Source organism: Balaenoptera musculus, chromosome 6 (assembly GCF_009873245.2).
Source record: "Balaenoptera musculus isolate JJ_BM4_2016_0621 chromosome 6, mBalMus1.pri.v3, whole genome shotgun sequence".
Classification (NCBI taxonomy): domain Eukaryota; kingdom Metazoa; phylum Chordata; class Mammalia; order Artiodactyla; family Balaenopteridae; genus Balaenoptera; species Balaenoptera musculus.
In genome coordinates this window covers 21522299-21773102 of record NC_045790.1, presented here as the reverse complement: position 1 = coordinate 21773102, position 250804 = coordinate 21522299, and the positions used below count along the sequence as shown (strand labels likewise).

The window sequence follows — 250804 nt, the reverse complement described above, 5'->3', positions numbered from 1 at the left end:
TGATGAAGCGCCCTGGCACTGTGATTCAGTAGTTACCTTCAAGTGGGTTTTGAAGGTCTAAACTCAGTCAAGGCCACTAAGCTCCATTATTTACTAAAGAGGGTGGGATCTACCCTTGGTATTTGTAGGAGACCAACAATAATGGTCCCCAATGGATCATGCCTCTTCATGTCCAGTGCCCTCTGCTGAGTGACAGTGATACTCTCTCCTTATAAGTGTGGAATCTGTTTCTCCACCCCCTGAATCTGATTTGCTCTGACCAGCTGATGGTGGCAGAAGTGACAGAGTGCCATATCCAGAGGCAAGGGGCCTTGAAGCTCTCTCCTTTTCCTGGTAGAACCAGGAGGCCACCCATTCTAGCCTGTATTGGATGGAGGAGAACTGAGGTGCCCCAGCCCATAGCTAGCACCTAGGAGTAAGACCATCTGGGACCCACCTGTCCAGGTTACCCAGGAGAAACCACCAGAGGACCCACCCAGCCCATCCACAGAATCATGAAAAACAAATCATTGCTGTTTTAAGCTATTAAGCCATTTGGGGGTGATGTGTTTTACAGCAATAAATACTTGATCCAGTAACTGAGAACTTAAAAGGAGTGAATATTGGCCCTAAGGGAGGAACGGGAGTACAGAAGGCCAGGGAACTGCTAGTGTGAGAGGTGGTGGAGTTCTGAGCCTGGCAGGGTATCAGTCTCGGGAAGTGCAAATTTCAGTGCATGGGCAAGACATGCATCCTGCCATGGCCCAAGGCTAGGGGACCATCCCAGCACTGCAGCCTCACACACACTTCCCACCTACTCATCTTCTGTTAACTGGATGAATTGGACCAAAGCAGATATACTATGGACGTGTCATCTGGAATTTCCCATCAAATCACCTAAATGCAACTGAGCAACACCCTTGGATATGAAAGACTAAACCCTGTAGTACAATCGTGGATTCACCTTGGAGGACCCTCGGACACCTAATGGGTGGGGGCTAGTTTTGTTGCCTTGTGTTGTCACCAACCAGTGTATGGGGAGCTCCAGGGCCACCTCTGAGTGCACAGTCTAGAGCCCATTTGAGTCCTCAAGGATGGAGAACGTGAATGACGAACACTCTTCTGAAATCATTTTAGCCTTCTTTCCATTATATATTGAGCAAACATTTAAAATTTACTTGCTTCCTACTTTATCTAATCCTCTCTTACCTGGAACTTACTTTAACTGTCATGCCACTTACTACACTATGTGTATTATTTATTAGGGCTGCTGTGATAGTTTTATGTGTTGACTTGTCTAGGCCACAGTACCTGGTTTTTGATCAAACACCAGTCTAGATATTGTTGTGAAGGTATTTTTTAGTTGTGATTGATATTGTAATCAGTAGACTTTGAATAAAGCAGATTATGCTTCATAATGTAGTGGGCCTCATCCAATCAGTTGAAGGCCTTAAGAAAGAAAGACTGAGATCCCTTGAGAAAAAAGGAATTCTTCCTCCAGACTGCCTTCAGACTCAAGTCTTCAATTCTTGCCTGTGTCTCCAATAGATACATATGTCCTATTGGTTCTCTTTCTCTGGAGAACGCTAATACAACTGCTGCAACATAGAACCACAGGTTTCAAGAAGAGAAATTTATTGTCTCGCAGTTCTGGAAGTCAGAAGTCTTCCAGAGATCGAGGTGTTAGCAGGTTTGGCTCCTTTTGAGTTTGTGAGGGAGATCTGTTCTAGGCTGCTGACCTAGCTCCTGGTGTTTTGCTGGCAATCTGTGGCATTCCTCGGCTTGTAGATACATCACCCTGATCCCTGTCTTCATGTTTACGTGGGGTCTCCCTATGGGGTGCCTGTCCCCAAATTTCTCCTTTTCAGAGAAGACACCAGTCCTGATGACCTCATTTTAATTTGAATGCCTCTTTAAAGACGCTGTTTTCACATATAGCCACATTCTGAGGTACTAGGGGTTAGAACTTCAACATATGAATTTTGGGGGACACAGTGCAATACAGGGCCATTATTTATAAATTACCTCCACTTTCCTCCTACAATCTTTAACTTTCCATAATTTTATTCATCCTCCCTACCTTCAGTGGGCATTTAGAATTTGTTTCCCCAACAAGCACCACCCATGCTTAATGATATCCTTTTGAAGAAATACTTCTGCCCTATTGTGTGCTGGCAAAGGTGCATCCAAATTCACCTCTGCCACTGTAAAAGCCAGAGACAGCTTCTCACTATGACTGATGCCAGTACAACCTGAAAGAGAGACCTGTGCACTAAGTATACCAACAGGACACCCTCTCCCAGAGCTCAAGACACAATGACAGAAGGAGTGATTGGAGGTTATATATTTCAGCAGGGTCATACTCATCAGACTGACTCTATTCTAGAACTAAGGTAATGAGTGAGTCCTAGGGCATACATAACCCCATTGGTTTCCAATGATTTCCAGGCTCCCGTTTATTTCTTGATATTCTTCCATACAAATTCCTCTTTGCTTAAGGAAACTTGAGTTTATTTCTGTTCCTTACAAAAAATCATCCCTAAGTAACACATTAATTAGTACAAGTTGTGGGGTAAATGTATATGGCAGGTTAAAGATAGCCACAAATTCTTTGATACTTTTCCCATAGAAGTGGGTGTCTTTCTCCTCCCTTTGGATCTGGGCTGGTCTGTGACTGCTTTGACCAATGGAGTTGGAGTATGGCAGATATGAAGCTATGCCCGTTCTGGACATAGCCTTTAAGACCAATACCCAATATCTTGCCCTCTTGGAGCCCTGAGCTGCCATGTAAGAAGCCTGACTAGCCTAAGGCCATCATGCTACGAGAAGCCCAAACTGTGAGAAGACTCACTGGAGAGTAAGACACCATGTGAAGAGAGAGAAAGGCCAAGAAAAGGCCAGTGAGCACTGAAACACATTGAGTAAAGAAGCCATCTGGAAGGAAATGCCCCAGCCCAAGGGACCCTGGTTGACCCTATGTAGCTCAGAGATTGACTCTCCCTTCGAGCTCTTACAAAATTTGTGACCCACAATATCACGAGCAAAATGAAATCCTTGTTTTAAAACCAAGAGTTGTTTTTAAATTGTTGTTTAAAAACAAGTGGTTGTTTTAAGCCACTAAGTTTTGGGGTAGTTTGTTATGTTGCAGTAAGTAACTGGAAGAAAGTAACAGATCCTCAGGAAAAGATGGCATGGAAGACCATGATGCCCTATGGGATTAAAATAGCCAGTGATATTCTGTAGCAAAACTTGCATTCCTAGGATAAACTCCACTTGGTCATGATGTATTATCCTTTTGACATCTATAGAATTTGGTCTACTAAAATATTACTTAGACTGTTTTACATTGAGTTCTTGAGAGATATTAGTCTATAGTTTTGTGTTTTTGTAATGTCTTTGTATTATTTTGGTATTCAGGGTAATGCTGGCCTCATAAATTAGGCTGAGAAATATTTCCTCCTTTTCAGTTTTATGGAGGACTATATATTGAATTGTTATTTCTTCTTTCAACAGTTTTTAGAATTCACCAATAAAATCATCTAGGTCTGGCTTTTTCTATGGGAGGAAGTTTTTAACTATAATTTCAATTTCTTTAATAGATATAGGGTTATTTAGTTTATTTATTTCTTTCAGAATGAGCTTTGGTAATTTGTGCCTCTTGAGGAATTAGCCTGTTATATCTAAGTTGTTGAAATTATTGGCATAAAGTTGTTAAAATATCCTTTATTATCCTTTTAATGTCTGTATAATCTGTAATGATGTCACATTGTGTCACTCTAGCTAGAGATTCATAAATGTTATTGATCTTCTCAAAGACTTGGTTTTATCAATTTTCTGTTGTCTGTTTCATTTAATTCCTCTCAGATCTTTATTAATTCCTTCCTTCTACTTACTTTTGGTTTAATTTGCTCTCTAATTTCTAGTTTCTTGTGGTAGAAGTTGAGGTTATTGATTTAAGACCTTTTTTCTTTTCTAATATATGCATTTATGCTACTGATTTCCCTCTAGTATTGCTTCAGCTACATCCTCACAGATTTTGATATGTGGTGTTTTCATTTGCACTCAATTAAAAATATCTTATTTCTCTTTTTATTTCTTCTCCATCCCATGGGTCATTTAGAAGTGTGTTATTTAGTCTCCAAATATTTGGGGGATTTTCCAGAGACCTTTCTGTTATTGATTTCTAATTAATCCATTGTGGTCAGAGACCACCCCTTGTATGGCTTGAATCATTTTAAAGTTATTGAGACTTGTTTTATGGTACAGAATGTAGTCTATCTATCTTCAAAATTTTGATATTGCGTGGAGTATTCTATAAATATCATAGTGTAGTTCAAATCTTCAATGTCCTTACTGATTTTCTGCCTACGTCATCTATCAGTTATTGAAAGAGTGGTGTCGAAACCTCTGACTATAATTATCAATTTGGCTTTTTCTCCTTTCAGCTTTTATAGCAATTATTTTGGAACTTTGTTATTAGGTTCATAAAGGTTTACACTCTAGGACTGTGAGCATTTTCATATCCTCTTGATAAACTCACCCTTTTATTATTATGAAATAATCTTCTTTACCCTTGGTAATATTCTTCACTCTGAAATTTGCTTTGTTGGATATTAATATAGCCATTCCAGGTTTCTTTTTTTTTTTTTTTTTAAAGATTTATTTATTGATTGATTACTATGTTGGGTCTTCGTTTCTGTGCGAGGGCTTTCTCTAGTTGCGGCAAGCGGGGGCCACTCTTCATCGCGGTGCGCGGGCCTCTCACTATCGCGGCCCCTCCCGTTGCGGGGCACAGGCTCCAGACGCGCAGGCTCAGTAGCTGTGGCTCACGGGCCTAGCCGCTCTGCGGCATGTGGGATCTTCCCAGACCAGGGCTCGAACCCGTGTCCCCTGCATTGGCAGGCAGACTCTCAACCACTGCGCCACCAGGGAAGCCCTCCAGCTTTCTTTTGACTAGTGTTACCATGGTATATCTTTCTCCATTTTTTTACTCTTCACCTAATTGTGTCTTTTTATTTAAAGTGCATTTCTTATAAGCAGCATATAGCAGGGTCTTGCTTTTTCAATTCCATCTGATTATCTCTGACTTTTAATTATGGTGTTTAGTGATTTATACTTAATGTGATTATTAAATTGATTACATTTAAGTCAGTCATCTTGCTCTTTGTTTTCCATTTGTCCTATCTGCTCTTTATTCCTTTTTTCTCTGTTTTTCTGGCTTCCTTAGGATTGAGTGTTTTATGGTTCTATCTCTTTTATTGGCTATTAAGCTGCAACTCTTTGTTTTGTTAGTTTAGTGGTTGCTTTAGAGCTCATAGTATAAATCTTTAATTCAACACAACCTCCTTACAAGTGATATTACACCACTTTATGTATAGTAAGAGAACCTTATAATACTATACTTCCATTTTCTCTTTCTTCTTTCTTCTATTATTCTGTTTATTCTTTATTCTATTGTTGTCATACATTTTACTTCTACATATTTTATAAACCCCACAAACTGTTCTGTCACGTAGTCTTAGAGCCTAGATTGTCTGATCCAAAGTCCATTTTTTTAATCTATATGCTAAGCACCTTGACAGAACAAAACAAGAAAACAAATGAAAAACAAATAAACAAAAATCCTCTGCTCAAATTTGGGCTTTGACAGACCTCAGCTAGGAAAGGTTATGATGATTAAATGTAAGGCAGATCCTGGGTAAAATGTAACACAATCAGGAAATTCAACTGTATATTAGTAGAGAGTGTTCATAGTTTGAACAATGCATGTTCGTTTAGGCCTCAAAAAGTTCTAAAGTAGCTGTTGGGATAAAATTGATAGCTTTAGAGGGTAATGTTACTACAAACTATTTTTTCATGTGGAAAATAAAATACATAATGTAACAAACAGCTTTGAGTTCTATAATGAGTAATAATTGCTTACACATATGCTGCTTCTGGTATCCTAGGCACTATTCTCAGTGCTGTATGTATATTAATTTATTTAAACTTATTTCATTGTAAAGTAGTCTATTTACATCAGGGCAGTGAGAATTGCTATATATGGCAATTCAGAAAATGTTTAACTTGAGAGTGTAATCAATTTTGAGGATGGTATGCATCCTGTTATATTACTTCGCTACATTGGTTAGATCATGATTTACCAAAACGGATTTAGTTTCCATCCCATGTGAATACTAAATTTCTTTCTCTCCTTAAAAAGAAAAACACTTTGCATTTTATTATTTCAGCAAGTTTTCAATCTTATTGTTTCAACTAGTACCAATAAATTTTAGTTCTTACTGTTCATATCATTTTTATGATATGGCATCAGACTCTCAAATAAATACTGACAGGAGCAGGGCTGGAATTCATGGCATAATACATTGTTTGTATAATCTATACCTCCTAAGAGATGAATAAATCATACATTCCTGTGTAACAGGATAGAAGGAGCTCCCATGTGCTCCAAAGAAGGAACTCTGAGCACATCCGTGGAATGTCAGAGCCCCGGTTCAGGAGGAAAAGACCACTTGAGGTGGCAGTCCCATGGCTGTGGGCACAGATGCCAAAGGAAAGTGGTGACATATCACCCCAAAAGGTGAGATGGGACCAAGGAGCAGACCAATAAAGCCATCCCACCATCAAGGTTACTGTGCTCTCTGCATGGATCTGAGAACTCGTCTCCCTCCTCATCATCAGGATGAAGTAAGCTACACCCATGCTCCCAGACGATGTCTTATGGAAGCGAAGAGGTGACATCTGAAAAAAACCCATTTGGATCAGCTCATGTGGCGAGTTGAATACACACTCAATGAGTTAAATGTATAGTGTTATAGATAGTGATACATGCTAAAGATTAAAAATAGAGCAGCCAAGGGAGACTGGAATGGTCAGCTTTGGGGACAGAGTGGTCAGGGAGGGCACCAGTGAGAAGATGACATTTGAGTAGAACCTGGAGGAGGTGAAGCAGCCTGCCATGCAGTCTGTTAGAGAAGTGCATTCCTGGCAGCAGCAGTGGCAGTGGGCCTAGCCTGTTGAAAAATACTAAGGAAGCTGGTGAGGAAGCAGTGAGTGAATAAGGGCCAGGGAGGGCCATAGGAGCAGAGGATACCATGTGAGATGGAAATGGAACAGCTTGGAGGAGAGTTAAAATTTCTAGTCTTTTTCAGAAGAACAGGCTACTTGCTAACTTCAGACTTTAAGTGTGTATATTTGTTGGGAGTAATCAATAAAAATAGAAATATACTGGATAACTATCAAGAAAGTAAAGTTAGCAAAAAATATATTTTTAATTCAACAGGAGTCAAAAAGGGTAAACAATAGAAATAAAGAGAAAGCATAATAAATTGGAAGCTAAAAATAAGTTGTTAAAAATAAGTTCTGATATATATGGTATATGATATATATATACCATATATATATATAAATTTTATCTGAAGAGTTGGAAAGAATTAGATTAGATAATAAAAATATAACAATATGCTCCATAAAAGGCACACGTTAAATATGAAAGGGAGGGCACCAAAAGGACACTTCAAGCAAAACACATAGATTGAAAATGGACTTGAGGACATGGGGAGTGGGAAGAGTAAGCTGGGACGAAGTGAGAGAGTGGCATGGACATATATACACTACCAAACGTAAAATAGGGAAGCAGCCGCATAGCACAGGGTGATCAGCTCGGTGCTTTGTGACCACCTAGAGGGGTGGGATAGGGAGGGTGGGAGGGAGACGCAAGAAGGAGAGGATATGGGGATATATGTATATGTATAGCTGATTCACTTTGTTATACAGCAGAAACTAACACACCAAAAAAAAAAGAAAGAAAGAAAATAAGTGAACACAAAAGCATTACAAGGCAAATATTGTACTATAAAAACAAAGCTACTATAACAATATTAATATTCTGTAAGACACAATTTAAGGCATGGAGCATAAAAAAGGACAAGAGGGGCCATTTTATACTGTGATCAATTAGGATTTCACATGTGGCAGTAACAAAACCCAACAATGGCTACTTCAACAAAGAGAGTTTATTTTGACAATATAATTAATTCATTACCAGGCAAGCCAGACCTGCCTCAGGGTCTCATGCTGTCAGCAATCTCCTGGCTTCTTTCTTTCTCTATGTTCTGTCATTCTCATGGTTTCCTAATGATACTAAAATGACTCCTTTACCTCCTCTGTTTCAGAGAGGAGGAAGAAAAAGGAAATGCCAAGAAAGAGTGGTACCTATATCAGAAGTTATACCCATGGCTACTCCTAAATAGAAGGGAAATCAGCAAATGCAAATAATTAGCTGAGTATATTGTTACTCAAACCAAAATTGGGGTGTTGTTGCTAAGGAATAAGGTAAGAACACGTATGACGTAGGCCACAACCAGTGTTTATTATACACAGTGACAAAACAAACTGTAGTCTAACTACATAAAATTATCAGAAACTTCTGTGTACCTAACAACATCACTGAGAAATACAAAAGGCAAAACATAATTATAGAGACAAATTTACAAAATCACAATCATAGTATAAACAAGCCTCTTTCAGACACTGATAAATCAAGCAGACAAAAAATAAGTAAGAATAAAGAACTGTCATCAAAAAGTCTACACATAGGGAGTTCCCTGGTGGCCTAGTGGTTAGCGTTCTGGGTTTTCACTGCGTGGCCCAGGTTCGATCCCTGGTTGGGGAACTGAGATCCCGCAAGCCATGTAATGTGGCCAAATAAATAAATAAATAAAAGTCTATAAATAACAAATGTTGGCAAGGATGTGGAGAAAAGGGAAGTCTTATACACTCCTGATGGGAATGTAAATTGGTGCAGCCACTATGGAAAACAGTACAGAGGTTCCTCAAAAAAACAAGAATAGAACTACCATATGATCCAGCAATGCTACTCCTGGGTATATATCTGAAAAAATTGAAAACACTAATTTGAAAAGATACATGCACCCCAGTGTTCACAGCAGCATGATTTACAATACCCAAGATATGGAAGCAACCCAAGTGTCCATTAATAGATAATGGATGAAGATGTGGTACACACACACACACACACACACACACACACACACACACACACACACACGGACTATTACTCAGCCATAAAAAAGAATGAAATTCTGCTATTTGCAACAATGTGGATAGTCCGTGAGGGCATTACGCTTAGTGAAATAAGTCAGACAGAGAAAGACAAACACTGTATGCTATCACTTATATGTGAAATCTAAAAAATAAAAACATGAATGTATATAACAAAACAGAAACAGACTCACAGATACAGAAAACAAACTAGTGGATACCAGTGGGGAAAGGGAAGAGGGAAGGGAAAAGATGGGGTAGGGAATTAAAAGATACAATCTACTATGTATAAAATAAATAAGCAACAAATATACATTGTAGAGCACAGGGAAATATAGCCATTATTTTGTAATAACTTTAAATGGAGCATAATCTATAAAAATATGGAATCACTATGCTGTACACCTGAAACTAATATAATACTGTAAATAAACTACTCTGCAATTTAAAAATAAGCAAAATAAAAGGAATAAAGAAGATTTAAATCAGTGCTACTCAAAGTTTGGTCTGTGTACCACTGTGCTACAAAGTTAGGAGCTTATGCCAGAATGTACATCAATTATGCCGCTAAGCACACTGTTCAGTTCAGCTAATAGCTTTTTTTTTTAATAGTAAGAGTTTCTTGTTGAAGAAAGTTTTTTACATTGGTTTACTTTCTAGCATAAGCTCCTTATCTTGTCATAGACCTGATAATGTGTTCACAGACCAGCTATTTTTTGAGTAACATTGATTTAACTCTTTTTTTATCCCCACATAAAGATTTGTTTTCTGACCAGCTACTCTACTTTGATTAATACTGGTTTAAATAATATCTTAACAAGGTTGAACCCAGCAACAGTTGATAATTACTTTTTCCTAAGAGTTACTGTGTGCCAACAACTCAACCCTGACAGAAACCCGAGGGCATGTGAATAGAAGAGCCAGATTTGAACCCAGGCAAATCTAGACGACATTGCTGTTCATCGCTCTGCCTCTATGGCCAGCACAGTAGGTCGGTTCTGTGGTGGTTAGCCTAAGTCACAGTGCTACTCTCATCCTCCACACAAACAGTGCAGCGTGACACACTTCATCTGCCAGTGTGTGCACAAAATCTGTGCTGGTGCAATTTTCATCGCATGGAGAACGGTTGATAAGTTATAAGTTTGAAACTTGCACATCAATCTTACCTCCTACTAGTTTCATTGACTAAAGTCAAGTCCATTTATGAGGTTTATTTTCAGAAATTCCTGACCCTAGGGTGGAGGAACAAAGATGTTCAATTCTTGTGCTTGAGGGGCTCAAGGCAAAGGCTTGGGTGAGGTCTCATTCTCTGTTGTTCGTCTTTGGGGCACACTGAGGAATGTAGAAAAGACAGAGCCTTGTTCCACAAATCTTATCTGTGCTCAATGTTGTACTTTCAGTTTTCTGTGAATTGAGGGTAGACATCATTGTGAGGGAAATAAGGAAACACTTGGAATCATGGATACGACTTACCCGTGACTTTTATCCCAATCTCATTTCTTCTTCCCCACAGACAGGCACTGTTAACAGCTTCAGTTGTATCCTTCAAGTCCTTATAGTATGCAATTATATAGTACAGATTGGGTATGGGATTATTGTTTTATTATTATTATTTTACAAAAAATCCTATGTTGCTTGTATTGTTCTGTGACTTGCTTTTTTCTCTTAACATGTCGTGAAGGTCTATCTGTCAGTATATGTAGCTCTATCTCATTGTGTTAAACTGCAGTTCAATATTGTGGGAAATATACATATGTATATGTTCATTTAGAATTTCCCTATTTATAGATATTTAGGTGATTTCTAATATTTTGCTATGACAAATAATGCTATAGGTATTAGTGCCTAGTCTCCAAAGATGACTCCCAATAAAGTACACCTCCAGGTTTTCATGTCCTTACAAAGTCCCCTCCCACACTGAATCTGACATTGTGACTTACTGTAGCCAATAGAATGCAGGGGAATTGGTGCTGTAATAGCTCTAGGACTAAGCCTTAGGAAAGACCGGCAGCTTTCAGTTCTGTGGTCTTTGGAGCTGGCCGCAGTGTAAGAGATCCAATACCCTTCTGAAGAGAGAGAGGCCATCCCACAGAGGCCTTGGAGAAGGACATACCCCACACTTCCCCTGGAGACAGAGGCCAAGTGGAAGAACACAAATGTGCCAGACATGTAAGTGAAGAAGCCATCTTGGATGTTTAATCCAGTTGAGCCTTCAGTGTCCTACACCCCAATGGGAAATCATCCAGCTGAGCTCAGTCAGACCCATAGAACCTTGAGGGCTAATCATGAATTGTTGTTTTAAGCTATTAAGTGTTGGGGTTTATTAAGTGTTTTAAGCTATTAAGTGTTTAAGCTATCTATGTGGCAAGAGATAAGTGAAATTCTGCAATAAACAGTACAACTCCTCTCCTTAACTCTGTATACAGAGAACTAAATGGCTAGGTCATAAGGCACACATATCAAATTTTAATAAATCCTGCTGAGTTACCCTTCAAAATGGCTGTATACCACAATGATTGGGGGTATCGTTTTCTCTTAAAGTTCTTGCCAGATCAAAAATGAGATTTTACTTCATTTTGCATTTCTCTGATTACTAGTCAGTTAAATATTTGTTTTTCTTTGTGTACTGGCCATTTATGTTGACTTTTCTGTTGACTGCCTGTTATAGGAGAGACCAGCAGGATTGTCTGCTGTGCTTCTCTCCCAATTACCCTTCCAGGGCGATTCTCTGCCTCAACTTCCCAGGGTTTCCAGGTACTATTGACACTGGTATGCAACTCCAGCTGACAGACAAGGTATTTATCTTCCTGCCTTGGCAAAGCCACTCTCATGTCCACAAGAGCCCCATTGTCATACATTCAGGTGGGTGTCCCTGATGCCCTCCCAAAGTCTCAGTAAAAAAGGAGAATGGCTGTGTGCCATTCTGGGGTGATGAGAGACTGGATGTTGTGTACATCATCCTGCTACTGGCCTTCTGAACTGTGAGGGAATTATGACCCTCAGCTCCTGTTCTGACCACAACACCCCATCAGCTCACATTTGAGGACTGCCTAATCCCAGAGAGAGCCACCACATCTTGCAGCACTGAAGTACCAGGGTGGTTTCATTTGCATCTCTGTTAGACCTGTAACACCTTGTGGGAGGGGTTGCAGAGCACCCACCACATCTAGCACCAGTGTACCAGGATTTCCTAAGTATGAAAACACTGCTCCCTCCAAGGGACTGCACGCTGCTGCTCTACTCGCCTAAAGTTGGAAGATCAAGTCTTTCCTGGAAGCTCTGAATCTCGCTCTGATGACAGCCCTTGGAGTGGATCCAGTTCTGGTCCTCCTACCCCCCTCCCAGAAAGCAAGAGCATTCACATGGATGAAGCAATCGCTGAACTAGCACTCACTCCCTCATGGAGGAGAAGGCACTGTGGTCTTCTTCCTCTAACACAGGAAATGTGTGTGTGTGTGTGTGTGTGTATTTCATCTAGTTTAGATACTTTTTAAAAAAATTAATTAATTAATTAATTTATGGCTGTGTTGGGTCTTCGTTTCTGTGCGAGGACTTTCTCTAGTTGCGCCAAGCGGGGGGCCACTCTTCATCGCGGTGAGCGGGCCTCTCACTATCGCGGCCTCTCGTTGCGGAGCACAGGCTCCAGACGCGCAGGCTCAGTAATTGTGGCTCACGGGCCTAGTCGCTCCGCGCATGTGGGATCTTCCCAGACCAGGGCTCGAACCGAGTCCCCTGCATTGGCAGGCAGATTCTCAACCACTGCGCCACCAGGGAAGCCCTAGTTTAGATACTTTTATATTGGACAATCTTGGGTTGTGTTTAATACTTTTATAATTAATAGTAAGTAATTTGAAAGGACTACGTCTGGGCTGCACCCATGTATTACATTATATTAGCGTCCTGGGACTGCTGCAACAAACCATCAGGGCAGGGTGGCTCAAACAAGAATTTATTGTCTCATAGTTCTGGAGGCCGAAGTCTAAGATCAAGGTGTCAGCCGGACCAGGATCCCTCTGAAGGCCTCACTCCAGCTTCCTTGGCTGTGGCAACATAACTCCAATCTCCCCAGTGTGTCTTCCCTCTCTACGTGTCTGTCCCTGTGTCCAAATTTCCCCTTTTTAGAAGGACACTGTCATACTGTATTAGGGCTCACCCTGATGACCTCTTCTTAACTTGATCATCTGAAAAGACCTTATTTCTAAATAAGATCACGGTCACAGGTACTAGTGGCTGGAATTAGTACTTCACCATCTTTTAGGGGACACAATTCAACCCATAACATACACCAAAACCAGTGGGCTGAATGTAAGACAGCTGAATGTAGGTCTCAGGCTTCCAGAAGCTTGAACTAGTGGAATCAGGACAATTTTCTATGTATTCCAGAGACTCTGTTACATAGGAGAGGCGCTGGATATATAAGCACAGACAATAAGACTAATAACTGTTGACTCATAAGGGATAGAGATTCTACATTTGCTTTTAAGACTGAGAAATAAATTATTTTTAAAGGGGATTTGGAAGATATTTTAGGCATGGAATATTGTTGAACAAGAACCTTAGCAATATTAGTACTTTCATCCAATAATCCTATTGTTGTGACCATGATGATTTAAATACTTCTTGGTTTTATTGACTTTTCTTTTCAAAAAAAGAATGGACTATTATTATTATTATTATTATTAATTAATTAATTTATTTTTGGCTGTGTTGGGTCTTCGTTTCTGTGCGAGGGCTTTCTCTAGTTGCGGCAAGCGGGGGCCACTCTTCATCGCGGTGTGCGGGCCTCTCACTGTCGTGGCCTCTCTTGTTGCAGAGCACAGGCTCCAGGCACGCAGGCTCAGTAGTTGTGGCTCACGGGCCTAGTTGCTCTGTGGCATGTGGGATCTTCCCAGACCAGGGCTCGAACCCGTGTCACCTGCATTAGCAGGCAGATTCTCAACCACTGCGCCACCAGGGAAGCCCTGGACTATTATTTTTAATTGCCCTTTTAGGAAAAAATATTCTAACCACATGTATGGTATAATTTGGTATAATGTGGTATAATCTTTGTCCCTGATGCCTGGCACAGAGCTCCTAGAACCCTTGAAATCTGAGTGACAGAAGTGTCTTTTGTTATTCACAATGAACCCCTTCAACCATACCTGAGTTTATGTTCATGAGGTGACTGACTTTCGGAGGGGTCTAGAGAGCTTTGGGATGGGGGCTGGTCACCGGAAAGACCAACCAAGGCATGATTAAAGAGTCACCCACTCCCAGCCCCCAGCTGCCTCCCAACCCAACCTCTGCAGAGGGAAGAGGGGCTAGATGTGGAATTCAATCACCAATGGCCAATGATTTAGTCAATCATGCCTATGTAATGAAACATCTGTAAACCCCCCCTAAATGAAAGGGCTTGGAAAACTTCCAAGTTAGTGAATATGTGGAGGTGCTGGGAGGGTGGTGCACCCAGGGAGGGCATGGAAGTGCCACGCAACCCCCCTTATACCTTGCCCTATGCATCTCTTCCATTTGGCTGTTCCTGAGTTGTATGCTTTATAATAAACTGGAAATATTAATTAAAGTGCTTTCCTGAGTTCTGTGAGCCATTCTGGCAAATTATTAAACCTGAGGAGGGGGGTGTGGGAACCTCCCCGCATTGTAGCCAAGTTGGCAGAAGAGTAGGTATCTTGAGCACCCAATACCTGAGACGGGTATCTGACGTGAGGGTTTCTTGTGGGACTGGGTCCCTAACCTGTGCAGTCTGATGTTAACTACTGGTAGTGAGTGTCAGAATAGAGTAAAATCATGGGATTCCCAGTTGCTCTCTGGATCATTGAAGAATTGGTGTTGGAAAGACACCATGCATTTGCTATCCTGGGAAGAAAAACCTTCTCAGCATGATTAAGGAGATAAAGGCTTGAGCTTCAACCAGTAGTGGGCCTTCTTGAGATGACCCCCTGCCAGGTGGGAGTCACTGCCATGCAAGATGATAAACTACAAAGGAAGAGATTAATTCCTGTCAGTCTCTTTCTACTGCCCCCATTTCTAGACATAAAGATTGGAAATTTAAGATAAAGTTTCTTTGTTTTAATGATTGTGCTCAAGATTTAGAACTTCTTAAGCTTGTAGTTAGTGGTGGAAACTGGAATCTTTGTTTCATCGTACCTGAATCTGAACTTTTGGGAACAAAAAAGCCTACCTAAGCTGTATGTAGACATAAATGGTTTGAGATAAAATATACTTTATAAAACCACTATAGTAAAATATACTTTATAAAACCACTATAGTTTGGGAGGGATGTGTAATTTTGGGATAGACCCATAAAAACATTATTCAGTCATGTAAGTGTGAAATGGAGAAACTGCTAGCATTATTTTATAAAGATTTGCTACACATTAGAGAGAAAAGCAGTAGGCTGGTAAATGAAGGAATTTATTGTTAAATCAGTGTTCAACACATCAGAGTTTTTCTGCCTTGCTTCCTCCTTCCTTCCCTCCCTCTCTCCCTCCCTCCCGTATATGCTGCTATCACATCTCAGGCACTGGTGAAAATACACCAGCCTGTTTCTTATGGAGGTTCAGATCAATAGGGAAAATCGACCTAATCACGTCAGCTTGCATCATATGGGTAAGATTATAACTGTGATGTGTGCCTCCAGGTGGAGCCCTAGGTCCTCTGTCTACATGGAGCCTTGATCCATCGTGAGATGATGGTGATAGGAGGGGTGTCCCTGCGGAAGTGACAGCTGAAGGGAGGAGTAAATGCTACCTAAGGGAAGGAAGTCAGGGAGAGCACGTTCCAAGCAGAAAGAACAGCTCGTGGAAAGTCCCCACGTGGAAGGGAGCCTGATGCTTTTTGTGTTTTTGAGGAAATGAGAGACCAAAAGGGCTGGAAAGTAAGAGCAAAGATAGCATGGTGTAGAATGAGGCTGGGCATTTGTGTGGGGTCAGGTCCTTTACGTAACGTAAAGGTTTCAGTCTTTGACTTAAGAGCAGTAGCAAGCTATTGGGCAGCAACTTGGTTAGACTTGAGTTTGAAAGATCTTTCCATATACGTGTGTGGAAAGCATACTGAAGCTGGGTGATAGTAGAAATGGGGAGACTGGTACGGAGGCTCTTATCTAGGTAAAGGTGTTATTATCTTGAGTTATGGTGATGGCAATGGTGATGGAGGACAGCAGACAGAAGGCATCCAGAAGGTAAAACCAATAGGATGTAGCAATGGGGTGGATGTAGGGAGATGTCAAGGGCAGGGCCTAGGCTTCTGTCTTATAGAGGTACATGGATACCATTGCATGAGGGAGGGAATTTAGGAAAAAGACTAGGTTTGAGGCAGAGTTCAGGGTTTGGGGGATGTAGATCACAAGTTCAAGCTGGATAACTTTAGTTTGAGGTGCCACTGGGACAGCCAAGTGGAAATGCCAAGGAGACGATTGAAAATGTAGGGCTGGAGGTCAGGGGAATAGTTCAGGTTGGATGTGTACATTTAGGAGTTGCCAGGCGTATAGGTGGCAGCTGAAGCCATGAGCTTGGAAGAGATTTCTCATTTGGGAGTGTGGAGTGAGAAGAGAGTATGGTCTAGGACCGTGCCCAGCATAACTGCCAAGTGGAGAGGTTGAGTAACAAAGGAGAAAATGAGGAAAGCCTAAAGAAGTAGCAGTGGAACCAGGAGAGCTTGGTGTCATAAAGCCAAGGGGAAATGTGTTTTCCAGAAGGAGTGGTCCAGGATAAAGTGCTGCAGAGAGGCTGAGAAAGAGAGAAACAAAGATGTCCACCGGGTTTCATAGTCTAGGGGTCCCAGCTGACCATGGCTGAGCTATTTGTGTGGACTCAGTGTGGAGTGAGGAAATGGAGCCATCTTGTTTTACAAGTTTTGTTATTTATCTTGTTTTGCACTTAATTTTTGTATCACGTGCTGCTGTCAGAGAAGTGTACAATTCAGTTGAGGATGTCCCAAGCGAAAAGAAAAATGAGCAAGTGACAATCTCACTGCACTAGTTTGCATGTGCTCCCCACAAAAGCCCAGTGGGCGGAAGCCTGTGAACTGTAGTTACCAACTTTTCACATTAGGGCAGTAAAGTTTGGTATGCTCAAACACTCCAGATTCTCACTGATTGTTTTGGTTGGAGCTAGCATCTACTGAGACTCAAAAAGCACGACCCATAAAAGCAAAAAATTGATTAAATTGAATTTCATCAAAATGAGAAACTGCTGCTTATGAAAAGACATTGTAAAAAACGTTAAAAGACACATCAGAGGCTGGGAGAAAATATTATCTATGTCCAAATCTTTATCTTCCTGAAATGGGCTTATATCCAGAACATATTAAAAAAACACTTAAAACTCAAAAATAAGAAGTTAAGAGATGAGCAGAAGATTTAAACAGACATTTCACAAAAGAAGGTATACAAATGGTCAATAGACTGTTCTTCAGATACCCCAGGACCCCTTGGTCTTGAAGCCTTCACACTGGCCCATTTCTGCACCTGGAATGCTTTCGCCCAGATATCCGCATGGCTCCTTGCTCATGGTCTTCAAAGGGTGCCTGGCTTCTTCCTGTTACTCTTGCTGGCTCACACCATGATCATTTCCTCTCCCTCTTGCCTACTGCCTGTCCTGGGGACAGCATGGCTGTGTTCAAGGTACATGATGTGGTAATCGGTCTTCTGGTATACATGCCTCCATAGAGTTTCCTCCTACAACGAAGAGGTCTGGCCTGCAAAACCAAAACGATACTGTGGAAATGACTGCACGTGACTTCCAAGGCTGAGTTATAAAAGGCTCTGCTGCTGCCACCTGGCTCTCACTCTGGGGGAGGTCAGGCGCCATGTTGTGAGGATGCTCAAGGAGCCCTGGGGAGAGGTCTGTGTGGCCAGGAACAGAGGCCCTCCTGCCCACACCCTGCACTAACTTGCCAGGCATGTGAGCAAGCCACCTTGTGAAGACCTTCCTGCCCCAGTGAAGCCTTCGGATGATGCAGCCCTGGCTGACATCTGACTGCAGCCTCATTGCAGACCCTGAACCAGGCCTAGCTAAGCCTCTCCTGAATTCTTGACCTATGGAAAGTATGTGAAATAATAAATGTGTACGGTTTTAAGCTGTTAGGTTTGAGGGTGACTTGTAATGCAGCAATCAATAGCTAATACATGTGGGAGGGAATAAGTAGGTCCAATCTGGCTTGGGATCTAAGCCACATTCTGCCAACTATTTAGAAAATGCGTATTTCAACCCTACCCATTTATAGGTGTAAACTTATTGCGTTTATCCCTCAGTTCTGAACCTGTAGAAAGGGGAGAAAGGAGGGAGTGAGGGGGAGGTTGGGGAGAGCAGGCCAGAGTTATAGGTAGGGATATTTTGGGGAAAGAGAAATCCTGAAAAGATGATTTTTAAAAAGCTTTAAGAAATCATGTGTGATATAACCCCCATTTCTGACCCCACCCAAGAAACCGTCAGCAAAAATACATGTCACTGTTTAAACTGTCGGGTCAGGTGGGGAACCCAGTCATGTGAAAATTGCAGACAGATGGGGGGCTGAAGCATGATTAGGTCATTTCCCCAAAGTTCACACCAAGAATGTGGCAGAGCTGCTCACCCAATGGTTCTGGAAGGACAACCTCAAGCATATGCAGTGGAAAGCAAAAGGGGCGCAGGTCCACGAAAAGGACAAAGCTTTGCTGATTAACCGGTTTTTGAAGGCAAGGCTCATAGGACCTTTCTCTGCCCTCTGTCTGTTTTTCATTAAATCCGGAATGGAGGGGTCTGGAACTAGTGCTTCAAGACCAACTCTTAAAGCCTTATTTACTCTTAAAGCATCCTTGAGGGCCCCCAGGGGAAGAAAAGGGAGGAAACACCCAAAGATAAACACCTGGCAGTCCTCACACAACACCGGGGAGAGCGGTCCGCGGTTCAGACCCGCACCAGCGGCGGCCGGAGTAGCAGCTGTGTGCGGGGCGCTGGAGCTGGATAATGATTTTACCATCTTCTCCCATTCTGCCCTGGATCCCTGGCCGCCCCTGGCCAGTCAGAGTAAGAGTCCTTCATCTGCTTTAGGAATGAGAACTGTGTGGGATGTTCCCCCAAATAGATTCGGCAGCGACAGACAGGCCTAAATAATTTGAACAGGCGTAACGGGCGGGGCTGGCTCAGTCACGTTGTCAGCAGACCACAGCAAGAGGACTTTTATTTCCTGCCATGTGTGAGGCGGTGGAAGGGCATTTCCAGGGGGGAAAGCTCAGGGGTCTGCGGGTCTGGCACCCAAGGCCAGGTCTCTCCCGAATTCACGCCACTCGCAGGAAATGGTGTTTGAGCAAAAGCGCCAAACAAACTGTTCGATAATCAGTTAAAAGATAAATCGCACAAAACAAACAACTGAGCCCCTGGAGGTTCCGAATCCTTTCTCCAAGAGAGCAAAAACAAAGAAAATTCCTAAGTTACAAACAGGAGAGTCAGGCCTTCCAATTCCAGACCTTTGCATGTGTTAAGCAAAACCAAGAATAAGCAAGAAAATATGCTATTTGAATTGCGTTCAAAATGTCTTTTACAAGTGAAGCAAATTACTTCTGCATGTTCTGAGGCTCTGCAGAGAACAAATAGTGGCCTTTAATGGGTAAAATTACACAATTTGCTTTTAACAGTAAACCCAAAGCCGCGGTGGCTTCAAATAGCATCGCGCTCCCGAGAGCTCCCTCCACGCAGCTCCACTCTTAGCAGTTTCTGAGCATTTTGGAGGGACGAAGTTGTCCCCACCGGGCGCAGCGTGGCGAGGAGGGGCCGGGAGTCGCCGGCGGGAACGCGGCCTGTTTCTTTCCTTGAACGTTCTGCTTCTCTTCCTCCCGCGCCGCCAGTTTCTGGGACCGGGTGGCTCTTTGGTTTGCCCCGGTGTCGGCTGGCGGGGCGCAGTGTCGTCCTGAGTTACAGATTTATGACCAGGCCCCCGGGGGTCCCGCCCCCTAAAGATGGGTGCCAACTGCCCCGGGCGTCTCTGCGGCGAGGGGAGCCCCCCCCCGAGGTCTGGCTGTACGCCCCCAAGGCTCCAACTTTGCGGCCAAGCGTCCCGAGGAGCAGGCCCGAGGGCGGGAGCGGGAGGCACGTCCGGGGACTGAGCTGCGGCCCCCGGTCCAGGCCCCCAGCTGCCCGCGCGCCCCGCCCGCCGCAGGCGTGTCCCTCCGGCAGGGGGCGCCGGCGCCGGCCTCGCTCTGCCCATCGGGGCGGGCGAGCCTGGGACCCTGCCTCCCTGCTCGCCCACTCCCGCCCCCCGTGCTTGTCCAGGCGGCCGGAGCCGAGAGGCGCATCCCGGTCGGGAGAGGAGGAGGACCACGAGTTCCTCGAAAGGGACCAACTCGCAAAGTGCCCGGGAGAAAGGGCAGCGGACGCGCGGCCGACAGGGGTGGTGGCGCCCGGACCCCGCGCCGCGCCGGTCCCAGCGCCCCGGCCCCCACGGCCCGCGGCATGGCCCGGGGCTTGGCGCTGCCGTTGCTGTGCGTCCCAGCCGTCTGGGCGGCCGCCGCTCTCCTGCTCTGCGTGTCCGGGACCTCAGGTAGGACCAGCCGGTCCGCGCCTGCCTGGGCGCACCTCCTCCGTGCGCGGGCACGGGGCTTTCGTCTCGTGCGTGTTTCCCTTCCTTCGTGATTCTGCCCGGGCCGCCGCGCCGGCGCCGCTGCTCCCGAGAGAGGGGCGCCTGACTGGGCCCCTCCGCACCCGCCTCGGCCCCGCTCCCCTGCCCGCGCCCCGCCGCGCGGGGCTGCTTTCAATAAGGCGCGCTCTGGGGACGACTAAGTGTTTCCAGAGGCCGGGGCGGGCGGCGCCGGCGCCCGCGGGGAGCCCCTAGCCGGGGGTTTCTGAGGGTCGTGAGTGTGAATGCGGCCGGGCCCCGGGTCCGCAGACGTGTCCGAGGTTCCCAGGACCTTGACTCGGCCCTGCTCCCCGAGGTTCCCTTCCAGGGCTCCTGGCCCGCGGCGCCCCCCTCTGAGCCGAGATCTCCCCAGGGCGGGCGCCGCGGTGGGACGAGGCTCGGGGAAGGGGGCTCCCTATCCCCGCCGCTTGGTTGAAAGGGGATTTGGCTTCCCTTTTGTTGGCCCCTCACCCCCTCCCCCACCGCCGGGAGGTGGCCGAAGCGGCATTTCCTGTGCCTGGGGTCCCCGGGCGGCCTTTCGGCTGCTGGGGACCTGGCCTCCTTCGGGCAGGCTGGAGGGGCGGGCCCGGCTCCCGGGTGGCGTTTTCCTCGAGGGTCGCGCGATCTTGGGCGGCGTGGACCGCGGGGCGCGCAAGAGCTGCCGCCAGGTTCGGGGAGAACCTGGGGGGACCGCCCTAGGGGGGCCAAGCCGTCCCGAACCCCGGGGCACCCCTGGCCTGCACCCCTCGCCAGATTCCCGCACCCTGCCGCGGCGGGGCCTCCAGGTTTGGAGGCTGAGGGGGTTCGCCTCACGTCCCAGAAATCCGTGAGCCGCCCCTTACACGTGAGTGGGTCTCAGTGTCTCCACTCCACGCATTGCTTCCCCGCCCCGCCCCTGCTCCATTTCTGCAGGAAGGTGAGAATAAGGCAACAGGCGCGAGAAGGGGGCTCAGCTCTTCTCGTATCCTGCTGCCAGCTGCGCGCTCCAGGGACCAGTCCTCCGATATAGGAATGCTGGGCAGCCTTTCCTGGGGGGCGTTTGGGTTTAAGCAAGAGCCGATTACGTCACACATCCCTGGTTACTTGATTTGGGAAAGGGGTTTGCATTTATGTCGCTGTTCCTTAAAGCATAAGCCGCTCAGGGTGCAATGTGCAATGGTAGGTAAACCAGACCTTCTAAGTCAGTCTTTGGGGTTTTAACAACATCCCTGTGGATTTCTGCACCCCTCACCCCGCTAGAATCCCTCTCCCCTTTCGAGTCAGGGGATGCATTTGCTGCGCTGTGGGAGGGGGAAGAGGGGGCTTATCCCGGCGACTCGACGTGCTTTTGCACAGCGTTTGCGTGGTGGCCTCGTGGGGATTAATTGCCCTGCAAAACCGTACCTCGCAAACTTATGCCCGGCGGCGGTTTAAGTTGCATTTGTCAGGCAAGAGTTGGATGTGGGTGATGTGAGAAAAGGTGATAGGTTTGTTACTTAAATAAAGGTTGTAACAAGACTGGAAAGGCTGCTCGCATTTTAAAAGCGCAGAGTAGTTGAAACATTGCCGTCGTTTACAGTCGAGTTTAAGAAATCTCTGAGGAACAAAGCCATCCAATATCATTTTCATTAATTTTTGAACCCTGTGTGGAGGTAATTTTCTTTTTCCAGTAAAATAATAGTAATCTCTATAGGGGAGGGAGCAGGGAAGCTGTTTATAATTCTCTTCCTTCTGGAATGCTAGGCTAGCTGGAAATTCAAAGAATATGATCATATTCAAAACTATGAATACAATTTTATGATTACAGGAGATTCGAGTGTTTGGCATATTTTCAGCTGTAAAGAAGAATCCCTGTAATTTGAGTGTATTTTATATACAAAACATAAGTTACTATGTAAAAACATGGAAAAGTTATTCTAAAAGGATTTTTAGGTTCTATATTTTTATAGAAGACTCTGTTCCTTAACGAGATAAATACCTGATTTGGGACCGGTGGCCCACCTGGGTAGGTTAGGCTGGGAGTTTTGGGGTCCCCCCACCCCAATTTTGACAGTGCAGTGTTTACTTCTGGCCCAGATCCCTGGAGTGATGGTGGTAATAAATAATGATAGTGATCCATTTGGAAGTAAGTAAACGAAAACATCTTGAATAAGAAGACTTTATGGAAAAAGAAAAGTTTTTATATACTATATAGTAAGGAAACATGTTTTTCTTATTATGGCTGTGTACCAAGCAAAGAAGAATCACACATTTGAAAATTTTCAATGTTTAACAGTGAGAGCAAGTTTAACCCTCACATCTACTTGATAAAAATGCCATCTGGAGACAATGACCACCACTGACCCTATGTGACATTCTGTGTGAGCTGCTATACTAAACTGTTTATAAAAATGGCGATAGGTGACCGAGGGGCTCTAGTCAGTGAGGCTGAACTCTTGATTAGTAAAGCAAGTCACAGTTAGAAAACTTAACAAGAAATCTGCTTAATATTTTGCAAGCAGAAAAGCAACATGGGTTTAAAAAGGTGCGTTTACCAGGAGTAGTTTTTGGTGAGAGTGATCTGCAAATTTACGAGGCAATGTGAAATAACATTTCTATTTTTATTGCTAAACCGTTTTTGTACTGTTTGGTCAAAATACCGCCGTAATTATTGTTTGTATGTCAGTCTCTGTTATGGTGTGATTTGTAGTGAATTACTTGTTCCCCGAGAACGTTTTGTCTCTTTAGCCTCGGTTTAACCTCTGAGACATTTAAGCCTGGCAGAGTTTGGGTTTAATGCCTATCCTTTGGAATCTTTTTCTGAGATCAATGGGATAGAAATGCAGGAGTAGGGGAACAGCCCGTCTGACAGGTAGGGAAGATTAATCTCCTAAAGGGGGATTTCTAAAGCAAGGTTTCAGCTGGAGAAGTGGCGCTCCTTTAAAATGCATTCCACGGGAGGCCAGGATGTGGAAAGTTATCATTATCATTGAAATGGGAACTGGGTGTGAAAGCCTTGGCCTCCCTAATCTGCAGAACTCTGACTTCTCTGATTAAAAAGTATAGGAAATCTGTGTACTCTGTAACTCTTTTCCCAGGGAGAGCTGTAATTATACAATTCCAAGTTGTCAGGGAAAAGAAAGTGGGCTACTGTTATCTGACCCCAAGGTTTAAAACCATCTTCTAAAATGCTCGTTGATGTCAGGGGCCTTTTGGTGTTTATCTCGTCCATTCCCTGGGAACCTGGAGGGGATCCGGCAGCATCCTGTGCTTACCACCTGGAGAAGGGCTGGGCTGCGGAGCTTTGGGTTCACCCTGCTGTGCCCTACGGGGAGCTCCTTATGGGCCGTGACATATCTCTGTTCGTGGTGAAGAAAGTTGTCATTAAGATATTTCCTTCTTTGGGGACCTGTGGTGACTGCCAGGTGGACTCCATGAGTACCGTGCGTGGAAGGTGTCAGAGCAAAGTAACCAGGGGGACTTGCTTTGCAGAGGAAGCGTTGCTGGTTAAGTCTGAATTTTACATGGCCAATAGTAACTTCGTGAAAGGACAGTTGGGCTGAAAGGACTGGTTTTGAAAACATCGCTTCTCAGTGACTCTGGGTTCTTTGGTTTTGTATTGTTGCACTGCATCACTGTAACAGAAACACTAGGAGTTCGGTGGGTAGTGCGGGCTTCTTGAGTTTTGAAGTAAAAATCTAAGCAACAAGAGTAGCTCTGGCCCACTAATTATGGCTGCAACTGGCTGGGGTTTGTACCAGCCTCCTTTTTCTAGTATATATTGATTCGGTTTTGCTGAGGAGCTTGCCGAGTTGGAAATGAGGGTGGAATAGCTCTGCTTGCATGTGCTGCTGTCTAAAATACGTCTGGGGTGTGATCTGTTTAAAATCATATTAGCAGAGTGACCAAGGAATTGTTGAACATTAGAAAGGCTTTTCAAAAATAAGGAATTGTGTTGGTGTGGTTTGTATTATTTTGGGGATTTCTGTTTTTTTTGTTTTTTGTTTTTCAAGTTCTATCTCTGAAAGAACCAAAAATATCAAAAGCCAAAGGGAAGGAGATAATTACAGAAAAATTTAGCCTAATTAGACTAAGTGGCTTGTCCTCTAGAAAGTCTTAAGTTCCAGTGGGATGTGGTGTGTGTGTCTTTAATTGTCACTAGAATGAGCTTCAGTAAGCAACTCTGTCACTTTTGAGATGTTATCTGGGGAGAATGTGGCTGCTTCTTCAAATCCCCCTGGAGTGGGGGAGGGTTTTCCCCAAGTCCCAAAAGCTACCAGCCTAATAGTTTCCACACCCCAGTGCCCTCCTGGAGGGCTAGTTAACCCAGCGTGCACTTCAATGACAGAAATCCTCGTTGTAGACTTGTGCTGTGGAGTATAGTAGCCGCTAGGCACATGTAGCTATTTAGGCTAAAATTAATTAAACTGGACTGAACTGAAAGATTCAGTTCCTCCACCCCACCAGATGCATTTCAGTGGCGGCGTGTGGCGGTGGCTCAGATGGCCCAGGTACGCAGAGGACGTTTCCAGCATTGCAGGAAGCTCTGTGGGCCACTCTCCTGTTTGTCCAGGGTCTGTGTGTTGGCCACTGTTGCTTCAGGAACAGTCTTGTGGAGTCCAGAGCCAAGGAGGAGCTTCACCTTGTTTGCTTAGAGTTCTGTTTGTTGACTGTGGGAGATTTGAAGGCAAAAATGAAATGGATTGACTCTAATCTGTGGAACTAGAGGGCCGTGCCCCAAGAGGGGCTTAGCAGAGGTGTGATGATGACCGAGGCAACAAAACCTTAGCGTATATGCTTGCATACTGTACAGTGCTGATATGAGGGAAATGTTAGCTTTAAAGAATTCGCATGTGAGGGGCTAAACGAGATTATGTGAACACGTGTGTGCACACCCACGTATGTGTTCGCGTGTGTTTGGGAGAGGGCACACCGTGGCTTCAGTGCCATTAACAAAGCACATGAAATGGTGATAGTGACGACTGTTTTCCTCAGATTAGGCTGTCTGACGTAATGGGAGATCTTCAAGTGGTGAAAGGAAACAAATGTCACGGGAAGAAGGTTTAAAGTGCAGATTCAAAAGAATCCCAGCACAAGAAAGGCGAAGGAAACCTGCCCTGTGCCCGTGCCCGGCACATTGGGGGCATGCAAAAGCAGTTTCCCACGTGGGGAACGAAATCACAGTAGGGGAGGAAGAGGGAGTGGGGAGATGACATTTGAGGACATACTTATGGACGAATTCACAGTCCAGTCTGAACTGAGTCTTATGTGCATCAGCTGTGATTTGCCAAAGACTTCCTGGAGCAAGCAGATCTGTGATAATGCCTGTTAGCGGCCAACCCTCGCAAGATCTTCTCCTTTACCTCTGGTAACCGCCACGTGGGATGCGGTGGAATGTGTCTGTGGAATGTGTTTGCAGACGGGAAAGGGCTGAGAGAGGAGGGCAGATGTGGGAAGAGGCAGTAGGAACCAAGAGTAGCCAGAGCACTGTCCTCAGAGAAGGGGAAATCGTGTGGAGTCAAGAGTCTGAGGATCTTAGCTCCCAGGCAAATGCAGGATGTGATGAGATAAGCAGGGCAAGGCATGGCGAGCTGCAGCCACGTTTTCGGAGGATAATTTGGCAGCACCCGGGGGTGGGGGTGGGAAAGCTAAGAGGGTAGTGGTTGCACCCAAGAGAGGAGGTGCATGAAGAATCAAGGGCCTTGGTCTTGGATTTGTTGGGGGGATTCCCAGGAATTCCTGGGAGGAGCATCCTGGGAGAAAACTGATGCAGAAGGGAAAGTCCAGTCATTCCTTAGGGGTCTGGAGCAGGGATGCACACAACATTTTGGCTCCTGGAAGACAATGGGCATTGGGAAGGAGAAGGAGTAGGATTTGTGGGATGATGAGGAATTGAGTGAGGACATAAGAGTTCCATCTAAAATAGGGAGCAGCCCACAAATGAATGGTAAGAAGGGTGTAGGAAGGGAGTGAGGGGTCACAGGCTGAGAATGCTTTTAGGCACAACCTCTGGGTCATATTCATTTCAGTGTCCACCTTGCTGTCCTATTGTAGGATGTTATTTTATGTTTTCAACTCTTATAGAACATTTGGAAATAACACTTGGAAATTGGGAATTTTCCTCCCAACAGTGAAATAACTCCCAGGTCGCCATAGTCTTTGTATAACATTGGATACGTTTCTAGAGGAGCTTAAAGTCTACAGGAAGAGTGGTGACGAGGGGGAGCTCTGTCTTAAGTGAACGTGAGACGTGGAGGGAGGGCAGGAGTGGAGGGACTGGGTGGGTGTGCATCTGCTTATTTTGCAAAAAGAAACACGGAAAGGAGAAACCGTGAAGTGACACCTCAGATCTTTTCTTAATTAAGGTAAAATATGCATAAAATAGACCTTTTAAGCCATTTTTAAGTGTACAGTTCACTAGCATTAAGTATCTTCACACTGTTGTGCCACCGTTGCTACCATCCATCTCCAGAACTGTTTTCATCCCCCAGACTGAAACTCCGCCCCCGATTAAACAACAACTCCCCATTCCCCCTTCCAGCCCTGGCAGTTACCATTCTACTTTCCATCTCTATGAATTTGACTACTATAGGTATCTCAAATAAATGGAATTATATTATTTGTCCTTTTGTAACTGTCTTCTTTCACTTAACATAGTCTTTTCAAGGTTCATCCATATTGTAACATGTGTTAGTACTTTTTTTAAGGCTGAATAATACTCCATTATACACACACGCGCTCATACATACCATGCATAGATCACATTTTGTTTTTCCGTTTTTTCTGTCGTTGGTGGACATTTGGGTTGTTTCCTCCTTTTGGCTCTTGTGAATAGTGCTGTTATGAACATGGGTATACAGATATCTGTTCAAGTCCTTGCTTTCAGTTCTTTTGGATGTACACCCAGAAGTGGGATTGCTGGATCATATGGTCGTTCTATGTTTAATTTTTTTTTTAATTTTTATTTATTATTTATTTATTATGTTTTATTTTTGGCTGTGTTGGGTCTTCGTTTCTGTGTGAGGGCCTTCTCCAGTTGCGGCGAGTGGGGGCCACTCTTCATCGCAGTGCACGGGCCTCTCACTATCGCGGCCTCTCCTGTTGCGGAGCAGAGGCTCCAGACGCTCAGGCTCAGTAGTTGTGGCTCACGGGCCCAGCTGCTCCGTGGCATGTGGGATCTTCCCAGACCAGGGCTCGAATCTGCGTCCCCTGCATTGGCAGGCAGATTCTCAACCACTGCGCCACCAGGGAAGCCCTATGTTTAATTTTTTGAGTAACCACCATACTGTCAACATTTGTTATTTTCTGTTTTATTGATAACAGTCATCATAATGAGTGTGAAGTGGTTTTAATCTCATTGTGGTTTGGATTTGCATTGTTCTAATGATTAGTGACGCTGAGCATTTTTTCATGTCATTTGTATATATTTCATGGCCATTTGTATATCTTCTTTGGATATGTCTGTTCAAATCCTTTGCTCATTTTTTAATCATATTGTTTGGGTTGTCTTGGTTGAGTTGTAGGAGTTCTATGTGTTCTAGATATTAACTCCTTATCAGATATATGATTTACACATATTTTCTTCCATTCTGTGGGTTGCTTTTCCACTCTGTTGATAATGTCTTTTGACGCACAAAAGTTTTTAATTTTAATGAATCAATTTATGTTGTTGTTTTTTTTTGGTTTTACCTGTGGTTTTGGTGTCATATCCAAGAAATCATTGCTAAGGCCAATGTCATGAAGCTTTTCCACTATGCTTTTTTCTGAAAGTTTTTAGTTTTAGCTTTTTTTAGGTCCTTGATCCATTTGGAGTTAATTTTTATAGATGGTGTAAGGTAAGGGTTCAGCTTCATTATTTCGAATGTAGATATACAGTTTTCCCAGCACCCTTTGTTGAAAAGTTTGTTCTTTATTCATTGAATGGTCTTGGCATCTTTGTCATTTGCTACATATGTAGAGTTTATTTCTGGGCTCTCTATTCCATTGGTCTATGTGTCTGCCCTTAAGCCAGTGTTTTGATTATTGCAGCTTTGTAGTATGTTTTGAGATCAGGAAGTATGAGTGTTCCAACCTCGTTTTCTTTTTCTAGATTGTTTTGGCTATTTGGGATCCCTTGAAATTCCATATGAATTTTAGGATGGATTTTCTATTTCTACAAAAAGCGTCACTGGGATTTTGATAAAGATTGCACTGAATCTGTACATTGCTTTGGATAGTATGGACATCTTAACAAGTCTTACAGTCCACAAACACAGGCTGTCTTTCCTTTTATTTAGATGTTCTTTAATTTCTCTCAACAACGTTTTGTAGTTTTCAGTGTACAAGTCTTTTATCCACTTGATTGAATGTATTCTTAGTATTTTATTCTTTTTGATGCTTTTGTGAATGGAAATGCTTTCTTCATTTCATTTTTGGATTGATTTTTGTTAGTGTATAATAGTGCAGCTGATTTTTGCCTGTTGACTTTGTATCCTGCAAATTAGTTTAATTTGTTTGGTAGCTCAAATAGAATTTTTGTGTATCTGTATGTAGGGTCATGCCATCTGTGAATAGAGATAATTTTACTTCTTTCTTTCCAATTTTGGATGCCTTTATTTCTTTTTAAATTTTTGTCTAATTGTTCTATCTAGAACTTCCAATATTATATTTAATAGAAGTGGTGAAAGCAGACATCCTTGTCTTGTTCCTGATCTTAGAGAAAAAGCTTCCAGTTTTTCACCATTGAGTATGAAGTTAGCTGTAGGCTTATCATTTATGGCCTTTACTATGTTAAGATAGTTTCCTTCTATTCTTAGTTCATTCTGACATATTTTTGTATGAACATGTTAATGTTCTACATGTTCAAAAAATAAAGTTAAATCACTGAAAATGGCAGGAAACTAAAATTGAATACAAACAAGTAAGTCCAACTATAAAAGAAACCTATTGGGTGGGCCGAGAAGTGCCTTCGGTTTTTTAAGTAAAAATAAAAAAGACACATTTTTCATTTTCACCAAGAACTTTATCGAACAGCATATTCACCCTTTTGTTCCACTACTTTCTGCCATTTTCCAGGCAACTTCATAATTCCATCTTCCCAAAACTTTTTATCTTTTTGAGCAAAGAACTGTTCCAGGTACCTTTTATAGCCTTCCAGGGAATTGAAATTTTTTCCATTAAGAGAATTTTGTAAAGACTGAAATAAATGGAAATCCAAAGGTGCAATGTCTGATGAATACAGCAGATGAATCAGAACTTCCAGCCAAGCTGTAACAGTTTTTGCCTGGTCATCAAAGAAACATGGGGTCCTACATTATCCTGATGGAAAATTTGTTTTTTGTTGACTAATTCTGGATGCTTTTCGTGGAGTGTCACTTTCAGTTGGTCTAATGGGTAGCAGTACTTGTTGGAATTAATCGTTTGGTTTTCCGGAAGGAGCTCATAATAGAGGACTCCCTTCCAATCCCACCAGAAACACAACATCACCTTCTCTGGATGAAGACCGGCCTTTGGTGTGGTTGGTGGTGGTTCATTTCTCTTGCCTCACGATCTCTTCTGTTCCATGTTGTTGTACAGTATCCACTTTTCATCGCCTGTCACAATTTGTTTCAAAAACAGAACATTTTCATTACGTTTAAGTAGAGAATCGCATGGGAAATACGGTCAAGAAGGTTTTTTTCACTTAACTTATGTGGAACACAAACATCAAAGTGATTCACATAACCAAGCTGGTGCAAATGATTTTCAACGCTGAATTTGGATATTTTGACTATGTTGGCTATTTCCCGCGTGGTATAACATTGATTGTTCTCAATTTATGTCTCGATTTGGTCACCATCAACTTCAACTGGTCTACTTGACCGTGGAGCATTGTCCAGTGAGAAATCTCCAGCACAAAACTTCGCAAACCACTTTTGACACATTCGATCAGTCACAGCACCTTCTCCATACACTACACAAATCTTTTTTTGCATTTCAGTTGCATTTGTACCTTTCTTGAAATAATAAAGCAGGAACTTCCCTGGTGGTCCAGTGGTAAAGAATCCACCTTTCAATGCAGGGGACGCGGGTTCTATCCCTGGTCGGGGAACTAAGATCCCGCATGCTGCGGGGCAACTAAGCCTGCGCGCCACAACTACTGAGCTCATGCACATCAACTAGAGAGCCCGCGTGCCACAGACTACAGAGCCTGTGGGCTCTGGAGCCTGTGCCACAACTAGAGAAGAGAAAACCCGCACACCACAACTAGAGAGAAGCCCGTACGCCTCAACGAAGATCCCACGTGCTGAAACGAAGATCCCGCCTGCCGCAACAAAGACCCAATGCAGCCAAATAAATAAATAAATAAATAAATAAATAAATAAATAATAAAAGAAATAATAAAGCATAATAGGCCGAAAAGGTTGCTTTTTTTCTTCCATCTTCAGTATTAAAAAGGCTACACAAAAATTCACCAATTTTGATAAGTCTTTTTTTAAATGCACACTGATATGACAGCTGTCACATACAGTCTAATGAACGGGTTTCCCATGAAGTTAAAGACAACTAAGTGCTACTAGAGCCGTCTTACAGAAAAAACCGAACGAACCTTTTGGCCAACCCAATAGTTCAAGTGAATGTGGACCCAATACTTTGACTATACATCCTCAGTCTAGATGGAAAACAAAGCAAAACAAAACCTGCAAACAAATCTTGCACTTTTAGGGGTTTGTTTTTCATAGCAGTAGGGGTGTAACAATTGTGAGACTGTTTTGTGTGAATTGTGGGATTGGGCAAATAAGGTGTGTTGGTAACATTGGAGCCAGGGTTCCTGCTGTGGAAGAAGGGAGATACAAATGAGGAATGAGGGAAAACAAGGAAGAACCCAGAGGGGTTGGATTGGAAGTTGGAGAGATTAGTATAACTCATGATTTATGCATGTACACACACATTTACATATATGTATAAAATAATGTGTTAGGATTATAAATTCATAGTTCATAAAATAGATTTTTTTCTATACATAACAGTTATTTCTAGCACCTCATTAGGAATGAGCCCTATTAGTGCCCAGATCTTGGTTTCTAAATACTGTTACACATTATAGGAACTAGGATACCTTGGAGAAATGACTGATTATGGGGCCTGGATAGGGAAAAATATAAGATGAGCCAGGAGCGTAATCTTGTGATAGAAAGTGAACAGAAACAATGGGAACATATCAAATGTACAGTTGCCAGCTTGGAGGCGTTCCAGTGGTCAAATCTCCGACAGGTTAAGCGTCAAATAAATAAGGACAAGCATGGATTATACGTGGAACAAAATAGGAATCTATGATTCAACATCGATAAGTAAATAAGTACAATTGCCCCTCTGTATCTGTGGATTCTGCATCCTCGGATTCAACCAACCATGGATCAAAAATATTTAAAAAATTCCAGAAAGTTCCAAAAAGCAGAACCTGCATTTTCTGCACGCTGGCAACTATTTACATAACATTTACATTGTATTTACAGCCTTTTACATAACATTTGCATTGTATCAGGTGTTATAAGTCATCTAGAGATGATGTAAAGTATACGGGAGGATGTGTGTGTAGGTAATATGCAAATTCTACTGCCATTTTATTTTATTTATTTTTTTAAAATTTATTTATTTATTTATTTATTTATTTATTTTTGGCTGTGTTGGGTCTTCGTTTCTGTGCGAGGGCTTTCTCTAGTTGCGGCAAGTGGGGGCCACTCTTCATCGCGGTGCGCGGGCCTCTCACTATCGCGGCCTTTCTTGCTGCGGAGCACAGGCTCCAGACGCGCAGGCTCAGTAGTTGTGGCTCACGGAGGCCTAGTTACTCCGCGGCATGTGGGATCCTCCCAGATCAGGGCTCGAACCCGCATCCCCTGCATTGGCAGGCAGACTCTCAACCACTGCGCCACCAGGGAAGCCCCTACTGCCATTTTATATAAGGGACTTGAGCATCCTCGGATTTTGGTATCCACAGGGGGTTGAGGGTAGTGAGGTGGTCCTGGAACAATTCCCCACAGATACTGAGGGACAACTATATAGTTAAATACATGCATTATTTTCCTAGGGCTGCTGTAATAAAGTACCACAAACTGGGTGACTTAAAACAAGAAAAATTGATTTTCTCACAGTTTTGGAGCCTGCAAGTCCAAAATCAAGGTGTCAGCAGTCCATGCTCCCTCCGAAGGCCCTGAGGGAGAATCCTTTTTTGCCTCTTTCAGTTCCTGGTGGCTCCCATTGTCCCTTGGCTTGTGGCAGCATCACTCCAATCTCTACTCCATCTTCACATGCCCTTCTTTCCGAGATGTCTCTCTGTGTCCATTCCTCTTCTTATAAGGGATGGCAGTTATTGGATTTAGGCCCACTTTAAATCCAGGATGATTTCATCTTGAGATCCTCAACTCATTACTTCTGCAAAAACTATTTTCAAATAAGGTCACATTTGAAGTTTTGGATGGATATGAATTTTGGGGGACACTATTTAACCCACTACATTACATAGATGAACAGAATAGAGAGGGAACAGAGGACACTTCCTTACAGTAAAATGCCAGCTAATAAAATTGAGGTGACTTTAAAAAATTATGATTTGCAACAATAATTGTGCAAATTGATTTGGGCGATGAATGTTGAATGCAATTAAATGGGGCCATGTTTGATGGGGAGCAGGGAGTGTCCATGGCTCAGAGTATTTCCCCACAGAGCCTTTATTTGCAAGGGGGCAACTAGCAGCTACAGACTGGAGAAAGCAGACATCACCTAACTGGGTGACCAAGGCTCACATCACCACTGTGGGCAGGTGGACATAGTCCTTCCAACAAGGGCATTGATTAGCCTGCATTCCAGCTGGGGATGCAGAACCTGAGTCTCATGGTGACAAAAACCAGCAAGCCCAAATGGAGGGGCATTTTATTAAACAACTGGCCTGTAGTAGAAAACCTCAGTGTCGTGAAGGAAAAAAAACAGCCAAGAAACGGGTCCAGCTTAAAGGAGACGACAGGAGGAGACAAGTAAATGCAGAGTGTGATTCTGGACACGACTGGGTTAGAGTGAAAACTGCCATGCACATCATTGGAACCTCTGATGAAATTGGAATATGGAGGTAAAGTATTTAAAAGTGTGGTCAAAGTTCACTTCCCTGAGTTTGTCAATTGTACGGAGATTCTGTAAGAGGACATCTTTGGTCTTAGGAAGTATGTACTCAGTGTTAAGGGGTAAAAAGCATGATGTCTGCAACCTACTCTCAGATAGTTCAGAATAAAAAAACCGTGTGACTATGGAGACAGAAAGGTGAAGTATGTGGGTGACATGTGAAAAATTAGTGAATCTGGGTAACGAGTATGGGGGAGTTTCATGCATGAATCTTCCAACTTTTAGGTAAACTTGAAATTATTTCAAAATAAAGGACTAAAATCATGTTAATTGACACAAATGTATGACTGTAACCAGTGGAATCAACAATAGAGTTCAGCATATTCTCTTAAGAGAAAGACTCAAATAGTTATAATTTTATGGGAAATGGTGTCAGACCTCACCCAGGGATGGGGCAGGGCAGGCTCCATGTGCCTTTCAGGCCAGACAGAGTTTCATCAAAGAATGAAAATCACCAAGTCTTAGTCCAGTTTCTGGATCGCCAGAACTTTTTTTTGTTTGTTTGGTTTTTTTTTTCTCTTTTTTTCAATCGCCAGAATTTCTAACATGTTTTTCCTTAGCCTTTTATTATAGAAAACTTCAAACATACATAAAATTAGACTAGTACAGGGACCCTCTATATATTTTTCATCCAGCTTCAACAATTACCACGTTCTGTCAATTTCATTTCATTTCTTCTGGCCCACTTAACGTGTCCCGGACAGCTTTAATTTTTCACTTGTAAATACTTCAGCATGAATGGTATGAACTGTTTTCCACATAATCTCTATACTGTTATCACAGGCAAGTGTTACTTGATACCCAGGCGCTGCCCAGCTTTCCTGGCTTCCTGGAAAATGGCCTTTTATACTTAGTTTGTTCACAGCAGGACCCAGGTAAGGCGCGCCCATGAACCTTGGTTTTCACCATCAGAACGGCCTTCAACGAGGGGGGAGTCCTATTGGATCTGAGGTTCTGAATGTCAGCAGGTGTAGGCACTGCTTCTCTGCATTCTCAAGCCTACACTCTATGCAGCAGGGACCTGCACAGAGCTGAGTCCTGGTGCAGAGGCCCGGGTACCCCCCTCGGAGGAGCGAAGTTCGTGGTGTGTGTGTGTGGGACACAGGGAGGGACCCATGAGCTGTGTTCAATCCAGCCCTTCATTCTGGACCCCTCTTTTGGCGGGAAGCTCCTATGACTGCCTCCAGGAAAAATGCCCTGCAGAGACCAGGGCATGGAGCTGGCCAGTCTACACCCTTCTCAGAGCCTGGGCTTATTAACACACAGATCTTTAAGGTATAGAAAGGGAGGGAGGAAGACATTTTAGCTTTCAGGTGTGTACTGTCCCCCGCCCCCCCCTTTCAACAACATAACACAAGACTAAGTTTTGTGCTTCCTGGTTTGACACCCCGCTGGCAAATCCAGACTGTCGGTTGGAGAGAATGTGTTTACCAAATATAGGACAGATGAGGGGGTCTGTATCCAGAATACATAAAGAAGTCATAAATAAAGAAAGCAAATGTTCCAATTAAAAGAGGGACACAGAGTACAGCAGGCAGTTTGCAGAAAAACAAATACAAACGGCCCAAAACTTAAGAGTTTGGCCTTAGGATTCAAGAAAACGCAAATTATGAGGCAGTTATCCCAATGTTCTTCTGACTGAGCTTTGCCTGAAGTCAGAAGTGGGTGATAAGGAGCATGTTAGTAATGATGCAGGGAGGGTGGGTGGCACAGTGGTGTGTAAGTTACCACTTTGAGGGCGGTGTGACATTTAAAATACACACATTCTGTGGCCTGCTCTAAAAAGATACGTGCATGCCTGGGAGGCGTCCTGTTCACAGCTCCACCATTTCTAATAGTGAAATTTGGAAATATCGACATGCCTTTTAATGGGAGCCAAATAATCGAACTGGCACCATGTCTCAATTGTGGATTATTGTACGGTGGCTAAAATGAAGATGGAAATCTGTGGATGTCAGCGGAGGCAGAGTTCAAAGCAAGATTCTGGATAAGGAGAAAATCAAGTTGCACAGGGATATGTGCTGCATGGGATTGATCTAAAAATCCCACCTCCCTCCCCCATTCCTGTGGATATAACGGTCTCTAGAATGAGGTCTCCAATCTACACGTCAGACTGACAACAGTGGTTACCCTGGGGGAGATGGGAAGACATAGGAATCTTCAGGATCTTTGATTCCATCATATCTCCTGTGCTAGGGATTACTTTACTGGATCCTGTCTTTTAGCTCCTGGGGGATGACATTTATGTCTACACATTTAGATAAATTAGCAGGAACCTGTTACACGATGACTTCCTCCCTCCCATCGTCTTTCTCTTTGCTTTGTGAAAAGTTCTCGTCCAGCTCTGGCCAGAGGGGAAGGGGAAGGAAAAACATGGCAAGTCAGTTTGTTGAGGAGATTGTGGAAGTTCGTAGGTAATTCATAAGCTCTTCAGGGGTGCATCTTCATCTTTGGGGTGTTCTATGAGCGGGTAAAGAAATGGAAGTTTGGGGATGCAGGAAACTCATGTCAGTTAGTTCTCTGGGTTGTCAGATTCTCTTGGCTTTACAAGTATTTGATCCAAATTCCATCCTGAACATACTTAACGTTTTTAGAGCTGTCACGAAGAATCCCCCTAAGGTTGCTTCATACCAGCCCAGTGGTGGTGTGTCAGTGGGCAGCTTCAGGTCTGCTTGTTTTGGTGCAGATGGGAGCAGCCGTCTCTGTTTAAGCCTAGAATCCTAAGTTTGCTCCGAGCGCTGCTGAAATACTTTTCCTTTGTGTAAATGCCCACAAGAGTCAGAATTTTCTTGATGTTCTGAAACTAAAGCAAAACACAGGAAATATAAAAGGACGTTGAGGTGGAAATATGATTGGAGCTGTCTTTCAAAATGTACAGTTTCACGTTTTTATGGCTAGTAAGATGAAGTTCATTGCTTTCACTTAATGACTGTATTATAAAGAGAATATTATACTGTTACGGGTTGAATAGTGTTTCCCCCCAAAAGATATAGTGGAATCCTAACCCCCAGTACTTCAGAATGTGACCTTATTTGGAGATAGGGTCTTTACAGAGGTAACCAAGTTAAATTGAGGTCATTACGGTGGGCCCTAATCCAATATGACTGGTGTCCTTATAAAAAGAGGAAATTTGGACACAGAGCCCGACATACACAGAGGGAAGACCATGTGAGGACACAGGCAGAAGGTGGCTGTCTGCAAGCCGAGGAGAGAGCCCTCAGGAGAAACAACCCTGCCCACACCTTGATCTTAGACTTCCAGCCTCCAGAACTGTGGGAAGATGAATGTCTGTAGTTTAAGCCCCCCAGCCTGTGGTGCTTTGTTAAGGCAGGCTGAGCTGACTCATACATACACATCTGCACTTACCTGCGTGCTAATCAAGTACTGCTTTCTATTGATTTTCTTTTCGGAGCATCTGCATTGGAATTTATTTGATAAAAATGTTCCCCTGCTAACGGACACTCCTATCAATGAGCCCACTGTGCCTGGGGTGGTAGCTCAGTGGCTTGACCCCACGACTGGTTAGTATTGTGGTCAGGAGTCAGTGTTACCAGGCCCAGCATGGACTGCGGTCAGGGTGCCTCTCTATGCCTATGGCCTGACTCAGGCGAGTCCCTTGGCATCAGAGGGCAAGTCCACTTCCTGGAAAGCTTGTTGTCTGGGGCTGCTGCTCTGGACAGCGCTGCGGCCAGGCCTGTGTGGCCTCTGGAGCACCTCTGTGTAACCAGCCCTGTGTCCAGGCCTGCTCTGTGGACATCACTGGTCCCCTTCACCTTCCTCCAGCTGCTTGCCTGGCTGTCAAGAGAGGCTTTGATGGGGACCTCCCGGAGGTCAGAGCAGAGAGAGGTGGCCTGTTGAGGCCCTGAGATGCCAGGCACCCATCCTTTGTTTCCCTTGGGGGAGCCTGGGTAACAGAGAAAACAAAATTCAACAAAAGCATACATCCTCAGGCCCTGGGATGGTGTGGCTGTCAGCATGTGTGATTTATCTGGCCTGGAAGCCTTTGAAGCAGGAGGTGATCGGACTCCTTGAAGGCTGGCCCCGTGGGAAGGGCCTGGAAGCGCCAAATGGAGAGGAAAGAACAAGTGGGTCCAGAGGGCTGGTGAGGGAGGGAGCCCCTGGAAGTGTATTTCTCTGTCCTTTGGATCAGAGGCTCCTTCCTTCACCCTTGTCCTGTTCCAGAGCACAAGGGTAGCTCTTGGAGGCAGCAGGAAGATCCTGTGGGCAGAAAAAAGCATTGACTTTGTGCTGGCCCTAAACTCTGAAAGCTTTGCCAAGGGGGACCCCCAGGCTGCTCCCCAGTAGCTTTTTGGAGACCCCAGGCAGGGGCGCAGGGGGAAGGGGCCAGCTGCTTCCCGGAGAGGCACCTGGTGTAGGCAGCGTTGGGTGTTGGAGAGGGGGGTATGCATGGAGCTGTGCAGAGGATGAGAGTTAGTGATGAGCACACGTAGGAGTGTCAGCCTGCATGCACCAAGTGGCTGCTGGGGCTTCTCACTGGAAGGCAGCTTTGTAAGAAGGAGCCCAGAGGATGCTTTCTTGAATGGCAACAAGATGTGTAATTCTGACATAACCTTCTGATTGTATCAGTCATGGTCAAGCACATAATTGTTTCATTGTTAAGATTCAGCTAGCTATTTTGACATGTACATACTAGGTTTCCTTCACTATTTGCTAACTTCAGTATGTCTTTCTCATTTTATTTTGGAAGAAGGAAAATCCTTTGTTTTGCAAGGCAGAGCCCAGGCACAATTAACCTCTAATTAGTGAAGTGTTTTCAGAGTTCAGATAAGGTTCACCTACTTTTTTTTTTTTTTGGCTACTCTAAACTTTGAGCCCATTTTTTTTCTTTCTTTAAAAAAAATAATAATTAAGAAAAAACCCCAAGATAGTCACGTTTCTTCTAGTTGACTAACCACAAATTTCTATGGGGTCTAAAAGCCAAGCTGATTCAAAATAAAACAAAGGGAAAGAGGGAAAGCCAAGTATGGGTATAAGTAGATCTGCCTGGGATTAAGTTTTTAAAAATGCTCTTTATAATTACTTTTTTCCCCGTGGGTGGAATGGGGCCTGCCCTGAGTTTTGGGTGTGTGTGGGGCGTGGGGTGTTGAGGGAACTTTGGCTTCGGCCCAATTGTCTATTTATAATTGAAGGTATTTATTCAAAAAATCACTGTGTGAAAACTCCCACAAAACAGTACTATATACTTTCTTTCTTTTCTGTGGGCAAATACTTATACGAGGGCCCTCCTGGCACTTGGGTGTGATTCAAAGGGACTTCATGTAGCTTCCTCTGGATTGTTTTCATTTTATTATTATTTTTTACATTAACAATTTTTTACTTGGCCACGCCGCGCCACGCCGCGCGGCTTGTGGGGATCTTAGTTCCCTAGCTGGGGATGGAACCCGGGCCCCCTGCAGAGGAAGTGTGGAGTCCTAACCACTGGACTTCCAGGGAATTCCCTATTTTCATTTTAAATCAGGGGAAAGCATTTATTCCTTGATTAAGTAATAGTCACGAAAAACAAAAACAAAAAACCCAGTAACAAATTGCTTATGGCTTGAAAAACAAAACTGAGAAGGTGTAAAATGAAAAGCGCCTGTCACTTCTCACCCCACCCCTGCCCCACCACAGCCACTCTCTCCCCCGCAAAGGTCCCAGATGATCTCGGCCCACAGTCTTTGTACTTCTTTCCAGACATTTCCTAGGTTCATGTGCTTGTCGGTGCATCTCTCTTGTTAATTTTTTTTTAAGTTGTGGTAAAATGCACATAACATAAAATTAACCATTTTGAAGTGCACAATTCAGTGGCATTTCGTACATTCACTTTATTGTGCAATCATCACCTCTATCTAGTTCCAGACCATTTCCATCACCCCCTACTTGAGCAGTGACTCCTCACTCCCCTCCCTCAGTCTCTTGCAACCACTAATCTACTTACCGTCTCTCTGGATTTGCCTATTCTGGAAATTTCATATAAATAGAATCATACATGCTGTGGCTTTGTATCTGGCTTCTTTCACTGAGCATAATGTTTCCAAGGCTCATCCTTGTCATAGCATCCTTGATTTGTTTTTATATACAATGAAATTATACCATACATACTGAACTGAGGTTTGCTGTTTTCACATAACAATAGTTCTTACAAATCTGTGTATCTTAGCGCACGCCATGCACCTCCTTTTTTTACATCTTTGCTAATATCTGTCATTTGGATACACATCATTAGTTTCACTGGTCTCCTATGGATGGATACTTCTGATTTTTAGCTATTACAGAAAACGGTGCTGCAGGGGACATCTGTACATCCATTTTTTGTTCTTCTATACTGTGTATCTGTAGAGTCAGTTCCCAAAAGTGAATTTTTTTTTTGTCCAAGGTATTGATATAGATTTTTGATAGATTCTACAAGGTTACGCTTCCAGAAGGTGGCAGCAATTTATGTGACAGCAAAAGTGTGTGAACTTCTCTGGTGTTTCCCAGCCCTGACCAACTCTGGAAATTATCAGGCATTTTAATCTTAGTAAGTCTGCAACAGAGAAATGGCATGTTAATTCTTTCTTTTGACATTTAAAAAATTGTCCATGAGGCTGAATGTTTTCATAAGTCATTTATTTATTTTTTTTCTGGGAAATAAATGTTTGCTTTCTCTACTACTTTTCTACTAGTTGGTCTCAATTGTTTCACTGATTTCTAAGACTATTTAACTCTATTCCAGATCATATGAAAATTTTTTTTCTCAGGTTATCCTTTGACATTGCTTATGATTGTTTCCATACAGAAAGTTTTATTGAGTCAAACTAGCTAGCTTTTATTTTATGTATCTTGAGTTTTGAGTCAGACATTGGAATCTCTTTTCCATTCCAAGATTATTTTAAAAAATTAACCTTTTTTGGGGGAGTTTTAGGACTTTTTTTTTGGTTAAATCTTTCATTCAAATGGAATTTAGATCCAGCTTTAGTTGCTCTCCTCAGGAAAATGAGTTGCCCTGAACTCCTTTATTGAATAATCTGCTCCTTTTCAGTTATTGGAAAAGCAGCCTTTTTTTTGGTATTATAAATTCCATGTTTGTTTGGTGTTATTTCCGGATCATTCAGTGTCTGTCCTGCTTTTAATTAATTACCATAACTTTATAAATTTTAATATTTAGTAGGATTAGTCTGTCCCTTTGCACATTTTCCCCAGAACTTTCCTGGCTATTCACACTTAGTTTTCTACATGAATCTTAGAACAGTGTTATTATAAGTAAGGCAAGTTCTTAAGGGTATGAATTTTCTTATGAGTGTAGCTTTGGCTACAGCTTTTAGATTGTGTTACATGCTGCATAATGTTTTAGTTGTTATTTTCCAGATAGTCTTTAATCTCAGTTTTTATTATCTCTGTGATTCAAAAGTTAAGAAGAACGTTTCATACTTCTAGGGACTCATTTTGTAGTTTCATTGCATTTTGTTTATAGAGAGTGTGGTCTACTGTATTTGGGTGTTGGGGAATTTGATGTTTTTTAATGGCTTAAGGTATGGTTATTATTTGTTATGTACAGTGGGGACTTAGATGTAATCTCAGTTTACAGCAACCTCATTGATTATGTAATTTCATTTTTCTTTATCTTTACTTACTTTTTTTTTCTTTATTTGCCTAAGGCAGAGAGGTGAATTCAGTATCCTATGCTATTACTTCTGTCTATCATCTCTCTTGATTTTACTTCAGTTTTTGTGTTTTAGACACTGTGTCATTTGCTACATGTATCATGAAAGTTCCTCATTGAGGATTGTAACCTTAATAATTTAAAAGTGTCCCTTTTGCTTTTTGCTTCTAATTAAATCATGTACATTAATATTATGTAATTTTTTTGTTCTTAATTATGGCATTTGTCTAGTAAGTCTTTGTTTCTAAAGATGTTTCTGCTTCCTCATTGTTTGGTTTTAGATAGATATTTTAAATATTGATATAATGGATAGCTTTATTTGGGTTTTGATCCTGATTGTTTTTTTCTTCTAGATAATAAGTATTCCTCAGTCATATTTATTGAGATATGACCTTAAATCTATTGTCTTTTTTGGGTTATATCTTCTATTTCTATTTCCTTTTTCTCTCCCTTTTGTTTGATTTGTTTTCTTTGACTTTTGTGTAACATAGCTATCTAAATCCAAGTTACTAGAAGGTAAAAAATAAAAAGAAGGGCAAAGATTTACCAGGAAAATATTATGAATTCTTGAAATTGAGTGATTTTACCAGTTTGTGCCCCGAGAATGGCTGATCTGTTTCCATTTTTCTTGGGACCCATTGTGCAAATTAATCGTCTTCCTTTATTTCAGTTCCTTTTCATCTGTTATACCTTTGAATATGTTCTTTTGTTTGCTATATTCTCTGGGACAACACTCGTGGGTATATTGTGTCTCAGCTTGTGTAGTCAGCAGCTCTACCCTTTTTCTCCTCGACTCCCTCTATGTGATTTTCAGCCTTGCCCGTGAGGTGGACTCAACTGATGGAGCTCTTCATTTGTCTATAGTGAGATCCACGTCAGGTACCGATGTTTCCAGTGACTCTAATGAGAATCTCTGCTTTTCTGGGGAGCCTTTCTCTGAGGCCCTATGGGTGGCTTTTCTGCCCAGGCATCCATCACTGTTGAACCCAAAGTGGTGTCCACTTCAGGATCTGCCCCCCAAATTCTGTGGAATGAATAGGTTCAGTGAGCAAGGTTTCCTCTCTGACCGGCACTCCTAGTATAGGATCACTGTCATTCCAAGTTTGAGTTCCTGTGGATTGCCTGTCCGTAGATTTGCTGACTTCTAAGAAACTTAGTTATGTGTGAGCATTTGGGGTCAGGGAATAATCATGGAGAGGGAATTGGGAATTGAGGCTTGTGCAGAAACGAGTCACAAGTTCGAGAAGTGGGTATTTATGCCAAGCACCAAAAGCAAGCAAGCGCATGCATGTGCGCACAGACCAGAGGCCGAGAGCATCTCTGGAGACCTGGCTCAGTGAGCCCACCTGCCCTGGGTGAGGGTGGAGCACACCTGGTGGGGGGGCTTTGGTCTCATTTGTGGAAGGCTGTATCTTGGGGCAGTTCGTTCCTGAGGGCTGTGTCAGTTAACGTCTGCAAGATGAACAGACGTTAGGTGCTACGAGGGTGTCTTTTTCCAGAAAACCGGAATCCCATGGTAGGGATTGTCTCAGTTTGGTCCCTGGTCCAGCAGCGCCAGCAGCACCTGGGAATGCATTAGGAATGTGAGTTCTTGGACCTGCCCAGAACCTCCCGAATCAAAAACTCTGAGCTGGGGCTCAAAAGTCTGTGTGTTAACAAGCCCTCCAGGGGCTTCTGAGGCGTGCAAAAGTTTGAGAACCACCAGTTGTGATTCCTGTAGCGGGCCTGGGACAGAGGCAGGCTGGCAGAGGCCACTAGCCTTGAGGGTGTCACTCAGCACCAAGGGATTAAAACTGACGTCAGCTTCCTTCTGCCTTTTCCTCCTTCTCCTCCACGGCAGGGACCGGGCAGTCCCCCAGCCTGACTGCGGAATTCCTGGTGTTGGGGATGGGACAAAGAAGTAAGGAAAGGGGGCTCTGTGGTCAGCACCTACCACAGAGGAGCAAAGCCCTCACCCCAAGGTGCCCCTGGGGGCATGGAATGCCGGGCCATTTGTCCACAGTGCGTGTGGGCAGCGGGGCAGCGGTTTGGGGAGAGCTGGAGGGGATTATGATCAGTCAGTATGGCCAGGATGCATTGCAGGGGAAAATTAAGGGTGTCAGCATACAGTGGATCAAAGTGTGGCCTGCAGTGGGAATGTGTGAGAGCAGACCCTCCTGCGAAATTCGGGGGAGAGGAAGGCACCCATGTACCCTGAGGCTGTCCTCAGCTCTCTCAGTGGGAGTCACATAGGGCAGTTCATCTGACACTTTTGCCACCTACAGAGTCCTAGGGTCCCTCCATCTCTGTGTCCACAGGGGCCTGACTCTCCCAAATCGTAAGGGTATACCTGTTGGATAGGCATACCGTCCAGAAAATGTGCTCCTTTGTATGTATGTTGTTGTTAACGCGCCACAAACTTATAAGTGCTTCGATAAAATCGTAGGTCAGGGTTAAAGTATTAAAGTCACTGTTGTCCGCTTGAAATAAATTATAAGACATTGGTTACTTAGGAAGAATATAATATTTGTGGTCCTCCCATGTGCCGTCTTCGATCCTTTTAGTGTAAATTTTAGGAAGAAAGCGTTCAGATCTTTTCCCCAGCCTGTGGTCTCCATAACTGTTTTCCTCCCCAAGACCTAAATTCACTAGCTGCAAATTCTCTTATCTTGGACATTTCTGGAATGTAATTTCGGGATGCCCGGGGTGTGCATTGTTCTGTAGCTGCTCTGTCCAGTAGGTAGCCACTAACCGCATGTGGCTACTTAATTTAAAGTCATTAAAATTAAGATTACAGACGGAGTTCCTCAGCCAAGCGTTAGTGCTAAGCAGCGGCAGGTGGCTGGTGGCTACCGTGGGGGGCAGCGCAGATACAGAGCATCATTATCACCACGGAGATTTCTGCTGGGTTCTGTATTGTGTCCTCTTGTTGCCATCGTTTTAACCAGCCAGTTATTGAGCACCTGCTGTATGCCCAGGAGCTGCTAATTTGTCAGTTTATTCAACAACATACACTGGGCATCTCTGTGACAACATCCCCTTTTACTGTTATTATTAGTGGGGTTTTTTTTTTTTTTTTTTTTTTTTTTTAAGTTGGAAAAAGCCTTTGACATGAAGGAGTGGCTTTATGTGAAGGTGGAGGTGTCTTGGGCAAGAGTACTTGGTGGGGCTGAGGGAGGCCATGCCCGCAGAGCCCTGGAGAGGTGGGCCCATGGGGGACAGTGTTTGGAGGGGCTGAGGGCTGTTCCCCAGGAAGGAGGGGTGGGACCGGGCTGTGTGGCTCAGCCACAGGGCTGGTTTGCCCAGCTTGCCGGGAGAGGAAACACTTAACACAGGTGAGTCGACAGGCTTTGGAAAAGATTCCCATCCAATGGTTTTTAAAACATTATTTAAGTCTACTTAACATAAAACATTTAGTATGGATATCACACAGTTAATATTTAAACTCTTTCTCACTGGATTGCAAAGAAGAAGATGCGATCTGTTGGAGAAGTCGGTGTGGATTCCCACAGTCACATTTCCTTCACACAGACCATTTTCAGCTCTCCTGGGTACACCTAGGAGTAGGATTGCGGTGCAGGTCCAATAGTCATCTGATGCTGGCTAATGTTTGCAGCATCTGGCGGATTTCAGTCTTAGCTGGTTCTATATTTTAGCCGCTAAGGAAGTACTTTATATAAAACCTCAAACCTCTATTTTTTTTTCCTGAGAATTTGTTTTAATTTTAACTTACACATTTCAGTTTAAGCCATTAAACTTTTAAAAATGTTAAAGCCTATTTATTCTGTTTTTCAAAACTTTTTTTTCTTCCAGTTTTATTGAGATGTAAGTGACATGCAGCACTGTGTAAGTGTAAGGTGTACAGGGTAATGATTTGACAATCATTTCATAAATTTAGTGAATATCCATCATCTCATATAGATACAAAATTAAAGACATGGAAAAAATATTTTCCCTCGTGGTGAGCATTCTTTTTTTTTTTTTAATTAATTAATTAATTAAGTTATTTTTGGCTGCGTTGGGTCTTTGTTGCTGCACGCGGGCTTTCTTTTTTCTAGTTGCGGCGAGCGGGGGCTACTCTTCCTTGCAGTGCGCAGCCTCTCATTGCGGTGGCCTCCCTTTTTGCGGAGCACGGGCTCCAGGCGCGTGGGTTTCATCAGTTGTGGCACGTGGGCTCAGTAGTTGTGGCTCACGGGTTCCAGAGCGCAGGCTCAGCAGCTGTGGTGCACGGGCTTAGTTGCTCCGCGGCATGCGGGATCTTCCCGGACCAGGGCTTGAACCCGTGTCCCCTGCATTGGCAGGCGGACCCTCAACCACTGCGCCACCAGGGAAGCCCACCGTGAGCATTCTTAAGATTATTCTCTTTACTTTCATATGTAACGTACAGCACTGTTAATTATATTTATCATGTTGTAAGTTACATCCCTGGTACTTATTTATCTTACAACTGGAAATTTATACCTTTTGACTGCCTTCAACCAGTTCCCTCTCCCCCCACCCCTGCCACTGGTAACCACAAATCTGATCTCTTTTTCTATGAGTTCGTTTGTTTTTGAAGTATATTTGGCCTACAACGCTGTTAGTGATTCGATATTTCTGTGCATTTTAAAATGATCACCATGATAAGTCTAGTTATGATATGTCACCATACAAAGATATTACATAGTTACTGACCCTGTTCCCCACACTGTACATTGCACACTCATGACACATTTATTTTGCAACTGGACTCAAACTTCTATTTTGTTACAGACCAATGAGGCACATCCCTTGGCTTATACCTGATTGCGGCCACAGTAATTGAATTATGTTCACTTCACATCTCTCCTTGGTGCCCTTACTGGGTTCCACTTCCCATTTTGTACACTTTGTCTTTGGTATGTTCCCTTTGAACGTACCATCTACTTGATCTATTGATGATGTGTTCGTTTTTTTGTCTGCTTCCCAGCCCGAGGGCAGAGATCCTCCTTCCCTTTGTTGACGTATCCCCCAGGCTCCTGGAAGGGCATCTGAAGCATAGTGGGTGTTCAGGACATGCCTGCTGAGTGAAGATGTCAGCTTCCTCCACTGGACTCTGCCCCTTCTCCCCTCTCTGCGTTCTCATGCGGGAGGGTAAAGCACAGTGCTTACTCTCAAATACATCCAAAGGCCTAAAGTTAAAGAAAAAAAATGTACATCGTAGTCCCAGAATTTTCGAATCAGACAGTATGCTCTATATCAATATTTGGGTCCTAATAAAATCTCATATGTAATTCACTAAGGATTAGATTCTTTTCTAACATTTTACGAGTTACTCCAAAGGGGAAAGAAATATCTCTTCAAACTTTCATTTAACACAGAGTGTCTTCTTAGGGGTTGTGGATTTCTGGGCGCTGGGGAGGGCCTTTGGTTACTTGCAGACATTCGGGGTAGGTGGCCTCAGTGGGGCAGATGCGGGGCGGTGGGGGGGGCTTGGCTGCTCAGAGCGGTCCCAACCAGCTCGTCAAACATGTTGCAGAAAAAGGCACGTTCAGTAAATGTGGGAGCTGACAGTCGGTCCTTCTCTCCCTCAATTCCACCCGGTAGTGCACAACAGACACTGTAAGGGGTGCAGAGGAACCTTTCCAGTGAGGTCAGAGGACGCAGAATCTAAGACTGGGTGGGGGGCCTGGGTCCACCCCTTCCACCTTCCCACCTCCACCTGGCGGGCTTAAAGACCTGAGCACGCTGGTGGAAGCAGCTGGAATGAGAATTTGTATCGCCAGCTGTCAAAGGGAACAAGTTTGTCTGGAGACTTGGCTAAATTGGTATTGTAGGAACCCAGGTTCATGTTTGGTAAGAAGAAAAAAAATTAAATGAGGCCGTTAAACATGTGAAATGATCCTCTGAGATTTTTGAGTGACATTAATACTGGAAGTGAGGTGGAGGGGTGGAGGGGGAGGAATAATATTTGGAAGGCTATAAATCTCGGGTTAGTTGTTCAGATAGTCCTGTGCTCAGAGGCAGAGAGGGATCTGTGGGTTTATTGAACCGTTATTTTTACAAGCTGGCCTTTGCTTTAATAGGAATTTATACTGGATGAGTTTGGTATTTAAAGAAAGAATGGACTCAGAGAAAATAGGCTCATGTACAAATCCAGAGCACATCATGTTACACAGTTTGGCTGAGGAATTTTGGTTGCCTGAGAAATCAGCTGTTTAAAAGCAAGGGATCTTGTGTAAAAATCCTAATTATGTTAGTAGCTATAAGGAACACTTACTGAGTGCCCGTTTAAGAGCAAAGTGTTGCCTTGGGCACGTGAAGAAGTTTGTTCACAACGTAGTATTTGTCCTTAGAGATTTTCCAGTGTATTTGGGAAGCTGGCCTACATACATTTTAAAATGATGTAAAATCCTAGACAGCGATTGTGTCAAGAGGAGGGGGCTGGAAAATCAGGTCAGCAGGGGATGTAGACTCCAGAAAGTGACCACTGTGGTATCTAGGGGAGATCTGGGGATGGGGATCTAGGGGAGGTCTGGGGATGGGATCTAGGGGAGATCTGGGGATGGGGATCTAGGGGAGGTCTGGGGATGGGATCTAGGGGAGATCTGGGGATGGGGATCTAGGGGAGGTCTGGGGATGGGATCTAGGGGAGATCTGGGGATGGGGATCTAGGGGAGATCTGGGGATGGGGATCTAGGGGAGATCTGGGGATAGGATCTAGGGGAGATCTGGGGATAGGATCTAGGGGAGATCTGGGGATGGGGATCTAGGGGAGATCTGGAGATAGGATCTAGGGGAGATCTGGAGATAGGATCTAGGGGAGATCTGGAGATAGGATCTAGGGGAGATCTGGGGATGGGGGTCTAGGGGAGATCTGGGGATGGAATCTAGGGGAGATCTGGGGATGGGGATCTAGGGGAGGTCTGGGGATGGGATCTAGGGGAGATCTGAGGATGGGGATCTAGGGGAGGTCTGGGGATGGGATCTAGGAGAGATCTGGGGATGGGATCTAAGGGAGATCTGGGGATGGGGATCTAGGGGAGATCTGGGGATGGGGATCTAGGGGAGATCTGGGGATGGGGATCTAGGGGAGGTCTGGGGCTGGGATCTAGGGGAGATCTGGGGATGGGATCTAGGAGAGATCTGGGGATGGGATCTAGGGGAGATCTGGGAATCGACAGAAGCTCAGTGTACAGGCCTGACAAGGGCCAGAGGAGGCTGATTGCTAATTCTGCCCTGTTTGTTCCCTCAGCTTCATTTATCTGTAATGAAAGCAGTTTTTGCTACATTTAAGCAAGCCTCTTAGATTTGACCAGAAATTATGTGCTCAGGACATTTGCAGGTGCTTCCTGCCCCTTTTATTTCAACAACAGAATTATTGAGATGATAGAGTACACATACCATAAAATTCCCTTTCAGCATGTGCAAGTCACTGTTTTTTAGGATAGTCTCAAAATTGTCCAGCCACCACGGCTATCGGATTGCAGAACGGTCCATAGCGTGTGCCTGTTTTGACGAGATACGAGGTTGTACCATACAAGATTGACTGCCTCTGACCATTTTCAACCTACAAAGATGGCAATCTCCTATGTTCCAGTTTTCAAACATTGTCTTGAAAGAGCTTCTCCTGAAAGCTAGCATAAGATTTTTCCTCCATCTTAAACTACCCTAAAAATGTTTGGGCGTCAGGAACCCTGTGTGTGGAGAAGAGTTAAAGGGGATTTATGGGCAGCCCACTCTTGGGCCACCCTCAGGCCCTTGAAGTCTGTCACATGGGAGAACTTGCCCAGTGGCTCTGTGTGCTTTGGCTTCTAAGGGGAACAGTAGTAAGGGGGGAGGAGGGATTGGGACACAGATTTCAGCTTGATACAGCAATGAGATTTCTAGGTATAGAGCTGCCTAACCAACCAGCTCTGTGCCATGTCCAGTCATCACTGGGTGAGCTTGAGCTGAGATGGGGGACGCCTGGGCTGGGGCACAGGTGGGAGGTGCCCCCACTGGCCTCTCTGGCTTCTTCTCACCTGTCCAGGTGCTCTCCTGGGGAGTGCCCTCAGCATCCTCAACCTGCAGGAGCCACCTCTTCTGTCCGAGAAGCCCCCCACGTTTGCCTGGTCAGCGCTGCTCCCAGAAGATGCCAGCTTCAGTGTGTCTGTGTCCTCGTCTGGGGGTCTGTGTCCTCGTCTGGGGTCCCCCAGGCTGAGGATGGTGTGACCCCACTCTGGGCCCTGGCTCCCCTGCTGGACCAGAAGCTCCCTGAGGACAGGGCTGTGGCCACCTTTCTCATTGCTGCACCCCCGGCCCCCTCTACGGTGGGCCCAGGTCCCGAGGTTTTTAGTGTCAGAAGAAATGATGGGACTTGCCTTGTAAGCAGGTGTGAGAGTGTGCACACAGATGTGTGTGTGTGTGTGTGTGTGTGTGTGTGTTTTATTTTGTGTATATCCAAAGGAAAATAATTCTATTAGGTTACAATGAATGGTATGAAATCACTGCCTTTGTGGGTTGAAAATGGCTGAACATTGAGTGATAGCAGCCAATCCGAAAAGGCTACGCACGGATCCCAACCATATGATGTTCTGGAAGAGGCAAAACTGTGGCAACAGTAAAAAGATAAGTGGTTGTCAGGGGTTAGGGAGGAATGGAGGGCTGAATTTTTAGGGCAGTGAAACTGCTCTGTATGATACTATAATGGCAGGTACATGACTCGGACATTGGTTAAAACCCCTATAACTTTCTAACAAAAAAGAGTGAACCCTAACGTAACTATGGACTTCAGTTAATCATATTTTATCAGTATTGTTTCACTAATTGTAACAAATGTACCACAGGTTGAATAGGAGCAGTTTTTATGATTCAACCTTCCCTCTGTTAGATTCTTCTTAATAATAGTAATAGCTTTATATGACTCACGTGTCATAAAAGTTTAAAAGTATACAATTCGGTGGTTTTTAGTATATTCACAGAGTTGTGCATCCATCACCACAGCCAATTTTAGAACATTTTCATAGCTCTAAAAAGAAACCCTGCACCTCAGGCCCTGAACCATCTGCTTTCTGTCTCTATGGATTTACCAGTTCTGGATATTTCATAGAAGTGGAATCATACAATAGGTGGCCTTTTATGACTGGCTTCTTTCATTCAGCATTATGTTTTCAAGGCTCATTCGTGTCATACATCGTATCAGTACTTCATTCCTTTTTAAAATTAAATTCTTTATTTAAGAGAGTTTTAAATTTACAGAAAAAATGCCAAGATAGTCCAGAGAGTTCCCATATACCTCACACTCCATTTCCCTAATTATTAACATCTTACACAAGACTAGTTCATTTCTCAAAATTAGTGAATCAGACTGAAGCCCATAACTGTATTTGTATTTCGTAGTTTGTACCTAATGACCTTTTTCTGTTCTAGGATTCTACCTTCCATTTAGTTGTCAGGTCTCCTTAGGCTCCTCTTGGCTGTGACAGTTTCTGAGGCTTGTTTTGGATGACCATGACAGTTCTGAGGAGTACTGGTTGGGTAGTTTGTAGAGTGCCCCTCAGTTGAGCTGTGTCTGCTGTTTTTCATATAACTAGACTGGGCTTGTGGGTTTGGGAAGGAAAACCACAGAGGTTAGGTGCACGCATCCTATTAAGGGACCACGCTATCACCATGCCTCATTACTGATGCCGTCCACCTGGGTCACCACTCTTTCCTTGTTGTTGCTGAATGTATCCCATTGTATGGAAGTATCACTATTTATTTATTCATCAGCTGATGGACATTTGATGTATTTCCACTTTTTGGCTATTGGGAATCATGCTGCTATGAACATTTATGTACCAACTTTTGTGTGAACACACATTTCCCGTTCTTTTGGGTATCTACCTGGGAGTGGAATTGTGGGGTCATATGGTAATTCTATGTTGAACATTCTGAGGAACCTCCAGACTGTTTTCCATAGTGTCTACACCATTTTACATCCCCACTGGCGGTGTCTGAGGGTCCCAGCTTCTCCACATCCTCATCATCACTTGTTATTGCCTTTTTGATAGATTCTGTTGTTGTTTAAGAGACCCAGTCTAACTCCTTGAAATTACCTCTGGGCATTTTCTCATTGTCACATGCGTCTTCTATGCTGCAGAGTTTAGCTGGCCCATGTATCTTGCAGCTCAGAAGCAGCAGAGAGTTGGGTCTGTGCCTGCTGTGGAAGAAGGTTGGGGGCGGGTAGGCAGGTATTGGGTACTCAGGCCCTCCTGGGCAGCTTTCTAGTGTTTTTAGCTCATCTGTTTCGGCACAGAGGGCTCTTTGAATCAAAGGTCCAGGAGGTTGGCATGCCGCTGCCTCTGACGGTGAGGGCACAGGCCTTCCCCCCTGCTGCATAATGAACAGTGTCAGCAGCCTCAGCATTAATTATACTTCCCCAGAAAACCTCTCTCTTGGTAGCTTCTCCCCAGATATCTTCTTCCCACAAGTATCTGGGTTTTGGATTCTTTTTCCTGAGTAGATTTTTAGATAGCTGTGGCTCAAGAGCTTAGAAACCTACAGACCAGTGGAGGGGGGGACATGACAGCATGAAAGACAGCACACAGATTCCGTGTGCAGAGGGAATTTGAAATCCACGCCAGACCAAAAGCGGCTGAGCTGAAGTGTTGCTCTTACACTGTTCAAGAGAGTAGGAGGAATGCAGTGGGGTCAGGAGGAAATTAATGACCGTGGACGGATGGTTGGTGATGAAACAGATAAGCGACACTTGAATAAACACGGGGAATTAATTTTGGAGCCACTGGGAAGAAGTAAAGCTAAAGAATTATGGAAGACACAGTGTCTTGTGGTTTTATTTGTTTCCCGAGACTCAGAGGCGGCAGATATTTTCCATCTAAGGATGGGAAAACCTTGAGCCAAGTGAAGCTTTGTTCTTTTTAAAGACCTTGAGAGGGTCTTTCTATCATGCTGGGGGCCACCTGCGGTTTTTTTCCTCCTTTGCCTGTTTCTTGCGAGAAAGCAGTAGTCCAGTGCCATTTATATAATGAGGTTTCACATTCTAAAGGAGTGTTGCTAAGTTTTTCGTCTTTTTTTTTTTTAATTAGTTGATTAATTTATTTATTTTTGGCTGTGTTGGGTCTTCGTTGCTGCACACGGGCTTTCTCTTGTTGCGGAGAGTGGGGGCTACTCTTCGTTGCAGTGTGTGGGCTTCTCATTGCGGTGGCTTCTCTTGTTGCGGAGCACGGGCTCTAGGCACGCGAGCTTCAGTAGTTGTGGCTCGCGGGCTCTAGAGCACAGGCTCAGTAGCTGTGGCGCACGGGCTTAGTTGCTTCACGGCATGTGGGATCTTCCCGGACCAGGGCTCGAACCTGTGTCCTCTACATTGGCAGGCAGATTCTTAACCACTGCACCACCAGGGGAACCCTAAGTTTCTCTTCTTAAAAATTTTTATTAAAAATTTTATGAAATACCGGGCATCAGGGCATGGGAAAGGCCCCCAAGTAATTGTCACCTGTTTGGATGCTTTGCTTGAGATCTGAATTACCATGAGGAAAACCATGACCATAATGCAAACGGATGAGATCAGTTGGCTCATGGTTACAATTCTTATTTTAAAGAAGGATTTTTGGATTTGAAGTCTAGTGAATGTTGGCAGTTGGGTGGAGGAAGGATAGTGAGGAAAAAGGTGAGGGGCAGGAGTGACTGGAAGCCAGGGTCCCTCAGGGTTACTCTGCAGGAGGCAGGTGACCAGTTGAGGCTTTGGGGAGGCGGCAGGGAAGCGGTGAGATGGGGCTCGTTGCTGACTGAGCACAAGCAGGGCATTGCACATCGGAAATACTTGGCTAGATTAAAGAATTCACCGACAGAAGAGTCATGGAAGCTTCCCCTGAACAAAATTAGCTAACAGGACTTGGAATTCTTCTGAGATTATTCATGACTTCAAGTTTCTAATTTCATTCCAGAGTTATGGACATCTGTCAAGACCATGGAAGAATTCCATGTGCCAAAGTGATTAGTGGCTGAGGAAACCAATTTCCATGATTTGATCAAGTCAGCAGTAGCTTCTAGGAAGAGTCACCCTGCCCTTCTGAGTGGAGCCAGTTGTAGCCAAGACGTGACTTCACATCCATCCCAGAGGCCACTGGGCACAGTCCTTTGTGAGACTGAGCTCTTAGAGCCTCTGTTCACAGATGCTGTGATATGACTGAGGAAGAGACATTAAGGATTGCCGGACACTCAGTTCTAGAACCTAAGCTAGCAGCCTGCCCTTTACATCTCCTGCCTCACTTCCCCAAAGGGAAACAGAAATGTACTCAACTCCTCCCCTGAGGGTGCCAGAGAGAAAGACGGATTCTAGTTAGAAGGAGCCACTTATGGCAGGCCACGTGTGCAGGCCGTCTGGTGGGGGCCACATGTGGCAGTCAGAGGCCTGTATTCAGTTCAGGACCCTGTGTGAGGTGGAGGTTGTGGAACCTTGGATTCGTCCTTCTCTGTCACAAAGGGGCCGACACAGGCTGGCTGCTGAGCTGGTGTTGAGACCTCAGCACCTGGAAATACCAGATGTAGAAAGCCACTGCCACTGTTGCTAGGATGGTGGTCCCTGTGTTTGAATGGCCAGTTGCTGACCTTAGAAGCTGTCCGGATGTCAGATGCTACACTAGGGGGATGGGGAAGTTCTGACATGGGTGGTGGAGCCTCCTGTGGATGTAAAAGGTGGCCGATTGGCTCTTAAGTGGTGGTGTTGAGTAGACTTGAGATGTTTTCATCCAGAAACCAGCAAAATAAACAGCAGGATTAAGCCCTCTGTGAGGGCTTCCCCTACCTTCCCTGAGGCCTTCCTTGTTCACCTTCTTGCAGCCAGTGTTCAGATGTCCTGGAGCTGGGTGAGGCTCTGAGCTCAGACACAGTCCATGGCCCACCTGACCACTAGTCATGGTTGGCCAAGACCTGTCATGGCAATCACATTCTTCTTTGCTAGTGATTGGTCTGGGGCCAGTCCATCTCCTGGTTCTGACCAATGAGATGTGAGGGAAGGAGGGGCTTCTTCCGGGAATAAGGAGAGTCTGTTGGAGAAGGCCTTTGGCCACTGCCCCTCCTTCACTGCTGATAGCTGGTGTGATCCCTGGAGCTGCCATCTGTGACTATGAAGTAACCAACAGGAGGGTGGAAAGCTCATTGCTAAACATGATGGGATGGACAGATAGAACCTTAGGCCCCTATGATGTCACTGGACCCCTCCCTGAAGACCTCTTCCTAAGTAAAGACCCTTATGGTTAGGATTTTTTGTCAAACTTAGAGTCCCAAACATCCTAACTGTTGGACACAAATATAGATTTGTACTGCATGCATATCTCTCAGGAATTCAGTCTCATTCTGGTGATTGATTTGCTGAACAAAATTGAACTGAGCTTTTTTGGAGGCTTAACCTCTCTGCAGATACATTTGGGATATTGTCATGTTATGTTTAGCAGGAAAAATAAAGTTTATGAAGCTATAAGCTTACCTCATGAGCTAAAATGAGGCTAGCTGGTGGCTGAGTTCTTAGCTCTTGAACTTGAAGTTGACTTGATTCTGCAGAGCTCTGTCTGCAGCTTCCCTCTTTCCTAGGGCCCGGCTGTGGTTGAGGCCTGCTCTGACAATGTAAACACACAGGTAGGCACCTGGGCTGGCGGCAGTGGTGGCATTAAGTACATTCACATTGTTGTGCCAGCATCACCACCATCCATCTCCAGAACTCTTTTCAGCTTGTAATCTGAAACTCTAAACGATTAAACACTAACTTCCCGTTTCCCCCTCCCCTCAGTCCCTGGCACCCACTGTTCTACCTTTAGTCTCTGTGACTATTTAAGTTACCTCATATGTAAAAGCTTTATGAAAATCAGATTTCTTAAACTCTCAAGACTTGTGAAAGCATTGACTGGCCAGCACAGAGTAGGATTTGGGGATAGCTTGGAAAAGAAATGGGGGTAGCTTCCTGGGAAGCAGAGCTCATGACCTTGGGGGAATTTTTATAGAGCAAGAAGTGGGCATTGCATTTGCCTGATATAGTCATTCTGAGTTGAATCTCTGCCTCTCACTGTTATTCAGAACTTTCCTTGGGCATTTTAATTCTTGCCTTCCCATTGCCAACTAGAGGTAATTAGCTTCCTCTCAATTGATGTCATCTTTTTAAGTAATAATGGGTCCTTGGGCAGTTATTAGTAATTGTCTTCCCCTTGGTCAGCTTTGGCCATTGAGTCTCTAGAAGGCAGCTGAAAAGTTCTAGTGAATTCTCTCAGCTCACGCAACATAGAATTCCATGTCCTTTTCATTGACTTGAAAGGCTAGGATCTTTTTGTAGAGAGAAAAGAGACTAATCTTTCCAGTGTGATTCATTCCAAAGAATAAAAGTCTGCTCAGCCTGTATCAAGTGAGGATCCTTGTTACCAACGCGTTTGAAGGCTTTCTATCATATAGTGTCATCTGATAGATTTTTGTAGTCAATTTAAAAAATTATCAATTTTTCCCTTAAAAAGATGTACCATTTTATATTCTTTGCTGGCTTATTGCTTAATTATTTATGTCCATTTTTATGATCTTATGAAAATATTAACTAAAGATCTAATTACTGTATTCACTAATACAATATAGGAAATACAATATTAAAGAAATATTATATTTAAACATTGCTTAAAGAATAGAGTTATAACTGATAAATCAAGAAGATCCTAAATTTTTACCTATTGCATGTTTGATGGATTTAATAATTTTTTTCTGAAAAATTTATTCTTCACATTCTTTCAAATACATTGATTTTTTTTTTTTTTTTAAAGAATCAAGGGTTATCTTTTTTTTTCTATTATTTTTGGCTGCGTTGGGTCTTCGTTGCTATGCGCAGGCTTTCTCTAGTTGTGGCGAGCCGGGGTGACTCTTTGTTGCGGTGCGTGGGCTTCTCATTGTGGTGGCCTCTCTTGTTGTGGAGCACGGGCTCTAGGCGCACGGGCTTCAGTAGTTGTGGCACGTGGGCTTCAGTAGTTGTGGCTCATGAGCTCTAGAGCGCAGGCTCAATAGTTGTGGCATGCGGGCTTAGTTGCTCTGCGGCATCTGGGATCTTCCCGGACCAGGGCTCGAACCCGTGTCCCCTGCATTGGCAGGCGGATTCTTAACCACTGTGCCACCAGGGAAGTCCTTGATTTTTGTTTTGATTTTAGAGGAAAGTGCATCCTAGCAGAAGAATACACATGCACACGCACACATGCACACACAAATACTTTTATTTTGAAATAAGTTTAGATGTATAGAAAGGTTACAAAAATAGGGCAGTTCCCTTAACCCTTCACCCAGCTTTCCCCAATGTTAATATCATATGTCGAGGTGCACATTTATCAAAACTAGGAAATTAACTTGGTGTGATACTGTTAATTGAGCCACAGACCATATTTGAATCTTGACAGTTTTCTCAATAATGTCTGCTTTTGGTCTGGGATCCAATCCAGGATTCCACATTTCATTTGATTCACCTTTCTTTCTTCTTTTTCAGTCTGTGACAGTTCCTCAGTACTGCCTTGTTTTTCTTGACCGTCACACTTTTGAAGAGCACTGGTCAGTACTTTTGTAGAATGTCTTTCAGTTTGGGTTGGTCTGTTTTCTTATGCTTAGATTCAGGTGATGTATTTTTGGCAGGAAGAAGACAGAAGTGATGATGTATTATATCAGTAGGTGTGTTATGTCTACATGTTCCTCTGCTGAGGAGGTTAGCATGATCACTTGGTTAAGGTCGTGTGTGCCAGATCTCTCCACTGTACAGTTTCTATTTTTTCCTTTTTGATTAGTACATATCTTGCAGGGAGATACTTTGTGAGTATGTAAAAATTCTGTTTCTCGTCATGGTTTGTCCAATGATTTTAATAGCCAAAATAATTCCTGTGGTTTTCGATCAAGTGGCTTTGTATTTCCATCATCCCTTCTACATTTAGCAATTGGAATATCTACTTTCAGAGAGAGCTTGTGTTTAGAGCACTGAGTTTTGTCTATTTTTAAAAGGAGCAGGTGACAGGGTTGGGTGGAGTCATAGTGATGGGACCAGCAAGGGCTAGTCCCTTCCTTTGTCCCAGATATGTATTTGAAAACATCATCTATAGTGAGTGCATAATAGTATTCTTAAATATTAACAAAATGAAGAATAAAAAATCATATGATCATCTCAATAGATACAGAAAAAGCATTTGAAATAATTCCACATTCATTTATGATAAGAACTTTCAATGAAGTGAGTATAGAGGGAACATATATTAACATTATAAAGGCCATGTGTGACAAAGCCACAGCTGACATCATACATGCTCAACACTGAAAAACTGAAAGCTTTTCCTTTAAGATCAGAACAAGACAAGGATGCCCACTCTCTCCACTTTTATTCAACATAGTATTGGAAGAGATAGAGCAATTAGTCAAGAAAAAGAAATGAAAGGGATCCAAATTGGAAAGAGAGAAGTAAAACTGTCACTGTTTTCACATGACATGATATTATATATAGGAAACCCTGAAGACTCTACCAAAAACTGTTAGAACTAATAAATTCAGTAGGGCTTCCCTGGTGGCGCAGTGGTTGAGAATCTGCCTGCCAATGCAGGGGACACGGGTTCAAGCCCTGGTCTGGGAAGATCCCACATGCCGCGGAGCAACTGGGCCCGTGAGCCACAACTACTGAGCCTGCGCGTCTGGAGCCTGTGCTCGGCAGTGAGAGGCCGCGATAGTGAGAGGCCCGCGCACCGCGATGAAGAGTGGCCCCCGCGCGCCGCAACTAGAGAAAGCCCTCGCACAGAGACGAAGACCCAACACAGCCATACATACATACATAAATAAAAAGAATGTAAGCAGACAAGAATAGCATTAAAAAAAATAATAAAAAAAAGAAAAATAATAAATTCAGTAAAGTTACAGGATACAAAATCAGTGTACAAAAATCTGTTGCCTTTCTATACACTACTAACAAACTCTTAGAAAGAGAAATTAAGGAAACAATTCCATTTACAATTGGATCAAAAAGAATAAAATACCCAGGAATAAATTTAACCAAGGAGGTAAAAGACCTATATATTGAAAACGCTAAAGAAATTGAAGAAGACACAAATAAATAGAAAGATAGTCCATTTTCATGGATTGGAAGAAGTAATATTGTTAAAATGTCCATACTACCCAAAGCGATTTACAAATTTCAGTGGCATTTTTCACAGGAATAGAACAAACAGTTCTAAAATTTGTATGGAACCATAAAAGACTCTGAATAGTCAAAGAAATTTTGAGAAAGAAGAACAAAGCATGAATACATGCCCTGATTTTAAATGATATTACTGTAGTAATTAAAACAGTGTGGTATTGGCATAAAAACAGACAGAGATCAATGGAACACAGTAGGGAGCCAGAAATGAACCCATGCATATATGGCCAATTAATTGACAACAAAGGAGCCAAGAATATACAATGGGGAAAAGACAGTCTCTTCAATAAATGATGCAGGGAAAATTGGACAGCCTCATGCAAAAGAATGAAATTGGACCACTCACTTACACCATACTCCCAAATTAACAGAAAATGGAATAAAGACTCGAACTTAAGACCTGAAACCATAAAGCTCCTAGAAGAAAACATAGGTGGTAAACACTTTGACATAAATCTTGGCTATGATTTTTTTGAATCTGATACTAAAAGCAAAAACAACAAAAGCAAAAATAAACAAATGGGGCTACATCAAACTGAAAAGCTCTGCCAAAGGAAACTATCAGCAAAATGAAAAGGAAACATACTGAGTGGGAAAAAATATTTGCAAATCATATATCTGATAAGGGGCTAATACCCAAAATATATAAAGAACTCATACAATTCAATAGCAAAAAACCAAATAGTCCGATTAAAAAATGGACAGAAAATCTGAATAGACATTTTTCGGAAGAAGACATACAGTTGGCCAGCATGTACATGAGAAGATGCTCTACATCATTAATCATCAGGGAAATGCAAATCACAATGAGATATATCACTTCACACCTTTCAGAATGGCCATTATCAAAAAGACAACAAATAACAAGTATTGGCGAGGATGTGGAGAAAAGGGAAACCTGTGCACTGTTGGTGGGAATGTAAATTGGTGCAACCACTATGGAAAACAGTATAGAGATTCCTCAAAAAATTAAAAACAGAACTACCATATGATCCAGTAATTCCACAAATCACTTTACTTTGGATAAAGTAATTTCTTTATCCAAAGAAAATGAAAACACTGATTTGAAAGGTATATATAGCCCCACAGTCCTTGCATCATTATTTATGATAGCCAAGATATGGAGACAACCTAAATGTCCAATGATGGATGAATGGATAAAGTAATTTATTCACACACTCACATATATATATATGCATATATATGTATATATACACATACATATATGTTATTTAGCCATAAAAAAGAATGAATTTTTGCCATTTGTGACAACGTGGATGGACCGAGAGGCCATTATGCTAAGTGAAATAAATCAGAGAAAAATAAATACCATATGATCACTCTTCTATGTGGAATCTAAAATAAATAAATAGATAGATAGGTAGATAGAGCCAAGCTCATAGCTACAGAGAATAGATTGGTGGTTGCTAGACACAGGGGGTAGAAGGTGGGAGAAATGGTGAATTTTTTTTTTAGTTTAAATAAACTGAATAAAATTATTTTCTTTTGTCCTGTTTTAATTTGCTTCTATTGTGCTATATCATTAAAAGGGTCACATATTTTATGCATTAAATATAAAGCCAGATTTCTTTGAATATGGGCATCTCTCTGTATTCAAAGCTATTTCTTAAACGTGGATTCCCACATGTGAAGCTAATAGGTCCTCACCATATTTTGGGGGTGCAGATATTAGCAGTCATAATAATACGTCCAGGTATTTTGAAGTGGTGTGATTAATCTGACCAGATGGCCTCTAGCACACATTCACCCATCTGCTCTCCAGTTAGCAGTGTCTCCAGTTAGCATAAAGCTTAAAAAAAAAAAAAGCAGATGATTTGAAGTAAAAAAGCACAGTATTTCTTTTCTTTTGAAAGAAATAAAGTTTTTTCAAGGGATCAAAATCCACAGATGGGACAGGAGGGAAAAACCAGGTCTGAGGTATATGTGTCTGAGAGACAGAAGTAGGCGAGGATGCCTGTGGAGAGTTTGGTCTTCATTCTTGTTTCCCAATCAGGGGGGATAAACCTCTTCTTTCCGCAAAGAAGAGGAGCTTCCCTGGTTTCTGAACTGGGAACCAACGTGTACAGCCTCATGTATACTGTTGTCATCCGCTTGTTTGGGCCCCTTCCCTGCGAGCAGTGGCCAAGGAAGCAGCAGCTGTGTGGAGGGACTGGCCCCTGGCCCCCGGGGTCGAGGGTGTACAGACTTGACTCTACCCTGGTGGGCGAAGCACACCCAGGCCCAGAGATTTGAAGACAGATCGCAGGATAGGAAAAGCAATTAACAAGCAATTTAAAATTTCTCTTCTGAGAGAAATTCTATAGGTTGTTTTTGGCAAAGTGGCGTGTTGCGTTAGGCTCCGTGGACTCTGGTGCTCTGTAAGTTAAAGAGGTCGGAGTCATTGTGGTTTCTTCTTAAATTCCTCTTGTTGGCTTGATGCCACCAGCAGCTGGATCCACCATGATGTGCAAATCTGGGGGGATGGAAGAGAAACTTTCCCTCCTGGTCAGCAGATTCCAACTGCCCAAGGTGTCAGCTTTATGGGTTTCCATAATGAAATTGTAAGGGGTTTGATTTCTAGGAATTTGAGTCACTTTTCTTAATTGGCATCTTCCACTTGAAACTCAGTGCTGTTTCTTTTGGCTCTATTGAGTGTTTCAAAATCTCAGTGCGGCTCATTTTGGATAATCTCTTAATGACATTAATTTTATTTGTTATTCATATCAATTAGTTATCAATTTTGAAGGAACAGTGGAGGGATGTTTAATTTATTTTAAGCATCTTTCTTTGGGACTAATATTGTTTATTTCCCCATGGAAATGATGTCCTCTGGATTCCTATGTAAATACCCCTTCCATAGGGTAAGTACCAGCACCGACCTACCTCACAGGTCATTGTCTTGGGGATTAAATGATTTAATAGTTATAAAACCCTTGGGACCATACTGGACTTGCAGAGAGTGTGAGATTGGTGTTTGCTAAGATAACTTCTATAGAGCCTGTTTGTGCTTTTTGTTAAAAAGTTGTTAAAACCTGTATTTTCCCTAGCTAAATATTCTATTTGAAAAACTGTCTTTGTTCCCATTGTTGGGAGACGTTTTGGTGGATGTTTTCCATAGATCCATTGCTACAACAGGTCTCGCACTGGATGTGCCGGGGGTGCCTCAGAGGCTACAACTCCAAAAGCAAACTTGTCATCAGCCTCCTTTGGGGTCTACCAGCCTGTCCTTCAAGGCACGGAGTGTCCCCTCCATTCCTCTTGTGACCAAGACAGAAGCCAGGGAGTTGCTCCCGACTCCTCCCTCTCTTCACATCTCTCCTCTTTCTCCCCAGTTGATAAAACAGCCATGTGTTAGTTTCAGCTCCAGACTAATTTTGGATTCCCCTCTCTATCTTATCCCTCTCACCCAGCCTGTCTTTGCCTGCCACCTCTGCTGTGGGTCCCACTAAAATCTGCACAACATCCTCAGATTTATTTCATGGTGTCCTTACTGTAAACTACAGGGTGCCCCTCAGGCTCCTCCCGGTGTGCACAGGTGACTCACACGGCTGTAAAGATGTGGGCAGAAATGCCGCCTCTCCACAGGCACTTTGAGGTGCCTTTCAACAGAGCCTCGATGACATTCAGGCTGCTGCAGAATTCAGGACTGGCTTCTAGAAGCAGTGAGGGTAACCAGGCTCCTTTGTCATGCCCTCTCTTCCAGGCTGCACTCCTGGTGGCTGGTCTTATCTCCCTCCCCCTGTGATGCCTCATTTAAAAGCAGTGCGCAGGAGCTTTTAGGATGGTGGCTGGCTTTGTTTCAGGATGGACGGTCCTTCATGCTTGCTTCTGCTCTCTTCAGCCTGGTGACCTTCTCATTCTGACCCTCCTCCTCATTTCGTCTTCACTGCACACATTTGGAGGGAGCCCTCTGAGACTGTCATTGATCGGAAGAGGCCAGTTTCTGGGAAAACAACAAAATTTAGGGTGGAAACCAGAAACTTCTCTGAGGGAAAAAAACAAAGGCCACCCATGCTTTGTAAGGCCCCACCCATGAACCCTGGTATTAATTAATTATTAATTAACTTTTATTGGAGTATGGTTGCTTTACATTGTTGTGTTAGCCTCCACTGCACAACAAAATGAATCAGCCATAGCCATACAGATATCCCCTCCCTTTTGGACTTCCCTCCCATTTAGGTCACCACAGTGCATTAGGTAGAGTTCCCTCGGTATTTAGAAGCATCTTTACAAAATCTCGAATCTGTGGTTTTCAGGTACATAACCTAGCACGTGTCTGTGTAAGGAGCTACTTGATTCCCGGTTTATTAACCTGGAAGGGGGATGGACCCTTGAACCTCTTTCCCCATTGTATCCCAAATGCCCAGATGCGTGGAAGACAATAACTAGTCTTGGGTTTTAAAAAAATCTTTTAATTGTGGTAAATTATATATAACATAAAATTGACCATTTTAACCACTCAGTTCAAGCAGTTAAACAGTTCAGTGGTATTAAGTACACTCATACTGTTGTGCAACCATCACCACCATCCATGCAAAGAACTTTTTTTCGTCCTCCCAGACTGAAACACTGCACCCATTAAACAGCAATACCCTGTTCCTCCCTCTTCCCAGGCCCTGGCAACCACCATTCTACTTTCTGTCTCTGAATTTGTCTACTCTCTACACTTCATTTTTTAAAAATTGAAGTATAGTTGATTTACGATGTTGTGTTTATAGTTCATATAAATGGAGTCAGACGGTACTTGTCCATTAGTGATGGGCTTATTTCACTCAGCATAATGTGTTCAAAAATCATCCATGTTGTAGCATATGCAGACTTTCCTTCCTTCTTAAGGCTTAGTGTTCCATTGCAAGTGTAAACCTCATTTCGTTTATCCATTCATCAGTCCTTGGACACTTGGGTTGCTTCCACCTTTTGACTATTGTAGATAATGCTCCTGTGAACACGGGTGTGCAAATACCACTCTGAGACCTTGCCTTCTGTTCTTTTGCTCTCAATTCTTTTCAATACCCAGAAGTGGAATCGCTGCATCGTAGGGTAATCCTATTTTTAATTTTTCATCGTGGAGTTTCTGCATCGTGGCATTTGCAGTCGCCAAGGAAGTTATTTGCCATTACAGTTTAGTTTCATCACAAACCCCAGACGTTTCCCGAAAACCAGACTCTTTCTTTCCCTTTACTCTGAGGCTTTGCCCCGCCCCCACTGGGGGCAGCGTGTGTGGGGTGTCCGGGGCTCCCTGGATTCATCCTAAGCCTGGGGGCGGGGGTGGCCCCCAATCCTGCACTGAAGAGGCTGGTAGGAGGTGAGAGGCTCACAGTTCATTTCACTCCATTCTCGGGTCCATTTAGAACATGAGATGATGACTTCTATTTAAGGAATGGAAGCTGCCCCTTTAGACACTGAAGTGCGTGGTGTGCTGGCTGAGGAGGCCTGTCATATAGCTGCTTAGAGTGTGGTTTTCTCAGAAAGATGGCTTAATTGATTCATTTTTGATCCCTTCTGTTTTCAAATCCCCTTTCCCAGCCCTTTAGTTTTCGGTTCCTCAATCTGCAGAATCTCAGGTCACTTGTGGATTAATAAGGTGATGCCCTGAAAGAACTTGGGCTGGGCAGGGAGTAGAGGAGAGTCCGTTCTTCCCTTCCTTTCCTTGTGGCTTTTGGAGAAATTCTTTGCATCCATTTGTGTTTGGGAAGGGCATTCCCATATGTGACACAGGCACTGTCCCACTGGTCATGCAAGGAGGAGCCTGGGGGCTGCGGCACCACTCGGCTGGGAGAAAAAATGCACGCTGGCTCCTGAGAATGTGAGGCTTGACCCCCTTGTAGGGAGTTTGTAAATAAATGGCTTCCTGTCTAGGGTTTAAAGATAATTATGCAGATTTCTCACTTGATGAGGTTTTATTTGCTGCTGTGATTCAGCCCCTGCCGGTTTATCTCCCTTGATTTTAAAAATAGATGAGATCCAATGGGGAGTTGTTGTGAACGGGACAGAGTTTCAGTTCTGCAAGATACAAAAGTTCTGGGTATGGATGGTGGTGATGCTTGCACAGATCTGTGAATGTACTTAATGCCACTGAACTATGCACTGAAAAATGGTTAAGATGGTACATTTATGTCGTGTGTTTACCACAATTTAAAAAATGTTTTTTAAAAAAAGCCTGGAAGCTTGAGTGCACTGGACTGGATGGAAAATGTGTACAGCTGAAGCCCGGACAGTTTGTTAACAATCCTCTGTGCTCCTCAGACTGTCAGGGAAAGAACTGGTTGGATTTTTTTTCCCCAATCATTGCAAATTGGTGCTTTTCTAAAATATAACAGAAAGAATTAATAGAAAAATAAAGACAAAACAATTAGATGAAATGCATTTAATAATGCAAAGATCATATGACCATCACTGAAAGAAAAAAACAATAAAATAAATAAAATCTAAGGGATTTTCTTAAACTCCATGAAGGAAGTTGGGAGAGACTGTCAGTCTTCCTCTCGGGAGGTCAGACACCGAGGACCATCCCTGGCTGCAGTTAGGTGGTCCCTTGTCTGGAGCTGGGACTGTACATGTGATCTCGACTTGTTGATTTCTGTGGCACCTGCTACCACATGCCAGTGGGAAGGCTGCTCAGGGTTTGGTGGGAGTACAGATGCTGAGCCATCCTCGAGGGGTTCTTTTCCTCCAGATGCACAGACTCTCAAAGGTTACGATGCACAGACCTTGTTCTGTTGGTCAACAAAGAATTTTCCTTATAAACTGCAAGTTTGTCATGGCCGACATCCCAGGTCGGCACCCAGGACCTGAAATGTCAGTCTGCACCCCGCACCCCGTGCCCCAGAGCCACCTGCAGCCCGGGGACATACAGACTCCCTTGAACTCAGCCCCTGCAGGCCAGGCCAGAGGGTCCCCCAGGATGACTGCCATCGGTGTGCATCACACTGATCCCTCAGCCCTGTCCCCATCCCCTGCAGCCAGAGCTGAGGTCTCTGCTGGGACAGCAGGAGCTTCAGGGACAGCCGACGCCTCTCTGGGGTTGGTGCGGTTTAAAAACCCTCCCCTGAATTTAGCTGTATTATGCCTGCTCAGCAATTATTACTGCTTTTTTGTTTTTTTTTTTAAAAAGAATTCTCTTCAAATGAGCAGTGTTTTTGCCTCTTCATTAATAATAGTTTCTCAAAACCAGCAATTCAGTGTTGCACATAAATCTAGCCTGTAATTTTCTACATTTTCTTTAATATGCAATCTTCTACTGGGATCTAGAATTTCCCAGGAGTGGTTCTACTCTTGGCTCTTAAAAGAAGAGTATGCTGGTCGGCTCCCTTTCTTCGTTCTTGGACTATCTCCCCCATTTCTTCATATTTGCTTTCATTTCCATTTTCTCTTCTGAAAAGTGTGCTGTTTCGCTCCCTCTTCTCCTCCCCTTGTTCATCTACCATGTGGAGCAAGGGCTTGTGGTCTTTTAAAAAAAAAAAATTGGAGGTGTGTGTGTCTGTGCGCACGTGCATGTGTGTATGTGCACGTGCGGGCGTGCATTCTGCAGCCGTGAGTGCAGTGGAGTCCCAGGCAGCAGGCGGTATTGAAGGTGGTGAGTAATAAGCAGTTTGATTTTTCCCTTCTGGAAGCTCTGCCTTGTTAGCTTGGAAGCAGGGGCTCCTAAAGCCATAGGTGGCGTCAGAAATCAGGAGCCTTCCCACGGCTGGTTGGGGCATCTGGATTTGGAGACAGGACACTGTCAGGCCGGAAGGGCCCCGCAGCATGTCTAGTTGTCCTCCATCCTCGCCTTCCTGTAAGGCTGGTGGTTGCTCTCCTCACGCAGGTAGGGGGTCCGCCTGCTCTCATACCTCAAGGGCAGCCCCAGGTGGCCGGCACTGTGCCTAGACTCCTGTCACTCTCTGCCTCCATCTCCTTGCTGGGAAACGGAAGGGGTCACGACTTTTCTCCAAGGTGAGGGCATCTCTGGTTTTGGCCCAGGTCCTGCCACTCACTTCCAGATGGTGGTCTAGAGGAAGTCGATGCCCCTGCCCCAGGCTGAACCCGCCTGATGGAACATTCTTGGACCCTGGTGGCTCATGGGCATCCTTGGGTCGAGTGATGGCAGAGTGAAGTTGGGAGGTTCTCTCGGGGTCTGACCTGGGGAATCTCCTCATCCCAGTATCCTGTCGTTCCCCTGACTCTCAGTATGGCTCAGGGTTCACATGAGGCTGCCACTCACACAGGTAGGGCAGTGATGCCTGGCCTTGTGGATGGTTCACCTCTTCTTTCCTCTGAAAATGTACAGCCACTCTCCTTTAAACATAGTTCAACCATCACCTGATTGTGTTTTTGAAAACCAAAGGGATTTTTTTCCAATCGATAAACATTTATTTATTTAACCCCCCTTTTCCCCTATGGTATCAGTTGATATTTCTCCTCTTTGATTTCTTATTTTATTTGGGTCCTCTCTCTTTTCTTCTTGGTGGGATTAGTAGATACAAACTAATATATATATATATATAGATAAACAACAAGGTCCTACTGTATAGCCCAGGGAACTATATGCAATATCTTGTAATAAATTATAATGGAAAAAATATGAAAAAGAAAATAAACATATCTGAATCGCTTTGCTGTACACCAGAAACTAACACAACATTGTAAATCAACTATAATTCAATAAAGAAATAAAATAAACATTTATTGGGCCCATACTATGTGCCAGACTCCCGTCTTAAGAGCTGGGGCTATAGCAGTGAATAAAATAAGGCAAGGCCTCGCTCTCGTGGTGCATCCGCTCTAGCGCCAGGCCCTTCGTGGGTCAGGAGGAAGCCAACGCTTCCTGCCCACCGAGTACCCTGCCCAGCCGCCCCCCTTACGGCCCCACCTTGGCCCCGCTAGGCAGTGCTCGCAGATGCTGACCTTGTGTTTGAAACAGACAGATGGGTCACCTTCCTCTTAGGACACTTGCCCACCCCATTGTTGACCGAGGAAGGGGCCTGAGCTGGTAGGAAGCCAGGTTCTGGTGGCCGCCACACACACTCACCAGCCCAGCTGGTTTCCACGCTTAAGCCCCCTAGACACTCTCATATTTGCCCCGACCCCCAATTCCTGCCCATCGCTCCCCTTCAGGATTTTGTGTTGAGAATGTGCAATATCCCTTTAAATGCATAAAACAAGCACGGGCCTTAATTGCCATATACTTCCTAGTTACCCTTAGTCTCAGGCATTTTTATGAGCTCCTGGTAAACTTGCTCTGGAAACCGACCGAGTCCGTTGTGAACCCCCTTTGTCTGCAGGGCTGCTGTGTTCTCGCTGAGCCCAGGGGGACCCGGATGACCAGGGGGACCGGGCAACTGTGCCGGGCTGGGCGAGTGCTGCCTTCCCTGACACTGAGAATGTGGGGAAAACCCATTTCTGGGGAAGGAGCCGATTTGCTGGCTGCAGGGAGAAAGTTGTTATCTTTACAGAGAATACTTAGGTTGACATGTTTGTTCTGACCTGTGCCGTAGAAGAATTCGGAGACGTGGACCTGGGCTTCATTCTGACTTGAGAAAGTATGGAATGACCTCTTGGGGTACATTTATTTGGGGGGCTTGTGTTGCAGAAGTGAAAGGGTGCCCGGGGGTGGGAAGGACTGAACCAGACCCCCTTCCCTTGGCTTTCAGGGCCGGGAGGGTCCGCAGTCCAGCATCCACGTTGGCTCCAACCAGCCAGAGGGAGTCAGGCCTGCCCTTGGGTCCTTCCAGGCAGGAGCACAGAAAGATCTGATTGCTCTTTGAAGTGGCGGTTTTTCTTTTCCTTGACTTCACACTTTAGGGGAGAATATTCTTTTTGTTGTTTTTATTTTTGAGTGTATGGCCTTTTCCCTTTTTAAAAAAATTACGGTAAAATGACACACCATGAAATTAACCATCTAAATCATTTTAAGTGTACTGTCTGGTGGCATTAAGTACATTCACATTGTTGTGCGGTCACCATCACCATCCATCTCCAGAACTCTTTTCCTCTTGCAAAACTGAAAAACTGTTCCTATTAAACCAACTCCCCATTCCCCCTCCCCAGCCCCTGGCACCTACCATACTACTTTCTGTCTCTATGAATTTGACTGCTCTAGATTGCTCATGTGAGTGGACTCATACAGTATGTGCCTTTTTGTGACTGGCTTATTCCACTCAGCATAATGCCCTCTGGGTTCATCTATGTTGTAGCATGTGTCGAAATTTCATTCCTGAAATTTTTCATTATGAAAAATTTCATACGGTTTTTAAACAGTCATTTTGTTTTTGCCAGTGCTGATAAATGTTCATATATTAATTCTACTCTGATGAACCAGGTTCATGTTAAAATAGTTCCAACATGTTCTTTTGTTGTTACTGATGGGAGGGTGTGTCAGTGAGGGCAGCCCCGCCCATGGGGTCTGGTGGGGGTGGGGCCCTGGACCTTATGCCCTGGCCCACAAGCAGTTAGGAGGCCCCAGGGCATGTGGCCCCCATCAGGAGCTGCTTTTGGAGATATGCTTCTAGTGGGGGCCGCTGTAGGCTGAGGGAGGGGCTGGGGGCACGGGAAGGCCCGGCTTCGTGGCTCTGGCAAGTCAGGTGGGCCCGCTGGAGAGCTGATCCTGGAAGGAAAGAAAGCGAAGGGCTCTGAGAGGGAGGGGGAGGTTTACTTCCTTTGGGGATAAGTCAGGAGAGAACATTGAACATTTTGCATTGGCTTGATGCTTTCTCCCATGTAGGAAAGAATTAGATAAAGAAAACACAAGGAGAACTTTTGGGATGATTGCTTCTCCGTCCTTCTCCATTTTTGTGTGTATCCCAATCTCTTAGTTGTTTGCAGAGTACGTAGAATGCCAGTCAACCACTTCGGGATTGCTTCCCCCATGACCCTGGGAGGCAGACTCCCCAGTTTGGAGGAGATCCTGTCCTGCTCAGGCCTTGGCATTATCATTTGTCGTGGAGGAGAAAGCACGGAAGGCCTTGGAGTTGGGATTTTGAGCTGGGTGGAGCCCTTGTGAGTTATTTATCTCCCCGAGCCTCAGTTTCTGCATCTGCAAAATGGGCATGACAACCCCATTATGCGGATTAAAGTGTTGGGACTTGTTGAGTGAATTGAGGGAAGTACTTTGTGCAAATGGTCTTTTTTCAAGTGCCTTTAGCGCACTTGGCCTGATTCTCTAGACCCAGCTAGTGGCACCTGGCACAGGTACAGATGGCCTCTTTCACGCAGGAGATTTGGAAGAATAAATCAAGCTCCTCCTATGCCTCAGGTTTAGAAACGTCAGAGCACTTGTATTTTTAACCCTCTGCAGAAGGAGATAATGTACTAAGCCAATATTTGAAATTACACGGAGCTTTTCCGCCTGTTGGAGAACCTAGAACATAGTTCTAAATTGGAGGGGAGTTAAGCCGTGAGGTCATTGAAGGTTTGGTTACATTTGAAGCAACTTTTAAACTGTCTCTCCTTAGTTGCATGTGTTTTATGACTTCCCAGAGAGAGCTGAAACACGCCCACAAACTGTTAGCATGCAGGTTTACGTTTCCAGTGGGTATGGTTGGATAAAGTATACTGGATATACTATATAATTTATCTATTTATATACACCATGTATTTTATACCATCCCTATCTATAGTATAGTTTGCATTTCAGATGGGTATAGTTGGGCAGAGAAGCAAAAAAATTTGATGCTACAGTTCCTGTTTCTTTAATTGAATGACAAGAGAAAGATTAGAGAAATCACAGGCGATGGTGTCGAGAGACCTGTGATCAGCCTCTGTGTGATCAGTAAGGCAGAGCGGCTCATGGCGCAGCTTCCCAGCTTGTACGGGGAAAACCCTGTAGCTTTTCTTTTTCGTCTGCCCGGAAAAGGGATTTACAATCTAGTACCTGATTAAACTGTGTTTTTTAATTTCAAGAGTTTTGCTTCTTAGTTGCTCTTTAATTAATAACGGATTCCCTTCTTACAAAAACACGTGTGCATTCTTGACTTAAAAGTTTTTTTGCCTCCAAGAGGGGATTTATGTTCCTTTGTTATCACAGAATCGAGGTGCAAAGTGGGTGCAGTTGTAGAGACAATTTGGGGACCGTGGTTTTACGAGAGAGACAACGGCTGGTGAGAGGGACCTCCCTATCCCCGACCCTCCCTAGCCTCCAGCCCACCCGAGACTCACCGTAGGCACTCGGCAAAATGGGCCCCAGATCTCAAAGCAGCTGTGCCTTCCGGCCATGGCGCGCCTCAGCCTGCGCAGAGCTGGGAGCCCCTGGGGAAGCGGGGTGCAGCAGTGCCACACAAGCTCTCTGCAGGGGGTCTGTGGCCAGGCCTGATGGCGCTGCTCAGCCCTGCCACCTTACCATTTTCTAGGGGATGCTGGTGTCTCGGGGACCCGTTGGCCTCTGTCACCACTTCAGCACACTTCTTTCTTGTTCTTCAAGCCTGCGTGGTGCGGGGCCTCTAGGCCCTGGGGCCCTGTTGCACACGTGTCCTCATCTCAGCTCTGTGTGTCCTCTGGCATCTGGAACCCAGGCGGATAAAGTGCTGAGGCCAGTTCCCTCCTCTCCAACTGTCTGTTGCTCAGACTGACTAATCTCCGTGGTCGAGAACTGCCGGGTTAGGGGCTGGATGCTTTTGGTCCCTAGGTACTTAGAGGTTAATGTTTCACTAAGTTATCAAGGCTGCATTCACAGGTCACTAAAGATTCTATACGTCTATAAGCTTAATTCCCTTACTCTTGGTTTCCTGGCGTGTGGGTGTGTGTGTATGTGTGAGTGTGTACTGCATGCCTGTAATGTGTATGTGTGTACATGAGTGTTTGTGTGGTTTCCTGGTGTGTGTGTTTGGCATATGTGTGGCTGTGAGTGCATGTGTGTATATTTGTATGTTTGTGTGTGTATTTGTGTGTGTGTAGTTTCCTGGAGTTTGTGTGTGAATTCATGTGTGTATGTGGGTGCAGTTTCCTGGCCTGTGAGTGTGTTGGGGTCGAGGGGTCGCTGGGTAAAGGCAGAGTTTGGGGGACCCTTTGGGGGACCTGGTCTCAGGTGGATACCTCAGCCCCTCCTTCTCTCCCCTCCCTGAACGGGAGAGGGTCTTCCCAGCCGCCACCCCACCACCACCCAGTCCTGCCTCTCCTGGCTTCTCTGCTTCTGAGGAGGCCTGTTTCCCAGGGGTAACCTCACCATTTACACTCGTGTGCACCTGACCATGGGGCTGGGAGGGCGAGTCGCACCCGGGCATGGGCACGGGGAGGAAGCCCAGCCTCTGGTCACACGTGCATTGAGCGCCTCATCCCAAGGCCCTGCTCTTCCCGCTGCACTCAGATGTTTACAGACCCCCAGCTCCATCCCCCCCAACCATGGCGCATGAGCCCTCTTAGCTGCCTCCTTAATTCCAGTGGCTCCTTCTCCACCGTCACCTGCACCCCAGACCTTCCTGGTGGCACTTACCGCCTCGGTCCTCTCTCACAGCACGTGTGCTCTCGTGGACTGATTTTGGGGGGTGCGAGTGTCCCACCCATTGACTCGGTCACAAATCCCCGAAGGAGCTGAATGGGACGAGGCCTCACGGTGTGGCCTGGGCAGCTCCTGGCAGCTGTGTTGCCTGGACACACGGAGAATGAGTGTCAGGGCTGCCTTCTCAGCTTCCCTCCTTGTTCAGAAAGCTGCCCCTGCTGTTGCTTCTTGAGTAGCACAGAGTGACCAGGGGCAAGACCAGGGCAAGGTGCCTTGGGGCACATGGTATGCAGGGGTCCCAGGCCTCCCCCAGCCTCCTAGAGGCCTCGGGTGGAGGCAGGACAGCATTGGCCCCACCAGGGGAGGCCAGTAGGCGCCGCTCCCCTGCGGTCTCTGCTAGCTGACCAGAAGCTGCGCCCTGAGAGGCGGAATAAATTCCACTTTGTAAACAGGACTGTGTCCTTTTAAACTGATGCAGGAATTTGTGAGTTAAGGGCACCTGGGTGAATGGTCCGCTTGCCAGTAGGTCCCTAGCCCAGACACCCTGGTAAAAGGGTGCTCTGCATTGTTCTGCTACTCAGGTGAGTGTTCGTCACACCCAACCATGGGTCCACGTTGTCACGTGTAAATTACACCTCAGTAAAGTTGATGTGAACCAAAGTGTGGGCTCTCTGGGGCCTCTCCAGCTTCAGATCCTGGCTCTTTCCACGTGTTTTGGGCAGATCATTTAATATCCTGGGTCCCATTGTCCACCCCGTAAAAGGGAACACCACTTCTTCCCTCACAGGGGTGTGACCAGGTCGAGCACCAGCACACTGCTGGCCTCTGGTGTTGCCCGGGTGACCACTGTCATTGCTTGGGGTCTTTGAGTCGGCCGTGGTCACTTTTCCTCTGAGGGAAGCTTGGAATGGACCGTTTGTGGAGAAGAAGCTCACCAAATGCACACAGATAATCATTTGGGACATCCTTTCCGGAAGTAGTGACCATGATGGTGAGGCCCAAGGGGTCCAAGGGTCTGGGGACCCAGCCGTGGCTGGGTGTCCATTCGGCCTGTCTGTCACGTTCCCTCCACCTTCAGGCATCTCCGGTCTCACCCTTTGTGGCTCCCAGGCATCAGGGCTGCTCCCTTCGTAACCACAAGCACGCCTGTGGACACAGTGATGCAGCCTAGGACGCTCTCAGAAGCTGATCCGTCTTCAGGGTGGGAACTCTGGGTGTCCCAGCTGGGTCCACCCCTAGGATTCCCGCCTGGCCCCTCTCTCGGAGCCTTGGAGTGGACGTCCCAGGCCTCGAGTGTTTTCATCTAGAAGGAGTGGCGAGGTTCTGAGTGAGCTGGTCCCCCCAGAGTCCCTCCCAGGCAGGACCCAACCACTGCCCAGCCCAGGTGCTCCCACCTCTGGGCTCTGGGGAAGCCTGTTGTCTGCCCACTGTGGGCTCCTCAAGCTCACCCCACATCCAGGCCTCCGCACCTTTGGCCAGGTAGTTCCCTCCACCTGGAACACCTTCAAAATCCTGCTTGCTGGACTGAGTACTGCTCCATATGACTTCCTGCTTTTATCTCATGAAAAGTTCCTGAAGTGATGGAAGTTTGCATTACTTTTTACGGGGACCCAGCTGTGGGACTATTTATACCATTTATTAGCTCCAAGACCTCTGCAGTGCCTTAGAGTAGGGTATGCCAGGAGATCTCGGTTACCTTCCTCCCTCTATACAAATGGGATGGGACTGTCTACTCCGGATCCCTGTGTGATTATTTTGACCTCACACAAGAGATCATATTTGGATGCACTTTGAAAATTAAGTAGTATAGTTTTAATTGCTAATATTAATAATTAGCTTGACTCTCAAGTCTAATGGGACTTGAAAACTCCCCACCTCCCACTTAATTTGGGGGTATTGATTCTGATCACAGCACCTTGCTGGGCTGGATGGGGGCTCCCCCAGTGCCCTCACGATGTCCGGGGTATACCCAGCTCCCAGTACCATATATAACTGACAAGAAAGAGGAGCTTTTGTGGAGCGGAAACACACCCCCCCCCCTCTCTCCCACAGCTCATGCTCTCTCTTTAAATGAGCTGTGTTACCCCAGGAGAGGGTCTGAGGAGAGCAGTGGAGGGCGGCGGAGCCCAGCAGTGTTTGCTGGGGCCTGGCCAAGCGGAAAGTGGGCCCGTCAGGAATGATTAAAGAGCCCAGTGTTAGAAAAGAACAAGCCTTTATGTTGGTGGTAAAATGATTAGGAAGTAATAAGAAAAATGCAGGTTTGGACAGAACATTGTTTTGTTTAATCAGTTCTAAGTCCAAAAGAAAAAAAAAAAAGGACCCTTAGAAGTCATTTAAAAAGAGATTACAACATACACGTGAATGTTTTTTCCACCTAGCTTACAGGTTTAAACTTTAGGGGGAAGGGGCCGGACGAGTCTCTATTCCTGGTTGTGTTCCTCATTCCTCAATCAGATGAGACAGTCTCTATAATGGGAACTGGAAGCAGAGGGTAAGTGAGAAACAGACTGGTGTGAGAAGAAAATGTCACCTGGTGCTTACCGTTCTGTCTGCTGCACAAAATCCAGATGGATCAGATTGTCCCAGAAGCTGAAGGGAGAAACCTGGAGTTTGATCACCTTGCAAGGAGAAATGGGAGCTGAAGGAGAGTGAATTCTGTTGGTTTTAAAGTAGTGTTGTTTCTGAAGATAAACCTGATGGAGACAGAATCGTGGAGGAGCAGGGGGTCCAAGGTTCTGTCAGAGACAAAGTCAAGGACTATGAATATGCCCAGGGGAGCAGCACTGGCAGAGCCTAACAGGGTAGCCTGATGCTGCTTTTTCTTATAGACTACAGGATATAGACTGCTTGAATATTCCTTCTCGAGGGAGGAAGACAGACAGATTTGAGCAAAAGGTTTGAAACCTTTTTAATAATGAATTCTAATTTCACTTGGACCCTTTGGATTTTATTATTGCTTGCAACACTATGACATTTGTAAAAAATGGAGGCTGCTTGAATATTCTTAAGTGATTTGACAAGGGTTAATGCTTGACTGATATGCTAGCAGTCTCAGAGCTTCCCTGGTGAGAAGCACTGGCACAGAGCTGTTGTGGATGAACAGGGCTTCTCTCCATCACCAAATGCCTGACCATCACCAAATGCCTGAATCATCAAGTGAAGGAAGAGCATTTTTTGTTTGTTTGTTTTAGGTGCCTTTATATTTTAGAGCAGTTTTAGGTTCACAGCAAAACTGAGGGGAAGGTACAGAGATTTATCATATACCTCTTGCTCCCACTTATACATAGCCTTCCCCATCGTCAACATCCCTCATCAGAGTGGTACATTTGTTACAACTGATGAACCTGCATCGACACATCACAAGGTCCGTAGTTTGCATTAGGGTTCATTCTTGGTGCTTCACATTCTGTGGTTTAGGAAAATGTGTAATGACATGTATCCACCATTATAGTATCATATAGAATAGTTTTGCTGCCCTAAAAATCTTCTGTGCTCCACCTTTTCATTCCATCCCCATCCCCAACACCTGGCAACCACTGAACTTCTTACATTCTCCATAGTTTTGCCTTTTCCAGAATGTCATAGAGTTGGAATCATACAGTATGTAGCCTTTTCAAATTGGCTTCTTTCACTTAGTGATATGCATTTAAGTTTCCTCCATGTCTTTTCTTGTCTTGATAGCTCATTTCTTTTTAGTGCTGAGTAATGTGCCATTGTCTGGATGTACCATAGTTTATTTATCCTTTTACCTACTGGAGGATATTTTGGTTGCTTCCAAGTTTTGGCAATCATGAATAAAACTGCTATAAACATCTGTGTGCAGGTTTTTGTGTGGACACGAGTTTTCAATTCATTTGGTAAGGTACCAAGGAGCGTGATTGCAGGATCGACTGGTAAGAGTATGTTCAATTTTTAAAAAAACTGTCAAACTGTCTTCCAAAGTGGCTATACCATTTTGCATTCCCACCAGCAATGAATGACTGTTCCTACTGCGCCACATCTTTGCAGCATTTGGTGCTGTCAGTGTTTTGCAGTCAAATGCTCTACCCCTGAGCTATATACCCCGTGCCTGTTTTGGATAGGAAGAGTTTTCAGTGAAGATTGAGTATCCTAAAGGGACTGGAAAGGACAGACTTTCTTTTCATCCCCAGGGATCACAGTGGAAATGCTCAGGACATCCAGTGTTTCTCACCAGGGTCCTGGGCATATTTTGGGTGCGTACAAGTTCTCTATGAAAATTTCCAAGTTTTGTGCTTTTCTGTTCAGTGGCAATCTCATCTAAAATTGGTGCTAACCAGTTTGAAAATGCCCATATTGTGATGTGAGTGGAGATCAGATGAGCCTGAGTGAGGCACACTGTGCAAATGAAATGAAGGTAGAAAATGAGGGGCAGAAACTCTGGAATGTATAAGGAAGTACTTTCATGATAGAGGGAGTGGCCGGTGCAAAGGACCTGAGGCTGGAACAAGCTTGGAGTGTTCGAGGAGTAGCCAGCATGACTGGAGGTGGGTGCTGGGAGAGTAGTGCCAGGGCTCCTAGGGCCTTGCAGGCCACAGTGCGGATTTACATTTTATTCTGTGTGTACTGGGAAGCTTTTGAGACTCTTTGCGCAAAAGAACGTTGTTACCTTGTTTTATGTTAAAAAACACCCTCCCAAAGGTCAGCCAGAAGTAGCAGAAGATGGAGCTCAGTTCTGGGCATCTGGCTTCATGGCTAGGCTGTTCTGCCTTTCTGCAGGTGGTGGGTAGGATGCTAAGGTGCCCCCAAGCTTCTTGCTCCAGCCTCCCAGCCTGTGACTGTGATGGATCTCTCTTTCATCATTAGTTTATATTATGTGACACAGACTTTAAGAAAGGGAGGTTATCCATCTGGCCTGGCCACGTCACATGAGACCCACCTGGGCCTACAGGGCAGATAGGAAATCAGAATTCAAACTGTGAGAAGGATTTGGTGTGTGTGGCTGGCTTTGAAGATGGAGGGGTCCATGTGACAAGGAACGTGGGCGGCTTCTAGAAGCTGAGAGCGGCCCCCCAGACGACAGCCAGCAAGGGAATGGGAACCTCTGTCCTACAGACCCAAGGAATGAAATCAGAGGACAACCCAAGTGAGCCCAGAGGTGCTAGAAAGGAACACAGGCCTTGTTAACAACTTGATTTCAGCTTTGTAAGACCCTGAGCTGAGAACCTGCCATGCCGTGCCTGGACCTCTCATCTACACAACTGTAAGCTCATCAGTGAGTGGTGTTTTAAGCCTCTAAATTTGTGGAACTTTGTTGTGCAGCAATTGAAATATACTGAACACAGATGCAAAAATCCTATGTAGAATTTAGCAGATAAGACCCGGCAATATGTTAAAAGAGCAATAATAAAAATAGTTTATCCTAGGAATTCTAGGATGATTCGACATTAAAAAAATCCGCATTTTTACAGAGTAGAGGGAAAAATAATCTCAATGGATGCTACAAATGCTTGTGCTAAATTTCAGAATTCTTTGCTGATGAAACAATTAACAAAGTAGGCTTAGATAACTCAATAAAAGGAATCTTTTAGAGACCATGCAGTGAGTATTACATTTCAAGTACAACATTTGAACGTCAGAGACAAGAAATGGGTGTCTGCTATCATTGTTATTCTGCAGTGCTGTTTGGGAAGTCCCAGCCAACATGATAATTGGAAAAAATGAGAGAAAGCTGTCATTTGTAGGTTATATAAATGCTGGCTCTGGAAAATTCAAGAGACTCAACTGACAAGTATTAAAACTAAGGAGAGTATTAAGCAAGGTGACTGGATATGAGTTAACATAGAAAACCCGTTGGCTTCCTGATGCGTCATGAGTGACGCTATTAGAACAAACCCAAAACTGTAAAACACCTAGAAATAAGTCCAGTAAGAAAAGTGCAACATCCATGAGAAGAAAACCATAAACGTTCTTAACAGACCCCAAAAGAAGATCCAAATGAAAGGAGAAACTATGTTATTATCTAGGAAGTCTCAGTTTTGTTCAAATATCAGTTCCCCATCAGATACTCTATAAATTAGTGCATTGTTAATCAACATCAAAAACCTTTTTCATCAAACTCAATGAGCTGATTCTAAAATTCATGTAGAAGTACAAAACCTAAAAGCAATCAAGATCGTTTTGAAAATTAACAATAAAAGTTGGGAGGTTATCTTACTAGATATCAAAACCTAGTCTAAGGCTCTAATAATTGGAATTGTGTGATGTTGACATAGGAATAGACAAGGGCTATGGGCTGAATTGTGTTCCCCCTGAAATTCATATGTTGAAGTTCTAACACCCAGGACCTCATAATGTGACTGTATTTGGAGGTAGGGTCTTCAAAGAGGTGGCTAAATTAAAATGAGGTCATTAGGGTTGGACCCTAATCCAGTGTGACTGGTGTCCTTATGAGAAGAGGAAATCAGGACACATAAACACACAGAGAGAAGCCCATGTGAGGACACAGGGAGAAGACTGCCATCTGCAAGCAAAGGAGAGAGGCCTCAGGAGAAATCAACCCTGCTCATGCCTTAATCTTGGACTTCCGGCCTGCAGAACTGTGAGAAAATGAATTTCTGTTTTTTAAGCCCAGCAGACCATGGGACTTTGTTACAACAGTCCTAGAAAACTAATACAACAACCAAATAAGAAAACTGAAGAATCTAGAAACTGAACCATGTCTGTGTGAACTAAATATAAAGATGTTGGGCCGCTGGGTATTCATTTGGGGGAGAATAGCTCTACCCTCACCATTCACAAAAATTAATTTCAGATGGAATAGTCATCCAAAAAGTTGCAGAAGTGCATATAAGAGGTTAAGTTTGTAGTCTTATTCTGGAAAGTCTTCTTAGTGAAGAAAAAAGACAAAAAGCTACGTGGGAGAAGATTCCAACATTCTTTCTGTGAAACATTATCATTCCATAGTGAAGATATCTTTAAGTGAGTGATTTCTTTTATTTTCCTGAGAAAATCTTCCACTTTGAAGTCTGATGCAGTGGGCTCTTGTTCTGGAAAAAGGAGGCCAGGCTAAATGGGAGGGGCGGTGAGACCCTGTTTGGGAGGGTGGAGGTTTCACGCAGTGCTGTGAGGGGTGAGGGGCTTTGTTCGAGAACCACTAACATCCAGGCACGTTTACTGCCAGGTCACATTCATGGTACAGCCAGTGTCGGCGTTTCCTCATAAGCCCTCATTTGAAACCATGTGTGTCAGGCATTGAATCGTGATGTTTACCCCAAAACATACAGGAAAAATGGCTCTGGATAGAGGGGATCCTATTTCTGTTGGAAGAGCCGTGGCATCGTATTAATGGACTCAATGTGTGTGAACATCTGTCTCTGAACAACATTCGTTTGTGCTCAGTATCTTTTTAGGCCCGTGAAGCCCAACTGTGTTCTGTGAGTTGTAGTTACAAAGTCGGTCCAGAAGATCTGGATCGAGGGGTGAGCACACGAGGGGTTTGGGGGAACCCCTGGCAGAACCTTGGGAGGCTGGAGCACTTGGGCTTGCTCTCTGGATGGGGTTGCAGAGAAACCAGCGCTGGTTCTCACAGCTTGTCATGAGAGAGGTCTTGAAGGGTGCGGGGACACACCGCCCCGAGGAGAGACATGGCACCGTCGTCCCACAGGACAGGCTCCCTGCTTGCGGTTGAGCACAGCTCCCGGGGGAGAGGATCTCTGCTCACAGATGTGTCCTTGCCTGTCCTGTCCACGTCCCCAGATGTGGCCTTTGAATCGCTCTCTGGCTCCTGATTTTCCCTTCTGGCTTTTCTTCCAGGAAACTGAGGAAAAACGTGTGTTTCCATTTTCTAAGAAAAGAACAATCTGGAAAAAGACCGACAGACCTACTCCGGGCTTTTACTGCTCACACAGCTGAAGTCATTGTCTCCCCTCCCCGACTCGGGGTGCAGCCTGACCAGCCAGCTTAGGGAGCAGAGCCAGCCGGGCCTGCGGGCCCTGCCTTGGAGCCCTGGCTGTGGGAATGGTGACTCCCACCCCAGTATCCATCCAATATTCTCAGGGGCTCAAGCCAGAATTATTCTGGAGCCTGTCCTATGTGAGGGGGTTTCCTGTGTGGGTCAGCCATAAAACACCCATTTCTCACTCTGTAGGCCCCTTAAAGAGGGCGAGGTACATGAACGCAGATTTTAAAGTTGAGTGCTATGTTTTCGGACCTCAAGAAATTTCTGAGTCAGCCTTTCTGAAGCCCATCTCTGGGCCCAGTCTCAGGGAATCAGCGTGTTCTGTGCAGTTTTCGAGTCTGATGTTGGCCATGATGTTTGTAGTAAGCCTGTCTTCTGGTCTGTGGCACGCACTGGTCGGTGTGGGTGGCTAGGAGGCATCGCAGAGAGGTGGGGCGTCTGTCCAAAGTCTTGGAGCAGCAGATCCAGAGCTCAGGCCTCCTGACCTGGCTACGCCAAGCAAATCAGCTACATATCGGGACGTTTCTCAGTTCTCCGTGGGATGACTTGCATGATGTAGCTTTGAGACGGTGGCCTTCACGGTGTGTCCACCTGCAGGCCTGACGTGCTGGGCGGCCCAGCAGTTGCCTGGCCCCGAAGGCTTGGGCGTGGGCCCACCGTTGCCAGCTTCAGCTCTGCAGACAGGGGCTGCGTACTTAGCATCAGGTGTTAACAGGCTCAGGAAGTGCCCTGGGACCATTGAGTCACTCCGCCACTCTTGCTGGAGAGCTTTCAAGGTTTAGTACTGGCTAGGCATGGGGGAACGAAGCGCCCATCTCTCTTTTATTACATGGTCTGTCTTCCAAACGGCGTTACCTGTGATGGATTGTTTTTCCAAGGAGTTGTTCAGATCCAGTGAGAGAGCAAACTAAAATGGACAGTTAATGTTAAATGTTAAAAAGTGGAAGAAGAAGCCCAGCAAGCCACTTGGTGACAGCCTGTGGGCAAACAGTAGTGGGTAGGGGCTTGGCCTGGAGCACACAGCTCTCCCCCTAAATGCTGGGAGCCAGAGAGGCCTTGGCTATGAGGAGGCCCTTTTCTGTCTCTGGGCTGCAGTGACTCCTCTCCTGGTGGCCAATGGTTCCTTCTTGTTAATTTAGCCTTTATTTTCATGGCCAGACACGCATCTTGTCCTGCTGTTTCTGAGCAGTGACCTCGGCCTTGACCAGCCTCCTAGAGAGCTGTGTGGTCCAGCGTGCCTGGGCAGGAAGGGAGAACTGTTTACTTCTGTTTCACCCCATCCCAACACTGCCACACTTGTGACAGTGTAGACAGAGACATTAAGCAAAGAGGGAGCCTTAAGAGTGTCTACTGCTAGCTGGCTACGGAGCTAGTATCAATGGGTGTTTCATCACGTCTCCTGGAGGGGTGTCAGCATTGGGGGAGGGGAAGGAGGTTGATTACTGCCCAGGTATTTCCCTGGATACAACGCGCTTCCTTCCCATGGGTCAGTGTGGTTTGTGGTTCACTGTTTGTACCTCTAAATCTGTGTGACTATCCACATTCCCCTCTATCTAATCAATGGAACTAAAAAATATTAATAGGCAGCTCACCTATGAGGAAACTTTCAGAAGACTCATGAACCTGGAAACGCAAGTTAAAACCTCGAAGAGGTACCACCACTTTGCCCCTGTCAGAGACAAAAAAATTTAAGTCTGACAATTCCAAGTGTGGGCAAAAATATGCTGTGAGAGAAGAAACTGGCAGAGGGAGTTGACTTGTTTTCAGAGAGAAGGATGTTTTTTATTTAAAATAGTACGCAGCATATTCTGATGTTAAGATCTTTTTTAAAAAATTTTTATTGGAGTATAGTTGCTTTACAATGTTGTGTTAGTTTCTGTTGTACAGTAAAGTGAATTAGTTATATGCATACATATATCCTCTCTTTTTTAGATTTCCTCCCCATTTAGGTCACCACAGATCACTGAGTAGAGTTCCCTGTGCTAAATAGTAGGTTCTCATTAGTTATCTTTTTTATACATAGTGGTATATATATGTCAATCCCAATCTCCCAATTTGTCCCATCCCCTGCTTCCCCCCTTGGTAACCATAAGTTTGTTCTCTACATCTGTGACTCTATTTCTGCTTTGCCATAAGTTCATCTGTACCATTTTTCTAGATTCCACATATAAGCGGTAATATACGATATTTGTTTCTTTCTGACTTACTTCACTCTGTATGACAGTCTCTAGGTCTATCCACGTCTCTGCAAATGGCACCATTTTGTTCATTTTTATGGCTGAGTAATATTGCATTGTGTGTGTGTGTGTGTGTGTGTGTGTGTGTGTGTGTGTGTGTATGTATACACCACATCTTCTTTATCCATTCCTCTGTCGATGGACATTTAGGTTGTTTCCATGTCCTGGCTATTGTAAATAGTGCTGCAGTGAACATCAGGGTGCATGCATCCTTTCAAATTCTGGTTTTCTAATATTAAGGTCTTTATCGACCTGGTTATATTTGACCTAATCTGATGTAGGTGAAATATTTGTGTCTGTATTCTTCTATCCTTTTACTGATTCCTTGTGTAACATGAGTATTCTTGATTTTTAAGCTTCTAAATAAACAGAATTGCTATCTTAATAACAATTTGTGAAATACAAAATATTTTCTGTTCAGATCAAAACCTCACATTTTCTCTAAGTCATTAAATTATGTGGATAATTATGTGGATAAATTACAAATTATAAATAGGTTATTTTACCCTCTTCTTAAAATGAATGTGCATATTTGGATTAGCATGTCTTATTCTTAGTCTCCTTTTAGTTTTATTTTTTTCTGACTAGCCCCTGCTTTTTTTTTTTTTAATTATTTATTTATTTATTTAATTAATTTATTTATGGCTGTGTTGGGTCTTCGTTTCCGTGCGAGGGCTTTCTCCAGTTGCGGCAAGTAGGGGCCACTCTTCATCGCGGTGCGCGGGCCTCTCACCATCGCGGCCTCTCTTGTTGCGGAGCACAGGCTCCAGACGCGCAGGCTCAGTAATTGTGGCTCACGGGCCTAGCCGCTCCGCGGCATGTGGGATCTTCCCAGACCAGGGCCCGAACCCGTGTCCCCTGCATTGGCAGGCGGATTCTCAACCACTGCGCCACCAGGGAAGCCCCGCCCCTGCTTTTTTATTTTTATTTAAAAATTTTTTATTGTGGTATAGTTAATTTACAATGTTGTGTTAGTTTCAGGTGCACAGCAAAGTGATTCAGTTATACATATATATATTCTTTCATATATATATTCATTTTCAGATTCTTTTCCATTGTAGGTTATTACAAGATATTGAGTATAGTTCTCTGGGCTATATAGTACGTCCTTATTGGTTATCTATTTTGTATCCAGAGAGAGTTTAGATTGGTGCACCCACATTATCAGGCAGCTGAGCCCCAGCTGGAAAAGTTGGATCCTGCCACACCTCGAGGCAGGTACCAAAGAAACCCTCACACAGGGCGAAAGGGAACCACAGCAGGGGTATTCACAAAAACTGCAGACAACCCAGATGGTTACAAATTGTGATGTATTTATTGAGTGGAGCCACAGGTTCTAACATGGATGGCTCTCACAACATAGCTTGAGTAGGAAAAGCCAGTTGTAAGAGGATCCAAATGGCCCGATTCTATTTATGTAAAGGTTAAATCTATGCAAAGCAATCTTATATGTTGCTTTGGGATAAATGCATATATGGTAAAAGCGTAAAGCTATTTATGAGAATACTAAAATAATATAAATTCAGGATAGTGGGGGCCTTTGTAAGGGGACTGAGAAAGGAATAGGACTGTAATTTGGCCGTTGTATAATTCATTCACTTTTTCTGGATACATCTGAAGTAGTACCTCTAAATTATTCCAAACCTGAAAAACAAATGAACCCCGAAGCCTATGAATAATCGGATGTTAGAAATGGAACTCTGAAAGACTTTTTTTTCTTCCCTCAGTGTGCCCTGTGCCTGGGATGGGAGATTGTCCCCTGAAGCAAAACCCTCACCCGGCGGGTCCTGCTCGGCCTTGCCTTTGTGGGTCCCTTCTGGGGAGCCAGAGACGTTAAAAGCTGTTTTGCTCCGGATGCTTGAAGAGGTTGAATTTCCTTAAGATCCTGGGATCCTGGATAAAAGAAAGGCGGGCTGTCTCTCCTGTTGTCAGGGGAGCCCCTCTTGGGTCTGTTTTTATATATTCATAGGATCCTCTCCTGCAGGGCTTTTAAATGGTGAGTAATGGGTTCATGACCCTTGGTGAGAAGAAAGATAACCCCAGCAGGTAATATTATCTTTTCCTTTCATCTGCTAATCTCCCTGCTGCCGGCCAAACACCCCAGAGTGCTGGGTCTCTGTGCTCTCCAGAACCCTGCAATTACACCCTTTGCCACCCACCCCTCCCCCCAAGCTGGAAAACCTGATTTTCTTAAGGAGAAAAGAAAAGAAACCTCATCCCGGGAACGGAATTTGGTTTGTATTTCCAGAGAAGCATGGGGTGGTCAGGGATCACTTCCTAACCCTCCTGCATAGCCCCCGGAGCAGGAAATCGGAAGACCTTTGTCTCAGCGTTGGGGGTGGGGGGGAGGCAGCTGCTCCCATCCTGGCCCCCCTGCCCAGACGCCGCGGTGTAGACAGTCTGAGGTGTAGACGGAGTCCGTGGTGTACATGTCATCATTCCAGCCCAGGTCAGCCTGGACTTGTGTCGCACCCTCAAAGTGGGGAAGGGGAAAGGATTGCTAGGAATGATAGGAGTTTTCTTTACGGAAAATTTCCGACTCCTACAGAAGTAGAGGGAGTAGCACCCCTTTGGCACCACCCCCCCTCCCCCCCACCCCCGTGGACCCCACCCCCCCACTGGCTCCTACAATAATAGACTATTCACACCTCCGTTCTCTCCCCTTCTGCTCTTTGAATTCATTTCATTCGTACTTAAACATCTTATTATGTGTCTTAAAAAGATAAGGACTCCTTGACAAGGGAACTGCATTCTGCCATTATCCCACTTGAAACGGTGAACAATTATTTCATAAAATAAAATATGCAATCAGTGTTCACATTTCGCTGTTGATTTCATGATTATTTTTTATTGTTCAGCCAGGATTGAAATAAGGTCTTACACCTTGCAAGTGGTAGATTGACTTAAACACATTAAATTCAATCTCACTAATGGAGACGATCACAAGCTGGGCGGGGAGGGGCTTTAGAGGTTTCATGTTGGAATTACATTGTGGTAACTCTCCCCTTCCTTTCTGATCCCAGCCTAGCCCAGGCATCTAGCCCTGTCCTTTAATTCCATCCTATGTCATACTCACCTGGTGCAGCAAGGCAGGCATGGGGTCACACTCTACTTCTGACCACCGAGAAGCCCCTCCCCTGCCGCCCCAAGGGTGGGATGCAGGGATCGTGAAGCACTTTAAGGAGGACAAGTGGTCATCCTGACGTGACAGCCTGTGTTGGGCTTGATGACACAGGAAGTCTGTGGAGGCTGGTTCATTCCTGTGGAGGAGGTCCGGGAGTGGGCCTCCAGAACCATAGACCTCTCCCCCCAAACTTTTGCAGAGCCTGTCTTGTTTGTTTTGTTTTGTTTTTAACCTCTCCGTGGCCCTCTGCCCCCCCCCCCCCAGCCCCTTTGTTTTCCGGCCAGCTGTAGGCCATGCTGCAGTTTGGAAACCGGGCTCTCTCCCTGGGTCTGGCTAACAGATGGGAGAGAGCTGGGGTACAGAGGCTCGCGCCTTTCAGTGGGGGAAAGTGGAGGTGGAGAGGGCTGCCAGCTTAATCACCTTGGGTTCTGGGAACCGCCAGGTCTGGACTCCTGAGCTCAAAGGCGTGTTAGCTTTCTTGGTAGAAGGCTTAGTGAGCTCTGCCAGGTAACACAGAAAATTCTGAGTTAGGGCCATAAAGTGTTTCCTACATTGTCTCGCCTACCAATTAATCACCTTCTCAGCACAGGAAGTCGATGACTTAATTTAGAAAATATGGTTTAAAAAAGTTGGTCCCAAAGGTTCTTTGGACTTAATTCAGTGCATGTTAATATCTCTCCGGATTATATCCTGACATTCATTTAATTAAAAAAAAAAAGGATTCAAAAGTTTTGCCAAACTGGAAATGGAAGCGTGCTCTGTGGATGCCTCGATCAGTCTTGCACGTGCTTGGCAGTCCGAGGGACGCTTTAGCTGCTGCTCAAGCCAAAAATCCAGTAGAGGAACGAGTTTGTTAGATAATTGTCAGATCAGGGAGAAGATTGAGATAAAGCCTTGCAGCATTAATATTCTGACAATGTTAAAAACTGTCAGGAAAACAGTCATGGTGAATGGAGAATGGAGAATATAGAAGCTGTGTGTACCTAGAAGGCCTGCTTTTTTTTTTTAAATTTATTTTTTATTTATTTATGGCTGTGTTGGGTCTTCGTTTCTGTGCGAGGGCTTTCTCTAGTTGTGGCAAGCGGGGGCCACTCTTCATCGCAGTGCGCGGGCCTCTCACTATCGCGGCCTCTCTTGTTGCGGAGCACAGGCTCCAGACGCGCAGGCTCAGTAATTGCGGCTCACGGGCCCAGTTGCTCCGCGGCATGTGGGATCTTCCCAGACCACGGCTCGAACCCGTGTCCCCTGCATTGGCAGGCAGATTCTCAACCACTGCACCACCAGGGAAGCCCTGCTTTTTTTTTTTTAAAGGTGATCAAGGATAAGTGGAGAGTAAGTAATCCTCTTTGTAGGTCAATTAGGTAAATTGCACCTGAGTTCTCCCCCAGTGATTCCTGGAGGGGTGACCGTCTGTCACACATACATCACTGTGAGGTGGAATCCGAAATGCTAGCGCAAAGGGCCTCGACCGGGGTGTTTCTGCTTGTGTTTATTTGGATTTAGTTGGGCAGAAACTGACATGTGGACAGGTGAGGCAGGCTTTATTGGATGGTGTTGAATGAGGGACGATGGAACTGAATTGAAAAGGACTGACAGACAGAGTGGTGAAAGGAAGGAGAAAAGAAAGGGATTAGGACTTAAGCACCTCAACTTCCCAGACCGAGCGTCCTCTGGCGACTCTTCCAGTTTCCTTTTGGTTGAGTGGCACGGTGGTTCTAGCTACCCGTGGGCTGGTGAGTGTTTTTTTCTGTCTGGTTTTTCCCTCGTGTGGCTTTGGCAGTGACCATAACGTGCTTCCCAAGACACACATGTACCCTGGCAAGAACCGTGTTGGTGTGAAATCCCCTGAGATTTTACCCCCAGCTGGGACTGCGGTGGCATCTCCTTAGGAGAAGGGACTTTGGCGGGATTTCAGCTCAAGTGAGTGCTTTGTTAAAACTGACCCAGCAACTTCCAGAGGCAAGGGCAGTGCGGAGGTAGTTGTGGCTGCCAGAACACAGAACAAAGGGAGCGTTCCTGTTGGGGGTGAGAGGATTCCAGTCCTCACGTGTCTCATTCTGAGGCCTCTTGGAGGTGAAATCGTATAGAGCAGCACTGCCCGGTAGAAGTTTCTGCCAAGATGAAAACATGCTACATTCATGGTGTCCAAAATAGTAGCCACCAGCCACGTGGCTATTGAGCACTTGAAATGTGACTAGTGCAGCTAAGGAACTAAGTTTCTAATTGTATTACTTGATTTTTAATTAATTTAGATTTAAAGAGCCCCATGTGGCTAGTGGCTTCCATCCTGGATGGTGCAGTGTTGAGATCCAGCTTCCTTTCACCTTTAAACATTTTATATTATCATGCAAAATAGTATAGAAAACGTGAGTGTACAGTGTGAAGAGTGATAAAATGAGCAGTTGGGTACCTACCACCCAGTTTAAGAAACTGAGCTTCCTTCTCAGTTCCTAAGAAGTGTTCTGGGTCCCATCGGTTTCCAAGGTAACGATTGTCCTCTTATTTTGTGCTAATTGTAATTTTACCATATAGTAGTGTGTACCCCTGGATTAGTTTGCTAGAGCTGCCATAACAAAGTGCTTGGGAGGCTTAAGCAACAAAAATTTATTTCCTTATAGTTCTGGAAGCTGGAAGTCCAAGATCAAGGTGTGGTCAGGGTTGTTTCTCCTGAGGCGTCTCTCCTTGGCTTGCAGATGGCTGTCTTCTCCCTGTGTCCTCACATGGTCCTCCCTGTGTGTGTGTCTGTGTCCTAATCTCCTCTTGCAGGGACACTAGTCAGACTGGATTAGGGCCCACTGCAGCCACCTCATTCAAACTTAATTACTTCTTTGAAGACCCTATCTCCAACTGTAATCATGTTATCAGGTACTGGAGGTTAGGACTTCAATGTGTGAATTTTAGGGGGATACAGTTAAGTCCTTAACACCCCCTAAATGGCATATGGCTTAGTTTTGCTTGTTTTTGACATTTATATAAGTAGAGGCATGTTATGGATGCTTTTGCTGCCTGCTTTCTTCACTCAGCATTTTCATTGCCTCTTCATGGTCACTTAGAGACCAACTTACAACTCTCTTGGGGTGTGGTTGCCTTGGTAATGGGCCAGTTCTTTGGGCTGAGGGATCAGTTCTGGGTTCTCTTTCGGGGTTGAAAGGGCCAGAACCAAACCTTACTTGCTGTAGAATCAGTAGGCTTCTGCCCTGGATTGACAAGGAGAGGTGGCTCCGCCCGGAGCCTTGCACCACCTCTGCCCAGCTAGATGGAGACACACTGATGCCCAGCCTAGGAGAGGCTACTGCCCTCCTGGCCCCTTAACAGAACTTTCTTCCCAGCCTCTGCTTTAGAATTTTAGTCTCTCTTTTTAAAAATTTTTATTGGAGTATAGTTGATTTACAGTTTTGTGTTAGTTTCTGCTGTGCAGCAAAGTGAATCAGTTATACATATATATATTCCACTCTTTTTTCGATTCTTTTCCCATGTAGGCCATTACAGCGTATTGAGTAGAGTTCTCTGTGCTATATAGTAGGTCCTTATCAGTTATCTATTTTATATATACTAGTGTGTATGTGTCCATCCCAATCTCCCAATTTATCACACCCTCCTCCTTACCCCCTGGTAACCATAAATTTGTTTTCTACATCTGTGACTCTACTTCTGTTTTGTAAAAAGGTTCATTTGTAACCTTTTTTTTTGGATTCCACATACAAGCGATATCATATGATATGTGTCTTTCTCTGACTTACTTCACTCAGTATGACAGTGATCTCTTAACACCTCTCCCCAGCGTACCCCCGACCCCGTCCCCCCACCTCATCCTCTCTTCACCCTGCAAAGCTCCTTGTCCTCATAGGGACTTTCCCTAGAAGCCCTTTTTCTTTGCAATATTCCCCCATGGCCTTGTTTTTGCTCCTCGAGAATGGCCTTGGCTGACAAGGCTTAACAGCCCTGTGGTGCTCACCCGCCTCCTAAATTTTTCACCTATAAAATGGGTGCATGTATGTCAATATTTGGAAGGAAAGTAGTATAAAGAAGAAAACAGATTATTTGTAATTACGCCACTGGAGATAATGCACTCTTAAAAATTTTGGAGTATTTACTTCCATTTTCACACATTTGTAATCGTATCAACGTGCTTTTGTTACATAAACATTTTTTCTTGTTGCCTATTTAGTCTTTTTATAACCACCACTTTTAATGGTTGCATATTATCTAATCAAGTATGATATTCCTATCAAGCACTCCAGTGTGTTTAGTCGTGTAGAGTTTTTTGATTTTTCCAAATTATATGTATGAAGTTCAGAACTTACTGGAAAGTTGCAGGCACAGTACACAGAACATTTTTGCCCTGAACCATTTGAAAGTAAGTGGCTGACAAGTTGCGCATCACCCCTAAATACCTTAGTGTGTATTTCCTACAAACAAGGACGTTCTTGTACGTAATCCTAATTTTACCACCATGAAAATCAAGAAATTAGTATTGATCACATAATTACCATCAGATCCCATCCAGGACACTTTCACTGGCGGTCCCAGGGATGTCCTTTGCACAGAACAATCCAATTCAGGATCACACGCTGCATTTGGTCTCCTCCAGTCTGGGACATTCCTCAGCCTGTTCTTGATCTTTGCAATCTTGACACTTGTGAACGGAACAGCCCACTTTTGTAGAAAGTCCCACAGTTTGGGTTTATCAGGGTTTGTATATTCGGCAGGACTAATGTAGACGTGATGTGATGTATATCTTTCTCACTGCCTTCTATCAGATGGCACGTTAGGTCCAGTCTGTCCCTAACTGATGAGGTTCACTGATGAGGTGGCATCTGCCAGGCTCTCCCTTTGAAATTGATCAGTATTTGGTATTTGGTGGGGAGGTACTTTGAAATCATCCTATTCCCCATCAAACTCTCACTTTATTCATTAGTTTACTTATGTTAGTATGTTTTATTCAGTGGATTATCATCCTGCCACGGAAGCTTGTGATTATTGTGTCATGACCTAATGTGAATGTGTCTACAACCACAAACACTTTAAGTGTATTTATGACTATGTTAGCTTGCTAGGGCTGCTATTACAAAGTACCACACACAGGGTGGCTTAAACACCCGAAATTTATTTCCTCACAGTACTGGAGGCTGGAAGTCTGGGATCAGGGTATCGGCAGGGTGATTTTTCTGAGGCCTCTGTCCTTGGCTTGTAGATGGCCATCTTCCCTGGCATGTGTATCTGTGTCCAAAATTCCCCTTTTATAAGGACACCAGTCGGATTGGATTGGGACCCACCCTAATGACTTTATTTTTATCTTAATCACCTCTTTAAAGGCCCTTTCTCCAAAACCAGTCACATTCAGAAGTACTGGGGGTTAGGGCTTCAGCATATGAATTTTGGGGACACCATTCAGCCCAAAGTAGTTATTAACTGGGCTTTTTTTTGTATTGACATTCTATCTGGCCAAAATTTGCTATGATGAAATACTCAGTTTTGCCCTCCTTAACCTTGCTAAGAATCGTCTCAGACAATGTGAGTGCAAACAGAGGCAAAGGCTCTGAGTTTAAGAGGAGGCGCGGGTAAGTACAGGGGTTGGAAACTAAACCCTCCATAGTCCTTGTCTAAGTTAGCAGGACTCTCTTGATACTTGGTGAGGTCTTCACTTAGCCTTTGGGGCCCAGGCTTTGGTCAGGCCCCAGGGTTTTCCTAGGATTTGTTTTTTGGTAAGCATGTTCTGACCGTCATAAATGCCTGACTGTACATCAGAAGAGATCAAGGATTTGTGGATATTTAAAGAAAGCTGAAGTTGTTGCCCCTGCAGAGTGGGGGGCAAGAGTGGAAGAAGACCTTACTTTCCATTTCTTTATAACTTTTGAATTTTGATTTCATTTCATTCACACATTTCGTGTGTATGTATATATATCTCTTATTCAGAAAATAAATAACAATTTATCTTAAAAAAAAAAAGGAAGTAGAGTGGTAAAGAGGGTCGGTTCATCTTCTCACGGCCTTATCCTTTGTCCTTAAATTTAGAAGGATGTTGTCACTTTCCCCACTGCTCCTGTGGCCCAGGGTGCTGGGATTCCCCATCTCCTTTCCTGGAACAGAGCCCAAATCCCCTTCGCTGGTGACATGAGTGAATATATGCCATGTATTAAGAGCTCCTTTTTGATCAATTTCCATGACCTTTGGGGGTGCCTTTCTTTTGGATTTGTCTTTTTAAGAAAACTAGAGTTTTGCAGGAGTATTCTAGAAACATGGTTGGCTTTTAATTTTGTCCTCTAGAAAGTGAGGGCCCTTCTCACGTTTATACTTCTTAGAAGATGGTGGGCCACAGTTTGCTTGAAGCCTCTGAGTGGTGTTGCAAAGAGACTAATTTGCCACATTCATTCAAAAAAAAAAAACGGTATCAAGCCCAAGAGAGTCCTGAATGTGTAATGAGGAGCTTCTCGGAAGGTTGACAATGAATAAACAGACTCTGTCCTTAGGGAACCCATGTTTTACAGGAGGAGCCAAACAAGTGAATAATTGTTCAGTTTGGTAGATGCTATGAGGTGGGTGGGTCTGTATGAAATACCAGTTGATGATCTATAAATAAAACACCTGCTTCTGCCAGGTGAGGCCAGGAAAGCTTTGTGGAGAGGATGTGGCCTCTGGAGCTGACTGTGAGGGGCAAGTCATTTTCACAGGTGGAGGAGAAGAAGAGTCGTGGAGGTGTGAAGGAACACAGGACCTTGAACCCGAGGAGGGGAGGGGGCTATCATGGTCTGTTGAGGCAAGATTCATTCATTCTTACTGCCCTCCACCACCCCGTCCTATACTGGTCTGTAGAGTAAGAGAATTGAATGAAGGGGCACAGTCAGTGCTACTCTGGTATTTTTCTAGCCAGGAAGGGATTTCTCAGATACTGTAAATATTCCATTTGTTGGAGAAAACCAGAGGTGGTACTGGGGCCCTGTGAAGTTCTAAACACTCTGGAAATCTTGTTAAAGCTAGAGGCTTAAACAAATTAAGGGGTCTCCATCCTTAAAGTCTTTCTTTGTTAGCCTCCTTTTGATGAGAAAATAATTGATTATCTTTGGGGATAATAATACCTTGAGTTATTTATAGTCCTTCTCCCTGGGGAGCTCTGGAACAGTTTGCAAATGCAATCTAATTATAAATCTTACAACCTCCTACTGAGGTAAGAGGCAAGTATTATTACCCCTTTGGCCCCTTTCCCCTCCTGTTTTTAGTTTAAATCTAACCCTGGGAGATGAAGCGACTTGCCTAAATATAATGTAGTCTGTCAATGGACATAACAGGAATAACTGGTATATAAAAAACTCCAGCTGCAAAATGATTGGATAATGTCATTTGCTATGGTTATTCAGAATTACTAAGAGACTGAACAAGAATCGAGTGAATGTAATAGAGTTATCTGGCAACACTTAATATGTTTCCTGGAAATTGAGTTTTTTGCAAACATCTAGATGATAATTTTGCCTTTATAGGTATCTCTTCTTTTTCTGACACGGTAGTCTTTGTCTGACCTTCTTGGTCCTTTTTGGTCACAAAACCCCTCAATCCCCTGGGGAGCTTATTCTGTGTCTTTCTGTCTCCCATCTGTCTAGGCTGGATACCTGACTTGGGGATGGGCATGCTCCCCACACCAGGCATCTGTGGGACTTCCTGATCTTCTTCTTCTTTCAGGAAGTGTGGATGAAACCTTGAGTGTGTGGTGGTGAGTGAGGTTGGAAGGAGAGTGAAGGGAGGCATGGGAAGATGAGATAGGAACTTTCTAAGAAATGGTGTGTCAGTAGTAAGTTTTCTGAGTCCTTGTAAGTTACACACACACACACACACACACACACACACACACACACGATAGTTTGACTGGGTATCATTCTCAGTTGGATGTCATGTTCCCTGGAACATCACCCACAGTTGCCTAGCACACTGTGCTGCCTTCTGAGAGGTCCACTGCCACTTGCAGCCTCATTTCTTCCCTGGTGACTCGTTTTTGCTTGGAGAGATTTGACGATCTTCTATTTATCCTTGGTGTTCTGAAATTTCATGATGGTATATTAGATGTACGTGTCTTTTACATTAGTATTAGGTGAACAACAACATGGTTTGTTGTTCTGAGTGCTGGCTTGGCTCTTTTAATATGGATACTTGAGTCTTTCAGCTTGGGAATGTTCTTTGTATTCTTTTTTTTAATCCCCTGCTCCTTTTTTTTTTTTTTTCTGTTTTATCTTTCTAAAACTCCCCCTTTCCTTTTTGTTCTCCTTGTGAAATTTCAGCTTTATCTTCCAGTCCTTCCACTGAATTTTGCTTTTACCTTGGGCATCATATTTTAATTTCCAGTAGCTCCTCCTTCTCTAATTATTCCTATTTCATTGTTTTCCGGTAATTTTCAAAGAATCCAATACCATCTCTCTACTGTCTACAAAGGTTTAGTTTTCTTTCTGTTAACTCCTGTGGAGTCATTTGTTTGTTTGTGTTCTTATCTTGGTACCTCTTTTTGAAAATGGGGGCTTTCTTCAAATGTGTGGTGATTCTTCGTTGATTCCTGATTAAAGCGGTAGCATATGATTTGTGGGGCCCATTTACCCATATGGATGGGCGGACGCACTTCAGGTTAAGCGTCAGGGGCTGGGTACTTTACAAGATATACAAGTCTGTTCCTAGGTGGTCCGTTTTGCTTTACTCTTGAATGACTGGCACACCCTTTTTCTTTGGTCCCCTGCGGGGATTAGAAGAAAGATAAGAAATGGATACCTGAGTGCCAGGACTGCTCTGGGCTCACATGGGAAAGGGTTGTGGGCCCAGCAGGGATGAGAGTTGATGGTTTGGGTCTCTGCTTGTCCATCTGTAGATTTGCAGTCCTGCTGTTTTTCACCCTTGCCTTGCTCTTGGATAAACTTGGTCAGTATTTCTGAAATCTGAGTCTTTCTACGCCTGTGCTAGCCACTCGGACCCCCTTTATACTGTTTCATTTTTCAGTTGCATCCCCCCTAGCTCCCCTAGGCTTTGGGTCCTCCTACCTGTTGTACCATGAGTCTGTTGACTTGCTTTCTTCTGTAAATTTATGGAGCTCTCTCACCTTCTGTGATCTTTCTCTTGTTCTCTTTGTGGTTATGGGTTTATACCTTATTTTATCTCATTCTTCTTACTTTGTGGGGCTTTTAGAAAGGAAAACAGAGAAAAGCATGAGGTCAGTCCAGCATTTTTTCACTTCTGGATGCAATAATTTGAGAAGCACTGCAATTGGCCTCTCCTATTTTCTACTGACTCTTAAAAATAAGAAAATGAACCAGTTACTTTCTTAAGGGCACGTGGAGATTCCTTGAAAAGAATTTACATTTCTACACCTTTCTCAAGTGGATTGAGCGCTCTACTAGGATTTCTACATATACTTCTTATTGCCAGTTATTTGTTACTTCTGATTGAGTCAAATTCTTATCCATTTAGAAAGTTGGTACCAACAAAATTATGAAAGGCTTTGGAGAATATCTATAGGCATTACACTGATAGCATTGCATATTGAAATTAGAATAGAAATCTGCTTACCGTCTGCTGCCAGGACTTGTAATTGGGTGGGCTAACCAAAAAAAAGTCTTTTAAAGTTAGTGAAACATATGAAAATAATAATCAATGTATTCAACATTGTATTCAACTTAAATCATATAAATATACATGAAGCCACCAGTCTTTTGATGTAAGCCAAGGTCTTTTGGCGAGGGTCACCTGATAGGAGTCCTCAGTTGTCTTCCTTGCATAAGCTACATCCAAGGTTTTGAGTCTGGTTTCTTTAGAAATGAAATGAAAACTGAAAGAAACCTGTGACGCAGGCCGAGGTCAGATGTTTATAGTATCTTCTTAGTCATTTATAGTTTTATCTTCCACACCTCATTCTAAAATAGTTTTTATTCATTGTATTGAGTCCTTTCAAAACCAACTTAGCTTTCCTAGAAAGAACTCTTTTTACCCTCATATTTCCTCATAAATATTACATATTTAAATAATATTTAATTATGTATTTTGATGACCATAAGTGCCACTGGTATAAGCAGGCTTGAGAACAGATGTGATTGAGTCCTGGCGAGTGTGTGTGTCACTTCATGGAGCAAAAGTGGAGTCTGGACTTGCTGTGATTGGTCAGTGTGTTTCACAGGGGCCATGAAGAACCTCCCGTGACTCCCAGAGGAGTTGGCTTAGTAGAAGTTGCTCGAGAGCCTTTTGCTGGAACAATCCTGCCGGGAAGCAGATTGATTTTCCACCATCAGAGTGGAAATGAAGAGTCTCCTCTCTTTCTCTGAGTGTAAGCCCAAATTTAATGGTTCCTGGAGGGCCTTTTTGGGAGCAGGGCTTTCACAGCCCCCTTCCAGGTGGCTATCATTCCCCCATGTCCTGACTTGATTTTCTATGGACAGACACTGAATTACGGCTGTAAGTCTTTGTTGAAGCAAAAGAAGCCCAACTCCCCCAGCCAATCCAACAGACCACCAGATGGAAAAGCCTTTAATGTACTCTCTTAGACACTCTCCTTTTAAAATCTATCTCCAAGGAGAAGTGAAAGTTAATTTGTCAAAGGTAATTTACAACCTGAATTTTCAGGGGAGAAAAAGTTTCCCTGAAGGCATCTCTTTATGGAAGAATTTGGATGTAGAATGAGACGTTGGACTCTGGTATTCAGCTGCTTAGCGCTGGATAAATTACGGTGCTGTCAATGCAGCAATATTTATTGCCGGGCTGGGTACAGTATGTTACTGTAGAGGTGGTATGTGCATCTGCCCTGGTTCAAGTGCACTTCAGATGTCCCTGGGACTGTAACAAAGAGGTCTTATTGCACCCTGTGTTCCCTTGGTGGCATTATGGTGTTATTGCCAAACACTTTCACTGGCTGACAAGGGGGATACGGGCCAGAGGCACACAAGCAGTAGTAAATGAGTCAATTTGCAGTTTTCATAAATGCAAAATGATGGGATTGGGGCAGTTCGAGGAGTGGGTAAAAACCAACCTTTATGCTGTTTCATCCAGAGGAAGGAACCAGACCCACAGGGCCAGGAGTCATGGGGACCAACCTTATCCCATTGCTGTCAAAATTGGAGGGAAGTACGATGATGATGATAAAATGAAAATGTTAAGTCTCTGTGAACTTTAAGAATTTTTGAAGAGCAGTACTCACGTTCTCCTACAGAGTCAAAAACGTGAATTAAGGGGACATTGGGTCTGTGGACCTTTGTGGGTATAGTTCCTTAGATTTAGGCAAAGCACCCCAAGGTGCTTTAGTTTTTCTCACTGTGAACAGGACCATACTGTCCATGTCCTTTTCTGTCCCCCAGCGTGTGTTGTTACTTTGGCTGTGGGCCATACCTTCCTAATTTATATTGAGGGGCTGCTAAAGGAGTTCTTATTCTGTATATTTTTATATCTCTAGCCCAGCCTCCTAGGTTACATAGTAAAATGCAGGCCCTGTGTTTTGACAGTTGACAGTACTGCCTATTGAGCACCATGTGGTATGAGGGGGCCCATGGAATACACTGATCTTTAAGCACAGCAGCCCAAGAGGAGGAGTTGGGAAATGCTGAAATGAAAGAAGAGTTAACTTACTAGCAAACTTACAAAAGTCTGTCTTGACAAAAATAGAGTTGATTCTGGTCATGTGTAAATGCTGCCTGATCCCCCCTCAAGGCTGAGCAGGAGAGGGAGGAAGAGTTGTTGGGTGTATTGGAAATCCGACATCTGTTGGAAAAGAAAAGTAGCTTCCCTTGAGTGGTGCAATTATTCATAATTAACGTGACCAGATGGATCAAAGGGTGAATAGTGCCAACCTGAGGCTATAGCTCCAAATGCATTTACATGAGGGAGCCAGGTCAGAAAACTTTCCACCCCCCATAGACTCACTTTAACTTTAATTATACCAAAGATGGAGAACCTCTTTTATGCTGATGCTGACTTTTCCCAGAAAGCATGAATGAATGAATGAATAAATAATTAGAAGGAAAGAAAGAGCAAATGAGGTTAAATAAATAATGTAAACTTCTTTATTTGGAATTATTTATGGAGAAAATGAAATTCTTCCACAGATCTGTTTTGGTTATCTGTTGCTGTATAACAAAACACTCCACAACTTAAGAGGCTTAAACCTGTAGTTTATTATTATGCCACCCAGTTCTGCGGGTTGACAGGGTTCCTACTTGGGGTCTTTTGTGAGGCTGTGGTAAGGTGTCATCTGGGGCTGCAGTCTCATCAGAAGGTTCAATTGGGCTGATCATCCAAGATGGTGCACTGACATGGCAGGTGGCTGATGCTGATTTTTGGCTCAGAGCTCAGGGGGTCTCTTGTCCTGAGCTCCCATATGTAACCTCTCCATATGACTTGGCCTTCTCATGGTGTGGCAGCCGGTGTCCAAGAAGGACTCTCCCAAGAGTGAGTGTTCTAAGGACAGAAAGTGGAATCTGGCTAGTTACAGGCTTCATACAGACTGGCGTATGGTCATTTCCTCTCTATTCTATGGGTCAAAGCAATGCCAAGGTCCACTTGGATTTTGGAGGGTGGGCCCTCCAAAAGATAGGCATATACACATTTGTATTATTACAGTACACAAACACATTCTTCCAGTCTGCAGGCTGATTCATTCATTCATTCATCAAACATTTATCTAGTGCATGCTGCATGATGTATCAGGACCAGTAAGTGACAGGATGGAAGAATGATAGAAAGAGAGAGTAAAAGACACAGATAATGGTTTAGATAGAGAAAAACAAACAGTGATATATCAATCAGACAGTTGCTCTACACACGGAGGGAACCCAATGCATAAACAGAGAAAATGAGACTCTCCAGGGCAGAGGCAGAGGGGAGAGCTGCATACTAGAGCCGAGGAAGGGCAGCACAGCACAGACCATCTCAAGTTGTGCTTTCTTACCTCTGGAGAAAATAGTGGACTCTCACCCTGTGAGCCATGTTGAAACAACCAGGAGTTTCTGTGGTCAGGAGAGTTCTTAAATCTGGATGTTAGTGCCTCTCTCTGGAAGGTGCCACTTTAAAGAGTAATTTGATTGACCTGTGGAACAATACTATTTTTAATGTTTGTATTAACAATCTTTACAACTGTATTTTTACTTAATATGAACTCTGCTAATAGCATTCTGGAAACTAAAGGATGATCATGAGTGGAGTTTTCTTCCTCCTGTGAGTGTCATTAGAATACATATTTTCCCCAGGTATATAAAAATATTATACACACTTAACTCAGACTCTCCTTAAAAATCAGTTCCAAATCTGTGGCTAAGGGCCATTTGCAGGCTGCATGAAATAATGCAGTCCAGATTGGTTGAAATGTAAGGGCTTTTTTTGTTTCTTTTGACGTCTGCATTTTCAACATTCAGTATTTTATTCAACATTAAAAAATCATTTTTGATCCTGAGTTGCTTTCAACATCACAAGGACAGATATATTTGTATAACCACCACCAAAATCAGGATACAGAACAGTTCCAGCGCTCCCCAAACTTCCTTGAGGTACCCCTTTATAGTTGCCCCTCCCCCCACCCAAAAGCTTTGGCAACCACTGATCTCTTTGTTCTCTGTCCTGTATTTTGTCTTTTCAAGAATGTCAGGTATGGGGCTTCCCTGGTGGCGCAGTGGTTGAGAATCTGCCTGCTAATGCAGGGGACACGGGTTCGAGCCCTGGTCTGGGAAGATCCCACATGCCGCCGAGCAGCTAGGCCCATGAGCCACAGCTACTGAGCTTGCGCGTCTGGAGCCTGTGCTTCGCAACAAGAGAGGCCGTGATAGTGAGAGGCCTGTGCACCGCGATGAAGAGTGGCCCCCACTTGCCGCAACTAGAGAAAGCCCTCGCACAGAAACGAAGACCCAACACAGCCAAAAATAAATAAATAAATTAAAAAAAAAGAATGTCAGGTAGTAGAATCATAAAGTATTTAACCCTCTGAGTCAGCATAATGCCTTTGTGATTCACCCATGTTGTTCCAGGTATCAATAGTTCATTACTTTTTACTGCTGAGCAATAGTCCATTGTATGGGTGAAGCATAATTTGCTTGTCCATTCACCTGTTGAAGGGCATTTGCGTTACTTCTAGTTTTGATGGTCATAAATAGAGCTGCTTTAATATTCATGTACCGGTTTTTGTGAGAACATGAGTTTTCATTTCTCTATGGTGAATGCTAGGCGTGGGATTGCTGTGTCATATGATGTGTATGTTCAATTTTTTAAGAAACTACTAAATTGTTTTTCAGAGTGGTTGTACCATTTTGCATTCTTACCATCAGTGTAGGAAGGTTTCAGTTTACCAGTTTTGTTCTTCTTCCTTCATTCTTGATCATCCAAGTTTTTCTTCTGATATTAACTCTCTTCTGTATGAAGTACTTCCTTTAGTAGTTCTTGTACTGCCAGTCTGCTGACAATAAATTCTATTAGTTTTCCTACATTTCAAAATATTCTAAAACCTTCATTCTGTAAAGATGTTTTCGCTGAGTAGGTGTAGAATTCTGGGTTGATAGTTTGCTTCTTTGAACACTTTAATATCTGTTCCACATCCTTCTGACCTCCATTATTTTTAATGAGAAATCTGCAGCCATTAATCTATAGTTTTTCCTTTAAAATAAATAATTTGTTGTTTTTCTCTGATTGCTTTTAAGATTTTTTTCTCTTTGTCCATGTCTTTAGGGGTTTTTTAGTGGTTTGATTATTATATGTTTGAGTGTAGATTTCTTTGGGTTTATTTTTTTGGGGGTTCACTGAGTTTCTTTGTTTGGTGGGTTTACATTTTTTGCCACATTTAGGAAGTTCCTAGCCATTATTTTTTCATTTTTTTTCCACTTCCTTCTGGGACTCTGATGATACAAATGTTAGATTATTTATTTTGTCTCACAAGTCTGTGAGGGTTTGTTCATTTATTTCTCAATCTTTTTTCTCTTTTTGTCCAGATTCTATAATTTTTATTGACACCTCTCTATCATCTCCATATTAGTATCAATCTCATCCAGTGAGATTTTCTTCCATTTATTGTATGTTTCTTACTCTAAAATTTCCTTTTTTTAAAATATATCTTCAATTTCTTTGCTGAGACATTCCTTCTTTCTTTGGTTTCCAAAGTGCTTATTACTTATTGGAGCATTTTTATAGTAGATGTATTAAAGTTTTTGTCAGATAATTCCAGCCTCTATGTCATCTTTTTTTTTAATGTCTGTTGATTGTATTTTCCTGGTTCTCTGTATGTTGAGTACTTTTGGATTGCATCACAGAGATTTAACATATTATATTTTGGCTACAAGACTCTGAGTGTTGTTTAGCCCCTATGGGGAATATTGATACTGATTTAACAGGCAGTTGATCCATTTGGTTCAGTCTGCAAACTCCCAACAGCCTTCTATATTTGTGGTTCCAGTGACAGTTCTGCTTTCAAAGCCTTTGTAGTGCTATTTGGATCTGTCTTGCATGTGTGCCAAGCTGTGGCCAGTCTGGGACCTGAGTGGTGTTCTATTTTTCAGTTCTATTCTAACATCTGTTTAGGGTCAAATCCACACATGCACAGCTCATGGGTGGTCTCAGGAGTTTATAAACAACTTTAAGGGATCACTTTTCTGAATTTTTCCCTCCCGTGGCCTCCCTTGTACTTTCTGATTCCTTGGAACGTCCATTTTCAATCCCCTGGCACAAAACCTTGTGCTTTAGTTACATGTTCTGCCCCATACCCACCTTGACTATGCCTGTGTCCAGGGCTAAGCAGTTGGAGGACAGAAAGAGAAAAAGGCAACGAGTCTGACCACTGCTTGGGACCCCAACTCCTCTAATTGCAGAATTAGGTTCTTCTCCTTCTGAATTTTAGGCTCCTGCAGTCACCTGTTGCTACCTCCAGTATTACCTGCATATCACCCCATAGGGCTGGGGGTGCAAGAGAGTGAAAAAAGGAAGAAAATGATAAAGAAAATGCTGGGCTGCTCTCTGTGCTCTTCTAGTAGGGAAAGATATACAGATGTTGCCCGACTTATGATGGTTTGACTTATGATTTTTCAACTTTACAGTGTTGCGAAAATGATACTCATTCAGTAGTAACCATACTTCGAATTTTAAATTTTGATTTTTTTTCCTGGGCTAGCAATATGCAGTACAATATTCTCTTTTGATGCTGGGCAGCAGCAGTGAGACACAGCTCCCAGTCAGCCATGCAATTGCAAAGGTAAACAGCTGATACCTTTACGACCATTCTGCACCCGTATGACCATTCTGTTTTTCACTTTCATTGTAGTATTCAATAAATTACATGAGATATTCAACTCTGTATTATAAAATAGGGTTTGTGTTAGATAATTTTGCCCAACTGTAGGCTAATGTAAGTGTTTTGAGCACGTTTAAGGTAGGCTAGGCTAAGCTAGGATGCTTAGTAGATTAGGTGTATTAAATGCATTTTCAATTTCAAAAGTTTTTTCAACTTAGGGTGGGTTTATAGGGATATAATCCCATGGTAAGTCGAGGAAGATCTGTACTTATCTTTATATTACTCAAGAAGAGCTAGAAGGCTTCTCCTGGCACTTTCTTCTGTGCTGATGCGCATATGTGATTCTTGGGCTGTGTTAAATTCAGGTCTGGGAGTACTGCAGAAACCCCAACTAGCTGTTCCCTGCATTTATTCAGTGGGAGAGACAGGTACAGTGTGCTTACACCATCTTGTCCAGAACCACAACCCTTAAGGTGTTTTTTTTTTTTTTTTTTTTTTTTTTTTTTTTTTAATATTTATTTATTTATTTATGGCTGTGTTGGGTCTTCGTTTCTGTGCGAGGGCTTTCTCTAGTTGTGGCAAGTGGGGGCCACTCTTCATCGCAGTGCGCGGGCCTCTCCCTATCGCGGCCTCTCTTGTTGCGGAGCACAGGCTCCAGACGCGCAGGCTCAGTAATTGTGGCTCACGGGCCCAGTTGCTCCGCGGCATGTGGGATCTTCCCAGACCAGGGCTCGAACCCGTGTCCCCTGCATTGGCAGGCAGATTCTCAACCACTGCGCCACCAGGGAAGCCCCCTTAAGGTGTTTTGATCATGGTAAATAATTTGCAGATTTTATTTTCTTTTTTGTCTTAAAACACAATAGCACCAACTTCATTTTGAGGAGGATTTGCAGAGTTCAGGTTGTTTCGAGATCCTATCCAGTTTTTTTTCCAAGCAAAAACATCTGCAGGCACTGGTTTCTTAGATTCCGTTAAGTCCTGGCCCATAGAACTTTTGGGGATGATAGAAGTATTCCACGTCTGTGTATGGTAGCCATTCGCCTCATGCAGCTCTTAAGCACTTGGGATGTGGTTGGTGAGACTAACTGAATTTTAAATCTTCTTTAATTTTAGTTAATTTAAATTTCAGTAGCCCCCATATGGCTACTGAAGGAGCCCCATAGTGGCTCCTTTACCGTGCAATGCAGCCCTAAAACATGCAGCTGGCAAGCCTGGATTTGGGTCCAAGGAAAGGACCTCTCTGTTTCTTGCTTTGTTAGTTCATATGAAAGCATCTTTGTTGTGACTCCACTATTGTAATACAACACCTAGCTGGAGTGTTTTGATTTAGGTAATTTGGGAAGTGGCTGTTTTTCAACATACGTTGCTAAGCTTGGATAGTGTCCGTGTTTGAGGCATATCCTGTGGAGCCACTTAAAGAAAAACATCTTCTGTATTATATTTTTGGGCGTGGGGCTCTATTGAACAGCTCTGGTAACTCTGATTCAGCTGTTCCCCTTCGTTTAGAAGTCACCTTAGGCCAGTTGACCTGGCCCCCGAAGAAGCCAACATTTTTCACTGTACCCCCAAGCCACGCTTCCAACTGAAAACCAGAGTAGAATTTAGTGATCTCATAATTGTGTCTAAAATAAACTCGTGTCTTGGGCCCATATTTTGAAATATTATCATGCCTTTGTTTAATTTTTTTAAGGAATGACAAAGGACTTATCTGCAAAGACGTACCTCTTTCTAGCTTAGTGCTTGTATTTACCAAATTGCTTTTTGGTTGCTTTGTGTGCTTTTTTTAAAAATGAAAGGGCTCTTCTGCCCTCCCTAGTTTTACTCCTGCAAAGTCAACGTTTTGGTATTCTGATTTGGAAAGAGGTAAAGAGGAGGAAAGTTATTGTGATTAAAGTCACATTATTTTTCAGTTAAAAAAAAGGCTTCGCAAATGAGTCGTTTGATTCCACTATTCTCTAACTGGGGGACTGTTCTTCTAAGCTGAGGTGTCACTTACAGAGAGGTGTCACTGTCAGTCGCAGAAAAGCCTGCTGGTTGGAAGTGTGCAAACTGCCTATTTACTGGGAGTGATGGGCTTAAGAACAGTGAGTGCCTTTATGTGGTTTTTCCTTTTGTTGTCCTATGAAAGAGCTGGTGGAGATCTTTTAAGCATTTTATTGGCATCTAGAATTACTGTATTTGAAAACTATACTAAAAAAAAAAGCTTTTGTCTTAGCTCTTACTTTGGGAATGTTGGAGATCACAGAACTGAGTCAAAGACTTCGCTGTTGGGGGAGAGTATTTTGCAAAGCACACAGATTCCTGGCTAAGGGAAATATTGTGGCCATTTGAATTTCCCTTTTGAGGAATGCTATGGCTAAAGTGATGTAAATGAACTTTATCTTTAGGAACCACCATCTTCCCCCTTCGGAGCAGACAGAAGGAAGATATATTGGAGTGTGTGTATCATCAGGAGAAATAAGACAGATAGTACATTTGGATTTACCGAGTTCTGTTTATCTGTTCCTTTTTCTTTGTTCAGTTATGGTGAAAACGATCTATTTTTTAAATAACTTGTTGTGTAAAATGAGCACATCCTGAATATATCCCGGCCTCATTGACTCCTCTGGTATGTCCTCATAAACATAGGAAACAGATTCTTGGGACTTCTGTTTGGAAGGACCAACTGTGTGTGTGACCACGCTGTAAAGTGGGCCAACGGACTGTAGACCCTCTTAATTCATGTGACTTTCGCAGTGCAGGCGGGGTGCCTTCCACACGCTTTGATCTCTGGTGGTGTTTCCCTGCAAACTTTGGCACGAGAATCATAACGTCTCTAAGTCATAATTAAGATTGTATGAGGGCTTCCCTGGTGGCGCAGAGGTTGGGAGTCTGCCTGCCAATGCAGGGGACACGGGTTCGAGCCCTGGTCTGGGAGGATCCCACATGCCGGGGAGCAACTGGGCCCGTGAAGATTGTATGACAGGACTGGAGTGTCCCCCCTCCCCTTTGCAGTTGACAGTGCTTCCTTATTCCCACACCCCCTGTACTCCCCATGCCCATGGTCCTGCTTCTCAGCTGCCAGGGGAGGGGTAGAGAGGGGACCCAGAGTGGTTTGTCGACTCAGAGGGAAACGTAGATTTTTCTCCATTGCCTTGTTCTGGTCAAAACTACCGGTATCTGCGTCAGAAACAAGAGGACCCCTTTCCCAGTGCAGTCATCTGATAATATAACACAAGTGCTGGGTCTTTCAGGTTGAGTTTAACTTCTAGGGAACACAGAGGTGTGTGGTGGAAAGGAAAATTGGCTTGTACACGAGGATAAGGTTGGAAACCTTGCACATTGAAGGGATCCAGGAGTTCATCCCCCAAACTGAGTCTACCTCCACCTTTTCCTGAAACCACCTTATTTTCCACTTCTTTTCTGCTTATTGTCTGAGCCTTTCCTTTTTCCCTTCCCATTTCCAGCATCTCCAAATTAGTCATTCTTATTGATGCGTGTTTATTGAGACATACTTCACATACAAATGCAGCTCATCATGTAAAGTGTACAATTCAATGATTTTTAGTATATTTGCAGAGTTGTGCAACCATCTCCACACTCAGTTTTAGAACTTTTCATCACTTCAAAAAGAAATCTGTTTCCTTTAGCTATCATCCCTCTCTGCCCATCCCCCCACCCATCTCACAATCCCCAGCCCTAACTGCTCACTAACGTACTTTTGTCTCTATGGATTTGTCTGTTCTGGACATTTCATATAAATAGAATCATAAAATATGTAGCCTTTCTGTCTGGCTTTTTTTCCCCACTTAGCATCATGTTTTCAAGATTCATTCATGCTGTAGCATATATCAGAACTTCATTCCTTTTAATGGCTGGATAATATTCCATTGTATGGATATACCACATTTTTTCAGTATATGGACGTTTAGGTTGTTTCTGCTTTTTGACTATTATGAATAATACTGCTGTGAACATTCCTGTGCAAGTTTTTGTGTGGACATATGTTTTCATTTCTCTTGGGTATATACCTAGGAGTGGAATTACTGGGTCATGTGGTAACTCTATGTTTAACATTTTGAAGGACTGCCAGCCTATTTTCCACCACAACTGCACCATTTTATATTCCCATCAGCAGTATATGAGGGTTCTAGTTTCTCCATATCCTTGCCAGCATTTGTTATTATATATCTTTTTGATTGTAATTATCCTAGTAGGTGTGAATTAGTATTACCTTGTGATTTGGCTTTTAATTTCATGGATGGTTAATGATGTTGAACATCTGTTCATGTACTTATCTGTCATTTGTGTATTATCGTTGGAGAAATGACTATTCAGACCCTCTGACCATGTTTGGATCGAGTTATTTGTCTTTTGTATTAGTCCGCTTGGCCTGCCATAACAAAATACCAGAGAATGGGTGGCTTAAACAACAGAAATTGATTTCTCACAGTTCTGGAGGCTGGGAGTCCAAGATCGAGGTGCTGGCATTGTGAGTTCCTGGTGAGGATTTGGATCTTCTTGGCTTGTGGACAGCCACCTTCTCACTGTGTCCTTACATGGCAGAGACAGCAAGCTCTGGTGTCTCTTCCTCTTCTTATAAGGACACATCCCTCATGATCTCATCCAAACTGAATTACCTTCAGAAGTCCTCACCTCCCAATTCCATCACGTTGAGTGTTAGGACTTCAATATGTGAATTTGCAGTGGGGGTAGGGCATACACATCCAGTCTATAACAGTCTTCTTTATAGAGTCTAGACACAAGTTCCTCACCAAATATGTAATTTGTAAATATATTCTCCCATTTTGTGAGTCTTTTCACTTTCTTGATGAAGTCCATTGAAGCACAAAAGTTTTTAATATGGATGCACTCCAATTTATGTATTTCTCATTGTTGCTTTCTTTTTGGTTTCATATCTTAGAAACCATTGTCTAGCTCAAGGTCATGAGGATTTGCACCTGCGATTTCTTCTAAGTGTTTTATAGTTCAAGCTCTTATAATTATTTCATTTCATGATTGATTTTAAGTTTTATGTATTTTGTGAGGAAGCGGTTCAACTTCATTCTTTTGCATGTGCCTATCCAGTTGTCCCAGCACCAGGTGAATTGTCATGGTAGCCTTGGCAAAAATCAGTTGACCATAATGTGAAGGTTTATTTCTGCACTTTGATTTCTGTTCCATTGATCTATATACATCTATCCTATGCCAACACCACACTGTCTCAGTTACTGGGACGTGTGAGGCTTCCAACTTCGTTGCTCTATTTCAAGATAGTTTTGGTATTCTGGGTCCCTTGCATTTCCATATGAAATTTGATGGAGGCTGGTCAATTTCTGCAAAAACACCAGTCAGGGTATTGGTAAGGATTGTGTTCAATCTATAGAAAAACTTAGGGAGGATTCCTATCTTAATACTGTTTTCCAATCCATGAGCATGGGATGTTTTTCCATTTATTTAGATCTTCTGTCATTTCTTTCAACAATATTTTGTAGTTTTCAGGCTTTAAGTATGTACTAAGCATTTAAGTTTTTGGATACTGTTATAAATGGAATTGCTTTCTTAATTTCATTTGCAGATTATTTATTGCTAGTGCATAGAAATACAATTGCTTTTTGTATATTGGTTTTGTATTTATATTTTATAAATTGATCATCAGAATGCTCACAGATGGGTTAAATATCTCCCCTCTCAAGCTGGCTCTTTTCTCTGACTCCTCTGTTCCTGGTAAGGTCCCTTCATTCGTCCAGAGAGTAGGAGGAAACTCTAGGTGGGATTTCACTTCTTTTCTAATCAAGAAGTCACTGGAAGTTCCTCTCTCCTGCTTTGCTTCTGCAGGAACCCCAGAGCCCCCGCTCACAGGGAGGAGAGCAGGTTTGACTCCTTACCCTTTCCCTCTCCCAGACGTTGAAGGTCTCTGTAAGCTGGTCAGGGGTCCACTTTTCCAGAAGCCCCTCTTGGGAAGGGCCTGAGACCCTGAGCCTTTCCTGGGGTGTGTGTGTGGGGGTGTCTCCTTAAACCGTCCCAGGTGGGATCTCCACTGGCTTCCCAGAGAAAGGCCTCCTGCCCTGCAGCTGTTCTGGATAGCATCCTAGGCCTGCAGAACCACACTTGCCCTAGTGCCCCTCAAGAGTGGGTTGGGGCTGGGAGTGTTTGGATCTTCTTGGTGTGGTTTTCTTTGTGATGCTTCCACCTGCTGGAGCTGTGCATACCTGCTGGAGCTCAAACATGCATCCAGATTTTACGTTGAATATTGCCAAAATGCTCTTTCTTGAAAATGCTGACTTGCCCTGTTTTTGCATCCCTTTAAAAAAATATTCATAATGTTGAACACTTCGAAGTGGACTTTGAAATGTGTGCTGCTTACTACTTTAAGTTCTGTCTTCCCCACTCCCCAGTCTTTTAACAATGGCTGCTGTTTACTCAGCTATCAGACCTTCAAGATGGCCTTTCTGAAGTGTTGGTTTGGTGTAACAGTCAAGTAGGTGGGGTGTGTGTTCTGATTACCTGGATATAATAGATATACATCAAAAGCTTTACAATATCTTACTGTATTCCTTTTAGGATTGCAAAGACGAAATTTTATCAGCAAGGTATGAAAATGCAGTTATAGATTTTTTTTTTTTTTAAAGTCAGTATTTTTTTTAATTTATTTATTTTTGGCTGTGTTGTGTCTTCGTTTCTGTGCGAGGGCTTTCTCTAGTTGCGGCAAGCGGGGGCCACTCTTCATCGCGGTGCGTGGGCCTCTCACTATCGCGGCCTCTCTTGTTGTGGAGCACAGGCTCCAGACGCGCAGGCTCAGTAATTGCAGCTCACGGGCCCAGTTGCTCCGCGGCACGTGGGATCTTCCCAGACCAGGGCACAAACCCGTGTCCCCTGCATTGGCAGGTAGATTCTCAACCACTGCGCCACCAGGGAAGCCCCAGTTATAGATTTTTTAAAAAGTCTGTTGTGGCTCAGACTTTCAAATGCTCTGTCCAGTCAGGGCTGAGTTACCCCCTTGTTGGGACCTTCATGTTCCTCAGCCTTCACCTGGGGCAGGGTCAGCACTGGCATCTCCTTGTGGGTCACCAAATTTCTCCTTGACTGACCTGCCCCAGCCTGGCCTTGGCCTTGGACCCAGGGCTGCAGGCTCCTGAGCCCCCTGCCTCTCCGGCCTCTCTAGCATCAGCCCTTCATCTCTCCTCAGCGGTGACAGTGGCAGGCAGCACTGTGTCCTTCGCCGTGCTCACCATAGTTGTGTGTTTAGGAGGTGGACACTGGGACCTACCCAGTGGTTCTCTCCCTCACTAGCTGTGTGATCTTGGGCAAGTTATTCAACCTTTCTGTGCTACAGTTTCCTTACCTGTAAGGCGAGACGCTGGCACTAGCCTCAGAGGGTCATTGTGAAGGTAAATGAGTTGGTACGAGTCAGTGGTTAGGACAGGCATGCTGTGGGGAGGCACTGCAGAAACACTAAGTGCTCTTGTTATTATTACTGCCTGTGAGCACAAAAAGTGTTCTTCAGTGAAGTCATAAAATCGCTCTCTTATTTGTTTTGAATGTAAATGGACTTTGTTTTTAGAGCAGTTTTAGGTTCACAGATACTTTGTGTGGAAGGTTCAGAGATTTCCCATATACCTCCCGGCCCGCCCCCTACAGTCTCCTCCACCATCAATATCCTCACCAGGGTGGTGCATTAGTTATAGTTGATGAACCTACAGTGACACATCATCACTCAAAGCCCATAGTTTACATTAGGCTTCGCTCTTGGTGGTGTGCATTCTGTGGATTTCGATAAGTGTATAAAGACATGTATCCATCATTATGGTATCATACAGAGCAGTTTCGCTGTCCTAAACATCCTCTGTGCTTCACCTGTTAACCCTTTACCCCACAACCCCTGGCAATCACTGATCTTTTACTATCTCTATAATTTTACCTTTTCCAGAATGTCATATCGTTGAAATCATACAGTATGTAGCCTTTTCAGATTGGCTTCTTTTACTTAGTAATGTGCATTTTAGTTTCCTCCTTGTGTTTTCATGGCTGGATAGTTCATTTCTTTTTATGCTGAATAATATTCAGTTGTGTGAATGGCTCTATTGTTTTTTTTTCTTAATTAATTAATTAATTAATTTATGGCTGTGTTGGGTCTTCGTTTCTGTGCGAGGGCTTTCTCTAGTTGCGGCAAGTGGGGGCCACTCTTCATCGCGGTGCGCGGGCCTCTCACTATCGCGGCCTCTCTTGTTGCGGAGCACAGGCTCCAGACGCGCAGGCTCAGTAACTGTGGCTCACGGGCCCAGTTGCTCCGCAGCATGTGGGACCCTCCCAGACCAGGGCTCGAACCCGTGTCCCCTGCATTGGTAGGCAGAATCTCAACCACTGCGCCACCAGGGAAGCCCGGCTCTATTGTTTTTTAAACCAGTACTTTGCCTCTGTATGAATAAGATCTGCTCTACGGAGTGGTGGTTCTCAACCTTTAGCCTGTAGGCTTGTTAAATACAGATTGTCCAGTCCTGCCCTCAGTATATTGGATTCTGTAGGTCTTGGGTAGGGGCTGAGGTTATGCATTTCTAAGGACTTCCTGAGGCTGCTGCTGGTGGCAGGCACTTTGGGAGCCGGTGCTCTGTAGGCTGTATGAACACAGACACATAACCATGCATGTGTTCACACATGTGCACGTGTACCTGTGCATGTGTGCGTGCACGTGCGTGAATGTGTACGTGTACATATGTGCATGCATGTGCAGTCGCGTGCGTGAATGTGTACATGTACATGTGTGTATGCATGTGCAGTTGCGTGTGTGTGCATGTGAGTGCCTGTGCGTCCTTTTCCATTGCCCAGGGGGGCTGCTGACAGTCGCCGCCCTCCCCAGGTCAGCCCTGGGGGGTACAGGAGCCCAGGTTGGGGGCTGTAGGAAAACAGGTCCTCCCCTAGGGACGGCCTAGGTGGACGTTGTCTTTGCTCCCCGGTGCCGCCATCAAGCAGGGCTCAGACTGCCTTTGTTTTCTCTTCCTGTGCAGGATTAGGGCTGGATTCTGAGTGGGAACCAGTCTTCGTTTGTATTTACTGGGCTTGGCGGCTACACGCTGGCTTCCTCTGAAATCCAGAGGATCTGTGGGCGTAGCATCTACCCCCCTTTTCCACGTTCACCCCTTTATTTTCTCATGTTCATTTCAACAGGATTTATGCTTGATTAAGTTACTCTCTTTTATCATAATTAAAGAAAAATGTGGTGGGAGAGCCCTCCAAACTCCACTCAGTGAAAACCAGATTGTTGAACCTGCAGGGAAACAAGGGCAGCCCTGTGCATCCGGCGCCCGGCGGGGAACCGGCCTCCAGAGGGACAGATCGGCCGCAGTGGGGACGTGCCCGCCCGGTGCTGCCCAGGATGACCCAAGGCCATGGGCACAGCAGTCTCTCCACCCACCGGCCCCAGCCCTGCCCCGAGGCGCTATGCCCATGGTGTTAACTCAGGCACTGTGAGCCGCCTGTGTGCCACAGCCCAGCTCATAAAGACCCTTCCCTGTGGGGCCCGCCAGCCCTCTTCTGTGTCCACGTGGACGTTTGTGAAGAGCGTGCTTCTAGCTGACTCGGAGCTGGCCAGGCTGACTCATACAGGTGACATTGCAAGGGTCGCGATGCCGCCTGGGAGGTCACAAAGCCCTCACTTCTTGCAGGGACCAGGGAGCTAAGGGGCCCCTGAGAACTTGGCTGAGCGAGGTCAAGGCTGCCAGGTGGGATGGTCTCGCAGCAGAAGGGAAGATGAGCTTGCTGATGCTCATGAACTGGCTTCTGTGATCTGTGTGGGGTGCTTAGAACGTTTAGACACAGAGCCCTGAAGTCCCAGACTTACAGAGCCAGACGTGGGGAGGAGGAGGGGCGATGGTCACCAGTGAAGTCAGGAGCGGGGTTGGGGGCTGTCGTCCAGTCCCCATCCTGCCACAACCACACAAGAGTGTGCCCTGGGCCCCCTGACTAAGGGGCCGGTTTAGGGGCCAGGTGTGAGCATGGGTTCTGGAGCCTCACAGCCTGAGCCCCAGCCCTGGCCCTGACACTTACCCGTAGGCTGAGCCTGGGTGAGTGACTTCAGCAGAGAATGGCTGATTTTCTTCCTCTGTCTATTGAGGATAATAAAAATAATACCCATCGCGGGGAGTCGTGGCGGTGACTGAATGAGCGAAGCGCTCAGAACAGCAGGCACCCATCACATGTTGGGAATTATCACTGTTGTTATGGGATGTCTGTTTTAGGGCTGTGAGGCCCCAGACTGCGGCATTATACCAGTCAGCTCGGGCTGCCACAAAAGGTACCACAGACTGGGCAGCTTAAACAACAGACATTTTTTGTCTGAGTTCTGGAGGCTGGAGATCAAATTATCAGCAGGGCTGGGTCCTTCTGAGGCCTCTCTCCTTGTCTTGTAGACCCTTCTCCCTGCGTCCTCAACCTGGTCGTCCCTCTGTGCGTGTCTGTGTAAACAAGGTCTGCCTCTGGACCGGGGAGGAGGCCTGGGTCAGTGTCCAGGGAAGGGGGATACAGGGAGCGGGGAAGGATGTCGGGTTTGTCTTACTCAGCCAATGCTCACTGCGCCCTACGTGTGCTGGCACTGGGCACGCAGTGCCTCTGCCCTGATGCAGCTGACAGTTCTGGGGTCCCGTCCACCTGTTAGCCTGAGACCCGTCTACCTCTTAGACCTTCCCTTGCCATCTGGTTGCAGGAAACTCATGGGGGTGCAGTCACAACTTCTGAGGGAAGGTGCCCATTCCAGTGCTGTGGGAGATGAACCTTCTCCCTTTCCTTTCTTAAGGAGGGAATCCCTGCCAGCCTGGGTCTTTGGACTTCAGGGTCTGCACGACACTCTGACCATGGCCTGGGGCCTGGCGGAGATGTAGGGTGGCCTGAATGCCATGCCCTGGGGCAGAAGACCTCTATGGGTTGAGTCCTGTCCAACAGCTCAGCTCTGCACACAGGGACGTTCTCAGTGTCTTGGTCCAGAAGCACCAGCGGGAAAAAAGGCCCAGGGATTTTTATTGAGCCTTCTGGGAACATTGCTCTCTTGTCACATGTGAGAATGGGGTTGACTTTAAGATAAATTTTTAGTAATCTAGTAGGAGCTTCCTGGACCCAGAGAACAGCTGACAGCACTTCAGAACTGAGGGGCCAATGTAAGTGAGGGCCCAGCTGCCTCCTACCTGGTAGAAAGGTAAGCCCTCCTTTGGGGGATGGGAGAGTGGGTGATAACTTAATTTTAAAAGCAATTGAGCTAAATTTTATGTTCTCAAGTAAGGGGTAGTAACTTGACTTGAGGATAATTCTGTTCTTCTGAAAACAAGGTTTTAAGTATTTTAGAAATAATCAGTTGTGATTATAACCTATTAATATGTGTTTTCATTTGCCTCTTCTAAAATATTTGAGTCATCACTACTAATTACAGTTTTTAAAATAAAGCCTTTGCTAGTTCTTGTTGGAGGCCACAGAGGATCAAGTGCCTTTAGATTATGAAACTTGCAATTCTGTCGTGTGACTTGGGTTCCTTAAAAGAGGACGCTTGATCTTAATTTCTTGATGTAAATCATCGGGAAGTGATATGAAGCCAGATCACCTTCACTGAGAGATTAGAGTGAAGAAAAATCATCGCTTTATTACTCTGCAGTCAAGACTTTGCAAATGAGTAGCATCTGCATACAGAATGTCAGTAGCCACAGAGCATATATGTGACAAGGAAAGTACAAGGCCAGTAATTATGTAGTAGCCAGTGTTGCCCGTTGGTACCCGCCCGGCCTCCCTCCCATGTCACGCAGGCTGCTGACTCCAAGCCCTTGCGACTCTGCCCTAGGCCTTTTCTGGCCAAAGTCACCCTGGCCCACAGATAAGGTACCCTGCAGGTGTGGGGAGCTAGCACATACACCCAGCCTCCAGCAGCCCTCCCCCAGCAATGACCAGGACCTAGTAAAGAAGTATGCCAACTGCCTTACCCATTAGGTGGGTCAGCTCCGTGATGCACGATTGCACAGCCTCCGGGGCTGTAACCTGCTCATCGTCTCACCTGGATGGGCTTCCACCTGGTCTCCCTCTCTTTGTCCTACTCCGCTACCAGGATGTGACATAACCGATATAGATTTGGTCTCTGCACCTGGTCCCTGACACAGAGCTCCTAAGACCTGGGTCATTTCCCGAGTGACAGGGGTGCTAGGAGCATCTTTTGTTCCAGTGTTTGGTCTTTGAACCCATTTCCTGACACAGAGCTCCTAAGTCCCTTGGAACTTCCTGGGTGACGGGAGCATCTTTTGTTCCAATGAGGTGACTTGTGGTGGGTTCCTGGATAGCTTCAGGGTGAGGGCTGGTCACCAGGAACACCAAGCGGTGATTAGAAGTTTGGAAATTGCAGCCTCACCCCCACCCCCTGGGGAGAGGACAGGGGCTAGAGACTAGGTTAGTGATTTATCCTGCTGACAAGATGAGGCCTCCCTAAAAATCCCTGAACTACAGGGTTGGGAGAGCTTCCGGATTGATGCACAAATCCACGTGCCGTGAGGGTGGCATACCCCAACTCCATGGGGACAGAAGCTCCTAGGCTCGGGTCCCTTCTGGACCTCACCCTGTGTGCCTCTCTTCCTCTGGTTGTTCATCTGTATTCTGTATAATAAACTGGTAAATGTAAGTAAGTATTTCCCTGAGTTTTGCGAGTGGTTCTAACGTATTATCAAGTCTGACGGGAGGGTTGTAGAACCCCTGACTTTGCAGCCAAGTTGGACAGAAGCGTGGCTACCCTGGGGACCCAATACTTGCGACTGGCAATCTGAAGTGAGGGTATCTTGTGGAGCCTCTAGGTAGATGATGTGAGAATTGAATTAAATATGGGACACCCAGTTGGTGTCCAGAGAGTTGGAGAATTAGTTGGTGGGGGGAAGATACTCCAACACATTCCGTGTCAGAAGTATTGTGAGTAGAGAAACAGTTTTCCCTTACAGGGGTCAAACTGGGGTCATTCCCCAAATACACCACTTGCCCTCAAATTCTTGTCTCTGAGCTGGCTTCTTGAGGAACCCAACGTACAATAGAAACTGCCGATTTTGGCTAGGGGGTACCTTGTTCATCCACATCTCAAAAATCCTTGTTTTGCTCACATTTACCCTTTCTATCATCTTCTATGTCTCTGTCGTTTTACATATTCAATAAGGGCCCCACGGCACTGTCAGACCTAAATGCATATTAATGCATGGAATTTGACAGAACTCGGCTCTTCATGCTTTCCTGACACAGTATCAGTTCATGTGTCATTGATTCATGTGGCAGAACATCGAGTGGGACACTTCCTGTCCTCTTGAATTAGCAACCAAGACCCTGGGCTGAGGATAGACAGGGGAGGACCTAGGGGTGGTCACCACTCTGCAGAGCTCCCGAGTGGGCCCTGCCACCCCCAACGCTATGCCCCCCTGAGTCTCCTGCTCCTGATGATTAGAGGGTAGTGGAGGGAAGGAAGGTGGACTGCAGTGTCTTCGGTTTTGTCACTGTGTCACTTGTCTGCAAAGTTCATCCATGTGGATGGCTCATCTGACATCCTGATGTCTGGGGCCTGGACTTACTCATCTCCAGGGACCTTGTCCTTCACCTACCCCAGGTGCTGACACCCCTGAAGCTCTCTTATCTGGGAAAAGCCTCCTTTCCTTCTACCTCACAGGAGCTTCTGGGTCACCCTACCTATTCATGGCATGGTCACCACTTACCTGTTCACTGAGTGACCACTATCCTACCTGTTCATAGCACATGGTCACCTTTCAGTACTCTTTCTCCAGGTCTTCACACTTGTGCCCTCTGCTCATTTAGTCCTGGCATCATCTGGTGAGACCCAGCCCTGGAGGAGCCCAGCTGACTGTAGTCTTTGAGACAGCTGGAGGGCATCCAACAGGGTAGCATGGTCAACCCCATTTGCTGGTGATCAGTGCCCCCAGCTGGGCTGTCACGGTTTGGCAGACTCACCGTTGGCTTGAGAGCTCATCCTCCTATGCTCCCCAAAGTTTAACCATTGACTCAACCAGCATTTCTCACGTGCCCTGAAGGAGCTTGTATTCAAGAGGGAGTGAGAAAGGCAATAAGCAGGAGGACAAATAGTAGGCGGTGTGAAATGATGTGCTGCAAATCAAGCAGGATGTTGCGATGGGTGACTGAGACCAGCTTCACTTTGATGGTAGAAATCTCCCTTTCCTTTCATCTCTTCAGGCGTTCCTGCCTTTTAATTCACAGACACTAAAGAAAGCTTTAGAAGGGAAATCCCTCAAGTTCTTGGTCTACATCCTACCAGCAGCATCCTGTCCTCTCTCTTCCTATTAGGACAGGAGTGATCTCTTTTCTTTTTTGAAGGACAGTTCCTCCACTTACTTCATGGCCCCATTCCTTTCCGCCTTCTTATGGACTCTCATGTCTTCTTGCATTGATTTCATTTATTTATAACTCTGCCCTTTCAACTGAATTCTTCTCACCTCCTTTTAGATGTGCTCACATTTCCTGCATTTGGGGATAAAATTCTGCCTACCACACCTCTTCAAGGAAATCATCCCATATTATTGGGATATAAATCATCAAAATATATCTTGAATTTACTCCCCCTCCACCTCCTGGGATGGAATTAGTTACTTCCCATCACACGTGGGATGGTTGTATGATAGTCATATCCACTATTGTGAGAGGTGAAACTAGTGTCAAGAACACTAGGAGGTTGTAAAGAGCCTAATTTCTCCAAGACAAAGTTAAATGTAGCAAACAATAAGTATACATTTTGTAAGTGATGAAACTGAAATTAATTGCAGTTGGTTCAATTTTCTATGTATAGAAAATGCAAGGAATTCAATTGAACATCTTAGAACTAATAAGGGGAGATATGGCAAGTTGGCTGGATTCAGGATCAACTTAGAAACATCAATATCATTTTTGTTTACTTGCAGAAAACTGTGAGAACATGGGATGGGAAATAATCCTGTTCACAGTAGCAACAAAACCAATCAGATACCCAGGAATCACTGTAGTAAGAAATGTGCAACAGCTCTGACTTCACTGAAGGGTATGAAAGATTAAAGTAACTGGAAAGGGAAATCCAGTTGTTTGAATGGGACATCAGTGCTCTTGAAATTAACATATTAACTTAATGCAGTTCCATTTAGTACCCTGGTAAGTTATTTTATAGAATTTGGCTTGCTGTTTCTAAAATCTATGTAGAATTGAAAGTTAGTAAGAAGAGCCAAGATAATTTTGAAAAAGAAAAACTAATGGGATCCTTGCTCTATCTGATATCACAATGTGTTATAGTGATTAACTAGGCAAATAGATCAAAGGAAGAGAATAATCAATTAACAGACCCATGGAATATATGGAAATTTATTAGATGATAAACGTGCCTTTTCAAATGAGTGGGGGAAATAATGAATTTTTAAATAAATAGTGTTGAAATAATTGAATGTGCCTTTGGGAGAATATCATATGAGACACCTTCTTTACACCAGTCACCAAAAAAATGATATTAGAATTTATTTATGACAAGTAGGGAATTCATTCTTGAGTAAGTCAATGAAGACCATAATAGAACGATTGAGAAATCGTAATAGAAGCTTTATTGGGCAAAGGATATGAAAAAAGGAATTTATAGAAAAGAATATAAAAATAGCCAGTAAAATTAGAAAAAATGCTTATCGTCAGTAGTTGTATTATTTTCTTATTGCTGCTGTAATAAATACCATAAACTTAGTTGCTTAAAGCAACACAGATCTATTCTTTTTTTTTTTTAAATACATTTATTTATTTATTTATTTTTGGCTGTGTTGGGTCTTCGTTGCTGCATGCGGGCTTCCTCTAGTTGTACCGAGCGGGGGCTGCTCTTCGTTGCAGTGCGCGGGCTTCTCATTGCGGTGGCTTCTCTTGTTGCGGAGCACGGGCTCTAGGCACGCAGGCTTCAGTAGTTGTGGCACGCGGGCTCAGTAGTTGTGGCTCGGGGGCTCTAGAGTGCAGGCTCAGTAGTTGTGGCACGCGGGCTTAGTTGCTCCGCGGCATGTGGGATCTTCCCGGACCAGGGCTCAAACCCGTGTCCCCTTCATTGGCAGGCGGGCTCAACCACTGTGCCACCAGAGAAGCCCCAGATCTATTCTTTTTTAGTTCTGGAGGTCAGATATTAAAATGGATCAGTGTGTACTGTGCTCCTGCTGGAGTCTCCAGGGGAGAATCCATTTCCTTGCCTTTTCTGCTTCTAGAGTCTCCCACATTTCTTGGCTTGTGGCCCCTTCCTCCATCTTCAAAGCCAGCAGTAGAGCATCTTCCAGTCTCTCTCCCTCTGGTTCATCATCTCACATTGCCTTTTTTTAACCCTCTTATCTCCCTCTTGTAAGGATCCTGGTTATGACACTGGACACCCCTGGATAATCCAGGATCATCTCCCCATCTCAAGATTCTTAATTTAATCCCTTTTGCCATGTAAGGTAACATATTCATAGATTCTGGGGATTAGGCTGTGGACATCTTCGGTGGGCCATTATTCCGTCTACTACACTATTACTAGGAAACATAAAATAAGTTATGATCTTCAGGGCTTCCCTGGTGGCGCAGTGGTTAAGAATCTGCCTGCCAACACAGGGGGCACAGGTTCAAGCCCTGGTCCGGGAAGATTCCACATGCCACGGAGCAACTAAGCCCGTGCGCCACAACTACTGAGCCTGCGCTCTAGAGCCCATGAGCCACAACTACTGAGCCCACGTGCTGCAACTACTGAAGCCCGTGCGCCTAGAGCCCGTGCTCCACAACAAGAGAAGCCACCACAATGAGAAGCCGGCGCACCACAATGAAGAGCAGCCCCCGCTCGCCACAACCAGAGAAAGCCCATGCGCAGCAACAAAGACCCAATGCAGCCAAAATAAATAAATAAATAAATACATTTATTAAAAAAAAAAAAAGTTATGATCTTCAGCCATCATTTTGGCAAGGTTTAAAGAGTTCGTTAAGGGCTAGTGAGGGTATGGGGAAATGGGCATTTTGATAAACTGTGGAGTATATATTGGTACCTCCATTTTGGAGGGCAATGAGCCGTATTTCTTAAAATCAGCACCGTGTATCCCCATGGACTTGGGCTTGCCTTCCAGACTCACTGAGCCTGGAGCACAGAGAAGCATGTACGGGATATTCATGGCAGTGCTGTTGGGGAGAGAGAAGAAGAAACATTAACTATTTATTGTTTTGAACATGGTAAAAAAGCAAGAACAAACTCACAAACATGGCATATTCATACTAGGGAATATTATACATTCCCTATGAATGAAATGTAAAATTGGAGGTGGCTCTAACCTCAAAGATCATGGCTCAGTGAACAGAAGTCATTTGCAAAGTCGCATGTGTACAGTGATGCTATTTAGGGGAAGAGCTGCACTCAAAACAACATATTTCTATAGGTAGAGAAAAATTTGGAAGCATAAAGGACAAAGCACAAACTGGTTGTGTCTGGGGAGGTGGGGGTGCATGGACTTCATTCAGCTTTATCTACCAGCGTGACTCGGGGTGGGCAGCGTATTCACATACTCCTTGCATAGTGTAAAAGAAAGTTTGAAAAGCAAGGGCACCTTCTTTGAAGCAAAAGGTCAAGTATTCTGTGGTGATCACCCAGCAGTGTGGGTTCTTGAAGACAGTGAACTTGGTCCTTGGACTATGGGTTCTGCATGAACTCGGCTGTGTGGCTGGGGCGGGGACCCAGGCTGGAGCCACAGATCTTTGTAGTGGGTGGGTTTCCTTGCAAACATTAGTCCTAACTGCCGGGTTGAAGAGCAGAGCCTGGAAGCACTTGGTCACGCTCAGAGATTTGCATTGCGTTTTCTCACCGCCAATACCAGCTGGCTCGTCCGTTGAGATATTTTTCATGTCGAAATTTATCTCCGTCTCCTGGGTCCCTGCGGCTGGTCTCTTGTTCTCTTTCCCTGCCCTGGGACTCTCAGCATTGACATCAAGAGAAGCCTGGGAGTGCTGCGTGGCTGTGGTGGGGATGAGAAGGGGAGGTCATGGGCACAGTTTCTCTGATGCTCCTGAAATCACACAAAATCACAGTAAGGTTGACCGAAGTGATCTCCTTGCACAGTGAGCGGCCGTCCTATCATCACCTGTGTCTCCTTGAATGTGGACACGTGGATGAGCTTGTGGACGGTGGTGGCTGTGGACTTGAATTCTCAGTTCTCAAGGGTAGAGTGTTAAGAATCCGGATTTCCCTAGAAAAGAATACTTCTTAGAGTTGCAACTGCTTTAAAAGTCTTGGAACACAAAAGTATTACATAATGCGTTTCTTTCCTTCATGTATTATTTGGAGATTATTGTAAAAATGTCCTCAACTGTAGGCCAACACGAGTCCACATGATATTATGGACTACAGCCTGATGTCCTGCTGTTATTGAGATAATAACTCTTCAGGGAGACTGGTGAGGAGAGTGAATGGCCACCCTGAGCAGAGGCCCCACGTATCCGAATCCGCATCTCCTCGAGTCTCGGGATGGGTAGACACACAGATGCCCGCCCCTTTCTGAAAAGCCAGCAGAGTTTCGATACAGCCTCCCCCACTGGTTTAATTACCTGAGCCACCTCCCTCTTAATCCTGACCTTCGGGGGGATTCTCAGGAAAGAGCCCTTCTCCGGGCTTCTTGAATGGCATTTTCCCTTGATCGTGAACACCGACATGCATCCATTAATGGAAAGAGAAATCAAGAAATAGAATCAGACCAACACATTTCCTTGTTTTGTTTGCCATAAAACACATCTGCCCCTTCACTGTGAGAAGACTCGAGTATCATTGGTTTTGTGCCCCAGGTGATAAACCTCAAGTTTCTGCTTGCTCTGAAAGATTCCACAATATAAATAACTTTTTCTTTAAAAGGCTCATCTGTTTTACATTTTGAGGCAGTTTCGACACTGCTGGGCGGGGGATGCTAGCCTAGGAGTTCTGCTGAAGCCAGTGCCTGTGTACTTCCCATGCTGAAGAGTGAGTCTGTGTGCTTCTTTCAAGATCAAAGACAGACTTGCGTCCAGCTGAGCGGAGTCCAACTACACTCTGGGGAGTGTAGTTTTTGGTGGCGGCAAAGACATGAAGGATGTCTTCCTGCTCAGCAGCAGCCCCTCGGGTGGAAGGAGCAGGGTCCACCCTGTGCAGGGGGTATTCTCACCTGATCTTCCACCCACACCCTCAGCACACCTGACAGGGAAATGAGAAAAGCAGCTCTGGAGGACAGATGCGATTTAGCAGAGTTGGGTCTTGTCTGTTCAGACTTATGTTGAAAGACTGGACTTGTCACTTTGTTTGTTGCCTCTCACAGTGTCTCCTCTGGCGTCCTTGGAGCCTGCCTACAATGGGGTGCTGTGGATGGAATGTCTGCCTCCCCAAATCCACATGTTGAAGCCCCAACCCCCACTGTGATGGTATTGGGAGATGGGGCCTTTGGGAGGTGATTAGGTTTAGATGAGGTCATGTGAGTGGGGTCCCTGCAATGGGATTAGTGCCCTTATAAGAAGAGGAAGAGACAACAGAGCTCTCTCTCCATCATGAGAAGACAGCTGTATGGAAGCCAGGAAGAGAGTTCTCACCAGGAACTGAATCCACCAGCACCTTGGTCTTGGACTCCCAGACTCCAGAACTGTGAGAAGTAAATGTTGTTCAAGCTGCCTGTCTATGGTGTTCTGTTACAGCAGCCTGAGCTGACTGAGAGAGGGGGAAATAGGTTTGGGAGTCCCTTCCAGGGGCACATTTGGGCTTCTTTGTGGTGTGGAACACAGCCTACCATTTTGGGCTGCATTGCAGAGAGGCATAGGGTCACAGGTACTTAGCAAATATTAAGTACCTAGCAATAGATTGGGCCCTGAAAGGACCTCCTGGAGCTCAGAGAGACAGTAGCCCTGCCTGCTGAGGTTAACACAGGCCTCAGGACGAATGAGAGGACCCAGGAGGGAGGCACAGTGGCCTCCCCCAGGGGTCAGGTATGATGCCCCCACCACTGGAGCCCTTGGCGTAGAGCCCATCTGGGTGGGACAATGCTCCCTTCCAGGGCCCAGCACACCCCTGCTGTTCACAGGGCTGGCTCCTGCTGACACCTTGAATCTCATCCCATTTGCCTGTTGTGGGGATTGGGCTCATGGGGCCCATTGGGCCACAGTAACCCCGATATACTTCTGGGAAGGAAGGAGGCATGCCCACTTCAAGTCCAGACTCTTGCATAGCTGCTGCCTCCCTGCCTGGACTCACCACCCACCTTCTCCATTCCCTGCTCCGACCCCATGACATTTTGTATCTTGGTGCTTTTGCACGTGCTCTTCCCTCAGCTTGTGCTGCCCTTCCCTCCATCTCCTGGGAAATCCACTAGGCTCTGCCCCATGGCACCTGCATGCTGTGCGCTGTGGTTGGCCTGGTATCTGATGGGCACTTTTTCTTCAGCAGGTCTTTATGCACTTCGACCTGTAGTTTCTGCCACACTAGCTCTGTCCCCAGACTGGTTGATATTTGGATCATAGGATTTCCAGGGGAAGGTATCTCATCTTCCTTAGAAGGCAGGGGAGCAAAAACTACAAAGACACTCCTGATCCCTAAGACTTCCAGCGGTGTTCTCAGGATCTCTGGCTTCAAAGGAGGTTCAACCATGGAGGGGACAGCAAGACTTGAAACCGAAGCCCCGTGTGAATAGAGCAGATCCATCACGTGTTTTTTAAAAAATTTTTATTGAAATATAGTTGATTTACAATGTTGTGTTAGTTTCAGGTGTACAGCACAGTGATTCAGTTATACATATGTATGTATACTCTTTTTTAGATTCTTTTCCATTATAGGTTATTACAATATTGAGTCAAGTTCCCTGTGCTATACAGTACGTCCTTGTTGTTTATCTATTTTATATATAGCAGTGTGTATATTTTAATCGCATCCTCCTAATTTATTTCTCCTCCACCCCTTTCCCTTTTGGTAACCATATGTTTGTTTTCCATGTCTGTGAGTCTGTTTCTGTTTTGTAAATAAGTTCCTTTGTATCATATTTTTAGATTCCACATATAAGCAATATCATACGATATTTGTCTTTCTGTCTGACTTACTTTACTTAGTATGATAATCTTTAGGTCCATCCATGTTGCTGCAAATGGCATTATTTCATTCTTTTTTATGGCTGAGTAATATTCCATTGTATATATATACAACATATTCTTTATCCATTCATCTGTCGATAGACATTTAGGTTGTTTCTGTGTCTTGGCTATTGTAAATAGTGTTGCTGTGAACATTGGGGTGCATGTGTCTTTTTGAATTAGAGTTTTCTTTGGATAACTGCCAAGGAGTGGGATTGAAGGATAATATGGTAGCTCTATTTTTAGTTTTTTAAGGAACCTCCATACTGTTCTCCATAGTGGCTGCACCAAATTACATTCCCACCAACAGTGTAGGAGGGTTTCAGATCCATCACATGTTGAATAGTGAGGTTTGACCTGAGATTTCCTGTAAGGAGAGGGTTTTACTGCTGAGAGAAAGTCTGTGTCAGTCAGCTTGGGCTGCTGTAATAAAACACCACAGAACTGGCAGCTTAAACAATTGACATTTATTCCTCATAGCTCTAGAGGCTGGATGTCCAAGATCAAGGTGCCAGCATGGTTGTGTTCTGATGAGGGCCCTCTTCCTGGCTTGCAGACGTCCTCCTTCTCACTGTGTCCTCACATGACAGAGAGAGAGCTCTGGTGTCTCTTCCTCTTCTTGTAAGGGCACAGTCCTATGGGATCAGGGCCCCATCCTGCAGCCTCATTTAACCTTTATCACCTCCTCACAGGCCCCATCTCCAAATACAGGGACACTGGGGGCTAGGGCTTCAACATACAGATTTGTGGGGGGACACAGCCCAGTTCATAGCAAAGTCAAAATCCACTATACAGCATTCTTACTTTTAAGACAAAGAGTCTGAGTGTTAACTTGATCCAGCTACTCCAGATATGACCAATGGGCCTAGGCCTAGGCTCCTGTCACCTCTACCACCCCGGTGAGCTGTTTTCATAATTGCCCAGCCTGGAGCAGTTCTCAGAGGCTGACCATGCCAGCTCACTGCGGTCACTTCTTTTGCCACTTGCTTCTTAGGGCTGCTTGTGGTGGTGCAGTCTGTATTTGTTGACATTCACCAAGATGTGCTCCTAAAATGGGTGTGTTTTACTGTGTGTAAATTATACCCCAGTATAGTTGATTAAGAATCCTTCATTGTGACATTATTTTGTGTTTGATTTTAGGATAAAATAGATATTTATATGTGGACTAATTTTTAAAATTTTGAATGAGTTTAAAACCTTCAGAAGAGTTTTAAGAATGAGACAAAGAACTTTTATTCCCCCTGACCCTCCCAAGAGCAAGCTGCAGGTATAATGCCTTCTCACACTGTTTGGAGACATCTAATATAGAAGAAATTGTATGTGTTTTAAAAAGTCTGATGTATGTAGTTCTTGCACTTTGTGCTTTAAATTAAGAGCATTTGCTTTATTTTGTTAAAAAAGGATCCTTCTGTGGTGGTGGTATGTTCCTTTGAATCTACCCCGTCAGAGTGGTGGGTTAGCACTGGGAGTACACTTATCAGGGATTCCCATATGTTTGTCAAGTGGGTGAGCTTTGAGTAAGAATTAAATCGTAATGAGAAGAAGGATGGTTTTCCAGGATGGATATTTCCATGAACGTCCTCTGGGTTCAACACTGCTTTGAGCAGAATTGGCCTGAGGGTCTCCGGTTTGGGGGCAGGCCTGGCCGTGCAGCCCTGGCTGCTAGCTGCCCAGAAGAGATTCCCAGGAGAGTCAGGGCGTGGCTCTCCCCCCAAGACTAGCTCTGACTCTGGGCTCGCAGGCTGGACACCAGAGGTGAGGGATGCTGGGGACACAGTGTCCAGAGCCCCCGACCTTGTGTCCTCGTGTTGCTGGACCGAGGGCCATGGATGAGAAAGCGATCCTCGTCCCGTCTTGAGCACCTTGGAAGTGGGAGGGCAGCTGCATGTCTTCGAGAGGGCAGAGAATCAGGAATCGTCCCTCTACCAGCAGACCACGGGAACTTCCCCTAGTTTTGATTGGATTCATAATTTTAAAGTGTGTCACGGATGCATCTTGCTTTGTCTAGCAATATTTCGCAAACCATGAAATGGTTGCTTTAAATCAGGACACATGTGTGAAAAATGCAGGAATTATTCCTTCCCCCTTCTCCCTCCAGCCCTGACCCATGGGGGCGATGGCTGAGGTTATGGAAAAGAATTCCTAAATGGGGCCTTTTGGGCCCCAGTGATTTCGCCTGGGTTCTGGTTTTCAACCTTCCTTTCAACCTTTCAACCTTCCCAACCACGCGGGTTCTGGTGGCAAAGAGCTGTAGTCCAGACACGGAGAGAAACTGCAATGTTGCAGACAGCCTGAGCATCTCGAGTAAAACCGCAGCATGTGTGACAGCGATTGGCAGAGAGGGAAGCGTGGCAGCGCCCTGGGCAAGGAACAAGTGCCCGTCTGTGGAAGGAGCACAGCCCGGAGCGCACAGCGCCTTCCTGGAGGAGGCCTGGGACTCGCCAACAGTGTTTCTTTGTGCTCCGGGCTCCCGGGACTAACAGCCTTGAAGCTGGTAGCTAGAAGTCTAGCCACCAGGCAGTGGTTTAAATCAAAATAATCACTTTAAGAAACGGTAGGGAGCTTAGCTGGAGAACCATTTCCTCTGCCCCGAAATGCTAAAAACACGTTCTGATTTATGCTGTTGGCTCTGGGCAGCTCGCTAAAACGTTCAGAGTAACGCTGACCCCTCCCCTCTTCCTCCCCCACTCCTGGGATGAAAAACATTTCAGAGGGAGAGTTTGCGGAAGGCCTTTAGTGCCAGAGAGTGGCTGTTGAAAGGATGCAGGTCTGCAGGGAGGAGGCGATGGGGCGAGATGTGTGGCCAGCCGGCTGGGAAGTGCACGCTGAGGCTTGCTTCGTTTTCTTCTGAACTGAGAGTTTTCTGAAGATGTGCTCTGCCTCTCTAACTCGACGGGGTTCCTTGAATTTGATGTTGGAGACTCTCATTCCTTAAGAGAAGCAGGGGCGGCGCCAGCCCCTCGGGGCCGGTTGAGGCTTCGTGGTGAGGGTGGCCCTGCACCTCGTGTCCCCACCCCCGTGTCCAGTTCTGGGCTTGACTCAGTGCTCCCCTGGGGGTGATGTCACGGCGTCACACGGCTCCTTCTCTCCACGGGTGATGAGGGCGTCTGAATTTCTGACGTCAAGCAGGTGTGGATTTGGGGCTGGAGGCTCATTTCCTCCCCATGGTGGCAGGTAGGCAAGCGCCACACCAATGGGGTGGAGGGGCCATGTGACCTCCTGGGCCCCCGTTGCATCCTTCGCATCCTTGGCGCAGCGCGAGCCTTGTGCCCTCCTCCCCTTAGGTGGCATCTATTCTGTTGGCTTGTGGTTTTTATCCAGGGAACACATGCTGCCTGTGCTCAGGGTGAGTCAGATCTGGTACCTTCTGTCAAACAGCTCCGTCAGTGGGCAGGGATGAGTGGCTGTTGGCCAAGTGGCCAAGTGGGCTCTGCCAGGTGTCTGGGCGAGGCTGGGGTTTCTAGGAACAGGGGCAGGAAGAGAGAAGAAGGATGGTGATGGGTGTTCCAGGCTCCCATCTGCCCTGTGGATTTATTACATACAGACATCGACTCACATGTAGAAAGACACAGCCTTGTGGGGCGGGGGGCGGGGGGAGCATCTATGGACACAATAATCGCTAAGTGGGAGCAAGCTTATGGAATGGGGCGGAGCCCTGTAGGGGAAGTCCATTTCCTCCCAAGAAAGTAGGGAATTTCAGTAATAACACCCCTTCTACCCCAATCTAGAGCAGCATTTCTTTTTTTAAAAAATTTTATTTATTTATTTATTTATGACTGTGTTGGGTCTTCATTTCTGTGCGAGCGCTTTCTCTAGTTGCGGCGAGCGGGGGCCACTCTTCATCGCGGTGCGCGGGCCTCTCACTATCGCGGCCTCTCTTGTTGCGGAGCACAGGCTCCAGACGCGCAGGCTCGGTAATTGTGGCTCACGGGCCCAGTTGCTCCGCGGCATGTGGGATCTTCCCAGACCAGGGCTCGAACCCGTGTCCCCTGCATTGGCAGGCAGACTCTCAACCACTGCGCCACCAGGGAAGCCCAGGAGCAGCATTTCTTACAGGGGCTGTGGGCTTTCAGGATGTATTATGTGGGGTATTAAGAACAATCAGTAAGTCTAGGGTAAATGGGTTGTCTTGATGGGGCCATGTGGGCCTTTGACCCACTCCTGCACCCCTGCCTCTCCCCGGGAAAGTGCGGAGTGCCCCCCCTCGGATGGGAACCGGGTGTGTCCCCGGGCCTGTGGTCAGGGTCTTTCCACCAGTCCGCTGGCCGCTTCCTAGGCCCCAGCCATCCTCTGTTTGTTCCCAGATTCCCTGGGTAACTGCAACTGCTCCCTCCAATTCTGACACATTTGTGCTCACGTCAACACAGTCAGGATGGTCCCACTCTCACCCCAGGTGATTCTCTTTCAAATTCATATTCTCCCCGCAAATGCTCTTCAGCATCAATCAGAGAAGCATGTCCGGAAAGCCTTCTTGGAGGGGAGAGTGGGTTCCACCGGTGGGTAGGTGGGCATGTTGGTCCAAGGGACGGGAAGAAACAGGCCATGAGAAGACGCTTCCCCACTGACCGGGGGGCTGGGAGCCTGAGATAACTCGGTGACATCCACGCCTTTTCCCTCCAGCCACATGTGGGTAACTCGGGGGCCCTACAGACCGAGTAGACACATGGCTGGCAGCACAGGACCCTGGGGTCCAGGGGTTGGGGTGGCAGTGAGAGTGTGGCACCTCTGCCCTCCCTTGAGACGCTGGGCCCTCCCGGTCTCCTCACTTGAAACCCTGCTGGGTACTGGGTCCGTGTCCCCTCCCAGCTCCATCCTGGGCCCCTCAAGGGGGAATGAAAATGTTGAAATGTTCAGAACTGACTGGGCAAAATAGGCTGTTTCTCCTTGTTGTCTTGGATTCAGGAAAGCTGCAGGCGATTAGAACTAAGCTGGCTGTGTTGTCCTTAGGTGACAAGGAAGGGGAGGGAAATGGTGGGGACCATTGTGGCTTGAAGCTGGGCCAGCTCAGCACAGCCCCAGGTGGGTTTCTCCTGCAGGAGACTCGCGTGCAGGGTTGGGAGCGGGCATCCGAGTGCCAGCCTGTGGGCATGAGCCTCAGTGTTCTCAGCTGACATGTGGGATAACATTGGGGTCACCAGGATTAAACGGGATGACATCGGGTCTGGCGTCTGGCACACAGGCCATATGCACTGGCCATTCCTGAAATGTGTAGTAGCAAGAGTAATAACTACAGCAGATATTCAGAGGGTTAAGGAGCTGGAGTAGGTTTGAGAATTTGGAGGAGGAAGAAGATTAAGAAATCCTTCCCAACACCAACCATCCATCTTACGAAAAAACTTGTTTTATGACAGTCTCTCCTCTTTGTGCTTTTCCTCGCCTTTTGTTCATTCGTTCCTACCCTCTCTCTTCTGTGTTCAGCACCCGCTGAGCAGATTTGGACTGCACTGGGGGTGTGGATCCATGGCCTGTTACTGAGCATAGAGCGAGAGGCCTGGCCCAGCGGGGACATTACTTCCGGGCCTTGGAGAAGGTGCCCTGTCCTCTCTTTGGGAAACACAGACAGAGATGCTCTGAGATGACTGGTGCCAGGTTCTGGACAGAAGGTGGAGGAAAATACACAAGCTTCCGGCGGTTGAGGTGCCCTTAATGTAAGAAGAGGAAGTTCAAAAAGAGGCAGCCTGGTGGGGATGGCATCAGGGCTTCTCCTGGACCCAGGAGGAACTGCCAAGGAGCTGGAACTCCAAGGGCCTTGAACACCGGCAACTTTGGAATCTGAAGAGCGGAGGAGCCACTGGCCATTGGGAGAGCTCAGGCGGCGACCTGGGGGCCGAGGGGAGGAGGGAGGCCACCTAGGAGCCCCCCTACCCAATGCCCTTGTGGGGAGATAAATAGGGACGTTTGCAGACGTCCCTGCAGACCCACATCCGCTCTCATTTGTAGATCACCTACCTAGCAGGTGAATTTAAAATCTTAGCACATTAAATAAACCAATGAGCACAGTCTTTTAAAATTAACTTCCTTGAAGAGCTTCTGACCTCAGCCGGTCCTGGCGGGGACCATCTTAGGGCCTGTAACTGGGTTCCGAAGTTGGGCCTGCACTACATTCTGAGCCCTAGGGAATTTATTAACATCTGTTCGGTGGACGAGCTTCTAAAAAGCATCGATGCCCCAAAGAGAAACATGTAGCTTAGAAGATTGCTTTACATCACCAAGGGTTTTTGTGAGCAATTGAAAGAAATGTGCTTGTGGAGAAAGAGGAATATGGTTCACATTGCATCTTCAAATAAAAGATAGTGGGGAATGGGAAATTTTATTACACCTATCTTGATCTCCAGGTAGTGTTGTGGCATCAGCTGAGAAAAGTGGCTTCAAGCCCCTGATGCCACTCCAGACAAACAGATACACACAGACAGACAGAGACACACACGCAGATACACATACTGACAGAGACACACACTCATATATCAGAGAGACACACAGACATACAAATGTCGCAGGCTCTGGTCTGGCCACACGGGCTATTGGAGGATGTGTTTTGGTAAAGACAAAATTAGCCTAACAGCTCTCCGCTCCCCCGTGAAACCCTTCATCTTGTCAGATCACTAAGTTTACTCCTAGTCTCCCGTCATCGCCGTCTGCATTGTCAGCCGTGTGCGGCGACACAGAGGGCCTTGGGCCTGTGCAGTGTGAGCGCCAAGTATCTTTATTTTAACGTCCTTTTGACTCTTTGCCCAGGATCAGTTACGAGGTTTTCCTTTCAACCAAAGTGAAATGTGTCCACTTTTCCTTCAGAGCTCACAAAGAGACCCTCTCTCTGGTTTCTGCTGAAGCAGGCGTCCACCGTACGCTGAAAAACGATTTTCTTGTTCCTTGTGCTCTTTTATTGAAAACTCCAGAGTGGAGCATTTGCTTTTATGAATGCTGGGTTTCAAGAAAATTCATAACATCTGTAATGGGTGAGTGCGTGAACACACAATGCCTGTTTTACTCTTTCAAAAGGCCCTGGTAAGATCGATCACGTTTTCTGAACGCTCGGGGTCTCTGTCCCCAGGGCCCAGCTCCTCCCCCTCCAGAGAGGATGCAACCATGCTGTGGGTGACTCCCTGCGCACCCAGTCGGGGAACAGGCCCCGGGCTGCAGCGGACCAGCTCAGAAATGGGCAATTTTTGAATGCGAAGTCCTAAATCAGAGTGGAACCGCCCCTGGGTTTTGATCTGTCAGTGTTTTTGTGTCTTGTGCCAGGCCACCCCATGGCCAGGAGGCACCCTTGGGGACAGAGGGGCTGTTCCAGAGGGGTTTAGAGGAGAGGCCTTGAAGCTCAGTTCCGCACAGCTCGGGCCTCCCGACCAGCGGGAGCTCCCGATGGGTTCGCTCACCCTCATACCTTCTCTCTGGGCTTCAGGCTAATCCAAACTTGTGGTTTGGGTGACTTGCTCTGTCCCCAAATGGCTTCGTATCGCCTGGTTGAATTTGCCTTTATGAGCTCTCGGGCATAGCTGAGCTTTTCAAAAGGATACTCTTTTCCTCTATTATGAGTGCAGGGTCCAAAGGGAGAATTATACACATCAGGTGAGCCCAGGTTAAGGCATATGCTAAAGATGTTAACTGCCTCATAAACTGTATATCTCAAAATAAACTCATGAACAAGGCAGGAGAAGCTCCAGGTCAACATGCTTACATGAAACAAGTCTTGTGAGGGCAGTGGGAGTATGGATCATTTCTGGTTTTCCTAAAATGTGTATTTAATGTGGCAGTTTGACAATGAAAACTATCATTTGAGTTTGTTTTTTTTTACATGTTCCAGTCAGAATGTGTGAACAGGTGGCATTTTACATCTCTTACTCTTTAACTTCTACTTTGTAGTTCAAAATCAAGGTAGGGGGGAAATAAATTAAACCTACAACAGTGCTTAAAAATTATATTTTTTCCTACTTGCCAAATGTGTGTAAATCCATCTAAGAACCCTGAGCCTTAAGAAAATTTCTTGTGCACAATTGGAATCTTTCCTCTCCTTTTAAAACAGTTTAAACATCTTGAAAATGAGACAGCTGGGAAATGAACAATTTATGAGGAGCCTTTGAGAATAACTGCTGACCCTTTAATTGATTGGCCCCCTCCCCAAACCCCTCAAGATATGTCACCTTTGGATAGTGCTCATAAAACATGCAGGGGTGGAGGGGTTTGTTGTTAATATAGCCAGGTTTTTTTTTTTTTACTTCCCCTCTTACTTATAATATTTGGTGATTTTTTAACTGCTATAAATTATGGTTTCATTGTAGTGGATGTGATCTCATTATATATATATATTTTAAGACTAGGAAACACTGCCGAAGAGAAATTCTTAAGGAAAGATTTAAAAATGTGTATGTATGTATGTATATATATATATAATTTTTTTTAATCTGAAATGAACTTTTAAAGTAGTTTTTCTTGGACACACATTCCTTAAAGAAAAATGACTTATGAATTTTCTTCTGATGGTTCTCTAATCCAATAATCTTAAACTATTGTAACTCCTTTCCTTTGGAAATAAACATTGACCAAAGTTGCAAACAAAAATCACCCCAATTTAAAATATTGCATTAGTCCAGTGCATTAGAGCAGACGCACTGAAACCAGGGACAGGGCTCAGGTGGCCCGAGGTGTCCTCACCTGGCACCTGGGCTGGGAGGCTGGAACCCCAGACTCACAGAGCAGTCTCTTCCCAGGCACAGGGGAGCCTGGGGGCAGGTGGTGTCTCACCTGGTGGTTCTGGCTCCTCAGGGGAGTGTTCTGGGAGACCGGAAGCCGGGGTGGCCAGGCTCATGAGACCTGGGCCTAGGAGTGGCATGGCACCACTTCCGCCTTATTCTTTGCGTCACATGGCCACGGAGCCCACCCTGATCCTCCCAAGGGCAGGTGGGAGAGGACCAGGGCATTTGTTCCACCTTCAGCCCACCATGCTTCCCCACCCGGGACGCCTGTGATTCTCCCTTTGGACCATCTCAGTGGTCATCATCTTCAGTGTTTGCTGAACCCACCTGCATGCCCAGAGGCTCTGAGTTCATTGGTCTGGGGTGTAGTCTGGGAATATGTATCGTTTTGAAGTTGTCTCAGGTAGTTCTGAAGTGTGGCCAAGGTTAAGAGCCATTGTCATGATTGAATAGAAGTAGGCGTTTGGTATGCAAGTTGATGCACATAGTAGGGCCTTAGTAAATACCTGCGTAGTGGGGTGGGTTTTTCCTAAGGTAGCTGCTTGGGCAGTTGGTGGATTGTTATGGAGATGAAGGTCAGATCCAGAAGGCCTGGATGCAACTTGGGGCTGCAGAGGGAATTTGGTCCAGAGACTGCCCCTTCCTGGCCTCTGCAAGAGCCTCACAGCGCTGCCTCACAGGCACCAAGTGCCTTTTAAGTCCTTGACATGACTGTGATGCATGATCAGAGAGGCTGGGAGGACCACGGCTCTGAGAAGTTCCGAAACTCAACGTGAGGTGGGCAGCCTGTGAGCAGCCTGTGAGCAGCAGCTGTGCCATCCCCGGACCCTGGGCAGGGCGACCCCTGCATCCTCCCAGCAATGGACACAGGAGACCTGGTCCAGGACATTCTTAGAAGCACTGTACACGTCAGTACAAAAGGAACACTTCAGCCACACGTGACACTGTGGGCGAATCCCACCACCAGGATGTCAAACCAGAGAAGGGAGCTGCAGCGAGCCTGTGGGATTCCACATGCAGAGTTGGTTATTTATTTATCTATTTTTATTTTTAGATTTTTTTTTTTTTGCTGTGGACCATTTTTAAAGTCTTTATTGAATTTGTTACAATATTGCTTCTGTTTTATGTTTTGGTTTTTTGGCTGCAAGGCATGTGGGAACTTAGCTCCCCAACCAGGGATCAAACCTGCACCCCCCCTGCATTGGAAGATGAAGTCTCAACCACTGGACCACCAGGGAAGTCCCAGAGTTGGTTTTTTAAAACCGACAAACAATGTAGGTGGCAGAAGGATGCAGAAAAGTAGGGAAGTGATTACCACAAAGCATTGTCATAGCATCGAGAAGTGGTCACCTTTGAGAGGGGAAGGACACACAGAGGAGACATCCGTGGAGAGTATTTTTGTAGCGTCTTCTTGAAAAACAGGTCTCACAAGGCATCCTTCCTAGGCTGGTGGGTGGTTTTGCCCCCGCGGGGTCAGGCTCAGTCCCCACAGGTGTGTCCTTCTGCTTCTTCCCGCAATGGCAGGTCCTTTCGTCTGCAGGCGTTTCATTCTCCTGCCTCTGTGCATCTTTCTGCAGAGACGCTGTTCACTGTTACTTAGGATCTTACCGAAAGATGCCCAGCGCCGATGCTGTAGGCTCCTGAGTCCATGGCTGTGAGTTAGGAGTGTTACTGGGAATATCTTTCCTGGTCGGTGATGGGGGAGCCGCGGAGAGACCTGTCTGGCACTTTAACCTGAAGCGTGCCAGGGCATCCCCAGTGGTACTGGGCCTGCTGCTGCTACCTTTTCAGGATATGGAGTGAGGGCTGGGGCTGTGGGTGTGTGGAGAGAGAGATGGAACCCTTATACTGATGCCACTATCCAGTGAAATTACAGATGTCTTAAAGAAGCCACTAAAATCGGAGTATTTTACGAAGACGGGACAAGGCTACTTGTTACACACGTTTGGTAAACAAGGCACGTCTTTGTTTTCGTTAGCAAGCAGCTCTCTCTGAACCAGCCGGTTGGCTGGGCTGGTGAAAACTGGTTGGAGAAGAGGGAGGCATTGGCAGGGCAAGGCTTGTCGGCTGCTTGCAGCAGGAGGGTGGCGTGAAGACCGAAGGGGCCTTGTTTCTGGAGGGCCTTCGGGCATCTTAAATTCTGTCCCCGTGTGTTTTGACCTGTGTGGGCCCCGGCCCTCCTCCTGGCCCACCCGTTTGCCTGACGCTTGTGCTGAGACATAAGGCAGAGCACATTCTTGGGCTGTACTGAAAAAGCAATCATTTCCTGGCAGAGGGCTTGGTCCAGTTATAAAGTGGCCTCCCTAGAGCAGAGCCCGCACTATCGGGTTTTATTAGGGCTGTGTTTATCTTGAGCCCTGTGAGAGTCAGAGCCGTTACTCCAGTGGAACTTTTAGGCGAACCTTCGGGCTGAGTCTGATGGACCACACCTTCCTTCCTTTCAGGACTCAAGAAAAGTTTTTCTCGGCCTTAAAATCACATGGGCTTTCACTTGGGAACCATAGCTTTTGAGAAGGCTTTAAAAATTCGATTCCACTTCACTTTTTCATTTTGGAATTTTAAGTGTTTGGATAGATGGGTCCATTACCCAACGTCGTGGGGTTTTTGGGGGCTGGAACGTAAATCTCGCCGACCTTTGCTTTGCTTGGCTTTAAAGAGCAGTCCTGCTGACCTGTGCTGGGGGACGTTTTCTCCCCATTACTCCGTGTGTGAGGCTCGGCCGAGAGGTCTTCCTTCCTTCCGCTAGAGTTAGATGTAACGAAAATTCAGACAGGGCACACGCCAGGACCGAGTGAGGATTCACATTTGCTCTGTGGCTGGATTAAAAAATGAAGCACAAAACACAATGGCCCTTCAAGCAGGGCTGGCTTTAAGAACTAGCAGTCATCCAGTGAACTGCGGGTGGTGGGTCCGAATTGGCGGAATGCTGGTCCTGGTGGCGGATTTGTGGGTGTCTGGGGGTGCGGGGGCGGGGAGAGGTGTGCCCAGGAGGCCTGCCTGCTCCGGCTCCCACACCCACGGCTCTCAGTCCTGTCCCCTGAGCCAGGGCTGTGCTCTCTCTGAGTAACAAGATTTACAAGTCTTTGTCGTGGAGATCAATTTGCAACCTGAGATGGATTTTTTACTTTCCGTTCATCATCTGCAATGGAGCCTGGATGAAATTTACAGCCCTGCAGTCCACGAGGACGGACCAGTCCCTCTCTTCGCCTTCTTGGACAGTTCCTGACCTCAGCCACCAATGCCTGAGGCTGGGGGCGAGACCGCGGGGAGGAATCATGCTCACAACTGCCTTGGATTTTCCAAAAGCTGGGCTGGGAAAAAGCGGTTCTAATCAGTGCATTCAAGCCTACACAGCAGGGCCCAAGGAGTTCCCCTGGCAGCTCATGGGGAGGAGGGAACTTGAGGTCGCCCTCCCTGCAGAGTGCACCCGGGGAAGGCTAACAGGGTAGGAGTCGACGAGGGTGGTGGTCGGGTTACATGGGGTGTGCAGGCCGGGGTGGGACTTGGGCTGTTCTCCTAGTGAAGGGGAGGCACCAAGAGATGTGCACAGAGCAGACGTGTGGGTACCACTGGGGGGACCAGAGATCCCAAGCACCTGGAGGATGTGACCTCCCTGTACTGGGAGGGGGATTGGTTGCTGAGGCAGGGGGCCGCGATGTGGGCTTGGTGCATTTGCCCACCTCCCCTGTTCCTCTTCTGGGCTATTGTAGGGTCTGGGGGAGACTCCACCTGTGGAGTCTGGAGGTGCTGAGGGGCTCCTAACGGGAAAGCTGTGTGCAGCAGGGCCCTGAGGGCTGGCACTGCACCTCTTCTCGGGGACCTCTCCTCACCCATCCTGGGAGCCCTTTTCCCACTGAGGTTCAGGCCTGCAGGAGGCGCCTATCCTCCCCCCAAGATGGAGATCACATTTCTGTTTCTCTTGTTCTGGAGTGATTTGGGGTTCAGTCAGGGTTCAACAAGGGAAACAGAATGAGTGTGAAGAGCTTTATCATGAGGAACTGGCCTGTGGCGCCACGAGGCAGGTTGGAGACGCATCGTCGGGCAGGCCGCGTGGAAGGGCTGGGCTCTGGCTCCAGCTGCAGCCCACACGCGGCGGAATCGCCTTCCTCCTCAGGGGACGCCCCGCCCTGCCCAGAGGCTGGTCGGCTGATCATTCAGGCCCACTGAGATCTTCTAGGGTGACTCCCTTCCTTAAAGGCAGCTGGGGATGGACGTTAATCACATACAGCTCATACCTTCCTCTTTGATGTAATGGCCAGGCTGTGGCCAGCACGTGGATCCGGCCATCACAGGGGCAAGGGGGTGAGAGGGGATCACACCTCTTTTCTCTGCCATCTTAATGCTTTGTTTAATATCTCATGGATGTTTTTTAAAAAAATTTATCAGGGCGTTCATCTGCAGCTGACCCAAAGTTTAAATTTTAAAGTAGAAAATAGTACCAATGTCAATATCTAAAGAAAGACCCCCCCCTCCTGGAATGACATGGACCGGCAGCCCGCTGTGTCCTGGGCACTGTGTGCGCCTCTTTTGGGCTCTCTCCATTCTTCACCTCAGTTCTGCAAGGTCAGCCTTGTGGTGACCGGTCAAGATCACCAAGTGGTCAGCTCAAAAGTCCCAACAAGATGGAAGCCCTGCTCCCAGCCCCGTGTGGGCATCTTAGGTCTGTGGAGCCTTGAGTCAGGGACGTGATCGGTTTGTACTTGGCGTCACACAGATCATCTTTTTACAGGGATGGGGGGTGGGGCCGTCCTCTCTGGTGGTACAAGCCTGGTTTGCAGTTCCTTTGCCTGCTTTTCTTAAAGGGAGCAATCTTATATAAGTGCACAGCCGCCTCTAAGAGATAGTAGCATGAAATCCTTGATTCATTCCAACCAGACTCTCCTGGTTCCTTCCAGGAAGTCATTTGATTCATCCAACCCCAAAACTGCACTTCCTGCTCCCATTCTTTTTCTTAAAAGCAAACTTATGTTGCAAAGCTAATAATATGAATTTTTAAAAAAATTCAAATCCAAAACAATGTGTCATATTAATTCTAACCTTTCCATTTCTCAAAGACCAAATGTAGTTACTGGTAACAGTTCGGAGTCTATCTTTCCAGGCTTTTTTCTCTCTATATAAACTGTGTGTGTGTGTGTGTGTGTGTGTGTGTGTGTGTGTGCGTGTGTGTGTATATTTAAAAAATGTTCATATTAACTTTTTTCGGGAAACTCTTTCTTCCCTTAATATTGTAACATATACATCGTTTACTTTCAAGGATTGGTTGTATAATTCTTTCTTATTCTTTTTAGTGGCTGCAAAATAAACTAGAAGCTCCATTTCCTGTGTTAATAAACTGACGGTTGCCCATGGCATGGCAGCACCGGAGGCTGCTGGGTTCCTCTCCCCTAAGTCTCCACATACCTGCTTCCACAGTGGGGCTGTGTATTTTTAGCCGAGAGTCTTCCTAAACCTGCTTATGGGAGCCTTGTTTGTTATCACACATACATAATTATGTAACTCAATGTAACTGTAACCCAATGGGATACAGTATGCAAAGAAAGGAAAACTCAAGGTGAATGCTCTGAAAATACAGAATGAGAAAAACTTGTTAAAACTTAGCTGTTGATTTAGATATGTCATAATGAAAATTGATTAGGGTTTTGTATTCAGTTTCATAGGTGTATGTAAACATGTCACTTTAAGAAAACCAAACCAGGAAATAGATGATATATTTATGCAGAAATTAATGTAAACAAAAATCAGTAGATTTTTCACTCCAAGAAAGGGCCTGGGCTCTGCATCAGTAGATTGATTAATGATGGTTCATTTCTGTGTTTTAGGTTAAATTAAAATATGTATTGTAGGGGTACATCACTTTTTATGATTTCCCCACTTCATGTCATTGGCTTCCGTTAATCAACCATCTATAAATCACAATCACGTTGGTAAGAATGTGTCACCTGACCGGTATTCCAGAATATGGCTGTGCCTTCATTTCATCACTCCCTGCTCTAATTATTTAAATTTTTCTTTCACGTGGTTCCTGGTACACGGAAATACTCACAGATTACGCCTGAGCTTCCTGCCTGCTGTGAAATGCCTGGGTTTAATTACAGATGTGCATGTAAATGTGGCCCTATGTTTACAAGGATGGCCCAGAGTGTTAATTCATTTGTCTCCCTCCAAATGCACTGCAGGGAAGTGACCGCACGTGCAGTGTAGTTTATTTAGAGGTGGGACGGTGTGACGATGGTTAGTTAATGTATACTTAAGCTATATCTTGAGGTCATTTGAAAGTGGAATTCTCCCTCATTCTCAGCTTGTGTTTACTTTCTGATGTCTATAATCATTTAGACACTATGAATAGGGAGATTATGACATACCCAAAAGGCTTTTAAGAAAATTAATCACACATTTCTCATTTTACAAAACTGTAGGAAACTAGAGATGATAGAAGGATAACTTTTTATAATGTTAATTAATATCTATGCCAAACTAAAAACAAACATTAGTGGCGTAACCTAGATATTCTTATTAATATCAAGGCCGGTTAAAAAAGCCTTAGGTGACATCTCTCTGTAAGTCTTGCCAGCGTATTAAGACATGAAACAGAAACAAGGGGAGATTTTTGGATCGTACAAGATGTAGCTATTGTTTTTACGAGACTGTGTATTTTTTTTTTTAAATTTATTTATTTTTTGGCTGTGTTGGGTCTTCGTTTCTGTGCGAGGGCTTTCTCTAGTTGCGGCAAGCGGGGGCCGCTCTTCATCGCGGTGCGCGGGCCTTTCACTGTCGCGGCCTCTCTTGTTGCGGGGCGCAGGCTCAGTAATTGTGGCTCACGGGCCTAGTTGCTGCGCGGCATGTGTGATCTTCCCAGACCAGGGCTCGAACCCGTGTCCCCTGCATTGGCAGGCAGACTCTAAGCCACTGCGCCACCAGTGAAGCCCCTAGACTGTGTATCTTAAAAATCCTAGTAAATAGACTAAAAACTTTTAGAATTCGTGAATTCATTAATATAGTTGGAAAAAATATATTGGAAAATCTTTCCTATGTATCACCAAAAATCAGAAGCTGTATGGGGGAAAAATTCTACTGCCAAAAGCAAAACCAGATAAACTATACCATCATATCATCAAAAAGTGTGTAAATTCTATTGAAGTAACCTAAAAACTTTACCAAAGGATATGATATCATGTTAGAATAATGAAAGTTTAAAAAGGACAATAATTTATTCATGCTCTAGAAGACTAAATGTTTTAAAGATGTCAGTTCTTTTCAGAGTAGCAAACATTTAAAATAATCTCAATCTGCATCCCAGTGGGACTTTAAGGCGGGGGACACTGGACAAAATGACCCCAGGGATTATCTGGGAGAATAAAGAAATGGTTAAATTGCCGAGAAAATTTTGAATATGAAAAGTGATAAAAGAAGATCTTTACTATGTTTAATAATATGTTGTAAACCTGCAAATGCTGAAACAGTATGGTGCTACCCCAAATGATGACTAATAGGAGGGTAGGCAAAGGACACTAGTAAATTCACAGAAGAAAAATACTAATGGGGGTACAGAAATGTCAATATCCTCAGAATCCTTCAAAATCCAGAAAGATATTAAGCTTAATGATGAACTACTTTTGGCTATCAAATTGTAAAAAGTCTTAGAAAATTATAGTTTTATGCATTGCTGATAAATGTATAAATTGGACCAGTCTTTGACCCAGTACTCTCACTTCTAGGAATCCTTCCTGAGAATATGGGGAGAGAAATAAACAAAGATTTACAGATGGGGATGTTTATCATAGCTTTATTTGGTCCAGTTGATGATGAGAAACAGTCTTGAGTGTTCGGTAGCTGGAGAAGAGATAAGTAAACTTGGTAAGCTACATAGAGAAATGTTTTGTAGACGTTTTTAAAAAAATCACATTTTCAGGGAATAATTAATAATACAGCAAAATCTTCATGATACAGTGTTATCTATAATGATATGGAAAAAATTTTACAGTGTAATATTCATCTGTTCAACTAAGACATATAGAATGCTTAATATGCACCAGGAAGTGCCCCAAACTCCCAGGATCTGTCTGAATTATGTAGCAGGATTCCCTTCCTTATAGGGCAAAGAGTCCAGTGATATAATAACAGAAAGCTCAGTTTAGGAACTAACTCTAACCTTGTAACAAAAAGTGTCTGTATCAGTACGTAGAGTGTGTCTAGTTTGGGAAGCCAGAAAGAAATGCATCCAAATTTTAATACTGGCTTTGTCTGGGTCAGAGTATGACAGGTGATTTTTTTATTCTTTCCTTATGCTTTTCCCAATTTTTTATAAAAGCTGACTTAGATTTTTAGTAATCAGAACAAAGTTAAAAAAGAACCCCCTCCCCCTCCAAGGCTCCCTTTCTCAAAGTACACACACAGTGATTTACAGACACAGGAATTGTTGCTTATTCTCATTTACAAAAGGTCGTTTGCTGAACCCATGAATTGACCACTGGATTCTGCCCAACAAGTTACTCTGTACAGTTGCAGGGTCATGGAATTTAACCATAACATACTCTGGGTTTTTCTCTGGGTTTTTTGTTTGCTTGTTTGTTCAGGAACACGTTGGTTATAACACAAAGATGTGGGTATGTCAGCGTTAAAAATAGCATGAAATTAGAAATGGGGCCTGGAGAGTATGGGGGACACAGACTGTACAAAAATAAAATAATAAGGTCAGTGTGGGTGGACTGCTTACTGCTGTTCTGTGTTCTACCCTCATGCGTTTCACCTTGTGCGGCGTCTTCCCTCTTTCACGGATGGCCTGGGGCCTGCATGCTCCCTGGGAGCGTCTGCCACCCAGCTCATACTTGGTTGAACCGGGATTTGAAGCCAGGCAGCAAAACCATAAGACACCTACAACAATGACATCAGCATTCCCTCCGGAAAAGCAGTTGTTTCCCAGTAGCTGGGGGCCAGAACCTTCCCGCTTTCCCACCCAGTTAGACTTTCATAGAAGTCACACGGGAGAGGACCTGAAAGGATCTGTCCCTCATGCCTGTGGGTCACAGCTGACTAAATGAGCCATAGTGCCTGTCACTGGTGTATTTGCTGAAGGAGGGACCTTCTCTTTCTTTTCTCTGCTCAGAAATCAGAGTGTTTGTCTTAAGTCAGCAGTTTGTGGCCATGGAGGAAATCTGAGGATTCTCTCTGTGGCTTTGCTAAATTGATGCTTCTCCTTTCGCAGTCCAATTCAAAAGTCCTGTGATATAGAAAAATATGCCATGTGATTGGTGGCCCCAGTCCTTGGGAGATGCTTCCTAAAAGATGGGATTTGGGATGTTTCCTCAAACCCCACCCCCTCTGCCTCCACTCCCAGGACTCAGGCAGGATATCCCTGTAGAAATCTCTGTAAATAATTTGGGCAGTGGCAGCTCTCCAGATCTTCTAAGGGATGGTTTCTCGGATACTTTGCTTTCTGTTTCACGTTTTCACCCCAGCGTCCTTAGAGGCGAGTTAAATGTGAGCGGGGACCTACTGGTTGCAAGTTTGAAAGGTCTGACCCCTCCACACCGGATACCCAGGGTGGGAATGGGGCCTGGGCCTGTCCCGAACTCAGCGTCTCGTACCTCACAACATCTGCTCTTGTCTGGGGGCAAGTGGCCCAAGAGCAGTTTTTAGTATATTGCTGGTCCCGAGTCTTCCAGGATTACCGAAGGCTTTCTTCCACATCCGGGGAGGCGGGCTTGTTTGAAGGGCTTCTGTGTATTACAGACTCGTTGCCAGTGGTGGAAACAGATGTGTGTGTTTTTCTTCTTGTCCCCCATGTCTGAAAAGACGCATGCTATTTGTCACTGGCTTCCGTAAGGCCACAAAGAAACATTCTGCGGCTCAGCCATGTGGCCTGTCTGCCTTGGGGCACACGACTGAGCCCAGAGCTCCCTCTTCCCTTCATTTGCTGGAGGCCAGAGGACTGGGCTGCCCTGTGGGCAGTGCTCTTCACTAGGTTAAGGGGCCTCGTTTTGGCAGAGAAGAAATTACGGCTGGCAAGAGGCCTTGCTGGGCCCTCCCCTCCTGCCATGGCAGGCTGCTTCCTAATCGCAAACACATGGGCTAGTTCCAGAGAGCAGGGACAGATTTCAGATCCTGCCTGGTGAGAGCCGTGTGTGTTTCACCCGATGCCCTGTATCTCTTCAAGGGAACTGGGGCACCACATACCAGGGACAGCAGACAGCTGCCTCGGCTGGGCTGGGCCCTCCCAAATGTGCCTGCCTCGAATGTTTTTGGTGTAAGTTGGTGACCATTTCAGTTATCCCCTATTTCCTCCTGCGTTTTTAGAGAATGATTTTGAAGACTTTTCCGCTTTCCTTTCTCTTGGTATGAACGTATTTGCTGTTATAAATAGACTTCTTGAATGCAAAGTGTCCCGCAGAGGGATGCCCTCCATGCACGTTTCCTGGCCTTTAGCCAAGTTCTGTTTCCCTCAGAGATTGGCAGGGACCCCATCTGCCAGTGCACAGGCGTCCCCGGGGTGGCTGGTGTCGCTGTGCCCAGGGGCCTGGCTTAGAGTGGGGAGGTTCCCTGCGGTCACAGCAGAGGGAGGGGTTATGGGAACCTCCCAGGCTCGTGTCAGACCCACCTGCTTTCAGTGCCCACTTCCTTGTGGCCCTGCCATCTGGTCACCTTCCTGAGGTCTGATCTTGCTGCAGAATTCCAGCATCAGTGTCTCCTGCAGGGGGTCATGGTGATGACAGAGAGCAAATGAAGTAGAGCCTGCTTTGAGCTCATGGCTCGTTGTGAGAGACCTGCTTTCTAAGAGCTGAGCTTGAGAACCTGAGGGCAGTGGGGAAAGAGTGGCCACAGGCCGTGGGGGTCTTAGAGGAGCTGCCACGAATCCAGCGTGTACAGAATTTCAAGGAATTCAGGAGACTGAGAAATCGCGTGCATCGGGAACTTTAGGGGTGTTGCATATCTGGGCTTTCCCTGAGAACCGGATCTAAGTGAGCAGAATCCTGTTGATTCATCACTAACGTGCCACTGTGGGCCTCTTTATTTTCCATCACCTTTTGATGCTAAAAGTTTTCAAGTATGTAAAAAAGTTGAAAGGTAGTACGGCAGACACACATAAACTCTCCACCCACGTTCAACAGCCAGTGATGTTATGCCGTGTTTCTTGCTCTTTCTCTCTGCCCCCAACACATGCATTTTATAAAAATTGTTTGCAGGGTGTGCTGGCTCCTCCCCATGGGCCTTTTCAGCTCTTCTTGCCTCTCAGACTTCTTTAAACACCTGTGTCTGTTCTCCGGAGCTCCACGCACCCCCTGGTTTCCCTCATGGAAGCTGGACCCACCCTGAGCCACCCTGAGTTCCAGCCCCTGACCCTATGCCCCTTGGAGTGCGCTCAGCTGGGCCAGCCGTCCCAGGAGCACCCAAAGAGCCGGTGCTGCTGCTGGGGACCTGATTGAGAACATGCAAGTGGACGACTCCTGCCCAGGCTCTAGGTGGGCAGTGCCTGGGTCTCACCTTGTCCTGGGATGCGTGTGCAGGTGGCTCCATGGTAAAGGCTGATGCGTTGGCTGCATGGCTTCAGAGGGTCTGCATCTCACTCCTGTCGCATTTCTACTGTGTCACTCCAGGACACAGCAGGATCTCACAGGTAGCCGAGGCAGCTCGATGCCATCCTGCTCGTGAGGATACCTCAAAGGGGGCCTGCTCCAGCCTTATCTGCCTTGATTGTTCCCAGGGTCTGAAGCTTTAAGGGTGCAGAGCAAGGGAACTTTGTTTTCTGATTTCTTGGGCCAGGATCCATGTGCCTTCTGTTTTGCAAACAAGACTCCAGGAGCCTATATCACGTGGCTGGGGTGGAGTGAGAACCGGGCTCCTTGGGTGATGGTGGGAATCCAGCGGCCCCACCCCACTGGGTTGTCTTGGGGCCGAGTGCATGTGTGCACGTGTGGCACTCAGCACAGGGCTGGGTCGGGAGATGCTGAGTAATGATGCCAACCGTGCTAGTGTGTGGGCTGCCGGAGCTACTGGGGTCCTTGCCGGAGAATGAGATGTGAGGGTCTCCCCAGTGGAGAAGTTCGAGTCTCAGAGTGAACGGCTGAGCCAAGCTTATGCTTGAGGGGCTGGGAGACCGAGGGTTGGACCCAGGCAGGTCGGCCTGTGTCCAAATGAGTGGACCGTGGAGGGTGGGGTGACAGGAGCTGTGACCAGAGGGGCGGCCGGACCTGCAGGGGCTGCTGAGGGCGCAGGCTGCTAGGAGATCAGGCAGTGGGTGTGGAAGGGAGATCAGGACGGTGCCGAACGCAGAGCACTGGTCCATGGCGGAGGGGAAGCGTTTCTCAACTGAAGGGGAAGTTGGGCAATAATAACAAGCAGTATGAGAGCCTGTCAACGTGCTATGTGGGTCGGCTCGGGCTGCTGTAATGAAGCACCACAGACGGAGCGGCTTGAATACCAGACACTCACTGTCTCACAGCTCCGGGGGCCAGAAGTCAGAGGTTAAGGTGTCCACAGGGTTGGTTTCTTCAGGGGCCCCTCTCCCACCTGGCTTGCAGGTGGCTCTCATATCCTTGTGTCTTCACATCATCTTCCCTCTGTGTGTGTCTGTCTCCAAGTCTCCCTTGTTTATAAGGGCTCTGGTCATATTGGACTAGGGCCCACCCTAATGACCTCATTTTAACTTGATGACCTCTGTAAAGGCCCTCTCTCCAAATTAGGTCATCTTCTGAGATGTTGGGGGTTAGGGCTTCAGCATATGAGTTTGAGGAACACAGTTCAACCCAAACACGTATGTAGATTGTAAAGCACTGGGCTATATAATAACCCATTGTGCCTACATGGACGTGGCGGGGGGGGGGGTGAGGGGAAAGGAGCTTGGTGACAGACCCTCCCCATGAATGGATTGCAGCTGCTCCCGTGACTGTCACTCTTGGGATGGTGTTGAAGCCACTGTGCCTGTTCTCAACTCTGGGGTGGGGACAGGACCGCCGGGCTCTTTTCCGGGTCTCCAGGACACCTCCCTGCAGTGAGTTCTGGGCATTCTTCCTGACCAGTAGCATGTTAGGCCATTCCCAGGGAACACCTCCAAATTTGGTTTTTCCAACAGTTTTCGCCTGCTGTGGCCACAAACAAGTGGGCAAGCAGGCACTCTGCTTTTCTTGGGTCAGTAGGAGGATGGCTATGCGGCTGCTTGGGCACCTTCTGTGGTTGGAATTTCTGAACTATTATTTCTCATTCTCTTATTGATAGGTTTTCTTGCATAGCTATTAATAAGTGGCGAAATCTAAATAAAATTTAGAGGTCAACCCCCTGGTCGACGACAGTCATTTCTCTTCCATTTCTCCGTGGGTCGATCCGCTGCATGTTGCTTTTCAGGTGCCTCCACTGGGAAACATACTCCTTCCTTCCCTCTCGCTGTCACCACCCCCGTGTTTCCCCTCCTGGCTTTTCTTTCTGTGTCCATCCTCTAAATGCCAAGGCCCAGGGCCGGCACTGCTCCCTTCCTCAGGGGACCCTCGCCCTCAGCATCTTTTGGAAGCCGAGAGTTCCCAGATACCCACCTCTAGTCCAGACCTGGTCACAGCAAGGTTTTCCTTTCCCTGTGAGAGTCTCCTTCGGGTCATCTTGGTGTCTCCAGACCACTTCCCTGAAATTGCTTTTGCTGCCCAGGAGGGGTTGCATGGCACTCGTAGGTATCAGGAGCTAAGGGCCTGTGGACTGGAGAGGCTGGCCTTTTGAAGGGAAGGACAGAGACCCTCGGCATCATGGGTTCTATCTGGAGGGGAAGAGGAGGGAGGGAAGGGGGTGTGGGTTTGGGGGTGGATTGCCAGGAGAGCCAGGGTCCGACTGGAAGCCTGGAGCATTTGTGCAAAAACCCCAAAGTGGAAAATAATACACATTCCAGCCCTGGTACCCCCAGGTACCACAAGTGGCCCAGGTGTGTGAACATGATGGAGGCGGCCTGGCTGAAACACTGGCTGCCCAACCCAGCGAAACAGAACCTCAGAGGACAAAACCCGAGCGAAGGGGATAATGGTAACAGTATATATGGTCCAGTGTGATCCCATTTGCACAGAACACTTCCAAGTCTGTTCTGTCTTTTCAGCCCTGGCTGCATGTACTGGAATTTCCTTGGGACCCAGTCCCAGAGGTTCTGATTTCATTGCTCTCTGTGGGGCCCTGGCGTTGATCTTGCTGAAATTCCCCAGCTGATTGCAACATGCAGGCAGCCCTCCTCTGATCTCATCTACTCCCCTGCCTTTTACATGAAGAAACTGGGGCTTAAGTAGCTCAGCAGGCCCGTCCAGAGCCAACCCCTACTTGGTGGCTGGCTCAGCTGTGCTGGAATCGACTTCCCAAAGGTCAGGCGATGGAACCCAGGTCAGGCACGCAGACCTAAGGATGAGAGTCGTCTTTGCAATTTTTTTCTTTTTACGTAAAAATTCTTTGTGTTTTCTTCTGCATAAAAGGGTTAAGCTTATCTATAACCAGAATAGGCAATTGTTCCAGATCCTTCTACAGGGAGCCACAGTAGCTTCCTTTGTAATAAATTCTTCCTCCTTCTACCCCAGAGGGCTCTGTTAGGAAGGATTCAGGCTTTCAGTGTAGCTGGCTGTCCAGGCAATTAGGGTGGCTCAGGGGGGGAAGGCTGGCAGCACCACGTAGGGGATCAGTGACTGTGGTGCAGGAAGGAGGCTCGTGGGGTGTGCGGCCTTTTGTTCCAGTTAAAGATATTACGAGAGATGCTAGTGCACAGGGAGTGCTGTTAAGAAAAGTTGAGTGTTTCTGCCTGATGTGAATGAAAAAATTTAGCTGTGCATATCAAAGAATAGAAATCTGTCATCTTAAAAGTCACTAATTTATAGTTATGTGACACAGATTTGAGTAATTAGAGGATTTGATCACCAAGCATGTGAAACCTATACAAATGTTGGTCGACATTCTTGGAAAGAAGTCAAACTTTGAGGCTGTTTGAGCGAGTCATGACTCTTTAAAGGTTGCCACAAGTTGAATTGATTTAGTTTGGCAGAAACTACAAAAACAAACATGGAGTTTAGAAAAGCAAAGGCTCATGTGATCACAGCTCTGGCCCCCGAGAAAAGGAAATGCTTCATAAATTGCACCGTGGACCCGCTCGCCTAGGCTCCCTCTCCCCCGCCTGATAATTTTAAGATCATCTGGAACAGCTCTAAACAAAAGCTGGAGACACTGAAAGAGCCTCGGCGGCCCCTCCCCCTCCCCTCTGCTCCTGCTTTCTCTCCCCCCTCCATTAACAACCCGCTGGGCTTGTGGTTTCTTTCTGCTTTTTTACTCCCTAAGTAAATCTTCATCGTGGTAGTTAAATGCGGCCTTGATTGTCTTCCGTTCCCATGGATACCAGATGGGGCCTTGGCTTGGCAAGATGGTCATGGGACAGCCTGATTCAGAGCGGCCATGGCGCTGCATCCCTGGGCGTCAATGTCTGGACCACGGGGACCGGACCAAGGGAGGCCCCTTCTTGGGGCTGGGCTGGCGCCTGCCCGGTATGCAGAGGTAGGGTGACAGTTGCCAGGGTGCGAAGCCTCTTCTCTGGCTCCTTCTGGTACCGTCTCTTCTCAGACATGTCCACACGCCCCGAGGCCACAGTTACGCTGGTCCTGATGTGGCCTCACGCATTTATGGTGAGCATGTGATCCCGTCAGTTAGCCATGGGGCAGCGTGGCCCTGCGGGTCTGGGCAACCGCCACGACTTCTGGATGCCACGGAAGACGTCCTGCAGTGCTGGAGGCAGTTCACTGTCCTGGATTGAAGCTGGGGAGGTGGGAAAATGAACCCACCCAGGTCTGCCCCCACAGCTGGGTCCAGACATCCATCCCCGCAGCTCCACCTCAGAAATGAAGTTGGCCAAGACTGAGGCCAAGGGCCTCGCCAGCACCAACCTTCGAGGGTATATTGCCTGTAGTGTTTGAAGTGGGGGTGTCAGCTCTCTGCACTGCTTGAGGGAAGGAATTGCCCAGAAGGCAGGCAGGGCAGGGGGTGCCAGAGGCCATGGGGCTCCCTCCCAGGAATCCATGTCTCCTTCAGAAATGCATGGTAGCTTCAGAGTAATCCAAAAACATAGGTCATCAGTGAAAATACACTTTGTCACGTTTTCAGGATAGTTAAGATAACATCCACTTAAAATAGCACAATTTGCTAGTGAATGGTGATGAGTATTTCTCAAATTCCATTTATAAGTGTCTTTTCTTTTTGAAGCTGGGCTCAAAACCAGTAACGAATGGTAAATGACAGTCCTTGCCCTCCTCTCTGATGCCCTTGCTTCTTTTTTTTTTTTAATAGGAATTGATTGAGGAGATTTAAGCAGGGGAATGACATGATTTTAAATTTATTTATTTATTTATTTATTTTTGGCTGTGTTGGGTCTTCGTTTCTGTGCGAGGGCTTTCTCTAGTTGCGGCAAGCGGGGGCCACTCTTCATCGCGGTGCGCGGGCCTCTCACTGTCGCGGCCTCTCTTGTTGTGGAGCACAGGCTCCAGACGCACAGGCTCAGTAATTGTGGCTCACGGGCCTAGTTGCTCCGTGGCATGTGGGATCCTCCCGGACCGGGGCACGAACCCGTGTCCCCTGCACTGGCAGGCAGATTCTCAACCACTGCACCACCAGGGAAGCCCTCCCTTGCTTCTTTATCTCATGTTTAAATCCTCTGTGGATTGTCGTGTCCTTTCCCTTGAAGTATACAGAACCCACCAATTCTGGAGGGGACTGGAGACCATTAACAGCTGAAAAATAAGCAAGGGGATTTCGGATAGAGGCAAAGGCAATGAAGACAATAACATGAGAGGATGAGACTGAGTGATGGGGGCGTGGGGAGCAGGGGGAGGCCCGGGGGAGGTGGGCATGGAAGGCCTGTCTGAGAAGGAGCTCTGCACGGGAGGCAGGCTGATGAAACACATGTCCGTGTCTTAGGGCAGGAAAGAGCTTTGGTGGACCAGGACCAGCAGGGAGATAGTAGCTACTCTGGAAGGAGGAGGCCTGGCAGAGTGAAGACTGGCCTTTGCAAGGGATGGTGAGGATTTGGGCCTTTAATTGAAGTGGGTTGGGCGCCCGCTTGGAGGGTATGAAGCAATGAGGTGACGTGATAGAGTTTATCTTTTGAACGGACCCTTCTGGCTGCGGGCAAACAGCTGGGTGTGCTATGGTGGTTGAATGTGGAAGTAGGGAGCCTGGGTGGAGGCCAGGTTGGAAGGTCAGAACAAGGATGGTGGGGGCTGGTACTGGGGGGCGGGGAACGAGGAGAGAAGGAACTGGCTTCCGACCTGTTCTGGGGGTAAAACTTGACTCCTGACCTAATGACTGCCAGGATTTAGGGGAGGATGGAGCAAGATGGTGACTGGTGTTTGCCTTGAGCTACTGGATCCAAGGTGGGGCTGTTTACTGTTTACTGAGGAGGGTTTTCTAAGATGGGGAAACCACAGGCACTGGGGGTTCTACAAGGCTGTCCGTATGGGTGACCGTGAGCACACTTAAGAGAATGGCCACGGAAAGCATATTTAAGGGCAGCCCCTCCCCCGTTGCTGGTTGTTGCCTTTACCTTGTTGTGGTTGTTGGGTTTTTGAAACCTACTTATCTTCTAGACATCTGGACATTGCCTAGGGAGTTGATGATTTCCTCCTAATCAATTAAAAAGGGCCTCCAGACCTACTCTGCATTGCAGAGTGGTCTTTTTAAATTTCTTTGGCATCCCATCAAATAGTTTTGGTTTGCAGGGAATTTACACGAAGACCATCAGTTTCTAGAAGGTTGACAGTTGAAGTGCTGTCACAGTTCCCGTCAAAAATACCCCTCGATAGCCAGCAGGCAATTTCTGAGCTAAGAACAGTATTTACTCTGTTTATTTGAGGATTAGTGCAAATCCTGTAATTCCCTATGACCCTGTCAAAGCAAGAGGAGCTTGATTTAATGCCTCAGTCTTGAGGAAAATGCACTCATTTTACCTGTAAATATTTAATGTTCTCTTTTAAGCACCTTTTCAGACATATGTATTCTAATTGCCTTAAAGTTTATTTTTCAAACCATGTGATAACTTTAAATATGAATGAAAATGCCTGTGGTTTCTTCGCTACTGAGTGGGAGCTATACTGCTCTGTAACAACTACTCATCAGAGAAATATCATTTTATATATGCCATGAATCCGTAAAACGGCATGCTGGAAACCATTGATCATGTTAAAATGTAATGCATATCATTTAGTATGGAAAAGGGTATTTGACATTATTGGATTCCTTTCTTGAAACATAATCTATAACCATGAACTTTTTCATGAACCCATTACATAAGTAGACCTTCACGATTCACTAGAAGAGTTAACTTGCTTGTATTTGGTGATCTTGACTTAGAACCATTATCATTTTTCTGCATCCTGTTTTTTGAGGAGGTAATGAGGGGGAACTCTGCTGGGTGGCAAACATTTGACCAGATCCTTTGCAGGAACAACTCATTTGTCAGCTCTGCCCGTGCCTGACCAAGGGAAGCGGAGGTTTGTCGCTGAATGTGTTGGTCCCGTGGGCTGATGAGAAAAGAGCTGCCCAGTGAGTTGAGCAAGTAGAAGCCAGCAGAGCCTGTATTTGAACTCAGTTTTCTTTGTTTTGTTTTTTAAATTCCGTAGCCTAAGTTCTTATTTTACAGCCATACTGTAGATGAGTGTTAATCAATAAACTCCATTTTCTTGGGAGTTGAGTTGTTTTCCCACCACTGTTCAGATCCTTGAAAGGTAGGAAGGAACCCTTTTGCTTTTATCTTACAGAGAAGGAATTAGGAGCATGGAGGGAGCCCCTAAATCTTGGGGGGAACTGAAAGTCACTTTAAAAAAATGTGGTCCAAAGTGCAGTTTTTGTTTTAATATCCAGAAGTCAGCTTGTTGGCAGCGCTGCAGTCCCTGGGGGAGAACCCAAGAGGGTGACGAGAATAGAGGGTGACTGTCATGCCGTGGCCCTTGGGAGGCCTCCCAGCCATGACCTGGCCCCCAGGGCCTGTGGCATCTGCAGGCCTGGTGTCCCTTCTCCTCACCAGAGTGGGCAGAGGGCTGCATTAGAGGCCAGAGTATGCAGGCTTTGGGAGTAGTTTTCTGTTCTCTAGGTGGCTGACAGAGCTGGGCTGTTGCCCTCCAGAGATGGAAGATGCCTTCCAAGAGTAGACATATGCCAAGGTTTCTTTCACTTTGATTTTTTTTTTTTCCTTGAACATTTTTCTTCCTGACAGAACATCTTATTTTGCAATTTCTTTTCTTTTTGGAGAGGAAATGCAGTACCATTCAGAATTGTCACTGAGTGCCTGCCGTGTCCAGCAGATCTCTTGTTCTGCTATCTTCAAGTTTTTCCAGTGCATTCTGCTCATTTCTGGTGTCCAAGGGCCTTCTCTTCACTTCGGTTTGGGGAAGCCTCCCATTCCGGGGTCATGAATGCTCTCTCCTGAGAAGCACATGGTTATGATGGGAAGTCTGTGGGAAGGGAGATCCAGGAAGGCTATTCAGAAAACTTTCTAGAGTGGCCCTGAACTTGTACTGAATGGCGCAGCGCAACCTAAGAGATGGGGCACGACAGAACCTTCTGGAAGGCTGCTCTGGGCTCCCGGGCCACAGAGTTGGGTTTCTGTGGTGGGATGTTTTTTGGTATCCCTTTGCTGTGTGGTTACTCCAGAAAGCAGGCCACACAATGTAGGCCTATTTACAATTCACAAAGACCCTTTCTCGCATCATAATTTCCCTGCTGCCCATTTATTTGGCTCCTTTAAGCGTGTAGGTTCTGAGTGGTGCTCCACAGACGGCCAACCCACCTCAAGCCAGACGCGCCAGCCCTAAACAATATGGTTACTGTTTAAGCAACCGATGTAAATAATGAGCACCTCCATTACCGAGAGTATAAATACATTGAGACAAGTAAGAGTTCTGTAGAGTGAAAGTTTAGGTTATGCGAAAACATCAACAGCTGTAATTTGTAGGCCCTTGTAGAGAGAGGGGTGTGAGTGATATAAACTGGAGAGAGCCGACGTTTCGTTTATGTATATTTTGTCATTGTGCCAGGAGGTCAACTTTGTTACATTTCTTTTGCTGTGAATTCATCTTGAGGGGGCAGCACCTGCCAGAAAAAAATGTTTTGGCCAAAAGTAAACTTTGCATATTCGGTTAGGTGGCTTGTGTTAAGGAGTGTCCTGGCAAGGCTGGGCCGGGCATGACTGTCAGCTTTGTACGGGGAACTGCAGTTGGTTTGCTGCTCTTTTCCTGGTGCTGAAAAAAATAATGAAAGGCAAACCACAAAGGCATGTGATTAAGGTGAATTCAACAGTAAGTAGACAGAGGTATTGGGTTGGCCCAAAAGTTCATTCGGGTTTTTCTGTAAGATGTTACATGTGACAAAGGACCACAATGTTGGCTCCAAGTACAAAACCTAATGTTTCTCTGCTTTCGGAGCACAGGAAGCTGGTCTGTGTAAGTCAATACAGTGTTGGCGGGGCTTCTCTTGGTGAATGGGTAGAGTGAAGTCTTCCTCTTTTTATTTTTTGGCCAAAGCGGGAACTGTCACTTAACTATAAAGTTAAGTCGTTTTTATTTTTTTTTACATTGAGAAACAGGTGAGGCAGAGAGTCACTTGGGTGTGAGGGATGACTGGATTTTCTCCTCACCAATGGCACAGTTCATGCATGTGAACCGGCTCCAAGCCAAGGCATGTTTGAGAGGGTCCCACTGTGGGAGACCGCCACACACGTGTGCACGCCTGACCCTCAGAGGTGCTGATTCTGCCTTATGTTTGGAAATGACATTTGTGTTGGTTTTCACAGTCACTGCGAATTCGTGGATTAGCTTCTGAGACCTTCCCTGACACCCCAAATGCTCAGCCCAGCCTGGGGCCTTGAGGGCATATTTGTATTATGATCACCTGTTTGGGAAGATGTACAGATAGGGTGATCTCAACTAGCTATTTGCTAACTCTGTTCCTTTTCTTCCATGTCTCCACTTCCAGGAGAGGACCCACTGATTCATTCCACGCACACATACACACACACACACACACACACACAGCTGAAAGGATTGTCTAGATTTTAGTAGAAATGAGAATTGAGTGAACTGAACGCCAGGCAGGCCAAACCAGAGTCCAGAGTCAGAGGGAGGTGGGTGCTTGAAGGTATGGGGAATTCCCCTGGAAGCAAGGCCCTGTTTTAAAATATGCCTGGGTTTTGTTTTAATCATGTCTGGTAAATACACAGGATTAGAAATGATTGCCATGAAGCGAGAAGTTTTTGTCCTCATGGAGCCCTAGAAACAGGAGGCGGGCCACACAGGGCCACACAGGAAAGCACCAGGGTCGGTCAGGAGGCAGAGGGGAAAGTGGGCAGGAGCTTTTTTTTTTTTTTTTTTAAATAAATTTATTTATTTATGTGTTTATTTCTGGCTGCGTTGGGTCTTTGTTGCTGCACGCGGGCTTTCTCTAGTTGCAGTGAGCAGGGGCTACTCTTCACTGTGGTGCACGGGCTTCTCATTGCGGTGGCTTCTCTTATTGCGGAGCACAGGCTCTAGGTGCCTGGGCTCAGTAGTTGTGGCTCATGGGCTCTAGAGTGCAGGCTCAGTAGTTGTGGTGCACAGGCTTAGTTACTCTGCGGCATGTGGGATCTTCCTGGACCAGGGATCGAACCCGTGTCCCCTGCACTGGCAGGCCGATTCTTAACCACTGCACCACCAGGGAAGTCACAGGAACTTTTAATGTGGTTTTCACAGGGAGAAATGGGCGAAGCAGGGTGAGCAGGCTAAGCAGGTGTAAGGGGTAGGGGCTGCCCTAGGTGTCTGGTCCAGCCGTGGGGTGGTGAGGGCAGATGTTGAGGGTGTGGGGGCCTTGCTTGGTTTGCATATTGTCCAGCCCAGGGCATGGGGGTGGGGCGACAGCCTCTCCAGGGTCAACAAGGCCCCAGATGTCAGAAATATAGAAAATAAAAAGGAGTGGTTAATATAGTCCCTTCCTCAGGGAGACCCCAGGTAGAGAAGGGCTGGAGGGAGGACCTGGGGGAAGCGGCCAGCTTTCCACAGGGGTTGAGCACAGACTCCCAGCCACACCCAGGTGCGTGCATGGTCCAGGTGCCCTGGAGGACATCCCCAGGGTCAGCATTCCTACCATTCCCCATGTGACTGCCCCACGGGGGACTGGTTGGGGGGCTAAAAGCGCTGCAGTGCTGGGCAGGGGATTCTGTAGGCTCTTGAGGGGCAGTGCGGGATGAAGTGAATCAGTGCGGGTGCGTGTGTCCTTCTCCCCCCCTGAATTCTACACTGAAGCCACTGCCCCAGCATCCCCAGTCCTCCCAACCACCCCTCCTTCACCCCGAAGGCAAAAGGGATGGTGAATGCTTCTCTCCTGCTTGTCACTGAGCTCAGTTGAACTTCACTAGCTCCTTAGTCCTCGATGTGAACCCGCACGTTGTACTTCTGCCGGGAAAAGAGCTGAGTGACACGCCCAACACCAGCGGTCCTCACCTTCCCCCGAGAAGCTCTACATGAGCATCTTGTGTGAAGATAGCCCCTTCATTCATAGTCCATTAACTGTTAAATTGCCAAATCATAAACCTGTGTGCAAAGATACTGATTATAGCCTCACTTGTAGTAGCAAAACAGCCACATGGAAACAAACTGAATGCACAGCGCCAGGGAAAGAGCCGGACAAATCCTGGTGCATTCATACCCTGAACGTGCATTCATACTGTGACCATCAGCTGCTGCTAAAAAAATGGGGTAGAGCTCTGTCAATATCTGATGCTTCTGGAGAAGAGAATGGAAGGATGCTCACGAAACTGTGCAGTGGTTACCAGGTTAGTTGGAATGAAAATGTGAGCCGAGGAGGAGTTGAGATGCGTGTCTCTCTATCTGTTTGTCTATATAGATATAGATAGATAGATATACATATATAGATATATATACACATACAGAGATATATATAGATAGATATGTTGCTATCTGAGCATATATAACTATGTATATATGTTATCATAGAAATTCACTTTATTTGGAGTTTTAAGTTTATTTATTGGATTTATTTGGATATTTTACTTGGATCACAGGAACGTATTACCATACTGGGCATCAGAGTTTACTTACTTTACATGTATGTGATATGTATGCAGAGAAACAACAAGCTACATCATTGTGAGAAGAAAAAGTGGTGAGAAGAATTTCAAACCACACGTTGCCAGCGTACTCTTCAATTGTGTGCGCCCAGCTTGACACACACAAGGCAGAGAGATGGTCCAGGTAGTTATGAGGTTGTGATGGCTCTTCGGTGCATCTTAGTGCATCACCCTGCCTTTTACACTAATATGGTTCTGGACAAACAAGTCATCTGGGGATGTTGTGCTTTCTCTTTTCTTGAACTTGAGATGCCATAGTCTCACATTTGCATGTGCTGGAAACCGGTGCCCAAGGCCGCAGCTTGGGGGACCTGCTCATGCTTTGTTGTTTGCTTCCTGTGGGTCTTACCTTCAAGTCTCCCAGGCTGGGAGAACTGAGTATGCAATTCTATGGGAAACGTGCTTCATCATTCACTCTCCACTATGCAAGTAGTTTATATGCTGTTGTCATTAAAGGCCCTGACTTCGGAATTATTATTGGACCTCAGAAACGTAACCCGATGGGGCCTCAGCGTTCATTACCTGTCTGCATCCTCATCCTAAGAAGGAGCTGATGGGCATAGTGTGGAAAGTTGGGGCTGTTGGTTCTGCGTGTAGCAGGGCTTTAGACTCACCCTCAGGCTGCTTCTTGTTGACTTAAAAAAAAAAAACTATGGAGTGAGCAGCCTCGGGGGCACCGTAAGACTGTGGCGGGGCTCGGGGTTCAGCCCAACACCCCCTCCCCCTTCCACCATCTTCACTGTGTACTTTTTCCCACCTGGTCCAGGCCTTTCTGTATCTGCCCACCTGGTTTCTCTGTGCCCCACCCAGCCTGCCTCCCAGGCTCATCACCCTCCCCCCTCCCCCCCTCCACCCACCCCCGCAGAGGACCAGCCACCTTACAGGCAGGGTTTCGTGGACCTTGGTGCTGGGCGGGAGCTGCAGGAGGGCGGGGCTCCTATGTGGACATCCTGCACCTGTAGGCCCCTGCAGTGTCACGCTTGGGATTCACTGAGTGAACGAAGGAATCCAGGTTCTTGTTATTGTGGGTGGGACCTTACAACAGCCTGGAGTCTGTCCTTGGAGGTACCTGTGAGTTTCCTTCACCTACATAAGTGGCCAGGTCCTCCGCCCGGCAGGTGTAAGAAGGTCCAGCTCTGAGATCGTGCAACAGGGGAAAGAGGATCCCCGGTTGGCACTCTTCCTCTGCTTCAAGTACCCTCTTTCCATGCGGAGTAAGGGCTAAAAGCAGATTATAAATTGTTACAGGAGTGACAGCCTGGTGAGAGTGAGCAGGGGCTGCCCAGCGGGAGAGAACCAGCCTGCTCTTTGCTCTCCTGCAGGAGATGACTGCCACCCACCCCCGGACAGCCGCAGTGGTCTCCTGTCTGCACCTCCACCTTGCTAGCACTTAACCACGTCTCTTCTTTTTAAAAGATACTGTGTTCATTTGCTAGGGCTGCAGGAACAAAGCACCAGAGCCAGGGGGCTTAAACAACTGATGTTTATCCTCTCACAACCTTGGAGGCTAGAAGTCCCAGATCAAGGTGCGGGTGAGTCGGTTCCTTCTGAGAGGCCTCTCTTGTTGGTTTGTAGACAACCACCTTCTCCCTGTCTTCACGTGGTCTTCCCTCTGTGTGTGTCTATGTCTTAATCTCTTCTTATAAGGACACTAGTCATGTTGGATTAGGACCCACCCTAACAACCTCATTGTACCATAATCACCTCCTTAAAGGCCCTACCTCCACATGCAGTTCCATTCTGAGGTACTGGGAGTTAGGACTTCAACACGTGGGTTTGGGGACACAGTTCAGCCCATAACAGATGCCAACCTGAGAGAGGAGGAGAGTGAGGCTCACACTACCTTGTGGCAGACTGAACGCCGGCCCAGGGCGAGAAGTTCTGGACTTCTAAGGGTTGGGCTTCTTTGGCCTCACCTTCTGTTGTCCCCACCACTAACACTTTGGAGAGGGCTCTGGCCGAGGTGGGGGCCACCCTCCTCCCTGTGCCAAGTGGCCAGGCCATGTGGGGCTTAGGTAGCCCTGTTCAGCTCAGACATACTATGCCCACCCCACCCCCTCACCTCCCCACACCTGGGCTCTCATCCTCCTAGGAGAAGTGAGGTCATTGCCAAGGCCAGTCCTCACAGGGACCTTGTTCCATGTGTGTGCCCTGCATGGCAAACAGTACTGGTCAGGCGATTCCAGCCTTCCTGGACACTCTGGCCCTGCTGTGCCCTCCATCACCTTCTAAGCCTGTGCTGTGAGCACAGAGAGTGTGGTCCCTGCTTTCCAGGCCACCCCCATGACGCAGGTCACAGGGCACCACGTGGCAGCCTTCATTCTTGGACACGCAAACTTCTGTCGGGAGTGCCTGGGAGGCACCTTGTGTTAATGCCCTGTTGGAGGTTGAATTTACCCATGTGTTAGCCATCTGTGGGCTGCAGGATGTCACATGTCAGGGCTTCCTCCTCCTGGTGTGGCTGCACCAGGGCTTAACGTGAAGCACACGGTGGCCTGGGGCTGGGGCATGCCTCTACCTGGAACGTGCCAGAGTGCAGAGCAGGGAGGGGCTCCAAGTGTGGCTGTGTGTCTTGGCTTCTCCTGTAGAACTGTTCGACCGTGTATCGCAGGTAAGTAATACCTGTGAAAACATCTGCTTAAGCATAATGCAAAACCACACCTGTCAATCCAGCAGGCCCTTCGGGTCTTGACGGTCGCTTCTAAGAAAGCATTTGCCTTCTCATGCTTCTCATGTTTGTGACAGATACCCTTGTACATGAATGCTTTGGGATGAGCTTGGTTTTCACTGTGAAATAGGTAGGGTGGCTGTGAAACTTTCCCAGAGAGGTGGGAACTGGTGCCAAAACACTCTTGAACTTCAGGAAATCACTGTGCCCCATTCCAGATTCTGTCACCGGGCAGCCTCAGCAATGATGGTGGAAACCGGCTCCGCCCAGGGTGGTGGGTGTGGCAGCCTCGCGAGGCGGGAGGGGGTCACCTTGTGCCGCTCTCTTGCATTTGGTCATGTCAAGGTGGGGAGCCCAGATGTCTCCTTGCCTGACTGTTGCCAGGAGTTAACAGCACAGCTTGGCTGGTGTTTTTCCTCTTGGTGCATAGTATCAGTTTTAACTAAACTGCCACACGTTACGTGTCTGAGAGAGGCACGCATTGTCAGTTACAGCTGTCCTTACTTGAGACACTGTTTTGGGTCAGGAATGTGTTAAAGCCAATTCGTACTGATGGTACTCCCATTCCATTAAAGGCTAGTGTTAGCCCTTGGGATGTCACAGTGGGGTTCATGGAAGCTCCTGGGCCTGGTCTGGGGGCACATGTGCTTTCAGACATACGCAGTAGTGAGGATGCCCACGACCTTTGCCCTCCCTGCTGCCCACCAGTCCCCAGAAACCACATATCCGTGGGTTGTTAGAAGTGAATCGCGCCGGCAGGCTGCTGCCCAGGATTTGGTTCTGGCCCAGGACTACCCCCTTAGAACAAGCTGCAAACAGCTATGAGGCAGGCCTGGCTCCTCCCTTTTATAGCCCCCCCGCCCCTGCCCCCTTCCCCCGCCTCCCCCTTCTACCCCTTCCCCTTCCCCTCCTCCCTTCCTTCTTCTCTCTGGAGTTGGGAGAGGGTCAGTGGCTTGTCAAAAGGGATTCAGAGACCTGTGAAGCAAAATTGTCGCTTTTGCCAGAAGAGTGACTGAAAATGCATGGGGTTACTTATAAAGAAGCAGAAATAATAGGAAGCAGAGAAAAGCTGGCATCCGATTATTGCTGATAGGTCACAATGACAGAGGGCAGAGGAACAGCCCACAGATCCTAGCCTGAAAGGACCATAAGCTCTATGCTGGTTTATGAGCAAAATGATAGGTTTCGTACCAACATTCCCACTGAGCAGATTAGCTGCAACTTTTTTTTCAGAGAATGTTGGCATAAAAGAATACCTGCCAAGGAGAGGGGGAGGAGGGGAAGGAAAGAAGGAAGGAAAGGAGGGAGGCGGGAAAGAAGGGCCTTGTAGACAATTTGGGGACCCCTGAAGGAAGCAAACCATTGAGATGGCAAGAGGGTGTTGAGATTCTCAGGAGTGCCTGAACCTGTCTTCCTTTTAGGGCATGTGCAGTTTCTAAGTGAGAGAGAGCCCTGAGATTCAAGTGAAGAAATAGTGTTACACCTGTGGATTCTTTTAAAGTAGTTGTCATTTCTGTAAATGGACCTGAATTGAGCATCTGAGTCACAGATCCTGTCTCTGGTGTGGTTCCAGTGACATGACCGTGGGCAGAATGTCCAGAGCAGCTGTGGTTGAGGTGTGGTCCCTGGCCCCGCAGCGTCAGCATCAACTGGAAACTTGTTGGAAATGCAGATTCCTGGGCTCCACCCCAGACCGGCCGAGCAGGAAACCTGGGGGTGGACCCAGTGCTCTTTCAACAGGCCCCCAGGTGATTCTGATGCTGGCTCAGGTTTCAGATCCACTGGGCAAAGGGAGTTGCCCCGCTGTCCAGGGACAGCCTGTAGGGCCACGTGGGGACCTGCAGTGCCTCTCCCGGGCTGCCACTGGCGTCACCCGGGGAGCTTGGCACACCTGGGCTGCAGCTTGATCATAGGACATAAAAATCCCCTGTGATTCTGGTGTGCCCCCAGGGTGGAGAACCAGCTCTTCCCGGTTGTGTGGGGCACCTCTCCATTAGAGGTGCTCCATAATTAGGTCAGAATGTGAACTGGCTCCTTGCCCCAGGCAGGTGGTCTTCCTGGCTGTTTCTTGAGCTCTGCTTTCTCCGTGTGAGATGCGGGAGGGCAGATGGTGGATGTTCAGATGACTGACTCACCAGTGAGGCATTTAGGAGTTCTGAAATACAAAACCGCTTTTCATGTCTTTTCAGGGAAGAAGACATAAGCCGTCTCGTTTGTCAGCATGTATTCCACAAACTTGAAAAGTGTCCTTTCGCCTCCACTCAGCACACCGAGATGTTTCATGTGCTGGTTATGTGAGGTTTTGGGCCGCAGTTGGAACAGGGTGTCCTGTGCCCGGCCACCTGAGGGAGCTCTGTCTGTGTGTGACATGTGATACGTCCCGTGTTGGTGACCACTGGAACAGAATTCTTCCTCAATGCCCCCACGTGGTGCAGCAGCTCTGCTTAGCTGCTCAGACCACAGCCTGTCTCCTCATTTTTAGAGCAGAGTTTTGTCTGGTTCTGTTGCACTGCCCCCTAAATATTCTGGATATCGAATGGCACAGGTCTTACCCCAAATTCTGTTCTCCTGCTTTCCCTCTCATTGGGAAGCAGGTGCTTGCGTTTTTGGTTTTGGTAAGCTGCAGCTTTCTGTGCGAGGCCCTGAGCTAGGTGCTGGGGTGAGGTTCTTAGCAAGTGATTGGGAAGATTTGGTGGTCTGAATTCATGTGTCGGGTGTAAGCAGAAATCTCTTTTTGTTTTTAAGAGAATTACTTTAAAATTGTTACTGTAGCTTAATGTGTATTTTCCTTTACACTTTCTTTTTTGGTGGTCTTGTCATCATCTGAACGGTTTCAGGTAGAAGTCAGTGGAGTCTTCTGTGCAGATAAATCCAGCTCCTAGGATCAGAGGCCCCACCTCTTGGCATAGCTGTTCCCACACCAGCTGTCAATGGGAAGACCTGGCAAAACCTTGGCGTGACCTCCTGTGGATTTGGATAAATTGCTTACTTCCTCTTTACCTCAGTTTACCTGTCTGAAGCATGGCTATAATAACGACTACTTCATAGGGTCATTGAAAGGAATAAAAAAGATAATATTGTAAAATTCTTAATACATTCCCTAGCACACGATAAGTATTCAACAAATGAGAAGCTTAGTAGTTGCTGATGGAGTTAGAGGAGGATTCCTTGCTTATGATGAAGTGAGAGCTGTCAGTTGAAAAAGTAGATTAAATCAGGAAACATTCAAAAGACCCCTACTTCACACATTTAATTTTAACTCATTATGTGCGTTAATTTACTGATATTTTAATCGAGGGGAGCTCTGCATAAGTGCCATGTCATCCTTCTCACGTCAACCACACCCAAAGCGCATTTTCAGTGATTTCCAGCTTTTGATTTCTTTAAAATGAAGTAAAAACTCCTAGATATTTAGAATGTGCAGAATCCTAACAGATTTTCACCCCCACCAATGTTTTATAGTTGTCACGTGCACAAGTACATTATTATTTTTTAAGCAAACACCTTTTTTTTTTCCTAAAGTATTCAGCTTAGTTTTTCTAACAATAACTTTCTTCTTGTTAAGTCCTGTGTCATCACATTTAGTAATAGCTAACTAAGTAGCATAGTATAATAACATTACAATGGGCATAAACAGGTTTGGTCCAAAGAAGACATACAGATGGCCAATAGCCACATGAAAGGATGCTCAACATCACTAACTAGAGAAATGCAAATCAAAACTACAGTGAGGTACCACCTCACGCCAGTCAGAATGGCCATCATTAAAAAGTCTATAAATAGTAAATGCTGGAGAGGGTGTGGAGAAAAGGGAACCCTCCTACACTGTTGGTGGGAATGTAAATTGGTGCAGCCACACTGGAAAACAATGTGGAGTTTCCTCAAAAAACTAAAAATAGAGTTAACATATGATCCAGCAATCCCACTCCTGAGCATGTACCCAGACCAAACTATAATTCGAAAAGATACATGCACCCCTATGTTCATAGCAGCACTATTCACAATAGCCAAAACATGGAAGCAACCTAAATGTCCATCGACAGATGAATGGATAAAGAAGATTTATGTGGTACATATATACAATGGAATATTACTCAGCCATAATAAAGAATGAAATAATGTAACAACATGGATGGACCTAGAGATTATCATACTAAGTGAAATAAACCAGGAGAAAGACAAATACCATATGATATCACTTGTATGTGGAATCTAAAATATGACACAAATGAACATATCTATGAAACAGAAACAGACTCACAGACATAGAGAACGGACTTGTGGTTGCCAAGGGGGAGGAAGGTGAAGGAGGGATGGAGTGGGAGTTTGGGGTTAGCAGATGCAAACTGTTATATATAGAATGAATAAACAACAAGGTCCCACTGTATAGCACAGGAAACTATATTCAATATCCTGTGATAAACCATAATGGAAAAGAATATGAAAAAAGAATATACATATGTATAACTGAATCACTTTGCTGTACAGCAGAAATTAACACATTGTAAATCAACTGTACTTCAATTAAAAAAAAACAGGTTAGGGACAGCAGCTGACCCTTGGTGGCATAGGGCTTGGCTGGTGCAAGCGGGGACACGGAGAGGACCAGGCACCAGCTAGGGGCGGAACTCAGGCATCCAACTATTGGCGCCTTCTCAGAAAAAAATGGAGAGGATCTTATGGCAGATCAGCCCGGGCTTGTTTGGCAATAGACATACTTCTGTCATATTATCATAAAGTACAGTGATCTCATTGACCTCCCCCATCAGGTCTAAATGGAATTTGTCCTTCTCCCTCTCCAAACCACCATTGCGTCTTCTCCCTAATTCTGTTCATAAATCACTGCTGGGCCCTTTCTCAACTCCCTGCACTCAGACACTTAGTCACAGAGCAGCTGGTTCTACCACTGAAATGCACATAATAGGCAATTTTACTTTTTAGCATCAAATTAAAACTGAACTCTCTACTGAATTCCACCGGATTCTCAACTGCCTCAGTATAGATATTGTGGGGTGATGTGTGCTCCTCTGCAGTGCATGTGTGTTGTGCTTTCCCACTGGTTATATCCCAAGAAGAATGTTAGCTGAGGGTAATATGTACCTTTATCCTTTCAGGGGGGACAGTATTGATGATGGGATGGGATTCAGTTGAAAGTTTCAATGGATTTTCATCATCTCATCTCTTTTCCTTCTTCATTCAACTCACAGAGTGCTTCCTGTGGAGGTGAAAGGTGTGTGTGTGTGTGTGTGCTCACACGCCCTCACGAGTGCTGCTTTCCCTGAAGACACAGCCAGAGCACGCTGGTGTTTCTTCCTCTGCTGCCCCCTTTGCTTGTGTCTGCATTTTGTATTTCCACTTCTCATGCCAAGGGCGTATGACTGTCTAGCCAGGAGTTGCAGCTTCTCTAGGCTTCTGGCTTGAGGTGAGAATGGAGAGTGTTGTTTAGGGGTGGAGGGAGAGAGGGAGGGGAGCTAAATTTGATGGAGGACGAGGGCAGATGGGAGAAGGTGGACCTCAGGGGCAGCTCCAGCTCTGCCACTGACTGCCTTGGGCTGCCTTTGGATCCTCACCTGTGTACCTGGGTCCCAGGTGGGCGGACTGATGCCGGATGAGGGGCCTCTCAGGTTTGCTTCTCTTTCCTCTTGCAACTCAGTGCCTGGGAAGGGGGTGGATAATCAAAGCATGTCATCCCATGACCCTTGTCAGCCTAGTGTGGGTGTTCCGAGACCAGTGTTGGTGCTGTGTGACTGTGTGGTGGCAGCAGGCCTGTGTGTGTGCTGTGTGTCACAGTGTGTGCCAGGGATACCGAGAGAAGGATTCTGAGGGGACTGGAGAACAGTCACGGGGCTTTTGAAGACCAGAAGCCGGTTAATAGGTTGTAGTGATTAAACACTATTCGTGTATTACTGTGAAGTACTTTGGATAAGTAAGAGCTCTTTTGTGACTAGCAGGAGGATTAAGGGTGCATACCTCATTCCTGCAGAGCATTTGGTTTAAGCTTTTAAATCATAAAAGAAAGAAAAAGGAATTTTCCCGAGGTGGGTAAAATACTAACAGGGAAGGCTGGATAATGCAAATGAAGCTTTCAAGTGATCCAGTTCGTTAAAATCGAGGAAAACAACTCAAAAGTCGGGGGCTGAAGGAATTTAACAGCTGTTTTCATTCATACTTCTCATCTCCAGAGCTCAGGACTGCAACCCTACTCTTAATCCATTGCTGTAGTTTCATCCCTAAAGATTTGCTCTTGGTGGTGGATTCCAGGACCTGGGGTGGCCTGGGAACTCTGGGGGTGTCTCCAGGAATCAGCCCCCTGCAAGAGCGGGCTGAAATGCAAAGCAACGGCTTGAAGTCAGGCCCAGGAGCTCAGGCACTGGGAATTAGGCTCTTGCCAAACTGCCACATCCTGACTCGGAGACGTGGGTGGCCTTTCTGTCTCTGTGCCCAGGCTGGGAGAGAGCCTTGGTCCTCTGTGCCTGTTACTTCCTGTGGGCCAGCCACCAGGGTGGGAGCCCTGGGCTCTGGGAGGCCCCCAGCTGGGCCACAGGTTAAGAAGAGGCTGCCAAGCAAAGCCCCTCCAAGGACAGCTAGGTGACTTTGCAGCTGTAGGGGCAGGGCTTTGCCAAGACAGCTCCTGGGTCATCATGACATGTAAACTGGCCCAGTTTCAACTCAGGGGGTTGTAGGAAGACAGAGGACAGAGCAGGCAAAGGCAGTGTTGACCTAAACAAAGAGGTAGACTGACGCCAGCTCAAAATTGTCAAAAAGATGAGTTTCTTTGGGAACAGCAGAGGAATTGCAGTTTGGCACACAAACGCTACAGCAAGCTACAGACGAGTCCTCTGAGGGTTTGGGGTAGGCTGTATTTAAGGGCAGGGAAAGTAAAGAGGAGAGAATTCAGAGTCAGTTAAAATCAAAAAACAAACAGAGACTGGCTTGGAAGTTCCCTTAGCAGATAAAGCCAGTCCAGTCATACAAACAGAGCTCAATATAGCTTATTTTTCAAGACCAACCCGACCTGGGTCACTTTCTTGTTGGTGTCTCTGGAAACCGTAAGCAAAACTTCCCGAGGTTGGTGATAGGAGGCAACCCCTGACCAACTCCCTATCAGTTAGAAAACGGATAGAATCTATCTATCTATTTACCTATCTATCTACCTATCTATAAATCAATATGTATCAAAATATAAATATAGAAATAAATCAGGCATTTCCGAGAAGTCAGCCCCTCATTCCTTCAGTTTTGTTTTCCTTAGGGCACAGGCATGAGATTTTCCAGTTTAGAATGAAATTCTTTCACCAGACAAAGATGTTATTAAGTGCTTTCCACTGTGATCACTGAGTTAGGCAAGGCTCACAGTGGGGTCCAGCCCTGATCTGCACGCTTGCAGAGGTGGGTGCAATTGGTATTGTTCCCATTTCCAGATGTGCAGACTGAGCCACAAGGAGCTCTTCTGACATCAGACGTTTAGAAATGAGTGTGTTTCTGGTGGCGATAGCCTCCATGGGGTCACAGTCAATTACAAATAAAATCTAAAGTGTGTTCACCCAGAGAAGAGATCCCAAACAGTGTATGACATGGGCCTTGAAGCCCATCCCCTGACTCAGGGAGATTCTAAAGGCATATGTGAAGCCTTTAGTCAGAATAATTCTTGAAAGTGACTGAGGATCCATGGAAAGTACAGATCACTTAACTTTGTGTGCAAGGCTCCAGACGGTCCTGAGTGGATGCACATTCATGTTCACCCAGGTGTGGCGTGTGGTCCCACAGAGGACATGCATGTAGGGCGCTTCTCCACTTGGAGCCTTCTACGTGGGTGTCTCTCCAGCAGCGCATTGGGTCCTTCTCTGGAGTTCTCATCTAGCTTGCGTGGATTTTTTTTAAATTGTGATTAAAAACACAACATAAAATTTAGCATCTTAACCATTTCTCAGTGTACAGTTCAGTCGTGTTAAGTATATTCACATTGTTGTGCAACCAACTTCCAAAACTTTTTCGTTTTGCAAAACTGAAACTCTGTACCCCTTAAACAACTCCCCATTTTCCCCTTCCCTGGCCCTTGGGAACCATCTTTCTACTTTCTGTTTCTATGGATTTGATTGCTCTAGATACTTCACATGAATCATATAACATTTGTCTTTTTGTGACTGGTTTATTTCACTTAACATGATGTCCTCATGTTATCTATGTTGTAGCGGGTGTCAGAATTTCCTTTTGTTTTGTTGTATGGATGTACTACATTTTGTTTATCCATTTATCCATTGATGGACACTTGGGTTGCCTCCACCTTTTGGCTATTGTGAATAATGCTCCTATGAACACAGGTGTACAAATGTCCCTTCAAGACCCTGCTTTCAGAAGTGGAATTACTGGATTGTATAGCAGTTATATTTTCAATTTTTTGAAGAACCACCATATTGTTTTCCACAGCAACTGTACCATTTTACATTCCCACCAACAGTGCACAAGGGTTCCAATTTCTCACATCCTTGCCAAAACCTGTTATTTTCTGTTAAGTGGTATTTCGTGGTTTTGCTTGCATTTCTCTAATGATTAGTGATCTTTGCATGTGTCTGTTGACCATTTGTATATCTTCTTTGGAGAAATGCCTATTTTTGTTCTTTGCCCATTTTCTGGTCAGTTCCTTCAAGTCTTCATGAGTCAGCGTCCCTGCATGGCCCTGGAACACTCTGAGCTTTTTCCTTGAGTCGTTGCTCCTGGTGGTTCCTTCGGTTCCCTGGTGGTCAGGGAAATCAGGAAAACCTCACATTCTTTCCACCTGGGCTCTCCTGGCACACATCGCCCACTTGGGCTGGATTCAGTCCATTTCCCATGGGCAAAAGGGGAGGTGTTTCTGGCTCTATTTAATAGATGTTCTGTGAGCCCTTCCCTCTCTATTGCCCCTCTCCCTTCTTTCTCTCTTTGCCAAGCACCATAGTTGAAGTTGCCTGTGTTTTGATGGCCTTTGAAGAAGCTACACTGCACAGAGAAAGTGCTGCCCTTACATCCTTGGGCTAAAAAAGTAGTTTCTTCTGCCCCTGGGTGAGGCTCAGGAGGGGTCTCAAACTTAAATGCCTGCAGGGCTCAGGTGGGTAATACAAATGCGGATTGCGTGCTCCACCTAAAACCTTCCAAATTAAAGGAAGGTTTATTTGTGATGGGCTTTGTTGACCAATCAAAGGACCTGATGACAGCTGCCAGTCTTTTTTTTTTTTTTATAACATCTTTATTGGAGTATAATTGCTTTACAATGGTGTGTTAGTTTCTGCCGTGTAACAAAGTGAATCAGCTATATGTATACATATATCCCCATATCCCCTCCCTCTTGCAGTCTCCCACCCACCCTCCCTATCCCACCCCTCTAGGTGGTCACAAAGCACTGAGCTGATCTCCCTGTGCGATGCAGCTACTTCCCACTAGCTATCTATTTTATATTTGGTAGCATATATATGTCAGTGCTACTCTCTCATTTGTCCCAGCTTACCCTTCCCCCTCCCCGTGTCCTCAAGTCCATTCTCTACGTCTGCATCTTTATTCCTGTCCTGCCCCTAGGTTTGTCAGAACCTTTTTTTTTTGTTTTTTTAGATTCCATATATATGTGTTAGCATATGGTATTTTTTTTTCTCTTTCTGACTTACTTCACTCTGTATGACAGACTCTAGGTCCATCCACCTCACTGCAAATAACTCAATTTCGTTTCTTTTTATGGCTCAGTAATATTCCATTGTATATATTTGCCACATCTTCTTTATCCATTCATCTGTTGATGGACACTTAGGTTGCTTCCAGGTCCTGGCTATTATAAATAGTGCTGCAATGAACATTGGGGTGCATGTGTCTTTTTGAATTATGGTTTTCTCAGGGTATATGCCCAGTAGTGGGATTGCTGGGTCATATGGTAGTTCTCTTTTTAGTTTTTTAAGGAACCTCCATACTGTTCTCCATAGCGTCTGTATCAATTTACATTCCCACCAACAGTGGAAGAGGGTTCCCTTTTCTCTGCACCCTCTCCAGCATTTGAGCTGCCAGTCCTAACTTCCGTTCAGATTACCTGAAAGGGCATCCTGGGGCACAGCCCTCTCTGCCTGGAAGCCAAGACCTCACTGCTCTTAGTGGCCCACACACCAGCAGCATCACATTGCCTGGGAGCCGTTTGGAATGCAAAATCCTGGGCCCCGCCCCGCAGAGTCAGAATCTGCACTTAAAAAGCTCTTTGGGTGGTTTGTATGCTCATTAAAGTGTGAGAGGGCTGGTCCAAAGGGATTACCTCAGAGTAGACACTCAGGCTTCTGGCTGCTACCCAGAGAATGGAAATTTATGTTCACACAAAAACCTGTCTACAGATGTTCTTAGCAGCTTTATTTGAAATAGCCCAAAACTGGAAATAGCGCAGATGTCCATCAGTGAATGAATGGATAAACCAACTGTGGTCCATCCATACCATGGAATACTGTTTTTCAAAAAAGAGGAAATAACTATCTCTACAGGCACCAAATTAGATGACTCTCAAAGGCATTCTGTTGAGTGAAAGGAGCCAGTTTCAAAAAGTTATGTAGGGGGGAAGAAAACTTCTTCTACTCTCTTAGATTCGGTGACTGGAGCCTGGGAATTAAACTGACAGAAGGCAGCAGGAGAAAAGTCATACTGACTTTATTGATGTTGACATTTTTATGTGCACGACGACATCACAGAAAAAAAGTGAAAACTCAAAGACGTGGTCAGGCTTGGGTGCTTATATACCATATAAACAAAGGATGATAAATTGTGGAGACATGATTAGACAAAGGAAAGAGGTTTGGGTTTCTAGGGGTGGTAGACTGTGAGGAAGTGACTAGGAAATATATGTGGGAAACTAATGGTAGGTAAGGGTTATTTAGTAAGATTTGTTTATGCAGATTCATCTTGGTACCACCTGTATCTATGGTGACAAGGGTTGTTCTTCCCTTCATGGTCTGAGAGATGGGGACACCTTCACAAAGAGAAATTTATGTCCTGCTTTTAGGCAGATGGGGGAGGGCAGAGAGCCCTTCCTGTCTCTGCTGTTTCCCAATTATCTTCAGCTCAAAATAATTCTTATGCCAAAGTGGCATATTTGGGGGTGGCATGTTCTAATCCCCTTCAGGTACATACTGTGTGATTCCATTTTTCTCAAAAAGATACAACTATAGTGATGGAGAAAAAAGTCTGGTGTGTGTGTGTGTGTGTGTGCGTGTGTGTGTATGGTGTGGTGTGGGTGTGACTGTAGAGGGAGAGCATGAGAAGAGTTTTTTGGGTGATGAAACTCTTTTATAAATTGACTGTGGTTGTGATGAAGTGAATCTATTGTGTTAAAATGCACAGACCTGGACACCAAAAGACAAAGTAAAAGTCAGTGAAAATGCAAACAAAACCAAAACCAAAACCCAGTGCTTCAATGAATAACCGTGTCTACATATTATTTCACATACACGTGAGTTCATTGTGTAGGACACATTTCCTACAGGTGGAATTGTTGGGTCACAGGTATGTGCCTTTGTTAAGTGACGGATCCAGGTCATGGTCCTGTGTGGCGTTTGTCCCGGTTATGCACCTCCCGCCGTGTCTCCACCCTCCCTCAGCCTGGCCTGGCCATTGTGTGACCCAGCCTCGTGGTCTTTGCCAGGTGATGGGGAAAACCATCCCAGTTTTTAAATGTCAGGTGAGCTTTGTTTTGTGGGCCACTCACAGGCCAGAGACATACAAGTGGACCATCATTTTCTGGGATGGTTTTCTACGGCAAAGGTTCATCCACTTGACCTTCAGGTCAACTGAAAGAACTAACTCCTTTCAGCAGCCTGTCAGCAGTAGTTTAGCTCTTTTTGTGCGCTGGTCATTCAGGGCTTGGTGGTGGAGCCCCAAGGCCCCGCCCCTTAGGACCTGGTGACAGTCCACCTGTCGGCAGGTAAGATGGCTTCAGGGATTTTGGACAAATTGCAGCAGCACTGGAGCTCTGGCTTCTTTTTCCAGTCCATCTTTTTCTAGCCCTCCTGCACACCACAGGGGCCCTCACCTCTGGCAGGCTTCTCCGCTTGGCCTGCTCGCCCCTCCACTGCCCTCCCCAGCGGATACTGCCTCTTCTCCCCATGTGGGGCAGCAGCATGACTTGGGAGAGCACCGTTTCTGTCCTCACCGAGGAGAATGTATCCGCTCTGGGATACATCTCCTAATTCACTTCCCCTTTTAGCACGAGGCCTTGGGAACAGTCACGTCCAAAAGGAGCTTGGAGAGAGGATAACCTGAGAGCTTTTCAGGCCATATCCGGCACCCTGCTCTGCAGATCTTACTCACGGGGTGCTTCCTGTGTTCAGGCCGTCCTCAGCATCCTCAGGGAATGCACCCTGGGGAGGCAGAGCTGTGTGGGGACCCCATGACTGCCTAGCCTCCTCTAAGGGATGCGTCTGTACTCAGTAGACTTGTCATAGATGTCCGGGCCCAGTTTATCTAAACTCTTCTATGCTTTACATTCTTTACACGTGAGAGTAATGATGGGAGGAGCGGTGAGGCGGGTGGGAGTATGATCCAGTTTTCTGTGTAGGCTGCTGGTGTGCAGAGTTTCAGGAGCTGCCTCATTGGATGCCTTGGTCTGACATCTCCATTTTGGCCAAACTTAACCCTCCAGGATGGAGAGATTCCAGACCTTTACTCCCCTTGACTTTTACATGGTGTTAGACTTGGCGTCTGTTTTGGTGCACATTTGAAACAGGGCTGTGGCCCGTTATGAGCTCCTTACTGTTGGCAAGCCAGTGCACATGGAAGAAAGGCTTGTTTGCATAAATAATGTGTCTCTTTGGAAACATGGCTGTGAACTTCACGGTGGCCTAGTCACGAAGCATGAAACCAGCTTGGAAAGGGTTTGCAGGTTGGGGTTGTGTGTTGGAGCTGGTGTGTCCACAGCGTGAGCCCCTGGCCCCTTCGCCTCCTTCTGTGTCTCCTTCACCGTCCAGCCTGCGTTGCAGCCTCACTGACCTTCCTTCCGTTTCATGTTTGCATTTTTATTGCAGTGGGAAAACACAGGAAGGTGAGACCACCAAGTTTTTCCTGCCCTTGTGTAAGGAAACATGTTTCCTCCAGTAGTTCCAATATCTGGGTAACCCAAGTCTCCGTAGCCAGCAGTACCGTCCCCACCTTTCTCTGTAACCATAGCCGGGGTACCAAGAGGGGGCTAGCCCATGGGTGCTGTATGACACACTGATGATGGCAACATCTGCAATGATGTCACTGTCTGCGAAGCCAAATGATTATGAGAAACAAATAGAAACGTGGCCAGTGTCACAGAGAAGGAAAGCGAGGCCCCAAGATTGGTCCTGCCCACTCCTTCCCTTCTCAGTTACCACCTCTCCCTGCTGAGGGGGCCCAGGTCAGGAATACCTGTTGCTGGGTGCTGGTGCTGGGTACTGGGTACTGCTGCTGGTTCTGGTGCTGTGCTGGGTATTGGTGCTGGTGCTGGCGCCAGGCGCCGTAGGGCCATCTCATGGAGGAAGGAACTGTGACCTTGGCCTAGAAGGCACTCACAGTGACCCACAGGCTTCACCTGGCCTCAGGGTCATCTCCCCAACTGAGTTGGAAGAGGAGGAAGAATTAGAAAAAGGTGACAGATGGAAAAAAAGAATAAGCATTTATTGACTTCCGTGTAAGGCATGCAAAACACAGTCTGAGACGTTTAGCATGAATCTCGTCCAATCGGCACCCCAGACAGTGAGGCCTCCTTACTGCCATCCTGCATTTAGGGAGATGGAGTTTCCCGTGGGCCGTTTCTCTTGCCCCCGGTTCAAAGCTCATAAGTGGCAGGGGCAGGATTCGCATGGGCATCTGACTGTAAGGTTGGGCTTTTCTAAGGCACCAGCATCTTTTGAGGGCTCAGTTTCTGTATGTGGAATGGGAACAAGGATGAGCAAGGCTGGATGAGATTTTATCTAAATTTTATTTCAACTCTCAGGCTTTGCTGACTCAAAACTGAGAACCTGCAGGAAAATAGAAGGTAGCCTGGAGTTGAGCAGAGTTTCTCAGCATCACACTGTTGACATTTGGGGCCCAGTAAATCTTTGCGGTGGTGGCTTCCCTGTGCGTTGGGGATGTTCAGCAACATCCCTGGCCTCGACCCCTTAGACGTCAAGGGTGCCCCCATCTGACAGTCAAAAATGTCTCCAGGTGTTGCCAGATGTCCCCTGGGGGCAAAATCCATTTTATCCATTGAGAACTACTAGGGTAAAGGGAAGATATAGCCTCTGGAAGGGTGGAAAGGGAATTGGAACGGGAAACAGAAAAGACGTTCGTTACAACTTCCTCTACCCCTTGCACATGTGGACCCCCAAAATGAAAGGAAAAATACAAAATTAACGTGAGAGAGGAGGGGTGTGTGTGTGTGTATGCGTATGTGTATGTATTTGGGTGTGTGTGTGAGAGAGAGAGAGAGGAATTGATCTTTTAACTTGATTGTTCTGTTTGAAAAATTCTTCATAAGCAGATCTACCCCCTAAAACGTGTTTTTGTTCATGTGAAATTACCCACGGATGAGCAGGGAGGGGATTTTATTTTCTCTGGCTTGCAGTCTCTCTCTCCTTCCTGTATCCCAAAGTCTACCTAGCCTCACAGATACGTTATGAGAAGAAATAGGATTTCCTCTGAGTTATGCTTGAGGAAAGTAGAACACAGGGCTAGATTTGATCGGAGGCATCTTGTGCTCCCATTTTCCTGGACGAGGAAGGAGAGCCAGGGATGTCAGCCCCCAGCTGTGTGCTAGGGGATGTGTCAGCCTACCTTGTTCTCTTCATCAGGTCACATTTTCCTCCAAATCCAACGGTTTAAGATTACTGACAGTGTAAAGCTGTGAGGATGGAGCCGCGGGGATCCCCTGAGTCCCTGAGTCATGTGTGTGTGCCTGTTTCCTGGGTGTCCTGCATGTGTACCTTCATGTGTATTTTCGTGATAATGATGGAGAGAGAGGTTCCCTGGTGCCATTTGGTTGTTAAAACAAAAGTGCTTTAAAAATACCAAGCTGAGAGACACCTGCGGCCTCAAGAGACAGAGAAGGCAAGTCACCCCCGTGGTAATTACCCATGACATTATTCCATGATTGATTAGTTTAGGGCTTCTGGCTGTGAAAATAAAAAAGCCTCAAAGAAAAGCCTGAAACAACCATGATTTATGAGTTTAAGAGTCTCAATTAGGTAAAACAATGTATTGAAAAATGTCCCTTTTTATAGGGGCAGGGGAAATAAGTAGTGTCTGGTGATATGATTGCTAACTTAATTCTTTCAATAAATTCTTTCCTTAGAGGAAAAGCTTAGAAAACACAAAGACATTAATTTATAGAAAAGAATCACAGATGGCAATTATGTGCATTTTTATGATAACCACTAGCAATGGTTTATATTGCTTTAATCTGTTCAATATTAATACTACAATACTCTGACTATAAAATACAAATCTGTACGTTGATGTCGCAGAATCCTTGCTTTTTTTGTTGAAGAAGTTAGACATCATGCAGTGGTATCCACTGCAGTGGAAGAAATTCAGGAAATAGAATATAAAGGCTCTATCTTCAAGTTGTCTCAAATGCATGGGGGAGGGGCATGCAGGGAAATTTCTCAGTACAGCTTCACCTCTTTTTGTGCAGTAGATATTTTGTTATATAATTTGTTAAATTGTTAGCATTCTTTTAAAAAACCGAAGAATTTCCAATGTGAAGTATTTTGTTTTACTCTAAAAAAAATTAGGTGTTTTTTTTTGTTTTTGTTTTTTTTGAAAAAGAGAACGCTGAGTGTGCTGAACCAGTTCAGACACAGGCTCACCCTGTTTCCCCCTCCGAAGTGATCTGCTTCTTATGTAGCTTCAGCAACTGTAAAGAGGCCAGCAGCCTGTGTGTGATCAGGAGTGGCTGTGTACACTCAGTTTTATCTCGCTTTGCTCACACCTGAGTCTGTCTTCATCATCTTTCCGCATCTTATACACAGATTTACTTCATGCTGCAATCCCGAAATATAGACATTTAAAATTCTTTATCGGGGCTTCCCTGGTGGCGCAGTGGTTGAGAGTCTGCCTGCCAATGCAGGGGACACGGGTTCGAGCCCTGGTCTGGGAGGATCCCACATGCTGCGGAGCGACTGAGCCCGTGAGCCACAATTGCTGAGCCTGCGCGTCTGGAGCCTGTGCTCCGCAGCGAGAGAGGCCGCGATGGTGAGAGGCCCGCGCACCGCGATGAAGAGTGGCCCCCACTTGCCACAACTGGAGAAGGCCCTCGCACAGAAACGAAGACCCAACACAGCCAAAAATAAATAAATAAATAAATGAAAACTAGTAAATTGGCCACATAAGATCTTAAAAAAAAAAAAAAATTCTTTATCAATGATTGGGGGTGACCATAGAAGCTCATAGGGTCCTTTGAGGGTTAGACAAATAATCCATGAGAAGGGGTTTGGCGCCCAGCACTGCTTAAGGGCTTAAAACTTGTGACAATTGCTATCATTATTATTTATGTACCATGTTTATTATTGCCTATTACATTTAACCATTCTGTGTCAAACCAATACTGGCTCAATCAGTATTTGGGTATCTCCCATCTTCTGCTGTGACAGCAAGGGCTGGAACAAGCATCCTTAGAGTTGTGACTTTGCACCTGTAGAGCACCTGGAGGGTAAACTCCTGACTGTGGAATTGCTGCACAGGGACCTGACTGGTTTGGGGAGATGGATACCTGCTGTGGCAGAGATTCTGAGGAACTCTGCACGCCCTAGGCCAGAGAAGGAGTGCCTGCTTCCTTTCCTTTCCAATGTGACACGTGAACATAAGTCTCCCATTTCAGTTCACCTTTGTTGAGTTAACACTGTGGTGTTGAGTCTTTTCATAGACTTAATAGCCATTTGAATTTATTTGCAAACTCTCACGTCCTTCAGCGCTCCATATTCTTGAGCAAATACTTGACTCATGGTTTCATATTATATGCTGAAGTCTTTGATCAGCCAGAGTTTACTTTTTCATGAAAGGTTACAGAGTTGCAGCTTTCAGTGACTGTCCTATCCCAACCAGTTGTGGATTCCTTCCCATTTAGTTGAAAAACCGCCTGTTTCTAATCGCCATTTCCATATATACTTGGGTCATTTCTGGATTCTCAAATTCCATGTGCTAGTGGGAATAGACAACTCTCCAAAGAAGATATGCTGTATTTTGTTGAGAACTTTTGCATCTGTATTCATAAGAGATATTGACGTTTAGTTTTGTTTTCTTGTGACCTGTTTTTCTGGTTTTGTATCAGGGTAATACTGTCTCATAGATTGGTTTGGAAAGTCTCCCCTCTTCGGTTTTCCGAGTCTGTGAAGGATTGGTATTAAGTCTTCTCAAAATGTACGGTGGAATTCACCAGAGAAGTCATCTGGTCTTATGCTTTTTCTCTGTGGGAAGTTTTTTGGTTACTAATCAAACCTCTTTACTTGTTATAGGTCTATTCAGATTTTCTCTTTCTTCTTGAGTCAGTTTCAGTACTTATGTTTCTGTAGGGATTTGTCAATTTCATCGACATTATCTAATTTGTTGGCGCACAATTGTTCACAGTATTCTCTTATAGTTCTTTTTATTTCTATAAGGTTGGTAGTAATGTCCTCTCTTTCATTTCTGATTTTAATAATTTGGGTTTTCTCCTCTTTTTATTGGTCACCCTAGCTAAAGGTTGTCCATTGTTTTTATCTTTTCAAAGAAGCAACTTATTGTTTTATTGATTTTCTCTATTGTTTTTCTGTTCTCTATTTTAAATAAAATAATAATTTTATTTATTATTAACAATAAATTTTCTGCTTTAAACTTGATTCTTTCCCTTCTTCTGCTAGGTTTGTGTGTAGTTTGCTCTTTTTTTATAAGTCCTTAAGGTGTGAAATTAAGTTATTGATTTGAGATCTCCTTGAGATCTCCTTTTTTAATATAGATAGTTAAAGCTATAAAATTATCTGTAAGCACTTCTTTAGGTCTACTCCATAAGTTTTGTTACGTTGTGTTTCATATTTGTTTATCTCAAAGTGTTTTCTTATCTCCATTGTGATTTCTTCTGTGACTCATTGGTTATTTAGGTATGTTTTGTTTAATTTCCACATATTTGTGAATTTCCCAAATTTTCTTCATTTATTTATTTTTAAAAATTTGTTTATTTTATTTATTTATTTTTGACTGTGTTGGGTCTTCGTTGCTGCGCACAAGCTTTCTCTAGTTGCGGCGAGCAGGGGCACTCTTCAATGAGGTGGGCAGGCTTCTCATTGCAGTGGGTTCTCTTGCTGTGGAGCCTGGGCTCTAGGCATGTGGGCTTCAGTAGTTGTGGCTTGCAGGTTCAGTAGTTGTGGCTCACAGGCTCTAGAGCGCAGGCTCAGTAATTGTGGCGCATGGGCTTAGTTGCTCCGTGGCATATGGGATCTTCCCGGACCAGGGCTCGAACCCATGTCCCCTGCATTGGCAGGTGGATTCTTAACCACTGCGCCACCAGGGAAGCCCCTCTTCTTTTGTTAATTTCTAGTTTCATTCTTTTGTTAGAGAATATTCTTTGCATGATTGTAATCCTTTTAAATTTATTAAGGCCTATTGTATGGCCTAGAATATGGTCTATCCTGGAGAATGTTCTGTGTAAGCTTGAGAAGAATGTGTCCTACAGTTGAGGTGGAATGTTCTATAGTATTAGGTCTAATTGATTTGTAGTATTGTTTAATCTTCTATTTCCTTGCTGATTTGCCTAGTTCTTTTTTTAATTTTTGGCTACATTGGGTCTTCGTTGCTGTGTCCGGGCTTTCTCTAGTTGCGGCAGGTGGGGGCTACTCTTTGTTGTGGTGCACGGGCTTCTCATTGCGGTGGCTTCTCTTGTCGCGGAGCACTGGCTCTAGGCACGCAGGCCTCAGCAGTTGTGGCACGTGGGCTCAGCAGTCATGGCTCACGGGCTCCAGAGCACAGGCTCAGCAGCCGTGGCGCACAAGCCCAGCTGCTCCGCGGCATGTGGGATCCTCCCGGACCAGGGCTCGAACCCGTGTCCCCTGCATTGGCAGGCGGACTCTCAACCACTGTGCCACCAGGGAAGCCCTTGCCTAGTTCTTATATCCATTATTGAAAGTGGAATATTGAAGTCTCCGGTTATTATTTTGAATTTTCTATGTTCCCCTTTATTTCTGTAAGTTTTTGTTTTGTGTATTTTGGGGCTTTGTTGTTAGGTGCATATACATTTATAAAGATTGGTGGGTTGACCAGCTTATCATTATAAAATGTTCTTCTTTGTTTCTAGTAATGATTTTTGTCTTGTACTTTATTTTGTCTGATACTAGTATAGCCATTTCAACGTTTTTATGATTGCTGTTGGCATGATATATCCTTTCAGCCTATTTGTGTTTTTTAATATGAAATGTCTCTTGTAGACAGATAATTTTTTAATCCATTCTGTGAATTTCTGTGTTTTGATTTGTCCTTTTAATCCATTTGTACTTAATTTAATTACTGATAAGGTAGGTTTTAATTCTGTTATTTTGCTACTTGTTTTCTATATGTCATACCTTTTTTGTTCCTCTGTTCCTTGATTCTTACATTTTTTATGTTAAACAGATAGTTCCTAGTGTACTTTAAATTCCTTTATATTTTCTCTCTCTATGAAAATTACTTTCATAGTGGTTGCTATAAGGATTACTATTATCATGTTACTTTAAAAAAATCTAGTTCAGATTAATACTAACTTAATTTCAAAAGTAGATAATTTGCTCCAGCATATCAGTCTTCTCTCCTCTCTTCTATGAACTATTAGTATCATTCAAATTATATCTTTATATGTTTTAAGTCCATTGACATCATTATATAATTATAGTTTTATGCAGTAGTCTTTTAAAACAAATAGGAGAAGAAAAGAGTTACAAACAAAAATATGTTTATATTGTCTTTCATAGTATCTATGAAGTTACCTTCCTGGTACTGTTTTATTTTCTTGTATAAATTAGAATTCCTTCCAGTGTTCTTTCACTTCATCTCAAATGACTCCCTTTACTATTTCCTGTAGAGCAGTCTGCTAATAACACGTTTTCTCTTTTTTTGTTGTTTGTTTGGAAGTGACCTAACTTCTTCATTTTTGAAGAAGAGTTTAGCTAGACATAGAACTCTTGGTTGATGGTCTGTTTTCCCCAACACTTTAAATATGTCATCACACTGGGTTTCTGATGAGAAGTCAACTCTTAATCTTACTGAGAATCCCTTGTACATGATGAGTCACTTCTCTTGCTGCTTTTAATATTCTTTATTTTTCAGCAGTTTGTTTATGATGTGTCTAGTTGTGGACATCTTAGAGCTTACCCTACCTACAGTTCCTTGAGTTTCTTAAGTGTGCAAGTTAATACTTTTAATCAAATTTGGTAAATGTTTGGTTACTATTTCTTCAGGTATTTTTTCTGCCTTTCTCTTCTTCTAGACTCCCATTATGTATGTGTTGGTACTTTTTTTTTTTTTTTTTTTTGGCTGCGTTGGGTCTTCGTTGCTGTACACAGGCTTCCTCTAGTTTTGGCAAGCAGGGGCTACTCTTCGTTGTGATGCGTGGTCTTCTCATTGCAGTGGCTTCTCTTGTTGCGGAGCATGGGCTCTAGGTGCATGCATGGGCTGCAATAGTTGTGGCTCGCGGGCTCTAGAGCGCAGCCTCAGTAGTTGTGGCGCATGGGCTTAGTTGCTCCGCAGCATGTGGGATCTTCCCAGACCAGGGCTCGAACCTGTGTCCCCTGCATTGGCAGGCAGATTCTTAACCACTGCGCCACCAGGGAAGTCCCGTGTTGGTACTTTTGATAGTGTCCCACAGGTCTCTTAGGCTCTGTTATTTTTCTTCATTTGTTTTATTTTCTTCTTTACAGACTGTACAATCTCTATCCCAGTAAAAACAGTAAACTGTCTTCCAGTTCACTGATTCTCTCTTCTACCATCTCAAATTTGTTGTTGAGCCCACCTGGTGAATTTCAGTTATTGTACGTTCAACTGTAGAATTTCTATTTGAGTTTTTAAATTTCTATCACTTTATTGATATTCTCTATTTATTGAAATAAATTTGTTGTAATTCCCCTTAATTCTTTTTTTTTTTAAAAATCTTTATTGGAGTATAATTGCTTTACAATGGTGTGTTAGTTTCTGCTTTATAACAAAGTGAATCAGTTATACATATACCTATGTTCCCATATCTCTTCCCTCTTGCATCTCCCTCCCTCCCACCCTCCCTATCCCACCCCTCTAGGTGGTCACAAACCACCGAGCTGATCTCCCTGTGCTATGCGGCTGCTTCCCACTAGCTATCTATTTTACGTTTGGTAGTGTATATATGTCCATGCCACTCTCTCACTTTGTCACAGCTTACCCTTCCCCCTCCCCATATCCTCAAGTCCATTCTCTAGTAGGTCTGTGTCTTTATTCCTGTCTTACCCCTAGGTTCTTCATGACCTTTTTTTTTTTTCCTTAGATTCCATATATGTGTGTTAGCATACAGTATTTGTTTTTCTCTTTCTGACTTACTTCACTCTGTATGATAGACTCTAGGTCCATCCACCTCACTGCAAATAACTCAATTTTGTTTCTTTTTATGGCTGAGTAATATTCCATTGTATGTATGTGCCACATCTTCTTTATCCATTCATCTGTTGATGGACACTTAGGTTGCTTCCATGTCCTGGCTATTGTAAATAGAGCTGCAATGAACATTTTGGTACATGACTCTTTTTGAATTATGGTTTTCTCAGGGTATATGCCCAGTAGTGGATTGCTGGGTCATATGGTAATTCTATTTTTAGTTTTTTAAGGAACCTCCATACTGTTCTCCGTAGTGGCTGTATCAATTTACATTCCTACCAACAGTGCAAGAGTGTTCCCTTTTCTCTACACCCTCTCCAGCATTTATTGTTTCTAGATTTTTTGATGATGGCCATTCTGACCGGTGTGAGATGATATCTCATTGTAGTTTTGATCTGCATTTCTCTAATGATTAATGATGTTGAGCATTCTTTCATGTGTCTGTTGGCAATCTGTATATCTTCTCTGGAGAAATGTCTATTTAGGTCTTCTGCCCAATTTTGGATTGGGTTGTTTGTTTTTTTGTTATTGAGCTGCATGAGCTGCTTGTAAATTTTGGAGATGAATCCTTTGTCAGTTGCTTCATTTGCAAATATTTTCTCCCATTCTGAGGGTTGTCTTTTGTTCTTGTTTATGGTTTCCTTTGCTGTGCAAAAGCTTTTAAGTTTCATTAGGTCCCATTTGTTTATTTTTGTTTTTATTTCCATTTCTCTAGGAGCTGGGTCAAAAAGGATCTTGCTGTGATTTATGTCATAGAGTGTTCTGCCTATGTTTTCCTCTAAGAGTTTGATAGTGTCTGGCCTTACATTTAGGTCTTTAATCCATTTTGAGTCCCCTTAATTCTTTAGATATTCTTTTCTTTAGTTCTTTGAACATATTTATTGGGTTGGTTCCTCAGGGGTTCCCTTTTCTCTTGGGTGTTTTTTTCCTTCCTGTGTATGTGGCATAGTTTCCTCTTTCCTCATGTGTCTTTGTAGTTCTTTTTTTTAAACTGGTCATATTACATATTGTTTCAACAACACTGGTAGCAGATTCTTCAAGCCATTCAAAGTTTTTTGTTGCTGCTGTGGTTTTGTTTTTGTTTCATTTTGGATATTGTTGGTGTTTTTTCTATTACTGTTCATTTGTTTAGCGGCTTTCCTTTACTAATTCTAAAGTTTCTGTATTTCTAAAATTTCTGTATTCCCTCTAATGTATAACCAGTGAGTTATCTATTATTTTTTTAAGTTATTTTCATTTTTTTAAACCACTTTATAGAGGTATGATTGACATTCAAAAAGCTGTACATATTTAATATATACAACTTGATAAGTTTGGAGAGAAGTATAAGCCCACGAAACCATCACCACAATCTATGCCATAAACATGTCCATCTCCTCCACAAGTTTCCTCGTGCCCTCTTTATTTATTGTTGTGGTTATAATTATTGTTATTTTGTGTGTGTGTGGTAAGAACACTTAACATAAGATCCCTTACATTTTTAAGGCTTGATTCCTAGGGATGACATCTGAGTCAGTATAGTTGTGTGATTAGCCAGTCACTGGTCATGAGATTTTCTTGCACTTTTTGCCCAGGGGATCTTGTGAGAAGGCATGCCATCAAACATCAGCCTTAGCTGTCACTTCTTTTTTAAAAAAATTTTTATTGGAGTATAGTTGATTTCCAATGTCGTGTTAGTTTCAGGTGTACATTAGCCGTCACTTCTTGATTGCACCAGAGATGAGGGACTGGTGTCTTCTCCTTCTGCAGGTCTTCCTTGGGCATGTATATAGCCTTCCATGTGTGCACAGCCTTTTTGACCCTGGAAATACATCGGCGCTTTTGAAGTGCCCTGAAGTCCTCTAGTTCTCCTGGATTTCCTTTTAAATCCTGGGCTGGGCTCAAGTTTACTGCAGTTGTAGTCACAGCATTAGGCGGCTGAAATGTTGCCAGCAGCTTGTTGTTGTTTGCGTAACGCTCCAGGGACAGACACCACCTGCCACCCTCCCCACGACCCCAGGCCAGCCCAGCTCTCAGTCAAACCTAGAGATTTCCCAGAGTGCTGCAAGTCCAGACAAAATAGTGACTATGGGATGGCACTTTTAACAGAACTTCAAAAGCTTCAGATCTGTCGGCCACCTGCAGGGCTGCTGGGGAGGGAGAGAAGATGGTCACAGCCCACGTTAAACCAGCACAGCCCCGCCGTCTTGCTAAGGTTCCATTACTTCTCTTGGACAGATGATTTTTCAGTTCGTTCTGTGGCTCTGGTTCATTATCTGAGTTCTTAAGTGGTTGGTTTTAGTTGTTTAGCCTGCATTTTTGCTATTCTGGAGGGAAAGTGAGTTCATCAATATCCTCATGCCGCCATTCTGGAAGTTGATTCTCTAGTACATTCCCCTGTGAGTCTGGCCTCTTCACTTAGCCAGATGCATGTGAGATGCACCCACTGTGAGGTGTGTATCAACAGTTGGCCCTTTTTATGTTTAAGTAGCACATGGTATGGTTTTAAAATTGTAAAAGCTTCTTTTTATTCATTTGGAGTTGTAAAGATGCATATGCTCATTTAAAAGGGCATGTTGTCAGAGAGATTGTGGAATGTGGGCCTGGTGGCGCTCCTTGGGGCACTGCCAGGAATCTCAGGTCTGAGCGCCTTCGAGCAGGGCAGTGTTCACTAGTGGTTTGGAGGAGCAGCCCGTTCCGGGGCAGCAGAGTTGCGGCACCATCGTCTGCCTGTGGGAAAAGGAGCTGGCATGATGTAGGAGGAGGTGCTGGTGGGGTGGGCACTGCCCATGCTTGGAGCAGGTATGAGCTCCATCCCTCAAAATGTGAGGTGAAACTCAGGACTTCTCCTCACACATGAGCGTGATGGTCCCAGGACACTGCCCATGTTTGTTTATTCCTCACATGGTCATGGAGTGCCTCCTGCAGGCCGGGGTTCCAGGTGGTGGACACCAGATGGTCACCCAGAGCCTGGCATCATGGAGGCCACCCTCTTCTGATGTGAGACAGACACGGACAGGGCAGGCCACTTGTGGGCCTTAGAGGCTTTCAATACAGGCTTTCAGGGGAGGCCTTGTTTATGAGTGAAGCTTGAAGCAGAGGAAGTAAGGGGTGAGCTACAGGGGTGTCTGGGGAAGAGTTTTCCAGGCAGAGGGAAAAGGAAATGCAAACCCCAGAGGGAAAAGGAGCTGGAACTGTTCCTGGAGAGTGAAGGGGAAAGGGGTTGAGGTGAGGTCAGGAGCATGTGTGTGTGTGTGTGTGTGTGTGTGTGCAGGCATGCATGCTCACACGTGGAGGGGGTGGAGAAGGGGCTCTGGCTGCTCCTCTGAGGAGGTGGAAGGTGCTGGAAGTTGTTGACCACAGAAGCATTCATTCATTCACCAAATGAGCAACTACCGGCTATGCTCCAGGTGCTGGGGATAGAGCAGTGAGCAGACAGGCAGAAACTCCTGCTCCCAGGAAGAGGAGACAGAGACATAAACTAATGAATAAATCATCTCTTGGAAGTGCTAAGGGGAAAAGAAAAATGGGAAGCAGGTTAAGTGGCAGGATTGTGTGCACAAATGTGGAGGGAAGTGTTTGAATAACATCCCGGCAGGCCTTGTTCCAGGAGGTAGCATTATATGAGAGAGATAAAAATAGAAGCAACGTGGTAAGCTTTGTGTAAGTATAATATACATAGATAAAAGTTCATAAATCCCCACATCACTGGACCACGCCAGCAGCCTCTCAGAAACCCAGCCCCTGCTCCTTCCCGGCCGTCACCCCCAATGTCACCAGTCTTCTGACCTCCATCACTGCAGATGCCTTTGCCCATTTACGAATGTGGTATAAGTGGGATCATACAATACAGGGTTTCTTGTATGTGTATTTTCTTCCACTCAGCCTCAGGCTTTTGTGATTCACCCTGCTGTCTCAGGCAATGGTATTTGAAGCTCCTTTTAGAGGTGCAAGTGTGTTTGCTGCATGGAGAGCAGCGGGGAGGGGAGGGTGGACCCAGGGAGGGCTGGGGGGGGCTGTCATGTGATCCAGCAGAGCTGGAGCTACTGAGACTGGGTGTGAGAAGGGAGGGGTGAGGAGCGTCGCATTCTGAGGTATTTTGAAGATAGAGCAAACAGCATTTCTTGTTGGATTGTGCGTGGGATATGAGAGGAAAAGGAGTCAGAGATAACCAGGATGTGTGGCCTTAGCCCATGGAAGGCTGAAGTCAGAGTTTAGGGAGGCTGGTGACTGCAGGGGAGCAGTCTGTGGAGGAAAGCCGGGTTTGTGTTTGGACAAGCTGAGCATGGTGTGTCTATTAGATGTGCAAGCGGAGATGTGAGCTGGTCCTCCTGTTTCTGAGCCTGGCTTTTTATGGAGAGGTCCGGCTCGGAAAAGTGTGCTGGGGAGTTATGGGCATTTTGCTGTCGTTTAAAGCCAGGTCATCAAGGGGACAGGTACAGAAAGAGAGGGAAAGCTTTTGCAGGCCCAGCTCTGGGGCACTGCAGCATTTACGGGGCCAGAGACGAGGAGACATTCGCAAGAGAGACTGAAGCGGGAGAGGATCCAAACTTGGAGGGTCAAGTGAAGGGAGTCATACGGATGGTGTGCATCATACAAAGTGGGCAGCCCTGTGTAAACGTTGAGCAGAATCATTACCAAAAATGGTCAGACAGACTGCTCCAGATCCCACGACACATTCCCTCTGGGCCTGCCATGCCGCTCTTTGGGAAGAGTGGTGGTGGTGTAAATATTATGAGAAAGAAGGAATGCCAGCCTGAGAGGAGGGGGTCTGGGAAGATGCCACGGCTGCTGCCGGAAACTTAGGGAGAAGAAGCTCAGAGGACAGCGGTGTCCCCAACGGAAGCCATGAGGGGACACCTTCAGAACGAAGGAGTCGGGATGCTGGAGTCATTAGCAAGTTGTTGGCAGATCCTTTCAGTATGTGGGCAAGCCCGCCCCCGACACCTCTGTACTTAGTCCAGACCCCCTGCTTATTCTTTCTCATCAAGGCTTTCTCTGTCTCTGTCAGCTTGCTCCATGCAGTTGCAAAAGTCACTTTTAAATCAGCATTAAGTATAAAGAAGCTTTGAAGATAAGTAACACTATCTGTTATGGGTTGATTTGTGTCCCCCCAAAATAGATAATAATGGAGTCCTAACCCCCAGTATCTCAGAATGTGACCTTATTTGGAGATAGTGTCTTTACAGAAATCAATTAAAATGAGGTCACTGGGGTGGGCCTCTATCCACTGTGACTGGTGTCTATGCATAGAGGGAAGACCATGTGAAGACACAGGGAGAAGCTGGCCACCTACAAGCCAAGGAGAGAGGCTGCAAGAGAAACAACCCTGCCAACACTTTGATCTTGGATTTCCGGTTTCCAGAACTGTTGTTTAAGCCACCCAGGCTGTGGCACTTCGTTGGGGCAGCCCTAGCAAACTCATACAGGAGCTACCTTTAAGAAAATCACTGCTGTCATCTTTGATTATAACAGATGTATATCCTTGTTTGTTTCCATGAGCTCCAAGTGATCACTGCCAACAAATCTGCTTTCAAATATGCCAACTGGTCGACCTGCTCTGGGGATGAGTGCAACTTCAGGCTACATAGGCTGGACATAGACTCCTGGTTGAAAGAGGCTGCAAACCTTCAAAATCCCTTCCCTCTGGGTCTCATTCACTCCACCCTGAGACTTCTCCAGGCAACCCTGGGTTCCAAGGCTGTTGCACCTGCAGCTGAGGAGTTTAAAACTCTCCCTGAAGCAAACAGAAAGTAACTTCCAGCATTATCATGGGACAATACGCAGTTTCTTTTTCTAATAAGGGTTTTTCTTTAAAAAAAAATCTTTTCCCTCCTTACCATTTTTAAAAAAAAAAATAAATTTATTTATTTATTTTTGGCTGCGTTGGGTCTTTGTTGCTGTGCGTGGGCTTTCTCTAGTTGCAGCAGGCGGGGGCTACTCTTCATTGCGGTGCGCAGGCTTCTCCTTGAGGTGGCTTCTCTTGTTGCAGAGCACAGGCTCTAGGCATGTGGGCTTCAGGAGTTGCGGCTCGTGGGTTCAGTAGTTGTGGCTTGCAGGCTCTAGAGCACAGGCTCAGTAGTTGTGGCGCACGGGCTTAGTTGCTCCGCAGCATGTGGGATCTTCCTGGATCAGGGCTCAAACCCATGTCCCCTGCATTTGCAGGCAGATTCTTAACCACTGCGCCACGAGGGAAGTCCCCTCCTTACCTTTAATGAAACACCTTACAGAGGTTCAAGGTGAAAAAGTGATTCCTTGTGTTCATGGGAATAATTGATACTCAAAAGAGTCTTCTGTGAAACCAAGTGGAAACAGAATGAGCTCTGAGTACTTACTCAACATTTCTGTTTGCTCCTCTTCTGTCGGTTTTGCAGAAACCGGCAGTAACAAGCAGGCACATCAGTGGCATCAGGCCCCAGAGCTCGTGTTGCAGTGAAGGGTGTCAGGGTCTCGTCCTTTCAGCTGCATCTGTTATGCATGGTGTCTCCCGGCCTCCGGACTCTGCCAGGCCCCCTGCCACCGCGGCCAGTGGCTGTAGGTGTTGGGAAAGAGAGAGGTCAGTGAAAGGCCCCAATTCAGCCTCCTGAGCAGCTTCACTCCCCCTTCAACCAACTATACACTTGGCCCTTGACAGTGGGACCTTTGTTGGGGGTTCTGGGGGGCTGTCTGTGACAGAGGTAGAAAAAGCATTATGACGGCAATATTGGAGAGCATTGGGCCTGTGCCTGGACTCATTTGGGGGTTTGATACTTTTGCTGTGGAAGTAGAATCAAAGTGAAGGTTAAATTGGTGAGAGACACTGGTCACTCCATTTTCAGGTTGTTGGATTTAACTTTGTATTTCCAGAGCAGAGTTAGGTCAGCCCCTTAAGGAATGTAGACCCAGAGGCTAATATTTACTCAACTCAAAGTTCAAAATAACGAAATGAAAGATTACAGACTGTTAAGACTACTGCCGATTAGATACTGGCAGCTCACCTTGAACGCCGTGTGGTTTTCTAGCTGGCGGTTGAGACACACGGTGTGACGTTTTAATAAGCGCATTCCCAGAAACATTATCGAGTCTCTTTACTATGGACATACTTTGTCTGGCCCAGTTCCCAGGCTGATGGACTCACCTTTTAGGATTCTATACTCTGCTCCTTTCCAGTTATTCATTCTTTTCCTTAATTGTTGCATTTCCAGCATCACGGATGTTTTCGATTTGATGTGCTGCTGAGCTAAGTGATTGTTCTGGAACACATTATGGACGTTTCCAGTTGCCAGTGGATGTGCTGACTTTTCATGCAGCACGGCTAATCATAAAATCCATGCTTGCCCTTCCAGAGGCTCCTGGCCTGCTGCACGGTCCTCCCTTCCAGGCTGTGGTCTTTTACCCATGTGCCCTGACTGCTGTTCGTTCTCATATTCTGGAAATTACACCGTCATTAAGGATGACCAAATCCAAGAATGCAAAGCTTTGGTGAATGAAATACCCTCACTAATTAAAAGGAGGCTGCTTTGAAGTTGTCCAAATAGGCCAGAGACTGCATATAATTAAATCACAACAAGTGTACCGATTCACATCAACAGGTAGAGATTAATGGGTGAATAGTCTGAATAACAAAACATTTTTTAAGAGAAACACAAATCAAAAACAGAGTAGCACATGAGCTCAAATCCAAGGGTGTGGGTTGAACTTCATTAGTAAACTCTCTCTTAATCATGTCTCTGCTCTTAATGAGAGAGCTGTATTTTAAGACCAGAGAAGGAGCCTGAGAATCAGAAGAGACCCACTTGTACTTTGCAGATATAAATTTCTCTTACCTTATCGATGCCTTAAATCAAGATGTCACATTAGAGGCCTGTGTTGAGAGAAGGTCTGTAGGACATCTTGTTTGACTGAGGCACGGTTTCTAATTACTCAGAATTTGCACACATTTGGGCCGGACGTGCATTTCCAGCTATTGCAAGCTTGTGGGAAACCCTGATTTCTTAACCAGCCCAGAGACATCAACAATGCATCCTTTCATCTGGTCTTTCTTCAGACACCAATTGGTTGAGCCCTGAATATACGGGACAGTGATAAGTACTGCTAAGAATACATGCTAAGTATCAGGTTAGGAGCCAGTATCGCCATGCCATGACAATTAACGTAAAATTTTGCTCAAAACCCGATATTCTCAAAAGTGATTTAATTGCTGAGCATTCGCTGTTATGCTGTTGAATCTTTGAATAAACTGTACCAGATTCTGTGAATCTGTATCGTATTCTGTTCACGTGGTTAACATTCATGCCTGGCTTGCACCATTAAGGCTGTTTGGAGATAGGGTCTTTCCTACAGCTCTTCTTTACTTGTGAGCCTTGGTTAAGTGCTTGACCAGTGTGGAAGAATGTTTAATTGTTCTTCAATAAACTTTTTACTGTGTGAAGATAGGGCAGAGGGTTTGCATATTCCTCATACTCTGCTTCCTCTTAGCGTTAAATCTTATATTAGTGCGGTACCTTTGTCACAGCGGATATGCCAAGATCAACGCATTATTCTTTACTAAAATCCATACTATTCATCTTTCTTTGGACTTCTGGATATCTTTTTTCGTTCTAGGATCCCGCTCTGGTTACCACATTGTAGGTAGTCTTTGCTCTAGGTTTTAAGGTGTAATTTTGACACGGATCAAATTATACACTTAATGTATCATTGCATGGCAACCAGCCACACTTAAATTTTTCCATATTAAATGCTCTCCTTTCTTTAAACATCAAAAAACTAATAAAGAGTTAATGACCACTACCTGATTGATGCTATCAAAGGTTTTAGTTTTCCGGTAGCTTTACACTGTCGCCCTGTGTGTTTTTTTTTTACAGTGAAGATCACTCACATCCAATGGAAAAAGAGCGTCATGAATTCACATTTTTTTAAATAAGTTTATTTTTTTTTAACTTATTTTTATTTTTGGCTGCGTTGGGTCTTTGTTGTTGCACACGGGCTTTTCTCTAGTTGTGACGAGCGGGGGCTACTCTTCGTCGCAGCGCGTGGGCTTCTCATTGCAGTGGCCTCTCCCACCGCGGAGCACGGGCTCCAGGCGCGCGGGCCTCAGTAGTTGTGGCACACGGGCTTAGTTGCTCCACGGCATGTGGGATCTTCCCGGACCAGGGCTCGAACCCGTGTCCCCCGCATTGGCAGGCGATTCTTAACAACTGCACCACCAAGGAAGCCCCCGTGAATTCACATTCTTCATGGACACGTGTGGTGTTAGTACAACTTTTAGTATTTTACCAAAACGAAGGACATGTAGATTTGCTCCAAGTAGTAGCCTGGTTTTCAGAAAACAATAATTAAGTCCTGAGGAGTTAAGGCAGCCAAATCCTCCCGGAACCTTTTCTCTCTTTAGGTCTTCCCCATCTCCAGTCAGCCAGCTGGGGTGAGGGTACCGGCACCAGGTAAACCCAAGGGGACCTTTGTGTAAAGAAGCACTCAGGACAGCCATGTGGGAGATCTGACTGGACTCACACCGCCTTGGACCAGTCGCTGACTGAACTGGGCTGGCAGTAATTGCCAAGGTGGGTTATGGGGTGAAGAAGGTGGATAGAGGTCATTTGTCCGGCCCTGGTGACCTGCAGAAGAACATGCTAGTTGGGGAGAAAGCAGATGACACGAGTTCCCAATGCTGCATTCATTTTGGTGGCCCCTAAACTCACAGTGATGAAATCCTTCCTTAGTTCTTGTCACGAGCCATGTCTTATCTACAGCAGGAATGTGAACGTGTGCTGGTCTCTTCCGAGTGAGACTTTCAGCTCCTAAACCATCATATCTTTGGATAAATAATCCTAGTTCTCTGGCTTTTCATAGTTCTCTGTCTTTCATCCTTTAGTCATCACTGTGTCTCCCATGCGTCCTCCACATCCTGTCTACTTGGGCAGCCAAAACCTCCCCACAGGGTCTGGGCAGTGGTCTGATGTGCTGATGTAGCATTTAATGGCCTTTGCTAATCACTTAGTGCAGTGTGCTTCTCTCTAGCCTTTTTTTTTTTTTTTTCTCTTTTTGGGCATGAAATTTTAAAAACCTAATAAAATTAATGTTTGTTCAAAAGCCCACATATTGTATGATTCCATTTATATAAAATGGCCCAAACAGATAAATCCATAGAGACAAAAAGCAGGTTAGTGGTTACAGGGTCTGGGGGAGGTGGGATTCCGGGGGACTGCTAATGGGAACAAGGTTACTTTTGGTGGTGAGGAAATATTGCAGAATTTCATAGTGGAGATGGTTGAACAACCTTGTGAATATATTAAAAACCACTTGATTATAGACTTTAAAATGCGGACTTTTGTGGTATGTGAATTATGTCAGTTAAAAGCTTGATGCTTGTTCGTTGTAAAGATGTTGAAAAATAAAATAAAAGAGGACATTTAAATTACCTATATAATTTCAGATAACTAATAGTGACACTGACGTGTGGGTGGCAGTTTTTGTTGTTTCTGTTTTACGTTTGTTTCATTTTTTTTTCCTTTGGGTTGTTTTTGACCCTTTTAGGGCCAGGAGAAATCCTGTTGGAATCTGCCGAGGCACTAGACCCTGGTCTCACTTGTCCCCATACCCCAGGTTCACATTTGCCCCTGTTACATTTTGCTTGTAAATTTTAGGAGGTGCAGCATCTTGAGTAAAGATGGCTGTTCTGCACTGTAGGAGAATGAAGACTGTTAACTTCAGAATGTAAACACTGCCCTTGTTTCTCAGGAAGCAACAACAGGGCCTCGTTTTGCTGGAACTTAAGGTGTCAGTTCTAAGGACCGAGGTGATTGGATATCGTGAATTTATTCACACATTTGACTTGCAGAGGAAATGGGCAGGCTCTTAGCCACTGTATGCTTTCACATCTAAGTCCCAAAGCTTGGGGTCCCTGATATTAGCCTGGTGGGCTACTTGAAACTTACCTGTTTTTCCAAATATGTAGATGACGCTCTCTTGCTCAAATACCCAAACTAAATTTTACCTAGGGTAAAAATTAAGGCTGAGGAGAAACAAAAAATCAAATTCCAGCATATGTGCTGACCAGGGCAATATATTCAGGGAGAATCTCAGCATTTCTAATGTCGAGAGCAACTTTGCATGTCTCTGTGGGGGTGACATCTGCTCACGAGTCAACCGAAGCATTTGGATCACCTCCGGCTCTTCTCCCATGAAGAGTGTGCATGTCCACCCCCCGGCTTGGATGCTCATGAAAATACTTCTGCTTCCAAAGTAAAAGCTGCCTTGGAAGAGCCAGGAACCTTGTGCCCAGTGGAATTGGGCTAATGGCGCTTATTTTTCTTCAGTGTATATTTATTTGACTGTTTCACACCATTTGTCAATTTCTAAGCAGTTAATAATTTTTATGCCTCTTTCAGATATGTGTATATAGTACAAGTGTGTTTGATTTCCTGTGGTCTCTCTACATTTAAACAGTGCTGAGTGATGGTATGTGTAACATGCCAATTTAAAATTTCAAACCCCAACTGAACCGCGTTGATTGGCTTACATAGCTTATGCTCGTCTCTGTCCTGTAGCAGCCCCAGATTCTGTCTAGGTTTTAGTGCTAGGACCATTAGCCCTCAATAGAGATGCAGCATCTGATGTCCTCCAGTTGTTTACAACCCATTGAGGAAAATTAAAATATATGCAACTATTAATTCAGAGAATGATGTGATTGCCATAGGAGAGATGTACGGTATGTTTTGGGTTTTTTTTTTTTTAATATTTATTAATTTATTTGGCTGCGTCGGGTCTTAGTTGAGGCATGCGGGATCCTCCACTGTGGCGCACGGGCTCTTTGTTGCAGTGCTCGGGCTTTTCTCTAGTTGTGGCATGCGGGCTCTAGAGCCCACGGGCTTAGTTACCCCGGGCATGTGGGATCTTAGTTCCCCGACCGGGGATCGAACCCGAGTACCCTGCATTGGAAGGCGGATTCTTAACCACTGTACCACCAGGGAAGTCTCTTGGGGCATAGTTTTAAAAGATGTTACTTCTGAATGGTTGATCAAGGACATTTTATGAAAGATGGTACGGGTGCATGGCTTCTGATGGGTGGGTAAGTTTGGACTGGGAGTGATAGAAAGAAGGATTCTACCATAATTGAATGTGAAAAGCCATGGGCCCATTCAGAAATAATGTCTCCTGTTGGTTGCTTGGGAACTGGGCCTGAATTCTAAGGGCATTGCAAGCTTATGCGTCGCCTCGAGTGTCCTGTGACTTAGGAACAAGCGGGTAGAGAGGATCAGCTTAGACACACGGGTACCCTTAAGTGTAAACCGGCCAGTGTTTGTTTAGCTAAATAATTTGAAGAATCTTGCGTACCTGGTTCTGCCTGAAAATCACTTGTACTTCACTTTTAGACACTAGTTTTTTTGAGCAAGGCCTCATCTTAAGCGGGATCTGAAGTGTCCGGGGGCTTTGTTAGTTCTCGTCTCTCATTTGAGAGACAAGTGGGGTGACCCAATATTGAATTATAAACTGCCTTTAATAAATTTTTACAAATGTGGTAAATACATATAACATAAAATTTACCATCTTAACCATTTTAAATGCACAGTTCAGTGGCATCAAGTATATTCGCATTGTTGTAAATCCATCATCATTATCCAGCTTCAGAACTTTCTCATCTTCCCAAAATGAAACTCTGTCCCTATTAAACAAACACTAACTGCCCATTCTGCCTCCCCACAATCCCTGTTACCCACTATTCTACTTTCTTTGAATTTGACTACTCTATGTATCTCATTAATCATATAGTGTTTGTTTTTCTGTGTCAGGCTATTCCACTCAGCATAATGTCTTCAAGTTTCATCCATGTTGTAACATGTGTCAGGATTTCCTTCTTTCTAAGCTGCATCATTTTCCATTGTATGTGTGTCCCACTCTTTGATAGGCTTTGATGCCATAAACCCAGATTCATCCAGATGTGTAGTCAGAGTCGCCCTTGACTTCGCCATTTCTACCCCCACCTCCATCCAGTGTGACCCAGTCAAGGCCAAGGTATGGGGTGAAAATTTTGAAAGTAAGCCGCGTTGGGATATTGAGAAGGGTCTCTAGGAGGCCCCAAACGGTTTCTAGGTCATCAGTCACACCTGCCCACCCTTCCCCGGCATTCCAGGACGGGGGACCCATGACTGTGTGTTGTATTCCCACTTGAACAGACCAGATCTGTTTATGACTTTGGGTGTTTATGATTTTGGGAGTGGCTTCTCCGTCTGACACAGCCTCTGAGGTGCGGGGTTGTGATTGCCTTTAAGATGAGAAACTTCTGTCCTTACAGTTATGGGTCGATCAGTTCTTGACTGCTGGCTGCCGGTGGGTCTGGGGGCCGGGAGGGGAATGAATGAGCTGCTGAAGAAACCCTCCAATTCTGAATGTATTCAGAATTACCAGGAACCTCTATTTGGAGGGCCATCTGCTGACTCTGGCTCCAGAGTGTTTAATTTTGCCAGCCCGTGTTTTAATCTCTCTCTCTTTCCCTTAATGAAACTTCAGCCACATGTTTGCTTCCTCTGTATGTGCCGCGAAGCATTTGCATTTTGCTGTTCTTGGGATAAAGCAAGAATCACTTTTGCTGTTGTATCAGATCTGATGCTAGAAAAGCCCTCTGGAAGTTACCACAACGCCTTATCCCTCTAGGTTTTCTATACAGTGGGGAGTTTTGCTAAAACACTATTGTCTCTGCATGAGAAGCAGAGTAAAGGTCCCGAAGGGAAATCTCAGTAATGTGTGTGCTGTGCTCTTTTGCCCAGGGCAAGCAGAGGTTCCCGACCCGAATGACCCTTTGGGACAACTGGATGGACCCGACAGCCCTATTCCAACTCTGAAAGGTAAATTGTGAAGTGCTCTTTGAATGCAAGTGTTCGAAAGTGTTTTCAGAGTACCATGTAGAGGGGCTCACAGTGCCATTCTACTCAAGGCTTGGCCTGATGAAATGGATGGTCAGGGTCCCCTGTGGCCCAGTGCTGCCCCATGGGTGGGTGTGAAGTCAAATCCAGCCTCTGTATCCCAACACTGAATCAAATCTCGGAGACAGAGTTTTGGGTGAAGTGGAAAAGAATAGATTTATTGCTTTGCCAGGCAAAGGGGGCCACAGCAGGCTAATGCCCTCAAATCTGTGTGTCCCAACCTGGAGGGGGGTTGTGAGGAGTTTTATGGTAATGGTTCAAAGAAGAGGGCGTGGTCAGCTCATGGACATTCTTCTGATTGGTTGGTGGTGAGGCAAGTGGGAGTCAGCATCATCAACCTTCTGGTTCCAACTGGTCTGGGGTCTTCGTGCTTGTGGGCAGCATACCTTTCACTTCTCCCACCAGGTGGGGGTTTCAGTTTCTGCAAAACAGCTCAAAGATATTGTTATGTATCTCCCTTGAGGGGGAACCAGGACCCTGCCCCAAGGCTGCACTACTGTTTCTTGACTGTTCCTCCCTTGTCTCCACATCCCCTCCCTTCCCTGATTAGCAACTGTTGGAACTGCCCATTGGAACTCAGGGAAGGTCATGGAGGCTGAATGAAGCCTATTTCCTGTAATCAAGGAATGGGGGACACAGGCTTTTGTGCCCAGGAACCCCACAGGGTCCTGCTTAGTATCTGCGCAGTGGCCTGCCTCCCTCCACATCTGTGTCTCTTGATGCAGTTGTGAGGGTGCTGAGGACTGGTTGAAGCTAGTCAGAAGCCTGTGGGTGGGTGGGAGATAGAGGGCAGGGGTAGACAGATGGCCACTGGAGGGAGGAAGGGGCTTTGGGGGTGTTTCGTGGGCCTGAGTGGAGCCGTAAGAGCTGGACTCCTGGCTTGGCCACAGAGTCTCCTGTTGACAAGCGGCCGTCTTCTGGGCTTATTGTCGAGGTGTAATTGTCCAGACTAGGGGGCATCTCAGACAGGCAGGTGGCCCTCCTCCAAAGGATCACCAAAGACCATGTTCTTTGTCTTGTTGCTCCGGGCTTTCCCAGAGGTCACCGTCAGGGTTACTGTTCACTTGGCACACTTTGTTGGCATCTTAGATTTGTAGAGTCGATAGACCCCATTTCCTGTGATGCAGCCCAGTCACTTGAGGAAGTGACGATTTTCCCGCTTCATCCGCTGTCACCATATTGCCTTAGATTATTGCGTCAGTCAGCTTGAGCTGCCGCAACAAAACACCACAGACTGAACGGCTTAATCATCAGATATTTATTCCTCACAGTCCTGGAGGCTGGAAGTCCAAGATCAAGGTGCTGGCATGGCCAGGTCCTAGTGAGGGCACTCTTCCTGGTTTGTAGGCAGTGCAGTCTTGCTGTGTCCTCACAGGGAGAGAGAGCGGGCTCTGTTGTCTTCCTGTCTTATAAAGATTCGGATCCCTTCCTGGGGGCCCCACCCTCATGACCTCATTTAACCCTAATTACTTCCCAATGGCCTCTCCTTCAAATACTGTCACACACATGGGGTTAGGGCTTCAACATGTGAATCTGGGGGGACACAGTTCAGTGTATAACAATTAACGATTAAAACAACCACTTCATTTCTGTTTCATTTCTTTTCTTAATCATTATTCAGAACCCAGAAATCCATATTAGTTTCTCAGCCCCTTGCACATTGAGGGTCCCTGTGTCCCCTCAGGAATGTGTTCACCTCCACGTGTCCGAGGCCGGGTCTCCTGGGGATTGAGCAGCAATGACTCAAGTCCACCAGTCTCAGCCGAGTTGACCAGATGTCCCTCTGTGTCCTGAAAGGGCCTCTTGGGGTCACACAGGGAGCTGCTCCCTTCTGGCCTCAGAACAGTCATTTAAATCAACAGAAATAGAGTCACAGATGTAGAAAACAAATTTATGGTTACCAGGGGGGAAAAGGGGTGGGAGGGGTAAATTGAGAGATTGGGATTGACATATACACACTACTGTATATAAAATAGGTAACTAATAAGGACCCATTTTATAGCACAGGGAACTCTACTCAATACTCTGTAATGACCTACGTGGGAATAGAATCTAAAAATGAGTGGATATATATATATGTATAACTGATTTACTTTGCTGTACACCTGAACTAACACAACATTGTAAATCAACTCTACTCCAATTAAAAAAAAATAAGCGTGCATGGATCTACGTGCTGTTGGTAGCGTCTGGTGTCTGGAGGCTCCTTGACAAGGATTTTCCTCTTTAGTATGTTATGCAGTAAATACCCAAGTTAGTTTCCTCAGTCGACCCCCTCGAAGTCCTACTTTGGTCGCTGTGACCTTGCTTGTTAGGCGAGGGTCTTTACTGGGACAGGGGTGTGTTCCCCAGACAGACAAGACCCGGTCTCTGGAAGCTTGTGTACAATGCTGGGCCTCAGGAGAGGTTTCTTAGGAAGAAAGATGCTTTTTGATGGTTAGATTCTGAAATCACTGCTCACAAGTGTGACTGAGCCCGAAGTCGAGACAGCCCACACAGATTTCCTGACTGCTCCGTACCAGGCGCTGTGTGAGGCTGGGCACACACTGGTGATCAAAACAAGTGTGTCTCTGCCTCTCAGAGTTTACTGGACTGGGGAATTGGCATCGTAAGGGAAAACTGGTAAGTTATAAAACTAGGAGTTGTGACGAGTAGTCTGAAGGAAGAAATGAGGGCGTGGTGAACTGGAAGGAAAGGAAAGGGGGTCTTGGTTTAAGGAAAGGATGTTGTGCTGAGGTCTGAAGAGCTGACATTTGCTAAAAGAAGGTGGGGAGAGGGTGTGTCTGGGGCCAAGGCAGAAGCCTGTGAAAAGACCCTGAGGCCAAGAGGACTCGGTGTCCTGGGGCAGCTGGGAGAAGGTGGGGGCTTATGGGCTGGGGGAGCTGAGGCTGGAGAGGTTTTTCGGTCCAGTACCATGGCCATCAGCCACGTGTGGGTCTTTAAATTTAAGTCAATTAAAATTAAATAAAATTAAGACTCCAGTTCCTTGGTCTTACTAGCTATATTTCAAGTGCTCAGGGGCCACCTGTGGCTAGAAGCCACCATCATGGGCAGTACAGATCTAGAGCATTCCATTATCAAAGAAAGTTCTGTTGGGCAGCCCTAGGAGAGCATGCACAGCTGTTTAGATGGCAGGAGAAAGCTCTATTTCATCGTAAGAGATGCCCTTCACTCTGGAAAGCCTGGGATGTGGTGTAACCTGATTTACTCTCTGTGAAGATCTCCCTGGCAGCTCTGGAGGATGATGGAGGGGAAGTGGAGGGGAATTAGGAGGGAGGTGTGGCTGGGTAAATAAGTGGACGAGCCACAGTAACAGCCTAAAATCCAACCTGCAGTCATTCCGTGGACGCTAATATCCCCTAGGGAAAACGTGCTCCGGGGCTGTGTTTAGATGTGCAGACCTCTCCCTCCAGCCAGAGTGGGGCTTCCTTGTGGGCATGGGCTGGGGTGTGCAGGGGCCGGGAGGGAGTGCTGCACTGGCTACCGCTGTTCTTCAAGCCGAGTGTTCACAGCTGCCCTCTGGGAGGCAGAAGCAGCCGCTGGACTCTTGGTCCACTTGGTTGGAAGATGCATTTGCTAATCGAGGTGCTGAAATGACCATGGGCTAAACGGTCATAGAAACTTTATTGCCAACTAGCCGTAAGCTCCAAACATCAATAAGTCAGCTTCAGTGGCTTGGGTGGGATTCCTTGACCTCCTTTTTGGTATTCAAGCAACTTCTCAAGCCTAGGACAGGATGCTTTCTAATGTCCTCTGCTTAGTTGGGATTGGATTGCCTCTTGATTTTGTTAACCCACTTGTGATTGTGTTACACCTGTGTGCACATCAGTGTGTGTGCAGGGCTGAGGGGAGTTTCAGTTAGAGTTTGGAAGCTTCTCCAGGGCACAGAAATACCAGTTGCTGAAGTTAACTTGTCAGGCGGGTGTGCGTGTATGTGTACACGTGTCTGTGAGAATGTGTACACGCTTGTAAAAAGGCAGTAAAAAAGGATGCAGAGGACCACAGCAAGCTGGGCCCCTTTTCTGTGGTGGCAGCACCGGATAGTGAAGCATGGTGAGTGCAGCGGTCCGTGCTTGGCTTGGCCAGAAGACAGGCCTGGATTGGGTGGCGCTCCACCATCCTGTTGGGGTCTGGGCACTGCTCTCGGCCACATCTCACCCCCAGCCATTGGAGGGATGGAAGGGCTTAGTGTATAGCTCTCACCCAAAAAGCAGTGGCTGGATGCTGAGGCCATTTGTCATGATCACAGTTACGATTTTCAGTGTGTCCATCAGTTTCTAGGCATCGAGACCGCAGCAGCCCCTCAGGGGCAGGAGCCTGGTGAATGGCCCCCCGGGGAGACCCAGGGGCATCAGTTATTCCCTTGCAACCCAATTCTCTAGTCCTGTTGTGCGATTTTACTTCCTTATGGGTTATGGCTCTTGCACAAAAGAGGACTCAATCCACTCTTCCTTTCTGCTCCCCCGACCTCCTTCTCGCACCCTCAGTGACGGAAGGAACTGGCCTGGCAATGCCAAACTTATTATTCCATGCATTTTTTTGTTTAAAGAGCTTCAGGGAGCGTTACTGCTTGGCCACATTTGGCTTAAATCATGTATAAAAAATAATAATAGCCGAATGGACTGTATGAGCTATTTCTTTAACCCAGTTACCATTTATGATGCCCACGCATCTGTAAAATTGCAGGCAGGTGGAAACGGCCAGCGGGCCAGTCTGTCACTGAGCAAAACAGGATCTGAGAATTAGTTACAAGGGTAAAAAGCATTGGAGTTCAAATGCACTGGGCCAAGATTGAGCACTTAACATATAATTGGTGGTTGGTATTCAGAAAGAGAGAGATCCCAGAGTCTAGAAGGAAAAAATGAATACAAAAGACACTGTGATTTACAGTTGAAACGTTTGCCTGAAATTTCTGTATTCCAAAGTACTGTCATTGTTAGCACTGAAGGCTTACGACTCCAGTTACAGTGATATTTAACAGGAGTTTTATACTCTTTGCTATATTAGACACACTATTTATTATTATTATACTTACGAAAGTGTGCATTTGGCCTAGAAACCATTTGCTGTTTTGTTCCAAGGCTGTATTTTAAATGCATATGTAACACATCTCCGGTTTTGTAGAATCAGTACTTTGGAATGTGTGTGGGAAGTGGATCATTTCTGAGAGCCCGGACGGGTGGTACTCATCTTGTTCGTCCTACAGCCTCCAAAAATAGACTCGCTTGCTTGTGTCTCCTGTCTTAGGAGAAGGGCTGCTCATCGTCCCCGCTGAAACCAGAAGGGGAATCCCTGACTCTCCCCACTTGAGGATGTGTTGCAATGAGAGGTGATCTGAAGGGCATTCTAAATCACAGGGCAGGAGTCGATGCCTTACTTACCAGGCTGCCCCCTGCTATTTGTGACACGCTGTGCTGCAGTGCTGAACTAAAATTTCCTGGGACAGAGAAAAAAAAGCCATCAACAGAGTTCACCATGTTGGCATGAAGACGATGCCTGATGTCTTGTTTACTGGGTGCCTGGTTCCTGATTCACACAGGACACCAGGATTGATTAGCATATATGTTGGGTGCATTTCTGTTTTATTCTGGAACTCTTGGTGTGTGTGTGAATGTGTGTGTGATTGTCTCCTGCAGTTTACTAGAGAGTGAGCGTCTCCAGGGCTGATGGGGTAGACTTGAAAACAGCACCCTGCTTGCAGACACAGTTAGCGTGAAGTCTGTGGCTGGGAACTTGGCACCTCCCCTCTGGGTGTCCCCTGGCTGGTCATGGAAACTTGGGGCTCCCCCAGACAGTGAGCGGAGGGCCTAGAATGTTGCCCCACTTCCTCTGGACAGATCTCACATGGGTTTCCAGGCTCTGATCCCTGGCCACTCTCGAGGTGAAGGCTGCTCGTTGAGCTCCCCTGATCCTCCTGCCGGCTGTGAATTTGCAGAGCCCATTGGGCTGCCCGGGATCTGGACAAACTGAGCCGTGTTGGGAGAAAGCCTCAACCCACAGATGAGAGATTTCGAAATGTACACAGTCATGTTGTCCAGGGCGGATTGGGAGCTCGTACATGTGCACGGGAGCCCAGCCTGGGGAGGGCGGGGACACAGCCTGCTTCCAGGGGCATGAGGCCAGTCTCTGCCTCCAAGCCTTCCTCTCTGCTTCTCCTTCTCAGTGTCCCCCACTCACTCTCCCAGGGTAGCTGCTGGAGACCTGCACTTCAGCTGGGATGTAGTCACGGCAACTGGTGGCCATTGTCTGGCTGGACCATCCATTGTTGTCCCTATTGAAGGTGACGGAGAGGCAGTCATTCTTCTTCATCCCACTGAGTTTGAACACCAAACTGCAGCGGGCTTGTTCATGTGTGCTTGTCTAACGTCTGTCCCAGGTGTGTGCGTCTGTGTGTGTGTGTGTGTGTTTTTTTCTCTCCCTATGACCCACCCCTGATATGCACCAGCTCCTATGTGCTCCCTGCCGCCTGGGTTTTGTGTGTGCGTCTCTCTCTCTAAGCCCGCCCGTGCCGCCTGCATCTGGTTTTCTGGGTCTGGGTCTGTCTTCCTGTGCCTGAACCCTCCAAGTGTGTGTGTGTGTGTGTGTGTGTGTGTGTGTGTGTGTGAATGTATCTGTGTCCCTGTCCCTTTGAAAGGATGTGGGTGTCACCCTGTTTGTCAAATGGTCTCCTTCCTTCTCCCTCTCTTCTGCTTTTCTTCCTCAATCCCTCGAGCCCCCTGCAGTATTTTCCAAGGGCTGTCATAACAAAGTACCACAAACTAGGTTCCTTAAACAACAGAAATTTATTCTTACAGTTGTGGAGGCCAGAAATCCAAAATGAAGGTGTTGGCAGGATTAGTGCCTTCTGGAGGCTCTGAGGGAGAAACCGTCCATGTCTCTGAGCTTCTGGCATTGCCGGCGGTCCGTGCAGTTCCTGGGTTTGGGGCCGCATTACTCCAATCTCTGCCTCTGTTTTCACGTGATCTTCTCTGTGTCTGTATCCAAATGTCCCTCTTTAAAGGACACCAGCCTTTGGATTAGGGCCCACCCATATGTCCTCATCTCAATTTGATTACATCTGCAATGACTCAATTTCCAGGTAAGGTCACATTCACAGGTTCCAGCACCTCTATCTCACTGGGGGACACAGTTCAACCCACAGCACCCTGTTCTCCGCCAAACACTGTTACTTACTTTTCTCCATCTCTCAGGTCCTTTAATTTCATTTCCCCCTGTTTTTCTTATTTTCTCCGATTTCCATCCTTTCTAGTCTCACACCCTCCTCTGACCCTGTTGCTCCCCCTGGTAAGCTCCCCTCCTCCAACTCTTTCTGCTGCTGGCTCCGTGCAGACCGCTAGACAGCTCAGCAGGAAGGTCTGAGCCCCTACCACTGCCCCCATTGGATTTATTGGCCTGTAAATACTTCCTTCTGGGAAGAGCAGCTCTGTCCTCTGCGCTGACTCTCAGGGTCCCCTCATCACCTGCCCTTCTAGGCAGGCTGTTTTATTTCCCACCAATCAAAGCCCTGTGACCTCATGACCCTAGTACACATGGCTTTCCTTATCTCCTCCCAGGCTAGTCAGTATGATCTGGTAAACAAGCAGATCCTCAAACACCTTAGTCATTTGACCAAGTTGGTGAATATGTGGACGGTCAGTTGGGGTAAAAAAAAAAAATCATTAATCATTGATCTGACTGTGAGGTCAGGAGTGGTGTCCACTGGAAACAGGTTCTCTGTTACCCCTGCCTTTAGTATGTTTTCATGCTTGGACTAAGCTCCACTGTGTGGAGTTTAGGGGCAAGCAGAGAGCTAGCCTGGGCATCAGGGAGATGGAATGCATTAGCATCAGTTGTTGAAGTGACCCTGCTATGAGGAAGGGGAAACCCTCTTGGATAATCAAAAGGGAAAACTTCTGTTCTCCTCTCTTAACGCTGTGACGGACTGACGGGATCCAAGGTAGCAGAATTTGCAGTCGCCCATGCCTAGCTCCTCCTGGCCTGTTCAGTTGCGTCTGGAGAGGTTTGGGGCAACTCTAAAGGAAGCCTTTGTGAGCTAGAGGAGAACTTAGCAATGGCCAGTACAAATGCCATATTTCACACGGAAAGGAAGTGAAGCTGAGAGGTAAAAAACTGGCTGGTATTTAAACACCAAGGGAAAAAGCAATATTGTGCTTAGTCTTCAGAGAATTTTCTTTCTACTTTCATTTCGGCCTCCAGAGAATGAATGATGGTTGTAATGGTGGCCCAAACTAACTTGGCCTCCCTCGGACTTAAATTACATACAGGTGCTCAATAAAATATTCGTAAAAGATGTAAATGCTTAGATGAACTTGCAAGAGAGATGGAGAAATGCCCAGGAGCCAGGAATAGGAAGGAAACAGAATTGTGATAACCCTGGACTGCCAAGGCCGGAACCACCCGGGTGGTTCCACTATGATTACAGCCATGGAGAACGGCCCAGTTTTCCTGGGAAAAAGTTTAACTGAGACAAAGAGTTGGAATCTGCAGGTGTTGTGCAGTTATGACATGAGCTTTCCAATGGTGAGCTCTTCAACGGTGTCACCTTGTGGCCGTGGGGCAAATGTGGATGCATCCATGGGCTCCAGAGTAGAACGAGCACCATGAAGACGAGGACACTTTGGCAAAAGATGGTGCAGGAAAAGGGTAGCTACAGACACATCAATCTTCAGTGTTTTGACGCTGGAATAGCTTACACTGGAGAGGATACCCAGAAGTAGAAAATCCTGATTTTGAGATTACATGAAATAACTAAATATGCTAAAGTTACTGATTCCACTGGAATTGGATGTATTACATTTCCTTCAATCAGGAGAAATAAGGGGTTGAGAAAAAAAATCAAGTTTGGTTTTAGAAAAATGAAGGAATTTACATTTTTTATGCCTTAACATAAGGCCTATGAAATATAACCCCTGCTATACAAACTATTCTGCTAAGCTTAGTTACATCAGAAGCCTTGGGTTTCAATATCATGCCAGAAGGCAACCCATGAGGCAGAGATCAGAGATGTTGTAGCTAAGGCACCGTGGCTAAGCCCTAGGAGACCTAAGGAAAGAGGGGGGAATTTTCATTCATTAGCCCAGGAGGGTGAGAAGAGGGCTTGCCTGAAGCCTGGCTCAAGGTGGGAAACACAGAAGGCTTTCCCATGAGAAATCAGACTTGGACCCACACCTCAGGAAACCAAATTTACATTACCAGAACGTTGTGGGGGAATCCTGAGCCCAAGAATCAACGTGAACATTTGACACTGCCTGTTGCAGGAACCCAGTCCTAAAGGGATTCCCACAGAAAACCCAGCCCTGCAGTGAAAAATTACAAAGTACACTCAGAGAGGCCCAGGATGAGTGATGAGCTAGTAAACAATGAAGCCAGAAGGATTAAAGATAAAGGAAGAAAAAGCAGTGGTGGGTTTGAAAAGGAACCAAAGAGACCTTCTAGAAATGAAAAATGTAGTAGACGAAATGAGAAAACCTGATGGACAGTAGATTGTGCTTAGCTAAAGATTATAAAAGGACAGGAAATATAAAAGTAGGTGAATAGTTTGGAGGAATCACATAAAGAAATTCAGCATATATCAAGAAGGAGATTTCAAAGGAGACATAAAGGGGAAGGGAGAAACAATATTTTGTGAGATACTGGTAGAGAATTTTACAGAATTGATGGAAGGCATGAATCTTCAGATGTTGGAAATGGCACGGAGGCCCGTTGAGGCTAAAATAAAACTAAATTCACAGCTAGTGATACTTCGGAATGGCAAAGACAAGGGAAAGTATGAAAAGTAGCGGAAGAGGGGAAAGGTCAGATATTACCCACAAAGGAACAGCAGAACTTGTAACAAAACCACAAAAGACAGAGGACAGTACTGTAATTGTCAGTCTAGAATTCTGTACCCAGCTAAGCTATTATTCAAGTGTGAAAGTAACAGGTAATTTTCAACCAAGAGTAAGAGTGTTTACAACCTCAGTTCTTTACCCAAAGAGCGAATGAGAATCAGGAAGAGCTCAGTTGAACCAGGAGGAAGGAGTGAGATGCAGGCAGACTTGGCAAGGAAAGAACTTGGTAACCAGGTTGGCAAATCTAAAGAAATTCTGTTAGTAAAAATCATCAGTAATAATGACCCCTGGGGGTGTACAAATGGAGTGTAACTAAACACTGGGAAGCAATGACTCCAAGCTCTGGTGGCTGGGGGGTGATTGCAGCTCACAGCACTTCAAGGTGCTTGTATTTGGTTGTATTTGGGAGACTTTGTCAAATTAGGTATGCCTATAAAAAGTAGTAAAGCTAGCTAGCCACTTAAGCCTAACTTTCAAACAAGTAAAGGGAGAATAAAGAAAAAAAAAAACGAATAGAAAATAGGAAGAGAGACTTAAGAAGCAAAATTAACACTTTAAAAATAAACCCATCAGTTAAGAAAGTCATAGGTTAACACATACAGACTTATAAACTAACATGTTAAATTATACGTTGCTTACAAGATTCATGTCTAGTATATAAACATAAAAATCATTAAAAAAATAAAAATATAGAGTAGGACTGCATTAACCAAAAGTACTCTGAAATAGGTACATTACTATCAAACTAAATGGTTTTTTAGACACAGAAGCCTTACATAGTGATGTAAAGACTAGACGATATAATAAACTGGGAGTTTATTGCACCCAGCAACATAGTTTCCAATTTATAAGCACAACCTCACAGAATTATTAATGGCTATTTGCCATATACAGTATCAATTAACACATATCTCATTGAAATTGATAAGTGTATTAAAAATTTGGGCAACAAATTGACAAGCTTAATCTCGTGGGCATATATAAACACCTGCACTGAGCAATTAGAGAAAACACATTCTTACCAATCAAATGTGGGACATTTCAGGAATTGACTCTGTACTAGGCTGTAAAGCAAATCTCTTTTTTTTTTTTTCACGTTTCATTTTCTGTTTATTCCTTGAAATCGTCGTGTTTGTGCAAGCAAATCTCAGTGGTATCAAAGAATTATCATCACACAGACTATGTTTTGTGACAACAGTGCAGTTAAAGCACACCTTTAATAACTCAACCAAAAAAAAATTATAAATTATAAGAAAACTGGGGTCTGACCAACCACATGGAGATTAAATAAAATAATTTATTTGATGGCTAAATAAGAACTTGAAAAATTCATATTTAATGCATACATTAGAAAAGGAAAAAGAAAATTTATTAGTTAGGAGTATAAAGATTTTAATAGACAGCAACAGAAGGAGAACCTCAAGGACTGGTAAACCTTCCTAAAGACTCTTGAGCTCATGAGGAATCCTTAAGATACAACCTAAAACAACAGCACTATTTCATGTCCAAAATATTGGCAAACATTTTAAAGCCCCCAAACACCAAATGCTGGCAAAGTTGTAGGAGAAATACTTTAACTCAGGCACTTTTGAGACCTAGATGGCTGAAAGATTTCAAGGCCCTATGACTTATCACTAATGCATCCAGGTGGATGCTTTCAAGGTTATTCCCATACATGTACAAGTTGAGGTGTATAAAGATGGTCATTAAACACTGTTTGTATTAGCAAAAATGTGGAAACGATTTACTGCTCCAGAATTGGGAAATGGATAAAGAAATTGTGGTTTGTTTGTACAGTAGAATATTATACAGTAATTAAAATAAATGAACTACATTAACATAGGTAAATCCCAAGCTGACTTTGAGTGAAAAAAAGCAACTAGCAAAGATGATCTTTCAGAGAAAATTCTAAAAATATAAAATAATACAAATATGAATTAGAATAGTGTAGTTCTCTGGAGAGGAAAGGGCAAATAGGGAAGGGTGTGCTTTAGTTACATTCCAGAATGTCTTATTTTTTAAGTGTTGTAAGTCAAATATGGTAAAATATTTGCGTAAAATCTTGATGTTGTGTACATGGGTACTACTATGTTAATATCTGTACTTTTCTGTGCAACATTTCAGTATTAAAAATTGTTAGCTCAAAAATAATTAATACTGAAGAGGAGGCAAGAGGAGATAGGAGCAGTATGAATTTTGGAAGCAAAAAGGCTATATTATTGTTATTTGAAGAAAATCTACATAGAAAATCTAAGACCATCAACTCAGAAACTCTTATAACTAAGGTAGTTCAGTAAAGTGGCAAGATAAAAGAAAAATATACATAAGGGACAGAATAATGGCCTCCCAAAGATGTCCACGTCCTAAGTCCTGGAACTCAGAGCGTGTCACCTTTCACGGAACAGGGACTTGGCAGATGGGACTAAGTTCAGGATTTTGAGATGGGAAATGATCCTGGATGATCCAGGTGGGCCAATGTAATTACAGAGGTCCTTATAAGAGAGAGACAGGAGGGTCAGAGTCACTCAACAGAGATGTGATGGAAACAGAAGCTGGAGTGATACAAGGAAGGCACCATGAGCCAGGGCATGCAGGTGGCCTCCAGAAGCCAGGGAAGGCAAGTAGAAAGACTCTCCCAGAGCCTCCAGAAGGAATACAGCCCTGCTGACACATTGATTTTCGGACCTCCGACCTGCGGAACTGTATGATAGTAAATTTGTGTTGTTTCACGCTGTTTGTGCTAACATGTTACAGCAACAACAGGAAATTAGTACAATACGTAGAAATATAATACATTTCCTATAATAAATGCAGTTCTCTCTCCATCATCCTATCCCAATTTTTAAATGGAACTTATCAGGATGGAAGAGAAATAGCCATGAAATTGAGAAACCTGCCCCCCTGTCAAAGTAACATTTGTTATTCTTGATGTCACAATGTATTTCAGTCATCATAATTTAATGCGTGTGACTTTGACATAGCAGCAGGCCAAGATCAGTGAGGTGTGGGGCAAGGTTAGAAGTGAATAGAGGCAGCTGGGAACACCCTCTGTGGAGGTGACTTTCTGGCAGAGAATTGACTTATGAGAAATAGAAAAGATCAGAGGACTAGGGGTTCTTGGCTGACTGCACAATAAGGGATCAGTTGGGTGTGTTTTAGGAAGAACAAGGGACCCCCCCTCCCTTCCAGTGGGGGAGAATGTGGGAAGGGAAAGAACATTCCAGAAGCCTTGATACCATGGGTATAACTTAGCTTTTCTTCATTATCTGTCTTTCTGATTTCTTCCTGAAGGCTTGCTTTTACTCACCTGCCTAGGGAGGGAGCTATGAATGTATGAAATTACCATGTTATCGACCCACAGTTTTGGTCTCTCTGAGCTTCCTGCAGAGCATGGAGGAGGCTGATTCCAGGCCTCAGTCGGGACATGGGTGCTGTCTGTGGACATCCTGCCCTTTGTCCATTCCCAACTGGACAGGCCTCTTATATGCCATTGCACTCAGAACCTCCCCAGGTGTCCTTTCCAGTCCTACCGTGCCCTCCAGCGATGCTTCTCAGTGTTGTTTCGGGTCTGCTCTAAGTTCATTCTTGGATGGGTTTCGTTCACTGGAATTGTTGCTTTTCTTTCTCCTCAGCGCTTCAGAGCAGGGACTCTTAGCTCGGGCTGCACACTTAAGAGTTTTGACAAATTGCGCAGCTGGATGTATGTTATAAGCTTCCAGGTGACCCCAATGTGAAGACACTGTTGAACCCCACTGGTTTAGACGGTGTAGGATCGAGAAGAGTTGGCAAGAACTCCCCATGTGGACTAGATCACTTCACTAGATTCTCCTTCGTTTTTTGTAGATTGAGGAAGGTGTGGCTTCAGGAGTGAGTGTTCATCTGGTTGAGAGTGAAGGGAATCTGGATAAATTGGGGAGGAAATCAGTGGAAGGCTTACCCCGGGGTCTGAGCAAAACTGAGGGTGGTTGCCAGCACTCTGGGAAGGATGCTTTCAAGAGAGTGGTCCCCTTCCCCTTTGCCTGACATCTCCACCTCCCCTCTACCTGCTTGTCCTTGATTTGTTCACCTGGTCTCACCTTGCCCATCCCTCCTCAGCAGGCATTTCCTGACCCCAGGACTACACTTGTAATGCTGTGCAACCATCACTGCTCTCTAGTTGCAGACACTTTCATCACCCCAAAGTGAGACCCCATACCCATTAAGAGTCACTCCCTAATTTCCCTTCCCCCAGCCTCTGGCAACCACTAATCTATTTTCTGTCTCTGGATTTACCTATTCTGTACATTTCACATAAACAGATATAGCCAAGAGGGCTTTAAAGATTAAATCAACTGTGTAAGGTGCTTGATTCCAGTACCTGTGGATTTCTGTAGTCCTTGTTAGCTAGTGTTGATAAAGCATCGGAAAGGGAGATACCAGCACCATCTCTGGATTAAGCCTAATAGATGGTTTCACAGCGCCCTACCCGGTGGGACAAGGTTAACATCAGGGCTCTCTGTGCCCACGTGGCGCGCGAACAGGCACGAGCCCATCTGCCCTATTCTGCATTTCTCAAAAAGGAGCCTTCCTGAGGGACACGGAAAGACTAAGTCTAAACCGCTGTCAATTTGTCAGTCGGGTGTAGGAGAAGCTGTTGGTGGGAACAGTGAAGAAGAACTCCACGTTTCCATACCCATTCGATGTAAAAAAGATATTCTTGAAAAGAAGCAGACACTAAGGGTCTATATTTAGAGTAACTGGACAGTCCTGGACTCTCCCCAGGTTTCCTTCTAAGTTGTACAAAAGGAACTGTCTCCTTAACTTTCTCCTCTGAGTACTTCCCTCCCTTTCTTCCCTTTCTAGACACATGTTTTTTCCATGTTGAAGAAGATCCTTCTATATCTTTCAAGATTTTTAGCCAATCGATGGAGACGTCCCAAGTTGATGTATGCAAATGGAGGAAGGTGGTAGCAGAACTACTCTCAAGCCAGTCCCCCAAATGGATGAGATAAGAGCCAGCAGCAACCATCCTGTCTCGGCCCTCAGAACCCCTGGGCCTGCTCCTTTTAGGTTTTTGCTAGTCAGCTTGGAGACACAGATCCTTACACTCTGCCTTTACATGAAGCCATTGCCTGTGTCTCCCAGGAAGCCAGGATTTGTCAAAGGCCTTTGGAAAAACTCATCAGGGTAGAGATGAGAATTATAATTAAACTTATGCCAGGAAGAAGAGATCATGGTGATTTAATCTGTCATTTGCTATTTTAAATTATAATTTGATGACTATTTTATATGCCCTACTGTGCATTTTAGTGTTATGAGACCTTAATGAAGCATTTGAATCTTAAGCAATTTGTAAGTGCTTGGGCTCTGGCCAGAACATAGTGAAACAATGTGTTCGCTGTAATCTGGGCAGTCCGGATTATACCAAAGTAACTGCTTCAGAATGTCAAATCAGATCTCATTTTGTTTTCAAAGATGCCGGGTCTAGTGCAGGAGCGTCAGGAATGCAGGTCTCTCCAAATTGAGCTTGTGCTGTTAATGAACAGCCCTGACATCCAAGATGTCACCCTGCTTGATTCAGCCTCTTTTCACGTGTTTGTCATCGACATTTTAGTTACCTTCCAGCTTTGTGTCATCAGTAAGAATTCTGTTCCTCAACTTGAGTGCACTGAGAAAGGGGTTGGCTAGCAGAGAATCAAGGTAGAACCTAATGATGTTGTTAATAATATTCATAAATAGTAATCAGTACTGGTTAGTGACACCTCTCTAGACCGATATCTATCCACTCTCCCCTGTGAAGGAAAACTGTCCCTTCACCTTGAAATTCACAACCTCCCACCTCCTCAGCTATCTCCTATCACCCAACATCTGAGCCATCACTCATCCTGTGAAACTTATCCCCAGGGTCCACTAGGAATCCTGTAATTTTTCATCCAATTAAATCAGTAATACAGATATGTGCCATCTTTCAATGTTTCACTTCATTAAAAAAGAAAAAAAGAATAGGGACCAACCAGAAATCAAGCCAAAAGATTTAGAACTTGAATACGCTTTATAGGCTTTTCCGATTGCTCCATTATCTTGGTTTTGTCTGTAGTAAGTTCATCTCCTGATGATTGACTGTCTTGTCTGTCTAGCCTTAGTGGGTTTCTTTGGTGTTGTGGAATTTTAGTGTGCATGTTTATCTTGACAGAGAGTATCCCCCAGCCCCTGACCTACACCACACACACACACACACACACACACACACACACACACACACACACACCCTTACCCCTCCCCACCGCTGTCTGCCTTACTTCCTCTGGTTCCCAGTGGCCTTTGTCACCAGCTGAGAAGCGCTTGCCTGTGGTTGAACTGGAACCCCACGTTCCTGGGCAGTGTTTCCAGCCCCACTAGCTCTGTATTTCAGGTACTTTTAGGCCCTGTTTTCTTCCCTGTGTGCGAGCCCTGGATGACTTCTTCCTGCTCCTGCCCTGGGTGCACTGGGCAGCAACACTCAACCTTGTGATTTTTGTTCTGTTCAGACCAGTGATTAGCTTGTTTTTGAGGATATCTCTGTTTTGTCACATGCTTTCTTTTTCTACTTTCCTTATTGCGGCTTGTGCTGGATGGTGTGGTAGAAGGGAGGAGGGACTTTCTGAATATGAATTTGCATCATAAATTTAGTGAGATTAGATTTAGTGCTTTCAAAAAGAAGTAAAGTTGATTCTCATTATTTGCAGATTCCATATTTGCAAGTTTGCTTATTACCTAAAATGTATTTTTAACCCCCCAATCAGTTCTCACAGCACTTTCATGGTCATTCATAGACATGCCCAGAGCAGTGAAAATTTTGAATTGCCCAATGCACACATGCACACATTCCCAGCTGAGCTTGAACAAAATGACACTCTGCCTAATGTCCCAACTCATACTGTAAACAAATGTCCTTTTTGTGGTCTATTTAGTCCCATGTTTTTTGCATTTTTGTACTTTTTGTTGGTAATTTGCCATTTAAAATGCCCCCAATAATGGTGCTGAAGTGCTGTCTGGTGTCCTAAGCACAAGATGTGCCTTATGGAGAAAGCATGTGTCTTAGATAAGCTTCCTTCAGACACAAGTTATTGGTCTGTTGGTCATGAGATCGATGTTAATGAATCAACAATACTTATTAAATAAGGTGTCTTTAAACAGAGCACAATAAAACAAGGTTCTTTATTGATCGGTTGATTAGAACGCTGTGACCAGAGGCTCACAGGAACCTAACCCTGTGTTTCTCCAGCAGCAGTGATTCCGTATTCGCTCATTCAATGTTTGAGGCAACATTCTAGAACAAAATTACCCCAAATAACAAGAATGGGCTATACCTATGTGAGAGAAAAATCACAACCTTCCCCAAGCAGTTCCAAGAAGGAGCCCCAGGCAGCCTTCTCTCCTAGCCCTCACGGACGTTTGCTCCTCTCTGACTGTTCTCCTTTGCAGGGTACTTTCTGAATTTCCTGGAGCCGGTGAACAATATCACCATAGTCCAAGGCCAGACAGCGATTCTGCACTGCAAGGTGGCCGGAAACCCGCCGCCCAGCGTGCGGTGGCTGAAGAACGACGCCCCGGTCGTGCAGGAGCCCCGGCGTATCATCATCCGCAAGACGGAATACGGTTCTCGGCTGCGGATCCAGGACCTGGACACGACGGACACCGGCTACTACCAGTGCGTGGCCACCAATGGGGTGAAGACCATCACTGCCACTGGCGTCCTGTTCGTGCGGCTCGGTGAGTGGGGACAGTCCCCGGTGTGCTGCTTATCAGATAGGAAAGTCCCCAGCCACCGAGCAGCAGATGAATGTGCAGTTTGAAACTGAACACACACAAGTCAGCAGAGAGGAAATCAATAAAACCCTTCCCCGAGGCCTTTCCCATTGTGCACGAGGTCCTGGCTTAACCTGTTACCCATTTACTAGTAATAAAAGAAAATAGACGCAGATGGAGAGGTCTGTAAACCTGGAGTGCAGAACATAATCTCAGGCAGGCTGTGTGTCAGGAGGTCACCCCACGGGGAGGCTGGCCACGCACGCTTCAAGCCCAGGCGATCCAGACAGGCACCCACCCACCCACCCACAGAAACCCAGCCCGGCCCAGAGGATGGGCAGGGAGCAGAGCGTGAGGACAATTCTGTACTCTTGTGCTTGTCACAGGTGGCATGAAGCAATTAAATGGCAAGCAGGAATATGTCCCTTTCATCCCAGTTCTGTGGAGGTCCCTGCAATGGCCCAGCCATTCTGTCACCAGTAAGACAGATCTTGTGAATCAAGTTTAGGTGAGAAGAGAGAAAAGACAGCAAAAACTCCCAAAATATCTCCTGACATTTCTGCATCAACACAGAGCACCCCTTCCATCCTTGGTGGTTTCCCCCATCCTTGGCATATAATACTGGGCAGGGGCAGAGCTGGAGGCCGAAGGCCGCTCACCACAAATGAGCACCCTGGGCTGCGGTTGCCTTTACCACGGGCTGGATTGGAAAAAAAATTTATTCCAAATCATGAAGTATTAATAACTTGTCTTTTTTCTTTTCCTTTAGGTCCAACACACAGCCCAAATCATAACTTTCAGTAAGTATTTGCTTTCCTCAAACCATTTTCTCATTCTTTGTGGGCTTCCGTTATGTAAGAACCCCGGCTTTAAATCGGGCAAACACATGTTTCTGCTGAATTTGCTAGAAGTTGGCTGGACTTCACACAAGGATGGCAATGTGCTTGCTTTTGGCTGGAGAACTGTTATATTTTCCATGTTGAGTGTTAGGGAAAAAGTCATAAAAGCAGGCAAAGTTAATTGCTTTCAGAGATCGTGACCTTGCAGGTCAACTGGAGGCAGTGTAAGTGTACAGACCAGGTTGCTGGGGCTGCCAGGACCCTGGTGTCCTGGACACATTTAAAACAGGGAGGCAGTACCCTGAAGTCCCAGCGCCGCCCTAACTGCATCACCAACTGCAGTCTACAAAATGTATGCCTGTCAAGCCTCGGGGAACCTCCACCATAGGCGAGGTCTCAGACCCACTTCAGAAGACTGAGACTCAGAGCCTGGCTCAGGGGTCTTCACCCACCTGCGGGCAGGTTCTGGCTGTGAACTCAGGCCTCTTGTTTCCCGGTGTAACGTCTTTTCTCCTCCGGACCGCACACATCCATGGGAATCACTCTTTTCAGCACCTGTGTTCGAGGTTAGCCATGGCTGTTGGATTCCTCATTTTCTATTCAGGCATATCAGAAAGCCTTTGCTTCACATCTGAAAGTTCTGAGCAGTGGCGCAGACGTTGTGCTGGTCAGCCAAGCAGTGTTTGCTTCTCTGTGTCCCCCTGCTGCCTCGTAAACCCTGGCCATTGGGGTGAGGTGGGTGGGCAGGGGCCCCTCTTAGCTTACATCAGGTGCCACTTGCAGAAGGCAGATTTTTGAGAGCTTTCTGTGCTGAGCCGTAGTGTCCAAGCATTTCTCCTTAATAATCATTCATGAATAGAGTGAGAAAAGAAGAAATTGCATCCAGGGCACATCTGTGAGGCTTTCGAAAAGGTATAAGTCATTCAAAAGTTGAATTCTTATTTTCGTTTATATCTATATCTTATGTTGTCTGTTTATGTATAATTAAAGTAAATATTATATAACATAAACATATATATTGAGATATATATAAATAAATAATTTACGCATAATTATAATGTAATTTATTAAATATATAAATATCAAATATACTTACCTATTTAATTTTATATACAATTAAAATTTTTTTCTATGTTTTTTAAAAATTTATTTTATCGAAGTATAATTGATTTACAATGTTGTGTTAGCTTACATTTTACTGTGCTAGCCTATCTTTCCATCCGTTTCCATTCATCAGTTGTCTTATTTCTTTTATTCATTTCACAATAATTTGCAGATATTTGTACACTTATCCTGAAATATTTTGGATATCATTATGGATTATGATATCATTTAGAAATATTATGGAAATCATTGACAAGAGTCCAACATCTGTGTACTTACTATTCTTGTTTCTTCTTTTTGAGTTAAAACTTACATTAAGTATTCTATTAATAAGGCCCAAACAATGCAAAAACCTCTGCAATCTAACCCTTATCCAGGTGCAGGACATTCCTATCACTCTAGAAAGTTCCATCATGCAACTTCTTGATCACTTCCTCTCCTCCCCAGGCAACAACTGTTCTGATTTTTTTCTACCATGAGCTAGTTTTACGTGTTTTAGAACTTCATAGAAATGAAATCCTACAATACATAGCCACCTGAGCCTGGTTTCCTTCACTTGACATGATTCTCTCGAGAGTCATCTATGCTGTACATGTTTCACTAGGCTGCTGCTATTTATTGCCAAATAGTGTTCCCTTGTGTGACTGTATCAGTTTATCCATTTTCCTCTTGATGGACACCTGAGCAGGTTGCATCTTTTGACACTGATGAATAAGCTGCTTTGGATAGTCTCATACAAGTTTTTTGTGGACATGTATTTCCATTTCTGCTAGGTAAATACCTAGGGTCAAAGTGCTGACTTATAGGGTATGTGTGTGCTGAGTTTTGTAAGAAATACCAGACCTTTTCCTAAGGTGATTGTACCACTCTGTACTTCCACCAGCAGGTAGGAAAATTATGGTCACTGCATTGTTTGCCAACATTTGATCTGGTTGGTCTTTCTAAGTTGAGCCATTCTGATGTGTGTGTAGTGGTTCAAGTGATCTTTATGTCATTCTGGCTTCTTAAAAAAGTAGTTTTTATTAGTTGTTTTAAATTTTCAAACAGATGCATTTAAGACAGTGAAGTTTCCTCTGAATACCATTTTGGCTACATCTTTTTCCCCTCCAGGCAACATAAGCTTTTGTTTTTTGTTATTTTCTGATTTTTGTTGTATTATTATCAGTGAATTTGGGATGTATTTTACAGTTGGTAGTTGGTTGAGATTTTCTTTGTGTCCAATTAGATATGGTAAATTTTTGTGAATATTTCCTGTTGTTTCAAAAAATAAATGTGCTGTGATGGTAGCCAGTACACAATATTTCAATTCATATATTAAATCACATATGTTAAGTGTGTTATTAAAAGTGTCTATATTTTTTGTTCACATTGGTTACAGATATCTGAAAATATATGAAAGTTGTCTATACTCATTTCGGATTTGCCAATTTCTATCAGTTTTCTATTTTTTTAAATTTTGAGTTTATGTTCTTAAATACCTCCAGGTTTGAGACTATATAGCTTTTGTTTCATTTTGTCTTGTTTTTAAGTCTCTTTTGAGGCTTTTTGCCTTGAATTCGATTTTGCCTAGCAATAATATTGCTCCACCTACTTTCTTTTTATTTGCATTTGCTAGAAAGCTGTTTTACTATTCCTGTCCCACTTTTTCCCTCAACCTTTTTGTGTTCTGTTTTATGTAGGTCTCTTGTAAATAGCATATAAGTGCAGTTTTTCTAGAGGTGGGTGAGGAGGGGGGTTTGCCAATCTGGAAGTCCAGGTTAATACATGTAGGTTAAGTTCATTTTAACAAATATACAATACTCCATTCTGTGAGTCAGTCTCACTTTAATTGTCCATGTGTCTACTCAGTGAAGGTTAGTTGTTTTCACTGATGCAGACCATCTTATGTAAACACCTTTCCATGTCTACTTGTCCCAGTGGGCCAGAGTCCTCCAGCAGTAGAAGTCTGGGAGTGGAATTGCAGGTATGCACTTCCCACCTCTACCGTGTATGGTCAGATTGCCCTCCAAAGTGATAAAGGACTTCCTAGTCCCACCGGCAAAGCATGAGTTCTTATTTCCCCATGTTTTCCAGCACGTGGTATTATCAGAACTCAAAATTTTGCCAATATCTTGGGTGTCGGTTGTAAGTTATAGTAATTTTACATTAGATTTCACCAGTAAACAGTGAAGTTGAACATATTTGTATTGGTTTAATAACCGTTGGATTGCCAGTTCAAATACAGTCCATTCTTATTTATAGACTCAATACTTGCAAATTTTCTTACTCAGTAAAATTTCTTTGTAACCCCCAAATCAATACTCAGGATGTTTCCATGGTCACTCATGGATATGCACACAACAGTGAAAAATTTGAGTTGCCCAGTGCATGCGTTCCCAGCTGAGATCTGCCATCTTGTTTCAGCTCTCCTGCTGTGCACAAGAGTCCTTTTCTGGGTCTGTTTATATTTTGTACTTTTCGTTGGTGATTTTGATGTTTAGACTGGCCCCAAGCACAGTGCTGAAGTGCTGTCTTATGTTCCTAAGCACCAGAAGGCTATGATGTGCCTTGTGGAGGAAATACGTTAGATAAGCTTCATTCAAGCATGAGTTACAGTGCTGTTGGCCCCAAGCTTATTATTAATGAATCACCAACCACATTAAATAAGACATCTTTAAACAGAAACACACATAAAACAAGGTTATGTATTGATTGGTTGATGAAAACGTTATGACCACAGACTTGCAGAAAAGTATCTCTTTATTTGCCTTAGGAACAATGGCTCAGTATTTGCTAATTCAGTGTTTGTGGCAACTTTATAGAAAATGACTGTCACAGACAACCAGAGTCGACTGTATTTTGTCCATTTTTCATTAGGACGTTTGTCTTTTTCATATTGATTTGCAAGAGTCTTAAAATATATTCTAGATACAATTTTTACACAGTTTCTACTCCATCTAGAATTGATTTTTATGCTGGTATCAGCTAGGGTTCTACTGTAATATTTTCCTATCTCAATGGCCTAGTGCCTTGGCATCATCTAATGAATAGCCACATCTGTAATCATTAAATTTAATGTCACTTCTGTCATCTGTGAAATTTCTATACATGCGGATCTGCTTCTAGGCTCTCTATTCTGTTCTAGTAACTTTTGTGCCTGGAATAAATACCACAATATTCTAACACTATATCTTTGTAATATATCTTGCTATATGTAGAGAAATATTTTTGCTTATTACTATGGATTAAATTGTGCCCCCCCACCAAATTCAGATATTGAAGCTTTAACCCCCCTTCATGGGACTGTATTGAAGATAGGGCCTTTAAGTAGGTAATTAAGGTTAAATGAGGTCTTAAGGGTGGGTCCCTGATCTGATAGGGCTGGTGTCCTTATAAGAAGAGGAAGATACATCAGAGATTGCTGTCTCTCCTTTCTGCCATGTGGGGACACAGCGAGAAGGTGGCCGTCTGAAAGCTGGGAACTAAATAGGGTTGCACTTTGATATTGAACTTAACCTCCAGAACTGTGAGAAGTCATTGTCTGTTGTTTAAGCCCCCCAGTCTGTGGTGTTTGTTATGGCAGCCTAAGCTGGCTAATACAGCTACCTTATTACTATACCATTTTTCTAAATTATCTTGACTGTTATCTTTTATTCTTCCATATGAATTTTATCAGTTTGTATTTTTATTGGAATTGCATAGAAGTTTGATTTTTACAGTTACTTTTTCAGATACAAAGGTGATTGTGTAGTTTTTCTCCTTTCAACGTATTAATATTACGGTATGTAATAGATTTCCTATTACTGGGTCGCTTCACAGTTCTAGACTGAAATCCACTTGGTCAGGGTGAGATATTCTTTTAATATTACGCTGAATTGATCTGCTAACTTTGTGTTGGCAGATGACCCGCTTTGTTCAGATACTTCATAGCCTAAGGCACCAGCCCATTGACGGCTGTCTTTTTTGTGACCATGATTTTTTTCCTCCCCATTGACTGTAATTATGTTTCGGCAGACTCACCTTCACCTCCTTTATGATATCTCTGGAAGTTGACCAGAACAAAGACAAAAAGAAGGAACATCAGCGGGTTTAAAACAGAATTACCCACAAGTTCTCCGTTTTTGTCTCTGGAATATCACTAGCTTATCCAATACTGTGACTCTCTCCTCTTGGGCCATTTCCTGAGAAAATGCACAGCAGTTAAAGCTCTTTCATTGTTGGTCTGGTGGTATATCCTGTACCTGCAAATGGAGAGTTGAAACAGTGAATAATCATACAGCCCTGGTTGATCCCTGTGTACAGCATGTCAGCATGGGGACACGCCGAGGTTGGTTCTGAACCGTGAACGGGGATGGTTGTGATGACTCATCCCCTCCAGGCTCTTCGCTCTCTTCCTCTGGCCGCTGCCCTCACACATCCACACACGTGGTCATCAGCAGTGTTGGTGGATATCAGTTTGTGTGTATTGAAGGAGATGGGGTGGGGGGTGGGGTGGAAATCCCCAGAGGTTAAGGGATTTATTACCATTAAAACATTGTTTTTCCTTCCATCCATTTGAAGGTGGGGTGAGGAGGGTGTGTGTATGGAGAACAAAAGCTTCAAGGACAGGCTGTGTCTCCACAGACGTAGGTTCAAAGACAGGGTGATTATAGCTTACTCAGGTAGCAGGTTTGGTAATGCGAGGGGATTAATGTGAGGCTGTGTGTCTCACATTTCATGTGTGGGTATCTTTTCTAGCTACTCTTTTAAAAAGTGGTTTATTTTCATGATGATAGACACATATGTACACTGGTGGGGTAGCCTGGTGGTAGCAAAGTCGTCGGGTGAAGGGGTCGGGAGTGCTCCCTGAAGCGTGAGCGTCAGGGCTTCCATGTTTCCTGTGTTGGTTGTCCTAGGCTACCCTGATGGCTCACAAGTAAATGCACGCCTAATGTGCTTCAACGAACGTCTGCTTAAAGGAAAATGTGTTGTTTTTTGGACAATTAAAAGTTACATTCATTATTGGCCGCTGGGAAATCACTTTCCTTGAGGCCATGTCTGAGCCCTTCTTGCTTCACGACTTGCAGGCAATTCCAAGGTTTCAGCCCTTCTCCACCCATAAGCTCATGACCCTGACATCTCCACTTCCAAGTCTGACTTATCTCCCCATCTCCAGGCCCCCCAGTTCAGCCCCATGGTGGGCATTTCCAGGCGGATGATTCACAGGCACCTCACAATTTGCATGTCTAAATGGATCTCAGCCATCTGCTACCTCAAACTCCTTCCATTGCTCTTTGGGAAACTGTCATAAACCTAGTTCAAACTTTATCCTAATTATAGGAAAATAGCACTATTAAAAAACCCCCTGAAACTGCCAACTGACTATCCAGTAATTAAAAATGACTTCAGGAGAAAGCAAGCTGCCTTACTGACAAGTTGGTAAAAGTAAATTAACTCAGACAAAAGGCTAACATTTAGCATTTGATGTTAAATTCATTAAACCACCAACCTAATGAAATTGAGTTGGAAGGGGGAGAGAAGCCAACCTAATTTTTTCTCCATGACTTCTTGTTGTGATAGGTTCTTTTTTCTGGAAAAGTAACTCCCCTTAAATCCCATAGTGCAGAACTTGAATAAAAGATAGAAACTTAATTCATTTTAAGATTATGTGATACAGGCGATAAGTGGCTAAACACAGTCATAAAGTAGTTAGAGACATACACACACATTCTTTTTAATTCAGATCATATAGTGACACAAATGAAAATGTTTGTGCTTTAGCAGTAATGATAATACTAGCACTTGATGGTAGAAGCACATTTAATGCTCCCACTAAATCTTTTTGTTTTCAGTTAAACTCATGTATCAGCTATGATGCCCTATTATACATGAATGAGAGCTTTTTACACACCAACCTCCAAATTCACCCAAAGTCACCAATCTTCCAAGGTTGATGTGAGAGGGACCAGCACCCTGAACATGACAGAAGAGAATAACGTTTGCTTGCCAATGAACTATTAGTGTTGGAGACACTGTTTCTCTGCCTCTGGCCGTCTCATGTGATCCTAGCCTTAGAGATGGCCATTGCAAAAGCCAATGTTTCTAAAAGGTTTTGCTGACTTGGGTTTTTATGACATGAATGTTGGTGTTGGCTTTATGAATGAATGTGCTCCGTTCACATTTTTGCCACATCAAATATGACATCAGTATAATTGCATGCAGGAGTATTTCATCTCAAAAGTAGAGAGGAATAAAGTATGATGTCTAATTTTCAAGGAAATCATTCATTCATTTATTCATTTATTTCACAAATTTATATTGAGGGCCAGCTATGTGCCAGGCCCTGTTCAAGTTATTGGGGATCCAACAATGAATGAAACAGACAAAAACTAAAAACTCCTGCCTTGTGCTGCTTACATTTTCCTGGGAGACTCTTATGTCTGGCTTCTTTCACAAAATGTAATATCTGAAAAATACTTTCTGTGGTTTATTCCTTTTTATTGATGACAATTCTGTTGTATGAAGATACTACAATGTATTATCTGTTGATGGACATTTGGGCTTCTAATTTGGAGCAATTATAAATAGACTGCTATGAATATTTAATTTGGGGGAACATGTTTTCATTTTTCTAGAATAAATCCTAGGTGTAAGATTGCTCAGTCAGATGGTATGTATATATATAAACTGTATAAGAAATTGCCAAATTCTTCCCCAAAGTGACCTTTCCATTTTATACTGCCACCAGCAACGTATGAGAGTTCCAGTTGCCCCACATCCATACCAACATTTGATAGTCAGTCATTTAATTGTAGCCATTCTAGTGTCTTGCATCGTGATGTTTCATGGTGTTTTAATTATATTTCTTCAGTCACTAAAAATGGGGCCATCTTCTAAGGACACACTTTTGTGAAGTATCTGTTAGGCCTTTTGTACAATTTTTACTGTGTTGTTTGTCTTCTTATTGAGTTATGGGAGTTCTTTATATTTTCTGTATACAATTTCTTTGTCAGATATTATAAGGTGTTTTCTACCAGCTTGTGGTTTGCCTTTTTAATTTTCTTAATGCTGTCTTTTGATGATCAGGAAATTTTAATTTTGGTAAATCTGATTTATGGTTTTTTTCTTTTATGCATCATGTCTAAGAAACCTTTGCTCTCACCTACCTCAATACTATAAAGATATTCTCCTGTGATTCCTTCTGTAAGCATTTTAATTTTAGCTTTTATGTTTAGGCCTATGATCCATCTTCAAAACAATTTTTGTGTATGGTGTGAGTTAATGCGTTTAAGTTCATTTTTTTCCATACAAATATCCAGTTGTTCCAGCATCATTTTTGAAAAGACTGTTCTGTCTCCCTTGAATGTGTTAGTGCCTTTATTGAAAATCACTTGACTACATGTGAAGATATATTTTGGAATTCTCTGTTATGTTCTATTGATCTATCCTTACACTCCAATACCACATTGTCTTAATAACTGCAATATTACAGTAAGTCTTAAAATCAAGGGGTGTAAATCTTCCATCATTCTTCTTCTCTTTCATGATTGTTTTAGCTACTCTAGTACCTTTGCATTTCCATTTAAATTCTAGAGTGTTTGTTAGTTTCTACCACAGTGCCTACTGGGATGTTTTTAACTTTTGATTTTGAAATAACTTCAGACTTATAAAAAAGTCACAGGAATAGTAATAAGTAATCCCATATGACTTTACCCAGGTTTACCAATTTTTTGTCATTCTGCCATATTTGACTTATCATTCCCTCTATGCCTGTTTGCAACTATTATTGTTTTCTGAACCATATGAGAGTAGGTTGCATTCATTACACCCCTTTGCCCTTTAACACTTCAGTGTATATTCCCTAAGACCAACAGTGTTTCCTTACAGAACGACAGCTTCAACTTCAGGATATATGTCTTTGAATTGCCATTCATACTCCAATTTCTTTCATTGTCCCAGTAATGCTTTTTAGATCCCCCCGCCCCTGGGTACAGCTCCTCACCATGTTGCTTTAGTCCCCTTTACTCTGCAACAGTTCCTGGACCCTTCATGACACTGAGATTTTTGATAAGTGGGGAACGGTTATTGTGTAGAATATCACTAAATTTGAGTTTGGCTGATGTTTACTCATGATTAGAATCTGGTTATGCATTTTTGACTGAAATAATGTAAGTGATATTTCCTTCTCAGGGTATCACTTCTGGAGGTACATGATGTCAGTTTGCCCCCTATTGGTGACGTTAATTTTTCTCACTTGGTTAAGATCTGTTTTCTCATAATACAGTTATTTTTCTTTTTGTAGTAAAAGGTAATTTGCGGGGAAATCCTGCTAGGATTTTGATGGGGTGATATTGCACTTTGGGAACATTGACTTCTTTAAACTATTGAGTGTTCCAATCTATGAACATGGTATGTATTTCTATTTATTTGGGTTTTCTTTCCTTTCTCTCTGCAGTGTTTTGAGGTTTTAAGTGTGGAAGTCTTGTACATGTTAGGTTTATTTCTAAGTATTTTAACCATTTTAAGTGTATAATTCAGAGGTATTAAGCACAATCACATTGTTGTGCAATCATCACCACACCCCTCTCCAGAACACTTTCATCTTCCTGAACTGAAACTCTGTATCCATTAGACAATAATGCCCCATTCTTTCCGCCCCCAGCCCTTGACAACCACCATTCTACTTTCTATGAATTTGATTACTTCTCTGTGTATTTTTAATATTATTGTAAATGATATTTTTTAAAAATTTCATTTGCTAATTGGTGCTCAAATATAAAAATATAATTGATTATGTTGTCCTTATCTTGTGGCTTTACTAAATCCATATTAATTTTTGTAATTTTTTAATATATTCATTAGAATTTTCTATGTAAATTATGATATCTATGAGTGAAGACAGTTTTATTTCTTCCTTTCTAATCTGTAAGCCATTTATCTATCTATTTACCATCCCCTATCTATCTATCTATCTATCTCCTTATTGTAATGGTTAGGACTTCATGGCGATGTTGGGTAGAAGACGTAAGAGCAGATATCTTTGTCTTGTTTCTATATCTATGGGGAAAATGTTCCTTATTTCACCATTAAGTAAGAAATTCATTGTAGGTTTCTCATAGATGCCCTTTTTATTAGATTGACAGTTATTTTCTTTGTTGAAAGTTTTGATAATGAATGAGTGTTGGTTTTGTCAATTGCTTTTTTTTTTTAATATTAACTGAGATTATTACATGGTTTCTCTCTTTAGCTCTGTATTTTCAGTGATTGGTTTTTAAATGCTGAAGTAACTTTGTACTCCTGGGTTGACCCAGTTTGGTCCATTACTCATTTCTATATTGTCTTTTTATTTCGCTGGGTCCAGTTTGCTGTTGTTTAGTGGAGCATGTTGCCCTTTTGATCAGGGGGCATATTGGCTTATAATGTCCATGGAACAGACTTGTCAGCTTTTTGTATCAAGTTTATGTTTGCCTCATAAAATGAACTAGAAAGTATCTCTTACTCCTTTATTTTCTGAAAGAGTTTGTGTAAAATTGCTGATGTTTCTTCCTTAAATATTAGACAGAATTCACCAGTTTCTATTATTTTGGGCTGGAGATTTAATCATGGGAAGGTTTTTGACTACAACTCCAAGTTCTCTAAGAGATTTAGGGCTATTCTGAGTTTTTATTCCTATTTGTGCTAATTTTGGTGTATTGTCATTTGTCATTTTTTTCTAAGTTGTTGGATATATATATATCTATGTTCATTTATTATCTTTAACATCTATAGAGTCTTTGGTGAGTCTCCTTGTGCATTCCTGATATCGGTAATGTGTGTTTTCTCTTTTCTTAATCATTTTTTCTAGGTGTTAGCGATTTGGTTAATTTTTTGAAGAATGAACTTCTGGCTTTATTGATTTTTTTATTGTTTGTTTCCTATTTTATTGATTTCTGCTCTCATCATTAATATTTTTTTCTAATTACTTCAGGTTTAACTTGACACTCTTTTTCCAGCTTTTTAAGGTGAAAAATCTCATCTAATTTAAGCATTTAAAGCTATAAAGGTCTCTCTTAATTACTCTTTTAGCTTCATTCCACGATTTGGGGTATCCTGTTTTCATTTTTCATATTTTATATATTCTCATTCCATTTAAAATACCATTTAATTTTTCTTGCATTTTCTTTTTTGAGCCCAAAGGTTATTTAGAAGTGTGCTATTTAATTTCCAAATAGTTCGAGAGTTTCTAAATATATTTTTGTTACTGATTTCTACTTTAATTTTGTGTGATCAGAAATTTATGGTTTCAATTTTTTAATGTATTGTGAGTTATTTTATGGAGAGCATATGGTCTGTCTGGGTGAATGTGCCATGTACACGGACATGTGTATGCTGTCTTGCTGGGTATATTGTTCTGCAAATGTCCATTGGGTCAAGGGGGTGGTTAATGTTTCTGTTGTTTCTTCACTAATGTTTTTGTTTAGTTCAGTTAATTGCTGAGAGGTATTAAAATTTCCAACTATAATTATGGATTTTTCTGTTTTGCCCTCTAGTTCTGTCAATTCTTGTTTATATATTTTGAAGCTCTGATATTAGGTGCATTCATGTTATGTCTTTTTGCTTAATAGACCCTTTTATTTGAAAGAAGTTTTTGCTGAGTATGGAATCCAGGTTCACAGTTCATTTTCTCTGCTAGTGCCTTGAAGCTGTCATTTCCTTGTCTTCTGTTTTGCTTTGTTTCTGATGAGGAGTCAGCCATTATTTTTTATCTCCCCCTTTTTCTATTTATCCTAGGTTTTTAGCAAGTTGATTGTGACATCAGCAGGTGTGGTTTCCTTTGTATTTATTCCGCTTGCTTTTCACTGATCTTCCTTGGTTGGTGTGTTACTGTATTTTAATGAAATTTGGGAAAATTTTGGCCATCATTTCTTCAAACCTTTTTCCCAACTCCGTGTGTCTCTCCCCTCCTGTTGGGATTTGACTGTACATAAGTTAGACCTCCTGTACTTTCCTATAGCTTACTAAAGCTCTGTTTAATTTTTGGTAAATCTTTTTGTCTCTCTTTGTTTCAGTTTGGAAATTTTCCATTGACCTGTCCAGTTTACCAATTTTTTTCCCTAGTTTTATCCAATCTGTTGTTAATATCATACCATGAATGTTTTATTGGAGATTGTATGTTTTAGTTCTTCCAGTAGATTCTTTTACAGTTTCCATCTCTCCTGCAATCATCCATATCTTCATTATAGTTTCTTCTGTGCATTGTTTACCATACTCATAGTTCCTTAAAGTGCTGGTCTTCTAACATCTGGGTTTATTTCTCTTGACCATGGGTTATATTTCCCTGTTTCTTTACATGCCTGGTAATTTTTTATTGTACACCAGTCATTGTGGTTTATACTCTAGATTTTGTTACCTTCCTCTGAAGAGTGTTTTGTTACTGCAGCTTCTTACATTACTGGCAGGTCACCTGAAGCTTATGGAGTTTATCACTTTTTGTTGAAGCTGTTCCTTCCTCTGCTTCACTCAAGCAGGAAGCCTGTTTATTGCAGGCAGACCCTCTCATAATAAGAATAATAATTATGAAATGGTTTAACCACTTTTAACAAAAAAAACTGTTTGGGGAAAATGTTACCTTCCTACACAATGTGTAACTACATTTGAGTTTTGGTATTGATTACTTTTCAACCTCAAAGGAGCCTACTTTCTTTTAAAGGTTATTCATTATTTGTAACAAGGAATTTTTCTAAGGTTTTCTTCAAACCAGTTTTTGTTTTTAGCAGGTACCATTGCAGGGAAGGTGCTGACTGGCCCCACCATCTCCTCAGCCGTTTGTGAAGAAGTCCTTTCTATCACAGTATGATGGCTCCTTTTTCTGTTTCCTCCCAATCTCCTACTCCTTTCCTATTGCTTTTTTTCCCCCAATATTGTAGGTATCTCTCTCCCTCTCTCTCTCCTCCTTTACCATGAACTTGTTAGTATACAAGTCTCTTCTTCATCTGTGTTATTAGTGCCTGGCAGCATTAGGAATGGAGGAGATTTCCAAAATTGAGTTTCTATCACATTGATGTTCTGAGATTTGGCGAGCATGCTTGTTTCACTTGTGTGGTTTAAAGGATTTTATAGAAGGCAGCTTCTGTGTCAGCACTTTTCTTTAGTCTCTGAGCGACCAGTTTTACAGACTTACTCCAGCTCTGTCACTCTTCAGAGGTCCTAAACAATGCCAGGTGAAGATAAGACGTAATTCTGTTTGAAACTGAAAAGTAATTCCCACTTGTTTTCTCAAAATTCAGAAACCTGAAAGATGTCATTGTCCAACCATTTCTGTTTGCGTTTTTGGACATTCTCTAAAATCCAGATTAGAAGCTCACTGAGATGAGTAAGCTGTGAACACGATGTGATGGCCTTGAGCCCCTTCTCAGCGTGTCTTCCCTGCACCCTTGTTGCTCCCCCATCCTGTGGGCACCTGACCAGTGGCCAGGGAGAAGCCCACAGTGAGGGACTAGGCTTTCTATTCCTTGACTCTTGAGGCAGAGAAGAGAAATTGCTTGCTCTTGTGGGGGTCACCCAAGGGACTAACTGAATCAAATCTCATACCCTAGGTGGGCTGATGTTAATAAGAACGTGCACATCTTAATGCTTTTCCTGGCATAGCAGGCAAGTGACCTAAACCCAGACTGCAAACGGGGATACAGAGCTCACACACCAGGGCAGAGTTGACTTGAACTTGCGTTTGTGTATTTGGCAAGTGTAACATTGGTTTTAGTTTAATCAGCAGTTAACTCCAGCTCACAAAGGGTGAGAGAGGGGTGGGTTGCGTGTGTATTGTTAGCACATGTGCTTGCTTATTTAAACGATAGTTAAGGAATCCTTGACCCAAAGAAATAATGGCCGGTGAGCTTGAGAGAAAGGGCATCCGGCTCTCGCTGACACCAGAATCTCCTGTTTTAGATTATTTATGGCTCCAGGTTCTTTTCTTTGAAAAAGAAATTTTCTTCAGGGGCTGAGAAGACAGCAGAGGATGGAGAGAGCCAGAGGCGGCTGAAGTGACCGTGTCCTGCCAGACCCTTTGTCTCCACTGTTACGATCGTTCAGACTTTACATTTGTGAGAAAGCTAAGACAGGGATTCTTAAAGTCCATTTGGTTAAATTGGACACAACCCACATTTCGTTTGGGGATGGTCCAAATCAATGTAGGGTGGACGACAAGTATTAGGCTTATGGCAGGTGGCAGATTTGCTAGAAAACAAGTGACTTAATTACAGGCCTGAGGCACTTGCCGAAGCTTGTCCTGGGAGCTCCCGGGCCCTCTCCTTTGCTCCCCAGCAGACGGCAGCCCTAATATATGTGCTTTGGCCCACTTTTACTGTCTCCTTGAAGCATCCTCAGGGCCACTTTAAAAAGCACCTAGGTGCTTAGAATGACTGATTTTATTGTCCAAAGGCAGGACTAACAGGTTTTACCGAGAATAATTTAGCACAGACTCCAAGGGCACGTGTGCAGGCTGTTCCCTACAGGCTGGGGGGAAGGTCGGACTGCAGGGCAAGTGGTAGGGCTGTGCTTTTGAGAGTCTCCCTCTCTGTCCCCCGTATTTATACACGTGGTCTGCGCTATGGAGCAGTGGCGAGGTCACCACTCCCCTGTGGTGTAATAAGCACATATCGCTATACAAACTCTTTGAGGCCCTGCCTGACTTTTTGGAATCCTCTCCATTGCTTTCCTCTGTTTCAAAGAATTCTCTCCTACAGTTTAACGGTAGAACACAGTTTCTGAATGAACATCATTTTCATAAAAGCGTCGCTTGCAAACGACGGAAGTTAATAGGGGTGTAATGTTTCTGATATAGTTTAAGACTACGATGAAACATGTTAATCGTTAATATTCTGCATGTATTTGAACATAGGCATGAGCACGTACCCACCCATGTGTACACTTCGCATTTATAATCCGTCTTTCATACTCAACTTCCTTTGTTTCATCCCCCCCGACCTTAAAGATGCTGGATTTTTTTTTAAGTTAATAGACTTTATATTTAGAGCAATTTTAGGCTTACAGAAAAATTGAACAGAAAGTACAGAGAGATATCGTGTACTGGTTCCCCACATCTGCACATACAGTTTCCCCTATCAGTAACATCTTATGTCAGTGTGGTGCATTTGTTATAGTTAGTGAGCCTATGTTGATACACTATTATTAGCTGAAGTCTGTAGTTTACATTACAGTTCACTCTTGGTGTTGCGTATTCTCTGGGTTTGCACAAATGTATAATGACATGTTTCCGCCATTATAGTATCATACAGAGTAGTTGCACTGTGCTAAAAATCTCTGTTCTCCTGTTCACCAACCCTCCCCCCACCCTTTGGCATTCACTGATCTTTTTACTGTTCCATAATTTTGCTTTTTCTAGAATGTCATAAAGTTGGGATCATACAGTATGCATGCAGCCTTTTCAGATTGGCTTCTTTCACTTAGTAATGTGCATTTAAGTTTCCTCTGTGTCTTCTCATGTCTTTTCTTGATAGCTCATTTCTTTTCAGTGCTAAGTAATATTACATTGTACTACAGTTTATCCATTCACTGTGGACATTTTGGTTGCTTCCAAGTTTTGGCAGTTATGGATTAAGCTGCTATAAACATGCATGTGCAAGTTTTTGTGTGGACAGAAGTTTTCAATTCATTTGGGCAAATGCCAAGGGACAAGATGGCTAGATCATCAGATGCTGAATTTAAAAAGAAAAAAAAAAAAATCGGGGATATTTGACACCTTCCGGTGTACTTACAGACCATGTGTTTTTACCAGAGACGACTACCACGAGGATGGGTTCTGCCAGCCTTACCGGGGAATCGCCTGTGCGCGTTTCATTGGGAACCGGACCATTTATGTGGACTCCCTCCAGATGCAGGGGGAGATTGAAAACCGAATCACAGGTAGGAGCGCAGCCCTTTGTTCTGAGACGCGAGCACACACGCAGCTGCCTGTCACCACGCTGGTGCGTTTTCAGTCCCACTTGCGTGTTTTGTTGGTTATGACCTTGGACAGTGAGTCCCTGTGCCCTGCCTCCTGCAAGAGAAAGTCAGAGGCCTTTTTCAGAAGCAGTTGCAATTACCACCGCGGTTTATCCTAAAATGTTCCCATTTGTATATGAAAATTAGCAAGTACAGTCTGCTTAGAATGTACCAACCCACTGAATTAAGTCAACCACGTGGATCCGAAGCCCTGCATTGTCTTGTCCTCACCGCGTGGCCAGGCCGGCACCTGCCACATTCACTCTTGGTTCTACTTTTCCTGACTCTTCTGCCTTCTTGGAGTTACGCTTGATTAAACGGTGCCCGGGCCTGATTTTAGCTGTTGGGGACAGAGGTTCCAGGCCATCGGCTGTGCCTGGGGACACTGCAGTGAACTCAGACCCCCGTAGGCCCCCGGTTTCCAGGCATAGCCAGGTCTTTGGGTACCTTCTCCGTTGTGTGAGAAATGGAGCAGATCATTTAGGAGTGAAGCTGCTCGTTCTCCGTCGTTGTAGAAGTTACTGTCTCTGGTTGGTTGTTAGTCCTCACATTGATGTCAAGGACTTCCTGGGGGAAAGCCCTTGAGAAGTGAGAAAATGAATTAGACCAAGGCCCCAAAAAGCCCCCCTCCGCCTCTCTCTGCTCTCCCCACAAGCCCAAACGTTTTCTCTCTGGACTCTATAAGGAACAAGGAGGATCTTGTGAAGATGGCAGGTGTCCCAGTTGAACTACATCCTCTGCACAGTGGTTCTTGACCCCGGCCAACCTGCGATGTGGGGCTCCCGGTGATTCTAGAGGGATTTGTGGAGGGGCTGGCAAAGCACTGCCCTGGTAAGGGCACAAAGGAGGTCCCCAGGTAGAAACTCACATAGGTGACACTGATGTCCTTCTAAGTTCAGGTCAACCCTGGCTTTGTATTTCACCCACAGTCTGGAGGGTCTAAGGTCATGGTCACAGAGGGGCCTGCCTGGCCCATGGTTACAGAGCCCCCTGAGGACAGGGCCAGGTGTCCAGTGAGAATGGAAGGGCAGTAATGGGACCTGGAGATCTTGGAAGGTGCTATCTTGGTCCAATGGGAGAATCTTTTGAAATTGTTGGTATCTCTCATTGGAAAAGCTTCTTATGCCATTTAAAGCAGAACTTCTCAAACTTTCTGACCACAACATACAGTATCAATAAAAAGTATATTTTACATCGTGACTTAGTCTACATATACATCTACTTCATAGAACTGAAATGGGTTACAGGAAACAACATTTGCCCTGAACAAAGGCAGTGCACTCTGATTTTTCTCTTCAGTTTTATTTCATTAAAGAAAAAAGTTGGTTCCAGCCTTAATGTGAACCATGCACTCTGACATTCTCTGTTCCGTTCTAATCATCTTTTAAAATGCTACCCACAGACTCCAGAATTAATTTTATATCCCAGTAATTGGCAAACACTGATTCAAGGCACAAGATTGTCTCTCAATTATTTCTTCAGGAGTTGTTTAAAGGATTAACAAATCAGATGTCTAAGGAGACTCATTTTTATAATAGTTTTTAGGTACAAGTTTAGAATGAGGGTTCTCTACATTTGTGTATTTTTGAAAAAATAAATGTGAAGTTGCTCTAGACTGACTGACTTGAGGTTTAGAGACTGCATTGGTTGTGGAGATAGTCTATTTGGAGAGCGTGCTTGTCAGAACTCATTCCAGGGACTCTGGAAGCTTCCCAGGAATGGGCCCCAGAACCATCAGAGTGATGTGCTGGGTGTAAACAAAAGCGGGGACATGATGGTTGGACCTCCTCGGTGCCTAGAACCATCCTTCAGAAATAAACCCTCACATGATAGGTTCTGGGGCGGGGGTAGGAGAAATCCTAAAAGGGTCAGCCTTGACATCCTATCAGTTGGTAACCCAAAAGCAATGCCATGTTTGGCCTCCTTAGGTCTTTCCCTGCCTGGGGGTCAAGGCCAACACTGGCAACAACCCTCTTGGTAGTCAGTTGCCAGCTCACGTGATGGGACTGAACTGGGTTCAAACTTGTTTCGTCAGCCAACTCCAAGAGACCCTGCACCTTAACCTCTTACCTCTCCATTCCTCAATTTTAATATTGTCCAGAAGGGGCCAGAGGACTAAGGATGATGTGAGCAGCACACTACAGAGTGCCCGGAACCCAGCGCTGCGTGCAGCGCATGGACACAGCCTGTTACCAGACCCTCGTGGACCATTCATCTCACGTGCTATTTTATTGGCTCCATGTGGGCTTCCATTCCCCAAAGTGTGGCCTCGACAGATCACTTGACAGATAAAGACCCAGGCCCAGAAAGGACTGAGTGACTGACAACCCGGTAGTAAATGACAGGGCAGGGCCAGAACTGGGCTCCCATGCCAGCTCATCTAACCCAATGCCTGCCATGGGTGGCTGGTGGGTCCTTGGGGTGGGGGGGGCGTGGTGGGGGGGCTGTGTGGGGAATGGGTGCCAGCAGCGCCACCTGCTGGCCACACTGGGCATGGCACTACAAGTCATGGGTGGAGCTGGGGTGTCCCAGGAACTAAATTCCAACCTCGCTGGTTTCCTCCTCCCCATCTCAGCAGGGTGTGTAGGCAGAGGTGCCTCTTTTTCTCCAGCTGTCCAAGCTCAGATCCTTATAAGCAGGTCCTTCATAGGTCAAAGTGGGGTGGGCCTTCTGGCGTGGGCACGTATGGGGCAACTGATGCTTTCCTTTGAACCCTGACTGCCACAGCCCTGAGGAGAGCGCCTGGAGTGCACACCTGCCCTCCTGCCACTGGCAACTCTGCTCCCGCTCACCTGCCCAGACTTTGTGTCTGCAGCTCCCACCCCCTTCCCTTCTCCGCATCAGGTGTCAGGCTCTTCCCATCAGGCTCCATCTTGTGACGTCTTGCCCCTAGAAAGCAAGCCAGCCCACCCTGGCTCCAGACTCTCCTGCGACAGCCTGCTTCTCTGCTCTCCTTTATCACAACGCCCTGCCCCTCTCCCCGCTTAAAATCTCCTCCAGCAGTCTCTTGGCTCTCCCCAGACTCCACCTGAGGTACTCCCCTGCACCCCCATTTGTCATCTTACTCTTCCTTGGGCTGCATGTCACAGGGCGGATCGTTCATCTTTCTGGCACACTGTCTCCATCCCCTGGGTCATCTGCTCCCTGGCCAGGCCCCCCCTCTTCTCACAGGCCCTGAGATGTCAGGAGGACCAAGGCGTGGTCCTTGTGCCTCTGCTCCGATCTCTCCTTCTAGAAGCCACTCAGCCCACAGCTCCACCTACCGCCATGTGCTTGCAGAGCCAGTTCATAGCAGGACCTTAGGAAGTGGCTTTGGGTCTGATAACAGAATCTTCCTGTCATGGAAGTAGCATCTAGTGGATGAGATCTGGGGCCTAGTTTTCTTTCTTTCTTGTCTCGCTTTTGATGTTTGTAAATGAAGCCCTGGCACCAGGGACCTTCTTTGTCTGGTGCAAACCTGGGCGGCCTATGTGCTCCCTGGGGCCCCGCTCTTGTGAGAGCCTCTTGCGGCTGGCAGAAGACAAGGCGGAGGGTGGGGGGCGGCAGGGCACGGACGAGATGGGGGCCACGGGCGCCGGGCAGGGTTGGGGGGACTGGGCAGGAGGTGGGACCAGGGGCCCCGGGCAGAGTGGGCAGCCAGGGCTGGAGATGGAACCAGGGGCGCCGGGCAGGGGTTGCCAGGCAGGTGTTGGTCCCAGGCAGGGCCCAGCCCACCCTAACGCCGGCCTCGCCGCCTCCGCAGCTGCCTTCACCATGATCGGCACCTCCACGCACCTGTCGGACCAGTGCTCGCAGTTCGCCATCCCATCCTTCTGCCACTTCGTGTTCCCGCTGTGCGACGCGCGCTCCCGGGCGCCCAAGCCGCGCGAGCTGTGCCGGGACGAGTGCGAGGTGCTGGAGAGCGACCTGTGCCGCCAGGAGTACACGATCGCGCGCTCCAACCCGCTCATCCTCATGCGGCTGCAGCTGCCCAAGTGCGAGGCGTTGCCCATGCCCGAGAGCCCGGACGCCGCCAACTGCATGCGCATCGGCATCCCGGCTGAGAGGCTGGGCCGCTGTGAGTCCTTGCCCGCCCCTGAGCCCGGGGTCCTGCCTCTTAAGAGCCTGGGGACCCCGTTCCATCCGGGGAAGTCTCACAGACCGGCCCCCATTCCGGTAGGGCAGTTGCGGGATGGGGACTCGCCGTTGTCCAGTTCCAGTTGCACAGCCCTCCTGGCCCTGCCTGCCTGTGGGTCCCCAGTAAGTCACTCTACCCCGATGAGCCACAAACTTGGCTTCTGTAAGATGGGAGGACTTTCTGCGTCTGCCGCCAAAGCTGTGAGGAGCTTTGGGGGAGGCAGGGTCTGCTTCCAAGCCTGCCTTGTGGTGCACAAGCACCTCTCAGCAGCTGACTAGGATTGTGGCCCTCCTTGAGGGGAGGGGACCCAGGGAAGAGGTCGCCTCCCTCCCAAGCTTGGGAAATATTCACTTCCTTGGTGAGGCCGGGGTTCCCGTGGGCGGCAGGGCTCCTCACCAGGGCAGTCAGAGCCTGGTCTACAGACCCACTGCGCCGTCCAAATCCTGGTTGCCAGGCTGACTCCATGGGACCTCAGGCAAGTTGCTTAAATGCCAGTTTCCTCATATTACACGGGGGTAATAACTACTGACCTCAGCAGCTGGAATGTAGATGAAATGAATTAGTATTTAGAAAGTTCTCAGAACAGTGCCTGCACACGGCAAGCACGGTGTAACCGGTGTTCAACACACACACACCCCAGGTGTGGCTCAGAGAGGCCCTGGGTCCCCCCACCCCGGAGAGGATTGAGCCTGGGGCTCTGCGCACAGGAGGCAGAGCCGCGTCCTTACTGAGGCTGGGGGGCCAGGCCTGGGAGTTTCTCTTCCCTCCTGCGTCGTTTGGTTTTGCTTCTAGCGCAAGTGAACGTGAGGCTGGGGTTGACATCGTCATTGTGGAATGGGGGTGCCTGGTGAGTCCAAAGGTGTTTCAGGGTCATAGAATAACTTCTGACCAGTTATTTTCCCCATATATGTACCTGGTGCACCCACCCATTTAATTTGTGGGCTTGGGACTGTATTCAGTCATTACGTCTAATGCTGCTTTCCTTGGAAGTGATGTCAAACTCTTTGGTCTTTTGGAAATTTCAGTGTGGGTACATCCAGGCAAAGTGGCTTAGTTGTTCCTTTCTGGAATAGTTGAGGAAGGGTGCTTCCTGGACCCCCAGAGGAGGGCGGCTTCCTCTTAATTTTCGGGCCTCCTGACACATCTTCTCTCTCAGACCATCAGTGCTACAACGGCTCAGGCACGGATTACCGAGGGACGGCGAGCACCACCAAGTCGGGACACCAGTGCCAGCCGTGGGCCCTGCAGCATCCCCACAGCCACCGCCTGACCAGCGCCGACTTCCCCGAGCTCGGAGGAGGGCACGCCTACTGCCGGAACCCTGGAGGGCAGATGGAAGGCCCCTGGTGCTTCACGCAGAATAAAAACGTACGCATGGAACTGTGTGACGTACCCTCTTGTAGTATGTATTCTCTCTCTTTTTTTTAAAGTGTTGACTGTGGGGTGTACTTTGTGATGATGTGGAACCGGGAGGCTGATAGCTCTGGGAGCCCCCTGCCCACACCGAGTTTCACCACCATGATTATTTGTTTTAAATACAGCTGTTGCTGGTTGTAAAAGTAGTATCTGGTCATTATAGGACGTTTTAAGTCATAGGAAAGTCTGAGGAAGAATGTGCAAATCACCTCTAATTTCACCACTCAGCAGAGACTACTGTTTACATTTGGGGGCCCTTCTGTCAGCTTCTCTTTCCATGTGTGGTCCTGGGATATTCAATTTGGCCTCTTGTTTCCCAATGAACATTGTCATGCGTTTCCCACTGTTAGTGGAAATGCTTCCCCTTACAGTTACAACCAGCTTCTCAGACCAGCATCTGTAGTTGGGGCACAAGGCCTCCCACTCTGCTCAGCTTTTGCACAGAGACTTAGCAGAGTGAGGAGAAAATAGAACTTAAATCTCTTAACTGTTATCCCTGCAATTTCTGTCTTAAATTATGACTAGGAGAAAAGTTTGTAGTTCACGGTTGCAAATTTTACAGACATCATTATCTCTGTGCAGGAATAAATTTTAAGAATGAAAAGTTTGGTAATTAGAGTACAGTTATTCAATGGAATGCTACAGTTGTATAAAAAAATTTCCTGCAAGGAAGGATGTTCATATTGACCTGTTAAGGGAAAGAAGCAAGCTGTAGGGCAATAGCTGTGTTATGTCTTTCTGGTTTCTCTTTCTTCCTGTTCTTCTCTCTGTCTTTCTTTCATCCTCCTCCTCTCCCTCCCTTCCCTTTCCTTTCTCTCTCACTTTCCTTCCTTCCTCCCTTCCTCCCTCCCTCCCTTCCTTCCTTCTTTCTTTCTGATAAAAGAAACAAAATGAGTGAAGGGTATGTGAGTGAGCACACATATGCACCTATATTTCATGGAAGAAGTTTTGCAAAGATAAACGTCATACTTTCAGCAGTGATTTCCCATGACCTACAGATTATGTTAAAACATAAGATGTTTTTACAATGAGCAGTTTTTATTTTTGTAATTAAAAATGAATCAAATCATAAAGAAAAATATGTATGTTCTTTGACCTGGCAATGCCATAGGAATCTGATATTGCACAAATATTTGCACTTAAAGGGCAGAAATGCAAGGATATTTGTTGCAGAATCACTTTTAACAGCTAAATGACAAACAGAGTAATTGTTTACCAACAAGGGGTTGGATGATAATTGAAGTACATCCGTACCATGGGACAGTGTGCAGCTCTTGCAGAGTGCCTAGTGCTGTCTGTTCTGTGAGAAACGTGGCCTGAGATATATTATTCTGCCACAAAACCAGGAGCAGGAAAACATGAATGATGTGATTCCATTTAAAATTCTATTTTTAAAAATTATATGAAACTGCTGCTTCTGTATGTCAAATTAGTTGAATATTGGTTATTTCATGTTCAACTTAAATGTATACATAAAAAATTAAGTGAATACCAACCTACTAACAATGGTATAGCCTTTGGTGAAATTAGTTATTAGAAACATTCACTTTTCTCTAATGATGTCAATAGAATTATTAATAAGCATGTGTTCTGTTGGTGATTTTTGAAAGGTAATGATGAAAGTTAATGGTTTACAAACCTATGGATGGTGGTCACATCTCTCACCTTGGCCTGAGGGTCCTGGAATCTCCCCTTAGCCCTAATCGTGAAAAATGACCCAGAATCCCCACTGCCCCTGAGTCTTCTAAAATATCTGCCTCCGGGGTGGGGTCAGGAGAGTTGTGTGTGTGTGGTTGTATTTGATTTTTATCTTCTTTTGGACGCTGCGGGGCAAGACTGGCTTTGGGACAAGGCTTCTTTACTATGGTGGTGATAGTGGTGATTTTTAGAACTGAATTAGCTCTTTTGGGGACCACATGGACCAGAAATCACTTGTTTGCTTTCACATGGAAAGCTCATTACCCACTGGTCATAGGGAGGCCCAAGTCCCATGTGATCATTCACAAGGTTAAGGTGAAAACTGTCGTGGGGAGAGGGGCCTTTTGGAGGACTTGCCTTCCACATCACAGAGCGGAAGCCTCAACTCTCCCTCAGAGGGCAGCGCTGCCCACAGGGCTCCTGGCCGTGCTTTAGCCTTGCAGCCTGGGGCCCTCTGTGCTTTTCTGTAAATCCTGTAGGGGGAGACAGAGCGTTGCTCTTCACCGTGGAAAAAAAGGAAGGAAAAACACTTGGAAGCTTCAGACTGTTGGTACATCTTACCGTTGTTTTTCAAGAATTTTTCTGCCCCTGCTGCAAATTGTTGGGTCCAACTCATTGGCTACCAGTGCTCTTTTAAATCAAATGCATTTTTAATTATTGTCTTAAAAGAATATGGGTTCATTGTACAAAAATGTGGAAGACCCTAAAACGCTGAATGAAGAAAAGGATCATTTCTAAAGCCAGTATCCAGTTTCCTTCACTGAGGACAAGCGTGTCCCATGTGTTTCATCGAGTTTAGTAAAGATGAAAAGTCAGAGCACCTATTTCCAGCGGTATTCAAATTAGAAGGGAATGTGATGGTGGTGTTTGTTTGCTACTGTAAGACCTTTAGAGTTCGTTTATTTTTTGAGCTCTGTATTCCTCTTTGTTTCCGTGCTGGGCAGTTCTAGATTGTGTCTCGCACATGTTTAGCGGGATGTGCGTTTTTGGGTACATTACTTTTTTTGAGGTTTGGTTTATAATTTTGTCCCTTTGTGAAACTTACCGATTATCTACTTGTGCTTGAATATTTTAGTTGGAGGTGGGAGTGGGATGGTGGAGAACTTCGAGTTGCAGACAAGGATGTTTTCAGAAAACTCTTGAACGCCTTGCTGTTCACAGGCCCCCAAGACAGCAGCAGGATGGGAATTCTGTACATCTTGGTTCCAAGCATCGCCATTCCCCTGGTCATCGCGTGCCTCTTCTTCTTGGTCTGCATGTGCCGGAATAAGCAGAAGGCTTCTTCCTCCACGCCCCAGAGGCGGCAGCTGATGGTCTCACCCAGCCAGGACGTGGAAATGCCTCTCATCAACCAGCATAAGCAGGTCTCTGTGCCCCCGTATTTAAAGAGGCAGCTCCCCCAGGCTTAACCTCTACCTGGAGATTGGTTACCTCCAATTCTAGGTTTCTTAATTGGCTTGATACACAGCACATAATTCTTTTAAACTGTCCTTTCAGTTTGCCGTTTCTTCTCTAAAATATACCAGGACGTCTGTGTCCTTAGGGAGTATATGGAAGGTGCGTTTGGACTTCACTCTTCTCCCTCGACGGAGACCAGCCATTTCAGCATGGGCCCGAATGAGTTGTCCTCACTTTGCTGTGCTTCAGCTGTCCCCACAGGAGGACACACAAAAGAAGGGCTCAGATCACCCCCACCACTTGAGGGTCAATATGGTATTTTTAAGGGATGAGGACCTGTTTTCTGGTCAGTTTGGGGTTGGGTTGGTTTTGCTTTGTTTTGTTTTACAGGGAAGGGCACAGCAACAGTCCTGTAGTGGTGGTAGGGGGGCAGACCACCCCCAACCTGAGTTCTTAGGATAGCGAGAACACCCTGAAATGTATCACAGGAGAAGGTCCCTCCCAGCCCACCTAGCTTCAGGGAAGGGGCATTTACGTCACGTGAGAGTTTTGGGGGAAAATCATTTCCATCCAGGCTGTGAAGAGGGCAGGGTGGACTCATTCAGCTCAGGAGCCAGGAGTCACTGAGGGTTTGCTGCGGGTGAAGGGCTGGCAGGTGAGGGCACAGATTCCCTTGGGTTCGGAGAGCCTCCGAGGACAGGGGCCAGGCACACAGAAGGGGCGGGAAGTTGTCGAGGCTGAGAGACGCCAGGTTCAAATCGATTTCACCTGTGTGGTGCTTCTGTCAAGTGGCATCCACTGGAGAATCTAATCAAGAGGAAGCAGCAAAACAGGCCCTTGGAGGCACATGTGGAGAGCAGCTGGCCCGGACTCTAAAAATGACTCAGATCAGGGGAAGCACACCTCAGGGTTCAAGGGAAATAGACATTGCATCCTGTTGTGATGAACAGTGGTGGCTGGGCCTGTCGGTGGGCGCATAGCAGGGAACATCAGGAAAGGCCCTAAGTGGGGGACACAGCTGGGAGGGTGACCTGGGACAGCCGGAGTTCAGCATGGCTGGGGTGTGTGCATAGGTGTGCACACACACACACACCCTCACACATATAGCCTGCAATGGTATCTTTGGGGCGGGGACCTTGTTTGCAGCCTGGTTGGGACCCTGTTGAAGGTTTCAGGCAGCCTCATGGTGTCAGAGCACGTTTAAGAGCAGAGAGCGTTGTGCGGGGCAGGCTGAGCCTGGGCCGGGTGGGACTGGCGGGTCCTCTGCAAGCCCAGGCTGGGGGGCGGCTCTAGGACCGCCCCCCCCCAGAATGCCCTCCCAGCTGTTCAGCTCTGCCTTCTCGCGTCTCGGTGGCAGAAATGTTTCACCGGAGCTTTTCTTCTTGGCAGGCCAAACTCAAGGAGATCAGCTTGTCCACGGTGAGGTTCATGGAGGAGCTCGGGGAGGACCGGTTCGGGAAGGTCTACAAAGGGCATCTGTTCGGCCCGGCGCCGGGCGAGCAGACCCAGGCCGTGGCCATCAAGACGCTGAAGGACAAAGCGGAGGGGCCGCTCCGGGAGGAGTTCCGGCACGAGGCCCTGCTGCGGGCACGGCTGCAGCACCCCAACATTGTCTGCCTGCTGGGCATGGTGACCAAGGACCAGCCCCTCAGCATGATCTTCAGCTACTGCTCGCACGGCGACCTGCACGAGTTCCTGGTCATGCGCTCGCCGCACTCGGACGTGGGCAGCACAGACGACGACCGCACGGTGAAGTCCGCCCTGGAGCCCCCCGACTTCGTGCACGTGGTGGCGCAGATCGCCGCGGGCATGGAGTACCTGTCCAGCCACCACGTGGTCCACAAGGACCTGGCCACCCGCAACGTCCTCGTGTACGACAAGCTGACCGTGAAGATCTCGGACTTGGGGCTCTTCCGCGAAGTGTACTCGGCCGACTACTACAGGCTGACGGGGAGCGCGCTGCTGCCCGTCCGCTGGATGTCCCCCGAGGCCGTCATGTACGGCAAGTTCTCTGTGGACTCGGACATCTGGTCCTACGGCGTGCTCCTGTGGGAGGTGTTCAGCTACGGCCTGCAGCCCTACTGCGGCCACTCCAACCAGGACGTGGTGGAGATGGTCCGGAGCCGGCAGGTGCTGCCCTGCCCCGACGACTGCCCCGCCTGGGTGTACGCGCTGATGATCGAGTGCTGGCACGAGTTCCCCAGCCGGCGGCCCCGCTTCAAGGACATCCACAGCCGGCTGCGGGCCTGGGGCAACCTGTCTACCTACAACAGCTCGGGGCAGACCTCAGGCGCCAGCAACGTCACGCAGACCAGCTCCCTGAGCACCAGCCCCGTCAGCAATGTCAGCAACACCCGCTACGGGGGCCCCAAGCAGAAGGCCCAGCCCTTCCCGCAGCCCCAGTTCATCCCCATGAAGGGCCAGATCAGACCCATGGTGCCCCCTCCCCAGCTCTACATCCCCGTCAATGGGTACCAGCCCGTGCCGGCCTACGGGGCCTACCTGCCCAACTTTTACCCGGTCCAGATCCCGATGCAGATGGCCCCGCAGCAGGTGCCCGCCCAGATGGTGCCCAAGCCTGGCTCCCACCACAGCGGCAGCGGCTCCACCAGCACGGGGTATGTCACCACTGCGCCCTCCAACACGTCCGTGGCAGACAGGGCAGCCCTGCTCTCGGAGGGCACTGAGGACACGCAGAATGTCCCGGAAGACGTGGCCCAGAGCCCCGTGCAGGAAGCAGAGGAGGAGGAGGACGGCTCCGTCCCCGAGACCGAGCTGCTGGGAGACAATGACACTCTGCAGATGGACGAGTCTGAGGTCCAGCTGGAAGCCTGAGGGCTGCAGGGCCGCGGGGCGCTTGGGGGGAGACTTGGGCCTCCCTGAGGAGCGCGCCCCGGGTACCAGTGGGCTGGAGTGCAGTCTCCCTGGGCGAAGTCCTCCTCTGTCGTCCTCTCGTGCACGGAGCAGCGCTGTGCCCACCTGCTTGGTTGGAGGGTCTTGTAGCCAATGGCTCCTGACCAGGCAGGGGTGGTAACCCAGCAGGACGCATGGTGACCCCCAGTGCCACCTACATTTCCCTGGAGGTCAGTCGGCCGTGAGCAGTGCCTGTGCTTTGAAGGAAATTAGGTGGCATCTTCCCTCCATATTGCATAGGGATTGAATATTTCCAAACATTGGGAAAACAGGCCTGCAGAAAGGCAGTGAGGTGGGACCTTGGGCTTTGCGATGCCCAGCAACTGGGCTGCTGCGTGAGGATGGAGGAGGCTGCTTTTCTCTCTACTACCCCCCCGCCCACCAGCAAGTCTCCCTTCAGCCACCAAAGATGAGTGGGAACAGGACGTGGCCGCCTGCCGCCTGTCAGAGTCTGATGAGAAAGGGGCTCCTGGAATGGGAGTTCCGTATTAAAACGAAATGTGCCTTAAAAGAAACCCACACAATTTTGTATTTTTGTGAAATGATTTTAATTATCCTGCATGTGTATTTTGCCCAGTTTTCTGGAATTCAAGGGAAAGTGTTTTGGGGGTTTGAAATGTTACAAAGAAGGCAATATTGTACAGAGCACAGTATTGTTATTTTTTTTTCTTTTTTTTTTTTTAGAAGCCTGTACAGACCTTAAATGTAATTTATATGATTTTTGTATGCCATTTTCATTGAAGAATTTTGAGCTTAAAATAATGACTTCGTAATTTAACTGTTTACGTTACCCACGTTGGGATGCCACCTGATTGTACTTTGGTTTGCTTGTGTTTGTACCATACGTGAGCGAGGTCAGTTCATTTCAGAGCTCCTATGAGAGAAGGCGCACGGGCACACTGCATCCGACACACGGCACAGAGCGCACTTGTAACTCCCACACCTGGTGTATCCGATAAAGCAAAACGGAAGGTTCGGTCTGCCCTTTGCAGGTCCTGAGGACATCAGGCAGCGGGAGGTGCCGGATGACGGAGACGCCCAACGGTGATGATTTGGGCTGAGGTTTAGGGGGCTCAACCAGGACCAGCGACTCCATTTGAAGGTGGCTATACGTTGACAGATAAATGATGGGAACAAGTTGCATTGCTTTTCTCGGTAAGGTCTGTGGCAGGGATTAGCCGCAGATGACGTGAAGATGGTCTTTTGTTTTAAACCTCTCTCCTCCTGAGGTCCCAGAGCCCCTGCCGTTTTTAGACCTGGAGTCTGGCTCTTCCCAAGGCCCTGGAGCAGGGCTGGAGGGGGAGAGAGTGAAGGAGATTGGGCCTCCTTCACCACCTGCTAAGAGCTGCCTGCATCCCCTTGTCGGCTGGCCGCGCGGCCAGCTGAGTCCAGGTACACCTGGACCGGGGTCACCTGCGGGGTCAGTGGCTCCAGGGCTTCCAGTCAGGGGAGGGGCTGGGTGGGTCCTGGAGGTGCTTCTGCCAGCCAGCCAATGGCCTTTGCTGCCCCTCGGGCGGGTCCCTTTCTCCCAGCATGGCCTGGGTGGTTTTCCGTGTTGAATGGAGTAGGTCCGCAACCCTGGGCCACGCAAGACTCAGGTAGGAATTCGCTTCACATCCGCCGGCATTCGTTCTTTAGCCTGCATTAGAACATCTTGCAGGGCTTGTTACAAAATGAGCACTGCCCTCCCCGCTCCCAGGCAAGTCTGGGTTGGACCAAGAAAGTACATTTCTAACAAGAGCTCAGAGGGTCCTGATGGTGAAAGCCCCTTAAGCACAGCACCATTGGATCCTACCCGCTGGGTCACCCTGGCTCTCCAGCACGTCAGGTCATCTTGTACACCCCTTGCTCCTCTGCTTTAGCATAACGCTGCTGACAGGTGGAGCCCCACACACAAACAAATAAAAGGTCTCAGTGTATATCCTAAAATCAGGAGGGACTCTTCCCTGCTCGGTAGAAGGAAGTAACGTGAATGACTCGGAGCCCCTCGGAGCCCCTCTACCAGCAAGCGTGGTCTGGATTGCATATTCAAAGAACTCAGGCTTACACGGAGCTACTTCTCATTTCCACTGATCTGAAAGAGGAACTTGAGTTTATCTCTAATTTTGTACACCTGATGGTTTAACTGTTCAGTCGAGACCTAAGAGTAAAAACTGGGAAATAGCCCTTTGGCTGCTGCCTCCGCAGATGCCGTCAGGGAGGTGGGCGGCCACTTCAGTTTCCCATCACTCAGCCCCCGAGACTTGAACATCGTGCTCGGGGCCACGGGCAGAACCGCAGAATGAGCAGCAGAGATTCTGCGGAGAGACACAGGGTTTTTTGGCTGACTTGGGGGAGGTTTTGATTTGGGGGATTTTTTGGCTAGAAATAACATGTGTTTGTTGCAGCTCATTCTAATTGTAAAATCTTGATGCATCTTTAGGAAGATTATTGAGCCTTTAAAGTTGATGCAGTTGAACAAAAGTGACTTAATTCGCATGTTCCAGAACAACTGATTTTAGAGCTAAGCCGCTCGATTCAGATAAATGTCACTCGTACCTTCTATCCAGCCGCATGCCTGTCCCTGTTTATACCCACAAGAGGGAGATTTTCACACCTATTCAGTAAAGTCACCTAAGTGTAATCAGTTTTAATCAAGCCATACAAAGCCACAAACACCTTGTACACTCCTTATATTTTTTGGTATACAATACTTGTTGAAACAGTCTGTCAGAGCACTGGCGAACTTTTCTGTGCTAATTTTAGGATATTTCACTCAATGTTACAGTTATATAATACTTCCCACTAAATCAAGACAAATCTCTTGGGTCTCTCAACAGGGAAACACTTGTTTAAAAGTGTTCACTTTGGGTGAATTCCACCTCACAATTCAGTGTTGGTAGCTACTTTCAGACAGTTTGTGAGTTTCTGACGGGAACACTGAAAATCTTTTTTGAGATGAACTTTTCAGGAGGAGGATGTGTCAAAGTAACTTAACGTCAGAGGTCCTCCTCGCAACCTGGCTGCTGGAAATCAATGTGACCTTTCCAAGATCAGACCTGTTCCCAGCTCACCCCCTTGTTTTCCTTCATCAGTCCCCAAAGTAGTAGAGACTATAAGTGTTTTTTGTCCTGGGACTTAGTGGGTGCTCAGTAATTAGCTTTTTTTTTTTTTTTTTGCCTATTATGTACAAATTTATTTTCAAAGGGCCAAATTTCTTTTCTCACAGTAATACGTTACCTATACATTTAGCCACATTTATCAAATAAATAGATCTCTTCAGCATAATTGCTTTGAATTATACCTTAAGTTAAAAATTTATACACAGTATAATTTACCCTTTTTAATGTACAGTTCAAGTTCTGACAAATACCTATGGTTGTAATTACCACCAGAAACAAGATACAGAACAGCTCCAAGCATAATTTCCTTTTAAATGTCAATTAATCAACAAGTATTTATTGACTACTGACGTGTCCAGTAGTTACTGGTCAGTCTTTGCAGATAGCAGTTTGCTGTGGATCACTGTCATCAAGGTGTCACTCCTCTTTACTTAGTAGACAACCAAGCTTCCTAATCCTCATGTCTCTCTCTGGCTCTCAAACAGTTCAAAGCTTGGGCTCAACACTGTCTTCCAGGATGACACCTTGCAGTTCTTCCTCACTCCAGTGGACCAACATCCATTCATTTGCTCCCTTCACAGCCCTATGACAGGTCATATCTCTCAGTAATTAGCTTTTGAAATAAGAGTAATGCTTTCTTTAGGTGGAGGAGGCCTGGATTTAGGCTACCTGACACTCACCCTGAGAAGAACATGAGCCTGAGTGTCAGGTGTTTACACTTAAGACAATAGATCTTTTGTGGCACTGTATTTCTTTTTCAGTTTTGTTTCAACCGTTTAGTTATTGCATAGCTCATACATTCCTATAGTTCAGAGTCACAGTGGGAAGTTCCTCGCCCATCCCCAGCTACCCCACCTCCAAATGTATTACTGTGGATCCTCTCAGTTTTTTAATGCATATCTAAGAATACTTGCCAATGTGTTCTTATATTTATCCCATTTTTTAAACATTAAGAGGTAACCTTCTCTACAAATTGCTTTCTGCTGTACTTTTTTTCACATAACCGTGTATCTTGGGGGTCTTTGCTTATCAGTGGATGGGAGCTTGTCTGCTGGAGGAGCTCTTTCCTAGCAGTGGCCCTGCGAGCAAGTGAGGGCAGGAGTTGTAAGGGGGCAGAGGTCACCACAGTGCCTGCCCACAGGGCTCTGGAGGGCTGCTGGGGTGAGGTGGACGAGGGGGGGCTATGACCAACACACATGGCTCAGCTCTAATGTGTGTTATTTGAAAGACAGGGCAAGTCAACATTTTTAACTCATTAGTATTATTTTTTCACTAATTTGCCCTGTTTATTCTCTTTCCCAGTCTGAAGTGCTGAGGTTTTAGTGGAAAATATTGTCCAGACACAAGAGCTGTAGACTCAAAACCAGCCCTTGTGTGTTGGAAGGCGTCGGGGAAATATGCAAGTACCCAGGGGAGAGATAGGGCCAAATGACCACATCTTTGGAATTCCAGAAGGCAACCACAACCCCCACCCCCTGCCCCAGGATGGCAACTGCCACACACACACACACACACACACACGCACACACACACACACACACACACCCTGCCCTAGGATGGCAACTACCCCCCCCCCACACACACACCCTGGCCCAGGAGGCAACTGCCACACCCACACACACACATACACACACACACCCTGGCCCAGGATGGCAACAACCCCCCCCCCCCCATGGCAATTAAAACTCCTCCCACCCCAGGAGGACAACTCACCCCCCACCCCAACCCAGGTCACGACTGCATCCACCAGGGAGCTAAGTTCAGCTACTAATGGTATTTCTCAGGTCTAGGTGGAGAGTTTGAAGGGAGACGGTGTCCAGACAGGTAAAGGAGAATTCAGGGGAGGAGAGGAAGCCCGTCCCCTCCCTGTGCTCCTGCGGCCCCCATTTGTGACAGTTCCGCGTTGAACAGGTTTAAACAATCATCTTATTGTCACCTTTTTGCTGCATTTTATATTTTGATTGTCTTCTCACCATGGGATCTTTACTGGAAAACTGCACTAAAGCAGTTTGGGGGAAAGCTAGTCTAAACTAATAATGTGGAACCATAGAATTTTGTTAAGGAAATTCACCATTACTTTGAAATATGCAGAATAATCCAAATTAGTCTATAGGAGCCCAAGGAAAAGACTGAAGAGACTAACATGGAAATTGCCTGAAAGGTGGTTTTTGTGTTCAGGAAGCATCCTCCTGCTAGCTGACTTCCAGTCTCAGTTTGATGGCCAGATTTTCCCACAAATAACGCAAAGGTGTACTTCAGCCACAGCACTAAATTAGTCAGAGTCTGAACGATTTACAGGCTGGGAATAGCCAGGCATTCTAACCTGCAGATAGACCACCTGAAGGGCCAGCCATGAGTCCCTGCATGTCTGGCCACTATCTTGTTTCCAGTCTCTTATGCACTGCACCCTCATGCATCTAACCCGGGAAGACCCGCAGCATTTTGTAACAAGGAGTTACTTCTGTGCCCCAGAGAAGGCACTTTCCTTTCCTTCAGGTAGAGATCTTGGAGGTCACTTAGTCTCCACTGGTTATCTTAGAGAAGACTGAGCCACTGCTTTTTTTTTTAACAGCTTAACTGTGCTATAATTTACTTCCGTAAAATTCACCCATCCAAAGTGTACAATGCAGTGATTTTTTTTTAGTAAATTTGTGAAGTGTGTAGCCTTCACCCCAATCTAATTTTAGAACATTTTCATCACTTCCTCAGCCCTGGGCAATCTGCTCTGTTTTCTGTCTGAATGGATTTGCTTTTTCTGGACATTTCATATAAGTGGAATTATACAATATGTAGCATTTTGCTTCTGGCTTCTTTCACTTAGCAGAATGTTTTCAAGGTTCATCCAAGTTGTATCATGCATCAGAAGCTCATTTTATTGCTGAATAGTATTCCATTGTATGGATAAACCACATTTTGCTTATCCATTCGTCCCTTGATGGATTTGGATTTTTTCATTTTGGGGCTATTATGAATAATGCTGCTATGAACATTGCATGTGTTCGTATGTGGACATATGTTTTCATTCTCTTGGGTAGATTCCTAGGAGTGAAATTGCTGGGTCATATGCAAAAATCATTGATCTCTTTAAGAAATTTCCAAACTATTTTCCAAAGTGGTTGCACCATTTTACCTTCCCTCCAGCAATGAATGAGGACTCCAGCTTCTCCACATGCTCTCCAACACTTGCTATCATGTGATTTGTTTTCATTAGAGCCATCAACTTTTAAGACTATCAAAAGAAGACATTACTTACATGAAAAGATCAAGGTTGCAGACAAGTTCTATGAATTGTTCATCAAATCTCACCAGATGCCCTTCACTTAATTGTTCCTATAGCCATTCAACAAATATTTCTTGAACATGTACCATTAGCTAAATTCAGTGGTGAATGAGATAGGAAACACCATCCCCACTTCCTCAGGAAGAAGTTTATTAAACAAGAAACACTGTAATAACAGGCTAAGTCTTCCATGGGTAGCAGTATTTTCTGTGCAATGAGGCCTTGGGCAGAGCCCAGCTGTGTCAACTGATGAGGGTCACACAAGCATCACTAGATTGGGTCCCAGCGTTTGCAGCTAACTACAGACAGAAATGCCTCCTCCATCATAGGCACACTGGCAGGGTTGGTACCCACTGTCTTCTAGAGCTTGTGTGGCTGCAGTGTTTCTTTGGAGTCTTTACCTCCATCTGGAGATCTCAACATTTCCTGGGTCTTGGAACAGGTTGGCAGGGCCATACCCTGGTGCCCAAGACCCCCTGACCTGCCTGTGAACGTGGGTGGGGAAAAGTACATGTTCATTTTCACCAACCTTTAACTGAAATGTAGCATTTCCTCTTACTGTAAATGTAGGAAAAAAACCCAAAGATGTGTTCAGCGTGCTCATGGCTGCTCACCATGAGTTCTTTTCATATCGCATTGCAAATGCCACATCACTACTCCAAGATGACACCCATTATGGGGCCTGCTGCAAAATCTTGCTACCGAGTGAATAGAGAAGGACATATATTACAATTTTGTTTTTTTTCAATATTTCGATAATTTCAATATAGATGTTTTCTTTGTAATTTGAGTCTTTTATTTTCTGCATTAAAACCCTACATTCGGAGAAAGGACCCAAATGCCAAGGGGTCCATCTGTGATGCAGAAAGATAAGAAGAAGACGCCGTCTTTACGGCTTCTCTTCTAAGACCACGCACTGCGTGCCTAGTGCCCTACTCCTCCCAGGATGCAGTTCTTCTCTGGGTAGGAGGTGGAGGGATGCTCCCTGAAGACTGGGCCCCGGAACCCGGGGGTCCCCTGCTTGCACTCACTCATCAACACCCGCCTTTCCCACTTGCACCCCGGCTCCTCTGCTTTGGTCCAGGTGAGATGCAGTGGCGGTGGGCAGGGTGTTGTACCACCAACTGCCTTCGTACTTTCTCATGCTGTTTCAACAGTGCATGTCAAGAAGACACAGCAACACAGAGAAGCAGGAACAATGTCTCCCTAGCCCAGTGGGAGCGCAAACTGTTTCTATGTTTTTTCAGAGTAAATATCAATATTGTTGCTTTTTCAAGTCTGCAGGGGCTCACAGGCTCCTGCAACATAATAGCTGTTCGCTCCCAGCCCCCCAACATCCCTGGAGGGAGTGGAGGAGACTTGGGTTCCTGGAGGCTCCATCTGCCAGGCTAGTGTCTCACCAGGGAGAGCAAATAGTTTTTTTCCTGCTTTCTTTTTTTTTTTTTCAATTTTATTTATTTATTTGTTTATTTATTTGGGGCTGCGTTGGGTCTTCGTTGCTGCCCGCTGTCTTTCTCTAGTTGTGGCCAGCGGGGGCTACTCTTCGTTGCAGTGCGTGGGCTTCTCATTGCAGTGGCTTCTCTTGTTACAGAGCACAGGCTCTAGGTGCGCAGGCTTCGGTAGTTGTGGCACGTGAGCTCAGTAGTTATGGCTCGAGGGCTCTAGAGCGCAGGCTCAGTAGCTGTGGTGCCCGGGCTTAGTTGCTCCGCAGCATGTGGGATCTTCCCGAACCCTAACCTGTGTCCCCTGCATTGGCAGGCGGATTCTTAACCACTGTGCCACCAGGGAAGCCCTCCTTTTTTCCTTCAGATAAATGTTCTTCGAATTTTAATTATTATCCCATAAGGGTAAATTTCTAGTTCCTTAAAATAGCTCTTTCAGTATGGATTTCCTAAGCATAAGAAATGTCACATTTCTTCCCGTCAACTAAAAAAAAAAAACCACACACACACACACACACACACAACATGGGAGTTATGAGTTAAGTTTTATCTGGGGCAAAAAGAGGACTATAGCCCAGGAGACAGCATCTCAGATAGCCCTGAGAAACTGCTCCAAAGAGGCAGGGGGGTAGGTCAGTGTTATATGTGATTTTAGTGAAGGGGGACCACACGCAGTCAAGCACACATTTGGGGAGAGGCTTGGTGCTAGTCAGGAGGAGCAGACGTCACCGTTAATGATTTTAGTGCTTTTCTAGATACGAGGAGATGCAAGAATTGGGCTCATAAAATCTTCTCCTGAAAACATCTAACTAAAGACCTGTTCTTCCAGTTTTTCCCAGAGCACAGAGTGTCTCATTCTTTTTTTTTTTTTTTTTTTTAAAATGAAATGAGGTTAAGGATTTTTTTTTTTTTTAAGACAATCAGATGTTTTTATTTATTTATTTATTTATGGCTGTGTTGGGTCTTCGTTTCTGTGAGGGGGCTTTCTCTAGTTGTGGCAAGCGGGGGCCACTCTTCATCGCGGTGCGCGGGCCTCTCACTCTCGCGGCCTCTCTTGTTGCGGAGCACAGGCTCCAGACGTGCAGGCTCAGTAGTTGTGGCTCACGGGCCCAGTTGCTCCGCGGCATGTGGGATCTTCCCAGACCAGGGCTCGAACCCGTGTCCTCTTAATTGGCAGGCAGATTCTCAACCACTGCGCCACCAGGAAAGCCCAGAGTGTCTCATTCTTGATCTCCACCCTGAACTCCTTTCAGGGAGTGTTGAAGTTCAGCAGCTACAGTGGCTCATGATTTAATCCTTGTCGAGGCAGAGGGCAAGTGCCAAGTTGTAGTCGGCTTTCCCTACAAAATACAATCTACCATGTTCACTTTATGAGGTACAGTGATCTGATAAGAGGTTGATTGTGTAGGTTCTATAAATATGCATATTCATTGCATAGGTTGTGTTCTCAATAAATTTTATTAACTTGATTATACCTTGGGGGCATTTTTTGTCAAAATAACTTAGCATAAAAACCTGATATGTGCAAGAAAACTAGAGTGCTTATTAGAGAACCTCTGCTTTTTGCTATACTGCAGTTAACACAGTTATTTAGAATAGCAGTTATGGATTTAATTGTGGGTGAAACACTCTGTTGCAAATGCAAATGTGCAATGTTACTGATTGGGCCACAGAAATCACAAGGAGATACTTACTCTCCAAACTGATCCAAGGGGAGATCATTAGATTAATTTGTTGACAAATGCTGATGGAAGCCTGCTGTGTCCCTGCTGCGGGGATCACACAGAGAACCATGTAGATAAACCCAGCAACAAACTACATTCTCTAACGTCTGTGATGCTCAGTTCTCTGACGAAAACACAGCACAGGGAGGGGAGATTCCTTGGCAGGAGTGGGTAGTTTAAGAAATCTGGTCTTTACTCACCAAATGTGCCTCTAAAAAATACTGTGACCAAGAATGATCTAAGTCTTCCAAGTTCCTTTTCTTGTGGCCAGCGATGGTTTTTTCGCCCTCTTTAACTGGAAACAAAACCATGCAGGTATAGCAACATAGGCAGTCCCCTTATGCAAGAGAGAATAGTGGAAAACAGAGAAATACACTCTCACTACTAAAAAATTGCATCCCTATGAACAGTGTGAATTTCCAGTTCACGAGGTTAGCATCTCAGGATCATGGAGAGTGGGAGAAAGAAACAGGTGGCGAGTCATTTGATTTTTATGGGGACAAGAAGCCCATATTCCCCCCCATGATTAGCTGTGCAAGAATGTTACGTCCTTCGAGCAGAACTCTGCGCCCCCCAGGGCAGCTGAGCTGGGAGCAGGTTCCAGCCTGGGGGTGTCCTCAGCCTCTCTCGGTCCTCAGCCCCCAAACAGAAGTGGTGCAACTCTGACAAATGCCACTAGAGGCCATTAGAAAATGAATTCTAATTAATTAATCCATTGAGATCCTTATCTCTCTTTGCCTAAAGATAATTTTAGCTCACAGTCAGAAAAAAGGGCTGGACAGCTGTTTGGTGCACCAATTTAAAGGGGGGGGGCATAAATCTAAATCTAAATCAATGGAGAAAATTGTGCCCCAGGTGCCCTCAGTACCCACCTGCAAAGGCAGGGTTTCAGGAGGTGAAGTCCCAGGGCAGGAGTTTTCTCCTCTGTTTTATTCACTGCTGTGCCCCCAGCTAGAGTAGGTGGGGTGGGTGTGGGGGGTGCTGGGTGACTTTTAGGCTTTGCTGGGCAGGATCATAGAATGGAATCGTTGTAGACAGTAGAATGCAGATGAGGCCGTTTTCCCTATGATGACCAGCATGGCCCTCAGTAAGGTGTCTAGACTCCTCTTCCCATCAAGTGTCAGGACAGACTGTAGTGAGGACCCAGAGCATCAATCTCATTTGTAACCTTTACTAAGAAGTCACTTAAGGATGTGTTCCAGCACACAGGGGGAGGAAATCAAGAGACAGGATGATGTGGAAAGTAGCAAGAAGGCCTCCTAAAATTCCTTTCCCAAATTTCATAATTCAGAGTGTCTGCTGTCTCCCCCCTACCATCCTTCCCTCCCTTCATTCCCCTCCCCATTGGCTTTGAGTCTCTGAGGTGGCCTGATACCACACATGCACATGTGCACACACTCACACACGTGCATCTCCATTCACCTCCAGGAATGTCATTCTTTGCCTAGTGACTGATTTTCTTTCTAAAATCCTCATGGCAAATTTCTAGCGAGATTGTCCAACTCTAGATCTTTTTAGTACTAAGCTATTTTTAAGTACAATTATAAGAATGCAGAGAACACTCTCGTGCACAAAATTGTGACTGGCCACCATGCGTGGTGGAGAGAAGCCCTAGGTGAGTGGCTCCCTCACCACCCCCCACAGGGCTCTGTTGAGCTGCGTGATCTGGGTGTCCTCCCTCCCTGTTCTCTGGGTCCACTTTCCTTTGCCTCTCCAGTCTGGTCTACTCTGACACCCTTCTGCTTTCCTCTACCCCACACTGATTGCCTTCTCACAATATCTATGCCTGGGGATGGAACCTGGGGAACAAATTTTCACATTTCACCAGAAACCCCTCTCTTCTTGACTTGAAGCACTGCCAAGTAATAAAGCTGTCATTCACAAGGCTCCGTGGCCAGAGGTCTTGGTCAAGATCTGTGTGAATTCAAATGCACACGCATTGTTGGAAACAAGACTCGGACAAATGCCTTGAAATTAAAGTATTGAGATTTTCAAAGTGACCTCCCCACACCAAGGGAAAATGTCTATATTAGTCTTCATTCCGATTAAAATGTAGAATGCCTGTATTGATATAGGAGATGGGACGCATGTTGAATGCTGGCGTTCCTTCAGAAGTTATCCCCTCAGTGACTTAAGTTGCTAAAAGGCAGGTGATCATCCAAACACAGCCAGGAGTGTCCACTGTGCTCCTCGGGCAGTGACCCTCAGCCCACTCAGCCTTCCCCCCGGGAAGGTGAAGTGATTGCCTGAGGTCAAAAAGATTGAATAAAAACACAAAGAAAAAAAGACAGGAGTCACTGTGAATGTGAAATACAGTGGGAGTTAAGGCCAAAAGAACTCAAAGAGAAAATGAGGGGGTCCGTGGAAAATGTCAGGGAAGCCACAGATGTGTATACACCAGGCATGGCCGATAAATACACAGAGCAACAAGTCCCAGGAATAAACAGCCATTGTGGGAACAGTAAATGCATCTTTTAGAAACTGAAAGAGCAAGTCAGAAAAACATAAGAAGACACAGGAGCATGTTAGTAGCGCAATCCCAAGCTTGAGGGAATAGACATGAAAACTTTGTTCCCTAGGCAATGTGTCGTCTTAGGGCACATTGCAATGATCAATCCATGTGCTTGACAACAAAGTCAACCTGAATACAATTCCCAAAGGAGAGATGTCACAGGCTCTATTCTCTGACCATCTGACCACAATCCCAGAAAGCTAAAGATGGCCATCATCTTCTGACGTCAAAGGCATTGAGAACTGACTTCGTTTCTTACCTGGTGAGAAAATCAGACTCACTGAGGCCTGGGACCCCACTGTCCATGGATATGCATTCTGCCATTGTGCCCTGCCGGCGGACTGCCCACGCCTGGATGTCTGCCTTCCCTGTGGGCACCATCATT

General features: G+C 45.3%; 1 protein-coding gene across 2 annotated transcripts; it reads left to right on the top strand.

Moving 5' to 3' along the window:
• Positions 1-20214: 20214 nt before the first annotated feature.
• On the top strand, positions 20215-239335 carry ROR2 (receptor tyrosine kinase like orphan receptor 2). Of its 2 annotated transcripts, none has more exons than XR_005020403.1 (9): positions 20215-20556; positions 192186-192263; positions 209615-209902; positions 210708-210738; positions 226613-226740; positions 230561-230875; positions 232092-232303; positions 235211-235413; positions 236837-236968. XR_005020403.1 is itself a non-coding variant. In XM_036856468.1 (9 exons), the coding sequence occupies exons 1-9, from the start codon at positions 20469-20471 to the stop codon at positions 238280-238282; spliced, it is 2823 nt and encodes a 940-aa protein (XP_036712363.1). In that variant the 5' UTR covers positions 20215-20468; the 3' UTR covers positions 238283-239335. The 2 variants fall into 2 exon arrangements, 1 of the variants encoding a protein (XP_036712363.1); XM_036856468.1 differs by having other exon boundaries at positions 232092-232337; positions 236837-239335.
• The last annotated feature ends 11469 nt before the right edge of the window (positions 239336-250804 follow it).

Bases quoted from the DNA above. Each gene is read 5' to 3' on its own strand.
- ROR2 (XM_036856468.1), top strand. From the start codon at position 20,469: ATGGCCCGGGGCTTGGCGCTGCCGTTGCTGTGCGTCCCAGCCGTCTGG. The intron at 20,557-192,185 runs GTAGGACCAGCC...TCTTTTGCCCAG, and splicing joins CTGCGTGTCCGGGACCTCAG to GGCAAGCAGAGGTTCCCGAC. The intron at 230,876-232,091 runs GTGAGTCCTTGC...CTTCTCTCTCAG, and splicing joins GGCTGAGAGGCTGGGCCGCT to ACCATCAGTGCTACAACGGC.